Here is a 288,358-nt window from a genome sequence, read left to right on the forward strand (position 1 = left end):
TAGCCTAATTAGCACAGGTGGTGCCACTTAAGATAATCAACCTTAGGGTATAAATACAGCTGAATTAGCCTACATGTCTCCATTAACGGTTTATCAGCTTCCCCGTTCGCTCTGTAAGCCATCTTATCACAGACCACCGAGGAGATCCATACCGGGGATTTTTCAGATCTGCTACTTTTGCTGATACCTATGATCATTAAACACTGCCTTTGAGTACCATCAAACGTCATCGCGACAGCTGCTCTTCTCGCCAAGCCACACGTCTTGGCCAATAGACCGTGCAAAGCCCGAGCTCGCCTCGCTTGACCACGATCTATCCGATCAAGACCGGGCTCTCCTCGAGCGCTGGAATCACATCTCAGTTCTTACCCACCATGGCTCAGCCTATCACTGAGGCTTTTCCGGCCGAGGCACAGTTTGAGGCTGCCTCCTCTAGCGGCGCAGACCACACGTCGTAATCAATACATTTTCAGGTTAAGACGCTAAATACAGGTTCACGGCTAGAAAGTAGTGCGGGAGCGGCGTGGAGTTCCGGTCACATATGTATGTGAAATTTCAGATCCAAATTGAGCCTCGGATGCGTTCAAATATTTGAACTTCTGCGACTAGACCGTGTGCGAACGCCCAACCGGATGTGATGTATTCTAATCAGATCTATCGGTGCGAGGTCAGATTTACCAATATTTTGTTAACTTTAACATTATTCTTCAAACACAATTTGTGTAAAATGGTGGTTTATAATAATTATGGGAGAAATAATTATTAAACCATTATTTACGTGATTAGCCCCATAAAGCCTACTGTTTTATTTTGGGGGTCATCTCATATATTATATACATTATATTCATTAAAATTATTAATTTTACCATGGTGAACATGCCAAGGTAACAGTTGCTGCACGACCAGTTTGAAAGTTCTGCACGACTGCCTAGAGGGAGAAATGAGACAATCGTGTCCAAATGTAGTGTGCCATGGAAGGTGGCTTAAAGTTTGTTAAATGAGGTTATGATGTAGTTCTGTTGGATGACGATGCCATTTTTTACCACGAAGCCAAGGCATTTTTTCCAGAGTCGTCATCCACACTGAAATGTCCAAAGATATTATCTGCCTTACCGTGCATGTTTAAACCTCACTGAGGTTATACAGACATAAGTTTCATGCAATTATTCTTGCAGGAACAATTTATTTAGGGACATATTTCACCATTTACTGCCGTTTTTAGAATTAAAAATTAGAATCGTTTTGCCGCAGGACAGCAAGCGTGAGTAAAATTCTGTTGTCTTTCTAGGACTATAATATGAAAAGCATGCAAGTAAATATCTTTAGAAACTGCTTGGAAGTGAATAGCACATAACTGCAATTAATGTTATTGCCATAATCATGTCTATTGGTATATTTTACAAGACTAAATGATATTCATTGTTTTCAGAAGCCTCTGTTTCCACAGTCTATACTACAACGTGAAACCAGTGTTCCAAATGTATCCGTTTTGGAGGCTGTTTAAAAAGGCCGGAAGGCCAAAACAAGAGGAATGATGCTTTTCCAACAGGAACGCACTAATGTGGATAAAGGCTTAAGGAATTGTCAAATTAGGCAACCAATTGCTAAGCTGGCAACACAGTAGGTTACGCATTCATTTTTTAGGTTGCCCCATCAAATGTTACTAACCTGTCTACTCTTCCCACAGCCAAGAAGGGGGAAGATGGGCCTAGTGGTTAGAGAGTTTGACCCCTAACCCTAGGGTTGTGGGTTTGAATCTCGGGCTGGCAATACCATGACTGAGGTGTCCTTGAGCAAGGCACCAATCCCCCAACTGCTCCCCGGGCGCTGCAGCATAAATGGTTGCCCACTGCTCCGGGGGTGTGTTCATGGTGTGCGTGTGTTCACTGCTGTGTGTGTGCACTTTGGATGGGTTAAATGCAGAGCACGAGTTATGAGTGTGGGTCACCATACTTGGCTGAATGTCATGTCACTTTTTTTTTTTTTCACTTTCAACAACTACAGCAGCCGAAGCAAGCTAGCAAGGCCAAAGCAGCTATCTCTCCACTTCTTCTCATGCTCCCCTTTACTTATCTGTTTTCCATATCTCCTCACTGCCGCAGCAGTGTCTGCTCCTGCAGGAGCCTTTTCTGTATCTCCTCACAAAAAAAAAAAAAAAAAAAAAATCATTTTTCATCATTCCATGGGTCGTGGTTCTCTTCTGGCAAAAGTCGACATCACCTCTGCTTCGAAGTTATCCCTATTCATCCTAGGTGCTGGTGATAGTATTACGTATCGATTATAGTCAAGACGATATTAGACTAATTCTCCTATTATTGTATTTTATTATCATTATTAGGCGGCCTACTATAATTCAGCTACCAAACTGCTCCGTTATTCCATTTCACGCTTGCCCGTGCTTGCAAGGATGATTCGAGCCTGTAGGCGATGAAGAAGTCTCAATCCACAAACAGACGTACATCGTCTGCAGATACAAGGTATTTCATTGCACTGTAACAAGTAATCTGGTATGCGCAATATTTTACACAAGCCTCACTAACTAAGTTTAATGCCTCAGTTATGTTAGAATGCATCTCATTCTTTTGTTTCTGTGGTGTTGTGTCGGTCTCATCATGAGGCGCGTGGTCTGGAGCGCGTACGACCAATGCATCAGTTTCAACTAAACCTTACTCCAAATATATTTACCTGTTTTGAATACTATATTTAACATGTTCGTTTACGTCCATATTAGGGTTTAATTGTTGTACTTTAAATGAAATCCTCTATTGTTTCACCATTGACCGATTTGCAGATCATTTAGATAGATAACTTCCGTGTGCAGATGTGGCAAATTTTTCACAAGACAAGTGAGATGACAGTAGTACCCGATTACATGAACTAGCTGTTTTAAATATAATAATTTCATATTTAACATCAGTTTATCAGTGCATCTGAAAGTATATATTCTTTTAGACTATCGGTGATTCCATAGGCTCTCTTTCTTTCACCTGCATGGTTTAAAACAGCAAAAAGTCATGCCATGACAAGAACAGAGTCTCTCTCTTCCTCCACCCTTAGCACGATCACATCATCAATACGTATCGTCGATCTCACGCACTGAAAAGATGACGATTGACAATGGCCATATCGCTGATTAATGGCACTCATCTGGGGTACACTGGCACAGGAAATTCTATTTATTTTTTGTACACTTCATTTTTCAAATACAATGACTGCACCAAGATTTTCTGACTTGATATCGGAAGCAGCTCATTGGATTTGTTAAACAATTATGCAGTAATCCTCATAGCATCTACCCTTTAGACAACCAAATTGTTCTCAGTATTGAACCCCTGTCAGGCACTGCAAGAGTGCTCCCGGTTGATCCAACCTTTGCCTTTTCCATTAAAAAAAAAAAAAAAAAAAACTCCTTCACTGTCTGGCCAAATACTGGCCATACAACTTTACCTTTCCGTCTTATGTTCGGAGAGGCTTTCCCCTTTGATGTCGTGAGTATTTACCTCCCATCAGACGTCGGTGAGAGCCTCCCGCCTAGACCACATTACTTTTCCTTTCTATAGTCGGTGAGGCTTACCCATTCGACACCGTGAGTATTGAGCTCCCGTCCGATGTTGGTAAGAGTCTCACGGCTAGACAACTTTTTTCATCCTTTGGTCAAAAAGAGGCTTACCAATACAACGCCATCAGTATTGAGCTCCCACGGGATGCTGGCGTGAGCCTCCAGGCCACACACCCTTACCTTTTCCTCCTACAGTCAGCGAGGCTTACCCATCCAATGCCTTGAGTATTGAGCTCCCATCGGACGCCAGTGAGAGCCTCCTGGCAACACAACTTTACCCTTTCTGTCTTACGTCCGGAGAGGCTTAACCGTTCGAAGTCTTGAGCATTGAGCTCCCATCGGACGTCGGCGAGAGCCTCCCGGCTAGACAACCTTACCTTTTCCTTTCTACGGTCGGCGAGGCTTACCCGTTCAGTGCACTGAGTATTGAGCTCCCATCGGACGTCGGCGAGAGTCTCATGGCTACCTAACTTTTCGTTCCTGTTTGACGGGTGACGGTGCTCGCTGTACGACGACAAGAGTCTCCACCTCCCGCCAAACTCTGTATAAATCTTTTCCCCCCGCCTGGTGAGGCTTATCCGTTCGATGTTCTGAGTCCTGATCTCCCATCGGATGCTGTGAGATCCCGCGCAGTCGGGTTTTCGTCTTCCTGCTCCCCGGCCGGCGAGGCTTACCTGTCTGACGCCGTTGAGTATTGTGCTCGTGTCAGATGTCGGCGAGAGTGCTCCTGGTTGGGTTTTCTTTTCTTGCTGCCCACAAACAGGTCTTATCCATCTGATGCCGTGAGTATTGATCTCCCGTCGGGTGTTGCAAGAGTCCTCTTTGTCGGCGGCCCAAAGCCTGTTTATCTGCTCAACTGAGAGGACCTACACGTCCGTCGTCCTGAGTCTTGATCTCCAGTCGGAGGCTTCATGGGTCCTCTCGGTCAGTTATCTGCCCTGGTTGCCCACTGACTAGCAGGGGCTCATCAGCCAGTAGGGCCCGTACGCCAACACTGTGACCTATTCCAATCGAGGCAACTCGGGCCCTCCTGGTCAGGCTATCCAATCACGTTGCTCCTCCGCTATCGGCCGGTAGGGCTCATCCGTTCCAATGCAGTGAGGTGCTCCGGTTGTGCAACGGCTCGAGCCCTCCCGACCGGGCGCCCCAAATCACGTAGTCCGATACAAGAAGCCGGTAGGGCCTATCTCTCCAAATAGGTAAAGTTGCTCCCACTGGAGTACACAGGCTCTTCTGACCTGCCAACCAGCTGACTTTCTAAATATATTCCCCTGCCAGATCTCAACGCTATTGTGGGGGGGTCCTTAGTCTGGCGGCTGTCCTATCCGCTATTGCTTTTTGGGGGGTTCTCTAGGTTCGGGCCATTCCTGAGCTCGGAGCCCCTTCCCCCGACAGCACGCCAAATATGCATTATAATACTTCAGCTAATTATATTTAAGTGTGAACTCGTGAAATGTAGTTTCATAACAAGGTTCGGGAGGAGCACGTCAGATACTTAGCCTAATTAGCACAGGTGGAGCCACAAGATAATCAACCTTAGGGTATAAATACAGCTGAATTAGCCTACCTGTCTCCATTGACGGTTTATCAGCATCCCCGCTCCACCCCATCTCCTCCACTAGAGTTCATTTTACACTTTTATATATACGGGGGGGGGGGGGGGTAGAAAAAAAAACAGTAATATTGTGAAATATTATTACGACTTTAAATAATAGTTTTCTATTTGAATATACTTAAAAAAATCATTTATTCCTGTGATGCAAAGCTGAATTTTCAGCATCATTACTCCAGCCTTCAGTGTCACATGTAACATCAGTCGATCACATGATCATTTAGAAATCATTCTAATATTCTGATTTATTATGAGTGTTGGAAACAGTTCTGCGGTCTAATATATTTGATCAATAAAAGGGTAAAAAGAACTGCATTTATTCAAAATAAAATAAAAAATTCTAATAATATATTTTCTTATATATATATCACTTTTATCAATTTAACACATCCTTGCTAAATAAAAGTATTGATTTTTTTTTTTTTTAAGAAAGAAGAAAATTACTGACCCCAAATTACTGACCAGTAGTGTATAATGTTATTACAAAATATTTGTATTTTAAAAACATAGCTTCTTTTTTTTTCTTTTTTCTTTTTTTTTTTGTACTTTTTTTTCATCAAAGTATCCTAAAAAAGTATCACATGTTCTGAAAAAATATTAAGCAGCAGAACTGTTTCCAACTTTGATAATGAATCATCATATTAGAATGATTTCTAAAGCATCATGTGATAATGATCATAAAAATTCAGCTTTGCATCACAGAAATAAATGATAATTTATTTATAGTGTGTGTGTGTGTGTGTGTGTATAAAACTAGTGTGTTATTTGATATACATGATATTACAGAAGGTTAATATATTTTACATGTACTAAATTGCAACGTAATCATTACAAAGGTGTAATTACAAATATACATAAATACATGACATGCACATTTCAATAGAAATAACATTAAAGTGTATTTTAGTTTATGTTTGTCAGTACATTCGGCAGCACACTTTAAATGTATTTCAAAGACAAAAGTAGTAATTATAAAATTACATAAAGATGTACTTCTATTAAAGTGGGTCAAAAACCAAAGTTCATCTAAATGCATTTTATATATGTTTAAACTTTAATACGTTTTATAAAGCCAAACTCCACTGGTGTCTCACAACCAATCATGATGCATCAAATCTGGTTTTTAACGGTGTGATTCACTTTTCCATTCCCGAGCTCGGAGCCCCTGCCCCGGACAGCACGCCAAATATGCATTATAATACTTCAGCTAATTATATTTAAGTGTGAACTCGTGAAAAGAAAAATTGCACTTTAAACACCCAAATGATGCATTTAAAAATCCAGAAATCATTCTAATATGCTGATTTGCTGTTCAAGGAACATGTATTATTATTATTATGTATTAATGTATTAATTTTAAAGCACAGCCACCACAAAATCAGACTCTAGCACCATTTTATATTTTAATATCGTTTGGAAGTTAAATAAATTAAAATAAATTAAAACCATGATAAGATATAGTTTAACAGCTGTGATACTGTTTTTGAAATCAAATCTTTACACGGCTATGACAGGAAACACAGGCATCTAACAGTTCTTAAAATAATAATATATACATAAACCCAAATAGGTAATAAATCATATAAATCATATATCATATCGTATCATATAAAGTGTCCTATTCTGTGTCCTCAACTCCTGAAACATTGCATTGTCTCACGTTTTAGAGCAGCTGAAATTTAGGAAAGAAATCAATTAAATCTGCATGTGAGTGTGTGTGAAAATATTCATATGTAACCTCTTTTGTAATCATGAACATTTTCATACCTGTGATTTAATTGACTTTGAAGACTGGAGTAATGATGCTGAAAAAAGCAATTCATTATATGTTATATTACATCCACATAGAAAGCAGTTATTTTAAATAGTAAAAATATTTCACAATATTATTTTGGATCAAATAAATGCAGGCTTGGTGAGCAGAAGGGAATTCTTTAAAAACATTACAAATCTTACTGTTCAAAAACTTTTTTCTGGTAGTGTGTGTAGGATGAGACAGCTTTTATGATACAGATGCATGATTTAGAGGTAATAAATAATTATACACATAACCAATAAATTATTTCTACTTGATTGCTAACTTTAACCACACCCCTTTCTCTAAAGTTACGCCTACATAAAGATGGGATTTGTCACGACATCTATTTCCTTGCATTTTCAAGGTAGTTGAAACACTGTGTACGCGTTATCCACATGAAAAAAAATAAAAATATATATATAGCAGTAAAACATAAAACATTACTAATAAATCAGTGTGTGTGATCATGTGAAGCAACGCAAGACAGTCAGAACACTCTTCCAAAGCACTTTAACTGTGCTGAGTTTGTTGTGTCTGCTGGTAAGAAGGTCAGTATTTATTATCATAGTAATACATTGTTTTCAGTTTTAATAACGATTGTTATTATATATCGGTTTGGCGTGTGTGAAATCTGCGTAATAACAAAATCATAACAAAAAGGTTCCTATGAGGCCCTCTTTTTTTCTGTCACTGCTGAACTTTGTTAAACTTGTGGGATTACTAATGTTTATTTGCTTTTTAGATGATAAAAACGCAAGACAGGATCCATGCAAACGTTTTAGTTTGATCTCAGTAGTGACACATTTCTGTTTGCATTTTGGTTATGTTGTTACCAAGTTTGAATTCAGGTAATCAAACAAACAGAAAAGGACACTGTTCTTAGTATTATATGTGTTTAACCTAACTTCCCATTTTTAAGGTTTCCACCACAAAATGTTTCGCAGTTCAGACCTTATTTTAAATTTTATCCATGCAGCAATTTTGAGTCTACACCTTACAATTCTGATTTTTTCTTTTTTTTTTCAGAATTGCAAGATACACATTTTTTTTTGTATCTGTTTTACGGGCCACCTAATTTAATGCATGAAAGGATCTTTCTGGATTCTTTTTTTCAAGAAATATTCTGGTACATTCAATCTAATATTCATATCAAGGCACAAAATCACATATTACGTTCTCAAAATGAATTTCGTGATCCAGGCTGACTCTTTCGTCCATGAGAGCAGGTCAAGACTAGCAGGACTAGCCGGGCTGGACGATGACCTCACCGACAGCTCTGAGCCAATGGATGAGGAGGAGCAGGAGCAGATGTACGCCCACTGGCAGGTGGTGGGAAGGACACACCAGGTGACTGTTCCCAGAGCTACGAGAAACACACTGAGAGGAGAGGAAATGACACTGGCCCATCTCGTTCAGTTTCCTTTAGTCAAATCATAAGAGAATCAATAGTAATCCTTATAGAGCAAGCTCGTGAACTGACTCTAGTTTTAATGTAGAGATGAGGAGAACCATCGAGGAGATGACGGGGGAGAACCAGACCTCACAACGAGAGCAAGTGCCTTTCATCACTGTCTCCAGACACAAGAAGGTCAAATCAGCCAGTGTTAGTTTGTATATCGCTGATTCTTGAAACGTCGTGGGGCAAAATATGTCTACAATGAGGAAAGCAGCAACACTTCAAGTTTGAAATGAGTTGGAGATGGTCACTAGATTGCTTAACTATAACAACTGTAGACTTTTAATTTGATTGTTTCTGTATTTTATCATAATTATGACACTATTGGCCACTACCTCTAAAACCTTGTTAAAAACAGAAATATTAATATCATTAAAAAGAAAAAAAACGTGTGTTATGCTAAATATGGTTATTTTGTCAACACCATCAGCAGTCAGCCCTCAAACCATTCTGGATTCTTAATTATTTCTCAAAACAAATGCCAGGTTTTTTTTATTATTATTATTGTAATGGTGCACTTTATTTTTGTATCTATGGCGCTTTGCCTAGTACTCAAGAAACATATTTAGAGACATAATCAATAGCCATATTTCCTAAAAAGATTGAATTGTGTTGATGAGCTTGTGTGTGTTTGTGCAGCTTGGTGAGGTCTTATATGAGGAGAGAGTGTATCCTCCAGGAAAACGGGCATGTGTCAATAAAGCAGACACGCTGTATGAGCAAAGCATCTCCAACGCATCTGCAAGGAGAATTCAACAGGTGAACACACACACACACACACATGCATGCATTTCCAGCTCAGCGCTCTACTGGAGGCCAAGCCAAAATACAGAAAATGAAAATGAATTCCCATTTAAAGAGAGCCTTTTAGCCTCCAAAATATATTTCAGGTCAGTGCTTTGAGACCCCTGCCTTTTAATGTTTGACCAGTTGCTTAAACAGTTTTTTGGTTAAAACTGGTGATAACTTTAAAGCAACTGAATGTAGTTTTGTGTATGTTACAGTTAAGTGAATCCCCTCTCGTAAATATGTCACTGTCATAATTGCAATGATAGCTGTACACATGCATTTGTTGCTGCCGTAAAACAATCCTCCTTTTCAATTCAATTCAAGTTTATTTGTATTGCGCTTTTTACAATACGAATCGTTACAAAGCAACTTACAGAAAATTATGTTTCTACAATATTTAGTAGTAGCTTATGGTGGTGACTGTCAGTTTGTGCACGTTTGACAGGATTTTTAGAAACATCAATACAAGACGTAGTCAGCCAGACGATGACCATTATTATTATTATTATTAATAATTAATAATTATTATATGATGCAGTCACACATTTAGCAATAATTGTTAGTTCTGTTGTTGATTCAGGGTTAGCATCATCTGAGGTCCACTGAGGGTCAGCATCATCTCTTCTCAGGTGTTCTGGATCCAGACTGGAGCTTGTGTAAATCCTAGTTTTTAATCTAGATTTAAACAGAGAGAGTGTGTCTGAACCCCGAACATTATCAGGAAGGCTATTCCAGAGTTTGGGAGCCAAATGTGAGAAAGCTCTACCTCCTTTAGTGGACTTTGCTATCCTAGGAACTACCAAAAGTCCAGCGTTTTGTGACCTTAGGGAGCGTGATGGGTTGTAGCGTGGTAGAAGCCTAGTTAGGTACGCAGGAGCTAAACCATTTAGGGCCTTATAGGTAAGTAATGATCATTTGTAACTGATAAGGAACTTAATAGGTAGCCAGTGCAGAGACTGTAAAATTGGGGTAATATGATCATATTTTCTTGACCTCATAAGGACTCTAGCTGCTGCATTTTTGACTACCTGTAGCTTGTTTATTGAAGAAGCAGGACAACCACCTAGAAGTGCATTACAATAGTCCAGTCTAGAGGTCATGAATGCATGAACTAGCTTTTCTGCATCAGAAACAGATAACATGTTTCGTAGCTTGGCAATGTTTCTAAGATGGAAGAATGCAGTTTTTGTAACATTGAAAATATGATTTTCAAAAGACAAATTGCTGTCTAATATAACACCCAGATTTCTGACTGTAGAGGAAGTAACAGTACATCCGTCTAGTTGCAGATTGTAATCTACAAGATTCTGTGTAGTGTTTTTTGGTCCAATAATTAATATCTCTTATCCGTCTTATCCGAATTTAATTGGAGAAAATTATTGATCATCCAATCTTTTACATTTTTAACACATTTCAGACATTTTCCTAATATCACCACACCTTAAGCTCTACACCATAAAATGTCAATTAAAATAAGAGGGCTAAAAAGATAAAAGAGTGAGTCCAGTTTCAGTGTGAATGCAATAAAGGGCTTCTTTTCAGTTCAGTTCTTTTGGGTATGAGTTTTGTTTAATTAACTCATGTGTGATAACTCTTGTAGAAAATGCAGATTCTATTGCCATATCTGTTGTAATAATCACAATGATTGTTTTGTTAGTAACATGCAGTTTCCCAGTTTGCTCAGTTAAAGCCCTGTGTCTCCAGGACGGTTCCTTGGCATGTCAGTACCTGTTGTGAATGAGATTATGATGGCAGATGATGGCACTAGCTTCATATTATCTGTCTGCTGAGCTCCAGGCCAGACCACCTGAACCATCGGATCCCGATATCAGAATCGTTCACAGAGACGCGATCCACGTCATAGCCAGGTACACGACCACCCTTCCCAATGGAGCCCAGTCTTTTTCATTAGCACTGCCTGCTCCAGAATTATTTTAGTTGACCCTTTCTTCCATTCTAGGGTGTTTCATGGCACCACAACGGAGGAGACCATCTCTCGTCAGATCAGCATCCTTTGGGATCTTCTGGGCAGCTCCGAGGATGTTCTCCGAGACCGCTACATCATGGTGGCCGTGTACGAGAATCCCGGCGTATCCCAGCGCAGAAATGAGATCTGGTTCGTTCTCCGTGGCTCGTGAACGTTTCACAGCTCGCCTGTCATGCAAGACGTTTGAGTAGCTACATGTCTCAAAAGAAATGGGCGGAGCTTGTCACAATCAAAGCCCATTTATCCTACACAATAGATATAGATCTCACACCCTGGCATTACTTTTTTAACTCTAATAGTGTGAAGATGATTCATTATGCTTCCTACTTGAATTCACTTTCATTGTTCAGTTTGTTTTAGAGCAGAAAATAGTTTTTTAGTTTTCCCATAGTGCCCCAATATGTTGTCAGCAATGACCCAGATATTATGAGAACATAAACTGAACAGTAAACAGCATCTAAAGCTTGTTAGTTGCTTTAAATGTTGATTAACAAACAGGTTCAGGTTTAAGAAAATGTATTTGCAGCTGGGTATTAAGATTTAATACTAATATATACAATTATTGTTATTTTAAGTAGTCATTAAAATGTTGTGTTGGAAAACTTAAAATATTTTTTTGTACTTTGTGTAACAGACTATTAAACCGTTTATCAGACAATCATTGGTCTGAGCTTTTTAAGTTCAGAATCTTCTACATTTTTATCTTATGAGCCAATCAAATTATTACCTGTTAGATGTTAGTAGTGTATTCAAGATTAAACCAGTCATTTGCCCCGAGTTTAGTGCTAGTATCTGAACACTATTTGGTCTCAAGGATGTAACTGTATATACTTATTAGTGTATTTTGTTGTTATGTTTTATGTTATACTGTACAAATGTATGTAAAACATTGGTGTCAACTTTTTAAAGCACATTCTTTAGCATGATTCCTCGCTTGGGTTGTACTTTTAATTGAAGTTTGCCTTGTCAAATTATTTTAAATCCTGCACACTCCCCCTCAAGTCTGTAATAATACTAATACAATAATACTTTATTTAGAAAACACTTGCTATAACGTGCTTTACAAAGAATTTAAAAAGTTGATTAAATGTATTGAAATGCAAAACTGATGGTGTTTAAATTGGGTTTAATTGTTGTTGTGGATAAATAATCCCAAACTTGTGATGAATACGTTTAAAATAAATTTATACTTTGTGCAATTCCGTTTTTCGCCACAGATTGGCACCATAGATTCGCACTGGACAAAAGAGGGGCGCTGTCGAGCTCGAGAGGACAGCACTAGCGTTACACATCCAACCTGAAGACATGTGCTACATTAGATTATGTACTGTACAACTCCCCTTTGACTTAAAATAGTATAAAAACAACGAAAAATGATCTGTTGCAGAAACTAAATTCATAAGCTGCGGATTCTTTTGTGCCACCACAGGATATTTGTTAAGAAGAGCAAAATACAAATGTGAAAAATTTTCATCCACTCGTAATGGGTGAGTTTTAAAATGTATGTTAGTTTAATAACTAGACAATATTTATGAATATATAATATGAATATATTATTATAATAACTCACTCTGTAAGCCATCATAATCAGCTAATGGATAAAATTACACACACACACATATAGGCTACATCTGAATGCTTAGTTCCTACATAAACAGTAGCTGTGTGAAAAGTGTGGTTACAAATTTCATAAACCGGTAGGCAAAAAGTGAGTTTCTGAGGTGACTGACACTTACTATCCCATGAGGCCATGGGAGAAGAACATATGTGAATGACAGCGAAGCAAGTCACCGCCGCAGGTCACATGATGAATGTAGTACATCCGGATTACATTCATAATATAACATGCTATTTTATGGTCACTAAGTAGTTAAAAGCATTATCTCTGAAAGTATGCTGTAATCACATCACATGGTTTTGGATCACATGCCATTTTTGTAAAATGTAAAACTGTGTAGGTTTTGTCTGACAAAAGTGTATTTGTATTTAATTTATTTTAAAGAACAGTATGCTCCATTGAACACACTTGTGATGCTGCTGTGACAAAGGTTTCTCACTGGACTAGAGGACACTTGCTGTGTCTATAATATCCAGTTATCCTTATCCCTGATGCCAACAGGCCTGAGGAGCGAATGAAATAACTCCAGATCTTATATATTCAACACTTAACCCTATTCAACATGATGTATGGCACGGGTGTAAAAGGGTTTTAGGGAATATCTGTTTTAAGCTGGTTAGTACTGATTTGGTACCAGTATAGTCATGATGCAAAAACCTGGCACGTCCCAATCCAGTGTTCGTGTCACAACCTGTCTACTGAGATAACTTCATCTCGTCCATTTCTGAAAACAGCATAGATGTATCCTTTGTGTGTTCCTTTCCATGAAGGTTGAGCTAAAAAATAAAGATGTGTCTGAAAGTTGGGGTTGATGGTCAGTTTGTGTGTAAATGTACATTTCTGGCCAACGTTTTCCACTCTAGATGTCATGTCTCATGTGAAGTCAGTACTGTAGCAATTAAATATTGACTAGTCATTAAAGAAGCTCTATTTTCTGGTAGATCATTAAACTATTACGCTGCCGCAGAAACCCACCCTGAATCAGTTTTGGGAGGTACCTTCCTGAGTCTTTGTCAACAAGTCAACATTCATGTAAACATGTGGTTTTGTGGACTTACAATGGCCACCGAAAACTCTGTCAATAGTCAAAGTGCCATTACGTCACAAAAGTGTGGACTCTGACGAAGACCACAAGGGCTTGGTGTGCCATTTGGGAAAGGGCCATTTAGTCCACTTAAATCTGCAAGCTTGCATTCATCTGCATCCACTTTTGCGTGCAACGCTCATCTCAAAACCCAATCAACAACACAGAACACACCCTGCATTTTTCTTTGTCTGTAATCTGTTCCACTTGGATGTACGTCACAGTATGGAAGACAAGATCCCATGCTACTTCACTTTCATTGCAACTTTAAACAGTTGCACTTGTCTTGTGCACAAACGTTTCAAGACAAAAATGTGGCTCAGTGAAAGAAAGGTTTTTGGTAACACTTTAGAATAAGGTTCCATTAGTTAATGTTAGTTAACTACTTTTGTTAACATGAACTAAGCAAGAACAATCCTTCTACAGCATTTATAAGTCTTAGTTCATGTTAATTTCAACATTTACTAATGCATTATTTAAATCAAAGGTTGTGCTTGTTAACATTAGCTAATGCACTGTGAATTACCATGAACTAACAGTGAATAACTGTATTTTCATTAACTAACATTAACGAAGATGAATAAATACAGTAATAAATGTACTATTCATTGTTTGTTCATGTTAATTAATACATTAACTCACATTAACTAATGGAACTTTATTCTAAAGTGTTACCAGGTTTTTTATTATGTTCCCATAACTTGTAAATCGCAGGAACCCTGAGCGTACACATTGCAAGTGCTTGAAAATAAACACTTAAAGAAACACTTGAAGGGATAGTTCACCTAAAAATGGGAAACAAACAGTTGCCAGAAGCCATTGACTTTCATAGTATGGAGATAATACTGTGGAAGCCAGTGGCTAGCATCCACTGTTTGGTTTCTAGCATTCATCTTTTGAATACATCAATAATTATTTCTTGTGATGATAGTCACATATAAAATGTTTTACAACAAGAATAATACAGTTTTATCATTATTATTAAATCTCTCAGTTACCACGTAATATATAAAGATTGCAATAAAAAGCAAGAAAAAATACACAAAATAGTATTTGTAATGCAATTTATGTTTTTATTACTATTATTATTATTATTATTATTATTATTATTATTATTAAACAACTTACTGAACATTACAATCAGTTTTAACAATTAAGTCCACATACACAAGACAAACAGCATTTAAGAGAAGAGAGAAGGAAAGATAATAATAATAATAATAATAATAATAATAATAATAATAATAATAATAATAAAACAACTCAAATCTTCCAAAAATTCCTCATTTTTGTTTATGAATGTAATTTTACCTTGAAAAATGTAAAACTTAACGACACACAATCATTTTGGCTTTTGTGTGAATGAATGCTAATAGCATCTTTTAAAGAGAGCATGTAATTAACATTTATTTGAACAATTAAAAAGGCACTTACATCAGACCAAAATCTAAAAGACAAATCACAATTATGAGACAAGTCTTCCTCATGTGCGTTACAGAAAACACAACTATTGTGAAAGTCCATGAGAGAGAGAGCTACTTCACATGGGCACATTGTGTAATGTGTTTTCAAATAGACCTCTTTAACTTTTGTTCAAAATACAACATTTGTAAGGATTTGACCAGGCCGCTTTCCAAAAGATTTTATGTTTTGATTGTAAATTTTGTTTATGTCATCATAACAAGAAGTAGTAAATATTTAAATGCAATCGACTATTAACTATTACATTATTAATTAGAGTGCATCAACAGCTTGCTGATAGGGAACGGGAAAGTTGTAAAACCGCATCAAGCCTTCATAAGACACAATGACACACTTTACAAGTTTGCACTGAACAGATCCATTATAACACAATACCTACAGTTCATTCGGAGCGCGCACGTGACGTCACAGAGCGCGAGGCCGTGGATCTGGTCAGTAGAGGGCGGTCATGATGAAGAAGAACCATGTTATTTATTTGAGACTAGAGACTAGTTGATATTCTTTAGTATGCTTACTTATGCGGCTGTTTTAAATAAAGTTGGTTATAATGCATTCGCTGATTTGAAGAGAGTGAAAGTACCCTGTGAGGGACCTCTCCACACACCTTCCTGAGCCCCACAGAGCCCACCCTCCCAAACACTCCCACCGGAGCCAGAAACACGACTCCTGCCCAGCGCTGCCTCAAACACACGCTCAGAGACACTCTTTGTCTCCATTTCGGGGAGATTTCTGCTAAATTCAGCATGGAGCTCCTGACACATCCGACCAAACCGGTTCCGCTCTAACAAGTGTGAACTCCTGCGAGACAGACTCGCTTCGAGGAAACTGGATCTTAGCGTTTATACAGCCTACGATTGCAGTGTTTGTACACACGTGAACTTTTGAGCCTTTCATTTATACAAGTCGCCTTTATCGACTTCAACCATGGCTTTGTGGAGGAGAGGACGCGAGCGCAGACTTCCCAACGCCGAGCGTGTTTTCCTAGCGTTGACGCTGATCGCCGAAGGTAAGAACGCGACGCATCGCTCCTCCGCGAGCGTGCACATCTGCTACAAACTACAACACGTCTGTAGTTCTTGCGTGGGTCAGGAACTTTTTATTTGCATAAATAGTTTAGACGTAGATGTGCATGAAACCATAAACCAACGCGAGGTTTAGTTGCGCGAGACTCGTATCTGGATCGAATCCCGATTTAGAGGAGTTTGATGTGAGTTTGCACACACTTTCCAGTCATTGTGTAGCAAATGGTAGACTTAAGTGCTTATATATATATATATATATATATATATATATATATATATATATATATATATATATATATATATATATTCCAATGTGTTACCTCTGAACTAAAAGATACTCATGTTTGTATATGAATGAATCGATCCACGCTCTTTTTCCTGAAATTCGAGTAGGTACAGTAAGGAGGCCTGCAAATAACATTTGCATAATAGTCTGTAAAAGGAGACCAAGAAATGAGAAATGGGTCTGTCTTTTTAGCTATACTAGATAGGGTGCATGCAGTGCATGTTTGTAGGCGCCTAAGTGAACTTCATGAAGTAAAACACGAGCTGAATATCAATTGCATCTACTTAGACTCCTTGAATAATAATTCGACTTCGCTTTGGTCAAGTCAAGTACAAGTTTATCTGTTTAAAAATTCCAGAGGAAAAAAAGATATGCTAAGTAAATTAAAAGCCAAGGTATGATATATATATATATAAAGTCCTCTGTGTGAGTCTGGACTCCACAAAGGTTCCTCTGCAGCCTCCTCCAGGAGTGAACAATCACATCTGTGTGGCCTTTAATGAAATATGCATGTCCTGAGCTGGAGGTTTGGGGAGGTGTAACATCTTCTCTTTGGAGGACCATTAAAAGTGGTGCTTGCTGTTTCTGAGGAGTGACCCATAGCTGAAAGAGTTTTCTGTTTGGATCTCGTGACTAACTGAACCCAGGAGACGTGGCCACAGGAGTGTCCATGTGTGTCTTTCCTGAAAAAACTAAACAAGAAGATATGCTTACATGTTTCCAGTGTAATTTGGAACCAGTCTAAGGGAAAGTCATGGCCTAATGGTTAGAGATTCAGACTCGTAATCTAAAGGTTGTGAGTTCGAGTCCCGATCTGGCAGGGATTGTAGGTTGGGGGAGTGAATGTACAGCGCTCTCAATACCACGACATCACTTTCATCTAGATTCGTTTTCGTTTTTTAGATCTTGCATATATAAGTCTTGCTACTTGGACAGAACTCCAGTTTTAAAATCCTGAGGGATTTCTGAAGTCTTTTTGATGTCCCACAGGGACCAACTTTATTGGTTTGACTCCAACTATGCTTTCTAAAAAGGTCTACTGTTAATTTTGTGCTATATTGGAACACAGCCAAAGTTCCCATTAGGATTCTTTGATTATACTCTTAAAACTAATAGTGTTGAATACGGGTTCTGCACAGTGAAGAACCATTTTTGGTTCCCACATAAGCTTTCAGTGATAATTTCCTAAAATATTTTTTTTTAATAATCTTAATTTTAATAATCAACAAAAAACGTTCTACTATAAAGAACCTTTTGTAGTTTCATGAATGTTTAAGGTTCTTCATGGAACCATTGACAACAAAAAAGAACGTTTTTAGGAGTGTAGCAGAAATTCTGTGTTTGACTGTTAGAGATCGCTTTGTTGTTGTGGGAGTGCGGGACGGCCCCGGGCCCATGGAAGAACTGCATTTGCATGAAGACTTTAAAGATAAAAGGTGGAGGGTAGAGAGGTTTCACAGGTACTTGAGGGCACATCTCCTGTCTTTAATATGCTAATCACAGACAGTCTGGGAAGAGATCCCCCCCCGCTGTGACCCTGTGACTATCAGAGTATTCGGTTATGTTTTAGGTATATCATCACAGATGCTGTGTTTCACTGGATTAGATGATTTTACATAACATATCTGATATTCTCGTTTGTTTTGTTGTTGTGATCATATTATCATAATCATTCACTTCATGGTCTTTTTAAATGTTAGTCTGACAGGAAAAAAGGGGAAACAATGTCTCATTAATTATAAATGAGAAGACTTGAGACCTTGTATTGTAATTTTGTCTGAGTTTTATAGTTTTATGTTTTTGTGTGTTTTTGTCAGAATCGACTTGAAGGATTTAACCAAACACAGCTCTTTAAGCGAATTGATCTTTGCTCAGAAATATTCACAAGACTTCTGTTGTTGCTCTGTAGTTTAGAGTAGTTTGGCTCTCGCTGCTGGACTTTTGGCCATAATTACTTTTATATTTTTGGCGTTTCGTAGTCTCTCATGCAGAGAAGGACTGTATAATGCATTATTTTTAAAGTTAAACTACTAAAATGAACACACAATGAACATATCCTAGTCAAACTTCAACTTCAAAATGTGTTGGACTATTAGATTTTTTACTTTTTAATTAAGAATATTTTCTTGGCAATATTCTCTTGGGTTCTTGTAATGCAAAATAATCACCCAGTTTAGATGCAATGTTTATTTAAATCAGACTAGATTAGGGTGAATTCAGTACTTATAATTATAAACTAATTGTATGCATACTTAACACATTTACAGTTTAAGTAGTAGCCTGTTCAGCTGTTGATATTATTGTTTTGATTACATTTGTGTTATTGAGAAGGTTTAATTCAAAATGTCCTTAATGTCTTTAAAGTGGGCTTTGTTCTCTTTCCGCCAAATGTCTTGTTTTGTGGAGGTGGAGATTGTTTTCAAGGGACCTTTTGTTTTTAAATGAATGATTGATGATGTTTTCTTGTTAAAGCATGACTGCATACTTAAAGTAAACGTCAGGTCAAGATGGCATTGCCACCTGTTGCCAATTATCGAATCAGTTTTTGTTTTTGAGAGCTGTTTTGTTTTATCAAGTGGAAGAGAAGAGCTGAACTCCACACTTTTGGCTCTGTAACATTCGGCTGCTGACACTCTGAGAAGACACTCTTCACAGTTCAGCGTCTGAGGCTGGTTTTGAATGTAAAACGCCACTATTGTTGAGATCACACAGGTCTTCAAGGAAGTTCACACTTGCTGAGGAGGTGAAGACTTTTGTGATGTCACTCATTGTCATTTGTTTGCAAGGTGAAAAAGATCTTACCAGTTTATAGAATCCTAGTAAAACCATCAACACTATGATATAACACCGTTTTTGATGAGAAGTGCTCCTGCATCACCTTGAATAAACTCGGTGGAGGCCATGTCAAGCATGTCTCGACTGGTGTGATTCTGATTAAACTTCTCCGTATCCCCAGTGTTTGGCGTCCGGCCACAGTGAATCAGATGGGGGCAGCTGACAGCGTGCCTGTTTGATCTCTTTCTTAATTAACTTCTGGAACAGCAGCCTCTGAGATGCCTTAAAGCCGCTCTGAACGGCTCTGATCAAATGCTGAGGTCTTGGCCTAAAAAGCAGGGACGCGTTTATCTTTGAGCCGGTTTCAGAAACGTGAGCCCGGCTGGCTTTTATCATAATCTTGCGCTTGTGTTCCCATGAGATTAGATAGCTCTGTTTAAAATGTAAAAATTCTGAAAATGATCGAATGTTTGGTAATTATGATTAGAACTGACGCTGAAAAAAGAATAGAATAATCAAAGTCAGTAAAAAATGATAAATGTATAAATTGAATGTAAAGCTTGTTTTATTCGAGCTGTTGATGAGGTAAGTTTTTTTTAGTGAAGCTTGGAATTCAAGTTTTTGGATTTTTCTTGGTATTGTTGCACATTTTATTAAATTTTACTCTGTTTACTGGTTTGACATTGCAGAAGTTGAAAAATTGGACGTAACTTTTCAAGGTCACCAAGTGATTTTATCTCACTCATAGAGGTGTTTAAAATGGTAATTCATCTGAAGTAGTGTAAATGAGAATGAATTAAGTCTTTACCTGCCGTCTCCATCCGTCCGCCCAACACCCAATCACAGAAGCAGCCGTCTCCTCTGCTGTAAAGCATTCGAGTCGAGGGTTACGCCAAGGCTTAGCCAGGTTTCTCCAGTGGTCTGCTAAAGGTTTTCACAAGCTGTTCTTCAAAACCATAATTCCATCATCGGGGAACTTTGTTTGACCAGATGCAATTATCTGCTTGTGATGCATATGTGAAAGTTTCCATAAACCATATACGTAATAAGTTATAAAAATAAAACTGGTTTTCCTGATCCGCAGAATATTCATAGCTAATGTTCTGGATTTTGGATGAAAACAGTCATATTCCATACCAAAGTGTAAAAATAAAATACGGGAAAGAAATTACGGCATGTGTTTGCAGCCATTACAATTTCATGCAATTCTACAGAGTTTAATACAATATGACCGTTATTTTATTACAATTAAGCCAGTTTTCATGCATTAATGTGAAAACATGGTAACACTTTACATTAAAGTTCTATATTAATGAACTTTCATATGTTATCTTATATTAGCAATGAGCAAGACATTTGTTACTGTATTAATCTTTGTTAGCGTTAGTTGAAAAAAACAACAACTCTTCACACATTACAAATAACATAATCAGATTACTCTTTCAAGGAACTACTAAAGTAATGTATTAATCTTACATTTTTAATGCAATTTTTGAGTGACTTTTTCAGATAAGTAATGCACATTACTTTTTCCCATTTATTTATTGTGAAAGGGTCTTTACAGCTGCCAAAAATATAAGTTGTGGTTTCTTTGTGATAAAAAACCAAATAAGCAAGCTCAGCCCAGGTGACAAAAAGTACAGCAAAAGTAACGTAACTCACTTTCCATAAAAAGTCACGAAATAAAGCAGTTACTTTTTCATGAATAATGTAATGCATTACTTGTTAAAGTAATTTCCCCAGTACTGTGTGTGTGTGTGTATATGTTATTTTTTATTTATTTAGTGCTTACATTAGGTTTTAGGCTAGAAGATGGAGGGGTTTGAGTGTGGGTGAAGTGGACTGGTGAATTCTGGCGAGCTCTTGGGAGCGCGAGTAGTTCTTGTTAGCTCTGATAGGAGAATGAGAGCGATTACAAGAAGTGCATGTGCTTTACGTTACATTGGCTGGCCCTTCCCCCATCCTGTATTTAGCTGCATTCCCCTCCTTCCCCCCAGATGATATTTAATGAGGAAAATGTGTGTGTATTCCTCAGATGGTGCCGTGTGCTGCTTTCTCCCCTCTTATGCACAGGAGCAAATCTTCAGATCAATAATGAACGGGACTTCAGGATCATTTAGGTCATGTTTAATCCAGAAGTTTGTTTAGTTTGACATTCAGAACGGAAAAAAACATTTTCTTTCATCCTCTAGCTCTGGAGTTGTGGTTTATTTTAGCGTTTGGCTGTTTGTTGTAGTGTGTCTCGTGTGATAAACCAGATCTGTTAGTATTAGGGCTCCATGGCGTCTCCTGAATCACTCGTCACACGCTCCTGTTGTTTAGAGTTTGAGTGTGTGAATGTCTCCTCGTGCTCCTGTAATGTCAGAGAATGGCTAATGGCGTCATGTTCACGGTCTCATACGGCAAACACGTGGAGGTCACAGGGGGCTGCGGGACGTCCTGTAGTATCTGACCCCCAGGACGGGACCACATCCCCTGAACAAGTGCTTAGTCATGAACTTGGACTCAAATTAAACACACATGTTCTATCTATCTATCTATCTATCTATCTATCTATCTATCTATCTATCTATCTATATATATATATATATATATATATATATATACACACATTACAAATGCTATATGTGCAACTTCTGTTCAGTTTATTTTGCAAGTGTGATGAACAGCGATAAATGGACGGACGCTGAAGTGCAGGCACTTGTAGCAAATGTAGCACTGCCAGTTGTTGATGGAGGCTCTTAGTCCTCCTTTCTGTTCTTTCAGTCGCTTTATTTAAATGTAGACATTTCATGTTCATTATTGTGAAACCTGTGTGACACAACAAAAACACAGCTCCGATCACAGCGTCCTCCATCCTCCTGTTGTTAACGTTGTTCTTCTTTGTTTATGTTGTTGAACGCCGCACACAAATGACATCGCTGTCGACCGGTTTACATCACGTCCCAGGACACACTGTCGGTGCGAATGCAACACTTTAAATGGTACTGGGAAATAGTTCACGCAAAATTGTCCCTCCGTCCATCTGTCTAAAGGTATAAAAAAAAAAATTATTGGTTTTACGTGATGCACTTTAAATATTAGATTTGTTTTCCTCTTTCTTTATTATGGACATCTTTATATGCCACTGAGCCTTCAGAATACAGGCTGCTCCACGAGTTGTCCACACAATGCCTATAAACGCGGTGTTTGTTATTTCCAGGGCTCTGCTGGTTTGAACCCCGGCGACCCCCCCCCCCCCCCAAGCTCACCACCCATCATCACTCATGTAAACACAGAGGAGCCTGAGCTTTTCTTCTGGCCCTGCTAATGACGGAAGGTGTTGGGTTTCCACAAGTGTGGAGGCTCACTTTGACCCTTCAGACCTCCCTGTGAAGAGCAGTGAACAGTGAATGGAGCACAATACAAACTGTGTCACGGGTTTCACGCTCCAAACGCTGTCACTGTCCTCGAATCAGAATGAAAAAGAAAGACCTCATTAAAAGAATTAAAATCCGGACCATTCTTGGCCATTAGTTGCAGTTTGGCCCAATATTTTAAGTGTTTTAACAATTCATTCAATGCTAATGTAAGGAAAGATTTCCATCATTGATCTGTTTTGAGAAAATTTGTCTCATTGTCTCGACTTGAAATCCCGTTTAAACTCTTTTAATATGCACTCTCAATATAGTTTGTCCAGTAAATAATTGCACATAAGCAAATTCCTGTTGTGACACTCCCTCAATACCAAATGGGCATGATGTGTGCTAATGCTCTGAAATCGAATTCCTCTGTGGTCCCTTCCGGCTGTTTGGTGGACCCCACCCCGTCCTTCAGCCGGCACTGCTCCTCCATCTGGTTGCATGTTATGATCCTAACAGTGGCAGCTGTTGAGCCGCGTCAGGGGACGATATGACGACTGTGATGCGAGAACAGCTGCACAAACAGCTTCCCTCCTGCATGAAAGGAGTCTTCCACCTATTCAACTGATGATGGAGCGTCTTGCAGATCTCCCTGCTTTGGGGTCAAAGGCGGGACGTTTTAGGGCTAACATGCATTTGCGTCTAGTTTCCCTCATGGAGAGAAACCACTAAACGCCAAATACTAGTTATGCCTGAAGCTAGATCTTGTGGTTAGATGTTTGTGATCAATGCTAAAATGTTCCTTTTCATCAATTCTGTGACTATTGATAGGAAAATATGTACATATTAAAAACATAATTCATTTATTTTACTGATAGACCATTGTTTATTTGTTTATTAGATGTTATTTGGCCATTATTTGAGGTTTAACTATCAGCTAGTGGCAGTTTCTAGATCTTCTGACCACATAACAGATGCACGATTATTCATTAAAAGATAAAACCTTTCGAAAGTAATTGGCGCTTCAAATTCAGTTTGTGTTGATTGCATTGTTTCACAAGTTTGTTTTCACAGGTGGCGACAAGTGACTATTAAAAAGTGTCTTAGTCATTGAATCATTCATTCAAGGGATTTGTCGAAAGCACTGCTTCATTCAGTAATGAGACAAGTGAAGTATTTGAGAACGAGACATTGAATCATACTGTATATAGAGGTCAGAATGGCAGGAGAATCGTGATCTCTATTTGAAACAAAAATCCTGATTCTCAATTTATCCAGAATGACAGTATTCTATGTTTTGGCAAATTGGTTGCGAATTTGTCGATTGTCATATGTTTATGGCTTACAGAGGGTTAAGTTTAGGGGTGAGGTGCACCTTTATTATTAGCTCTATCAAATCATATAAATTCATATGAAGTCACCAACTTGTTAAATAGGGTGTTTTCTCTTGGGATTTGGATAGGGCACAATTCATGCTGTTATCATATATTAACTAACATTTGATGTAAAATAAATATTCTTATATTACTATCACTTTACTATCATTTCATCAGTGTTATTTTGACTATTGTTGGCATCGGCCACTGACAAACTTATTGCTCAATTACATGTCATTTTATTTTACGTCTAAAGGGGTGTTGACATTTCACCAAACATTCACAATGAAAGTCACGTCACATTGCAGGTCATTTCAGTCAGTAGTTTAGCAGATTTCCTGAAGAGTTCAAGCTGCTCGTGCAAACTGCTTTGTTTTCTGTTTATGTGGCTACAATGAAACCTTTTTGGTACAAAATCCTGCTTCACGCGATGCAACTGTATATAATATGTGAATTATATGAGTATGTGACCATTGCACCTCGCAACATTTTTGCTTCAGTGTCAGCGAAAAAGTCTAAAACATTATCTCATGAATTTTAAGTGTCCGTTTCTTTCCCCTGCTATTTTTCGTGGGCTGACCCTCAGCGCTCACGTTTCCAAACAGGCCGTTCTCATGCTTTCAGCTCAGATTAACAACCCAATTAAAGGGCTTGTGTTTTAAGAGGACAGGTGGAGTTCATCAGGTGGCTCTCTTCATGTGTCGCTCCTCTACTTTACTGTCTCAACATCTGTGGGTGGCGTGTCTAAAATTACCGTACGGTCTCAGTCCACCACCCTAATGGGCTTTGTTTCATATGTAGGACTTATAAATCAACGGCTCTTTCAAACTCATCCTCCCTAGCATACCGGCTGTGCTTTTAGTTGCGCCTTACGTAATCAGACTCAAGTCAAGTACTCATTATTAGATTATATTACATTTATAATGTTTAGAATCAAATTAAAGTTCATTTTTATGGATTACATGGTTACATATTTTTTCCTTGCTTTTTTATATTATTAATGTACTTTTATTAGTAAGTTTAATCAAAAAGTAGTCAGAATGCATGACCTAAATTGAATAACCCGGACTGCATTACTAACTACAGTTTTCATCATGTTATCTGTAATCAGTAATGGATTTCCGTTTGTAAGGAATCTACCCAGCGTTGAGACAGAATTGGTGTCTAGAATGGAAATTCGACTCCCTCGGGTCTCTCTGGAGTACTTTATTGTGATCCGAAAATGGCGCGTTCGGCTGAACTGTGGGACGGTGTTTATTTAGTGTTGATGACTGTACATTATCCCTCACTTGTTTAATTGGAAAAGCCGTCATGACTCTGATACTGGCTGATTAGTGGTTTTCTGATTTTCCAGCGGCGTAGCTATTGGAGTTCGACCGCAGAAGCGACTTATAAAGTTCAGCTCCGAGACGATCCCGGCATTAAAGGCCCATTGTGAAGGTGGTACAAAAATTAACCGTGGTTTTAATATAGTAAAAGTGTAGTTTTACTACAGACACCATGGTTACACTGTGGTTTGCAAAACCATGGTCCATTTGTGGCTGCCATGGTTTAATTACAGTTACCATTTTGGGGGTTTTATTTGTGCTTGTGAGGATGACTGACATTTGCTGAGATTTTGGTTCTTAAGGTAGGCTAGTGTATGTTTTATGTCTACAAAGTTGTCAGAAACTGACTGTTGCTGCCGAATGTCTAGGTCCATCCAGTATCTTGAGGTTTGTGTGTTGAAGGAAGCCAGTTTGAACAGAGTTTGATAGTGTTGGAGCACAACCCGTGCTCTTTGGAGAGGTTTTGTGAGCAAGCCTAGTATGTACATAAGTTTATATGTTCTTCAACCAATCAGGTTCCTCTCCTGGTTCTCTCCTGGCTTGTTAGTTGTAGAGATGGCATGAATGGAATCTTTGTCCCCAAAAAATTCAAATTCCTCCACAGGAATCCAGGAAGTGGAGAGCAGCTTCAGCCAGGCTAGCGCTCCTGCCCCAAAACATCCTGTTCTCATCAGGGCCAATGAAAGTCATGTGGGTATTGGTGTTTTGGCTTTTCAGAACTTAAATAATTGTCAGCAAATAAACACAACATGGATAAATGGTTTAATTTAAAACTCTGGACACCCTTATTTGGACATGAATTGATGCTTATTACAAATAAAAATGTATTTTGATGAGAGTTCTGCTTTTAAAATTAATGGTAAATTTTTGGCATGTAACCTCTCTCATCGAGTGTCTTCTGTCCCATTTTTGTTTGGCTGATTTGATTATTAGCGCTTACCTGAACAGTGTAGTGCTCTAGGTTTAATTTGCCGTCTTTTACCAGAAAATGTCAGAATTGTGCACAGATCCTGTTTGTGAGTTAAACCTCTCTGCAATCGCTGGAAAATCATTGTGCTTTTGGTTTGGTCACTGTCTGCACTCCCATTGGATAATTTATGCCTCATATCAATGCTCATTTGCATAAATTTGAGCTAAAGTTTATGCTTAAGTAACATAAAAAAATATATATATATTTTACAAATTGTCAGAATGATTTTATGAGTCAAGTATGGCTGCATGATTTGGCCAAAAAATGATATAGCAGGTATTGTGTCATAAATATGATGCTTTATACGGTGATTATGATATTTGTGCTTCGATATTCAGATGCTGTTGTTTTTTTTTTTATCACAAACTAACAAGTGGTCCCTTTTGTCTCCTAATTAATTACTGTTGTTTTTGGACCCTAATATTATATAATAATAATAATAATGATAATAAAATAAAAGTATCGTATCCGGTACACTAGTAATCATAACCTGACTTTGATTAAAAGTTTAGAAATGTAAATTTGTTGAAATTTTTGTAATTTTGTTATGCATTTGTCATTAGTGTCAGTTTTAGTTTCATTTTAGTACATTTTAGAACTAAATAAAATAAAACAATAATAATTATAACTTTTTTTTTCTTTTTTGATATTTTAATATATTTCAGTTAACTATAATAACCCAGCGTAGACACAGTGTGAGTCTCTTGTGGTTTGAACTGTAGATATCTTCCCATCGTTTTAACCATGCACTTGTACTGTAATCTACATTTGGAGTTTCTTTATCCTGCGTTATTTAAAGCGTTTGATTGTGGCCGGTCACGGTCAGTGGGATTGTGTCTTGATGGTCAGCGCAGCTGTGTGGCTGGTGTTGAGTGGTGACTTAATTCTGCCTTATGGTCATACGGGCGCTAACGGACAAGGTCTTCTGGTCACGCAGAGCCGCAGATAGACTGTTTCTCTGACCAGGCCTGAGATGGGAGAATGTGCATAAGGAGGGATATACATCTGTGTTTATTTGTGTTAGTGGTTTGTTTTCCTGTGTATTAGTGAGGCTTTGTGGCAGGACTGAGCTGCTACAGATGGAGGAACACATCAGTGCCTGGCTCTAGGCTACTTTGCTGTGGCCTTCAGTTTGTAAAAGCAAACAACAGTTTATTAAAAAAAAAAGTATTGGAGTGGATGGAATGAGATCTTGTGTAGGAATGAATTTTAAAACGTAGTTCATTAGAAAGAAAGCATCTAAACAAAAGTCTTCTCCAGTGAATGCTTTGAAACCTTCAAGTACCCTTACCCCAAAGGCTTCGACTGTAACTGAGGGACAAGATGAAATCTATTGTAATGAATGTCTTGAATGTTGTCCATAGAGATGAACTTGCATTGAGTTCAGGATATTTCTGTAATGCTGTAGTAGTAAGGTAGTTCTCCACAAAGCTAGTAAACGTCAGCTGTTATGTATAATGTCTGGAGAAGCTGACCGATTTAGCTGTTTAAGGACAATAGAGATCTCATAGTGTCAGGCTCATGGAGAAAGTAAGAAGATCTTGTATCCTGGAGACTTGCTTGTACCGACATGCTTCTGACCTCAGAATACAGACGTAATGACTGCTGTCTGCATGAGGGGAAACAATGAGACCGTTTACATGTAGTATTTGGTGATTAGCTTTTGTCAAGAGTTCTGTGGGTGTGCATGCTTTGCTGGCGTAATCATAACCACATAAATAAAAAACACAAAAGATTTCTTAGCCACTGGTAAAGACTACAAATATTTGTCTTATAATGTTTGGTGTCTGTCAATCATTCCAAATTAAATGACTACTTTTTAAATAGTTTTGACAAAACTCAATCACACTTAGTCACACTGATTGAAATATGATAATCTTGTACGAAAGTGATATAGAAATACAAAGAGCAAGAAAATGCATTCGCTGTTATTAACACCATAAAGTCCATTAAAAACTCGGGTTCATTGAGAAATTGCAGTGGGTTTGTAAGTTTAATGAAACTCTAACAATTAAAACATAAAAATATCAAATGAAAGTAAATCATTTAAGAAACAACAATCAAAATAAAACACTTAGTAAAAAACCTGAACTATTTGTTTAGCTGCATGTCATGTGTTACTTAATTATTAACTTCTTACCTTAAAATCTCAGATCTTAACCTGACGTAATCCATGTAATCAGTCACTACCCAGCTCTGCTGATGGGAGAGGAACCCAAGACACAGAGTATGCTGACCATATAAAACTGTGCAACATTTTGAACATCACTAATGAAATTGAGTAGGCTACACCTGGACCTGAAGATCAATGCATGACCAGGTCTTAAGCTTAATCTACTGACACAGGTGCAGGTGGAGATGACAGCAGCAGATGGATGTGAAAAACTGGGTTTAATAGGCTGATGTGACATTGACATCATGCCAAAGTGAATTAAAGACAAGTTATCTTGGTCCTGACAGGTGCAACCTTTCTTTACCTCCTCAAACGTTCAGCTACACTCATGAAACAGCTCTTTATGGGTCAAACTCAGTCACTGATATCAGCTGTCTATTGAGCGTGTTTTACTCTGCTCGGTGGGGAATCTGGGCTTCATTTCCCATTCCCAGTGCATGCTGGTCCTCTCCCAGCACGAGCTGTGCTCGCTGGAGCGGGACTGACTACTGTCTGTCTGTCTGCCTGAATGGACAGTCTTCAGAGCCTCGCTCAGTGGGGTAGAGAAAGGGCAGAGGTGCCAAAGATTAGACCCTGTAGATGCCTGTCATTCACAAGGCCGCCTCTTTCATGTTGAGATGTAAAAGTTGGCACGCTGGAATGCTGTTTTTACAGCAGTGATATAAAACGATAATTTGCGTTTGAAGATCTTTTCTGGTGTTTTTGTCAGCAAGCAAGCATGAACCTTAGTATTGTTCACAAGTGTCTCCCTGACTAAACCAATCAGTTGCATCTGATTTTATATAACCCAGGAACTGGGTACTCTTTATGTTAAATAAGCTATGTGCTCAGTGTACTTCTGAACAGCCTTTGTTGATTGATTCTGTAGTAAGTTTTTTGGCTTTGAAAGGTTTCATTCAATTATATTGCTACTAGTGTTCCTGTAGCTCAATTGGTAAAGCACCGCGCCATCAAGTGCTAGGTTGGGGGTTCGATTCCCCGGGAACACATGATAAGTAAAAATTGATAGCCTGAATGCACTGTAAGTCACTTTGGATAAAAGCGTCTGTTAATTTAATTTAATTTAATTTAGTCCTGCAACTGATCAGTCTCAATTTAGCCAACTATTTGTTTGTGATAGACCTGGGCAACATTTTTATAAAAAAATACCATAATATCTGACTACATCATCCAAAAACTGCATTCCCCCTCTAAAAACACATTATCAACCTAATAGCAACATCCTGGCAACCTTCAACATCATCATGCAAGCACATAGGAACTTCCAACACAAGCTCTCATTAGCAACTCATTATAACATCCTATCAATCCACACTATGAAATAATGTTGTCCAAATGAATTAAGGTAATGTTAATTACCACTTTTTGCACTCTTGGTCCATGATGTATCATACAGGTATTCATGTACTCGTCTTGCATGCTTAACTTCAGTAAACTGTATTTCAGTAGAATACAATTCAGGTCTTTTTTTCATGCTATAGCCACACTTTGATCTAAAGAAGCCAGTGCCAATAGTTTTACTCAAATACATAATGGTTAAGTTTATTGTTTGAGTCTGAGAGACTGGTCAGCGATAAAAGGTCCATTTCTCGTCTCGTCTAGTGGGGCTGGGTCTGTCTGTCTGAAGCACACCTGGGCACCTGGCCTTGGTTCCAGCTGGATGAAAACAAAGAACGAACTGAGAGTCTGAGGGAGGCGTGAGGGGGTGTTCTGCTTTTTCTCAAAGCTACATTCCTTCACCTGCATTTCAGCATTTTACTAATCAAGATCACAAGTTGTCCGTCTGGACCTGTAAGCGCTGGCACTGATCTGCTAGATTAGATCTTTAGGTTATCTTTCCTCATGCCTGTGCTTTGTTTTCTTCTCCTAACAGTGATCCTGGTGCAAGCCGCCTCATTCTCTTTCACCAAGGAGCCAAAATCCCAGGATGCCTTGCATGGGCGCAGTGCCATTCTGCGGTGTGAAGTAAATGACCCTCAAGGTGTCATCTACTCCTGGAAACACAACGGTGAGAAGGTCACTAATTCAGAGAGACGATTCCTGGAAGGAGGCAACCTGAAATTCACCGCCATTGACCGAACGCTTGACTCGGGACACTTCCAGTGCTTTGCCTCAAAGAACAGCACTGGTGAAGAATACCAAACTGGGGAAGCCTCGTTCAACATCAAATGTGAGTGTAGGCTCAAAATATCCCCTCTCTTTGAGTCTGAACAAGTCAAACTCCTGGTGTTTGCTAGAGGTTGATCTATATGGGTTTTTCACTGGCCGATTCTGATGCCGATATTTAGAAATCAGGGCAAAACAATATAAAACTGCATTTAATTTTGAAGCGTGAAGCACTCATTTTATTCAACAAAATACAATCCTTTTGGAAAACCTATTTGTGGCAGTCAGTTTTGATATAGTGATGAGCTGTCACAAATAACTTGATTTATAGGAAACACCGGACACTGCTATAAGTCAAATGGCTATAGTGATAACAAAAATAAAAGATTTCACACATATTACTCAGCCTGCTGCTCCTAACTGCTTAAGTGAAAACGTCGTGGAGGATATTGTCAGACCTACACACACATTTCACAAGGAAAGATAACGTGCATGTTATAATCAGCCCAGAAGTTTTGTCTGAATTGAACGTGTTTTTACTTTCACTTGCGAATGACTTGTTGCACCTATGAATATGATAACTTGCCGGCATCAATTGTAATAGGGTAAATGCAATTCCACTTTCGAGATGGGCTGTGTTGCCTTTGCCATTAGCTGAAGCTGTGTGTGAACAAGACTCTGCTGCAGAGTGTGAGAACTCCTCAGAGGGAGTACCACAACAACGCTTAGCTGCCAGTGCACCTGCCTATAAATCAGCCTAATTTGCAGCACAATCGACCAATGCAGATTTATTTAAAAAATGCCAAAAATTGTCTGATTAATTGGCTGGCCGATCAATCAGTCAACCTCTAGCCCATTGGCTCTTCCTAACCAACTTTACCCCCATTGCGACTACAGCAAGCTAAACAACGCCCGCGTGAGAGAAGGTTATTTTGAGCCAGCAGTGGAAGCCAGACAAAGCACTCCTTTCTGCCCAATGCCAAGATTAATAGGTTGAAATGCAGTGTCCGGCTGCTTGTGTCAGATAAAAGTTAAGGTCAGCTGAACTGAGTGGCCTATTTTCGCGGTGGGCACAAAGCATGACCAGATTGTGAATGGGGGAGTTTGTTTTTGACAATGAGCGCAGAGGGTTTCAACAAGGGGGTTCAACAAGCCATCTCCTGATCATCAAACTGTTAGTCTTTAACATGTCTGTCTTACAGGGTTGGAAAGTGGCATGGTGAGTCTGAAGAGTCCAGAATCAGAGGCAGAGATTCAGAGCTCCTCTCAAGTGGTACTACGGTGCAACATAGACGGACACCCACGGTGAGGAATCGCATGTCTGATTCCTAGCCTTCGATAAGAAGCATGCTATGGATTGGGTGCATTTAGCTACACCAGCTCATTTTCACCTCATTGAGTATTGCAGTTCATAATGCAGAGCACCTTGTGTTCTTGTCATGAACGTCAAGGTATACTTCACATTCCAGATTTTGCTCTGTCTGTCACAAAATAGTATACTCTAGATCAGTGGTGTCCAATCCTTCTCCACGGAGACCCACGTGCTGCAGATTTTAGCTCCAGCCAGCTCTAACACACTGATCTGGAAGTTCCTAGTGAGCCTGAAGACTTTAATTAGCTGGTTCAGGACAGTGGCCCTCCAGAAACAGGTTTGGACACCCTAGCTCTAGATGGATACCTAATGGACCTTTTTGCTTTTGTCTGTGGACAAGTATGGGGTGATTTTGGACTATGGACTAGGAAAGAATTGGACAATGCTGATGTCTGTGCCAGAGTGAAATGTGAACAATGGACTTACACTTTCTGTTTAAGGCACGGGTGCCCAACTCTGCTCCTGAATGGTCACTATACTGCAAAGTTCAGATCCAGTCCTAATTAATCATATATGAATGAGCTAATCAAGTCATTCCAGATTACTAGAAACTTCCAGGCTGGTGTGTTGGGACAGGTTGCAGATACATTCTGCAGGACAGTGGCTCTCCACAAGCAGGTTTTGACACCTTTTGCTTAAGGGCTATGCAATGTTTATCTAGCTACCCGAATAACAACACACACACTTGCAATGCGTTGAACAAACACTCGCATCTGCCATGCCCGAATAACTCTAATATTCCCAAATTCTGTGCTTACATACTTATTCATATAGCAACGATTTTTTACAATGTACCAACAAATTGTATGGAGAAAGGGATTGTGATCATCTTTGCACTGATTTGCAATCCACTTGTGGCTTTTTGCCCCCTCACTGATTCATTGGTTGTTGGTCATTGTTGCTGTACCTTTCTTGATGGAGACTGCAAGTTAGAAATTAATCAGAGCATCTTTGATTAATTGGAGCACACTATAATCTAGACATTTATATAATCTTAAGTAGCCAACCCTACCTTCCTGAAGACTTCAGGTCCAACTCTGCTCCAGCACACCTTCCTGTTATTTTCAAGTAACCCTGAGCACCTTGATTAGCTAGTTCAGGTTTCTTTGATTGGGGTAAACCAGCGGTGGGCAACTCTGGCCCCTTCGAGATCTACTAGGTGTTTCTCAATGTCAAAGAAGGATCCAATGAAGCTAGTATTTCGAGGATGCTACGTCATCGACATCCGTCGAAGGACTGTTCCAATGTTGAGGATCCTCTGAATTTAAACCAAGGACTGAGTCCTTCGTTCGGAAAATATGCCATACACAGGAAAGGATGCATATGTGTATCCTTCGCGCTCTCAAATCACCCACAATCCTATGCGCGCAGCTTTGCTATCTTGTTCAAAAATTTAAAAATGTCGAACGTTAGCGGAGTCGGAGCATTAACGGTTTTTATTTACGTTTCCAAACATTTGTTATAACTGTAGTAAATATAAGTAAAGTTAAACATTTAAATGCCAGTACAAATTACTACCATATTGATATTGTAAATTATACAAATACAAATGGTTAACTGAACCGGACCTGTCATTTTACAATTGTTAGCTTGGTTGTGCCATCGGCATTTCTTTTATAAATAACTAGTTAAGTTGTCCAAAGTAATTTAACGATACCATTCACAGCGTTATTCAAACAGACCTTTTCACTGACGTAATGACGCAGTTACGTGCACTTGCTAGCCTGTATCATTGACGTGTTCTCCGAATGCTAAAGAGGAGTCTCGCCTAGCCTCTGAAGGAAGTGGCTTGGAAGGACCAGTCCTGCCAAGGAAGTATCCTTGACATTGAGAAACGCCTACTGTCCTGCAGAGTTCAGCTCCAACCCTAATCAAACACTCCTGATCCAGCTAATCAAGGTCTTCAGGATCTCTAGAAAGTTACAGGTAGGTGAGTTTGATCAGAGTTGGAGGAAAACTGGACCTTGAGGGCCCTGAGCTAAACTCTGCAGGCCCCTGATCTAAAGAAAGCTTTCATACAGTTTTCTCTGCTATAGTAACCCTGCTCTTGACTCTACAGGCCAACCAGTCGCTGGCACAAAGATGGAACACCACTATCAGAGAAGAACTACAAAATCAACAACAAAAACAGAACGCTTACACTGCCAAATGTCAGTCCTGACGACAACGGGGCCTACTACTGCTGTGCCAAAAATACAGTGGGCAGTGTCTGCAGCAGTGACAACTTCACCCTCAACATCATAGGTTTGTGTGTTTGTACTATTGTGTTTCTTTGGTAATCAAGTCTTATGTTCCTGTTACGTAATAAATGGTCTCGGTCTCTCTGTAGATAAGAGTTTCCCTCAACCGGTGGTGAAGCCAGAAGATTTGGTTGTAATGAGGAACGAAGAAGCACTTTTCCACTGTCAGTTCACGGCTGAACCACAGCCTACCGTTGAGTGGTACTATGAGAACGAGCAGGTGCTCAACAAGAGCCGGTACTAACCTTTAATTCAGTTCGAGTGTAATTAGAAGAAATGAGTGCACTTCTTTATAAAGTTCGAAAGAGTTTCATTTGTGCGATTTGAATATTGCAACGTTAGAATCTTGTGACTTAACTGAGGACCGAACAGTTGGATTTTGGAAGTTAAAATCCCATTCATTTGCTCTATCAGAAATGTATCTTTTAGTGACAAATTCATTTAAAGTTATCTTTAACCTGCGAATTAGCACACATTTTACCATTGACCTCTATCTTTTCTACAGCATCTTCATCCTGAGCAATGGATCTCTGTACATCACTCAGGTGAAGCAGAGAAACACCGGCCTGTATAAATGTATGGCTCAAGGGCCCCGTGGCCCCCCCGTGTCTCTCGAGGCCTCACTGCGAATTGCAGGTAACAATCTCAGTTCATGTGCAGTTAGACATGCAGTGATGTAGGAGCTACTTTTACTTTGTTTTCTTTAACCTAGTCTTGAAAGGTTTTTCAAAATGTAATGAAACCAGTATGAATACAAAGAGTACATTTCATCACAAAGTATTTTGTCAATCTTTAGTACGCTACCTGCATATAAATCAACTTAAACCTTAAATATATGAATTAAAATCCACAAAGCTCCTATTCATGGAGTCTTAAATGGATTCATTGAGGTATAAAATCGTTAAGTGAATATGGAAGCAGACTAAGAATTGTTAAATTCCCTTCTGTTCATCCCTAACAAAGATTGCACTGCATCTCACTCTTACTGTCTGAATCGAGGTCTGGTGTGGGTATCACTGACAGGTGAACTCTGGGCTCCTGATGAAGTCGATTTACTGAGTGATTATCTGCGGTGAAGCTCATCTAATCACTTTCTGTTTACAGCATCTGCTTGGGTGCAGTTACAGGACAGAGCAGCTTACACAGCTCAAATGTCATTGTTTAGAGTGAAGAATGGACTGTTTGGAGCCCTTCTCAGATACCTCACATTCCACGCTTCCACGCTTCACTCTCAAACCTGTTTCTTGTCACCTTTTCTCCTCAGAAATCGAGGACATGATGCCTAAACAGTCCCGAGTGTTCCCTGCAGACTCTCTGGAGCAGGTGACATGTCGGGCGCCCCACGGACACCCCAAGCCAGAGGTTTGGTGGGAACATGCGGGACAGCGAGTTCCAGCCGAGGGCCGAGTGTACCAGGACGGACTAAACCTGATTTTCAGCCCTACTCGTGGTGAAGATTCAGGAACCTACACCTGTTTTGCACAAAACAAGGCTGGACAGAGGACACAAGAGTTAGCTGTCACTGTCGCAAGTAAGTCTTCGGCCAGAAATGTGTGAATGCAAGTGCATGTCCTGTGGTGCATAACGTGTGCTCAAGGCAGTGACAGAGATTCCTCCAAATATCTATGAAGTAACTTATTTGCTTAGTTGTTCAGTCTTCTGCTATGACTGAAAGGCTTTTCTGTCTGGAGTTTATGCTAATACTTAGAATGCAACACGGATGTAACACATTTCAGAACAATGCAAAAAAAAAAGCTTGTGTTCCCAGAAGCATTTAATTTGCATACTCCTCTAGTAGCATGTGTTTCGGGCCCTATTGTCCTCTACTGAAATGTCTCTCATTCCATTTCCCTTCATTATGACTAGAGCCCGACCCAGATATCATTTTGCTGATATTATTGGCCAATATGAGCCTGTTGCCGATATATCGGTATTGGCGATAATACTGCCTATACTAAAAAAAATTAAAATAATTTTTTTTACAGAACATGTAACACAGATAAAATGCTTTAAATGGTGTAACTACTTAGTTTGTCCAGCAGAACACATGCCATTGTTTTTTACTTTGATTAAACCCTTTAAAGCTTAAGTCTATGGAAAACCTTTGAAACTTTGAATGACTGGGATGGGATGATTCCCCGATTCGCTCGGTGCATCGGCATAAAAAGTTAATGATGCAATGCTTCTGTTTAAAAATTGTTGCATTTGTATCGCAATGCATTGTTTCTGATGCATTTGCATCGGTAAAAAACTATATTAATATATAATTATTAGTGGATGCACTATATTTTTATTTTTTAGAAAGTGACCAATTATCTGTGACATATTTTACACTGAACAAAATTATAAACACAACACTTTTGTTTTTGCCCCCATTTTTCATGAGCTGAACTCTAAGATCTAAGACTTTTTCTATGTACACAAAAGTCCTATTACTCTCAAATATTGTTCACAAATCTGTCTAAATCTGTGTTAGTGAGCAATTCTCCTTTGTCAAGGCATTTGCTGTCAGGAGTGGGCGAGGTATGCGAGAGCAACGAGCACTGCTGTGCGTGTTTGCACTAAACCGACTGAACGCAATCGAATAGTTGAGTAATAATTCTGAATAAAATATAAATATTGCTAAAATATTTGTTGTTGGACATTAAATGTGCCTTTTGCAGAAATTTTAAACCTACATATGTGTATTTTTATGATAACAGTACCTATTGTAATGGGTAAATCAAATGTAAGCTAGTACAGTACTAAATACTAAGCTCATATGAGTTAATGTGTGTTTCTTATACCAGTTAAAATAGTCATTTTCTTTATCTATTTTTCTTTTTAATTCAGTGATTTTAACTTTTAATTTAGTTATTTTAATGCTTTAAACAATTTTAGATTATGTTCTGCTATCTGTTCTTCAAACTGTAAAAGGTACAGCTGTCATAAAGTCGGAGAGAAAGGAAGGATGGCTACTCACTGTAAAAAAAATAATTTAAAAAAGTCAGATATTAGTATGTGAGAGAGTGGCAATATCATTACATTCCTATTGGACAGTGTTTGCTTTATGGAACCAAATCATTTGACAATAAGTTAGACTATTTAAATTTCAATGGAATAAAGTTTAATGGAATTAAATTTAACAAAAAAAATAATAAACTTCAACATTACTCTTCAGTGCACTGATGTCAGACTCATTTTGGATTGTAAAGTTTATTGTTAAATGCCCTGCCTCCATATCTCTGTCACGTCATTAAAAATGTTTGATCTCCACATCTGAGTGATCACAGCAAAAATATTTTATTTATATACTGTATTCTATATATAGCCCAGTCAAATGCTTGTGCACATGAATGAGAAAGTTTCCAAACCTTTGACTGGTACTTTACTATAATATACTAAAGGTTAATTAAATGGATCATAGTTGATCCGTGATCTGTACGGACCAAGCCCCATGGTTTGGCATGCATGTGATCTGCAGATTTATTGCAAAATTTAACCATAATAGAGTATAAGTTTATAATTTGTTCATAATTACACACGCAATTGAATTTCAAACATTTTAAGTGAAAAAAGGCTAACTTGATTCATTACTCGTGCTCTGTTCTCTAGGCACACAGCCGCACACTCATTCCTCTTCTGAATCCTCTGAACACACACATACAGATGCTGGTCATATAATTAGAATATCATCAAAAAGTTGTTTTATTTTACTAATTCCATTCAAAAAGTGAAACTTGTATATTATATGCATTCATTACACACAGACTGATATATTTCAAATTGTGAATATTGTGAAAAGGTTCAATATTGAAGACACCTGGTGCCACACTCTAATCAGCTAATTAACTCAAAACACCTGCAAAGCCTTTGAATGGTCTCTCAGTCTAGTTCTGTAGGATACACAATCATGGGGAAGACTGCTGACCTGACAGTTGTCCAAAAGACGACCATTGACACCTGTAGGGTAAGACCCAAAAGGTCATTGCTAAAGAGGCTGGCTGTTCACAGAGCTCTGTGTCCAAGCACATTAATAGAGAGGCGAAGGGAAGGAAAAGATGTGGTAGAAAAAAATAGTACAAGCAATAGGGATAACCGCACCCTGGAGAGGATTGTGAAACAAAACCCATTCAAAAATGTGGGGGAGATTCACAAAGAGTGGACTGCAGCTGGAGTCAGTGCTTCAAGAAGCATTACACACAGACGTATGCAAGACATGGGTTTCAGCTTCACATTCCTTGTGTCAAGAGACTCTTGAACAACAGACAGCGTCAGAAGTGTCTCGCTTCAAAAAGGACTGGACTGCTGCTGAGTGCTCCACAGTTATGTTCTCTGATTAAAGTAAATTTTGCATTTCCTTTGGAAATCAGGGTCCCAGAGTCTGGAGAAAGAGAGGAGAGGTGCACAATCCACGTTTCTTGAGGTCCAGTGTAAAGTTTCCACAGTCAGTGTGATGTTTTGGGGTGTCATGTTATCTGCTGGTGTTGGTCCACTGTGTTTTCTGAGGTCCAAGGTCAACGCAGCTATATACCAGGAAGTTTTAGAGCACTTCATGCTTCCTGCTGCTGACCAACTTTATGGAGATGCAGATTTTATTTTCCAAAAGGACTTGGCACCTGCACACAGTGCCAAAGCTACCAGTACCTGGTTTAAGGACCATGGTATCCCTGTTCTTAATCGGCCAGCAAACTCACCTGACCTTAACTCCATAGACAATCTACGAGGTATTGTGAAGAGGAAGATTTGATATGCCAGACCCAACAATGCAGAAAAGCTGAAGGCCGCTATCAGAGCAACCTGGGCTCTGTTATGCTGTTATGTTGTATTTCTTCCTCAATTCCCTGTCTTCCTGTTCTGTCTACCCCATTGTATGTATGTTATGTATGTATGGACAGGTTGATGGCTAATTTCGCTGGTACTTGTGACTAGTGACAATAAAGGGCTACTACTACTACTACTCTGATAACACCTGAGCAGTTCCACAGACTGATCGACCCCATACCACGCAGCATTACTGCAGTAATTCAGGCAAAAGGAGCCCAACTAAGTATTGAGTGCTGTACATGCTCATACTTTTCATGTTCATACTTTTCAGTCGGCCAAAATTTCTAAAAATCCTTTCTTTGTATTGGTATTAAGTTATTTTCACATTTTCTGAGATACTGAATTTGGGATTTTCCTTAGTTGTCAGTTATAATCATCAAAATTAAAATAAACATTTGAAATATATCAGTCTGTGTGTAATGAATGAATATAATATACAAGTTTCACTTTTTGAATGGAATTAATGAAATAAACCAACTTTTTGATGATATTCTAATTATATGACCAGCACCTATAGAAATAAAATTATGACAAAATACTCATCTCGACAATCATTCAGGTATATGCAGTCAGCTATGTCACAACTGAATGAAAACAGCTGAGAAAGAAATGGAATGTGAAGTTTATCATCAGATCCGTGCATCAGTTCTTAAAGAGACTGCAGCATATAAATACTGCTGTTATCATTAATGATCATTAAAGAACAAAACAGCTGTGATAAAGATCTATATTTAATTTATACAGTAAACACTATGCAGTGTTATTTTCCCTAATTATTGCGTTTCTGTATTTGAATACTACCAACCTTATTTTATTTGTAACATATTGTGTTGCCACTTTCATATTGCTGTTCACTCAGCGGTTGATGTGGTTTATACACAGGAAATGCTCCAGCACAGCCACTGCATGTTATTTTTAAAGATTCACTTGTGTAAAACACCCTAAATTGTATTAATTTAATTTATTACCATTATTTTGCTAATAAACATCTAAATAAATACAACTTTTTGAAAATTCATTATTAATTATCGCCGCAAGCGATTGCAATTGGAGTATAGTTCTGTGCATAAATACTAACTGCATAGATAAACAGCACTGTCAGTAGGAATTTCATAATCTAGAAGGACAAAAACATTATTAATAATTTTGATATAACATTCCAGTTGAGAAAATGCAATAAAATACGATGTTTTGTTTGTTATATTCCAGAGAATATTATTCAGTGAATTAACATTATCCAGTTAATTATTCTTGACTCTGTAGCTATTGAACAGCTTATAAGCCTACTAAAACTGTAGTTTAAAATCAAGTTGATATGACTCCTGTCCTTTATTTTCTCCATTTGAAAACATTAGACATTCTACAATTATTTTGCATTTTGCTAATATTAGTGTTGTTTCTGTTGATGTTTTTTTTTTACTTTTAAAAAACATGACTGAAAGAGGAAAAACCAAAGTGAAGTATGTTCTTACTTCACACAGTCATTTATTTACTTTATAACTGTTATAATTGGTTCCGCATATCGGCCATCAGGCACATAAGCATGCAGATAATTGGTATCGGTATCGGTTATACAAAATATATATCGGTCAATCACTACTAATTATGACCCATACTGTATTAATTAAAGTCCTGTAGGTGATCTATAACAGTAAGAAAGTCAGGGTTTTAAATACGTTACTATTCTCAGTCTAACAACTTCCCTTAGAGACTTGTCAGCTGAAGTAACCATTTTTTTTTTTTTTTTTAGCTGTGATTTTTAGTGTGATGCAACAGGGTTTCAGAGCAGTAGCCTTGGTGTCAAAATGTTTAATGGAAAAATTAAAGGAGAGAAACAGCAGTAGTATTAATGTTATTATTAATATATTGCACTTTTGACCTACTTTTGAAATTAATCTGGCCTATTTTATTGAGATCAGTCTGCACCGCACTGTCCTGTTGTACCGTAACCAGTCATTCTTAATTTGTCCTTCCTGTCCAATTCAGTACTGTACTGTATGGCTGCAGCATACTTTGAAATTATTGAAATATCACAGATGTAAATATCACAATATCCATATCACAATGGCATGCAATATCTAAATCATTTTAATGAGCTACATGCTAGCAGAGTCTAAAATCATGCTAGCAATGTGGTAAAACTTGCCAGCAATGTCCTGAAGCATGCTAGCATTATATATCAATCTAAGTTAGATTTACCTGCAAAAATAATAGGAGCTGGGTGTTGCTAAGTGAACTGACTTCCCTCAAAAGCCCTTTTCACACTGCACGTTGATCCCGGAAAATTGCCGGATTCCCTTCTGTGTGAACATAAAGACATCCCGGGATTGAATCCAGGTTCATTTCCGGTTACATTGCAGGGTTCAGTCCCGGAACGAGTTCTGTGTGAACAAAAGCTGGAACCAATGCCGTAAAGGGTGTGTCTTAGTGATGACACACGTTATTGGGTGACTCTTTTACCAGGTGTTTTGAAGGCAGATCAACATTCGCGGCGTTCGTTCCTCACTATCTGCGCTGAAACTGAGATTGTTCGCAGTTCAAGTTAGTGTTAATGTGCCTGACGTTTAACGTTTTCGACTTTCGATGCTGATGTCATGTGTCATTACGGGACCTTTACGGGTTGTGTGTGAATGCACGCACAGATCCGGGAAATCACTGGGAGTGTGAATGAACAATAATCGAATGATCCGGGAACCACTGCCGGGACACATTACCAGTGTATTATCCAGAATTTTGTGTGAAAGTGGCTAAAGAAACAAGTAACAATTTCTGCTGTGAAACTGTAATGTCTTTTACACTCTTGTCCATTATTGCTGTTGTGATCCTAAACATCCAGCCAAACCGGAGTGGATCCAGAAACCTGTGGACAGTAATCTGGAGGAGGGGCGCGCTGGATACCTGCACTGCCACGCACGCGCCACACCTGAACCCGAGGTCACATGGTACCGCAACATGCAGCCAATCAGCGGCGAGGTGAGTGGGACAGTGATGTCATGCTGATATCATATTCGCAACACAATCTCTAACTGCGTCCTGAGGCGAGAGGAACCTTTTGAGGTCTCTGAAAACCAAGATGTGGTGATTTTTCTACCGGGGAAAGATGATCCTCTGCTGCACAGTAGATCCTGAAGTTATCATTAATGGAGTAATCATGTTGTCACACGCTCTCTCTTTTCCATAAAGGACGTTCGCTTCAAGCTCTTCTCTAATGGAACGCTGCGTATAAATAACGTGGAGGTGTACGACGGCCACATTTACAGCTGTGAGAGCAAAACACAGGCGGGAAAACTTCATGCCCAGGCGCGGGTATATGTGCTCGGTGAGGAACATTTGTTGTGTGCTGTTTTATTTCTAAATTTAACTGCTGCTTCATAGTGGGTTTTCAAATGGCTGATGCCATTGTCTGGATGTCAAGGTGCCTGAGATAATGCCTATATATAAAAGCCACTCGAGGCTGTGTGTTGCAGAGCACTTCTCACCAAGCATTCTCTGTTGTGGTATCTGTTTCAGAGCGTCTGAAGTTCACACCGACGCCGCAGGCCTACCAGTGCCTGGAGCTCAACAAGGACGGACTTCTGCAGTGTTCGGCCAAGGGCAGACAGCCCCCGACCGTGCGCTGGATCAGGGCAGGTCTGCCACAGAAAATTGACTACCATTTGGGAATTTGAGCCCAACAGATGTTACATGCATTGAATGTGGTTTCCAAATTCCTGTAGCATTCTTTGGCTATTCCTCAAATTTTGGTCACATGACACTTGAGACTATTCCTGTCAAACGTTATTAAAGCTTTGTATTTTATCAGTCAGAAATCACAAGATCTTAAATGCTTGCTATGCTGAATAATAAACTCTTAACTCAATTAAATGATCCTGAAAGCCAACTTTCAAGATCAGCCATATTGTCAAGTTTACTTTTTGGAACTTGTGCAAACTTTGATATTCCAAAAACTTTTGTTTGGATTTGATAAAAAAAAAAAAAAAAAAAAACATTTTATTAAAGACTCTATAAACAGGCTTTTAGTAGAGTGTTAAAAGTTTTGTTCATGAAAATAATCTTCACAAATGAGCAAAACGTTTATGAATTTTGTAGCCTAAATATAATCGCCAGAAGTGAAAAGCTGAATTTACTAAGCTTCACTATCAACTTTTACAAACTTCCTGATAGGTTTCTACTGTGCTTAGAGAAAAGCAGCGGTAAAGCCAGACTAGTGATTTGCTCAATGCTCGATAATTTTACCCTATCCATTTCCTAAATACATTATCTTTTATGCATTACTTTTTTTTTTTTACTTTATCAGAATATCATAAATTCAATTCAAGTTTATTTGTATATCGCTTTTTACATTACAAATCATTGCAAAGCAGCTTTACAGAAAGTTAAGTTGATTTGGTGAATGTGTGTGTGTCTCTTTGCACGCATGCAGTCGGCAGCGATGTCCCTGTGTGGGTGGAGCAGAAGGGGGGCACACTGTCCTTCAGCACAGTGACGCGAGCAGACGCTGGGAACTACACCTGCGTCGCCTCCAACAGCCAGCAGGGAGAGATCAGAGCCGTGGTCCAGCTCACTGTCGCAGGTACTGGGGAGAAAAACATTGGTTTCTGATGGCTTTGCTTGATCCATATGCACAAGACTCTTCAAGACAGAGTTGAATTAGTGTTGGCCCTTGACATTCTGTATCTGTATTTCTTTTCTTTCTACTCCCATTCTTTAGTTTATGTGGTGTTTAAGCTTAAGCCGGAGAATACGACAGTATATCAGGGACACACCGCAGTGCTTCACTGTCAGGCCACTGGAGACCCTCCTCCCTTCATCCAATGGAAGAAAAAAGACACATTTCTGGAGGCAGACAAGAGCAGGTAAAACCAAAGACACATACATCACAATTTGCTTGAGTCCTAACTGAAGCGGGTTCATTGGAAGATTTGAGAGAAAAACTCTGGTTTATTTGTAATTCAGGTTCCAGAAGATGCCCAACGGTTCTCTGGTGGTTCATGACGTCAGCATGGAGGACACGGGAAGCTACACCTGCATCGCAGGAAACAGCTGTAACATAGCACACACTTCGGCAGAGCTCTATGTTGTTGGTGAGTCATTTTTCAAGTACCGAATCCATTAGTTTTCATTTCTGGATGAGTGTCTTTTTGCAGCCCCTAAACCTGGATTGTTGTAATATTTGGTCCACTGATTAAGGAGGTTCTCAACCGGGGCGTTTCCTCCGAGGAGGCAAGGGAGGCAGTGTGTCCTCAAAATATTGAAAGAGGGAAATAAAATTGTATTACAAAAATAAAACCGCCCATATTACAAAGTATAACATTAAAAAGTGTATAAATCACTTGTTTTTCTAAAGTAACGCTGTCCACAGCAACACCCTCAGGTAACGTTACAAGCCCATTGACTATTAACAGAGACCCCAATGCGTGCCGTGACTTTGGGGGAACGGAGGAACGTCACATGAGAGGAGGCAGTGCCTCCATTGTGATATGATTGGATCTGATGGGTTATGTCTGGGTGTGATTGGTTCATGTGACAACTCAATTAAATTATCTTGAATGCCAACTTTCAAGGTCAGCCCTATTGCCTGTCTGCAGTTTTTAATTTAGTCAAAACTTTTCTTTTTTGAACTTCTGCAGCGAACAAGTATGCAAATATAACAAAACTAAAGTTAAAACGTGGAAACTCTTTGATATTCCAAACTGTTTTTCCGCAACACAGCAAATTTATCTGTGAAGACATCAAACAGGAAGTAAAGTTACAAAGTGTAGTGAAAGCGACTGTGTGGATAAATATAGTGTCCCATACTTGGAATTTGTGCATTTCACCCATCCAAGCTGACACGCACAGCAATATAAAGGTCACATTAACAATATTGTTGCAGACAAACAAGGCTAATCTGTCTGTGGTCAATAGTGTAGTGATGTATGAAGCACAGCTCACATAGAAGTCACTTTCAAACCCAGCAGTGACAAATCCGCATGACCAACTTCTCTTTCGTCTCTGAAGTCAGTGGTGGTTTTAAAATATATGTTTTTGGTTAATTGCCTGAACATAAGGTCCGTGGTTAACACAAGATCAAGATATTTAATATATTTGTTATATTAAGTCTTAAGAATTTTGTCGTTAACCAATCTTATTTTCTGCGCTTTATTTCAAAAGCAAATGGCAAAATAAGGCAACCAGAGTAATGCTAACTTCTAGGTTTACAAAACACATCATCCCTGCAGCACTCAAAGGGACCATTTCCTGCTAGTTAAAAATAGCGAATGATTAAATCTTCTCTTAGTCTTATCCTTTGAACCAATTATAATTCTTTCTCTTTGGGTTTATGTTACACTGTGTCTGAAGCCGTGTACTCCTCGTAGCCATGTTTAACCAATTTTTCTACTGGATGGCTCTTTGAAACATGATATAAGCGGCAATACAGTTTCAAAGTTCACCCTAAACCAATTCTGGCCCAACTTGGACTACCAACTTAATTTACACATTAAGATTAACTTGTTGACTTCAGAGAAAGGAGAGGCACATCAAATTGTGTTGCGGTGCGAGTTCAGGACTGTTAGATCCTAATTGAATCTTCATGCCAGCTTGTCACTTGATTCCTATAAGGAGCCTATTTAAGCTGGGATCAAAAGCAACGCTCTTTCTAAAAACCCTGGGGTTTAACGTGCATTTTGTGTTGGTGGTCATCTACAGAAAAACCATTTCAGCACTCGCTAGGAGATGATGAAAAGGCCCCTTACAAAATGATCCAGACTATTGGCCTGTCGGTGGGGGCGGCCGTGGCCTACATCATCATCGTGCTGGGCCTCATGTTTTACTGCAAGCAGAGGCGCAATGCCAAGAGACTCCAGAAGGGGGAGGACGGAGACGAGGGAGAGGTGGAATGTCTCAACGGTGTGTGGTGGTAACTTCTGCTATAGCATGTAACTGTGAAGAAATAGAGTCGATTCTCTGATCCAGTTCTCTGATCGACCCATAGGAGACGTCCAACAGAACGGCCACACCACAGCAGAGATTCAGGAGGAGGTGGCGCTCACCAACATGGCTGCCAGCGGGATCAACAAACGCCACAGCAGTCACGACAAGCTCCACTTCCCCCGAAACAACCTGCACACCATCACCACACTGGGTACGACAATAAACAAAAAACGACTGACTAGTTTACAACTAGCATCAACATCTTGAAGGGTTTTCACAGAAACAAATGGATCATCTCTATTTCTCCTCATGTAGGTAAAGGAGAGTTTGGTGAAGTGCTGCTGGCCAAAGCGAAGGGCGGTGAGGATGAGGAGGAGATGGTGGTGCTGGTGAAGAGTCTGCAGGCACGCGATGAGCAGATGCAGTTGGATTTCCGTCGCGAGTGTGACATGTTTGCTAAGCTCAGTCATGCTAACGTCGCTCGTCTGCTGGGCATCTGTAGAGAAGTGGAGCCGCACTACATGATAATGGAGTACACTGATATGGTAACATCAGCTCACTGCGGCATATCTATATGTCTGTCCGTCTATCTATCTATATGTCTGCCTATCTATGTATCAATATATCTGTCTGTCTGTGTGTGTCTGTCTGTCTATCATCTGTATGTATGTCTTTGTCTGTATATCATTTATCTCTATCTATCTGTCTGTCTGTCTGTCAGTCTATCATCTATCTGTTTGTATGTCTGTCTATCTATCATCTATCTGTCTTTCTATCTATCATCTCTGTTTGATTGTCTATCTGTCTATCATCTATCTGTCTGTCTGTCTGTCTATCTATCATCTATCTGTCTTTCCATCTATCATCTCTGTTTGATTGTCTGTCTGTCTATCATCTATCTGTCTTTTTGTCTATCATCTATCTGTCTGTATGTCTGTTTGTCTGTCTATCATCTATCTGTCTTTTTGTCTATCATCTCTATTTGTATGTATGTCTGTCTTTCTGTCTATCATCTATCTGTTTGTATGTCTGTCTATCATCTGTCTGTCTGTCTGTCTATCATCTATCTATCTGTCTGTGTCATCTGTCTGTATGTCTGTCTATCATCTGTCTGTCTGTCTGTCTATCATCTATCTATCTGTCTGTGTCATCTGTCTGTATGTTTGTCTATCATCTGTCTGTCTGTCTATCATTTATCTGTCTGTATGTCTGTCTATCATCTATCTTTCTGTCTGTCTGTCTGTCTATTAAGCCTGGGAGAAAAATCGATTTAATGAATTAATTTGATTTTTTTGTTACAGGCGATTTAAAAAATAAGTAAATCTAGTTTTTGTGTAATGGCGCATTTTTGGCTCCCCGGAGCTTCCGTAGCATTAGTTTCACATGGCAGTATGGCAAGCGCCAACAACAACATCATAGCACACACGAAACAGCAAGCGACCACATGGCTACCGGTGAGAGTTGGAAGTTTGTTCCCAAGAAAGGAATAAAATCATCTGTTGTTTGGAAATGGTATGGGTTTACTGAGACAGACGTGGAGCAAGAGACCCCACGCTGCTTAAAGCCCACTGCAGTCAAAAGCAGCAGCACCAGCCGAATATGAAAATGGGGGTTACATTTGTCTTGCTTTTGATTAGGGCTGCTCCGATCACGATCGGCCGATCGTTAATGCGCATCTCGTCAGTAAAGCCGGTTTTCTAATCAGCGTTAAATTCCCTCTAATAAATTGTTACTACAAGGAGGCATTGTTAACTGAGAAGATGCGCAAATCCACTTCATTTTCAGCGTTTATTTGCGCATCTTCTCAGTTAACAAATGGCTCTTTGTAGTAACAGCTGTCTAACTATCATCTGTCTGTTTGTTTGATATCGTCTGTCTGTATGTCTGTCTATCATCTATCTGTCTGTCTATTATCTGTCTATCATATATCTGTCTATCATCTGTCTGTCTCTGTCTGTCTGTCTGTCTATCTTCTGTCTGTCTCTGTCTGTCTGTTTATCATCTATCTGTCTGCATGTCTGTCTATCATCTATCTATCATCTGTCTGTCTGCCTATCATATATCTGTCTGTCTGCCTATCATATATCTGTCTGTCTATCATCTGTCTGTTTGTCTATCGTCTGTCTGTATGTCTGTCTATCATCTATCTATCTCTCTGTATCATCTGTCTGTATGTCTGTCTATCATCTGTCTGTCTGTCTGTCATCTGTCTGTCTGTCTGTATGTCTGTCTATCATCTGTCTGTCTAAGATTTATCTATATGTATGTCTGTATATCATCTGTCTGTCTGTCTATCATCTTTCAATTCAATTCAAATGAGCTTTATTGGCATGACTTGTACAGTATTGCCAAAGCATTGGCTATTACATAGGCAATGAACAAATAATCCATACAATTTTTCAGTAAACAAAAGCAAGAATACATGTATATATCAATAATAAATAAAATAAAAGCACACTTTTGTATATTTGTATGAACATTCAGACTTTAGTTTTGTCCACTGGCTGACTCTCATAGTTTGTGGCAGGCTGCTACATACTTTGCTGCTGCTGTGATTGAAATTGAGTTTTCTCCCAGAATATGATTTAATTTATCAGAATTTGGTAATGCCATAAAATGTGGTTCTAGTTGTTGGAATCTGATGAAATAACTTGCTCTAATGCTGTGATAGAAATCACAGTGAATGAGGAAGTGTTCCTCTGTCTCCAGCTCTTTCTGAACACAGACTCTGTCTGTATTCTGTCTGTCTATCATCTATCGGTCTGTCTGTCTATCATCTGTCTGTATGTCTGTCTATCATCTGTCTGTCTGTCTATCATCTGTCTGTCTGTCTATCATCTGTCTGTATGTCTGTCTATCATCTGTCTGTCTGTCTATCATCTATATAACTGTCTGTCCGTCTATCATCTGTCTGTCTGTCTGTCTGTCTATCATCTATCTGTCTGTCTGTCTGTCTATCATCTATCTGTCTGTCTGTCTATCATTTATCTGTCTGTATGTCTGCGTATCTTTCTGTCTGTATGTCTGTCTATCATCTATCTGTCTGTCTGTTTGCCTATCATCTGTCTGTCTGTCTATCATCTATATAACTGTCTGTCCGTCTATCATCTGTCTGTCTGTCTGTCTGTCTATCATCTATCTGTCTGTCTGTCTGTCTATCATCTATCTGTCTGTCTGTCTATCATTTATCTGTCTGTATGTCTGTGTATCTATCTGTCTGTATGTCTGTGTATCATCTATCTGTCTGTCTGTTTGTCTATCATCTGTCTGTCTGTCTGTCTGTCTATTATCTGTCTGTCTGTCTGTCTGTCTGTCTATCATCTGTCTCTCTGTCTGTCTATCATCTGTCTGTCTCTCTGTCTATCATCTTTCTGTCTAGCATCTGTCTGTCTGTCATCTGTCTGTCTATCATCTGTCTGTCTGTCTATCATCTTTCTGTTTATCATCTGTCTGTCTGTCTATCATCTGTCTGTCTGTCTGTCTGTCTATCATCTATCTGTCTGTATGTTTGTCTGTCTATCTGTCTGTATGTAAATTGTGTATGTCTGTAATTATGCATGTCTGTCATAATCATAATTATGTATTTATATCATTTATCTGTCTCTCTGTCTGTATGTCTGTCTGTCTATCATTTATTTGTCTGTCTGTCTATCATCTGTCTGTCTGTCAACTGTCTGTCTATCATCTGTCTGTCTATCATCTGTCTGTCTGTCTGTCTGTCTTTCTGTCTGTCTATCATCTATCTGTCTGTCTGTCTGTCTATCAACTATCTCTTTGTCTCTCTGGCTGTCTGTCTATCATCTATCTGTCCATCTATCTATCTTTATGTTTGTCTGTCTGTCTGTCTGTCTGTCTTTTTATCATCTATCTTATTGTCTCTCTGTCTGTTTGTCTAGCTATCGTCTGTCTGTCTGTCTATCATCTATCTATCTCTGTATCATCTGTCTGTATGTCTGTCTATTATCTGTCTGTCTGTCTATCATCTATCTGTCTGTCTTATCATCTGTCTGTCTGTCTGTCTATCTGTCTGTCTGTCTGTCTGTCTGTCTGTCTTTCTATCATATATCGGTCTGTCTGTCTATCATCTGTCTGTATGTCTGTCTATCATCTATCTGTCTGTCTATCATCTGTCTGTCTGTCTATCATCTATCTGTCTGTCTTATCATCTGTCTGTCTGTCTGTCTGTCTATCATCTGTCTGTCTGTCTATCATTTATCACTCTGTATGTTTGTCTGTCTATCTGTATGTCTGTCTATCATTTATCTCCCTATCTGTTTGTCTGTCATCTATCTGTCTGTCTATCATCTATCTATCTGTCTGTCTGTATGTCTGTCTGTCTGTCTGTCTATCATTTATCTGTCTGTCTGTCTGTCTATCATTTATTTGTTTGTCTGTCTGTCTGTCTGTTTGTCTGTATGTCTGTCTCTCTATCATCTATCTGTATGTCTGTCTATCATTTATCTCCCTGTATGTCTGTCTCTGTCATCTATCTGTCTGTCTGTCATCTATCTGTCTGTCTATCATCTATCTATCTATCTGTCTGTATGTCTGTCTGTCTATCATATATCTGTCTGTATGTCTGTCTATTATCTGTCTGTCTGTCTATCATCTATCTGTCTGTCTTTCTGTCTGTCTATCATCTGTCTGTCTTTCTATCATCTGTCTGTCTATAATCTATCTGTCTGTCTGTCATCTATCTGTCTGTCTATCATATATCTGTCTGTATGTCTGTCTATTATCTGTCTGTCTGTCTATCATATATCTGTCTGTATGTCTGTCTATTATCTGTCTGTCTGTCTATCATCTATCTGTCTGTCTTTCTGTCTGTCTATCATCTGTCTGTCTTTCTATCATCTGTCTGTCTATCATCTATCTGTCTGTCTGTCTGTCTGTCTATCAACTATCTGTTTGTCTCTCTGGCTGTCTGTCTATCATCTATCTGTCCGTCTATCTATCTTTATGTTTGTCTATCTATCTGTCTGTCTGTCTGTCTGTCTGTCTGTCTTTCTATCATCTATCTTATTGTCTCTCTGTCTGTTTGTCTAGCTATCGTCTGTCTGTCTGTCTATCATCTATCTATCTGTCTTATCATCTGTCTGTCAGTCTGTCTGTCTATCATCTGTCTGTCTGTCTATCTGTCTATCTGTCTGTCTGTCTTTCTATCATCTATCGGTCTGTCTGTCTATCATCTGTCTGTATGTCTGTCTATCATCTATCTGTCTGTCTATCATCTGTCTGTCTGTCTATCATCTATCTGTCTGTCTTATCATCTGTCTGTCTGTCTGTCTATAGTTTATCACTCTGTATGTTTGTCTGTCTATCTGTATGTCTGTCTATCATTTATCTCCCTATCTGTTTGTCTGTCATCTATCTGTCTGTCTATCATCTATCTGTCTGTCTGTCTGTCTGTCTATCATCTATCTGTCTGTATGTCTGTCTGTCTGTCAGTCTATCATCTATCTGTCTGTCTGTCTGTCATCTGTCTGTCTGTCTATCATCTGTCTGTCTATCATCTATCTGTCTATCTGTCTGTCTGTCTGTCCATCATTTATCTGCCTGTCTGTCATCTAATGTTCTCTCTATCATCTATCTGTCTGTCTGTCTGTCTGTCTGTCTTTCTATCATCTGTCTGTCTTTATATCTGTCCGTCTATCTATCTTTATGTTTGTCTATCTATCTATCTGTCTGTCTGTCTGTCTGTCTGTCTTTCTATCATCTATCTTATTGTCTCTCTGTCTGTTTGTCTAGCTATCGTCTGTCTGTCTGTCTATCATCTATCTATCTGTCTTATCATCTGTCTGTCTGTCTGTCTGTCTGTCTATCATCTGTCTATCTGTCTATCTGTCTGTCTGTCTTTCTATCATCTATCGGTCTGTCTGTCTATCATCTGTCTGTATGTCTGTCTATCATCTATCTGTCTGTCTATCATCTGTCTGTCTGTCTATCATCTATCTGTCTGTCTTATCATCTGTCTGTCTGTCTGTCTATAGTTTATCACTCTGTATGTTTGTCTGTCTATCTGTATGTCTGTCTATCATTTATCTCCCTATCTGTTTGTCTGTCATCTATCTGTCTGTCTATCATCTATCTGTCTGTCTGTCTGTCTGTCTATCATCTATCTGTCTGTATGTCTGTCTGTCTGTCAGTCTATCATCTATCTGTCTGTCTTTCTGTCTGTCTGTCATCTGTCTGTCTGTCTATCATCTGTCTGTCTATCATCTATCTGTCTATCTGTCTGTCTGTCTGTCCATCATTTATCTGCCTGTCTGTCATCTAATGTTCTCTCTATCATCTATCTGTCTGTCTGTCTATCATCTATCTGTCTGTCTGTCTGTCTTTCTATCATCTGTCTGTCTTTATGTCTGTCTGTCTGTCTATCATGTATCTGTCTGTCTGTCTATCATCTGTCTGTCTTTATGTGTGTCTGTATATCATTTATCTGTCTGTCTGTCCATCATCTATCTGTATGTCTGTCTATCATCTGTCTGTCTATCATCTATCCATCTGTCCGTCTGTCTGTCTGTCTGTCTGTCTGTCTATCATCTATCTATCTGTCTGTATGTCTGTCTGTCTGTCTGTCTGTCTGTCTGTCTGTCTATCATCTGTCTCTTTTTATGTCTCTCTGTCTGTCTATCATCTATCTGTATGTCTGTCTATCATGTATCTGTCTGTCTGTCTGTCTATCATCTGTCTGTCTTTATGTGTGTCTGTATATCATTTATGTGTCTGTCTGTCTGTCTGTCCATCATCTATCTGTCTGTCTGTTATCTAATCTTCTCTCTATCATCTATCTGTCTGTCTATCTTCTATCTGTCTGTCTAACATCTATCTGTCTGTCTGTATGTCTGTCTATCATCTATTCAATTCAATTCAATATTGCTTTATTGGTATGAATGTAAATTATACAATATTGCCAATCTTAGTGTACATATATAGAAGAAATAAAATAAATTATAAAAAAAAAAATGAACATCACAGTAATGGAACTGATTATAATAACATCTTATAATATTAAACTAACAAATTATAACGTTTGTGTGAACGTTTGATTCCACAGTCTTAAACTTACATAGAAATACACAAACATACTAAGGGTCACTGTGGTGCACAATAGGGTCAGACAAACTGAGGTCACACTCACACACACACACAAACTGTGGGCTGTGGCACGTCCACACGTATCTCGCAGCCAGTGCTGCTGTGTGTCCCTTTCCTAATAATATCTTTAATTGTTCTGTTTCACTAATGGCTGTAAAGTTCTTTATTAAATTTGTGAATTTGCTGAAGTATAGTTCTCTTATGGAGGTGTATTTCTGACAGTGCAGGAGGAAGTGCGTCTCAGTCTCGATCTCTCCTGTCTGTCTATCATCTATCTGTATGTCTGTATATCATCTATCTGTCTGTCTGTATGTCTGTCTATTATATACCTTTCTGTCTGTCTGTCTGTCTTTCTATCATCTGTCTGTCTTTATGTCTGTCTGTCTGTATATCATCTATCTGTCTGTCTGTCTATCATCTGTCTGTCTTTATGTCTGTCTGTCTGTATATCATCTGTCTGTCTTTATGTCTGTCTGTCTGTCATCTGTCTGTCTGTCTATCTATCATATATCTATCTATCTATCTATCTATCTATCTATCTATCTATCTATCTATCTATCTATCTATCTATCTATCTATCTATCTATCTATCTATCTATCTATCTGTCCTCTGTCTGTCTGTCCATCATCTATCAGTCTGTCATCTATCTGTCCTCTGTCTGTCTGTCCATCATCTATCAGTCTGTCATCTATCTGTCTGTCTATCTGTCTGTCTGTTACACTTCATCCCTTCATCTCTGTCATTTCCACTTCTTCACACTAAAAAAGTATCTCAAAGCTGTGCAGTTTCACCACTATCGAAGTAGTTTTAAAAACAACAAAAACAATACCCTCCTTGTAGACCAGTAACCTCTTGAGGCAATTGTCTTAGTTCTAGATGTATTATGAAGTACTGATTTAAATATTGTGTCCTGAGAAGTGTTTTCTCCCCCGAGTCTTGTTTCATTTTGCTATGTGTTATTACAGGGTGATCTGAAGCAATACCTGCGAGTGTCCAAAAGCAAAGATGAGAAAGTCAAAGTCCAGCCGCTCAGCACCAAGCAGAAGGTAATTAATAAAGGTCTTCAGTCTTTCTGATATACTGTATATTTACATAAACACACATCTGTCAAAGTGCACTCACTCTGTGCCGTCTGCCCACAGGTGTCGGTGTGTCTGCAGGTGGCTCGAGGCATGGAGCACCTGTCCAACCAGCGCTTCGTCCACAAAGACCTGGCTGCACGCAACTGCCTGATCTCCTCCAAACGACAGATCAAAGTGTCTGCTCTGGGCCTCAGCAAAGATGTCTACAACAGGTACATTCTACAACGTTTGCCTTTTATTAAATTCACTAGCATGTCCTATTCCACGTTTAGAGCCTTTGATTTCTAAAATTAGGAATCTTTTCCAATGCAAAAACTTCCTGTATCAATTGTTCCCAGGCTTGTGAATGCACTCCAGGTATTATCACGCACACTGCTTCCCCCTTGTGGTGATGAAGTCGTCATGATTTCTTTTCTGTTTGTGTGTGTTTCCACACAGCGAGTACTACCAGTATCACCAGTCCTGGATTCCTCTGCGTTGGCTCCCATCTGAAGCTGTCTTTGAGGACGATTTCTCCACCAAGACGGACGTGTGGTCGTTTGGAGTGCTAATGTGGGAGGTGTTCAGCTTTGGGGAGCTGCCATACGCCGAGCTCACGGATGACAAAGTTCTAGAAGGTACATCCTCACAAAAAATGTCAAGTGGGCTGCATATTGACTGACGGTTGTGATTTATCTCTAACTCTCTTTGTTTGTGTCTCTACAGCTCTGCAGGAAGGGAAGCTGAAGTTGTCTCCTCCTCAGGGGTGTCCGTCTCGGGTCTTCAAGCTGATGGTGCGCTGCTGGGCCGCCAGCCCCAAAGACAGACTGTCTTTCAGCGACCTCTGCTCCGCCCTCAGCGACCTGCCCTCCGAAAGTAAAGTGTGAGAGAACCGGAGCGTCCTGCAAGCCATGTTTAGAAGTTTCCTCAAACATTTGGTTCTTAAAGGGGTTTGTACAAAAGCTGCCCTATCGTTTCTCAGTTTGAGTCTTCCCACTCAAAAAGATGAAATATAGTAAAATATAGTGCGTTTGTAATACCAAACCATGCACTGATCAATTTTATATTTTAGAAGGACTGTCTCGGGAGCCTCTTAATTTATTTAAAAGGTCCTGTTTGTTCAATGTACAGAAAGGTACTGTTTATATGACTTTTTTATGTTTATGACCTTTTTATATAATTCAGAAGTACTCATAGAAACAGACTGTTGAGAAAACTATGTTTAAAGGACGACTTTTTCATTGAGTTCAAATTTCAAGTGCCTGTAAAATGAAGGATGTCTTGATTTTAGTATGCTGTATGTTACGACTTGGAAAGCCTTGAATGTTTATATATATATATATATATATACACACACACACACATTTATAGTGTTTTATGGCTTAGTAAAGAGGTCAGTGTTTTATCTTGTAGTTGCTACACACACACACGTTACATATTCTTGACTCTGGACAAAAAAATAAATCGTGAACAAATGCTATGCTAGCCACATACTCTGCTGTTGCAATAAAATGTCACTTTTTAACAAAGCTTGTTTGATTTCATGTTCTGAAAATAAGCTAATGTAGCACAGTGCGTTGCTTTATAAGAGCTTGTCGGTTCTACAGAAGCTCATTGGCCATGGCTGCATCTGACATTTTCAATCAGGACAGAAGATGACTTCTGGTCTCAGCACACACTCCCTCTGATGGTTGTAGAGTTTGCAGTTATCATTTCCACTGAAGAAAAGCTGGTTCTGGACCTTCAGCTTTGGTGGAAGGCTTGAGGAGCAGTCTTTTAGTTGGTGTTTTTCCATTTTTGGGTGAATTAACCTTTTAAAGCTTTCTTTACATGCTTGATCTGCTTACACGACTTGATTCATTCTTTAAAAACCTACCGAGGTTGGACAAATAATGTGAACGCCCTGGGAAACCTTCTACCTTTGCCTTTAACCCATTTGTGCCCAAATCTTTCTGAATGGTTTCATGCATATAATCATGTTAATAGTGTCCTATGTGAGCATGTTCTGCATTTATTTTTCCCAGGTTTTTTGTTTTTGTTTTTTTGAAAATTGGAGGAGAGCATTTGGCATTTAACTCAAAATAACTCCTTTCAACAGATCAATCTTTATCAATAAACAGATGTATCATGTAGAAATGCTGAAGAACATTTGATGCAAACCCCAAAAGGCTGCAAGCTTATAATGTCTTGAATATGATAGCACAACACATCCATTTGTCTTAAAATGGCGTAACATAGTGCAGAACAAAGAGCAGCCATTAAGGTGACCCAACAGGGTACTGTGTATCAGTAAGTAAATGAAAATAAATAAATAGAATTAAGAAAATATTACATCTATATAATAAAAAAGGGTATACCTGAATAAAAATCACGCATTTAACTGTTTGGTTACCAACATTCTGCAAAATATCTTCTTTTGTGTTCAACAGAAGAAAGAATCTCATTTGGTTTAACTTGAAGATGACACAATGATGACACGATTTCTGTTTTGGGTGAACCTTCCCTTATGTAAGCAGTTTTTGTAGTACTGCAGTGAAGGTACAAGGAGATGTATATATTTACACATATTTAATGAATAGGCACATACTGATTAGGTCAAACGGATTAACCCTGACAAAAGTCCTTGATATTCATGAAATTAATGATTTTCTTTTTAAATATATGATTATTTAAATAAGTATCATTTGTAGGCTACACCCATGATTGTTTATTTATTTACTTATTATTGATCATGCAGGTATTTTCATTCTAAGAAGTGTGTTAAATGAAAATAAATAAATAGAATAAAGAAAGTATTACATCTACTGTATATAATAAAAAAGGTATATCTAAAAGAAAATTACACATTTTATAGGCCCATAGTAACAGTGACTGACTGTAATAGGTGATTTCATATTATAATGCAAATAAAAACTCATTTTGTCTGAATTTCAGCATTATAATGGAACTATAAGCCACTAGTCATAAAATGTATTAGGGTCCTTGACGAATTAGAATGAAACGTGTCCAAATTGGATAAAGGGGCCTCAATATTTTGCCCCTTATGAGACATAATGTCATAAAAGTGTGAAAAACATGATCTACATCAATAAATCCCATGTGTTAGCTCTATGTTTCCATGTAGGAAGTTGACAGTCTATTGTGAAAGGAAAGAAGTAAACAATCCTTTAATTGGTTGCTTGCTTGCATGTCCTTGAGAAATAAAACATGGATAACATCTAGAAAAATATTTACAAAAGGAAAACAGCAACTATAAACTACGGCAACTGTAGTTGCTGGTGGGCTTACAGCTTCCTAGACTAGGTTCATCATCTTTTGAATAGTGTCCAGCTGAATGGAGGAGGGGATCTCTCCAAACCTGTCCTCAGTGGTCTGAAGACACTCAGCTCAGCAGACTGAGCCTCCAGGTCAGATGTGCTGCTCCAACTGTCTAGGTTTTATGAGCATGACTCCATCCTTTTCACATTTTAGCATTGGTTTCTGTGATTAAAGTTTCAGCATGTGCAGCTTATTCATGTATGTTGGTTTTGTGAAGTTCTCCATTGGAGACGGGTCTTCATGCATGCTGCAGTAGTTCTGTGTTAGGACACGAAATGTAGTGCTTGATGAAGCCTTGCATGCAATCGTATGCAGTCATAATCATAAAGACTGTTGTTCTTCAAACACTAGACAATTAGACTTTGAAGGTTACAGACGCTCCTGCTAAATGGGCTACTTTGATTTGCTCTTTTTGGAAGTCACTCATTTCACAGAGCACTTGTACTAATCACTTAATTACAAACAATTTGCACTTCACTGATATAGAATACAGATAATGAAAAAATAAAGAATTGCATTGTAGTCTACACAAATATATCAACCCCTATAATAGAGGGTGTTCAAATGATTTTGTCCAACTCCTGTATTTCTGCAGTGCATGGTGTGTACATAAAATTGTTAACAGTATAGTAGATGTTTTGCCTTTTCGTTGTTGTTACGTCTGTTATTATTATTATTATTATTTTAATGTGTTATAAGGCACAAAGAGTAGATACTTTCAGTTCAGCACACATTTCTCCTAGAACTGCTGCAGACAGATGCTGGCTCCCTCTAGCGGTGTGGAGGATGATTATGGGGACTCTTGTGGCAGATTATTAGCTATCAACTGTATTCCCGACATACACATTAAATGGGACATTTAGGTAAAGACATAGGCTTTAATTTGTGTGCTATATATATAAATATTATTATTATTATTATTATTATTATTATTAAAATAAAATCACCCTGACGCTTCTAATAAGATGGAGTCAGAAACGCAGTAGTGTTTTATATCCGTTAGATGGTGATATAGATCAGATGTGGAGAGCCATATTATTTTAAGAGCCAGTGGTAAACATTTGATGAGTGTAGGTTCGTGCACTTTCCCCAAACATTGCATTTGAGCACTGATTGAGCTTATCGTGACAAAGCATCTGCAACTGATATTATAAAGCGAAATCATTTTTGGCATATGCACGGGTTAAAGCAAACGGACTGATTATTTAGCGACAGAAGCACTGAGTTCTATCGTCGTCCTACCCCCCTCTGTGTGTGTTTCTATCAGGGTGGATCAATGCAGGAGCCTGGGCTCCACGCACACGCACGCACGCACACACACGCACGCACGCGCTCGTCCTGTCCGCGCATCCGCAGCGTCGCGTCGCGTCCGCTGTGTGTCTATCTCCCCCGCGGCTGAAGCGGGCCGCTCCTGGATGTGTGCATGTTATAGCCCGGAAAGCCTCCGCTGCGTCGTAGGTTGAAGGCCCGGAGACATGCCGGTGTGACGGTCATCGGATATCCGTGTCCTCTCTCTCGGCTGTGCTGTACCGAGCGCCGGGGCTGAAGCGGGCGCGAGCGGCCTGTGAACACAAGATGTCGACCCGAACACCGTTGCCCACCGTCAACGAGCGCGACGCCGAGAATGTAAGTCAATGAAACACTGTATCTGCGCGCGTGAACATTCATGATTATAATGCGTTTCTTCTCGCTCGCGTCCTTGTGCTTTCGTTTAATGAGCCGGACTGGTTGAGCACATACTCGGTTCTGTCCTCTGGAGGCTTGGTAAAGGTCTCCAGGGTTGAGTTTAAGTCATTACAGCTCTATTTGTTAGTATAAGTAGATTCCTGTCCCGTTAAGCAATCCAACACACTGCTGATTGAAGCTGTCGCACCGCATGCTTCAGCGTCCCGGCACCAGTTCTCACTGTTTACATCGACTGCATTGTAATGAATGTCTAATAAGCTCAGGAGGCCTTGTTTAGAGTTCACTAAACGGGCTTTTCAGTGACAGATGGCTGATATTGCTAATACAAATGAATGACAGCAAATACTGGGATTTTAGTTACTCAGTATTTACAACTAGTGTGAATTTGGACCAATCAGATTTGGCTGTGAGAAATGGATAATGGAGCTGAAAAGGAAGTAATCGAGGTTTGATTGCAGTATCACTTCTGGTTTGGACTGAATATGCTTCTTTTTTCTTTTATTTTTATTTTTTGTGAAACACATGCAGGTGCAGTGAAAATGTATGCATGGCTGTATTTTTGCTTTTTCATAAGCGCCACCTACTGTCACAGAATGAGTTTGCATTTTCTTTCATCCTGTCAGCTGTGTTTCTGCATTGGTTTAGGATATGGAGTTATGATTTTCTTTTATTCTGTGAAACACAAGATGAGGATCTTTGCGCAGCTCTTTTCCATAGTTCTTGCTCTGGCATGCTCCAAAAGGACAAAGCAGTCACCATAAAAGTGCGCTTTATCTCCATTGGTCAAAAGCCATACCAAAATTTAAGTTGTAATCCGCTGAAAATGTTCCACTATTTCAAAACGAGGTATTTCATGCTTGCGTTCAGATACAGAAAATGCTATTGGACATGAATCGGCCTTCGAAAAAAAATCACAAATGTGACCCTGCACCACAAAATTAGTCATAGGGGTCAGTTTTTTCGAAACTGAGTTTTATACATCATCTGAAAGCTGACTAGATAAGCTTTCAATTGATGTATGGTTTGTTAGGATGGGATAATATTTGTTCAAGAAGATACAGCCGTTTGAAAATCAATCATTTTGACCCATTCAGTGTAATTGTTGGCTATTGCTACAAATAAACCTGTGCTACCTATGACCGCTTTTGTGCTCCAGGGACACAAATAAGGTATGAGGAAACGCAGTGAGATTTTGGGATCTTTGCATCTTGTAGATTCACTAAAAGGCTTGATTCATCGAGGAAATGTACACTAGTGTCAACACAATGGGGAAGGATCTTGATCTCGGTGAGTTTCTGGAGAAAAGAAGCCGTGTCTCATGCTCCTGTGGGTTTAAAGTCGTCTCAGGTTATCGGCCTGCAGAGCTCTGGTTATATAAAGGATTCCTGTACTTGTATTGTGTTGAAATCCTCCAGTGATCAGGTCTGCGGCCTGTGGGAGGATCTTCAGGGCTTGCTGATAGTGGTTGCACAGGGGCTGTTGACTCAATCATTACAGGCTGTGATTAATGAAAAGCACAGAAATGCTCCGAGGTCGTCTGGGGGTGTGGCCGGGTCATTAATGTAAGTCATTCATGCTGAATCAGTGGAGGAAACTTCTAGAGATGCGGCTCTGTACATCTCACCCGGTCAGGCCTGGTATCAACATTAAATGAAAAGTGTTTATATCTAATCACTGGTCACTGTTTTTAGTGACCGATTCTTAAACATTTTACATTTTTCCCTTCTCAGTTTTGAATATTTAAATGAAATATGTTTTGCATAGTCACTAAACGTGGTCTTACACTGTAACTTTCTGTTGCATATGAACACATTTGGGAATTTTAAATTGTGATTTCCCATCCGTAAATAATCATGCAAGTTAATAAAATCATAATAAAGTCAAGGAACTTGATTCGAAATGTAAAATATATATAATGCTTGGTTTGCATGCACTCTTGTCTGTTGTCTTTGGGCTGATTTGTGGATAAGAGGAAGGAGTGTTGTGAAGCGCTGTGTGCTGCAGTGTGTCCTGGAAGAGGTTAAAGGGGTTTCAGATATCAGTGTGTTATAATCAATGCAGCTGTCAAACTATAAGATGCTCTCAATCGCAGCTGCTGTACTATCTGTGCTTGAATGTGAAAGGTGACACAGAAAGTCCAAGTGGTCAAAACATTTCCGTTTTCCCAGTTATTTTGGTAATTGACCAGTATTATTTGATTTGCTTGAACAATTGTTTTACTTATCTGGTTAATTAATGCAATATTAATAATCAGCTATTCTTAACTCTGGCCCTCGAGGTCCACTCTCCTTAAGAGTTGACCTCCAACCACAGATAAGTCAGTGCCGATAATCTATTGACTTTAATTGTTTAAGAACAAACCAAAAGCCAGCTGTGTGTCCTTAGCTTTTAGGTTGCAGGTAGTTTCGCGTAGCTAGATCTACAGACTGACGGCTAAAGGTCTGGAATCCATGGCAGCTTTCTTTAGCCAAGCCCCGCCCACCAGGCGGTTTGACTGACATGTCAAACAACCAATCACAGTTCGTTTCAGTCTCCAGGACGTTTCGAGGCGTGAAATGTCGCCACAATAACGGTGTTAACACGTGTATGTAAAACTCTGACATATTTTAAAGAGTCTGTGCCGCGAACTTAAAATATTTCACATACTTTTGAGAGTCTAGTGTTTTGATAAGCGCTCTTCGTCACAGTTGGAAACACGACGGCTTTCTTCTTTCATGAGGGGGTTTGGTGGATCCAGGTGGATCGTTAAAGAACGTGACACACACGTCTCCCTGAAATCCTGTATATTTCAACCAATCAAATTCCTGAAGTGTTTCCACTTTTGTGTGTCATATGCATCAGACGTTCAGACAACGGCCTGTGGACATCACGTCTGAGATTGAGACTAAGTTTCAGGACAACTATTCTGTGGCTATTCCTGTATCTTAACTAGCTATGCGCTCCTTGATTGATGAGTCAGGCGGGACATGGACCCTGAAGTCAGAAGCATACTCTACACAAACACATTGTTTAATGTAATCAGTGCATTGTGAGTGAATGTTGCTGTTGACCACAAATAATGTGCATTCTCGAGTTATTTTAGTGGCACTCAGGGGTGTGAAAACATTACCTTCTTGTCACAAGTGGATGAATTCAGAGATGCAAGTTGTGCTTTATCAGCCAGTAGTTTACACTTGTGTGGATCGATCCAAGAACTTATGGATTTCTTAGGATCAGAGGCATCATGCCCATTCAAAGTGAGGCACGTGCCCCCTCACATTTCAACTTTTTCATCCGTTTTAGGTGTCCATGCAACAGAAGTCGCCCCTCTTAGGTACAAGCTCCTCGGTTTGGGTTGGCTGGTCATATTGTTGAGAATTACCCTGGTCTAAACCGCGTCTACTACCGTCTTCCTCCATGTTTGTTTATGTATTGCAGCGTGCATGCGCATGCCGTTGCGTGAGGTGCATCTTGACGTAAAATTCTGCCGTAAACGCCTTATCGTAGCATAAACGATAGAGGCTTATATAAAACGATAGACATTTTCTATCGTCCAGACGATATATTTCGTCATATCGCCCAGCCCTAGCATCAGCTGCTAAATTCAAATCTGCGTTCGCTGGCTGACAGACGTGTTTGTACAACGCTTCATGATAACCAATCAGAAATGATTCTGTAGCACTAAGGAATGCAATGGCCAATCAGAGACGTGCAGAAGAGTCATCAATGAAATTACTGAAATGCGGTGTTTTGTTTTCTTGCTCACTAACTGAATTATTTAGCGAATTCTCTCATCAGAAACAACAAAAAGTGCAGATGTGCGTACGAATGCAAGATATTCGTTTCATAATGTAAAGTGTTTCAGTGATATTAATGGGAGTTTTTGAACTCTGGCTAGACTGAATGAAAATGTTCTTTGATAATGTTCTTTACTCTCTGTAAAATGAAAGTGTTAAAATAAGTAACGTACAATATTGTCATAAAAATGTACATTAAATGCAAATTCATTCGTATTAAAAATATTTTATGGCATGGCACCCATATATGGCACTTAAGTAAAAAGTCGGGTTTTTATGTGTAGTTAACAGATTACACTACTTTGCCCATCACCATTTATTGATCAAATAACAATCTATAAAGGTGCAAAACGCATTAACTTACACATTTCAGAATCTAGATATTTCCTGATATATTGAGGGTGTTTGGAATTGTTTTGAATAAAAATGAAAAATAAATAAATAAAACATAAGCCTATATCAGTTATACCTATATCAGTTATACAGTGCTGTCTCACATGACAACCATGATTAATATCCCCCCCCCCCCCAATGTGCCACCTCAAAAATCATGAATGCATGATGCCCCTGCTTATATATTGCAAATACATAACAAAATTGGGTCAATATAATTGGATGAAATTGATTGGAGATATCTGTAACAATGTTTATATTTATAAGTGTCCATTATCTTTTTTAAAGCATGTTATGAAGTGAACAATTAATGCACAATTAATAAAAATTTAATCGCAAAGGGAATGAATTGTGATAAGGCAGAAGCTGTGATATTCATGCGTATCTTTCAGCGCAGTACAGTTCTGTGATCAGCAGTAAATCTGCATCCGAAGGCCAGAGGGCGCTCTCACGCTGAAAACCCAATAGTCCCTTATAAAGAAAACAGATTTAACTGCTTTCATTGATTCAGTGTGACTAATAAACACACGACTATGTCAATATTCGGTTTATCTGAGTTCTTATTATAATTTTCATCATAATTAAGTATATCAATAATAAAATGCTAATCGACATTATCACTGCTAAGAACAGAATGGAATATTGTGTGCCTTAATTATTCTAAGAAGCCACATCATCTCACAGAAGTGTTTATTTTAAACATTCGGCTGACGTTATGAGTTGAGTTTGGAGTAAAAACATGTTATTATATGTGCTATTTTCACATGCTCTCAGATGGAGCAGCATTTACTACACAGAGCCGTAGTTCACTGAGAAGATACACAAACAGCTGTCATTATCGCGTAATACTACGATTATATCGTCTGTGGTCATGAATGCGATTTTTCATAGCTTGTTAGAGAACTACAGCTCTGTGTAGTAAATGCCGCTCCACCTGAAACCAGGTGATGGAGATTTACTGCTAATCACAGAACCGGCTTTACTGACAAAATGTGCATGACAATCACGATTAATTGCGTTTAATTAATCATGCCCTAAAGAAGATTTCAAATTTTCATTACTATTAAGCCAAAAATTATAATTTTCCTTACAACCTTAAATTTGCAAAAAAAAAATTTTTTTTTTATTTTTTAAGGTAAAAACATTATGTGAGTTGTTGCCTTGCGATTAAAAAGGTCAGATTAAGATTATTTAATTTATTTATTTTTGTTGACTGAACCACATGACTAAGTTTTATTAATTTATTTTATAAATGAAGAAGTGAAGCAGTTTTGTTAAAATATTATTTTGGTCTAATATATATATAAATATATATATATATATATATATATATATATATATATATATATATATACAATTAATGCACATTTTTTGCATTATTGAGACACTGTTTTCCAAATGAATGTTGTTCAGTGCTTTGACGCAATGTATTTTGTTTAAAGCACTATATAAATAAAGGTGATATATATATATATATATATATATATATATATATATATATATATATATACGTACTAATGCACTATTGAAACAAATGTGTATACAGTACTGTTCGAAATAATAGCAGTACAATGTGACTAACCAGAATAATCAAGGTTTTTCGTATATTTTTTTTATTGCTACGTGGCAAACAAGTTACCAGTAGGTTCAGTAGATTCTCAGAAAACAAATGAGACCCAGCATTCATGATATGCACGCTCTTAAGGCTGTGCAATTGGGCAATTAGTTGAATTAGTTGAAAGGGGTGTGTTCAAAAAAATAGCAGTGTGGCATTCAATCACTGAGGTCATCAATTTTGTGAAGAAACCGGTGTGAATCAGGTGGCCCCTATTTAAGGATGAAGCCAACACTTGTTGAACATGCATTTGAAAGCTGAGGAAAATGGGTCGTTCAAGACATTGTTCAGAAGAACAGCGTACTTTGATTAAAAAGTTGATTAGAGAGGGGAAAACCTATAAAGAGGTGCAAAAAATGATAGGCTGTTCAGCTAAAATGATCTCCAATGCCTTAAAATGGAGAGCAAAACCAGAGAGACGTGGAAGAAAACGGAAGACAACCATCAAAATGGATAGAAGAATAACCAGAATGGCAAAGGCTCAGCCAATGATCACCTCCAGGATGATCAAAGACAGTCTGGAGTTACCTGTAAGTACTGTGACAGTTAGAAGACGTCTGTGTGAAGCTAATCTATTTTCAAGAATCCCCCGCAAAGTCCCTCTGTTAAAAAAAAGGCATGTGCAGAAGAGGTTACAATTTGCCAAAGAACACATCAACTGGCCTAAAGAGAAATGGAGGAACATTTTGTGGACTGATGAGAGTAAAATTGTTCTTTTTGGGTCCAAGGGCCACAGGCAGTTTGTGAGACGACCCCCAAACTCTGAATTCAAGCCACAGTACACAGTGAAGACAGTGAAGCATGGAGGTGCAAGCATCATGATATGGGCATGTTTCTCCTACTATGGTGTTGGGCCTATTTATCGCATACCAGGGATCATGGATCAGTTTGCATATGTTAAAATACTTGAAGAGGTCATGTTGCCCTATGCTGAAGAGGTCATTCCCTTGAAATGGTTGTTTCAACAAGACAATGACCCAAAACACACTAGTAAACGGGCAAAGTCTTGGTTCCAAACCAACAAAATTAATGTTATGGAGTGGCCAGCCCAATCTCCAGACCTTAATCCAATTGAGAACTTGTGGGGTGATATCAAAAATGCTGTTTCTGAAGCAAAACCAAGAAATGTGAATGAATTGTGGAATGTTGTTAAAGAATCATGGAGTGGAATAACAGCTGAGAGGTGCCACAAGTTGGTTGACTCCATGCCACACAGATGTCAAGCAGTTTTAAAAAACTGTGGTCATACAACTAAATATTAGTTTAGTGATTCACAGGATTGCTAAATCCCAGAAAAAAAAAAATGTTTGTACAAAATAGTTTTGAGTTTGTACAGTCAAAGGTAGACACTGCTATTTTTTTGAACACACCCCTTTCAACTAATTGCCCAATTGCACAGCCTTAAGAGCGTGCATATCATGAATGCTGGGTCTTGTTTGTTTTCTGACAATCTACTGAACCTACTGGTAACTTGTTTGCCACGTAGCAATAAAAAATATACTAAAAACCTTGATTATTCTGGTTAGTCACATTGTACTGCTATTATTTTGAACAATACTGTATATACTAATAATTCAGATCAGTATTTTACAAATGTACTCTGTTCTGTCTGTATATTAGCCTCCTGAAAAGTGTAAAATCTGTTCCTGGGCAGTATTGGGTGTCATGTGTCTGGATCATTCGATACCTCGCTGAGTCACCAGTTACACTGAATGCTGATTGTCATGGCCTGGATTGGGCTTTCTGCCATTGTGCTCAAAACGCAAGATACTGTGGATGCTAGTTTCATTTCTTGAGGCTTTAGGGGTGGCTTCTACTCTGGTGTGCAGTCCAGTTTAAGAGTGCAGCCAGATTTGGCTAAAGTGTTAAGGTTTTCTCAGGAAGAGCACAGGGTTGAGACCAGCGCTGGTGACTGAAAATTGTCATTGCAGTTATTTTGGTTTGTGACTGAGCGGCCAAATTCCTCCCTGTTATGAGGTTGTTTCTCTTCAAAGCTCTGCATGCATGTTCTAATAGCTTCCTTGTTTAGAATTTTTTTAATTTAATTTTAATTTAAATTTAGAATAAATGCTTTTCAGGTTTTTGTAATACTGAATTCTGCTTGCATTGATGTCAGAAACAGTTCTCCATCCGAGGCAAGGCATCACTAAGACAGAACCCGCCAGCTATCTTTATTTACATGAGCTGTGACCTTATTTGACTGCTGATCTAGAAAATAAACCTCTACAAAAAAAAGTTATGTCTTTACACCCAGGAATGTCATGTGGTGGCAGCCAACATGCATGGAAAAAAAAAGGAAATTATATCAGATAAAGGACCCAGAAGACCCACAAGATTGTGTGTCAAGATCAATGAGTCTCAAAGATAATTTGATCTTTCATGAAAAGGAAGGATATAAAATGTCATGTGGTGCAATTCCCTGAAAGCTTAATGATATTTACGAATTAAGAATTTCTGTTGTTTAAAAAATGTATATTTAATATATTGAAAACATATTCAACCTTTTAACTGCCTCCCCCTCTTTCTGAGCATAGACATGAAAATGCACTGTCCAGATGTAAATGGTTGTAATTCATGAACGCTTTGGAATATAGTCCTCAGGGTGGTCTCATTTTAAAGCAAATAATCACCAGATTATTACACAAGTGAAAGTGTTTCAAATGCAAATAAAATGAAAGTGTAAGAAAATTATGTTTTTTTGTTTACTGTAAAGAAAATGTTGTCTGAAATATTGATGACTTAAGTGTTAATATTTTAATCATAGGCCTATATTTCATTGTATTGTGTTAAAATACGCTTTTTATTTTATTTTAATTGAGAAGTAAATTTATAAACAATATAATATATAAAACACCTATAACATTGTATGTTTTAGGTAAAGAAAATATACTCTAATAATATTTTATTTTATATAAAATAAATATGTACCATAACAAAATATTTTGGGATCTAAAACAGTTATAAAATCGAAGCCATATGTCTAAGTTATGTCCCAAATTTGAAGTTGATGTTACAAAAATGCAAAATCCGATTTTTTTTTTTTTACATTAATTTTTCTGTCACAAATTGTTAAATGTCTGTCATAATATAAAGTGTAGCATAAAATATGGAATCTTGAGACTCAGACTGTCCCAAATAATGTTTTTTTTTTGTCAAATTTAGACACAATTATTATTATAAAATAGTAAGTTTTGTAATATGACACCAGACCCTGCCCACTGGGGGAGGAGCCCTCTAAAAGTCTTTAAAGTACCTTTTCCATTGTATCGCATTGTTTGATTTCAGAGCTGTTTTAATGAGATTAAGTTTGAGTGTTAAAGCTTTTGAACAATATCTAATGAAGGATGATTACTGAGATATTAAATAAGGAAAACGGCATTAGTGTGACTCTGACAGAAAATATTAGTACTTTTTTTTTTTTTACTTTAAAATGGCCTAAAGTTATTAAACCACATGAAACCTTAAACCTTATTTTGACAGCATTTTTAAGTAATTTTGGAAATCATATAAATATATATATATTTTTGACCTCTCAGTTAAGAATAAAAAATGCCTAAAAATGAAGCCATTGTAAAAGGATGTTTTGGAAAACTTTACAGCTTCAATAATAAATGCTTTTTACTCAGCAATTCTGCAAAATTCATCAACATGGACCCCTCATAATGCTCTCATTACTGTAAACAGGGATAAGTTGAAATGAACATTATGCCTCAAATGCTGCTGATGAAGCTTAACTTGTATTGAACACGTTGCATTCATTCCCTTAACCTGACCTTCATCGTGAGGCAGTAAAGACGCAGTATTGACCAGGGTGAATGGATGAGATCTTTATTGGGTTATATTAATGTGCTTGTGTGCCGTGAGGAACAGTAGAGGAGTAAGACCACAAGAGAGGGTCTTTTCTCTGACAGACATTGTTCTGCTTGTGTTTTATTGTGTCGCACAGCTCAGGTCATCCTCAGTTCACCAGAGTCACAGGACTGTACTCTACAACCTCAGTTCAGTCACTTTATCTCTAAAGTCCTACTACCGTGTTTCTTGTCAGGGAAGAGATGGGTGAGGATGATCAGCTAGTCATCTTGGGTGGGTTGGGTGGGCTGTAGAAGGTTTTAAAGCTGGTTGAAAGTCGGCAGGAAATTACAGTTCACCCTGTTCAGTTTGGGAATGCATGTTAGAGATCTTACTGTAATCAATTCATTACTGGATCTTCTTTTCATGCTATTCACACAAAGTTAACTACAGGATGGTATCACAAAAGTATTCTTTGTCCTAAATCAGTGTTTATAATAGGAACGTCCAGTTATGTAAGTGTACGTTGACTAGCTTAACTCATGCCATATGAAACACTAGTATTCACCATTTTTTCAAAAGTTTTGTATACATACTCCACAAACATGGAAAACGGCACCAATGTCCAGACACGTCTCTGTCCTCCGGTGATTAAATGGCTGCTATTATGTCCCTTTCTGCAAGATATAATATAAGTGTCAGGTGTCTCCAGAATGAATCTCAGGGGAACTGTCCTGGTGGCTAGTTCCTCTAACTACACACTGCCAAAGCCCCTACACTGTGATGTCATTCTGTTAGTTAAATAGCATCACTTTCATTTGGTCTTGGTTAAAGTTCCTCAACGGGTTAAACTTCCCATTATGTGGCTGTTTTGGAACTGTGGATGTTGGTTACTCTCAGGTTAATCCATTATAATTCATTGTTGGTTGCATAGCACCCCGTTCTCACAGATTTTTTTTTTAAACTATTTTATTTTGTGTAAATATGTATGACGTGACAATAGACGCCTTTAATAGTGACCCAGAGTATAGACCCTTATTAGCCAGCTGTACATACTGTAACTGCGTTGTTATATCTTACTTTCACTGAATATGATGAAATATCTGTAGGTTATCTGTGGGTCTTTAAAGAGTCTTAAAATGTCCTAAATTCAGATTCGATGGGTCTTAAATATTTTTGGTCACATTACCGCTAAAATGTGTGCAGTCTGACGAACCCAGTGACTGTTTACAATCATTAGACAAACTGAAGAACAATGTGCTTTAAACATTAATCTCATAACCATGTTTATTTTCAGTTGTAATTTTGCAGTGTAAATTCTCATTTGTAGTCCAGGCCTATATTGCGTTTTCACTTTCATTGTAACCCTAACATGAACAAAAAAAGTAAATAAAAAATAAAAACAGTTAAAAAATAGGCTTTTATAAAGGTAAATAAAAAAAAAAATGCAGATTTAAAAAGCTGATAGAACACTGCTGAAAATATTGCTTCTGAATACATTTACACCACTGAATTATCAGTCATGCGATGCATTTGTAGAGATATTTTGTATGCAATATTGTCTGCCGTTCACTGTATATCATAATAATAAATAACATTTATGACAGCAGTGATCATAAATAGTCATTTAATATTATGTTTTGTAAAATAACCATTGAACTCTAAATGCCTTTTTGTTACAATAAGAGTCTCTATGATCCATAATACAGTCCCATAAATAGTTTTTTGTAATAAACAAGTTCACAGTCAAATAATATTTAATTGGATACGGGAAGTCATTTTCCATTCTTACGTAGCTTCAAACCAATCATCTTGTTTCATGATGTTCAAACGAGGGCTTTAGTGATGGCCGAGTCATGTCAGAGAGTCTCAGGTGAGTAAGGGTGTGTTCTGAGTGCTCTCTGTTGAGCGTCTAGCGGTCGAGCTGAAGTTAACTAGCTCCAGTGCTTCGGTCACGCTGATGTCAGTGTTTGACTGAGTGCTGGAGCCACAGGAGCAGTGCCTCTGAGAAGTCTGTTTGTTTGTTATCTTCTTTTCATTATTTTTGTGTTTGCAAAAACAGCTGGATGGAGTTTAGCACAATGAAATAGAATGCCTTTTTAAAAGTTAACCATTTTTAACTTGATGATTTATCTTTTATAAACGCTCATGGTGTGAGTCGCTGAAAAGAAATGGGGACAAAATAACGCATCTTGATGTGTACAGGTTCCTACAATTTAGTTTTCTTTTTTTGTGTGATTTTTGTGATTGATCCACAGTTTCGGATCTAACGTTGTTGAGCGAAATGTTCAAGTCTTTTAACTTGACATGGCATCTTAAAAACGCTGTGCTTGTGTACGAGACACGAGCATGTTTACATAGAAAAACTAGAAAAGTAGCGCACTGGAATAGAAATATGTGTTGTGTGAACAACCTCTTACAGTACAAGTAACAACAGGATGCAGTGGTTAAAAAGAAAAAAAAAAGACTTTTTATTATATCACACATTTTGGTTGGACTCAGATTTGACTTTATATCTATTTTAAACAAATAGGTGTCACTCACGTGCCATTTAAAGGTGAATGCAGTCCACGCTGTTATGATCCAGCCTCATATTTTCATGTTGTTTTGAGTGGTTTTTTTAAATAAGGTTTTAGTAGACAAAAAGTAATGCAATCAAAATTAAGTATATTTCTTCACACATAGATTTGATTTATTTCTCAGCAATATCTGAAATCCAGCAATAACACAAAGACAGCAGTTTTAATATAATGACATGAAATCCACAATTGAATTATATCGTGTGTTTATGTTAATTAGACCCCCCCCCTTCACCCTTTTATGATGGTCTCCACTGTTTTTTAATAATAGTTTAAATATATCAACACATTTGTTGTAGTTTTGTAAATTATTTAGGATAGTATAGGATGGTAGAGTGTGTGCGCACTGCTATAAACCTCAAATGTAGTTTTTTTTAAACATGCAGTAGTTTTTTAAATACATTTGAAAAACCAATTACACTGCAAGTATTTTTATTTAAAGATGTAATCTGAATTCCCCACGCTTTCTTTCCTTCCTTCTGTCTGTCAGCACACGTCTGTGGAGGGATACACGGACACACCAGCAGCTCCCTCCAAATCAGCGAGTCGTCAGAGTCTCCCGCGCTGCCGCAGCTCCGTGGCGTCCCTCACTGACGAACTGCCTCACGTCGGCAACTACAGACTCCTCAAAACCATCGGCAAAGGCAACTTTGCTAAAGTCAAACTCGCCCGCCATGTTTTAACAGGAAGAGAGGTGAGCAGATACAGGTGTACAGACATTACTTCACAAACGTGACATTATACATCTGTCCTGTTTAGCTCTTGACCCTCAGTCCCTCATTCAGGGACGCTGGGCCGAATCTTTCGAGTTTGAGAATAAAGGCACTTCTCTAGGGCTAGAAGCAGCATGCATTATTGAACAGGCTGTACGTCAGACCAAAGCACAGATTATGTAAGAAAAGGCGCTGTTTTGCTGTGACGTGGGGAGGGATGATGACGTGGATGCCCCTTAGCCTTTAGATATTCAGATGTATCCATCTATAAATAAACACATTGCACTGTATTTGTCTTTCAGGTCGCGGTGAAGATCATCGATAAAACACAGCTCAACCCCACAAGCCTCCAAAAGGTGAGGGCTCAGTGTTCATTAATTGCGATGAAGGTTTTGACATGTTCTTCTCCTGTTTTGTGACTTTCAACCCTGTTGCCTTTTTTTAAGATGTGAACAAGCACATTAGAAATATGGGTTTTGAAACTCTGATGTGAGATTATTGTTCTTAGTAAAAGAATAAGACTCATAATCTAAACACTGGTGAGACATTTCTATGTTAAAACTATTTTTTTGTGTGACTAATCTTCTAAAATCTAGTGATTTTCATCCTCAGAATATTGCGTTTGCGTCTTGCATTGTGTTTTAGGTTTGCAAGGTTTTTTAAGATAGAAATTCGATCCTGAAAAGTATGGTCATTATATTACTGCTGAACAAATGCAGATCTCAGAGGATATATTCCTGGACTGGAGTCTAGTTCAGGGTAGTAAACAATAGTGAAATTGCACTTCGCTCTGAAACATGCAGCGCAACAGACTAAATTAAAATTTAATTCATTTTATGCATTTAGCAGATGCTTTTATCCAAAGCGACTTATGGTGCATTCAGCATAACATTTTTTACCTAACATGTGTTCCCTGGGACTTGAACCCACAGCCTTGCGCTGCTAACCCAATGCTCTACCACTGAGCAACAGGAACACACTATGTGCTTATTCTGCTAAAATAGACTTTAGCATGTTGCTTGAATGTTATAATTTTTCTAGGCAGTGTTAGCATCTTGCATTTTTATCACAGTTCGTTTTAGCATGTTCATAGATGAATAAAGAGAGACCGTCAGGTAGATCAAATGTTCTCAATCCAACAGAAATATCTGCTGAGTTGCATGATGGTAGCAGTAAATAAAGGTTTGCCTTTTTGTCTTGGAGCAGGGAATGTCAGAGTGGCTGTTTCTTGGCTTTAATAAGCAGCGATGACCTTAAGAGAATGACGCAGCCTCTCGTGATCAGAGCTACATCAGAGCTCATGCAAGTCAATTAGTCTGCAGCGAATAAATCCTCACGTTTAGTGTCCACTGAACATTTTAAAGCAAAATTCATGTCCTATCTCTCCTAGTAATGCATCTCAGTGGGAGATTTCCAAAATCACAAAGCGGTCATAAATGTTGATAGCCGGACTCACTCAGGGTCATTTTCAGACTCTGGGGTGGTCGTAGAAGCATGACATTTTCTTTAAACCACTTCCATTAATGGGTTAATATTAAAGACCCCATTAAATGGCTTGTAAAGCATAGCTGAACACAACTTTTTTTATTGAAAATAATTAAAAGGTCAGTAATAAAAAAGAAAAAAAAGGCCAAATACAATAGAAAAAAAGATACAAATGAAACAAACAGGGCAAGTCTAACACATTCAGATAACAGCCTGCTACAGAAAATGAATGTAAAATAAAGCATCATAGTCTTGACTGTAAGAATTAAACTTTCTTTGTTTCTTATCAAAGCTATAGAGTCCTTCAGTCAAGAGCAGTGAGTGATTTTGTCTCTGTCTTTTGTTGTTTGGTTTAATATTAAGTACACAGTCAGCAGCAGGAATATTAGGCTGCTGTCACTTTAAGAGCTGCACAAATTCAATTTACTGTTACATGTATTTTCATTCTCAAGTGTTTACATTCACTTATTATAACTGTCAAGGGGTTATGTGAATAATTACCAAGTGCCACATTTTGACACACTTTTGCATGTATTTGGCGGTTTATGCGCGTACCTTAAGCTAAGATGACTTCACATGTGGTTATTCTGTTCCTTCTCTGAGTGCGCCCACAGAAATCCTCCTGAGGAACAGCTCAAGTGCTCTTTTGTGCTGGTAAAAACATGAATAAATCTAGTAACTTTTGATAAATCAAGCACGTCCCAGTTTGCGAAAGTTCACCCTGCGTTCACAATGTTTCAAATTCTCTGCTTCAAGACCTCTGTGAGAATACAATATTGTTAAATATTGTTGTTATTTTATATATGAGTGTAGCTCGCCTGGTATAGCATGATGGTTGCAATGCCAAGGTCATGTGACTGGAAACACATTCATTTAACTGATTAAATGAAACGACTGGACCTTGTTTTGGATAAAATATACAGGTGCTGGTCATATAGTTAGAATATCATGAAAAAGTTGATTTCACTAATTCCATTCAAAAAGTGAAACTTGTATATCATATTCATTCACTACACACAGACTGATATATTTCAAATGTTTATTTCTTTTAATTTTGATGATTGTAACTGACAACTAAGGAAAATCCCAAATTCAGTATCTCAGAAAATTAGAATATTGTGAAAAGGTTCAATATTGAAGACACGTGGTGCCACACTCTAATCAGTTAATTAACTCAAAACACCTGCAAAGCCTTTAAATGGTCTCTAGTCTAGTTCTGTAGGCTACACAATCATGTAGTGTAGTAATCATACACTTTAATAGAGAGAAGAAGGGAAGGAAAAGATGTGGTAGAAAAAAGTGTACAAGCAATAGGGATAACCGCACCCTGGAGAGGATTGTGAAACAAAACCCATTCAAAAATGTGCGGGAGATTCACAAAGAGTGGACTGCAGCTGGAGTCAGTGACTACGTTTACATGCAGCCAATAACACGTTAAAAACCGGGATATTAGCAATAACCCGGTCGCGCACGGCCATGTAAACACCGGCAAAAACCCGGATATGCTCATATCCCGGTTTTTAAAATCCGGGATATTATACCTGGGGTACCCCTTTTCTAACCCGAATATTTGGTCTTGTTTGGGCATATCCCCATCAAAATGTGTGTTCTGCGCATGTTCTATTCGCAAGGAATCTTGGTCTTTTGAGTCTTTGGATACAGGAAGAAGAATCGGAAATGACGCATGTTGTGTATTACGTCCAGACACTAACCGTGCGTCGCTGTTTACTTCGAGATATTGGCGACTGATTACACATTCCATGTATACAGGAGTAACTCTCTCTGCTCACGCATGTAAACGGGTTATCCCGAATGTTTCAGAAACCCAAATAGTGACCTTAAACCGACCATAACCTGAATTTTAACAGCATGTAAACGTAGTCTGTGCTTCAAGAACCACTACACACAGACGAATGCAAGACATGGGTTCAGCTTCACATTCCTTGTGTCAAGAGACAGACAGCGTCAGAAGCGTCCCTCTTCAGAAAGGACTGGACTGCTGCTGAGTGGTCCACAGTTATGTTCTCTAAGAAAGTAAATTTAGCATTTCCTTTCTAAATCAGGGTCCCAGAGTCTGGAGGAAGAGAGGAGAGACACACAATCCACGTTGCTTGAGGTCCAGTGTAAAGTTTCCACAGTCAGTGTGATGTTTTGGGGTGTCATGTCATCTGCTGGTGTTGGTGCACTGTGTTTTCTGAGGTCAAAGGTCAACGCAGCTATAAACCAGGAAGTTTTAGAGCACTTCATGCTTCCTGCTGCTGACCAACTTTATGGAGATGCAGATTTTATTTTCCAAAAGGACTTGGCACCTGCACACAGTGCCAAATCTACCAGCACCTGGTTTAAGGACCATGGTATCCCTGTTCTTAATTGGCCAGCAAACTCGCCTGACCTTAACCCCGTAGAAAGTCTATGGGGTATTGTGAAGAGGAAGATGCGATATGTCAGACCCAAGAATGCAGAAGAGCTGAAGGCCACTATCAGAGCAACCTGGGCTCTCATAACACCTGAGCAGTGCCACAGACTGATCGACTCCAGGCCGCGCCGCATTGATGCAGTGATACAGGCAGAAGAAGCCCCAACTAAGTATTGAGTGCTGTACATGATCATACTTTACATGTTCATACTTTTCAGTTGGCCAAGATTTCTAAAAATCCTTTCTTTGTATTGGTCTTAAGTAATATTTTAATTTTCTGAGATACTGAATTTGGGATTTTTCTTTTTTATAATCATCAAAATTAAAAGAAATAAACATTTTAAATATATCAGTCTGTAATGAATTAATATAATACACAAGTTTCACTTTTTGAATGGAATTAATGAAATAAACTTTTTGATGTTATTCTAATTATATGAGCAACACCTGTATATTTCAAATTAATGAAAGGTTAGTTTTATTTCCATACTGTGAATTATCATGTCATTTGAATATGTTAAAGAGGCCTGTCCTCCATTATTTGTTTGATGTTCACATTAGAATTACTTGAACTGATGGACAGTGAGGTTCTCAGTGAAACCTACACTGATCTCTTCTGCCTGACGTTTCGACAGTAAGATTAATGACCTCATGGTGAGGTGTACACACACACACACACACACACACACACACACACACACACACACACACACACACACACGTCTGTAAATACAGTGGTTTTACCTCCTCCCCCAACAAGGATCATCCAGTTGTGTTTCCATATTGATAAAGGTCTGACGTCCTAAGTTCTGGTCCGGTGTGTTGACTCATCCAGAATCAGGGTTGAGTGATGGAGATGCTGGTTCTGCTGGGATCTCACCCAGCTCCGAGCGATCAGGATTCAGTGCTAGCGGCTAACTGAAGCATGTCCGAGAGCACTGCACATCCATGGTTCTTTTATGAGCTTTTATACGAGCACATCTTCTCTCAACCAGCGTTTGATGGTTTCTTAAATGGATTCTCATTTAATCGCCATTTTGAATAATTAATAGGCGCGGTCTGATGACCTTTGTGTTTTCTTTGCTGATTTTGAAGGGTTAAAATAACAGGTATAATTTGTCAAACACGGCTTAGTGTACTTTTATCGGAAGCTGAAAATATTATAAAATTAGACTAAATCTTGCTTAATAATGGTTATGATGTGTAGAGATTTGTGAATCATGGGCATTTGAAGGGGTCATGGCGTGCCTTTTTTTAAATTATTTTAATATGTTCTTTGAGATTTACTTATAACGTTATGACGTATAATTATATCATTTGGAACCTGAAGTAATTTTTTTTTATATTAATCGGAATTTCAAACCCTTATTCGTGTTATTTTGTTTTTACCATACACCACACAATGTAAATATGAATTAAACACAAACAATTTTAAATGCAAAAGTTCTAAATCTTACACATATATATATATATATATATATATATATAACAATCTTAGATATACTGTACACCAGAAACACACATACGGTTTTACGAGTTGTGCATTCTGAAATGCACATTTACACAATTTTTGGTGAAATATCACAGGAGAAAAGGTCCATCATCTACTGTATTGTCAGCGGTGTAGTGAGTAATAATCAAAACTCAAACAAAAGTAATTTTCAAACCAGGCAGCTTCCTTTTGCATGAGAAATCTTGTAAACTGATCTAGAGCCGGACAGTTACGTCAGAAATCAGTTTTTCAGTGTTTCTCATGATATTTTTAGCGTTGCACTATTGGAGTATGCAGTTGGTCATAGTGATGTTCACTTTACAGTGTAATCCGTCCTGAGTGGGTTTGTTCAGCTTCTGAGGACCAGTGACAGGAAACAGCCACGTCGTGCCTGCTCGTGATCACGTCTTCATAACACACACACACACACACACACACACACACACACTACAGGAAATGACACGCTTGTCAGTGTGTGACTGGAATGTTACTGTGGTTTTTAGAATTATGGCTGTAAAAATAGAAGCTGATATTTATTCTTAGCAGACTGGCCAAAAAAAAGCACAGCTTCTTGATTTTCCTTTTCTCCTTTTATTGTTTTTGCCAACTGTTCAGAGGACAGGGACGACACATTACACAGGACAGACAGAGGTCAGAGGTCACACGTAAAGAGACATCTCTGCTCATTAGATCTCCTACAAACCTAATGAAAAGGGTGATTAGAGAACACAGTAATTCACTTGTTTTGTTAATACCACTATAATATGTGCTGCTTCGCTCAAGTTATTTTAATTCTACAGTTACTTCCATCATCATAATGTCCCAGACGGGTGAGAATGTGATCACATCTATCAAAGAATAACTGTTGCAAGAAACACTGTTGCAATTTAGCTTAAATTAGGAATTATTAATTTGGGATCAAATGTTGATTTATAATTATTTATGTATATTGTCTATTTTTTTTCTGCTTTATCAACAAATGATAAATAGGGTTTGGCTTGGCTATTGCTGTCAACACTAAAATCCATGTGGTAACTTCCTGCTATACTGTAGAAAAAGGTCCAAATGAGGCAGACATTTGATGCAGTTAAAACCAGCTAATGACTGACTACAGTACAGACATTTCTACAGTACATATCTAATAGTTTCCGCTCCAAACAACATTTATACATTTTATTGCATTTTATAGAGATTTACTTTTAAATAATTTTGTAAGATAAAAAAATAAGAAGAGTTTGCTGGACCATTTGATGTTTGTGTGTTTTTCATGTGTGGTGTAATTCCAGAGTCTATGTATGGAGGTGTTTTCTAGAGTGAGATTCCCACACAGATGTGTTTGTGATGCCTGAAGAGGCACACCACAGAACAAAGGCTTTATCGTGAGAGATTGATCTGTCAGACTGTATTGTTAGGTGTTTCCGTGGTGGATGGAGCTGATGGGTCACTCTAGCTCTCCTGTCCTTCAGACGGCCGCTGGTCACTTCCACTCTTGATGTGACACTGTGGGTGTTTTGCACAAATAGGTTACAGATCGTTTTTCGTATTTTAATTTAAAAGCAAAAAAGGCACTTTAGAGTAAAAATTTACTGAATGTCAGACACTATTATCAAACATAGGCTTAATTAATTGTAGAAAAAATTTACAAATTTTAAACATTTACTTAATTGCCAAAGAATGTGATATTAAAAACAGAATTTTAGCAACTTTAGTGTAAAGGCGATTAAAATAATCATGAGAAATAATGAGAATTCTAAGTTTTTAGAATTAAGACCCAAACTAATCAGCCTCTACGGGCTTAATTAAAAATAAATGCACAGTCGTATTACTTGTATAAGTGCTGAAATTCATTTAATTTAATTTAAAAGGTTTATTACAATAAAATAACAATCATAAAAATTTATGTAAGCCCGTGTCTGCCACTGAATAAAAAAAAAGGTTATTGCGACTTTCTCACAATTCGTAGTTTTTTTTTTGCTGTTTGCGAGTTTGTATCTTGCAATTCTGAGAAATAAAGTCAGAATTGTGTTATATGAACTCACAATTCTAAGAACATATCGGTCCTTTTATCCCCCTCAAATTTTGACTTTATAATTCGCAGTTGTTCGTTTATATTACGCAACTCTATGAAAAAAAAAAAAAGTAAGAATAGTGAGATTAAAAGTTGCAATAACTTTTTTTTTTTCAGTGGTGGAAACCGGCTTCAATGCAAATCATATATCTGTATATTTTGATCTCCCATCCTGTTCCCGTCTCGTGTCTCAGTTTGATGTGTGACGACATGCTGCAGAGCTGGATGCACTCTTTCATTCATGCGGCACTCATTCACAAAAAACGGCCTCCTGTTGTTTTGATTGAAAAGAGAGAATTGGTGAGGAGCCCTGAGGAGAGCGTCTGTGTGTATGGGAGCTTCTCAGGACAGAGAGACACTTCCGGCTGCTGTGCTTCTAGTTTTTGACTGCAGATTATTTCACCCATTTAGACCGGAAACAACTCTGATTGACATGGAAAGCATCCAACCACAATGTATTTTTTGTATGCGATGTCTACATCTGGGAGAATGTGAAAACAGATATATTCAGGAGAGATGTATGGTATATGTGCTCATGAATATTTGATTTACTTGCTGCTGAGTGCTTCTCTTGAATATATTTCTGAATCAATGCCATGAGCCTTGCAAACTTTGGCAAAGCTAAACGGTTTTCCTAAAAATTGCTCATTGTAGCAACATGATGCCTTCTAGATTCAACATTATAACAAAGCTCTTGCCATTTTGCAGTGTGGCAGTAACAAACTATTTCTATAACTGTGTTTAAGTACATATAGTACAATTTTTACTCCACAATATTTCACCATAAAACATATTCCTTTTTATCTCGACCAGACAAAAGAGACAAAACAGTAATGTCTGATTCATGAACAAGGTGATTTTTACAATGAACCTGATGAATCACACTGAACATTTCTTTGTGAATTGGAAGTGAGTTACTGATTCAGTGATCCGGTCAGAGTCATTCTCCATTTAACAGCTCACTGAATTGTTCATATCTGACACAAAATAGTGGAGAACTTTAGAGCTTTTGCACCACTGATGGTACAAGAAGTATATTGTCGAATTTGCTGAAGGTTAAAAGCTAGTTATTGCTTAAAAATCATATTGTACCATAGTACGTTTTTGATATTGGCTGAGACGAAACAGAGTGTTTTGGTTAAATATCAAAATGTCACAATTCAGAATATGCAGGTAACCATACATTAAAGCAAAATGATAAATATGTTTTCTCTAATGCTGTTTGCTTCTACTTTTATCCACAGCTCTTTCGTGAAGTGAGGATCATGAAAGTGTTAAATCATCCTAATATAGGTAAGACATCATGCTCAAATTCATCCTATTCCACATTCTACACATTCCACAAAACCACATTCTGGACTTTATCATGTTATCACTGCCGGAGACACGCTAATTTCACAAGGCAGACTAATTTAGAGTGGTTACAATCATCCAGGTTTATATCACGCTCGAATTTATTTGATTTGAATTGAATATTTACACTGAAGCTCGCAGCCGGCATCTATGGTAAGGGGCATGACATTTCCCAAACAAGGCACCAAGTGCTGTCAATCACAGCACACACTGGCCCAGCCAACCAATCACAGCACACACCTACCCAGCTAACCAATCACAGCACACACCTACCCAGCTAACCAATCACAGCACACACCTACCCAGCTAACCAATCACACCACACACTGTCCCTGCGAACCCATAACAGCACACACTGGCACTGCTAACCAATCACAGCTCACACTGGCCTAGCTAACCAATCACAGCACACACCTACCCAGCTAACCAATCACTGGACACACACTGGCCCAGCTAACCAATCACAGCACACACTGGCCCTGCTAACCAATCACAGCACACACTGGCCCAGCTAACCAATCACAGCTCACACTGGCCCAGCTAACCCATAACAGCACACACTGGCCCAGCTAAACCATCACAACACACACTGGCCCAGCTAACCCATAACAGCACACACTGGCCCAGCTAAACCATCGCAACACACACTGGCCCAGCTAAACCATCACAACACACACTGGCCCAGCTAACCCATAACAGCACACACTGGCCCAGCTAACCAATCGCAACACACACTGGCCCAGCTAACCCATAACAGCACACACTGGCCCAGCTAAACCATCACAACATACACTGGCCCAGCTAACCCATAACAGCACACACTGGCCCAGCTAAACCATCGCAACACACACTGGCCCAGCTAACACATAACAGCACACACTGGCCCAGCTAACCAATCGCAACACACACTGGCCCAGCTAAACCATCACAACACACACTGGCCCAGCTAACCCATTACAATCAAAGTGGTTACAATCATTCAGGTTTAAATCTCCCTCAAATCTCTGGCCCTGCTAACCAATCACTGGATGCACACTGGCCCTGCTAACCAATCACAGCACACACTGACCCAGCTTACAAATCACTGGACACACTGGCCCAGATAACCAATCACAGCACACACTGACCCAGCTTACAAATCACTGGACACACTGGCCCAGCTAATCAATCTGAACACACACTGGCCCAGCTAAACCATCACAACACACACTGGCCCAGCTAACCCATAACAGCACACACTGGCCCAGCTAACCCATAACAGCACACACTGGCCCAGCTAAACCATCGCAACACACACTGGCCCAGCTAAACCATCACAACACACACTGGCCCAGCTAACCCATAACAGCACACACTGGCCCAGCTAACCAATCGCAACACACACTGGCCCAGCTAACCCATAACAGCACACACTGGCCCAGTTAACCCATAACAGCACACACTGGCCCAGCTAAACCATCACAACACACACTGGCCCAGCTAACCCATAACAGCACACACTGGCCCAGCTAACCCATAACAGCACACACTGGCCCAGCTAAACCATCGCAACACACACTGGCCCAGCTAACACATAACAGCACACACTGGCCCAGCTAACCAATCGCAACACACACTGGCCCAGCTAAACCATCACAACACACACTGGCCCAGCTAACCCATTACAATCAAAGTGGTTACAATCATTCAGGTTTAAATCTCCCTCAAATCTCTGGCCCTGCTAACCAATCACTGGATGCACACTGGCCCTGCTAACCAATCACTGGATGCACACTGGCCCTGCTAACCAATCACTGGATGCGCACTGGCCCTGCTAACCAATCACTGGATGCACACTGGCCCTGCTAACCAATCACAGCACACACTGACCCAGCTAACCCATTACAATCAAAGTGGTTACAATCATTCAGGTTTAAATCTCCCTCAAATCTCTGGCCCTGCTAACCAATCACTGGATGCACACTGGCCCTGCTAACCAATCACTGGATGCACACTGGCCCTGCTAACCAATCACAGCACACACTGACCCAGCTTACAAATCACTGGACACACTGGCCCAGCTATTCACCTGAACACACACTGGCCCAGATAACCAATCACAGCACATGTCATATTTCAGAAGGGGGGCCTTAATTTGATACTCGAACTATTCGAGCTGTTCATGCCAGACTGGGGAGAGAGGTGTTGTAATAATGCATGTAAAAAATAAAGTGTTCTTCGAACAACCTAGTAATGAGAGCCTGTTGTAGTACAGCCCCAAAGCAAAATCAAGACTTTGTAAAAAGAGCATAATAGGACCTGCTAACAGGAAGTAATGTCTTCCTTAATGTCTTGTTTTAATACACAGCTCGGTTTCATCTGTGACATGGCACTTACCCTCTCTTTTCTCTCATTCCATTTGTATGAGATGTTAACTGGATTATTTATATTCTTAATGGAAGGGAATCACAGGAGAGTCGTTCAGACGTGCTGCTTTAGCATGATTAGCTATGCGTGGCTGATGTCTGACCAGCTCAGCTCTTTTGTGCCTTTTTGTCAGCACAAGACTCTGTTTTCAGCTCTGTATCGATTGCCATGACTGGCTGTTTCTGGCGTGCCCTTTCTGGGGCCTCATGCATGTCAATGCTGGCTTCTGATTGACTGAGACTGAGCTGGATTTTAGATTAATCAGACTAAAAGCTGTGATTACCCACCTATCCCTGACATTTTTTTCTCTCTTTTTTCTGAACACACAAACACACACACACACACACACACACACACACACTGCATTAAAGACTGCATGCAGGAAGCAGTCAACTGAATGACAGAAGCTCTTCACATACTACAGTACACTATGAAATGGAAAGACACAGGGAGCTGTGTGTGTGATGTGTTTGTGAGCACATCTCCACAACAAGCATCCCTGATGTGTTTCTCCATGTCATAGATGAGTTCCTGAGAGAAACAAGCACAGATCAGATCTGTCCTCATTTCAAACAGCTCCAGCACTCAGCTTTGTGGGGCTAAAACGGTGTCAAAAATGAATGTATTTACAAAATCTGATTTGCAAAAACATTTACATTTACATCGAAAAAATACATTTTATAAAAGCAAAGCACAATCAATGAGTGCACAGGTATGATTGTACGTTTGTGAATCATATTTTATTTGTTCATTTTGAGACTATTTTAGCTCCATATTGTTTGAAAATCTAGTGTCCAGTTTGTTTAATATGCCCTTGCAGTGTACTTTAAAACTTAAAAGTATATTTCTAAAACACTGTATTTGCAGATAACATTATATTAAAGAAATAATATTATTAAGCCACTTAAGTGTACTTAAAGAGATACTCTTTCATGAATGCTTCTGAACACGCTTAAGTAGACTTTGTAATAATGTCAAATTAAAAGTTTTCTTTTTTTTTTAGTGCATTTTTAAATCATTGTTAAAATCATATTAAGGTCAAAAAAAGACTTTTTATTCAAGTTTTCAGCTTAAGATATTGAATCGCTCTCTGCATCTGTTTCTCTTTTCCAGTTAAGTTATTTGAAGTGATTGAAACAGAGAAGACGCTTTATTTAATAATGGAGTATGCAAGTGGAGGTGAGTGTGATGGAGAGGTGAGAGACATATTTAATATCACTATCAGCACACATCATGTCACATCTCTGAATGCCTCTGTTCGTGTCAGGTGAAGTGTTTGACTACTTAGTCGCTCATGGGAGGATGAAGGAAAAGGAAGCCAGAGCAAAGTTTCGGCAGGTGAGCCGCGTACAAACTCTACACACATCTGCATTGAAAGTCTGCAGAGATTTAAATCAGCTATCCAGAGGAAATCATTACTAGAGATCAAAAATAGAGCAAAGTCATTTGACCTTTCGAATAGTGATTGTGTTAGCTTACTGTCGAACTGGGAGAACAATCCAGTGTGATATTTACAGCAGCTGTTGACAGTGGATGGGCTAGTTTTTTAGATAGGTATTTACTTCTCTCCCACAATGCATTTCAGTGCAAACAAATATGGCTGTGCAAATACACATTTGCTGATCTAATCAACGATCAAACATCATTATACATGTATTAAATCACGAGGTATGTTTATAAAACAATATTGGTTATTTCGTAATCTAGTTTAACATGAATTAAGTATTTACTATGTGCCAGTTTTATTTAGGTTTTCATCTTTTCCTTCAGTAGTCGACCTGGCATTCCAACTTAAAATGACAAAAGTGAAAATTTAATAAAAAAATTGTATGTACATTTTGCATTAATATGCAAATATATTAATGCATGCTTTTTGGTTTTTAGTGTATATATATATATATATATATATATATATATATATATATATATATATATATATATATATAAACAACAAACACCAGTATTTAATTTTGTAGCATGGAGTACAACTGCGTTATACCGGAAGTACTTTTTAGCACATCTCTGATTCATTGAAACAGATATTTTTAAACAATTAATTAAACAATTCACAATTTGAATTAAAATAATTGTTTCTTTGAGTAAAATATTAGGCAAAGTCTGTGCATTTAAATTGACATACTTTTTGATCTTTTAGTACCTGGGTAAATATTGACATTTACTCATATATGTTGGTTTATATACATTTAATTAGATTAATTACATTTATTGCAGTATTTATCGCCTTAGACATGTTCATTCTGCTTGAAATGATTTGGTTTAAAAGATGAAATGGAAAATAAAAACATCTATATAAAACTGCATCTTTGCAGTAACTGATTTAGTATTTGACATTAAATGACACCTTTTTATGAAAGAAAGAGAGATTTCTAATAGTCATGTCATGATCAGTAAATACACTGGAGATCTTCTTGTCTTCTGACCTTTAATGAATGTTGACTCATGTGAATAGGGTTTAGTATGGAGCACACACACACACACACACACCCTCTAGTGGTGATGTCTGTCAGGCTTCCCTCTGATCAGCTGTTCGTCTGATAACTGTGAATGAACAGACACTAGTTAGAGTTCATCGTCAGTGTGTGGGGGGAATTAAACCCCTGCTGTGGTGCAGTAATTAACGGACCAGTGTTAGTGGTGCTTCACTAGTGAAGGGCAGTGAAAGCCCCAGACTTCAATCGCTGCAGCACAGCTCACTGCAGGTGGTGATTAGTGAGAATATAAGACCCCAGGCTGACTCTCTCTCAACTACAGTGACACAAACACATGCTAAAATATCCATCTAGCACATGACAACATGTCGTGAATTTGGCGACTTTCTCAGCTTCTATTCGCAGATAATCAATAGAGCTGGATTGTGTAATGATGTAATTATGTGACTGTGTGTGTGTGTGACTACAGATCGTGTCTGCAGTGCAGTACTGCCATCAGAAGAGAATAGTCCACAGGGATCTGAAGGTGAGACACACACACACCGTTTAGTGATATGTGTTTCATTGATGTCTATGCAGACCACTTTGGTACATTTCTTTGGGTGTCTCTCTCTGTAAAGGCTGAAAACTTGCTGCTAGACGCAGACATGAATATAAAGATAGCAGACTTCGGCTTCAGTAATGAGTTCATCATCGGGAGTAAGCTGGACACGTTCTGTGGCAGTCCTCCGTACGCAGCTCCCGAACTCTTCCAGGGGAAGAAGTACGACGGGCCGGAGGTGGACGTCTGGAGTCTGGGGGTCATCCTCTACACCCTCGTCAGCGGCTCACTTCCCTTTGACGGACAGAATTTGAAGGTCATTTGTAGTTATATTCAAACTGTTTGCTTTAAAAATCCACTGCTCTATCATAAGGCATATGTTTTTATATAGTTAACTAAATGAGAATACAGTAAGTTTCCCTACAAGCCTATTGTTCTGTCTGTGTGTGCTGTGTTGGGTCCTCACTCTCACTCTTGGTCCACACAGGAGCTGCGAGAGAGAGTTTTGCGAGGGAAATATCGTATACCGTTCTACATGTCCACAGACTGTGAAAACCTTCTGAAGAAGCTGTTGGTGCTTAATCCAGGCAAACGTGGAAGTCTAGATGTGAGACTGCTCTGCACACTTCACACACCCGTCTGAATTTATACTTTTCTCAAATACAAGATGTGACGTTTCATGCTCTTTTCCATACAGCCAAAGCATTCTGTGAACAGGGCAACTGTAAACACTGAAAAGGACAAAAGCACCATACAAAGTAGTAGAAACTTGTTTTGAAATGAGTTCAGTGCACTCTAGATAGGTTTTCTATATTATTCCTCTAGCAGTCGCAGGGTTAACGCTGCAAGCAGATTCACCTCCGTTTCATCTGCAGCTTATGAGATTGCTTGCTCAACATTTAAATAGTCTGTTTCAGTGTTATCAGTTCCTCGACACCCTCCTCCTCCCCAGCACCACCTGTCTGGATCTGCTGTGGAGGACATTATATATGTCTCTGTGCAGTAACTTGTCTTTTTCAATGTTCACAGCAGCATGTCTGTGTATGTTTTCGTGGTAGCGTCCCAATACTGCCATTTTCTAACATCTTCACCCTGGAGTCCTTAGTTTCTGCCCCATACAATGTTTTTTGTCCCCAAAAAACATTGTATGGGGCAAAATTATCGATTTTTCTTTTATGCCAAAGATCATTAAGGTATTAAGTAAATATCAAGTTCCGTGAAGATATATTGTAAATTTCCTACCGTAAATATATCAAAACCTATTTTTTGATTAGTAATATACATTGCTAAGAACTCAATTTGGACAACTTTAAAGATGATTTTCTATTTTTCGTATTTTTTTGCAATTGATAGCTTATTTATTCAGCCTTCAGATGATGTTTAAATCTCAATTTAGAAAATTTGACACTTAACGCAAGGTGTTGTGGTCCAGGGTCACAAATATTAATATTTGATTCCATTTCCAATACAACAGGTAAAATATGGCAAACCATTTTGGGCAAACAATTTAAAGGCGAAGACATAAATATATTGCTTTTAAAAGTACCCCTGCTTTGAGAAAAAGTGGATGTTTCATAATAAGTAAAGTAATTAATTTAGTTACAGGACTAAAATTCTAATGCTTATTGTTAATTTTTTTCACTAGCAAGAGTTAAACCCTCAACCCTTCATTTGGCATATATATATATATATATATATATATATATATGGCTGCTAATTGATCAATTAAGAATAGTAAATTAATACATTAATATGCACATGTGTAATTTAATGTCTGTCAATGTCTCTCAGCAAATCATGAAGGACCGCTGGATGAATGTAGGTCATGATGAAGAGGAGCTGAAGCCGTATACTGAACCCGAGGCTGACATCAGCGACACAAAACGGATAGGTATGTACCTTCCCTGACCTTCTGGGTTTCACTCCTTATTTCCTATTGATGCATCAGTTTAAAACTCAAGAAAGTCTGTCAATATCATGCTACATGGCCAAAAGTACGAGAAGAAGATTCTGTATGTGTGTTTTTTGCAGAGCTGATGATCACTATGGGTTTCCCTAAAGATGAGATCACAGAGGCATTAGTAGGGCAGAAATATGATGAGGTCATGGCCACGTATCTTCTGCTGGGCAGGAAACCTCCAGAGGCAAGTTATATATGTTTATTAACTATCAAAACATCAGTCGTAATTACTAATGCTACATCCACTTCATGCAGTATATTCGGTAAAAAAATTTACATTTAGATTCATTTTTTCATTTTAATTGTAGTAATTTTATTGTTTTCATTTACATTTTAGCAATATCATTTGTTTTATTTTATTGCAAGTTGAAGTACTCTAAAAAGAGAAATTTTGCCCTTGTAGCTAGCTGAAATGAAGTAGGTTTAGTTAACTATAATAATATCTTGTTTTGTTCGCTTGTTTTAGTTTGAAGGAAGCGATTCACTGTCCACCCAAAACCTGTGTCAAAGGTCACGACCCAGCAGTGACCTGAACAACAGCTCTGCACAGTCACCCGCACACTCCAAAGTCCAGCGCAGTATCTCAGGCACGCAGAAACAGCGCCGATTCAGCGACCACGGTACAAAACACACTGAACATTTCAATTCATTCTGAATAAATACATTCGATTAGCTCAGAAAAGTTAGTTATCAGTCATCTAGTAATTAATTTCTGATGCTGCGGTTCAGAAACAGTTGTTGGCTCATTTTGGATGTGGCATGCATAGGTTTAATATGAAAGTGAAGTGACATTCAGCCAAGTATGGTGACCCATACTCAGAATTTGTGCTCTGCATTTAACCCATCCGAAATGCACACACACAGAGCAGTGAACACACACACACACACTGTGAGCACACACCCGGAGCAGTGGGCAGCCATTTATGCTGCGGCGCTCGGGGAGCAGTTGGGGGTTCAGTGCCTTGCTCAAGGGCACCTAAGTCGTGGTATTGAAGGTGGAGAGAGAGCTGTTCATGCACTCCCCCCACCCACAATTCCTGTCAGCCCGGGACTAGAACTCGCAACCCTTCGATTGGGAGTCCAACCCTCTAACCATTAGGCCCCGGCTATATAAAAATATAAAAAAATGATATAAAGTTTTTATTAAACATTTTCTTAGTTTCAGGAGGTCTAGGTCAGGGGTAAAAGGTATAACAATAAACACATAAATAAGAATAAAAAATAAATGAAGGCACAGTAAGATCATTTTAATGTAAAGAAGTTTAAACCTTTCCATGTACAGGGATAGTCAGGGTTGCCAGGTTTTCACAACCCAATCCTGCTCCAGTCAGGGGGTAAAATACATGTAAAATAAACGTTCCCCTTGTAAAATTTGCATTCCAAATGCTAAATATCACATTATTGGCATCACTTCAAACCATGGATATGAAAAACCACCCGCGGCAACAGTGTAATTGTCAATAGTAGTCTCCGCCTCAGGCGTGATGCCCACGGACCGTTAGTTAAACGTCTGATGCATATGGTACACAACAGTCGTCATCGGATTAGTTTAATTATACAGGGTTTCTGCAAGACGTATGTGTTGCGTTCTTTAATGTCACGCCTGGAAACAAAGATACCATGGCGCCAAACCCCCTCATGAAAGAAAAATCTGTTGTGTCTGTGACAGGATTATCAGGATCAACTAAACACTGGGTTTTCAAATTTATGTGAAATATTTTAAGTTCGCGGCATAGAATCTTTAAAATACGTCCAAGTGTTTTACACACCGTTCTGTTATTGTGGCAACATTTCCCCACCCGAACGAAACAAACTGTGATTGGTTGTTCGGTCAAAAGAAAGGCCAAAGAAAGCTGCCATGAATTCCAGACCTTCATCCGGCAGTCTGCAGGTCTGGCTACACGAGACTAGTGTAATAGTAGCCCGATTTCGCTGGAAAACCACAGACCTGGCAACACTGGGGATAGTATGCTGTATCTACAAATGAAAATTGTCATCTTTTTCCAAACCTGTACGACTTTATTTCTTCTGTGGAATGTATTAACAATTAAACTCCATGCTAGGTGCGTAGGAAACAAAGACCAACAAGGTCAAGAACTGAACTATGCAAAAAAACTAATTATTTATTTAATGACTACGTTTCAGAGTTTCTGTGGAATGTAAAACGATTAAATTTTGAAATATGTTGATAAACAAAGAGTTTCAAATCCCATTGGCTTTCGTAGCATATTCCTCATCCTATGAAAGTCAATGGAACCCAGAACTGTTCGTTTACCAACATTCCTCAAAACTGCAGCTGTTCCACAGAAGAGAGAAAGTCATACAGGTTTAAAATTAGCTGAAGATGAGTAAATGACAGAATTGACATATTTGGGCGATCCATTTCTTTGAAATAAAAATCAAGCTCTAAAAACGTTCCAATATTTTTAATATTAATAAATAGCTAATTTATTTGATTTTGAGCTTGAATATTTCCATGATTTTGTGCAGTGGCACCGTCCATACCTCCGGCCGTCTCTCACACCAAGCGCTCTCAGGCCAACAGCGTGGAGGGAGAGAAGAAGGAGGAGGGGAAGCTGCCCTCCTCCAGCTCTAAAGAAAGCACAGCCGCCTCTCCTCTGGTGGCCCAGGAACGCAGGAAGTCCTCCACAGCTTCAGGGGTGAGAGGTCACATGAGCCGCTACATCACATGACAAATACATGTGACTGACACTAGCTCACACTCTCTGTCTTTAATAATGTGTGTTTGTGTGAGCAGAACAGCGCTGCTGGTGGAGTGACGAGGAGAAATACGTACGTGTGTGAGAGATCCAGCACAGACCGGTACTCAGCCGTACCCAACGGCAAAGACAGCAGGTGAGCAGACTCTTCACCGCAGCCTAGACCTCATCACATTAGCTCAACACTAACACTGACATGAGCTCTCAGTGTCCATTCCAGAGGTGTGAGCCATAACGGAAACAAAAATGAAAAACAATTGCTAACAACATGAGAATGTGTGTGTGTAGTTCAGCTCATAGGACTTGATGTTAATATCCCTAGTAATCAGCACTTCTAATTTTAAGTGGGGAGAGGGGTAAGAACGTCATCAGGGTCTTCAGGTGGGCACCCTCCTTCACTGGTGTTTCGTTGATAGGCCCACGACACCTCCAGAGGGGTCAACGGCAACACCTGGCGTTCCAGGTGAGCCGCCTTCTGCTTTTACCCCTCATTGTTCTTTGCAGCCCAGTTGGGGTCCTTCCTCTTTATCCAGATCCACCTGCTGCTTCGCTGCCTCCGACAGTGATTTAATGGCTTTCCTGAAGGTCTGTCCCCAAACTCCCACCCCCTTCAGGAGCCTGACTATGTATGTGGCCACAAATCTTCTGCAGTCAACCTCTACCGGAAATACCTGTGTACGCCAACCTAGTTGTTTTGCCTCGAAATCTATATCAGTGTACTTCAGCTTTTTCCATTCATATGCTTCTCCCACTGCAGCCTCCAATGGCACAGTTAGTTCCACGATGCACAGGGACTTCTGTGAAGTTGAACACAAAACAAAATCCTGCCTGAGATTGGTGTTTAAAATCTCAGGTGGAAACTTGAGTTGCTGATCTAGGTCCACTTGCATTTTCCAGTCCCGTGCGGCGTCCAAGAGGGTGCTATCCACTCTTGAGGCTGGTTTTGCTGGGCTCTCCCCTGCTCTCACGAAGGGGATAGTTGGTGAGTATCCGGATGTTGGGTGAGGGAGAGCATTGATGAAGGATCACCTTCTTTCCAGAATGACTGCCAATTGGCGTAGGACTTGGTTATGTCTCCAGGTGTAATGGCCTTGGGATAGACTAGTTTTGCAGCCGGTAAGGATGTGCTCAAGAGTTGCTGGGGTTTGGCAGAGCGGGCATGCTGGATCATCTCCAAACCACTGGTTAAGATTCTTAGGTGTAGGAAGAATATCATAGGTAGCCCTGATGAGGAACCTTCTTTTGTTTCATTCCATCTCCCACATATCTCTCCAAGTGAGCTTATGATGCTCCAGGTTTTCCCATGTAGTCCACTGGCCCTGCTTGGCTTGTGCCACTGGCTTTGCGCATCTCTCTGCTTCCTGTTGATGTCGGACCTCCGCAACTACCAACTTTCTCCTCTCTGCAGAAGTTGCCTTTTGCCATTATGTCGACTAGTCCCAAGTCCAAGCCCGCCTCTTCCTTGTTGCACCTGTCCAACTATGTCTCCATGTCTTAGAGTGAATTGTGCTTGCTTTACAGCCTTAGTTGCATCTTGAGACTCTGCCAGGGTCATGCTCAGCCTCACTTTGATGCACTTGTATTCTTCTGTGAGGCTAGAGATAGGTAGTTCCAGTGCACCGTTTCCATACTACCCAATGTTACTGAGGCAGCACGGAAGTCCAAGCCACTTCTTGATGTATGCACTGACTGTCCTCTCCAGCTTCTCAACTTTGGAAATAGGAAACTCGTACACTGTTAGAGGCCACATTAGGCAGGGGAGCAACTCAAACTGCAGTTTCAACTTTCCCGGAAGTGAAATCTTATCAATACTGACAAGGCCTTTGATGGTTTCTTCCCTCTATCGGTCACACTGCTCTGTGTCTTTGAGATTTGAGACACTGTCCTAAGCTCTTGACAGGCTGCTCTGATACCAAGGGAATGGCTGTTTCATTGATGTTTAACCTCTGGTCGGTAAGCTTTCCTTTGATGGATATGCTGGATTTACTGGTTTTCAACTTCATCCTTGCCCATGTAATGTTGGAGTGAAGCTTCGCTAACAGACGTTTGGTACAGGCGATGGTTGAGGTCAACGTGGCAATATCATCCATATAGGCGCGAATCGGTGGTAGCCGATGTCCATCCTCCCGAGACGCTCCCCTCCAACTACCTATCTAGATGCCCTGATGATCACTTCCATGCCAGAGGGGATATGGTGCACCCTGCCATGATACCCACTTCCAATGCTCTGAGGTTGTTATGCAGAATTGCAAATCTTTGAAGTAGTTTCTGACCAGATTTGTGATGGATTCAGACACATGAAAGAAATTGAAGGCTGCCCATATTACTGAATGGGGGACGGATCCAAAAGCATTGGCCAGATCGAGGAATAAAACATGCAGGTCTCTTCATTTCCTTTTTGCAGATTGTATTTGATGCCAAATCATTCTTGTGTGTTCAAGGCATCCTGAGAAACCTGGTCCCCCAGCTTTCTCTATCGATGTGTCAATCAAGTTGTTCTGTTTAAAGTAAGTATTCATTCTTTGAGCAACAATGCTAAAGAAGATCTTGCCTTCAACATACAGGAGATTGATTTGTCAAAATTGGTTGATGTTTTAGGCATCCTTCTCCTTGGGAATTACAGTACTAATCCCCCTGCTCTTCGCCATGCTTTTGGGATTTTTTGTTTCTCCCATGTCACCTTTCTTAGCCTCCACAGAAACCTCAAGACACCTGGGGTATTCTTATACAACCGGTAAGGAACTCCATTTGGTCCTGGTGCAGAGGCTGCCCTTGCCTTCCTTACTATGTTGTCGATCTCAGTCCACTTTGGGGGGCTGTCATTGAACTGGTGATCTCCCTTTGCAAACATATATATATGTGTGTGTGTGTGTGTATATATATGTGTGTGTGTGTGTGTATATATATTTATATATGTATATGTATATGTGTGTGTGTATGTGTATATATATTTAACAACTGCAACTGCAGTTGTTGAGCCCCTCCTGAAAAAGAGCAATCTTGATAACACCATTTTGAACAATTATAGACCAATATCTAATCCTCCTTTTATAGGCAAAATTATAGAAAAGTTAAACTCAGATGGATACCTGGATAATTTTTAATCGGGTTTCCGACCACATCAGAGCACAGAGACAGCACTCATTAAGATAATAAATGATATTCACTTAAATTGTGACTGGCAAAATATCTGTGCTGGTTTTGCTAGATCTCAGTGCTGCGTTTGACACTGTCGATAATATACTACTACAGAGACTGGAATACTGGGTCAGGCTTTCTGGGATGGTACTCAAATGGTTCAGATCATACTTTAAACGAGAGGCTATTATGTGAGTCTAGGAGAGCATAAGTCTAAGTGGATGTCCATGTGGAGTACCACAAGGCTCAATTCTAGCACCGCTCTTGTTTAGCCTGTATATGCTTCCACTAAGTCAAATAATGAGAAAGAACCAAATTGGCCTATCACAGCTATGCTGATGATACCCAGATTTACCTAGCCTTATCTCCAATTTATTTTAAAGTACTTTTACTTGTTTATAAATCACTCAATGACCTAGGACCGAAATACATTGCAGATATGTTCACTGAATATAAACCTAACAGAGCACTCAGATCATTAGGATCGAGTTAGAAATACCAAGGGTTCACACAAAACAAGGGGAGTCATCCTTTAGTTTCTATGCCGCCCGCAGCTGGAATCAGCTTCCAGAAGAGATCAGATGTGCTAAAACACATGTGCATTTATTGAATGAGCACTGTGCGATGTACGAACTGATTGCACTGAATTTTATAAACAGTTTTTTATGTAAAATAATTTTCTATTTCCAATGGTTTTAAATTCATTTTAAATAAGTCAATTTTTAAATCATTTCCAAAGTTTTAAAATTGCTTTTTATTTGTATTATTTTTCTTCATGATTTTACTTTCTTTTATGTAAAGCACTTTGAATTATCATTGTGTACGAAGTGTGCAATATAAATAAACTTGCCTTGCCTATATATATATATATATATATATATATATATATATATATATATATATATATATATATATATATATATATTTACATTTACATTTACATTTATTCATTTAGCAGACACTTTTATCCAAAGCGACTTACAGATGAAGACAGTGGAAGCAATGATATATAAGTGCTATAACAAGTCTCAGTTAGGTTAACACAGTACACGTAGCATGGGATTTTAACTAATATTATAAATAAAAAGAAAAACAGATAGAATAAAAAAATGAAAGAATAGAGCAAGCTAGTTGAAGGTCTTTACACATACACACACACATACATATACAATTGCATAATAAATGAAAAGAAAATAGAATACAAAAAGATTAGAAAGGTAGTTAGATTTTTTAAAGAACAGAATTAGAATAGTGAGTGTTAAAGTTAGAGGATCAAATAAAGATGGAAGAGATCTGTTTTAAGCTGATTCTTGAAGATGTCCAAGGACTCAGCTGCTCTGATTGAGTTGGGGAGGTCATTCCACCAGAAGGGAACATTTAATTTAAAAGTCCGTAAAAGTGACTTTGTGCTTCTTTGGGATGGCACAATCAAGCGACGTTCACTTGCAGAACGCAATCTTCTAGAGGACACATAAGTCTGAAGTAATGAATTTAGGTAAATGGGTGCAGAGCCAGTGGTAGTTTTGTAGGCAAACATCAATGCCTTGAATTTTATGCGAGCAGCTATTGGAAGCCAGTGCAAATTGATAAACAGAGGTGTGACCTGTATTCTTTTTGGCTCATTAAAAATGAATCTTTCTGCCGCGTTCTGAATTAATTGTAAAGGTTTGATAGAATTGGCTGGAAGACCCTCCAAGAGGGCATTGCAATAGTCCAGCCTGGACAGAACAAGAGCTTTAACAAGGAGTTGTGCAGCATGATCCGAAAGAAAGGGCTTGATCTTCTTGATGTTGAATAAAGCAAATCTGCAGGACCGGACAGTTTTATCAATGTGGTCTGAGAAAGTCAGCTGATCATCAATCATAACTCCAAGGCTTCTAGCTGTTTTTGAAGGAGTTATGGTTGATGTGCCTAACTTGATGGTGAAATTGTGATGAAACGATGGGTTTGCTGGAATCACAAGCAGTTCTGTCTTGGCAAGGTTGAGTTGAAGGTGATGGTCCATCATCCATATATATATATATATATATATATATGTATATATATATGTGTGTATATATATGTATATATATATATATATATATATATATGTATATATTATTTATTTTTTCATTGCATCTAAATTATTATTTGTTCTTCTGATATTGTGTATCGAATACCAGCTTTTAATAACAACATGACAGTAACTTTTGCTTATAGAATTGTTGAATGTAAAAACAATGGGTTCACATTGTGTGTGTATATTTTAAATATATTTAAGATAAAATGTCTATGAATAAAATGTAATCTTAATACATTTATAAGGCCATCCAAATTATAGATTGTAATTTGGCATAAATGTGGATCCTAGATTTTTGATGTAATTGAAAAATAAATACACACATAAGCATGAAAGTTACTGATGATTTGTTCATAAAAATATGCATGAAATAATAATTCATGTTTTCATCTTTGTGAGATACTGCTTAGTGCTTAATTAGAAATTATAATTAGTAACTAGTAATTATAATTAGCTAAAACTAAAACAAAACTGTAAAAATACATTTTTGTTACTTGAAATAAAATGAACTTCAAAAAAATAAACATTAATTTCTTATTTTGTTTTACTTTAACTAGATGTACTAAAATAACTAAAACTTATAGACTATGTAGATATATTAAAGCTGCAGTAGGTAACTTTTGACGCTCTAGCGGTTAATAAACAGAACTGCTTGCGCCTTGCAGAAGAACATCGTAGCCGGAACTACTTCTCTCTGTTTATGTCTATGAAGAATCACAAAGGTACTGGGTTACTCCGCCACGGTACCCCCGAAGCAATCTAAAATAGTCCGAATATAAACACTTATTATAGGTGCACCCTAGTGATTCAGGACAAGCCAAAAACACGGTTTGGAAAATGGATTCATGGTGTACTCGCTTATTATATACATTTTTCTACATTTTGAACACAAAGTTAAGCACCGCAGCTCTGATTGGTTGATTTTTACCGGGAGCGGATGTATTTCTGCAAATGGCAATAGGAGCACTGGGAGGAGCCAGAGGAGCTTGATTTTTTCACAGATTATCTGTCTCATATTCTACTGTCAGGACATAATGACAGGTTTAATAAATATGTAAAAAATATATATTTTTACAAAAGTTCCCTACAGCACCTTTAATAAAGGAAATGGCAAAAACACAATACAATTACTAAAACATGAATTAAAATTCAGATGAAAACAAAGTAAAAGTATAGTAAAATAACACTTGTACCTTGTGATTATGTACTCTCAGCTTTTACATATTTCACCATGTTTGAAATAATTCTGCAGATTTCCCCCCAAAATCAGTGCAGAAAATGCCTGCTCTGGGGTGTTATTATACAATAAAATATGCAACATTTCTTGCAATTTGTGTGTGCATTGTTCTTGATTTGAAAGGCACATAAATAATTGTTTGACATATGTGTTCAAGTCTGATGTTTACTAATGTTTCCTGTGTCTTCCTCATTTCTGTCTCAGTTTGACGGAGATGTCCACGTCTGCGAGTGCATCTTCCTCCGTGTCTCCAGGAGCGTCCTCCGCGCTGGCATCCACTCGGCCACGTCATGTAAAGTCCATGTCCGCCTCAGGACACCCCAGCAAGTCCCCGCTGCCGCCCATCGAGGACAACGCTGAATTCAAGGGGTGAGCCAGCCCATAGGCCCTTCAGTAGTTCAGACATATCACCGAGAGACTCTTCTAGTGTCTGTTTTTCCATATTCTTCCATTTTAGTTTTATATATTTCCTGTTTTCTTATGAATTTTTGCTATTAATCATATTAATCATTATGATTTGTATAGAGATTCAGCTGGTTTTATAGTTAAATAATTTTAAAAGCGTTAACAGTTTTGTTTCTGAGTCTGGTTCCATGAGAGAGGTCATGAGGGTCATGTGGATGCGTGGTCTATCCGCAGGGCTCCGTCCACGTCTCCGTCAGCTCACAGTATCAGCAGCATGACTCCGGATCGGACACGCTTTCCTCGGGGCACCTCCAGCCGCAGCACCTTCCACGGGGCGCAGCTCAGAGACCGCCGCAGCGCCACATACAACGGCCCTCCGGCGTCGCCCTCGCTGTCCCACGACACGGGCGCTCTCGCCCAGGCGCGCAGGGGAACCTCGTCCGGATTCATCAGCAAGCTCACCTCCAAACTTGTGCGGAGGTCAGTTTCTAGATCTGTCACCAGATGAGCCTGTGTGTGCACTTCCTTTACAGTCTCCCGAGCTTTGTGTGGAAGTCAGGTCAGGATTCAACATGACGGCCCGCACTTCTGTAAAAAACTCAATCAAGATGAATTGCATGACTATTCAAAAGTTTTGAATAATTAAGATTTTTTTCTGCCGTTTTTTGAAGGAAATTGTCTCTGTTCACCAAGACTTAATTTGTTTGATTAAAATTGCTACAAAATGGTAATATTGTGAAATATACATCAATTTAAAAGAGCTGTTACTATTTTAAATATATTTGACATTCTAAGAAGCCATTATTCCAGTCTTCAGAAATGTGTTGGTTCATTTCATTCATTCATATAATTTATAAACGTTGAAATATTTTGTAAAATCGGTACTGTCACTTTAAATCAATGTAATTTATCTTTGCTGCAAAATGTTTTGATAATAATCAGTATATTAGAAAGGTTTCTCAAGATCATGTGACACTGAAGATTCACATAGACAACAGATATTTTAAATGGTTGTAACATTTCGCAATATTACTGTTTTTACTGTATTTGACCTTGATGAGCAGAAGAAACATTATACAAAACTTAAAAAATCTAACTGATCCCAAAGTTTGTGTATCAGTTCGTTGTTCTTATAGTGCTTTTTAGAATTTAAATTTAGAAGTGTTTAATACTTTAAATGACTTCACCTTGAGGCACCCTTGGATATCTACTGTGGGCCTCTGATTGAGATACCACTGCTTTACACTCTTTACAAACCATTAGCATTTAGTTAGCAGCTAACGCCCTACACTGCAGTGTGTGTGACACACACACACTTGCGTTTAGTGCTTCTTTCATGATTGATAAACTATTTTCCTGTGTAAATCTGTAAAGCTGCTTTGAGACAATCAGTATTGTGTAAAGCGCTATACAAATAAAGGTGACTTGACTTGAATGGGTGCCGTCAGAATGAGAGTTGATTAAAACATCACAAGTAATCTACACCATTTATTACAAACACATGAGATGAAAATCTTTGTGTTTTTAATAAACAAATTCATCAAGATCTTTGAACTTTTAAACTGTTGCTTGTGCCAAAATATGAGTCCATAATCTAATATGATTTCAGACTCAGATAGACAAAGAAAAAGCTTTAAATATAAATCTCAATCTCTCTCTCGGCTGCTTCGTGTTAGCGGTACACAATGTGGCAGAAACATCCCCTTCATATTATGGATACTAAAATTAATATAGCAAAACTTCAGTCGATTCAACCCGTTTCATTCAAATTAAATTAATATTTGACTGTTTGAAATGCAAGTGAAAATATGTGAGCAAAATGTCACTGGTTCTATTGCACGTTTGAGATTTCGTATTTATTGTGTCTCATCTTATGTTCATGCGTTGATCAGTTGTGAATAAAAGTTAAAATTAAGTCTGAATTTATGAATGATGCACTAACCTGTCGATCTCTTAATTCTCTGAAAAGATCAGGATGAGCATGTGACAAATGCTTAGCTAGATTTTATTTGTGTTGAATCCTGTGGTCAGTTCGTTCACCTTTATCATCTGTTTTGAATGCAAGGTAATATATTTCACCTCTGCAGTTCTCTGTATTGGTTAGTTTTGGGCGCGTTAATAGTTTAATCTATTTGATCCATGGCGTTGTTCTTCAGGTTTACCGGTTTCGCAACATTTTGGGAAGCACTGCCATCTACAGGAGAACTTCTGAACAGAAGCGCATGAAATACCGAATACCGTACCGTTTGAAATACAATAGATACCGGTATTTTTAAAGTACCGCACATGAAAAAGTAATCTGGTAAGAATCAGGAGAGAAATCTACACAGATCAAGTATCGTCTACAAGCCAAAACCGCTTTAAACAAAAATGTGGGTGTGGCTTTGATGTTAGAGACAACAGGAAATTAACTTTTTCACTGGAGGAAGCATTAATATGGATTATGGACTCATATTTTGGCTAAAACGACAGTCTAAAAGTTAATACATCTTGATGAATTTGTTTCAAACACGCAGCTTTTGTCTTCAGAAGACATTAACCGTTGGACTGGAGTGCTGTGGATTATTGTGATGTTTTTATCAGCTGTTTGGACTCTCATTCTGATGGCACCCATTCACTGCAGAGCACTGATTGCTGAGACACTGATGCAATGCTACATTTCTCCAAATCTGATGAAGCAACAAATCCAAACCTTGAATCGCCTGGGAGTGAATTGATATTTCTGGGTGAACTAGTCCTAGGTTTTTAATTATTGTATAGTGTTATTATAGATAATGGGTCTATAATATTTGTTTGGTCATTTTTCACTTTAGTTCATTTGTTCTTCAGATTCTGGGGTCCGCGCTTTGGTTTTGAACATGCTGTGTTTGTTTGTTTGTCTGTTTGTGTTGTAGAACTCTGTCTTTCAGAAGGGCGAGGTAGGGAACAATAGTTTGACATTTCAGACTTGCGTGTGGAAATGTGTCCTCACACACCCTTCTCCTCAGAACTAGACTCCTGTCGACCCGTGTGTGTGTTACTAATGACCTGTGCATCCGTCACCTCTGTCAGTGTTTGCACGGCCTGCAGACTGACTTCCTCCTGATGATGATGACACTTCCCCGTCCTCAGACTATACCTGTGTGTGGAGAGTGCTGGCGTTTAGCTGTAGTCTGTTGAATGCTGATGGTCTGTAGTGGTCCTGTACCCGTTCCCCTGCTCAGACGAAACTTTCTCAGTTTCCACAATCTCACAATAAGGCAGGTTTTGGACTTCTGTAATGCAGTAAGAATGAAGAAGTAAAGAAACAAGAGGCCATTCCTTACAGTGGTTTTATCAGAGTTAAGAGAAGTTCATGGACACACATGAAGCAGTGGTAAAATCACTGTAACACACTGCTAATAGTTTATTGCTTTTATAAAAAAAGCAGTAACATAATGAAAACTTCAACAGCAGTGTGTAATGTTCTGTTCACACCAAAGATGATAACTGTAAACATAGTTTTAATAATGGTCTAATTCTAAGAGAATAGTGACATCTACACCACAGTTATATAATAACTACAGACGAGCATTGCTGTTGGAAACACTTTCAAGGGTTTTTTATTCTTATTTTTTACGCAAGCCAGTTTTTTTCTCAAACCCCGCCTTCTAAAGATTTCATTGGTCATGTTAATCACAGCGTTGATTGCCTACATAACAATGAAACATATACTAACCACAACATTAACCATAACTATAAAGTTTTAATAATCATTGTAAGAGAATAGCAATGTCCAGACCAACGATATTGATCGAATCTCTTTCAGAAGTTTTTTTTTTATTCATGCGATATCAAAGCGGTTCAGCCTTAAGTTTTCATTGGTTATCACTGAAATGCAGAAAATTATATTAACCACTAACTTTAACTTAAACCAGAAAGTTTTCATAATTGTTGTAAGTGATGTCTACAACACAGCTATAATGATAACGAGTCAATGGAATCATATTTACAGCATTTTTTTTTATTTCATTTTTTGTGAGCCAGTTCAGCACAAACCCTGCCGCTTTGATTCTGAAGAGTTCACTGGGAATGTTATTTAGTGTCGATCAGATCAATCTTGCATAATTAGGTTGACCAATGAGATCAGCTGTGGGCGGGGTTTACGCTAAACTGGTTTGGGGAAAAAATGGTGCATTTGTTTAAACATCCAATCAAAATCCACCGGACCTAAAGCTCTCAAGCATTTAAAGAGGCAGAAAACACAACTGTAGCAAGCCTAAACCGAATCTTATCATCTGTTGGAGTGGATCCTAATCTAGTTATTGCTCTTGGTGTAAACGTCCCTCAGCTATGGGCAGTTTACAGTTGCCTAGGCACTGTTGTCTGTTGCACTAATCTATGGTTTTAGAGTTTAGTCCACTGTTTTCTCAATGTGACCTCTGATATTTCCCAAGGGTACCCAGTGAAGGAGAGGCCCGCGGTCGGGCGTACAGTTTGAGGTGAGGTTTTTATAGATCCTCTTGTCTTATGTGAAACTGTTGCTTGTGGGGTATTTGTTGTTGCCTCCTGCAGTCAGTCGATTAGAGTCTGTGTTGATTGAAATGGCTCAGATGGCCAATGTAAAGTATTTGACTATGCGTGTTTGTGAAATTTCTGATTGTTTGGTGTATTTTGCATGTTTTCTAATCATTGAGAGCTGTCTTCTATCTTTCTGAGACAGATTTTACCATTCTAAACTACTTATACTCATTTTTCAGTCCATTTATAGTAGAATGGCACTGATACTGAAATTCGTAATACCTCAAATAAGATGACCAACAGCAGCCAATTCCACTATACCAATTTGTATACAAAATTTAAAGTGTGTCTAATTTATGGTTTTGGTTTAGCTTCATTGGCCACAGATAAAAATTTTTTCATGTACCTTATTGGTTTTGTAAATGTGCTCCAGAAAAAAGGTCCATTCACACCAAGAACAATAAATATACAGATAAGTATAACAATATATTAGCATCCGCACCAACGGACAATAACATTCTGTTTATTATCAGTGCGTGATGCAGTTTTGTCGTCTGCCGCTTTAAAAGCTGAAGCGCTTTAAACTTGGATGGAATCTGATTGGCCATAAAAGCTTTATTATTCATTAGTTGGAAAAATCGTTCTGAAAGGGAAATCATTGCTATCATTCCTCTGTCCTTGTTATAGTTGTAGCTTGGACATCGCTTTCCTCGTAGTATTTTAACGATTATTAAAACTGTATATTTATAATTATTGTATTGTATACAGCCCTTCAAACTCCGATTGGATTCTAATTGGCTGCCATTGTTTCCATTGTTCATTAGTTGGAAAAATCATTCTGAAAGTGATTTCAACAATGTGTTCATCTGTGTCAATATCGTTATAGCTGTGGTGTGGATTACACTGCTCTCATAGAATGATTATTAAAACGGGACCTGTTAGACCTGTTTGCAACTATAACCATAACTTTATTAGTATACAAACCAATGCTTCTTTAAACATTACAGTTTCTTAAAGTTATGTGGATTCTGATCATCAATGTTTTTATCATTCATCAGCTGCACAGATCGCTCAGAAAGTGATTCCAGCGACATTGTTCCTCATTTGTTATTAGCTGTGGTGCCATTCTCATATCATTATGATGATTATTAATTAAAGCTACGCCTTTATTATTGTCCTCTGTGTGAACAGGCTTGAACTCTTCTATCTGTTCTAGTCTGTGATGAGAATCAATCTGACAGTCTGAACTCTTCTGTGTTGGTCGTCAGGAGCGGATCTGGAGAACCCAAGGAGGAAGGCCGTGACTCGAAGCCCAGATCGCTGCGCTTCACCTGGAGCATGAAGACCACCTCGTCCATGGAGCCGGGGGACATGATGAGAGAGATCCGCAAGGTGCTGGACGCCAACAACTGCGACTACGAGCAGCGCGAGCGCTTCTTGCTCTTCTGCGTGCACGGGGACGCGCGACAGGACAGTCTCGTCCAGTGGGAGATGGAGGTGTGCAAACTGCCCCGCCTGTCGCTCAACGGCGTGCGCTTCAAACGCATATCCGGGACATCCATCGCCTTCAAGAACATCGCTTCCAAAATTGCCAATGAGCTCAAGCTGTAAGCAAAGGGTTCGAAAAAATGCAAATCTATAGGGAACACTAAAAAAAAAAGGAATCTCGCCAGGAAGTTTTTGAGTTACTGCTTCTGTAAGCTACTGCTGTAATGTGTAGTGGAGAAAACATATGAATGCAAAAAGCTGAAAAGAGAAAAAAACGCCCTTAGCCTGATCTTCATGACATCTCGCATATACGCCTGGTTAAAACAACCAATCTTGCAATAATATCGAAACCCGTTCAGGGTCGGCAGGACAGAGATCTGTCAAATGAATTATCGTAACAGACTTAAACCAACTTTTTCCACATGTACAGTTAAGATATAGAATGTTTTTGTTGTATTGAATTAATGATAGAGTTGTATAATACAAGACTTTCAGCCTACATATGTGGAGGTGTTGTATAGTCACTATTGAGCTCTGTACAGAATAATTATGTTCAATGTGTCATACTTGTTTAGTTGCTTTCTTTCCCCGTTTTCTTTTTTTATTATTATTTTATTTTAGATTTTGGCACCACTCAGTTTTAACAGTTCTTTTATAACTTCTCAGTGTTTGTTTTTAAAGGGACAGTTGATCCAACAATGGAAGTTCTATTATTTTCTCACCCTCATGTGCTCACAAAACCCGCATGTTGTTATTTTTCATGGAAGTAGAACATTTTGCAAAATTATGCAACTTTTTCTGTGGTGAACGTGACTATTAATCTCCAAAAATGAGAAAACACCACAATAATATTCCACACAATGCAATAGCCATATGTTACGCTTTTTGTAACCATCCAAAATGTAAGTTGTTAATCATTGAAAATGTGCAGTCTTTAATAAATAACAGCATGCATGGAATGGCAAGAGAGCAGGTCAGTAATGGCAGAACTTTCATTTTGGGTGAATCATCCTTTTAATTCAGAGTGAGAATTAGATGTGATCCTAAGATCAGAATTAAAGAGCAAGTGTTTTGTTTTGTAGAGAAGGTAGTGATTTTCCCAGTGCAGATGGTTTGGTACAAATCCGCTAAAAATTAGTAAACAAACCGTGAAAGAATCCTTTTTTTTTTTTTTTTATTGGTTTTGTTATAAGTGATGATGATGATGATGATGATGATGGACTACAACCACTCGTATTGGTACTTTCTACTAGTTCTTTTGTACTGAAGTATCGAAGGTTACATGTGCAATGCTGTCTATGTTGTATTACTGTAATGCTGATTAAAGAGGTTGTGACTGCACACTTTTAAAGGCAAGATGAGCTCAAGTTTAAGTAGTTTGAGAAAAAAGATTAGTGACTAAAAATATTAAAGGGTAAAGCTGTGATTAAAGCTCAGAGAGGCATTGAATGTTTGAATGTCAACTGTGATGTTCTATTTTGTGAAGGTACATTTCCAGGATTTCCTTTGGTTTTTTTGTTTTGTTTTGTTTTTATGGCTATATGGATGAAACCGTTTTGATGGGAAGCAAGCTGAAGGCTGAGGATCTCCAAAAATGCAATTAAACTCCAACACATTTCATCCCATTATTCTCTGGACATAGTACTGTACATTTCTGTGGAAAAATCCCTCGGGCCACTGTGGTTCAGTCCCACTGGAGCACATTAAAGCTTACTTGAAATGAGTCTTTGAACTCAAATGTTGTGTCCTTTTTCTGGAGTATATAACATAGCTCAATGCAATCATTATATCAAGTATTTTTGAGAACCAGATGAGATGTTTGACCCCATCCATGACTAGCTGGGCAATCCGATTTCATTAAAACCAATGGTTGTTGATTTTGTAGATGCCCAGACAGCCTGCACATTAAATACAAATAATGCAATTAAGTTTGTTTAAAGTAGCAAGTAAATTAAGTTAGTCTCCACTGATGAACTAAAGGAAATACAGTCCAACATTGGAGATCAATCTTAAAAATATAGCAGTGGCAGCTACAATATAATTTATGACCAATTAAAATGTTATTTGTCCTTGCCATCATCTTTTTGAGGTTAACAAGCTTGGTGTGAAGAATCTGAGCAGAATTTGGTTAATGTTGCATTGTAGAATGTTGTATTTAATTGGTAGAATGAATGGCAAAATTATAGAATTTAATGAAATTAAAATGTTAGAATCCACTCGATAGATCAATTCAGTCAAAGTTATTAGCTATGTCAATTTGGACAGCTTTTGGCATTAGAAAATTTAAGAGACCCCAAAATTGCAACCAGGAATGTTGAGACCATCCCCAATGTCCCAAATTTCACAACCAATACATGTGCCATAGACTTCCAAGGCAGAAGAAAAATAATGCTGTGTCCAAAATCACATACTTTCTTAGTAGGTACCTCTTTTAAATACATACTTATTTCGCAATCATTAAAATATCTTTATATAGTATGAATGTGTGTAGTATGAATTTATCTGGATGTACTATATCTGTCACTTTGTCACTGAAATGTGAAAATGTGAAATGTGGCCTCATGGGATAAAGTATTCAAAATCTGAGAAAATACGTATTTTTACCTTCTAATAGAAGTAAAGTATGTTTGGATGCAGCCTAATAAAATGTTTAGGTTAAACCGTGGCTCCAAACTACAGAACCTCTAATGAGTTTTGCTATACCAGTTACTTCCATCTGAAGTTGTAGTGTTCCCAGGATGTCACCCAGGTGTTTGTTCTCGGCAAGATGCAGCATTTCCACTGTGTCGCTTGCCTTCTGGCCTGTGGCAACTTCTACAGGTGAGCTGACCACCCAACCCAAGTGGATGGATGTGTCTTTTATAAAGTGCCTGCATCTAAATAATAATAATAATAATAAAACATGTTTTAGATTGTTGGTGTGGGCAGAATAGACCATAATATATATTTAGGGCATACCTCAGGGTTCGATATTAAGACCTTTTTACTTCTACAGAAAACATTATAATAAACATGATATTGTATGAGGAAGTCGATTAAAATAAACCTTGAGAACATTGATGCAGATTGTTTTAAATGCCTCTTGTAAGCAGGCATAATTTCTGTAAGACACCAGTTTCAGATGGTCTTCCACGTTCACCCAACTAGCCAGGGTGAACATACTGTAAAACACACTGTAAATTGCTCTGATGTAAGCATATACAACCATAAATTGTGAACTCTAACCAACCACAGGGCCCTTACATTATGCCAGTCATGAGCAACACCAATCTTTATCAAAGACAATGGTGAATAGTCCATCATAACCATGCAGTCTTCACTCTCATGACTAAGTTCATCTATAGAGTAAAGCTTTCGTGGCAGGTCCTCTGCCATCTGCTCTGAAACTACAAAACAAGTTATTATTTCTCTCAGGGATTCTCAAATCTGGCCCACAAGTTTGGATTTTGTGCAGAGTTTAGCTCTGATCCTAGTCAAACACACCTGATCAAGCCAATCAATCTTCAGTATCATTAGAAAATCACAGGTAGGTGAATGATCAGGGTTGGAGCTAAACTATGCAGCGCATTGGCCTCCAGGGCAAGATTTGAGGAACCCTGCAATATATCCATCTAATTCAGGGTTATTCAAATCTTGCCCTGGAGGCCAATGAGGTGCAGAGTTTGGCTCCAACCCTGATCAAACTCACCTCTCTGTGATTTTCTAATGATCCCAAAAACATTGATTAGCATGCTCAAGTGTGTTTGACTAGGGTTGGTGCCAAACTCTGCACCTCATTTGCCCTCCAGGGCAAGATTTAAATAACCCTGACCTAATTAGACCCGTGATCACCTGCTGTACCTGTTTTGGCCTGAGTGAGGAGCTGTCTGTGTTCTCCTCAATGCTGCGGCCTACAGTCACCTCACAACTCAAAGACAACAACACCCTACACACACAAACATTTTACACATCTATAGCATGCTACCTCTCATCATAATATAATAATGACACATTTTACACAGAGGAAACTAAGAGAGTAAATTAAATTATGTCCCAGAGTTTTCCCTAAAACTAATATGTGAAGAAAAAAAAAACGAAAAAAAAAACCCATATATATATATATATATATATATATATATATATATATATATATAAACAAATGAAATATCGGACTATCAACAACCTGTAGTACCTTCATAGAAACCCAAATGTCCACAGATATATAGAAACCAAATATATTACCTTGAGCCTCATCTGATATGCTTCCTGTGACTGTGTCCCTTGCAAAAAAAAAAAAAAAACAAGTATATAATAATATAAAGTGAGTGAAGTGTGGCCACGTGTAGTGTCCCATACTGTACTTGGAAGTTGTGTTCTGTATTAACTCACACACACACACTCACACACACAGTCATGTTGCTTCAGTGCCTGGGGAGCAGATGGAGGTTCAGTTCTTGCTCAAAGGTCTCACCTCAGTCGTAGTATTGAGGGTGCATTCACTCCCCCCACCAACAATTCCTGCTGGACCTAAAACTCGAATCCACAACCTTTAGAAACAAGTCTGATTCTCTAACCATTAGGCCACGACTTCCCTAATACAGTATATGATGCTAATGACATAAAAGGCCACTTAAGAGTCTTTAAAGAGAAACACTTTCATGACTGATTCTTAATAAACACTTTTAAAACATGCACTTTATTATAACATCAAAAGTTTAAGGTCAACAGGACTCTAAAATGAAATTATTGCATGAATACATTTTCATCAAAATATCATTACCATGCAATTAAATGTCCAAAAACATTAAATTAATTTCACACTTAAGCATATTCTTTAAAAGGGATATTATTTAAGTAATCATCTTTTTAAAATATGCTAATGTGTAGGCCTGCTTCCTTTCCACATTAAAATGACTTACTCAACACAAATGAAGTCTTGGGATGTGTTCCCCTCTTTGAAGCTAGTGGCTGTACTCATTCAGAGAAGTGATAGTTTCGTTTCTCTGCAGTCTGCAGCGTGTAACTGTTCACTGGAGACTATGACTCATTCGATGAATAGATGGTTCGAGTGAGATGAGAGACAATAAAACTTTGATACCTCATACTGCCAAATATACACACACACACACACACACACACATTATATATATATTATCGCTAGGCTTATTCACTAAAATATCTTTCTGTCAAAAGCATAGCTCACCTGGATCCTCAAATCTGTTGATATTGTGGCGTGCACATGTGCAGGTTGAGGATTCGGCCCCATGAGGGTGTGGTTTCTGTCCAGGTTTGGGAACTCATCTTTGGGGGAACTTCTCTTCAGATTGAACCTGCTCATTGGGTCACAGGAGAGTAAACTCTGATACTGCTATTATTACATCTTTATTCAATAATAGTTGTGTTATTTTAGTACAATATTTTGCAATCTTGTTTTTTTTTTTACATTATATATATTTATATATAGGTATATATATAGTTTTTATTTAAGTTTTAGTTATTGTAGTACATAAAGTTAAACTAAACGAAAATGAGAGATGTTGCTTTGGCATCTAGATTAAATAGCCCAGATGGCACCTTGATATCTATCTGACATCAGATATTAGTCAAGATTTTATCAGAAGCTGTAACATCTTAATTTCTTCCTGTGGTAATTAGGTGAAAATAGAAAGTTAATCCTACAATGAAATTGGTATAATGTGTCGAGTTATTGATGTCAGTTTGATTTGCATATGTGACAGGTTTTTTTTTTTGTAAGTCAGACGTCTTTTCAACATCAATTGCACATTTTGGTTTGTTTTATCTCAAGTACTGAAAATGATTATTATTATGGTTTTAGTTTTAAATAAATGTAATAAACAGTTTTGAACTAAATTACATTTCAAACCTGCCAAAAATGGTCAAGGTTGTATAGCGAGAGGCGCTCCATTCGAGATCTGTGCAAGAACGAGATTCGAGAACTAAGCAACTGCCTGGCAGCACCTTTTTTTTTTTTTGTCCACAAACAGGCAAGAGTACGGGACTTTCCACAAGCTGGGTGTAAATGGGTTTGGTGTATCTGTGAAGGGGAATACCTCCAGCACAGGCCTGTATCTCGACTCCTTTGGGTGCTCAGTAGGTGCTGAAACACAAATCAGACATGAGACAAGTCTCAAATACCTCTGAACTAACGCCACACAAACTTGTGTTTGTTTTATTGAGTTAATAGTTATTTTTTTTCAGTCTAAAATGAGTAGTTAAAGGACTAACTGGTTCTGATGTTCAGTTCATCGCCATCACATGCAAAGGCATTTCATGCATCCAAAATATGACACCGACACTTAATCACCCACATTTTTTCTCTTTTCCACATCTTGAGCTTTCTTGTGTATGTTTTGTCCTGAAAACTCTTGCACACACACACACACACACACACACACACACTCCAGTGAACAACAGCCTGACGTAGCTGTGGATGATATCTATGAGTAGCCAGTGGGGCTCATTGTCATATGAGCAGCTATTGTCCCATCACTCAGCACACAAAGCACGAGCCCCATGCTGGTATCACGTAGCCGGTCTGTCATAATGTACCTATTTATACAGTTGTGTTAGTGTCAAACTTAACGCTCAACCTTATAGGCCTGTACATTAGCAGGGACAAAATATCTTTCGTTTGTTCAGGTGATGACATTCGTGGGATTGGATTTTGCATTGCAAATGAGTCTGATGATTGCATGCTTTGAGAGGGAAATGCTGCATGTGTGGTCTCGCAATGTACTTGCTTTTCACTTGAACACCACAACTGCAAAACATTGCCGTTATCACTGATAATAATATATGTGAAATGTAAAAAGAAAACAAGAAGACATTTCAGGTTAAACAAATGCACAATCATCATTCATTTAGGAATCAAAATGATCTCTGCACTGAAGAGGGTCATATTTTTGTTCACTAGAGGTGAAGTAAAGCTGGTTAGCCATGAGATTTTCTTAAGAAAATTTTGAGTGGTTTTTGCAAAAGCCATTACCTTGCCAGGTTAGGGTGTTGCCATGCAGTTCAGACCGTTATGCATTACTTGTGGGTTTTGACAGGGTGTTGTATTTAGCATGTCAATATGCTTTGCACACTGCTAAGGTGTTGTTAGCGGTTTTAAGCTAAGGTGTTTTATGTGGTTGCTAGATGTTTCTTATGAACTACTGTATTACAGTCTCCCCTCTCATCTCAGTCTGAAAGAAAAGGTTCACTCGAGCCTGATATCTGTTAAATCTTTAAATCCAACTAGCTCCATAATTGCACCAAGAAACACAGCGTAGTGTAATGCACAGGGTACACACAGCATGTTTATGTGCGTCACTACAATATAAAAACACTGAGGAGCTGGCTGTTGTTATTAAAAAACTATACAAGTAAGCCCAGCTCAGATGAGAGAAAGTTATGCAAAAGTCATATAAAATATTACTTTCCATAAAAAGTGACTAGGTAACACATTTAGATACTTATGGGGCATGCCTAATGCAATATTGTAATGTGTTACTTTTAAAACTAACTTTCCCCGACACTGAATATGAACCAGAGACATTCAGATAGCAAGCTAGAAACCACTGAACTAATTTTAACATGAAGACAACTTCTGTAAAGCTTGAAAATATCAGATCCAGTTGTTGGGGTGGGCTTTTACAGCTGGGACCACTGCGCTTCAGAAAAACAAACACTAGGATAGCAACGATCAGGCATCAAGACACTATTTGAAGCAATATTTTTTATTGACTATGTTGTAGACAGGAAAGCAGGGGAGAGACAAGGAGCCCAGGTCTTTACGAGCCAGGCAAGTATGCTACGATCTGCACCACTCACTCAGACAAGATCAAGACCATGATCAGACATGGGACTGACACTGTTCTCGTGTTCATTCACATCTAAACTGATATTTTCATAAATGGCACATAAGTGTAGTACATTCAACACCTTCAGCTGGTTTGAACCATAGACTGCATAAAAACATGGACGTAGCGTCCGTGACGTCACCCGTAGGCTTCTGAAGAGCGTTTTTGAAGCTCAAATTGGGTGGAGGCGGCCGTCTTGGCAGCACATCACCATGTGTCACTCCTGGATCATCGAAAATGGGCAAAGATGTGGGAGCTGGTTGCTCCAATCTAGCGTGATGGCGGTGACAGCAGCAGCAATCCGCCTGTCAATCAAATGGCCACGCCCTTAATTATGCAAAAACGTAAGGCTTAATATAATTTAAACGGATGAGTTATGAAAAAAATCAATGAAGGGCAAAATTAGCTTTGTAGACCAAAACCACTTTTTGTACCAGGTTTAGAACATATTTTTCCTGCTGTAAAGTTGGTCATTTTAACATGGGGAGTCTATGGGACTGACTCTCTTTTGGAGCCTAGTGGCCAGTCGATGAATTACAGTTTTAGTCACTTCTGTGTTAGGCTTCATGAGACAGACTGGAAGGTTGCCACTTGGTCTGAACTCATTCATGAATGAAAAACTGTGCATGTAAACATAATAATCAGTGCTACTACAACAAACGCCTTCATATGACAGTCCAGTGAATCCTGCACACGGTTTCTTCAAAGTCAAAATTATTGCTAGTAGAGCTACAAGTCCTCTAATCCAGTTGTGTCCACCTTTACTTTGATGAACAGCGTGTCGTCTCTCACATAAACGGCATTTCGAGGGGCCTCCAGATCGCCGTGGGATATGAATCTTGGGAAACCTGTGGCCACATTAGCATCAGATGTTGGCCGATGAAAGCTATCACTGCTGGTATCGGGGGTGAAAGTATTGCTCATGTGGTTCTTGGAGCCGCTTTGGTCCAGCAGTGTTAAGGTTATGTTCTGTCTGAACGGCCACGGTAGGAGTGAGTCGAAGTCTCCGCGCATTATGGTGACGTAGAGCGACAGGTGTGTGCCTCTCCCTGAGTTGTCCCCGCCGAGGTAAGCCCGCACACTGAGCTTGTAGCCGCTACGACTGGTGTAGAAGGGGGTCGAGTTGAGGGGGGTGCCGGCTTCTTTCCGGTGGCAGTAGTCACGCACTTTCCAGATGAGCTTCCCGTCGTAGGAAGTGGATTCCAGCTGGCGGAAGCGCTGCTCGTTACACTGCAGCTGCTCCACATGGATGTCTAACAAACGAGTATGACGCTGACACGTCTGCTCTAAAGCACCTGAAGGACACAAACACACACAGTTCTACTGTTACAGTTATACAAAGACCAGAAACAAACTCTAAGTTGTTCCAAGCCTGTATAGGCCACAAACACGCAATGAGCAAAACAATGAACCTCATCAAACTGTTTATTCAATGCACTGAAATAACGGCTGTCTTAAAAAAAAAGGTGCATATGTCTAAACTAATATTTATAAATCAAATATGATTTTGTAAATTGCATAAACAATATGAATAAAACAGAATTGTGTATTTATGCATAGCTTAATAGAAATAGCCAAAGCATGTTTTCTAAAAGTTGAATTTATTTTAACTTTACATGGCTTTCTATTCATCTGTTTTACGAAACACGAGTGCATCTCAAGAATGCGCTGGTTTCTGTGAATGGCTTGGTTTAAGTTTTAAAGGGTTCTTATGATGCGATTTCAAGTTTTCCTTTCTCTTTGGTGTTTTGTTTGTGAATAGATAAGATCCTTAAAGTTGCAGACTAAAGTCTCAAACCAAAAGAGATATTCTTTAAAAAAGTTGAGTCAACCACACCCTCCTAAGAACACCTTGGTCTAACACGCCCCACATGTGAATGTCATGATGTGGGATGATTTGCATAATGCAGACTAAATGTTCACGCAAAGAAAAAAGCGCTGTATTCTCGCAGTAGTATTGTTGCTGCTGGCACCATGTCGTGAAGACACTGTTTATTTGTGAAAGCAAAACTACTTTGGGCTTCCAAAACAGGACACAAATAGAAGTCAGTCGTTAAGTTGTATTCACAACACTGTTCCAGAACAGTTCAACCCAAATATTCAGATGTGTGCTGCACATTTAATGGAGGACTGTTTCCTGATCTGCTGGCTGTTCTGACTCATAGCCTGTAAGTATGTTTAAATATTTAAAGAATTTGCTTAAAACTCACGTTTGAATCATCAATGGCAGTGTAGAGTAGTGCTTGTTCTTTGTCATTTCTCTGATCACGAATGCAGACATACTATCTTTTACTTGTTTAAGTCATTATAAATATGTCCCCACTGGATGAAACAAATACCTCATTTGTAATGGGTTTTATTGGTTTTGTCTCTTCATGCCAGGACACAGCATAACAATATGTTGAGGGGCATAACATTTTGTCAGATGTTCAATGGATTCGGCCGAACACAACACATTGCCAATCAGAGCACACCTCGCTTTTCAAAACGATGAGCTTTGTAAAAAAAAATGCGTTTGAGAAAGGCGGGGCATAGATGAGATTAACTATATGTACAGTATGTGGAAAATTATTATTTTTTAACTTTTTTTAACCTTAATTTGCATAAACATTGTATTTCACCAAATACACAAAATAATGTTTTTTTTTTAGTAACATCATTAGACTCCTTTAACCTAACCTAGCTTCCCTTTCAAGGGAACTTCGAACTGCATCCTCTAGGGGTTTCTATGGGGAACACCTCGTCATGACTTGTGTCTGAAGCATACATTGAAAAAACACCAACCTGTTGGCCGGCTACAGCCTCTGACGTCACTACCGGCCCGACTATAAACAGGCACCGGGTCATTCTCTTCTTCATCTTCACTGACTGTTCTGAAGCGTGCATCTGACAGAACTGGTAAGAGCGACCTTCCTCTGTCTATCATGGTGACTACTAGCAAGCGTTTAGATAATGTGTGCATCCGTGTCTGCGTTATTTGACACCCGATGACACACACAATCTTGGTGTCATTTGTTTGGGTGAAGAGCATGCACGCGATGTCTTTGAGGAGGCAAACTGCATGCATTGAGAGCATTTTTTTCAATGAAAAAGCTCAGCTCTCGTTCACCTCTCTTTCCCAGGAAAAAAAAAAGGAAAAAAGGCAGCCATCTGCTTCCCGCGATTCAGGACCTGTCGCTGCTGAGGCACAGAGGAGAATGAGATTGTGAGAATACAGGTGGATCTGTCTGAATGGTTTAAAGAAGGACTTTCCCCTTCGCGCTCGTTTTGGCAGTGGACGAGAGAGAGCCTCGGGAGGATGATGTTATATCTTTAACACTTTCTGATACTGAGGTTAGTGCTCTGCAGGGTTTTTACCCAGGAAAAGCAGGAGATATTTGAGGATGGTGAAGAAGCTGAAGCTGAGGCTGAGCCTTCTCAATTCTCCTGCAATTCTTTCTGTGGGGAGACATCCTCTCTTAATCTCCCTCCTCGCCATCTAAGGCCCTTCAGGAAATACATCTCGCTTAAATGGTAAGGCATACGTAGCAGCAGGTCAAGCTGTGGCTTTATTACACACGATGGTGGTGCTTTTAGCATATCAGACTGATCTACTAAGAGACCTGGATAGAGGCGAGGGCCTTTCTCCTGATCAAGTAGTCGCGCTGCACCACAGATCTCTCTCTCCGTGCTACCAAGCAGACCTCCTCCACCATGGGCAGGACTATGGCAGCCGTGGTGGCAGCAGAGAGATGTCTGTGGATGAACCTGGCAGACATCGGGAAGAAAGAAAAGGCTTTCTTCTCGATGGTCAGGCTTCGCCTTCTGAACTTATTGGTATTTCCATTTAGACGGTAATTGAGAGGTTTAGGGAGACGAAGGCACGCTCTGATGCTTTTAAATTCTTCGTTCCACGAAGTTCCAGGTCTGAGCCCAAACAACATAGGGGTCCTGGCCTGTCTCGATCTGAGGATCAAAGACAGGCACAGAAGATTTCATGACTCTGACTCCTCCCCCACCTGCGGGCAGGGGTAAGAGGAATCGTGTGTCACAAGGAGGTAAGCAGATCGTAAGGGATGTGATCCAGACAAGGCAGCATTCTCGTCCGAATCAGAGCGATACAGAGCTATCTACTCCTTCCCTTTAAGGATTTTTAACTTCTGCATTTATCCTCCCCTTCGTAATTCCCCTGTACCCACCAGCTCTCCACTTGATCGAGGTTAGGTGGAAACCTCTCACATAACAGTCTCCTATGCTGGACCTATAATGTTTTTGGCTGGTTCTATGTTCATAGCAACCACCTTACTGATGGTCCTGACTAAAAGGATGCGCCCCTTGAGCGGGGCTCCAGTACAGGAGGGTGAGTGAGTATGTAACCCTTTCTGTATATACTTATGTGTATTAAATTGCTGGTGATGTGTCTACTAATAAACTCTATGAGTTTCCTTTGCAGTGCTCAGTTACATTGTTTACTAAACACTCCTCAGCACCAGCCATCCGGCTTCATGTTCCGGTATTAGGCGGCTGAGATCACAGGTTTCTGCGGGAGCCTCCTTGATCATCAGGCCTGGCACAGCACTGCAGGGAATTTTATGGATGTCCCTGAGGGGTCTCCTGGCCGCTTAGTTTTGCTGTCGCATCCAGCGGGAAGTGGAGGTGGCTGTTACAGATGTCTTCTGATAAATGTTGCCTCAGGTGATGCTCCCCGCACCAAAGGTTTGTAAAATTTGAGCTTGCCTCTCCTGTGCGGTTCAGCGCCTCTGCGATGCTTAGGAACCTTTAGATACATACGCTAAGCTCTGTGTACTTTCTGAAAAAACCACATGGTGGTCAGTGTGCACGTGAACACTTTGCGCACTTTCTAAAATCCACATAAGTGTTAAGTGTGCACGCAAGACTCTGCGAACTTTCTGAAATCCTGTACGGTAACGGTTACGCTCTGCCTCGTGATTGGACCTTGGTTCCTTGGGCTCCATTCAGCCAGTGTGCATTTGTTTATACACTTCAAGCATAGCTTCCCTCAAAATGAGGGGCTATTTGGGCGATTCTCATGGTAGTTTAGCAGTGCTCCCCTTTTCCAAGAAGGGTCACCTATGAGTGCGCTGCTCTGAGTTCCCTCTCATATGAGACTGAGTTCTCTGATTTTACACAGAGCGCTCCAGTATTATTTCCACAGATTGAGTTGATGACTCTCAGACATACTGTTTTGAGATGCTCCATTCCATCTATGAGCTGCTCTATCAGAGTGCCACGAGAACCCCTCCTTAGAACAGTATTTGAAAAATCCATGCTATGGTAAGTGTGCACGTGAATCTTTGCACACTTTCTGAAATCCACTATGGTGAGGGCTTCACGCGGTTGCTTCATGCCCTTTCTTCAGTTGGTAAAAGCCCCGTTCATCTTGGGCGCCACTCCAACTATGTATCCTCGGATACCTATCTAAACAGGGTGTTGCTACTAGAGATCTGTTAAAACAGCTCCTCCAGCAAGCTTATGCGAGAGCAAGCAGTACCCCGTGTGACAGGCAAGACGTGGTATAAAATGCTATGTTCTTAGCCGTATCCCTTTAAAGAAATCTTTCTTGATTCAAAGTCTTCAGCTCTACCCCGGGCCGAGGCCCTAGCAATTAAGTTTGGTATGTAGCTTAAGCCTTCGGCCGTAAGGGGTACTGTCACAGACAGCCATCTAAACGTCCCTGGGGCAACTCCCATGGAAATGGTAGAGTTGGTACTTAGTGCTCACCATGATTCTGGCCTGCACTCCCTTCAGCATGGCGGTGTCGGTATACTGTTCTCCATAGCGACCCCTAGAGGATGCAGTTCGGAATTCCCTTGAAAGGGAACGTGTTACGTTACGAATGTAACAATGGTTCCCCGAGTAGGAAACAACTACACTACATCCTCTATCTCCCTGTCATGCTTTGGCTGCAAACTCCAGACGAAAAAGTGAATGACGTGTTCTCCCGGTGCCTGTTTATAGTCACGCCAGTAGTGACGTCAGAGGCTGTCGCCGGCCAACAAGTTGGTGTTTTTTCAATATATGCTTCAGACACGGGTCACGACGAGGTGGTTCCCTAGCAACCCATAGAGGACGCAGTGTCTCGTTCCCTACTCAGAGAACCATGGTTACATTCGTAACCTGAGACGTTCTCTAATGAGCATTTCTCTAATATTTTCAAAGTGAAAGTGAGGGGACATACGGCCAAGTATGGTGACCCATACTCCGAATTTGTGCTCTGCATTTAACCCATCCAAAGTGCACACACACAGAGCAGTGAACACACACACACACACACTGTGAGCACACACCTGGAGCAGTGGGCAGCCATTTATGCTGCAGCGCCCGGGTAGCAGTTGGGGGTTCGATGCCTTGCTCAAGGGCACCTAAGTCATGGTATTGAAGGTGGAGAGAGAGCTGTACATGCACTCCCTCCACCCACAATTCCTGCCCGCCCGAGATTCGAACCCACAACCCTTCGCTTGGGAGTCTGACTCTAACCATTAGGCCACGACTTCCCCTATGCATGGAATGGAATGGGTTTAACTGGATATAGACTAACATAAATATTAAAATGCAAAGATGAAAATGACATTATCACTGCATCTCTTGTGCCGCTGATGTGACTCCTAACATTCAGACACACAGTTTTTGCATTCAAATGCAAATTTTCATTTTAAATTCGAGTAATATTCCTTTTTTATACTTTATGTCTCCTCAACACAGACAGGCATGGCACTCATTTCAGCGTGTGTTTGTGTGTTCTGTTGATTCATTACTTATAACACACAACTTTAACTAAAAAAAGCATTAAACTTTCATGTGATATATGATGTACCGTAAAAAATTGATCAATAACGTTTTATCACCCAGGCCTATTTTCGAATAATAATTACATATCAAATATTTGACTATCCATGGACACCCCTAGAGGAAACACACAGGGAGAACATGCAAACTCCACACAGCAAGGTTTTCAGATCAGCCATGAACCAGGGACCTTAGCGCCATCTGAAACTGAGCTTGTGTAGCCAAACACATTTGCATTCTCATACGCAGAAGAAGGAGCTTTGAGTTTCTCCCATCTTGTCCAGTAGGTCACTTTAAATAAACTGTGTCCAGTCAAATCTGACTTACCGAGGTGTTCCCTGAGGCTTTCGGTGACGGCCACCTGCTGTCTGAGGGAGTCCAGCGATGCCCGGAGGTTTGGGAGCTCTTCATTCAGTTCAGAGCCCAGAACGCCCCGCAGATCCCTCAGTTCACGCTGAACGCTGCAGATCCGCACCCGCTGCTCCTCTACAGACCTCTGCCACACAAACATAGAGACACAGCAACATCTGACTGTACCGAACAAGAACTATGTGCACATCCATGCATTTGGCAACTATTCCTTAAACTTGGTATTATGAGGGTTTGTGAGAAATACAGAAGACGTTTTTTCTAAAATTACAGGGCGATTAGCTGTGTTTCGCACTTACTAGTCTAGAGCTTCTTTACCTGTAAGGTAGTAAGTGTACTGTCACACAAGGTGATATCCCTGTCCAGATTGCTGACCACAAGACTTTTGTCCTTAAGTGCGCCCTGCTGGACTAACATATCCTGCTGCAGCTGCTCCACCTACAACCAGAGCCATTTGTGTAATATTACGTAGAGCATTTTTATTTATTAGCACTATTCAGCACCTAAGAACACAGCAGTGCCTTTTGCTCTAACTTTTATGTATAAGGAACCATTGTTTCAGAAGTTATTTTCGTATTTTACAAAGAGCAAGTTTCATACCTGTTTCTCAAGTTTGGTGTTACTTTCCAGAACAAGCCGCACATGGGAACTGAACTCTGTGTTTTCATGAACTTGCACTTTCCCTCTTTTATCCTGAAGGAAAGAAAAGAGTCAAAAGGGCTGATAAAAAGACACTTTTCCTTGCTTCAGGGTTAAATTATAATGTTTTCTTACTCTGAATGTGCAGCCATAGTTTTTATAAATGCAGTCAGTCTCCACTTCAAGACACTCATCAGCATGAGCTTGCAGCTGCAGTGGGGATCAACAAGCAGCCATGAGCAAATTAAAATATCTGTAGCTATTCATGGAGCTGCTAAGGAGCCATGTTGATGGAAAAATATGAGATGGGGGGAAATTTTTTCTTTTAAATGGCTGCAAAACTTTTGCCTTATCCCGTGAACTGTTAATTAGCTCACAAATCTTTCATGTTCTTTCCAAACTTGGACAACGCAAAATGCGTAACTGGTTATGGACATAACATGAGGTGCGAGGAGAAACTAAATTTCAGTGCTTCTGCAAGTTTCTTGGAGGAAAGCAATTGTTTTAAAAAGCAAATGCATTGAAATATACCTTTCCCATCAGCAGGAAGGCTTTCACATATCTTTTAAACGGGTGGAAAATAATTATATTTATATTCTGCATTCGCCTGCACAGCTTTGCGTTCTTTCTCAAAACTATTGTGGTCTACTTGTAAAAAGTGACATTGTGAGGATAAACAAAATCAGATGGGAGGAAAAATATTTCAATGATTTGAGTTCTCATCTCTCTTTGTGTTTCCCTGAGAAATGTTGTGTTTGCTCACAAAATGTGGGAAGATACATTATATTTTGCTTTTGCAAGAGAACGCAAAGTTTCATAGGGGAACCAAACGTGAAACTTTTGTAAGTTAATGCAAACGCATTCAAATATGATTTGCTGTGGCCTATTTTTTTCCATCTTTGTGTCTCCTTAGGTGCTCCATATTAATCTGAAGAGAGCAATTTGCTGAAAGGCAGGACTAGATGCAGTGGAGTGAAGTATGTGACTGTGCCAGACCTGGTGTCTTCTGATCATCTGAGGACACTTGTTTGCACATGGGACTTGGATTTCAGGGCATGAGGTCTTCTGATGGGCCTGTGGTAGTTTAGAGGCAAGGTTAGGAACAAGCAGAGCTCTATGCAGTGCTGAGAGAGGGAAGCGGTCTGACCTGCAGCTGAGACGTGAGGAACGGCTGTCTGCAGTGAGGGCAGGACTCCAGGCGGAAGGAGCACACGTTCCTCTGGTGCTCCAGCAGGTTCCTGCGTAACACAGTGTCACTGCACCCTGAGTTGGTGCATCTCAGTGGCTCATACTGGCAAGCTTTGAGATGATCCTGAGAAAGAGACGTCGTACTGTGATCACTCAGGAAACTGATGCTTTTCATCATCATGTTACGTCATGTTTCACGCTTTACCTGAAGGTTGCATAAAGTAACCCTCTGTGTGCAGTCTGGGGCGTTGGTGCAGTACACCTCTAAGTTTAGCAGTTCTCTTTTACAGCAGTTGTCTTGAAAAATCTGCAAGCATTGGAGCTGCTATTCAGTAGAGTATAATGGCAAATAAAGCTACGCTTCGGATAAGTGCACATAAACAAGCATTTAAAATGCTATTGTTCTCACCTCTTCTGATTTAATAGGGATGCTGTCTAAAGGACATTTCGAACTTCCTCCATTTTCACTGAAGAGAGGAAGGTTTACACATTGGCAGATAATTTTAGATGATTTTGCATGCAATGCACTTTCAGCAGAAAAGTATGTTTATCTTTGCTGATATACATCAAGTAGTTTAATTTATTTAAGAAATGAGTATCTCTTACATGTAGGCCCTGACGCACCGGGCGCAGAAGATGTGCCCGCAGCCCGTCTGGTGAGGGTTCAGGACGATCCCGCCGCAGGACGGGCAAATGAACTGCTGCTCTAAGCGCAGCACGAAGCGCAGCGTGCGATTGGTCAGAGTGGCTTCCAGCTCCCATGACCTCATGAGCTCTGAGTTCTGCCGGGTCAAGCCGGGACACTCGTTCTCCTCCGCAGCCATGTGCTCTGACACAGAAACAGACAGGAGGAAACTGCACTCACAGATGCACCATTAAAGCTGATCCTTCAAAATCCTCCAATAACAGCTGCAACGGATATTACAGAGAAGAAATAAGGGTTAAATTAAGCAATTTATCACTCTTCTGCTCCAAGATCAATATATTTTAAAATTTTTCTGGCTATAAAAATTTAGCATAGAAATTACGTGGCACCAATTTAAAGATATTTTATTATATATTTGTATTATATTTATATATTTTATTAAATTACAATAACTGTTGATTTAAAAGTTTGCTTGAATATTGACAGTTAATATTAAAATAACTATCACAATTAAGTTAACATGGGGTGATTTTTTTTTTTATTATTTGTCTGCTTTAGTTTGGATGCAAGCATTTACCTTGTTTTATAAAACTTCTGAAATTAAAAAAGTTTTTTTTTTTTTTTTTTTTTTTTTTAGTGTTTCTTCGAGGTTTCCTTCAAAGTGTTTCAAACCAAATATGTTTTCTTAGGAAGACTGTTTTAATTGGTAATCAATTTAGGATCATCTTGCTTGTCCTCAATATCAAGCTCCATCCTGTTAGTCTTTTAAAGCCAGTTACTTTTCCTGTTTTACTAAATTACAAAAAATAACACCCTAATGTATGCTTACTTTCATTCTTTAAATTATATTTGTAACATCCATCCATTATGTAAGCCATCAAATTATAATGAAAAGGTTAAAGCATCGGAGCTTGATTTTCAGTCCAAAAGTCTGGTGAATCTTTTCATAGAAAAACTTCAACAAAGTTCATCGTAGTTATCACACCCTGACATTTTAGAAAATCACGTTTCGTTAATAAATGTGCTCTATTCAATCTAAAATGATAATTTTTAATAAAATGCATGTTACGAAGCTGAAAGTTACAGGTTAATTTGATTTGAGTTTTGCAAAACTACAAGGTGCTACAATGTGTAGAAGTGTGGACAAATATACTTCTCCAATATCCATCTTTTTGAAGATTAACTTAATTGTTCACTTATAAAATCGTGGTGGCAAGGGTTGACATTTCATATCACCCCAACTTATAAACACCACAAAACTTGGAATCAAGGGATAAAAAGGAGACTTCAATATATCATTGCATAATTCACATCTTCAAAAAAATGTAATTATGGTAACAGAATGTGCGTGTATAAACGCGTCTGTAGATAGTGATGCAGATATAGAGCACTCTGTTCCTGTGTGTGAGAGAGAGAGTGAAACACACGGGGGAATCCCCAGTGACACTATCAACTATAACATTTCACTGTCACACGCCTTTATAAAGTGCGCGCACTCACCACCCGAGACACGCTTATCGTGGAAACAACTCAACTAACGTTAACCATATATTTCACATTTAAACATTTACTTTCGCTTTACACTATCAGCAGTGAACTGTCATTTCATTTTGAATATTTATTTTAAAATGCATGGGGCTACATACCTGAAGGTTGATGGCCTTAACAGCTCATTCTGAGTAATGTGATCCTGAATATGATCCCGAGTGTATCACTTGACAGTTCCTCGGCTCAGTGAGTGCGCAGCGCCGACGCGACGCACGCAGCACATCACGCTCATGTCGGGCGCGCTGCCACGCGATTAAAGTGAGCGGAAAACGGACTGACCAATCCTAGCGCGGCGAGGGCTGGGCTCATGAATATTTATTAGGTAGCGTCACAGGACAGTTACCACGGAACGTCAGCGTGACCTAATGAATATTCATAAAGGAAGCCTTGGTTTCTTAATTTCTTGAACGGAAAGTGCACCGCAGGAAGTTAAGAGATACTAAATTAAATATCCTATAAATAGAATACGCTTAAGAGGCTGAGACACACTTCAGTGCCTCTTTAATATGAAGTAGGAAAGGATACGTCAAGTAAACACTTCAGCGTATAAATGCTATATTAAATGAAAATGAAATTAAGAGTCTGTTTTAATGATGAGCACGACACTTCACATATTAACATGCTTTAGGTACAAATTTATAGAGACTTTCATTATTTTACGTTAATGTCACCACACTGCTTACAACCGGTTTTAAAAATATAAAAATAAGGTTGTGTGTGTGTGTGTGTGTGTGTGTGTCTATATATATATATATATATATATGTATGTATATATATATATATACAGTCAGGTCCATAAATATTGGGACATCGACACAATTCTAATCTTTTTGGCTCTATACACCACCACAATGGATTTGAAATGAAACGAACAAGATGTGCTTTAACTGCAGACTTTCAGCTTTAATTTGAGGGTATTTACATCTAAATCAGGTGAACGGTGTAGGAATTACAACAGTTTGTATATGTGCCTCCCACTTTTTAAGGGACCAAAAGTAATGGGACAGATTAACAATCATAAATCAAACTTTCATTTTTTAATACTTGGTTGCAAATCCTTTGCAGTCAATTACAGCCTGAAGTCTGGAGATCAATTAGACATCAGCGTACGCTGGGTTTCATCCCTGGTGATGCTCTGCCAGGCCTCTACTGCAACGGTCTTCAGTTCCTGCTTGTTCTTGGGGCATTTTCCCTTCAGTTTTGTCTTCAGCAAGTGAAATGCATGCTCAATCGGATTTGGGTCAGGTGATTGACTTGGCCATGGCATAACATTCCACTTCTTTCCATTAAAAATCTCTTTGGTTGCTTTCGCAGTATGCTTCGGGTCATTGTCCATCTGCACTGTGAAGCGCTGACCAATGATTTCTGAAGCATTTGGCTGAATATGAGCAGATAATATTGCCCGAAACACTTCAGAATTCATCCTAATGCTTTTGTCAGCAGCCACATCATCAATAAATACAAGATAACCAGTTCCATTGGCAGCCATACATGCCCACGCCATGACACTACCACCACCATACTTCACTGATGAGGTGATCATGAGCAGTTCCTTTCCTTCTCCATGCTCTTCTCTTCCCATCACTCTGGTAAAAGTTGATCTTTGTCTCATCTGTCCATAGGATGTTGTTCCAGAACTGTGAAGGCTTATTTAGATGTTGTTTGGCAAACTCTAATCTGGCCTTCCTGTTTTAGAGACTCACCAATGGTTTACGTCTTGTGGTGAACCCTCTGTATTCACATGGTGAAGTCTTCTCTTGATTGTTGGCTTTGACACACGCATACACCTACCTCTTGGAGAGTGTTCTTGATCTGGCCAACTGTTGTGAAGGGTTTCTTCACCAGGGAAAGAATTCTTCGATCATCCACCACAGTTGTTTTCCATGGTCTTCCGGGTAGTTTGGTGTTTGGAAAGCAACCAAAGAGATTTTTAAGGGAAAGAAGTGGAATGTTATGCAATGGCCAAGTCATTCACCTGACCTAAATCCGATTGATCATGCATTTCACTTGCTGAAGACAAAACTGAAGGGAAAATGCCCCAAGAACAAGCAGGAACTGAAGACCGTTGCAGTAGAGGCCTGGCAGAGCATCACCAGGGATGAAACCCAGCGTACGCTGATGTCTAATTGATCTCCAGACTTCAGGCTGTAATTGACTGCAAAGGATTTGCAACCAAGTATTAAAAAATGAAAGTTTGATTTATGATTGTTAATCTGTCCCATTACTTTTGGTCCCTTAAAAAGTGGGATGTACAAATACAAACTGTTGTAATTCCTACACCGTTCACCTGATTTGGATGTAAATACCCTCAAATTAAAGCTGAAAGTCTGCAGTTAAAGCACATCTTGTTCGTTTCATTTCAAATCCATTGTGGTGGTGTATAGAACCAAAAAGATTAGAATTGTGTCGATGTCCCAATATTTATGGACCTGACTGTAGTTTTTGGTATCCATGTCCAGTTAAAAAAAATAAAAGTATGACAGTAAGGAGTTTCTATGCTTTTCATTAGCAATTAAGTATGAGATTATATAAGAGCACTTTGATGGCAAGAGGATTCAGACAGGTGATTTTCTGTCAGTCTGTAGCACCAAATATATAAATATGAAATTCGTAAAAATGACACAACACAGTAATCAACCACAAACACAGATGAACAACAGAATGACAGTCAAACACCATTTACAGAGGTCTGCCTTTACTTAATAACAGATAGTAATAAACACAATATATTCAAGACAAAGTACAACATTGTCACATGATTACTAAATCTAGAATAAAAAAAAGATTAAATAAATAGAATGTTACATAACTAATATATACAGGTTTAAAACAATCTTTTCTAGTATTCCGAATGAGAATGGCTAATGGATGGGCGTGTCGGATGGGATGCCTTGCAGAGAGGGCGTCAGTGTAGAGCAGAGGAGGCCGTGTTGGACGGGATGCCCAGCAGAGAGGTGTCAGTGTAGAGCAGAGGAGGGCTTGTCGGACGGGATGCCCAGCAGAGAGGTGTCAGTGTAGAGCAGAGGAGGGCTTGTCGGACGGTATGCATAGCAGAGAGGGCGTATCGGATTTGATGCCCAGCATAGATGGCATCAGTGTAGAGCGGAGGAGGGCGTATCGGACGTATGCCCAGCAAAGAGGGCATCAGTGTAGCGCAGAGGAGGGCGTATCGGACGTATGCCCAGCAGAGCGGGCATCAGTGTAGAGTGGAGGAGGGCGTATCGGATTCGGTGCCCAGCAGAGAGGGCATCAGTGTGGAGCGGAGGGCATGTCGGACGGTATGCACAGCAGAGCGGGCATCAGTGTAGAGCAGAGGAGGACGTGTCGGACGGGATGCCCAGCAGAGAGGTGTCAGTGTAGAGCAGAGGAGGGCGTGTCGGACGTATGGCCAGCAGAGAGGGCATCAGTGTGGAGCGGAGGGCGTGTCAGACGGGATGCCCAGCAGAGAGGTGTCAGTGTAGAGCAGAGGAGGGCGTGTCGGACGTATGGCCAGCAGAGAGGGCATCAGTGTGGAGCGGAGGGCGTGTCAGACGGGATGCCCAGCAGAGAGGTGTCAGTGTAGAGCAGAGGAGGGAGTATCGGACGTGATGCCCAGCAGAGAGTGCATCAGTGTAGAGCGGAGGAGGGCGTATCGGATTCGGTGCCCAGCAGAGAGGTGTCAGTGTAGAGCAGAGGAGGGCTTGTCGGACAGTATGCATAGCAGAGAGGGCGTCAGTGTAGAGCAGATGAGGGCGTATCGGATTTGATGCCCAGCATAGATGGCATCAGTGTAGAGCGGAGGAGGGCGTATCGGACGTATGCCCAGCAGAGAGGGCATCAGTGTAGCGCAGAGGAGGGCGTATCGGACGTATGCCCAGCAGAGCGGGCATCAGTGTAGAGCGGAGGAGGGCGTGTCGGACGGGATGCCCAGCAGAGAGGTGTCAGTGTAGAGCAGAGGAGGGCTTGTCGGACGGTATGCATAGCAGGGAGGGCGTCAGTGTAGAGCAGATGAGGGCGTATCGGATTTGATGCCCAGCATAGATGGCATCAGTGTAGAGCGGAGGAGGGCGTATCGGACGTATGCCCAGCAGAGAGGGCATCAGTGTAGCGCAGAGGAGGGCGTATCGGACGTATGCCCAGCAGAGCGGGCATCAGTGTAGAGCGGAGGAGGGCGTGTCGGACGGGATGCCCAGCAGAGAGGTGTCAGTGTAGAGCAGAGGAGGGCTTGTCGGACGGTATGCATAGCAGAGAGGGCGTCAGTGTAGAGCAGATGAGGGCGTATCGGATTTGATGCCCAGCATAGATGGCATCAGTGTAGAGCGGAGGAGGGCGTATCGGATTCGGTGCCCAGCAGAGAGGGCATCAGTGTGGAGCGGAGGGCATGTCGGACGGTATGCACAGCAGAGCGGGCATCAGTGTAGAGCAGAGGAGGACGTGTCGGACGGGATGCCCAGCAGAGAGGTGTCAGTGTAGAGCAGAGGAGGGCGTGTCGGACGATATACATAGCAAAGAGGGCATCAGTGTAGAGCAGATGAGGGCGTATCGGATTTGATGCCCAGCAGAGATGGCATCAGCATAGAGAGGAGGGCATGTCGGATGGTATGCAAAGCAGAGAGGGCGTCAGTGTAGAGCGGAGGAGGCCGTGTCGGACGGGATGCCCAGCAGAGAGGTGTCAGTGTAGAGCAGAGGAGGGCGTGTCGGACGGGATGCCCAGCATAGAGGGCATCAGTGTAGTGCGTGTCGGACGAGATACCCAGCAGAGAGGGCGTCAGTGTAGAGCAGATGAGGGCGTATCGGATTTGATGCCCAGCAGAGAGGGCGTCAGTGTAGAGCAGAGGAGAGCGTGTCGGACGGGATGCCCAGCATAGAGGGCATCAGTGTAGTGCGTGTCGGACGAGATACCCAGCAGAGAGGGCGTCAGTGTAGAGCGGAGTAGGACGTGACGGACGGGATGCCCAGCAGAGAGGGCATGTCAGAAGGGATGCCCAGCAGAGAGGGCGTCAGTGTAGTGCGTGTCGGACGGGATGCCCAGCAGAGAGGGCGTCAGTGTAGAGCGGAGTAGGGCGTGTCGGACGGGATGCCCAGCAGAGAGGTCGGCGTGTCGGACGGGATGCCCAACAGAGAGAGAGTCAGTGTAGAGCGGAGGAGGGCGTGTCGGACGGGATGCCCAGCAAAGAGGGCATCAGTGTAATGCGTGTCGGAGGGGATGCCCAGCAGAGAGAGAGTCAGTGTAGAGCGGAGGAGGGCGTGTCGGACGGGATGCCCAGCAGAGAGGGCATGTCAGACGGGATGCCCAGCAGAGAGGTCGGCGTGTCGGACGGGATGCCCAACAGAGAGAGAGTCAGTGTAGAGCGGAGGAGGGCGTGTCGGACGGGATGGCCAGCAGAGAGGGCGTCAGTGTAGAGCGGAGTAGGGCGTGTCGGACGGGATGCCCAGCAGAGAGGGCGTCAGTGTAGAGCGGAGTAGGGCGTGTCGGACGGGATGCCCAGAAGAGAGGGCATGTCAGACGGGATGCCCAGCAGAGAGGGCATGTCAGACGGGATGCCCAGCAGAGAGGGCGTCAGTGTAGAGCGGAGTATGGTGTGTCGGACGGGATGCCCAGCAGAGAGGGCATCAGTTTAGTGTGTGTCAGACGGGATGCCCAACAGAGAGAGAGTCAGTGTAGAGCGGAGTAGGGCGTATAAAAACTTCCACCCTGAAGTATTAATAATTAATATTTGATGCAGTCACACTTTAGCAATATTTGTTAGTTCTGTTTGTTGATTCAGGGTTAGCATCATCTGAGGTCCTCTGAGGGTCAGCAATAGGAAAGGTTTTACTGGTGACTGCAGCTTGCAGGCAGATTGTGGAAAACACTTATAGGAAGTTAAAATAAAAATTTTAATAAAACATAACGTGATCTTAATGGGAATAGGGGTGTGCTTACACTAAAAAGGTCTCAATGTAGATTTTGGTGAGCTTAGGTATGTTTACCCTAATTATTACGTTTTTTAGACATTATTAGATCATTAATCAATATTATAAATAGCATTATTTGCATAGATTGGTATTAAGATAAATGTTTTTATTAGAATGTTATTAAGATTATAAATAATTGCTGAAATAATTTACCATTCATAGGCTACATAAGTAATTTTGCCATATACAATTTATGGCATTAGAAAAAAACTGTTAATTTGGTTAAAAATCTGAAATATTCATTAAAGAATTCATCCCATCCAGATAAAAGCTGCAGATGCACAGTTGTCTGAAAAGGGATTCTGGTGAAAGTGCACAGCCTACATGTTCTCATGTTTTATTGTTGAGCGGTCAGTTTAATTTGTGTGTTGGGGGGGGGGGGTATCCCTCATTTTGCCACACTGAAAGTGGAAACCCTGCACTAGACTGAAGCAACTCAGAAAATTCATGGTAAAATGTAGTATATATGTATATCATACAGATGACTTTTGAAAATCCGTACCTCTTCCTCTTCCTCATCTGTACTCTTTCCTGAGGATCTGTTGCTGTTCTTCACATCCTCCCCAGAGCTGGCACAGTCTCCGCTTGGGGTTCCCTGCTCCGTCTCCCATTCCTGAAGCACCTCGTCCAAGTTAAAGCACCGCCGATAGTTCACAAATTCTTCACCTGCCCCACCGTTTTATTCCCGATCACATCAGCAATAGCCTGGAAGTCCTTCCTGTGTTTCCGTACTCCTGGTTAAATGAGACAAAAGTTGTTGTGAATGAAATCTGGTATAAGACCAGAGTTGCAGAACTCATAGAATTAACTGTTTGCTTGCCTTGTACTGCTAAAAGCTGCTCATCTGTTGTCCAGCGGGCATTCATTTTTTGAGTGCACTGAAAAAAAAAAGGAACAGTTGGGAAAATGGCAATATGCAAACAAACACAAACACACCTCAGATTATAATACATATGAGCACAAGTAAAAGCACAAATGAATCACCTCAGACAGTCTGAAGTCATCAACTCCATCTTCAATCTTCTGTTTCAGTCCGCCGTTTAACTGCTTGGCATTCTGAACCTAGAGAATATACAGTACAGACCAAAAGTTAGATTCACACTGAAGGCATCAAGGGCTATTTGACCAAGAAGGAGAGTGATGAGGTGCTGCTCCAGATGACCTGGCCTCCACAGTCACCGGACCTAAACCCAATCCAGATGGTTTAGGGGTGAGCTGGACCGCAGACTGAAGGAAAAAGGGCCAACAAGTGCTAAGCATCTCTCTGGGAACTCCTTCAAGACTGTTGGAAGACCATTTCAGGTGACTACCTCTTGAAGATCATCAAGAGAATGCCAAGAGTGTGCAAAGCAGTAATTAAAGCAAAAGGTGGCTACTTTGAAGAACCTACAATATGACATATTTTCAGTTGTTTCACACTTTTTTGTTATGTATATAATTCCATATATAATTCCACATGTGTTAATTCATAGTTTTGATGCCTTCAATGTGAATCTACAATTTTCATAGTCATGAAGATAAAGAAAACTCTTTGAATGAGAAGGTGTTTCCAAACTTTTAGTCTGTACTGTACCATTAAGATAAAAGCTTTAAAATGTGTTGATTATGTACTGTTCAGATGTTGTATAAAGCATATAGTAATTTACTTCCTAATAGTTTTCAGAGGTTTCTCGAACTGAGAAAAATTCTAAAAGGTAAATGTATACGTAAAAAAGAAAAAAAAAAGTTTATCCGTCAAATGAGTAAACCTATAGAGCCCCCTTCCTCAAATCTTGCCCTGGAGGTCCAATGCACTGCAGAGTTTAGCTCCAACCCTGATTAAAGTCACCTGTCTGCAATTTTCGAATGATCCCAAAGACATTGATTGACACTGATTAGCATGCTCAGGTGTGTTTGATTAGGGTTAGCGCTAAACTCTGCAGGAAAGTGGATCTCGAGGTCCAGATTTGAGAATCCCTGCTATAGAGTAAGCGCGAGAAGAAATTAAAAATGTGAAGTTCATGTTGTATATTTACGAAAATGTTTTAAGACATGATGGTTCCCTTTCAAGGGAACTTTGAACTGCATCCTCTATGGGTTGCTATGGGGAACACCTCATAGTGACCAGTGTCTGAAGCATATATTGACAAAACACCAACTTGTTGGACGGTGACAGCCTCTGACGTCACTACCGGCGCGACTATAAACAGTGTGAACATGTCATTCTCTTCTTCATCTTCAGTGACTGTTCTGTTTGAAGCGTGCATCTGAGAGAACAATCTTTCTCTAGATATATTATGGCGCCTACTAGCAAGAGTTTAGACGATGTGTGCATCCGTGTCTGCGTTATTTGACACCCGATGACACACGCAATCTGTGTGTCATTTGTTTGGATGAAGAGCATGCACGCGATGTCTTTGAGGAGGCAATCTGCATGCATTGTGAGTGTTTTTTCAATAAAAAAAGCTCCACTCTCATTCGTCTCTCTTTCCGAAAAAAAAAAAAAAAAGGCAGCCATCTGCTTCCCGCGATTCAGGACCTGTCGCTGCTGAGTCACGGAGGGAGAATGAGCTCGTGGGAATACAGGTGGATCTGTCTGAATGGTTTAAAGAGGGACTTTCCCTTTCGCGCTCGTAATGGCGAGAGAGAGCCTCGGTAGGATGATATTATATCTTTAACACTTTCTGATACTGAGGTTAGTGCTCTGCAGGGTTTTTACCCAGGAAAAGCAGGAGATATTTGAGGATGGTGAAGAAGCTGAGGCTGAGCCTTCTCAATTCTCCTGCCCTGTGTATGTAGAGCTGTTGGAGGTTATGGATCGCGCCACGCCAAAGTTGGACTTGCCATGAGAGTGCGCTAACAAGGTGACGCCGTGAGACCGCCTGAGGCGATGCGTGAAAACGGCTATGGGAGAATGCCCCCTGTAGAAAGAGCATCCTCTCTTAATCTCCCTCCTTGCCATCTAACCCCCTTCAGGAAATACATCTCACTTAAATGGTAAGGCATACGTAGCAGCAGGTCAAGCTGTGGCTTTATTACACACGATGGTGGTGCCTCAAGCATATAAGACTGATCTGCTAAGAGACCTGGATAGAGGCGAGGGCCTTTCTCCTGATCAAGTAGCCGCGCTGAATTGAGATTGGGAGGTCATTCCACCAGCAGGGCACAGTCCAGGAAAAGGTCCGTGAGAGTGATTTTGAACTTCTTTGGGATGGCACCACAAAGCATGTGTCACTTGCAGAGTACAAACTTCTGGAGGGCACATAAGATTGAAGACTTTCAGATCCTTCATTCCTTCATTACAGAAGGCTAGTATCGTGAGGGGTGTAACACCAATGAGCGGATGGTATTCAACCATCTGTTCCATGTTAATGAACCCTGACCCTGTTGACACATTCTACACTCAAAGACCAGAACGTGAGTTAAAGAAAAAACAAGGACTTTCGTTTTACAACCCTCTTACAACATAACTCACCACCCTGGGCGCCGCCATGACGGCAATGTCCTGGCGGGGATGAGAGTTATAACACCTTGGAGACTATCCAGAGATGCGATATCGAACTTCAAAAGGGAAGACAAACACTCGATCGCACATTCCAGTGAAACAGACGCACATACACTCAAAAACAGGCACAAGCATTTTTGCTGGCCCATGGACCTTCTTTTACTAAAACTACCTCTAAATGTATTTTAATGTCTCCCTTTTTGTGCTCAAATGTATGTATGCGGCATAGTGGAATATATGAATGTTACTGTGTGTTTAATGCAAACTTTAGATGCATTTAGTTAATAGTAAGTCTGTATCTTTGGGTACAGGACTGGTAAAAGCCTAGTTCTTAGTGTCGGTATAATCGTAAAAACACGACTGTAACGAATCTTGATAGCAAATTACAAAAAGATGCATTGTTTCAGAGGAACGATCTTGCTTAAGAAAAATGTTTAACTTTGACATCGCCATAAATTAGACCAGTGGGCGGAGATCAGCAAACAAAGAAGATTTTTCCCGCCTTAGTTTGTTTACACTTCATTGGCTCATACTAAAAAAATAGGTGTAAACCTAGAGTTACTTAAAAGCTCAGGGAAACCTGTATTCTGGGCATTCCGCCAGAGAGAAAAGAGGATTCCCAGCTTTGCAACCGGACTTCAAGAAGTTCTCCGTTATTCTTCTTTACTTTTCGTTTCATTCTAGTTTTTCTTTATTGTCTGCTGATATTTGACTTCGTTCAATTGCCTTCACGAGCCAAACGAACTTAAGTCTAGTCATCTTTTGGCAAAGTCTACCTTCGCGTTAACCATCGAGCTCGCGTATCATCTGCTCTGGAAAGAACCACGGTGAGGCCGCACGGACGGACAATTTGAGCGCAGCTACGCACAAGAGCCAGATCAAAGCAAGTACTTTCTTATATCGCAACTAAAATTGCTGTTTAAGGTTGTCTAGGCTATTCCATGTTTGTGAAATCATCCAATGACTTGGGGTCTCTTGCAAAGTTAACTGTTTGAAATTGCCACGCTGAGATTGCTTTTCACTTTCACTTTCTCTCCCTCTCTCTCTCTCTCTCTTTATCTCCCTCTCTCATTTATCTCATTATTATTCTTGTTCATTTACCTTGTTTAAATTGTATTTTCGTTTTGCTATATACTCATATTTACTCCGTGTGAATTGTAGTTATGTACTCTTTAGTCTGTTTTTATTAAATCCTATAATTTGCTTGAATTGAATTGTTTTATTGCTCACTGAGATCGAAGTCCCTGAATCGTGTGATCTACGCTACGAGCTTTGTTTTATATGAATTAATTTTCAGTAATCTTAGTAGTACAGACACAGAAAATATTGTTTTTTCCTGATCAGAAGATTAATATTTCTTGGAGTTTGTAAGAAGGGTATTTTTATTGAATTTTGATAAGGAAGTCTAGCTTCCAGTTCGCTGGACGAACAGATTGTCTAGAGTAACTTAAATTAATTCTAGTAAAGGTTACCTTTAAATGATTAAATATTCCCTCTTTGGGTAATTTAATATTTGTAAGCAATAAGCACGTTATATTCATAGACTCATGAATATTCACTTAATTTGAGTTAATTATTCCCCAGAAAGTGATTGTTGCTACATTAAATGGTGGAGTTAAATTTGGGCAGCGTTCAAACTTTGTTTTTGTGAGCAATATTCATTTTCATTTTCATGAGCATTTTTGGATGTTAATATTATGTATGCGCATTTTTGAATTGTGAGTTAAGTCGCGCTTCGAGCGAACTCATTTGGCACAAAGGCAACTGTTCAGCACAGCAGCCTAACAGTTTCTAAAAATACCTATAGTCACTGTTATTTTAATAAAAATAAACTGCAGTAAATGTTAAAAGTCTCCTGTCAAGAGAAGACCAACATTTTCATATGAATAATTAAAAGATGAAGAAATCTTTTATTAATTGTAATATGTAAATCTGAACCTGAGCGATGTTCCTCTGATTCAGTTAAAAAGGCCTTGCATATTAAGTAGCTATCGTTATTGAATTTCGTGGTGAGCCACAGTGATATTCAAAATTTAAACGATAAAAACTCCTGGTCTAAATTGGCTTAGCTACCCGATTTTAAACCTAAAACATTTAAATCATAAGTGCTGTTTTGTTAAATGTTTATGGGAGGTAAAACAGATGGACAAAATCTGTTATTAACAGTCTTGTGTTGGTTAGAGAAAAGCTCCGGCCTCACGCGCTGTTTTAATTTAGCACCTCAAGGGTCATAAAACCTTTGTCTGTTTGTGAGTTGCGATTTTGATGCAGAGAATCAGCGCTGATGAGCGCACAGAGATTAGATCATAGTGTAACTGACTGTCATTCCGCTATCTAAACACCAGAGGGAATTTTAGACGTTTCAAGTTGCCCTGTCTTCTGATTCCAGCTTGCATGAGTGCCATCTCTGGCCGTTTCAGATAAGGCTCTCGGATTACTAACCTCTATTTCTCTCTGTGATTTATTGAATTAGCTGTCTAAATTCTCAATAATTATTTGCATTAACAGCTTTGCTCGTGCGAATATTATGTCAGCATTAGACAATTTTTGCCTGTTTTTGTTCACATTTACTTTGAATTTGGTTCAAACATGATTTGAATTAGAATTTAATTGTTTAATAGTGCAAATTAAGTGTCTCAGCCCAACCACTGATTAACCCATTTAGAAGGAAGTAAGCCATCTAGTGGCAGTAACCTGTTAAGTCAGTTCACAGCTTGCATCTCTCTGATCTTTTTCTTTTCGGTTCTGTTTTGAATTGCTTCATCTACTTTTACCCTTTCTGATTAATTTCATAATTATTAATGATACATTACTGTTATCGTTGGGTATTATAGGGCATTTATTCCGATTTTTCCAATTAATTCTTCTCACCTGCTTATTTTAAATTTAGATTTAAACCAGTTTTGAATTTTTAATTTGAATTAAGTTTTCTGCCCACCAGGTTAAGCCACAGAGAGTGAATACGCCCCTTTGTGGTGAAAACCAGCTTCTTCTTCTCCCGTGCTCATTCCTGTCTTTTGTTATTTATTTTATTATTATTATTTTTTTTTTTTTTATTATTATTATTATTATTATTTTTTTTTTTCCTCTTTAATTTTTTTTTTATTATTAATTTTTATTATTATTATTATTTTTTTTAATAGTTTTATTCAACTTTTTATTTTATTTTATTCTATATAGCCCTTTTTGTTGTTTATCTTTCCTCTCTCTTTTTGCTTAGATTATTTTGATAATTACCATCATTATCATAAGCTTTTGTTTTTGTTTTATCATCATTAGGTAAAGCTGTTTACCTCTCATTTCTACATATATATTTACTCAGTTGATGATTAAACAAACCAAACCTTAATTCACTTTAAGTTTCCTTTGTTCATCCTTTGTGTATTTGATTGTAGAACTCCTTTGGTGATAGGACAGTCATCTCAGGTTTCCAGTGAGCAAGGGGGCCAACCGGCGTTGCCAACACTGGCCGTGAGTGAAACTCGGTCCCTCTTATCTCTGTTCGTTTGCGCCACGCAGTGGAAGACATCAGCAATTTGGCACTCCAACGGTGATCAATCAGTCCAGCCGACACACGACGCAATCTCTGGGACCAGTACCTAAACCGGGGGCTAAATCGGGGCCCACTTTCTTTTCTAAAGAGAGGGTTCTGGGGAACAGCCCAATTTTGTAGTGCTGTCTGGCGGTTGACATCTTGGTGTTGCCGGTTGTGTTAAAAGTCACAAGCTGTTTGAGAGGGCGCAACGTCAGAGTAACGGAGGGCCAGGGACACTGCGGTTGAGTGTTTGGGAGCGCCAGGGAGGCTGACCGTGCCGCTGGATTCCACCAGGTGAACCAAAAGTGATAAAACCTATCCACTTATTATAAGGCGCAGAATATTAGATATTCCCCCTGATATTTATGTTAAGTGTTTGGTCCATTTTCCTCTGTAAGCCACACCCTTTTCCTAGGTCTCTTACTCCCCTAGCCGCACGTGCTGTAGGCCCCTAGCAGAAACTCTTGTGAAAAACAGCAGGCTAAATTTTTTTTTTTTTTTTTTTATTCTCTACCTAACACTTCTAGCGTTCTTATTCATTCCATTTCATTGCAGACCAATTTATTTGGTGTTTTGTTTTCACGGTGCTCTTTCCTATCTTCACCTTTTTGCATGCTGTCTGTTTCTTGCAGTTCACAGAGAGACCCCAAGGAGAGCTAAGTAGTAGAGCGACAACCGAGCAGCCGGTGTCACCAGGTGACCCACGAGGCTATCCCCTGTCAAGTCTCTATTTTGGGCCGACCCTAATTGGACCCGCCTCCCTGTCTAACTGTCTGCATCAGTTAGCCAAAATTCTTAGAGACGGCATAGCCGTACGATAGCTCGTTAACCAGAGAACGAACTTGCATTGGCCTCTTTGTGTGTGTGTTGTGCTTCTCTTGTCCGCAGTGAGCCAAGATGTCGCGTGCATCCAGTCCCGCAGTCCCTTGGGATCAGCTAGCGACATGGCTGGAGACGATGACGACCTCCTTCCTGCCAAAGGACACCAGTGACCTGCAGCATTTGAGCCAGGGACAACTGGATACTGAGATGGACCAGCTGATGGGAACGATCCGACGCAGAGTTACACCCACAAAGAACTTGCCAGGATCACAGGGACCCTAGCTCACCTCCTCATCGCCCAGGCAAGGATCAGCGAAAGGAGCAACCACGACTTGGAGCAGGAAGCCGCGGCTCTGAGACTTCGAGTGGAGGAAGCCCTACAGCATCAGGCCCACACCCAGAGTCGTCTAGATAAGCTACTTCTCGAGACCCAAGACCAGCACGAGAAAGAGAACGCTACAGATCCAGAACTACAGAAAGAAGTGGAAAGACTTCAAAATGCCCTGGAGAATCTTCGTCTGGACACAGACCAAAGAGAACATTTGGAGAGAGAAACCCGAGAGAGACTCGAGGCAAAGCTCCGACAAGGTGACGCTCTCCTTGAAAGGGCTGAAATCGAACTGAAAGAAAGAGATGCTAAAGTGAAGGCCTATGAAAATCACCTGGAAATGGCCCGAGCTGAAATCCACGACCTTACACAGCGTAAAGACTCTCTAATAGATGAACTTGACATGGTTCACAGAGAACTGAAACATTCTTATAGCCTGCAACGTGAACAGAAAGAGGAAACACACTCCACAGAGTTTCCCCTGGCCAGTGAACCCCAGCGTGTCAGCCAAGAACTTCGAGCTGGAAAAGGGGGTGAAAGCCTGCTTTTCAAAATGTCACCAGCCAGCCTCCACGAACCCCTGTCAGCAGTGGGGGAAGGAAAACCCTTCCAGAAAGTCCGGGTCACCAGCCACGGACACATACAGTATTGTTCAAAATAATAGCAGTACAATGTGACTAACCAGAATAATCAAGGTTTTTAGTATATTTTTTATTGCTACGTGGCAAACAAGTTACCAGTAGGTTCAGTAGATTCTCAGAAAACAAACAAGACCCAGCATTCATGATATGCACGCTCTTAAGGCTGTGCAATTGGGCAATTAGTTGAAAGGGGTGTGTTCAAAAAAATAGCAGTGTCTACCTTTGACTGTACAAACTCAAAACTATTTTGTACAAACATTTTTTTTTTTCTGGGATTTAGCAATCCTGTGAATCACTAAACTAATATTTAGTTGTATGACCACAGTTTTTTAAAACTGCTTGACATCTGTGTGGCATGGAGTCAACCAACTTGTGGCACCTCTCAGCTGTTATTCCACTCCATGATTCTTTAACAACATTCCACAATTCATTCACATTTCTTGGTTTTGCTTCAGAAACAGCATTTTTGATATCACCCCACAAGTTCTCAATTGGATTAAGGTCTGGAGATTGGGCTGGCCACTCCATAACATTAATTTTGTTGGTTTGGAACCAAGACTTTGCCCGTTTACTAGTGTGTTTTGGGTCATTGTCTTGTTGAAACAACCATTTCAAGGGCATGTCCTCTTCAGCATAGGTCAACATGACCTCTTCAAGTATTTTAACATATGCAAACTGATCCATGATCCCTGGTATGCGATAAATAGGCCCAACACCATAGTAGGAGAAACATGCCCATATCATGATGCTTGCACCTCCATGCTTCACTGTCTTCACTGTGTACTGTGGCTTGAATTCAGAGTTTGGGGGTCGTCTCACAAACTGCCTGTGGCCCTTGGACCCAAAAAGAACAATTTTACTCTCATCAGTCCACAAAATGTTCCTCCATTTCTCTTTAGGCCAGTTGATGTGATCTTTGGCAAATTGTAACCTCTTCTGCACATGCCTTTTTTTTTAACAGAGGGACTTTGCGGGGGATTCTTGAAAATAGATTAGCTTCACACAGACGTCTTCTAACTGTCACAGTACTTACAGGTAACTCCAGACTGTCTTTAATCATCCTGGAGGTGATCATTGGCTGAGCCTTTGCCATTCTGGTTATTCTTCTATCCATTTTGATGGTTGTCTTCCGTTTTCTTCCACGTCTCTCTGGTTTTGCTCTCCATTTTAAGGCATTGGAGATCATTTTAGCTGAACAGCCTATCATTTTTTGCACCTCTTTATAGGTTTTCCCCTCTCTAATCAACTTTTTAATCAAAGTACGCTGTTCTTCTGAACAATGTCTTGAACGACCGACCCTCAGCTTTCAAATGCATGTTCAACAAGTGTTGGCCTCATCCTTAAATAGGGGCCACCTGATTCACACCTGTTTCTTCACAAAATTGATGACCTCAGTGATTCAATGCCACACTGCTATTTTTTTGAACACACCCCTTTCAACTAATTCAACTAATTGCCCAATTGCACAGCCTTAAGAGCGTGCATATCATGAATGCTGGGTCTCATTTGTTTTCTGAGAATCTACTGAACCTACTGGTAACTTGTTTGCCACGTAACAATAAAAAAATATACGAAAAACCTTGATTATTCTGGTTAGTCACATTGTACTGCTATTATTTTGAACAATACTGTAACTCCAAAAGAACTGGACAAGCTGGCTAGAAACATCCCTACGTTCAACCCAGATCCTGCAGGAGGCCACGACATTCACGCTTATTTACAAGATATAGACTTTCACTTGCAAACTGTCACCAACGTAACCACTTGGGACAAATTGTACCTGCTCAGAATTACGTCCAGTCGCGAGGTACGCAGTTTCTTAGACCATCAACCAGAGACTGTCAAAATGGACTACCAGCAACTGCGAAAAGCTTTGGTGCGTGAATTCTCTGATCCAGAATCAGACCAAGGGCTAGTAACCGCAATGGACCTCAAGCAAGGTCGACTTGAAACCCCATCAAATTTCTACAACCGACTGCGACGTGCCTACTTCGGAGCAAGGAATGAACCAGGCATGGAGGAAGACGTCAACTTCCGAACTTTGTTTCTGCGAAACCTCCATCCTACTGTCAGCCACCATTTGGGAGTGTTAGCGTGCCCGCGTAGCATGTCAACGCAACAATTACGTGATTTAGCACATAAGGCCTACACCAAACAAAAGACTGTGTCAGAAAAGACTGTAAAGCACCCAACTATTTGCTCTGTCTCTGAGTCCCATTCAGAGTTGACCCTAGAGGGCGCCCAACAGCACCCCAGTTATACACCCATCAACCGAGAGTCAAGACCGTTCCAAGCCAGCAGAGGGCAGCGCGGTCGCGGTGGTGGTGCCCGTCCGAAGCACCAGAACGACCGCTCTGGAATATCCTGGGACCGGCCTCGCCCCTCCCATAACCAAAAGGGGGGGGCCACCTGGGAAGCCGGCCGGCGACCCAGAACTAGCCAACCTCCTGCCTCCAGAACACCAAGCCCAGGGAGGCGGGAGGGGGAACACTCTCGACGTGATACTTGGAAACCCAAGGCTGAGTCCACATCTAAAAAGGAAAGTGCAGCCACATCCGAAGCTGCAGAACTTCTGAGAATACTGAGAGAGTTCCTTCAACAGAAACCTCACAAGGAGGACAAGAAGGATAAACCAGACACCGCATGACTAAACCTTATGCCTGAAACCAGCACCACTCCCAACGTCTCCACAACTGAACCAAGCACACAGAACACTGTTTGTCAACCACGAACTATTGAACTAGCTGTTGCCTCATCAAACAATAGCAACACCCACTCAGTCCAGCTGACGTCTGCACCTCCTGACCAAGAAAGCATCATCCCACACACTGAGGTGCCAGAAAGTGCTGTTTTGGTTATCTGTACCCACAACGAAACACACAAAACATACCCTAACTGCTTATCGATCAACACACAAGCCCCAACACCAAAACTCCTGGGGAACCTGATCGAGAAGGGAGTGGCTCGGAAACTCTACCTAACCATCACTTTAGAAAAGGAAATGAGACTCGAAGCCCTTGTGGACACAGGCTCAGACCTCACGTTGATTTCGGCTCAACTATTTGATAAGCTCAAATTTGAAGCTCAGAGACAGAATCGAACTCTAAATTTTCACACTTGCAAGCTGAATGTGCAGTCATACAGCCAAAATGACATCCAGCTCAGAAATGTAGCTCCCATCCACCTGACGATCGGACCTATGAGCCTAGTACATCCTATTTATGTCTCACCAATGAACAATTATTCATTTCTCATCGGGAAAGACCTGCTTGATCGCTTTGAGCCTTTACTAGATTTCAAACAGCTGAAAGTCTGGGCTCAAGTGCGAGAACCTCTTCCCCTCCAACCACACAGGTCGCCGGTGCCAGACGGTCAGGTCACAGAGGTCACGAGAATTCCCACAGAGCCAGACTGTCGGGTCACAGAGGTCACGGGAACCCCAGCAGCCAGCCATAGGTATCCAGCCTCAACAACAAACCAAGGCTCAAGTTCGATCCTCTGTACCTTCAAGGCCACTAAAGACTCTGATACCTACTGCCCCAATGTCAAAACCGAACTGCAGCTGCATGATATAACAACAACGGACAGTATTCTGGCCATATGGGCAGACAACTCAGCCATTAGTCTGTCACTATACAAGGCAATCACTGAGAAGACACCTGACCTCCCTTATGCCAGCAAGCGCACTCGTTTCCCTTTGAACTCACACCCATCCTCAATGGTGTCTGCTAGAGGAATCTGCGCTTTGCATGTGAAATGGAATTATCGGTGCCTGACTCATTATTTCCTGGTCCTTCCGGACCTGCCACACGATGTTTACATTGGAGCAGACCTCTTGATTCGCCTCAAGGCTCATGTGGACACTTTTAATGAAGTTGTATGGGCCCCATTGACTTTGCAGCCACACGTTTCCATCAACCATGACAACCTCATATCAGGGCAGACCATCCCAGAAGTCTGCACTTTAGTCAACGAACAGGAAACGGTGGTACCAGCTTACACCAAAGGGGTCGCTATTCGGCTCAACATGCGATGGGGTCAAACCTTAAACCACACGCTGGGTTTCTTCCAACCCTCACCTGAATGTGTGGAACTCGGACTCACACTGGAAGCCATACCCCTCACTGAAGTGTCATCTCGTGTAGTCTACATCCTGTTCAACAACTGCACGGCAACTGACATCAACATTCCCAAGGCCTACCGGCTGGGATGGCTAGTAAGCCATGACTTTCATGATTTTGAACTTGTACTACCTGTCATTGGTCCCATTCCACCCGCACTGATACCCGAAGGGAGTACAGACAGTACATTGTTCACTGCACCCTTCAAACTCATTGCCATCACATCTGTTATGTCGGTGCCTAAAGACCAAGTGTGCAGAACGGAGCTGACCGAGGACGAACACCTCACAATATACACAGTCTCCCACAAGAACGTCGGTGAGGCTCATGAACCTACTACACCTCTCAATGCCAACCCGACTGATGACACACCGATGGAGGAGCCTTACCCAGGTTTTGAATCTCAAGTGCAGCAAATTCTACAAGACGCTAATGCACTTCAAAGCGATACAGATCGTCAAGGACTCAGACAAGTTCTGTATAAGTTCAAAGAATCCTTTGCCAAAGACTCTCTAGACTGTGGTCTCACCAACCTCCACACGGTGCGCATCCCTACGCACCCTGATGCTCCTCCCACTTTTGTCAGACAGTACAAGATTCCCATCGCCTCACACGAACCAGTGCAGGAGATCATCGAATCTATGCTTGAAAAGGGGGTCATCCGTCCATGCAACAGCACCTACTCAGCCCCCATCTGGCCCGTCCTCAAACCTAACGGCAAATGGCGACCCACCATTGACTACAGGAAACTGAATCAACAGGTGCCGCTGTCACGATGGCCCATGACCCAGCTAGAACAAGAACTACCCCGAATCAGAGGAGCCACAATCTTCTCTACACTTGATGTGGCCTCTGGATTCTGAACCATTCCGGTGCACCCGGAAGACCAACACAAGTTGGCATTCACATTTGGCAACAGACAGTTCACCTTCAACAGGTGTCCGTTCGGCTACGCCAACTCACCAGCTGAATTCAACATCTTTCTGAACAAAGCCTGCCCAGACGCTAGAATGAGAGGCAACCTGATCTATGTAGACGATGTTCTCATGAAGAGCACAACGGTGGCCGACCACCTGAAAGAAATAGACTATGTTTTGAACCAACTATCCACCGCCGGAGCCAAGATCGCCCTCCACAAAGGACAGTGGTGCCGAACTAAGGTTAACTACGTGGGCCTGCTCATCGGATCCCAAGGCATTGAACCTCAGTCAAACCGCATTCATGCCATTCAAAACATCAAGCCTCCCACCAACGTCTCTGAGCTGCGGAGTTTTCTAGGGGTATGCAGTTACTCTCGACAGTTCATCGAAAACTACTCGGACATTGCCAGACCTCTGACAGCTCTGCTAAAAAAGGACTGCCCTTTCGTCTGGTCAGAGGCTCAAGAACACGCCATGAAAGAACTAAAAAGACATTTATGCACAGCTCCGTGTCTTGCTTACCCCGATCCACAAAAGGAATTCTACCTGGAAGCTGGGTTCTCCAACCAATGTCTCAGTGCTGGCCTGTACCAACGGCATGATCAAGACAAGAAAGTAGTTGCCTATGCCAGCAAGACACTGCTTCCACCAGAGTGTAAGTTCTCAGACTGTGAAAAAGCTCTGCTCTGCACTGTATGGGCCATTCAGCGATTCTCCAATTACATTGGGGCACAGAAAGTTATCATAGAGACTTGCCACCAGCCAGTAATGTTCCTCAACAGCCAGCGAATCCGAGATGGCGTGGTCACCAATTCACGCATAGCCACATGGTTAATGGCTCTCCAAGGACGCAATGTTGAGGCACGGTATGCACAGAATCACAAGTCTGCACTGGGCAATGGCCTGGCCGCATGCCAAAACTGTTCTGATAACATATCTGCAGAAGAAATGGGCGTGCAAGAACCCCAACAGCAACAACCGACCTGTCACAGGTACTTTGAAGAGAATGCGTGTCAGGGCATGCTCACAGCCTACGTCGATGGATGCTCCTACAACCACGATGGCATCCTCAAGGCAGGTGCAGGAGTGCTGTGGGTCAACGACCAGCCGTGTTCCCCACAACACTTCAAGTTAGGTCCCCAGTCATCACAATATGCAGAAATAGCAGCCATTCTCATAACTCTGCAGATCGCATCAGCCCATGACATCAGAGAAATCCTCATCTGTACAGACTCTAACTATGCCAGACTCAGTTTTGTGTGCCACCTTACCGGCTGGAAACAGAATGGTTTCAAAACGGCAAACAACAAGCCAGTCAAACACCAACACCTGTTCCAAGAATGTGATAACATCACCGAAATGCACAATATGACTGTGTACTGGAAGAAGGTAAAAGGACACTCTAAGCTACCAGGGCTGGACAAAGATTTAAATGATAAAACCGACGCCCTCGCCAAAACAGGCGCACTACACGGGGAGGTGTGGTCACCCCCGGAACCCACACCCAGCCCCGATGTTGCAGTATTAACCCGCAGCAAACGACCTTCACCTGTGGCAGTGCCCGCCTCACAGTCGCTATCGCTAACTCCGCAGATCTCCAACAACGACATTGCGGATATGCAAGCCTCTGACACTGCCATAAAGACAATTCTTAACCACCTCTCTGACCCCTCCAACCACCCTATCACTGAAGCTGAGCTCAATGATGACTCGTGCCTCCGACACCTGTATAACACCAGACACATGCTACGTGTACAAGACGACATTCTGTGGTTTGCACCTGATGACAGCACATCGCCACGGCTCGTGGTGCCACGATGCCAAAAGGGGGTAATGCTAATGTACGCCCACGACACACCATGTGCCGGACACCACGGTGCCAGAGCCACGTATGACACACTGAGACAGGTGGCATTCTGGCCCGGCATGCAACAAGATGTGGCAGAGTACGTCAGAGAATGTCTTGTGTGCTGCCAGTTCACACCAGCAAACCCAAACCACAGAGCCCCACTGCAACGCAGAGGAATCACGTTCCCGTGGTCAGACCTCCAAATCGACTGGGTAGGGCCCCTGCCCAGATCAACAAGAGGCAACAAGTACTTCCTCACGGTGGTGTGCCAGTTTACCAAGTGGGTAGAGTGTCTGCCAGCACCCAATGACACTGCCCAAACCACTGCATACCTCCTGATGAACCATATCTTCTCCCGGTTCGGATTGCCACTGAGAGTCAACTCAGACAGAGGTACCCACTTCACGGCCGAGATCATGCAACAGATCTGGAAATGCCTAGGGGTACAAGCTAAACTACACATCAGCCACCATCCAATTGCATCCGGCCAGGTAGAGAGATCGAACCGAGCGGTGGTCGCCATGCTGAAAAAGTATGTGTCTGCTAATCAGAAAGACTGGGATGTGAAACTACCCCTTGTGTTGATGGCCATCAGAGCCACCCCACAGGAATCAACACGGGTGTCCCCTTTTGAACTCATGACTGGGCGGCAGATGACCCTGCCACTACACCTGCTGTATCAACCAGGAGACTCCAACCTTGTCACTGCTTACACCACATTCCAGTACCTTGACGAGCTCCATAGACACTTGAAAACAACGTTTGCTTTTGCCCAGCAACACCTGCAAAAAAGTGCTGAAGGCCAGAAAGCATACTATGATCGGAAAGCGTCACACCAGGAACTGAATGTGGGCGACAGGGTCTTGTATTACCGCTTCACCCCGCCAACTCAGACAGGCCCCCAGCGGCTGTCAAAGAAATTCCTGCCACACTGGACGGGACCTCATGAGATTATGAACAAACTCTCCCCAGTTGCGTACCAAATCCAGCTAAGTCGGGGATCGAGAGAACCAGTTCTCAAATGGGTCCACCGTAACCAGATTAAGAGACATGTGGCCACTAGCAGAGAAAGACAGGGAGGGGCCAATGCAAGCTAAACACCAACCGCCGCCATCGAAGCGAAAAGACTGTCCCATCCAACCCGGGACAAACCTCACTGACCTGTTCCCTCTCTCTCTTTTCCCTTTTCCTCCCCATCTCTCTCTCTCTCTCTGGCCTGTAACAGGATGCTGCTGTGGATTCTCATCCTGTGCTTCCAGTCAACCAGAGGCCAGCCGTCATCAGACATTATCACACCGGGTCCTGCCTCGGGCATTGTATTGAGAGAGCAACCGGGACTCCTGATCACGAATTGTCGGACGTACACCCAGAAAGTATACGTTCGACTCGACCCCCGCAACGTCTACAGAGCACACTACCCCCGCGCAGTAGCCCAGTACAGCTGGGCCGGTGCCCGTTGGACAGAGGATTCCCTCCAGCACGCCGAGGCCGATGTCAAGCACATGCTCAACCAACTTGAGAAGATGACTGTTACCCAGGCGGAACTAGGTGGACACAACCGCCGCCCCAAACGTTTCCTGGGAGCGCTGCTCGGAGCCGCCGCTGCTGTTGGAACTCTGTTCAACATCGGTATGTCCAGTGTCAATGCAGTAAATATAGCCACTGTGAGACGGCATGTGGCTGAAATTCAGACTGAACTTCCACAGCTAAAAGAGCAACTCACTACACAGAGTGCATCCTTGCAAACCATTGGAAAGACTTTGAAAGGAACGGTGGTCATTCTCAACACCCACAGCGTGCTTTTGAACCAGACCATGAACTCCATGAAACAGCTGTTCACTGTGTTCCAGAATGACTTTGCCCAAACGCAGCTGGTCACAGCATTAATGACTGACATGCTACGGGAAGTAAGTTCTTCCATCGACAGTCTAGCCATGGGAAGAATTCCACCATACCTGATACCCCTAAGCTTGGTGCAAGATGTGCTGGCTTCCGGCACCCACTGGCTTCTGGCACCCACTGATCCTATGCAAATCCACCTTGCCTACTCTCTAGGTAGTGCTATTCCCCTTTACGTGGATCCTGAGCAGAAGGAGATGAGTTTCCTCCTGAACTTACCCATCATAGAGTCAAGCCGAATCTACAGACTCAAAGACATTGTTAATGTGGGGTTCTGGAAGGATAACACTCATATCAAGATACGTACCCCTGAGGTGGTGGCGTACCATGACAGCAACACCCAGCTGTACTTAGCCCCAAACCTGCACATGTGCACCCTAACTAAAGACATTCACTACCTCTGCCCCAGCAAGCCATTTCTCAGAGACAATACTGATGGAATCTGCGGGTTGCAACCCATGATCAGCGACACGCGTTGCCCTGCCGATGCCCAGCCTCGCAGCCACGTCACCGAGACGCAAGCTGAGATTGTAGGTGATAGATGGCTCGTTAACACTCCAGTACGTACCGCTACACTGACCTACAACCAGCATGACACAGCCACCCGTGTCAATCTGCTCGACCAGAGCATGTGGATTCAAGTCCCACGAGGGGCCATCCTCCACCTCGACGATCTGGCCTTATACCATCTTCCGAGTGAAGAGTACCAATCAGAACTAGAAATCCCATCCTTCTTCAAGAACTACAACTTCACCCTAGGTCCGGAGTTGGAACTGTGGATTGAAAAAGGCGGGCCTCAGCTCATTGACATTGCTCCCGTCGACGCAGCCCTCCAGGCCTTGTCTCGATTACCCATCCTGAACACCTCACCTGTTGTCCAAGCCTGGACTGCAGCTGACACAGCACTGTGCATCTCCATGGTCGTCGGCCACACCCTGACCCTTGGCGTGGCCTTAGTCCTATACAGGAAACTCAACGAGATGCGAATCTCTGCAGCTAAACTCAAGACAACTAGGATTGGAAGTCTCCGATGGAAACCCCGAAGGGAAGGTAACACACCAGAGACGGATAAGGACCTCATCGAGTTGAGTCCTCAGCCCTAACAAACACCTGCTACCCGACTGTCAGGATTCACCTGCCATCCGACCATGGTGGTGGGTGTTGTCCGATAATGACCACAGGGCATCATCCGACCACAAAGGGGGAATGTAACACCAATGAGCGGATGGTATTCAACCATCTGTTCCATGTTAATGAACCCTGACCCTGTTGACACATTCTACACTCAAAGACCAGAACGTGAGTTAAAGAAAAAACAAGGACTTTCGTTTTACAACCCTCTTACAACATAACTCACCACCCTGGGCGCCGCCATGACGGCAATGTCCTGGCGGGGATGAGAGTTATAACACCTTGGAGACTATCCAGAGATGCGATATCGAACTTCAAAAGGGAAGACAAACACTCGATCGCACATTCCAGTGAAACAGACGCACATACACTCAAAAACAGGCACAAGCATTTTTGCTGGCCCATGGACCTTCTTTTACTAAAACTACCTCTAAATGTATTTTAATGTCTCCCTTTTTGTGCTCAAATGTATGTATGCGGCATAGTGGAATATATGAATGTTACTGTGTGTTTAATGCAAACTTTAGATGCATTTAGTTAATAGTAAGTCTGTATCTTTGGGTACGGGACTGGTAAAAGCCTAGTTCTTAGTGTCGGTATAATCGTAAAAACACGACTGTAACGAATCTTGATAGCAAATTACAAAAAGATGCATTGTTTCAGAGGAACGATCTTGCTTAAGAAAAATGTTTAACTTTGACATCGCCATAAATTAGACCAGTGGGCGGAGATCAGCAAACAAAGAAGATTTTTCCCGCCTTAGTTTGTTTACACTTCATTGGCTCATACTAAAAAAATAGGTGTAAACCTAGAGTTACTTAAAAGCTCAGGGAAACCTGTATTCTGGGCATTCCGCCAGAGAGAAAAGAGGATTCCCAGCTTTGCAACCGGACTTCAAGAAGTTCTCCGTTATTCTTCTTTACTTTTCGTTTCATTCTAGTTTTTCTTTATTGTCTGCTGATATTTGACTTCGTTCAATTGCCTTCACGAGCCAAACGAACTTAAGTCTAGTCATCTTTTGGCAAAGTTTACCTTCGCGTTAACCATCGAGCTCGCGTATCATCTGCTCTGGAAAGAACCACGCTGAGGCCGCACAGACCGGACAATTTGAGCGCAGCTACGCACAAGAGCCAGATCAAAGCAAGTACTTTCTTATATCGCAACTAAAATTGCTGTTTAAGGTTGTCTAGGCTATTCCATGTTTGTGAAATCATCCAATGACTTGGGGTCTCTTGCAAAGTTAACTGTTTGAAATTGCAACGCTGAGATTGCTTTTCACTTTCACTTTCTCTCCCTCTCTCTCTCTCTCTCTTTATCTCTATCTCTCATTTATCTCATTATTATTCTTGTTCATTTACCTTGTTTAAATTGTATTTTCGTTTTGCTATATACTCATATTTACTCCGTGTGAATTGTAGTTATGTACTCTTTAGTCTGTTTTTATTAAATCCTATAATTTGCTTGAATTGAATTGTTTTATTGCTCATTGAGATCGAAGTCCCTGAATCGTGTGATCTACGCTACGAGCTTTGTTTTATATGAATTAATTTTCAGTAATCTTAGTAGTACAGACACAGAAAATATTGTTTTTTCCTGATCAGAAGATTAATATTTCTTGGAGTTTGTAAGAAGGGTATTTTTATTGAATTTTGATAAGGAAGTCTAGCTTCCAGTTCGCTGGACGAACAGATTGTCTAGAGTAACTTAAATTAATTCTAGTAAAGGTTACCTTTAAATGATTAAATATTCCCTCTTTGGGTAATTTAATATTTGTAAGCAATAAGCACGTTATATTCATAGACTCATGAATATTCACTTAATTTGAGTTAATTATTCCCCAGAAAGTGATTGTTGCTACAGGGGTAAGAGGAATCGTGGGTCACAAGGAGGTAAGCAGAATCTAAGGGATGTTCTCCAGATGAGGCATCAGCGTTCTCATCCGAATCAGAGCGATACTTACCATCTACTCGTTCTCTTTGAGGGTTTCTACATCTGCCTTTATCCTCCCCTTCCTAAATCCCCTGTAAAAACAGCTCTCCACCTGATCGAGGTTAGGTGGAAACCTCTCGCATAACAGTCTCCTATGCTGGGCCTATAATGTTTTTGGCTGGTTCTAAGTTCATAGCAACCACCTTACTGATGGTCCGGACTTAAGGGAGGCGCCCCTTGAGCGGGGCTCCAGCGCAAGAACCAGGGTGGGTCAGTATGGTCCATTCTGTATTTACTTATATGTATGTATGTATATATGTATTAAATTGCTGGTGGTTATGTGTGTACTAATCTTCTTTGCGTTTCTTTGCAGTGCACTTTCTGAAATCCTGTACGGTAACGGTTACGCTCTGCCTTGTTCCCTTTCTTGAGATGATTAGACCTTGGTTCCTTGGGCTCCATTCAGCCAGTTTGCATTGTTTATACACTTCAAGCAGGGTTTCCCTCAAAATGAGGGGCTATTTGGGCAATTCTCGTGGTAGTTTAGCAGCGCTCCCCTTTTCCAAGAAGGGTCAGCTATGAGCGTGCTACTCTGAGCTCGGAGTTCTCCTCTCATATGAGACCGAGTTCTCTGTTTTCCCCAGAGCACTCCAGTATTATTTCCACAGATCGAGTTGATGACTCTCAGACATACTGTTTTGAGATGCACCATTCCATCTATGAGCTGCTCTATCAGAGTGCCACGAGAGCCCCTCCTTAGAACAGTATTTGAACATCCATGCTATGGTAAGTGTGCAAGTGAAGTCTTTGCACACTTTCTGAAATCCACACTGTGGTAAGTTTGCACACAAGTATTCTGCGTTCTTTCTAAAATCCTATATGGTGAGGGTGGTTGCTTTTTGACCTTTCATGAGTTGGTAAAAGCCCTGTTCATCTTGGGCTCCACTCCACCTATATATCATCGGATACCTATCTAAACAGGGTGTTGCTACTAGAGATCTGTTGAGACAGCTCTTTCAGCAAGCTTATGCAAAAGCTAGCGGTAGCCCCTGTGTGACAGGCAAGACTTGGTATAAAATGCTAGGTTCTTAGCCGTTTACCTTTAAAGGAATCTTTCTTGATTCCAAATCTTCAGCTCTACCCGGGCCGAGGCCCTAACAATTAAGTTTGGCTTAGGCCTTTGGCTGTAAGGGGTACTGTCACAGACAGCCATCTAAACGTCGCAGGGGCAACTCCCATGGAAATGGTAGAGTTGGTACTTCATGTTCACCACGATCCTGGCCTGCACTCCCCTCAGCATGGCAGTGTGGGTATACTGTTCCCCATAGCGACCCCTAGAGGACGCAGTTTGAAGTTCCCTTGAAAGGGAACGTGTTACGTTACGAATGTAACCATGGTTCCCTGAGTAGGAAACAAGACACTGCGTCCTCTACCTCCCTGCCGTGCTTTGGCTGCAAGCTTCAGACAAAGAAGTGGATGACGTGTTCTCCCGGTGCCTGTTTATAGTCGTGCCGGTAGTAACGTCAGAGGCTGTCGCCGGCCATCAAGTTGATGTTTTTTCAATGTATGCTTCAGACACGGGTCATGGGATGTTCCCCAAAGCAACCCCTAGAGGACGCAGTGTCTCGTTCCCCACTCGGGGAACCATGATTACATTCGTAACCTGAGACATTAATGGGTATACAACAGAAAACTATAGTTTGAATTTAATTATTGGATCAATATTTGATATGTATTTTTTTATATGTAGAAAAATTTAGATAAATAAGCAAGAGCTTCCGCTTATATCTTTTTCAGTGAATATGTGTATTGTGGAAATGTATTAAATAATTTGTTAAATTGTTGTTGATATCAGATAAATGTGTGAGGGGGAAGGAAAACATTAAAAATAGTCTTCACAGGCTTTGACTGATATTCAACGTTTTCAAAGTGATGTGTTCCCCATCGTTGTGATTATTTCGGAGACTCCTGGCGCACCTGTCGCTTCAGGGACACCAGCTCCATGTCCAGCTGATGCAGGACAGAGTTAGCAGCACTGGAGCAGCTGGACACGGCCACCACGTCCTCCTGTGTGAGGTACATGCCTTTGGGAGGGCGGCACCTGGAGCGCTGGCTGTGGTGACGGTGCTGCAGCGTCTGGTGCTCTCTCCGTCCCAGAGCAATTCTGGAGCTCAGCATCGGAGGCTCTACAGGACTCTGTCAGGAGGAAAAACAAACCCCTGCATTGAGACACTGGAAAAAGATGAGATATAAACAGCTTTTACATACCTTTGAATACATGAAATAATTTATATACGAATTCATAACAAATTGACATTACCTCCTTCTTGGTCTCTTTCGTAGGGTCATAGTCGCTGTCGTTGGCCTCAACAGGGTTGGCGTCTTCCATCTCTTCCTCAATATTAAGTCAAAAATAAAAATACTAGAAACCCTAAAAACTTGAATCATCTTGTAATTGAGCTCAAAGATCAGAAACGAGGCAAGTGAACGGACAGATGACCTTTCATCTGGATTACTCCGGTTCGCCAGCTTTCGTGCTTGTCGGTCCATCAGGCTCGTCCGGGACCGTGTTTTCTTCCACGAATAGTAGTACTTCACAAGACTGGATATGGATTTGTCTGGCAACTACAATCAATTATCAAAATCAAGAATATTTAAGGTAAAATATAACATTGTATATAATGATGTTGCCAGGTTTTATGAAGAGACGTATCTGATGACTTCAAGAGGGTGAATCTCACAAAGAGACGTTTATACCAAAATAAAATGGCATTAACAAAAAGGTGAATTACATTTTACATTAATAATATTTTTATTTTTTAGAGATCAAGGCTGCAATTATTTGATCAAAAACACAGTAAAACAGTAACAGTGAAATATTATTAATTTAAAGAACTGTTTTCGATTTAATAAATATGAAAATGTAGTTTATTGTGATCAAAGCTGTATTTTCAGCATCATTACTCCAGTCTTCAGTGTCACATGATCTTCAGAAATCATTCTAATATACTGATTTGATATTCAGTTATTAATAATGTATTATCTTATTGGTTTTTGGTCTAAAACCGAATGCATTTTTTTCTGGATTCTTCAATAGAAACAACGGGAAATGTTTAATGAACAGCAATTATTTGAAAGCAGCAGCACAACTGTTTTCAACATTTATAATAAATCATCATATCAGAATGATTTCTGAAGATCATGTGACACTGAAGACTGGAGGAATGATGCTGAAAATACAGCTGCACATCACAGGAATACACTTCATTTAAACAGAATGGTTATTTATGTAACACTTTACAGCATTGCTTCAAAGAAAAGAAAATATTTAAAAACATTAAAATGGAAAATAGTTTTTTTAAAAAAAATTTAATTATATTTTATAATATTAGTATTTATTACTGTAAAATATTATAATAATGATATTATTTCTGAATACAGTATTAAGATAAATCTTTCACAAACATAAAAACAAAACAAAAATCTTAATTATTTAAGTTTTGTCCAGTGGTTTAAATAAGTATACTGTATAATTACAAATTTAATTCGACACCGTAACTATGATAATTATGCACATGACCTTAACGCAAATTTTTATGAGATTTTATTCTATTGGCAAGGCTTATATATATATAAGCCTTGCCAATAGAATAAAATCTCATATAAATTTGCATTATATATATATATATCTATATCTATATCTATATCTATATATATATATATATATATATTATTTTTTATATATTATTTATATATTATTACAATGAGCAATATTTGTTTTGCTGTCTTGAATTTAAATTAGCATAAAATAAATGCTATGAAAAATTACTGTATTACAATAACAAGACAATAATTGTTTAAAATTTAAAATTATCTAAAGAAAAAAAATAATAAAAAAACACACACAAACCTGGATGCATTATAACAATAATAATAAATTAGAAAATTATCTCTGCATTATGGTTATTAGAAATTGTTGGTAAATATTGGTACTTTTTAAAAATTACCCAACGCAAAAACTATTTTTGTTTCTTTAAGCAATACATTATCTCTCATGCACTAGCAGTGCAGACTCACCATCTGCTGGATTCGATGGAAGCTCTTCCCATGAAAACTGAACGCTTGCTCAAACAACACCCTGTCCTCCACCGTCCACTCATCAGGGAAGGGTGTGAAGTTCGGCAGATCAGCAAGGGACTTCTCGATGCTGTGTTTATGCCAGAAGAGCATGCCGAGAGCCTGTGGAGCACAGAAGACACACACACATTAGTGATCACTGAAAACAAGTGATCGTTGAAGACCGCACTCTCATTATAGCCATGCTTTTCTTTCGCAATCGCAATGTACTCATACACTAAGGGGAAAATAACACAGACACGAATAAACTGCATGATGCTTTCTCCAAATAATTAAATGACAAAAAAGAAACCGCAAATACTTACATTTAGAGTCAACTATTGTGTGATGTGGAGACCAGACCAACATGCCACCGTTGTCTTTATCACTGAATTTTGTGGAGCCTATAAAATTACAACAAAAAGTGAGTGTAACAAGTGTAAAAAAATAAATAAAATTAATTATAAAATAATATACACTAAAATTAAAAACAATAGGTTACTGTCGTAACCCCGGTTGTCTGAAACATCGAGTGGAGAGATCCACCTATGGGAAGGGCATCCGTACCTGACCTCTGCAGAAGCATCCAATTGCACCAAGTCTGGCTAGACAGACAGAAGCGCACAGCCAATGCCAGGTAAGGCCCCGCCCCCTTACCTAGGGGTATAATAATGGCTGCAGCGCTGCTATTCTCCAGTAAGTATATTCACTTGTCGTGTGGCAAGCGGGGCAAAGCTGGTGGATCTCTCCACTCGATGTTTCAGAGAACCGGGGTTACGACAGTAACCTATTGTTCTCTTTCATCATCTCGTGTTCGAGAACCACCTATGGGAGAGACATGGACAGCTCCCCGATTGCCCAATACACTCACAGTGAGGTTCTGAAAGCCAGAGAAGGACGGTCGCCCCAGAGAGGCGGTGCCTGACACGTCCCATACTCATGAACCTGCAATACTGATGCACAGTCGTGACTGCTGTGCATATGCAGCACATGATTTTTTTTTTTGCATCACACACATGATAACCAATGTGCACATAATTACACCCAGAAAAGGACTGTAAAAACATGCTTAGTGACAGGGATGTACATGGCCAGCCAGCCCATTCACTCCTTCATCACTTCTAACAGGGTTGCAGCGAAGGGCCAAGAAGACCCCACCCTTAAAACCGAATATGCTACCGAGATACTGGTGACATCCAGCCGGTAATAATGCACAAAGGTATGAGGAGAAGCCCAACTGGCAGAGAGGCAGATGTCCTTTAGCGACACTCCCCTAAACAAAGCCCAAGAGGTGGCAATGCCCCTCATGGAATGAGCTCTGATGTCCCCTGGTGGCTGCATTCCCTTTGATTCATAAGCCAAAGCTATAGCATTCACAAGCCAATGTGAGAGGCATTGCTTAGTAATAGGATTCCCTTCATGAGGGGGTGCCCATGAAATAAAGAGCTGGACGCTCTTCCGGAAAGCACTGGTCCTGTTCATATATGTTCGTAAAGCACGGACGGGACACAGAGCATTTAGCCTCTCATCCTCCGGGGAGGAAAAAGGTGGAGGCTGAAAAGCGGACAGCTCCAACACCTCCGAAGTGAACGCAGGGAAGCACTTCGGCATGAAGGCCGGATTAGGCTTAAGGGAAACCATATCTCCACTAAGAGAGAATTTAGTGCACGAGGGGTGAACCGAAAGTGCATGTAGCTCACTGACACATTTGGCTGATGCCAAGGCTAAGAGCAAAGCTGTCTTGAGGGACAGCAGCTTTAGGGAAATACTTCTAAGAGATTTGAAAGGATTTTGAGACAGAGCCTCCAACACCATGGAGAGATCCCACTCAGGAACAGTCCTCCTGATGACTGGTAAGCGGCGACGGGCACCCTTCATAAATCTGCGGATTAGAGGATGCTGCCCGACTGTTGAGCCCTCAAAGCCCACGACAGGCCGAAATCGCAGCCAAGAAGACCTTAATTGTGGAAAAAGCGGCGCCACGGCTCAGCATATAACAGATGGATTATCTCCGCCAGCCATGGTGCTTTGGGCCACCTGGGTGCTTTCAGAATGAGAGACAGGCCCTGCCCTCTCACCCTGGCCAGTGTAGGAATTATCAGGCACAGGGGAGGAAAGGCATACAGCAGCACTCTGGGCCACGGGTGAGCCAGTGCATCTACCCCGAGGGGAGCGTCCACGTCCTTTAGCGAGAAGAACATAGAACAATGGTAGTTTTGGCACGAGGCGAATAGATCTACGTTTGCCTGTCCGAATCTCATCCATAACATAAATATATAAATGCATTTAATTATACCAAATCATCAAACTAATAAGAAGTTATTTTTATTCACAATAAATCAAATGCAAAAAGGAAAACACAAGACTTCTCATCAGGTGTTTCTGCGTTGGGATGAATCACATGCTTCTCATTTTTATTGAATTAGATGGGGGAAGTTAATTTTTTATTACAGCTAGGTTTAAATACAGTAAATCAAGCTTGATGGACAATAAAATGATTTTAAAAAATCTCCCAATGAGAACGTATACAGATGTTTGGAGTAAATTGTGACAAATTTCGTCCAAAAATAACACACTGGAAAACAATAAACAACGTAAAACCATTCAAAATCCAAGTTTCTCAACAGACAGGGTATGAAAACCAATGTATGCTCTAATTAGTAGGCTACAGTTTGCTATTTATTTGATTCACACACGTGTTTAGTAGACTGCTTATTTTAACTTTCCATTCATAAACATGAACCGAGGTTTCACGGTGTTAATGTTTATGTGCTGATCGTCACAAGACTGCGAGGCATGTGATATTGATCAGACTGTTGAGCTCATTCGTGTAGATTATGACGAGCTCTTCAGGTGGCGCTCAGCGGCTCTGGAAGACCAGTCCTCGATCAGCCCGCATTCAAATCTCTAGCCGATCTTTGTCTTATGTACAACATTTGAACGTGATCACATTTAATCGTTTAAAACTTTTAAAAGTAATAATTAGTTCCTAGTATACAAATTAAAATCAGCCTCATCAACTTTATAAAATGTTTTTTTTAAATTCTTGCTACATAAACTCAAACGACTGTGTTTGGTTCATCCTGACCAGCGCTGAGAAAAGTAACAGCTTTCTCGTGATCACGCTCCGCTTTGTGTGACGCTTCAGCAGTAATCTTAACAATTTATTTTTACCTGAATAATGAAAGAGAGTAACGCAAATAGCAACTAAATTAAAAATAAACAATGAATAGTTAAAAAGTTAAATTGATATTTAGACCGATCGCACCTAACCAATTAGAGACTGCTTCCGGGCTGCGAAACCACGCCCCCTTTAAATCCCAGTGTCGTGCGAATTGTTATTCTGTCACGTATTCTTCGTTTCTGCAGTCCTTCCGTGGTTCTTCCCAGACATGTAGACTCCGAGCCCCGCCGCAGAGATGGTCCACGTCTATAACTGTCACCCGTTCGCGTCCCAGCACATCGTGTCGGCGGAGCAGGAGCCCGGGCTGGTGTGCTGCGGCGGCGGGGCGCTGTTCGTCGTGAGCGCCGGAGGCTGCAGGATCGAGGCGTACGAGCTGCAGCGGGAGGGATGTCCGCTCATCTGCCGCTTCAGCAGCATGGGCTCCGTGCTCAGCATCCGCCACTGCGCCGCGGGTCAGTGCCAGCAACACAGCAGGACTGTACACGGAGTACTGGGACATCCGGCAGTGTCCCACGACTCGGTTTAGCATCCTTAAAAGAGTCTGCTTATCACGGAAATAATATATTCTAAAACAATGTACAGAAGTGTTTACTGAATGTCATGTTTTCGGACACTTAATTGCATGTTATTTGCATGCAGTTAAAAGTTTAAAGTGCTTTTTGACCTACAAAAAATGTATTATAAATGTAATTTAATACTTTTTTTGTTTTAAATATTGTTCAATTGTGATGCTGAATGCACTGACAGCCATTCATAGTAAACTAAAATATACTTTAATGTAATTTCTATTGAAACTTGTATGTCGTGTTTTGAAATTAAGTATATAAAAAAAAGTAAACTATAAATGTAATATCAAGTAACACAATACATATATAAAATATAATCAAGTACTTCACATAATATGTGCTAATATGTTAGTCAGCACATCAAAATAAGTGTTTCTTTAAAGCAGATTATTTACGATTATAATAAAACAATGATTTACAATGGCATTTTAAGTAAAAAAATGTAAATGAGAAATGATTTAAAGTGCAATTTTTAAAAGTACTTTAAGAAACGTAGTCATGAGAGTACTCTTATTACTGCGTTTCTCATGTTTGTACCATGTACATTAATTGTGCTTCATGTGTGCGACCGTGTTTGTGTTTTGTCTGTGTTTGCAGGGGACTACCTGGTGACCATCGAGGAGAAGAACAAGGCCACGTATCTCCGGGCCTACACTAACTGGAGGTACCAGGCTGTGGAGAAGACTCGTGTTGGGGTGCGTCTGCTGGGTCACCTCCTGCGGGGCTCGTCCTTCCGAGGGACTCCCAAAGAGCAGATGGAGATTATAGAGATCCCTCTGTTCGAGCCGCCGCTGTGTATGGCCTGCTGCAGTCTTACCGGTGAGCACACTTCACACTGAAACTCTGTCTATTCTGTGTTCTGCTGCTTAGTGAATATAAAACAGCTGCTTTCTGTGTGAACATCTGTTTAAATGTAGTTTATTCCTGTGATGCTCCGCTGTATTTTCAGCATCATTCCTCCAGTCTTCAGTGTCACAAGATCGTCAGAAATCATGAAAATATGATGATCTACTGCTTAAGAAACATTTATTATTATCAATGTTGAAAACAGTTGTGCTGCCCAATATGTTAGTGTAAACTGTGATACACTGTATGTTTCACGATTATTTGATGGATAGAAAGTTTAAAAGAACAGCCTTTATTTGAAACGGAAATCTTTTGTAACATAATAAGTGTCTTTACTTTTACTCTTGATCAATTTAATGAATGCTTGCTGAAAAAAAAAAACTCTCTGACCACAAATTTCTGAATGGGATTGTAGTTGTAACTTTAAAAACGCTCAGACATCATTAAATATTTGTGTGCCGTCTGTTTCTGTTGTCTTGAGAGACAGGTGTGAAGGTGAGCAGTGAACACTTGATGTCCACAGGTTTTACAGAGCTCAGGAACGACTGAATCATCCCGCTGACACGTCGACTGAACTAAAACACATAGTTGTTCTCATAGACGTCAAAAGTGGCCACTCATAAGTCTCTATGATGCTCTCTATATCAATAACATTAACCACTCCAGTTTAACAGGATGTCCCTCAAACCATGAAGTCAACACACCAGTCTCAGTGTTTGCATCCATCAGGAAGTGAACCTCCCAGTGGTTTACTTATAGTTCACTCTGTGCACATTTAACTAAGAGAGAAACAGAAAATGCATACTTCACTTCACAGCTGAGACGGTTTGCGTGTACCTGAGTCCTGTTGCGTTGCTTTGGCAGGTGATCTTCTGGTGGGCTGTGCCAAGAGCCTGGTGGTCTTCAGTCTGAAGCGTCAGACACTGAGCGAGCAGCTCTCTGTGCTGGACTTCGAGAGGGTCCTGATTCTTCACATCCAGGGCTGGAGCCCATCTCAAGTGGCCTTCTGTGCTGGATACATAGCGCTTCAGACAGAGCTGGAGGTGCTGGTGATAAAGCTCACCCCGCGACAGAAGAGCAGCGCGGCTGCAGAGGAGCACACTCTGCTGCCAGAAGATATCATGAGTGAAACCAGCATCGATGAAGACGCAGGTAAAACAATTCGAGCCACAGGCTGTGTGCGTACTTGTGCACGCTTGCTTTCATTTTCTGATTTTCCATATTTTTTGTTTTAGAGATGGCAAAAGATGGATTCAGCCCCCTCCATGCACAAGAGGACTTCTTTCTGTTCCCGAGGCACCAGGAGATGCTGGGGAACGAAGCGCAGGAGTGTGGCATCTCTTTAGTCCTGGAGTGGACGGGTATGGAGGCAGAGAGCCAAGGGGACATGAGTGTGGTCTACATCTTGTTCAGGTATAGTCAACATCTATAGATGAAGAGCTGCTCTCTGTCTGTCAGATGTCACCTCTCTAGTTTGCCCCGTCTAGGCGGTTTGCGCCGGATTTCTTTCAAGGTTGCAGCATTGAGGAGACACACTTGCATTCCTTGCAGCTCCACCCCATGTTTACTGGTAAGTGAACACTGCGTGTGCTGCATCCGCTCGCCCTCAGTCCTTTCTCTTTTGGACTGAATGGTTTCCTCCTGCTTCTGAACAGGTAAACGGGAAGAAGCCTCCATCTCCAAAGGACGGGAACCTACTTGTATGTTTGTTTTCTTCTCCTTGCCGAACACTGGCTACATGTACAGCCTGAAGAACACAGTGGAGCTCGTGTCCACCTACCAGTACCCAGAAAAGACCCATCAGGCTGTGCTCAGTGACCACTTCCTCTACATCATCACCAGGTCGGACAGACAAGCTCTTCCATTTATATTTAAACGTTTGTACTGAAGCAGTTTATATCATTTGGATTGAGTGAAAAGGTGAAGCAGATGAGTTGATTGTGGTTGTGTTTGCTGTAGGAGTGCTCTCCAGTGTTTCACTGTCAGATGCAGCGCTGTGGCGGCTCGGGTTGATGACCCATACATCGACACCACCATGAAGGTAAACCAAGCCATCATGTTTTTGAATATTATTCTCTTTTTTCACCTGTGACATGCCTTAATCTCAGTCGTTTAACTGAGTGCTGCTATTGAAACCCCTCAGTGGAAGTATTAAAGGCATAGTTCACCCAAAAATCAAAATTAGCCCATGATATTCCTCTTTTAGACGGACACAATCAGATTTATATAAAAAATGTCCTTGCTCTTCCGAGCTGTATAATGGCGGTAATGGTGGCCCTGTTTTTGAAGCCCAAAAAAGTACATGCATCCATCATAAAACTATAGATGCGCTGCAGTGGCGTTCCTGCGCAGAACACAGTTCATCGGTTAATCCGATATTACAAAATCGATAACCGATTATGGTAAAATGCTTAAATATTGAGGAAAATATCTGTAAATCGATATATCGGCCGATCTCTATAAATATCAGTTGTCGCTCTATGTCTCCCAATAATATGTTCAAAAGCCTGATGTATTATCGCATTTCTACAAATAATGTTAAATAAAAAAAGAGAGAGATATTTTCACACTTATATTAAAAGCCATTTAACTTGCTAATAAACTAACTCTCAGTCAGATGACAGAAGGCATGGGCGTGATTGTGTACAACAGGTTTTCCAGCAAAGTCTTAATCATGTTGATATTTTAGAGTATCGTGTATCAGATATGATACAGTAGGAAGTAGGGTTAAAACCTTAAAATTGTTCTGCACCGTTTGTTTTGTAAACCTAAATGATACATCATGTGGCTATTACTGCTATTATTACTTTACACCGGGTGTTCGATTGCTAGGGGGGTGGAAGTGTCCCAGACACTTGATTCATATCTTTTTTTTTTTAAATAGCATAGTGGCTTTCATTAGTGGAAGTCCTTTATTCTACAGAAATCTTTTTAAAACAAACCCCATTCAGTTGATGATCAGTGTGGTAAATTTGTGTGAAAAATTAATGTAGCCACACTTCTGGAAAGAGCTAGGGTTAGAGCCACTATCGTCTTCATTGTGAATCCCGTCAGGCCTGTCCTCCCATCACCATGGAGGTGTGTGCTCTGAGGATCCAGCTCTTCATCGGCCTGAAGCTTCTCTGTCAGGACGGAAATCAGATCGTTCTCCTGACAGCAGCAGATGTGGACAGCAAAGAGGACACGGAGAGGACAGCGCGCAGAAACACGTATGTGTGTGTTCACAATCACTGCACTTCAACACATTTATATCCTGATTACTAAAGCACCTTGGGAGCGTTTCTCATTTGGGTTCAACTGAAGTTGAACGAATGATGCTGTTTGGTTTGTAGTTGTATCGTGGTGTGCTGTGTAAATGGGATTTAACTCTTATTGTAGTGAATCGAGGGAACACAGAGCCCTGACGGGCATTTTAGTAGCTGTAGGTCTAGAGCCGTCCTCATCGCCCACCCTGGAAAACCTTCTGTCCAGGTCCTTCCTGTAAGTTAGCGATTAGCATGATCCTAAGTTTGGACCTGTCTGAAGCAAACCCTAAAATTCCCCCTAACCCGCTGTGAGTGATACCTGCATGCGGCCGGTCGTAATCCATCTAACATCTCCGTTTTGTTCAGATGTGATAATCCAGTCATTGCAAAAAGATGCAAGCTTTCTCTGTGGCTCAGGACTTCCTCTTATTTTTATAAACCTTAAACGTATATAACTGACTTGAACCAGCCACAGCTAAACTAATCCCGGCATTTTATTGTACTTGTAATGAAGTAGTCCGTTACTGACACATGTAGAGCATGTGATTCCAATAGAAATGACTGGATTACGCCCTTAAAATTCAGTAAACTGTAAATGTGGCCGCATCTTAACTCTGCTAAACATGAGCAGTAAATGCATTAGTGATGTATGACTGTTATGCTCTCCAGATCCAGGAAGAGCTCTGTCTGCAAGCCCCCAGAGCCGTCTGACAGCGCTCACGGCTGGAACCTCTACGTCATCACGTCTGTGTCCACTCTGCAGCTCTACAGAGAAATAGTACAGTATCTCCAGCTGTCATATAGAGCAAAAACATTCAGATATCACACACGAGTGGACAGCCAAACCTTTGTAGAGGTCCTATATTATATTCTGGCCAAGAACTGTCCACATCGACAGAAGAAGAGTCTCTGACTGACGTGAAGAGTGACACAGTGCTGGGTTCATATGGCCCAAATAATCATATCTCTGTGTTTTTGGGCTGAAATGCAATATACACTATATATATTGGTATTTTCTATTATTTATTTGGAATAAAAAATATATAATAATAATTATTATTATTTATATATATATATATATATATATATATATATATATATATATAAACACATACACACACACACACAGTATATACAGTATTGTTCAAAATAATAGCAGTACAATGTGACTAACCAGAATAATCAAGGTTTTTCGTATATTTTTTTATTGCTACGTGGCAAACAAGTTACCAGTAGGTTCAGTAGATTCTCAGAAAACAAATGAGACCCAGCATTCATGATATGCACGCTCTTAAGGCTGTGCAATTGGGCAATTAGTTGAATTAGTTGAAAGGGGTGTGTTCAAAAAAATAGCAGTGTGGCATTCAATCACTGAGGTCATCAATTTTGTGAAGAAACAGGTGTGAATCAGGTGGCCCCTATTTAAGGATGAAGCCAACACTTGTTGAACATGCATTTGAAAGCTGAGGAAAATGGGTCGTTCAAGACATTGTTCAGAAGAACAGCGTACTTTGATTAAAAAGTTGATTAGAGAGGGGAAAACCTATAAAAAGGTGCAAAAAATGATAGGCTGTTCAGCTAAAATGATCTCCAATGCCTTAAAATGGAGAGCAAAACCAGAGAGACGTGGAAGAAAACGGAAGACAACCATCAAAATGGATAGAAGAATAACCAGAATGGCAAAGGCTCAGCCAATGATCACCTCCAGGATGATCAAAGACAGTCTGGAGTTACCTGTAAGTACTGTGACAGTTAGAAGACGTCTGTGTGAAGCTAATCTATTTTCAAGAATCCCCCGCAAAGTCCCTCTGTTAAAAAAAAGGCATGTGCAGAAGAGGTTACAATTTGCCAAAGAACACATCAACTGGCCTAAAGAGAAATGGAGGAACATTTTGTGGACTGATGAGAGTAAAATTGTTCTTTTTGGGTCCAAGGGCCACAGGCAGTTTGTGAGACGACCCCCAAACTCTGAATTCAAGCCACAGTACACAGTGAAGACAGTGAAGCATGGAGGTGCAAGCATCATGATATGGGCATGTTTCTCCTACTATGGTGTTGGGCCTATTTATCGCATACCAGGGATCATGGATCAGTTTGCATATGTTAAAATACTTGAAGAGGTCATGTTGCCCTATGCTGAAGAGGACATGCCCTTGAAATGGTTGTTTCAACAAGACAATGACCCAAAACACACTAGTAAACGGGCAAAGTCTTGGTTCCAAACCAACAAAATTAATGTTATGGAGTGGCCAGCCCAATCTCCAGACCTTAATCCAATTGAGAACTTGTGGGGTGATATCAAAAATGCTGTTTCTGAAGCAAAACCAAGAAATGTGAATGAATTGTGGAATGTTGTTAAAGAATCATGGAGTGGAATAACAGCTGAGAGGTGCCACAAGTTGGTTGACTCCATGCCACACAGATGTCAAGCAGTTTTAAAAAACTGTGGTCATACAACTAAATATTAGTTTAGTGATTCACAGGATTGCTAAATCCCAGAAAAAAAAAAATGTTTGTACAAAATAGTTTTGAGTTTGTACAGTCAAAGGTAGACACTGCTATTTTTTTGAACACACCCCTTTCAACTAATTCAACTAATTGCCCAATTGCACAGCCTTAAGAGCGTGCATATCATGAATGCTGGGTCTTGTTTGTTTTCTGACAATCTACTGAACCTACTGGTAACTTGTTTGCCACGTAGCAATAAAAAATATACTAAAAACCTTGATTATTCTGGTTAGTCACATTGTACTGCTATTATTTTGAACAATACTGTATATCTATATAATTAATAATTATGTATATATTTTTTATTGTCTAATAACATCCTTCCCAATTTTATCCAATAAAACAATGTTTATATTAATGGCAATGAAGTAAAATATAGTGAAAGTAAAATATGCTATCCATTGTGTGCAAAAAAGGGGATAAAATCACATTACTTTTCTCTTTATAACAGAAGTTAAATTCACTAAATAAAAATGAAAGTAAATAAACACAAGCACAGATTAATTGCATTATATTTTAATATAATAAATTATAATAATATAAAAAACATACTCGATGTGTCACACAGCCCTACTGGGTAGTAACTGTTCACATGTAATCTAGATGACGTAATCAGATTCCTAAAAGTAAATACTCGTAATTAAATAAATTACATTTTTAAATTTATATATATATATATAATCCCATTCTAGTCTATGAGATAAACAGGTGAAGTCAAAAGTAATCAGAAAGTAATCAGTATGTCTAATCCATATCATGTTACTACAGTTTTGGTGATGTCATTTGTCGTCAGTACTGGACTACAGTATTTTACCCAGCACTGGTGACAGACAAAAGTGTGTTTGTTATGAGACCAAATGAGATCTTTTTGCTGGAGTCATGCAGGTTGTCAGTGTCCCTCTCGTGTGTGGATCAGGTGGAGTACAGTAAGCGATACGAGCAGTCGAGCGCGTCGTCTCAGAGCTGTGTTCACCTGCTGAGCGAGGGTCACCTGCTGCTGAGGACGGCTCTGCTCCTGCAGGACTGTGAGTCTGCCGAGAGAGCACAGCTGCAGCAGGCCTTTCAGGAGAGCTGCGCTCACTTAGGAGACTGCTTCGGCAGGTCAGCTGCGTCTCATCATCACCATATCATCATCGATATCCTTCTCTGATACCATGTTTGATCTGCAGGTTTGAGAAGAAGGACTGTCACTTGGCTCTTCCATACTATAAGATGTCAGGCCTCACTGTGACGGATGTTATCAAGAGGAACATGAGCAGCGTCTCAAATGGTTATGGCAAAGGATTCATCTTCTTCCTGAAGCATTCGCTCTATGAGGAAACCATGGAGGAGCTTAGCAAGGTACCAAAGGAATGCCAGTGTCTCACAGATGGACGTGTTTGAGATAGCGTTCAGTCCAGTATGGAGTCAGTGCTCAAATGAGATGTGCAATGAAATTCAATTATAGATTTCACATATTTATTTACAGTTTACTTGTCAGGTTATGCATATGCAAAAAACAAATGTCAAAGCAACCTAATACTTCAGGTTATGATTGTTTAACACAAGTATTTGATATAATTTGATATAGTTGTTTTATTCTCAAGTCAAATGACCTTAATTTATATAGCGCTTTAAACAAAATACATTGCGTCAAAGCAACTGAACAACATTCATTAGGAAAACCGTGTGCCAATAATGCAAAATGATAGTTAAAGGCAGTTCATCATTGAATTGAATTCTAATTGAATTGAATTGAATTCAGTAATTTTATTTTATTGAACGCTCTTGTTTATAACTGAAAACATCTAACAATGGGTATAAAAAGATACACTGTCAGCTTGTGCAAATGTCCAGATAATATTTTAATTAATCTGCTTTAGGATGTATAATGACAATATAAAATCCAACTCTTTAATTTTAATTTATTTAATTAATTTTTTTTTTTAAAAAGTTGTCTTTAAAAGTTATCTTCATTGTAAATACTTCCCTTACAAGGGTCCTGAATTTTAACAAATTTTAAAAGCCATGGTCTGCTGTAAAGGAGCCTGAGGGAAGAGTCTGAATTAATTTATGTGTCAATCAGTGTATCGTCAGATGCTGTTGGTTGAGCTTAACTTGCACTGCACCTGAAATATTTATTGTTTTATTTTTTTAAATTACGCAAATCTCATTCATTCATACACAGGTGTACACTGGTGTACCATTATTGAGGGTTGACCAGTAAATGTGCATGCTGTCTGCTGTCTGTGCTGTAGGACATGGCTGATAAAGTCCTGGAGATCTTCAGTGTGGCTGAACCCGCTCAGCTTCCTCATGTGGTGAGCAGCCCGTCCATGCTGAACGCCGATCCTGACCGCGCCGTGACCCACCTGAGACGGCTGGAGGCGTCCGGCGCCCCGTCCATCACCCTGGCCCTGTGTATGGCCTCGCTGGCCCTGCGCAAAGGGGACCTGCACAGCTACAGCCAGCAGATGGACCGCCACGCTGAGGTATTGCATCAGGAAATTGTGTGCTATTGTGCCAAAGAACCACATCTAAACTCAAAAACACTGTGTGGTCTCCAGATGCTGCAAGTGTACGGCTTCATAGAAGAGCCCAAACTGCTGCTGCACGGCCGAGGGAAGGCCGTGCTGCCCACCACACTGGCCCAGCACCTGCACCACACACACGAGGGGCTGCTGGTGGCGGCGGTCGTAGCGCTGCACGAGAACAGCAAGATCCGACTGGAGGAGGCCGATCTCTTCTTCCAGGTGCAAGCAGCACACAGAGAGATGTGTGTGTGTGTGTGTGTGTGTGTCGTTCTCATGCCCGTGTGTGTTCACCTCTCTCTCAGGAGCTGTGTAAGGACGGCGTGGAGGCTGACAGCAGTCCTCAGTTACTGGTGGATTTCTGGGAGGCTCTGTTAGTAGCGTCCTCTCATGACGCCATCATCCAGGAGCTGCTGTTTCGTCTCACATCCGTCTATATCGACCGGATCTCACGCGGGGATCGCTCCAGCGTCAAAGCCCTCAAAACCGCTGAGGATCTGGTGAGCAAGATACAGCAGGGGTCGAGAGTGCTTGTTTTTAGTTGGGTACTAGAGTGTTGTGGGTATTTCAAGCTAAATCCGGTATAAAGACTCTCATGTCCCTCATTCCAGTTTAAATCTATCACATGCTCTTCATGTCCAGATAAACTCCTGCTCTCATTACGGGGTGTTGTGTCCGTGGGTGAGCATCCTGACACCTGTCCAGTTCAACATCACCCACCACCAGGAGGACCTGCACAAACTACAGGTGTGCACTGATATATTTCCCTCTTTCTGGTAAACAACAGTGGTGTAAATTATGTAAATGAATAGCAAGGACCTCTAGGAAGTGCAGCCGGATCAGCTGAAGTAAAGTTTTTTAATGTTTTAACAATATATCGATATATATTTTTTACCTGTGATATAGTATGAGGAAATACGGTTTATACTGATATGGGCCTACAGTAGTTTGATATGAGCGCATCTGAAAAATACAGGAGGACACATGAGCTGCTGCAGGGAAAGTGCATAATCCAATATGTTCTAAACATGAAACATGCTTTAAAGTAACTTGTAAGAAATAGTTAAGACGTATAGTTTAAAGCATCTCGGCTTTCATCAGATGCTCCGTTCAGCCTCAGCTCACCAGATAGTTCATTAAAAGGACAGCTGACCCAAAAAATGACAAATCAGTCCTCATTTCCTCAGCCTGATGTCTTTGTCAGTGGAAGGTGTGTTTTTCTCTTCTCTGTGCAGTCTCTGCTGTGCGGCCCATCGCTGGAGGTCTCATCCATCCTGCCTCTGCTGGAGCAGCTGAGCGACTCTGACCCCACAGGTCTCAGCATACACCTGCTCTGTGCCACCAAACTGGGCCAGCACGAGACCTCCATCAACAGACTCCTAGACCGATGTCCAGAGGCCATCATCTCCTACGCCAACCATGAGCTGCAGAACCACAAACTGGTAACACACTAAATAGTCGTAAAATAAATGAAGATTGTTAGAAAGGTTTGGAATCAGCGGTGCTTTGATACTCTTTCACGTTAATCATTTTCTGTTTCTCACAACTCTCTGTCCAGTCTCTGTGGTGGCAGAAGCTTTTCCCTGAGGTCTGTGACAGGATAAGGACAGGAGGAAAGGACAACACTGTCCTCCTCTCAGCACTCAAAGGTAGCAGTCGTTTTATGCTTCTGTCTGTCCAAACACAACTGAAGGAAGTCCGCTGCTCATGAAAACATTGTCTTTTCTTTCACAGAAACTCTGGTTGTGGCGGCCAAGGAGCTGAACCCGCTGGAGTTCCTGGACTTGTTGCCCGATGATGGAGCGGCTCATTTCTTCCTGCCACATCTACTCCAGTGCAGCCAGTGAAATCTCACGACAGTTAACATGTATTTTAGACAATCAGAGAATCAACACTAAACCTGTTTAAAGACCAGATCTGGATCTACAGTCTTCCTGCTGCTTTGAATGCTGATAGCCAAAACAATAGTTTGTTCATCTCATTAGTCATGTGCGACCGCTGTGAACATCATCTGATTGGAAGTATGTTACAATCATTCATATAGTCTGCAATGTTATAAGTTTACTTGAAAAAACAAGCACCCTCTTTATTATCAGAACAAATATAGACATCAAAATATATTCTGAGATATATAACGAAATGATGTGCAATTATTACATTAAAAGTGTTTTTTAAACGCATTTGATTTTGATTGATTTATTTTTATTATTGTAAGGCTTCTACTGTTTTTGTATATTTGTGTGCACATTACCCATAATGCAGCTGTCATCTCATTTAATCTTATTTCTCTGAGGGAACATTATAAAGTGTCCTTTTTAGTTTTATTATTATTATTATTAAATGATATTCAAAAACAGAGTCTTGTGTGCAGCTCATTTTGTAAATATTTTTTCCATGTATATTATATTTCCTTCCTTTTACTATTTTCTTACTAAATCAACCCTATTTAATGTATTCTTTTCTGATCTTCTGAAACTACTTATATAATCTATTAAGAGGCCACTTTTCACCATCTAATCAAATTTGTCAAGTTGAAGTAAAATAACTTTTCAGGTAATGTCAACTTTAGCAGTATTTTTAAGCAAGGCAGAGAAGTTGTTCTGCTCTTTTGCAAACAATAATTCAAAGAACTACAAGTGTTTATTTAGAAAATTAACATGGATGTGTCAGGGCCACCTGAGGACTGCATGTTTTGAATCCATGGGCGTATATGGAGTATGGCCTCTTAGCCATGTTCTTAAACACAATCTTCACTTTTTCTCCCACTTTACTATGGATCATGGGTCCTGAGATGAGCATATTTTGAAGGTTTACAAACATTTACATCAAATTATGAGTCAACCTTCAATGTACAGCATATTCTATAAATATGTACCCTCATTGTTCCATATCAGCAGACCTTTCCTTGGTTTGGTGAAGGTTTCATCAGTGTATTCTCTGTACAGAACTTCTTATATTTTGAACCAATGAATTTGCCTTCTTTTCTTAGGAACTCGTTGCCTGGACTGAATAATCAGAATAAATATGATTTAGAACTTGCACTTTCTGTACTGACACTGTAAAAACACACAAAATAAAGAGAGCAGCCTGAAAAATGGAGCGCAGCTGGAGGAAAACAAAACTAGAGGTATTTCGTATTGCTTGGCGGGAAAGTAACCTATCCTACAGAAAAGCATACTCCTAAATCCAATTACTTTTCTTCTCTTTTAGAAGAAAACAAACATAACCCCAGGAATTTATTCAATAAAGTGGCTAAATTAACGAAAAATAAAGCCTCAACAAGTGTTGACATTTCCCAACACCACAGCAGTAATGACTTTATGAACTACTTTACTTCTAAAAATGGATACTATTAGAGATAAAATTTTAGCCATTCAGCCGTCAGCTACAGTATCACATCAGACGGTGCACTATAGACCCCCTGAGGAACAGTTCCACTCATTCTCTACTATAGGAGAGGAAGAATTGTATAAACTTGTTAAATCATCTAAACCAACAATATGTATGTTAGACCATCTAAGCTCCTAAAAGAGGTGCTTCCAGAAGTCATAGTTTCTCTTCTGACTATTATTAATTCCTCATTGTCAATAAGATATGTCCCCAAAACCTTCAAACTGGCTGTTATTAAGCCTCTCATCAAAAAAACACAACTTGACCCCAAAGAACTAGTTAATTATAGACCAATCTCGAATCTCCCTTTTCTGTCCAAGATACTAGAAAAGGTGGTATCCTCAAAATTATATTCCTTTTTAGAGAAAAATGGTATATGTGAGGATTTCCAGTCAAGATTTAGACCGTATCATAGTACTGAGACTGCTCTCCTTAGAGTTACAAATTACCTGCTCTTATCTTCTGATCGTGGATCAATCAATCAATCACCTTTATTTATATAGTGCTTTAAACAAAATACATTGCGTCAAAGCACTGAACAACATTCATTTGGAAAACAGTGTTTCTATAATGCAAAATGATAGTTAAAGGCAGTTCATCATTGAATTCAGTTATGTCATCTCTGTTCAGTTAAATAGTGTCTGTGCATTTATTTGCAATCAAGTCAATGATATCACTGTAGATGAAGTGACCCCAACTAAGCAAGCCAGAGGCGACAGCGGCAAGGAACCGAAACTCCATCGGTGACAGAATGGAGAAAAAAACCTTGGAAGAAACCAGGCTCAGTTGGGGGTCAGTTCTCCTCTGACCAGACGAAACCAGTAGTTCAATTCCAGGCTGCAGCAAAGTCAGATTGTGCAGAAGAATCATCTGTTTCCTGTGGTCTTGTCCTGGTGCTCCTCTGAGACAAGGTCTTTACAGGGGATCTGTATCTGGGGCTCTAGTTGTCCTGGTCTCCGCTGTCTTTCAGGGATGTAGAGGTCCTTTCTAGGTGCTGATCCACCATCTGGTCTGGATACGTACTGGATCCGGGTGACTGCAGTGACCCTCTGATCTGGATACAGACTGGATCTGGTGGCCACGGTGACCTCGGAACAAGAGAGAAACAGACAAATATATGTAAATATATGTAAATATAGGATGTATCTCACTATTAGTTTTATTGGATCTTAGTGCTGCGTTTGACACAATTGACCACAACATTCTTTTGCATAGATTTGAACACTTTGTTGGCATTAATGGAAGTGCATTAGCATGGTTTAAATCGTACTTATATGACCGCCATCAGTTCGTAGCAGTGAATGAAGATGTATCATATCGATCACAAGTGCAGTATGGAGTACCACAAGGCTCAGTACTAGGGCCGCTACTCTTCACGCTTTATATGTTACCCTTGAGAGATATCATCAGGAAACATGGTGTTAGCTTTCACTGTTATGCTGATGATACTCAGCTCTATATTTCCTCGCAGCCCGGTGAAACACACCAATTTGAAAAACTAATGTAATGCATAGTCGATATAAACAACTGGATGAGGAGTAATTTCTTACTGCTAAATTCTGAAAAAAAAAACAGAGGTGTTAATTATAAGACCTAAAAACTCTGCATGTAATAAACTAGAACAATAACCTAGAAGAATAACCTTGTCTTCAATTCTTCATCATCAGTTAGGAACCTAGGTGTGCTATTAGATCGCAATCTTTCCTTAGAAAGCCACATTTCTAGCATTTGTAAAATTGCATTTTTCCATCTCAAAAATATATCTAAATTACGGCCTATGCTCTCAATTGTAAATGCAGAAATGTTAATCCATGCATTCATGACCTCAAGGTTAGACTATTGTAATGCTTTATTGGGTGGTTGTTCTGCACGCTTAGTAAACAAACTACAGCTAGTCCAAAATGCAGCAGCAAGAGTTCTTACTAGAACCAGGAAGTATGACCATATTAGCCTAGTCCTGTCATCGCTGCACTGGCTCCCTATCAAACATCATATAGATTTTAAAATATTACTTATTACTTATAAAGCCTTGAACGGTTTAGCACCTCAGTATTTGAGTGAGCTCCTTTTACATTATACTCCTCTACGTCCGCTACATTCTCAAAACTCAGGCAATTTGTTAATACCTAGAATATCAAAATCAACTGCGGGCAGCAGATCCTTTTCCTATTTGGCGCCTAAACTCTGGAATAACCTACCTAACATTGTTCGGGAGGCAGACACACTCTTGCAGTTTAAATCTAGATTAAAGACCCATCTCTTTAACCTGGCTTACACATAAAATACTAATATGTTTTTAATATCCAAATCCATTAAAGGATTTTTAGGCTGCATTAATTAGGTAAACAGGAACCGGGAACACTTCCCATAACACCCTATGTACTTGCTACATCATTAGAAGAATGGCATCTACGCTAATATTAGTCTGTTTCTCTCTTATTCCAAGGTCACCGGAGCCACCATATCCAGTCTGTATCCAGATTAGAGGGTCACTGCAGTCACCCGGATCCAGTACGTATCCAGACATGATGGTTGATCAGCACCTAGAAAGGACCTCTACGGTCCTGAAAGACAGCGGAGACCAGGACAACTAGAGCCCCAGATACAGATCCCCTGTAAAGATCTTGTCTCAGAGGACCACCAGGACAAGACCACAGGAAACAGAAGATTCTTCTGCACAATCTGACTTTGCTGCAGCCTGGAACTGAACTACTGGTTTCGTCTGGTCAGAGGAGAACTGGCCCCCAACTGAGCCTGGTTTCTCCCAAGGTTTTTTTCTCCATTCTGTCACCGATGGAGTTTCGATTCCTTGCCGCTGTCGCCTCTGGCTTGCTTAGTTGGGGTCACTTCATCTACAGTGATATCATTGACTTGATTTGCAAATAAATGCACAGTCACTATTTAAACTGAACAGAGATGACATCACTGAATTCAGTGATGAACTGCCTTTTCCAGTCATTTTCATTATTGACACACTGTTAACATTGTTAAAATAGTCGATGTGACATCAGTGGTGGATTCAGTGGTTCAACTGTAGCTCAATACCCATAAATCTCAGATCTCATTCACATCTGCCTGTTGATGCTTGGCACATAAACAGGTCAATGAACACCACTGGTGTTCTTCTTCTATTTTTGAAAATGGGATGCATGAGTTCTGGTGAAGGACTTGGAATACCTGTCTTTCAGACTATGGTGCATTTGTTCCTCCCATGTGTGGGTGGATGATAGTCCAAGTCCATCTCAACCGCAGCAATGTAATACTTCTTCTGGTTGAGGATTTTCTCAGACTGATGGTTCCAGAAGCCACTCTTCTCCATGGTGTAGATGGGTCTCATGCCTCCATGATAATGATCTGTGGTTTTACATCCCACCTCAAACTACCCTGCAGACGCCATGTTACATCATCAGAAAAGCACAATATGTCTACAACTTTGATGCCAATCTCAAATGCGTATTTATGTGATTGTTTAAATTAAGCTGACTTTGTTGTTTTAAGCATAAATCTAACAATGTTTAGTGAGGTTCCGAATCTGTACTTTATTTCCTCTGTGGAACACAACAGAAGACATTTTGAAGAATGTTTAAACTGTTTTTGTCTATAAAAATAAAAGTAAGTTTCATCCAAAACAACATTGTGACCCCACTTTTTGGACAAAAATATCTCAAAACACATTTCAACATAACTTCTTTGGTGTTCCACTGAAGAAATATAAACAGATTTGGAATAACACTGGTTGAATGTGCTGACTGATCAAGACAAGAATTCGACAACACTGTTTTTTAAGTTGACAAAAAACATCACACATTTAAGAGCGTGTATGGTATTAAAATAACTTTCACTGTGTCAAAGTGTTCTTTGACACAAAGAGATCGAAGAGAGAATGGATGGGACTGTACCCATGCTATCAGGCTCCAAGATGACAGTGTGAGAGATATGAGGGAACACATTAATGGTGTCTCTCCTGATGTCTTTGTAGAGGAACCTGTTGCCCTCAAAGTAAATTCCATGCATGTCAACCTCTGATCGTAGTCTGTGAATAAAAAAAGCAAAAAATATGGTTTGTGTGCTGCAGAAATGCAATAATAATAAATAATGCTTTCTCTTACTATAGCACTTACAGGGCAGTTTATTGTACTCTTAAAAGTCTTCATGTTCTTTAATTACAGATTTAGGCTGTTTTGCGGATCTGTTGATTTTGTCATCGAAATACCAGCTCAGGTTCTCATCAAACACAGTTGCAAGAAGATTTTTCTAAGAGGCACATTTTTCTAGAATGATGTTTAGCTAAAGTCTGTCATGAATTTCTATACATTTATTCAAATAAGTTTATTCTTTACCTTCCAGGATGTTGTTGGCAGAGAGTTCCATCCATTTCTATATTATATTGCACTCTGTTAGGTTTGATACTGTAGGACCTGCTTGCTTTATTTCTAAATGTTACTTTAATTGGGTCCTATTCCTCTGCTCTGATGATTGGACCTAAAAAACATCCCAAAGATGTGAAGAGAAAGCACTTTGTAATATTACAGTTAAAGGAAGATTCCAAGTTAAAATGCAATGTTAGTTCTTTCAAAAAAACTTTTGTGCATCCATAGAAACTAGTTTTATTACACAGAATTCCCAGGTGCTGCTCCTCTGGGGTCCTCTCTTTGGATTTGGAGAATGTGTCATCAAGTATATTCCACATATTGGACCTTCTTGTATTTGCCCCCGATGCGAACATTGAGGTGTTCAAAGAAAATGTAAGATACATTGAGGATGTTCAGAGACATGAGATCAAATTGTAAGGAAAAAAAAGGACATTCGCTTTGATTTCAGTATGTCTCTCAGTCAATATTATTTTGACCTGTCATCAGCAAGTTTCTTTCCTGAATACTGGTTTATCCCTGTTGGCCAATAATCACAAATTATTTTCTCAGTGGCAATTTAATAGTCTCACTTCTCCAAATGGTCTGGTTTTATGCACATTGGGAAACACTTCTTAATCTCAAAAATGGCATGCATGCCAGCTAAAAGTGGGGAGAAATTTAATTAAATGCAACACAGCCATTGTAACAATGCAGAATTTTTGCATCCATATTCTCAGATCTGGTCTTTCTGTACCTGATGATCATTGATCATTGACCTGGCAGCTGAGGAGCCACTGGCTGGGATTATCTGCCCCCATCTCTACGTTAACAAAAGTAGCCAAGAACAGACTGATGGTGTCAACATAGTGCTGCTTGTCTGTCAGGATCTATCCATGGAAGAAGGCTGAGTGGAGGTCCACCTCGTTCCCAATTCCAAACCAGTGCCAATGGATCTTAATGCCCATGCACACACTGAGGTCTAGACATACCCGTTGATAGCTACAGCAAAGTTCAGAAAGGAAGTTTTACCGAATATATATATAACTGTAGACAGTGTATATAACATACTCTACAGTATACTATTATTCTAGATAGTTCACAGGTATGCCTAGAACAGGGTTTCACCTGATGGCCTGTTCACATTATCACTGAACTCGCAGTGCATTTTATTGCCTTCCTGGAAGCCTTCATCATCCTTGTTGACTTTGGCAGGAGTTGTGCAGTAGGTCCTGATGTTTTCATCCAGGTACCAGCTGAGGTTCTCATCAGACACTGTAAACATGAGGGTGTAAAGATAGTCAGCTGTCTAGTCCCCATGCACATCTAGATAGCCTGAGAACTGCACAAACGAAGAAAAAAACAAAAAACAAAACAGGAATTATTCAGTGTTAGTGGACTATGTCAGAACATGAAGACTTTCACAGCGGTCAACATTATATCAGTCATTTTTATTGCATAATCCTTTGAGTCATTGTTTGTAGGAGCTAGCCAGATGTTTAACATACACTCAATCGTTTGTTAAAAAGGCAAGGTTCGTGAAGCCCTGATTGAAAAGACTGATTCAAAATGCTCATTATGCATTAATAAAACTTATTGTACTCTTTACAACTGTTTTTTTTTTAAAGGTTTTAAATCTTAGCAGAATGTTTCATGTGACAAATATCAGATCCATATTGACAAAAATTTGACAAGATTTTGACTCAACTTTATGCTTTTAAACCCATAAATTATTTTATTAATTTACTCATTCTTATTTATGCACATTAATTATTCCTATATGTGTTTATCTAATACAGTGCCCAGGAGGTGACATTATCAGCTCACTTGGTTTTTTCGTGGTCAAGGCATAATGTCTCGTCTAACAAGTATAATGTCATGTGGGAACGTCATATTAACTTGTGGGAACGTGATATTGTGTCATGGCTATAAGTTTAATGTGTAAACAAACCTGTGTGACCATAGCAACCCGGGATTATCAGAGATGGATAAAACATTTTTATTAACATTAAACATTTAATTTAATATTTGTGTATTATTATTATTATTATTACCACATTAACTTACTAGAGCTATATTTTTATATTTATTGTTATGTATTTCCCCTTTCAACTTGTATATCAGTTTACCTAGTTAACGTTTTGTGTAATTATGCTAGTATTTGCTAGCCTACAATATAATTTGCAAATTAATGCCTGACAATTATGCCAATAGTTTTGACTTTATGATTGTATTTATGCCCATCTGTGATGATAAATGAGTGTGTGGTGATTTCTTTTACAAATGAAACTACATGAATAATTAATTCCTCAATGAAACACTATGGTATTTATAATTACAGTCTATTCATTAGCCAAAATAAAATTAAATATAAGTTAAATTTAAACTGCATTCCAGCTAAAATTCCAGTAGGCATAATCAAAGCTTTATTGTCATGTCTAGCATTTACAGTAGGCTATTATTTACAAAAGTATTCAGAACGTTGAGTAAACAGATCGAAATGAAGGGGAGAAATGAATATAAATGAATATAAAAATATAACCAATAATAATAGGCTAATAATAATAATAATAATATACAGACAGTCAGTTAATGGATTTACAAGACTGTAGGATGGATAAAATTGTTTTCTTGAAGGCCTATTTTATATTATGCACATTATGTAACATTTATTCATGATAAACTTCATTTGAATGTTGACTATTGCACGTAATACAGTCCAGTAGCCAAGGACTATGGTTAATATAATAACTTAATAATATAATAATTTATACTATAAATAATATAATAATTTCTTAATTCAAAATAAAATATTAATGAATCCATCTCTGATAATCCAGGGATGCTATGGTCATGCAGGTTTGTTTACTCATTAAACATGTGGCCACGAGAAAAATATGTCATTCCCTAAACATAGCATCTCGAGGCTACAACATAGGGGTGTCGTTACCTCAACAAAATGATATAAACAACACGATATATTATCATGTTCCCACGAGTTATTACATTGTGGCCACAACAAAACTAATTGAACCAACCATGTCATCTCCTGGGCACAGTAATATATGGTGTAAACATGTCTAGATAATTATTTTTAAGGTAGAATAATAAGATATGTGGATGAATTTCAAGTTATTAGTCACTGCTGTAAATTCTTTATGTGTATCATATGAAAATCACTGTGTTTACTGGTTTACATGGTCATTGCTTGAGATGGAAAATATCTCATGTTGCATATAAAATATATATCCATATATATATATCCACAAGATTAGTGTGAGATCCTGGCATTTGAGCCCTAAAGTAAAGATAATTTTTTTTACCTTTTTTACATATAATGAGAGGTCCAATGAGACCTGAGACGATGTCTCTGGGGGCTTTAACATGCGAGTGGTATATTCTGGACAGACAGTTAGTGTGATCTTTTACAGAAGTATGGGAAGCCGGAAGGGTCAAAACATACAGTAGGTGACGACTTCCCAGGGGCCACTGAATCATCAGCTTTCTCCACCTTTTCTGATGAATGGGGATATAGTGCTCCTGGAGAGAAAGCACTTATTCACAGTTTTCATGATGAGCAATTTGTGCACATGAGTAAAAGTGAGTGAATTAATTCACACGCTTATTTGACTTCACCTTCATTGGTCTTTTTGGTAACTGAGGCCATGTGCATGAATGAAATACTCTTATCTGGTCATGTTCTTCAGGTGCACAATAACCAGGTCATCTTCTTCTGCAGTAACGAGGAGTCTGAGGTATCCCATCCACTTTGGTTTTTCCTTTCTCCTGCCTGCAGGTGGCATCATTATATTACAGGTACACTGCCTTTTCATACACCCGTCCAATCCGCTGCTCTCCACTCTTCAGAAACACCCTAGCTTCTCTGTCAAACATCAAAGGTTTTTACATGCATTGACTCAGAAAGGTAAAAATTTTATCCATAAGTAATAACTCAATTTTTTTAGGGTTAAGGGTTTGTTGAGGACCCAGAATCTAAAGCTGCATTCACAGTGACAACTATCAACTATAGAAAATCCACGGGGAGTCATACAGTCATTTGTTAATACAGTTGGAAACTACAGTTGAGTTAGTTGCCTGAAGTTGGGACTGCCTGAACAACAGGAGCAATATACAAGTGAAACTGCCATTAAAGTTCTAAAGATAAAACTAAATAAATAAATTGCAACTAGAATGTATTTAAAATCAATCAGATGTTTAATAAAAATGTAAATGTTTAATAAAATGTTATTATAAGCTAATTTCTTGCATACTGAACTCATAGTTCAGAGCTCAGAAGTGTTTGCCCTCACTCTTCTTCTATGGTTTTGTTTTGAATCAGATATTTACCACTAGGAGCATAATCCCACTGAATCTCCTTAATGGCAAAAAAAAATATTCTCTTATGTTAGAACACGATAGAACACGCGAGTCCACTGCAGCCCCTTCATTTTGGATCACTGGGGTTTGACTAACAAAATAGAACAGATGCTTCACTTCTTTAAATGATGAAGTGTGACAGCAGTCAGCCAATCACAACAGACGTGAAGAGGGCAAGTTGACTTTTACACACACAGCTGGGTGGTCTGGAAAAAACACAACCCAATGAATTTACCGGCAGTGTGTGACCCCATGAACTCTAGGAAACTTCTGTCTGTCAGAAAACCCTGTGTCAGTTTTGTTTGCAATCGTCAACCATTGGTCTGTTAAAGCTTGCACCACATCATCAGTTTGAATGCTTTGAGTTTACTTTGAGACATTATGTGATCTTGGTTGGACAGTTTATATGTACAATATCAACCAAGCAAACAAAAATGTTTTTGATTTGTAAAGGAAAGTAGTCACCTCATTGCTTGAGTGCGTGGTAGATGCCGGAAACATTGCTGACCAAAAAACCCCAATCACGAAAAAATTAATAGGGTATTGGGTATTTGTCTCATGTTGAGTTGAGAAATGTTTGTCTGTTGGGGCTTGACAACTCAGCATTTGAAATGCTTTGAATCCCTATTGCAAACGCACTGGGACAAATCATTTTAAAATAATGACACAAGCTTCATATACTATGCTAATATTTGTTGGCAAATCATATCTTAACAAAGGTTTGAAAAGGCATTAGGATGAATGACAGAAATAAAGGGTGGTATAAAACAATTTGTTGACTCTGCAACTTAAAATAAAGTCAACATATAAGCCAGATATGCTCAGCAACATGAAGTCAGCTAAAAGGTCTCACAAAGAATGATTACGAGGAATAAAACGAGTGAGACAAAGCAGTCTGGGAAGGGCTAAAAAGCTATTTCTAAGGTTCTGGGATTCCGAAGAACCACAGATACAAATCTCTAGATGGATAAAATATTGTACCACAATTGGCTGACCTACCAAAATTCCTCTAAAAGCATATCAACATCATCCAGGAAGTCATAAAAGAGCCAAGGACAACATCCAAGGAACTGCAGAAACATTCACATCCACAGAGGTCAGTGTTCACAACTCCACTATCACAAAGACATGCCAGTAATAGCATCCCATGGAAGACGGAAAGACCACTGCTAACAGAGAAGAACAAGTCAAGTCAAGGCAACTTTATCTGTATAGCACTTTTCACTATACACGTTGCTTCAAAACAGCTTCACAGAAAATCTCAATGTCAATGTTTAGATTTATCTTAACAGATTCATACCATATTAAGGCTTATCTAAATTTGGACAAAACACACCTTGAAGATCCTCAAAACTTTTGAGAGAATGTTATTTTTGTCAAAAGTGGAACTGACGCTAAAATTGTGCTTTTGGCCTTTGAACAAGTAAATTTGGATGGGTGGATGGATATATATATATATATATATATATATATATATATATATATATATATATATATATATATATATATATATATTCATATGGATGTGTTGTTTGGATTGTTTACTCAGGTTGCCATGGTTTGAATACCTGAAATATTACTAGTATGTTTTTTGCATGAAAATACTAGAAGTCACAAATAAATGTTCATTGCTCTGTAGCTAAAGACTTTGAGCTCACATGCTTGGCTAGAAAATCTAAAGTCCTCAAATTATGAGGATTTGGGCAAGTTCTACAGTGTGACACAGATTTATGTTCTGGAGATTATTGCTGAGACCGGATAAAGAGGCTCTCAGCAACCATTCCCAACTGGATTTTTGCAATTTTCTTGTACTGCAAATTGCTAAAACCACCAAAATGTGAAATTAACCACAGATTTAACAAAACAGAATAAAGTCTAAAACGAGACCAATTTATTCATTGATGAGAATATTTAAAACAGCTTTTGCAGGTATATAAAACAACATTCATCATCTGTACTTCTATTACTCTCAACATTTAAATTATTTACAAAACATTTTCCTGTACAAAACAATCAGAACTCATACAAAAATACAATTATATTTTAGCAAAATGCATATTGCAATACAGAAAACACGCACTGCTAATACAAACTCGACTGGAGTGATGTGGAAATGTCCCGATGCATTCAGCTGAAACCTAATGACTTAGTGTTTTTATCCAAAGCGATGTACAGCTGTTCAGAAGTGTGTGATTGACAGATCTATCGGCTCTGCTGCAGAGGAGCAGTCCTGTTTCAGACACAAGCTGGGAATCACTCAGGTGTCCTCAAGCATTAAGACTGTACTCCTGTTTGTAGCAGCACGGCCGGCACACTGCATTAACCAGTCCGCTGATGAACTGCAGGAAACAGATGAGGAACTCCAGGGTGCTGAGACCCAACAGGATGGACAGCAGCGTCACATTCCACTCCACTATGTGTGCCGGCTGGATGCATTCGGACCACCTCTCTCGAGCAAACAGATACCTGAACACACAGAGGAAAAGAGTTCAAGACTTGTTTCCTATGAAGTCACCATCAAAGCGTTTTGAGCTCATACCTTCCACCATCGTTCTCAAAAGGAGACATCCATCCCAACAGAGTGAAGCAATACGGCCCGTTCAAGAGCGCCACAGCGGAGATCAGGAAGCAGTATGCAGAGCCGGCTAATCCCAGCAGAGCCGCAAACACTGAACCACACATCTACACACACACAACATCAAACTGATGAATCCAGCTGACCTGTAAAACATGTCCTCGTATGAAGACTCAAATAAGAGCCTCGGACCCCCTTCCCAACACTCACCGCACAGCTGTCTGTTCCACAGGAATCCGCACACTTCCCCATTCCCAGAAACACGCAGGCCGGTATCAGCATCTGAATGTGTACAAGGAGTTTTTAGTACTGTACTGTATATAATCACACCCCATCACTGCATTTCACTCCTGGCAGAAACGGAATATTCAAACAGAAGAAAATCTAGAATGGAATGATGGAATCAATTGTGAAAAGTCCGGAGATGTCAGCAACAAATAAAACTGGGTTAGGGGTGGACCAGCATTGCATTAAAAATTACAAAGATATGATCAACAACATATAGTAATAAATGTAGATCTGTAGATTTTAACCCATTACTCGCACTTTTGATTAATTCATTACAATTTACACAAGTTTTGACTGCTAATTATGAGAGTAAGCACTTCCTTCGTTGTATGTTTTGAGGAATAAGGTCTCTTCATCTATTTATTTTAGCATTAGCTTTTCATTTGGGTTTTTCATTGTCTCCAAACTTTGACAAGCAACCGACGCCCCAGGGGTTTACTTCGTAACTCTCACTCCAACCCAGTCTTATGAGAATTGTCTGAGTTACCAATTTCGTTTTATAAATTCACACTTGCAAAAAAAATAAAAATAATGATGACCAGGACCGCCCTTGGACCCACGGTAAATTTAACCCTCAAGAGGGCAAGGATAGATTATACGAACAGTTATGAAAGAGATTGTATGAATGCACCACCGGTTCTCTCAACTGTAATAAATATAATAAATACTTTCAAATAGTTTTTGAGAGTGTTTATTAAGCTTATTATGTTTTCTACACATTGAGTTCACATTGAGTTTTTACACATACTTTTGTATCAAGTTGGTGATTTTTCCTTAGTCTAATCCCAATTTAACCACCCTTAGTCGCCTAACCCTAGCTCTTAAAATATTTAGCATTTTTACAGTTGAATTCATATTTTAGTTTATTTCCTCATGGGGATGGTTGGGATGTCCACCAACACTATTCCACATGTCTGCACACAACAAAGACATTCACACCGACAAAAACCTGATACTCACCACCAAACCACCTCCTCCGATTCCCATGAAGTACCAGACATATGTGGTCACATGCTCATCATAGACGAAGTTCACCTTTCCATCAGGAAAGAAGAGCAGGACGTTAGCCACGATGCAGCAGGTGGCGAGAGGGATGAGGGCGAAACCAAGAGACCTGGCAAAGCCCAGAGAACACATCTTCACACGGAGCAGAGATAGCGAGCGCAGGCGGCTGTAATCCAGGACAGGAAACTAGGGTGCTGGACAGAGGAGTGGAAGGGTTTTAAGAGACCCCCACCCCCTCCTTGGCCCCCAGCGAGCCACTGTTGCTCTGAGGAGGAGGAGACAGGAAGCGCTCTGACATTATTCATTACGACTGGAAACTCTCTGACAGACCATATGACCGGGACTTTGTGGGGGGTTTGGAGAGAGTTACAAGATGATCTCCTAACAAATCTTTCTCCTCTTTTCAATGGTAATCCGAAAAAGATGCATCTAACATAAAGGTGGACATTTTTACAATTTCAAATTACAAGCCTTGTTTTCAAAGTCGTGAAAATATAAGGTGCTTCTTAGAAACAGAATCTAATTCTGCTATTCTTATTAATATCTATTAATATCTTTTCCATTTTCATTTGGTTCACTGTAAGGTTGACACTGTAACACTTTCTATGAGCTTTTCATTTAACACATACAATAAAGTAAATAGTACGTTTTTTTGTAAACTATTTATTCATTTTATTTCTTTTTTTTCAGTTATTCATTGTCATTTTAAATGTATATACTACACTCTTTAAATGGTTCTTCTTTGGCATCGCTGCACAAACACACTTTTTTCCAAGTTTATAACAGTGTGTGTGCAGTGATGCCAAAGAAGAACCATTTAAAGAGTGTAGTATATACATTTAAAATGACAATGAAATGAAGTAAACTAAATAAAATGAAGAACCATTTTGGAGCCAGTTAACTGTTCTTAAAATAACCATTTTTTATGGCATGAAGAACATTTTTATAAGTTAACAACAACTTATTTTTGGAAAGGTTCCACTGATAGTAAAGGTTCCTCTATTTTTAAGAGTGTGCTGTTCAAAAATTTAATATATATATATAAAAAATCTAATCTGTATTTTCAGTATCATTCCTTCAGCGTCACATGATCTTCAGAAATCATTATAATATACTGATTTGCTGCTCAAGGAACATTTGATTATCAATGTTGAAAACAGTTGTGCTGCCCAATGTTTTTGTGGAAACCATGATTTTTTCAGGATTTAAAGAATAGCCTTAAAGAGATTTTTTTTGCAACATTATATATGTTTTACTGTCATAATGAATCAATGTAATGCATCCTTGATGAATAAAAATATTATTTCTTTTGAAAAAAAAGAGGAAAAATTCCTACCGACCCCAAACACAATGGAGCACAAATGCCATCCATTTTGTCTTGAAAGGGGCGTGTGGTTGAGATGATGTGCTGCACACTTTGACACTGTAGATGGCATGACTTACTGTAAGGTAGATCACACAGGTGAAATCACTTTAATTATTAAACTGTTTCTCCCAGACAGCAATGAGATGAAATACAGCACACAATGGAGAGTTCTGCTGAGGTTTCCTTAGTTTTACCCAAAGAAAACAAAGCTAAACTTATTTTCTCCTTCAGAGTTTCAGAAGTTATCAAAAAAAAAAAAACAAAAAAAAAAACACATTGAGCGGGAAATCAGGAAAAACACCTAGGACAACACTGATACTTTGATGGAAATCAACGAAACCAACTAATTAATGTTCACTTGCACACTTTTTGTTTAAGATGTAAAAGTCTGTATTGAGCCAGATCAATCTGTAAGAGGATGAAATGTCTGCAGTGTTTGTGTGATCCAGGATTAGCCGTTGGTGTAATCAGGCTTTCTGAATAAAACAGCCTGTTATAAGGAAGTATGCCACGATATTATGTAACTCGATGGTATTCTACAGGATACAGACTTCCACTGTGCTGTGTGCCGAGGGCATCTGAGAACAAAACCGATGCTTGTGCCTTGGGAAGCATCTGTAACATGACAAAAATAAATGCCTTGCTGAACTTCATGTTCATCTAGTAGAAGTTGAATATCAATAAATGTATTTAATAATTCAGAATTTATCATGCAATTTATGTAATGGTGTTTTATTTCAACTTTATTAAGCGTTACTAAATATTTTTGATTTCTGTATTTAATGTGTTAATAAGAGTTCAATAACTTCTGCTTGTGTGTTCACCTGTGAAAAAGAAGTACACTTTAAGTCAAGTCTGCTTTATTTATATAGTGCTTTATACAATACAGATTGTGTCAAAGCCGCTTTAACAGGAGTGTTAAACAGGAAAAGTGTGTGAAGATAATGCAAGAGTACATTAGGAAACAGCCGGTTTATAATGTAAAGTCAGTTCATTGACTCATGTCCAGCTCAGTTCAGTTCTCTTCCAATAGTGTCTGTGCATTCAATAGTGACTGTGAGTCAACAGTGTTGCCAGAATCTTATTACAAAAAGTATACTTTAGAGTGTAAACTAAATATAATTAATATAATCAACCCTTTAACTGCATTTTAACCGCAATTAAACGAAGATGTATTATTGTTTAAATTTATATTAAATGCAATTAGCTGAACTAGTGTTTTCAACCCCCTTAAGAAGTAAGTGCATATTTGTATTCTATAATTACTTTTATTTGTATTTGAAATATGTTTAAAGTGCACTGCTGAATGTACTTAATGTACTTAAAAGTGCTGATAAAAGAAAAAAAATTGATATTACTAGATAATTGTATGTAATGTAATTATATATTTGTAATATATTTGTAATGATGAAGTTGCAATATAGTATATTTAAAATATAAACTTTAATGTAACATGTAGCTACTTTAAAGCTGCTTTAAAGTTGATTGTGTTAGTTTAATTCAAAATGTGTTAATTTAAAATATGGCTCATTCAGTGCGAACTTTCTCTTTAAAAAAGCTGATTCAAATGTTTCTTTCAGTCTTCTGACAGGCTTTTGGCTTTTAAAACTTCCTTTTATGAGAGCAAATTAATCACACAAATAGGGAATGAAAACAACAGAAGTACAATGCATGACTTCCTCCTTAATTTATTACTGAAGCTGGTTAAATCAGCCCTGCGTTCCCCGAAGACACACACTTCTCCTCCACCCTGTTTCCTCTTCAGGATGGCTGAGCAGATTCCAGCGTCCTGACACGTTTCTGTTGTGAGCTTGTCATGACCCCCCACTGCCAGTACTTCAGTCATGTGTTGCAGTGTCACACCCAGTGCAGAGCCAGGATGTGTTCATCAAATGTGTTTGACTATAATGGACTGGACTGTTTCAGTGCCTAAAACACAATTTAGACCTAAATGCCAGAATATAAAATGAGTTATTTTATGCATTTACATGGTTTCATTTTCTAATATGTTTTAGTATAAGTGCACTGTGCTCACATTTATTTGTGCATTAAATTAGACAAAAAAAAGACATACTATATATTGTATCTGCTTGTCCCTTATATCGTGATCTCGAATTGCAGAATATATATTTTGGTGAATTCATGACTTAGCTGACGACAGTATGCTCATAGTTTTTTGTATGGGTTATTAATGATGAAGTGATAAAGAGCGTTCGCCACATAATTGTGTACCGTGTGTGCGCTGTGAGTACAATGGCTGATTAGAGAGGAAAGTGTGTTTTACTGACATATAGTGTAACAACATCTCATCAGACCTCACAGTTGTTCTAAATGCATTTCTTGTCAAGAAAAAAAAGGGACAAATCTGCAGTTTTGAGTGGTGTGGCCAAGCTTTCATCAGCGGTCAGCTGCTAGCGTGCACTGAACGAGAACAGAAACAGGAAAAGAAAAGTTTGAATGTGGAACTTCCCAAAGTTCATAAATAAAATCATTAATAACCAAAAAAGAAAAAGAAAACTATATATATATATATATATATATATATATATATATATATATATATATATATATATATATACATATATATATATATATATATATATGTATATATATATATATATATATATATATATGTATATATATATATATATATATATATATATATATATATATATATATATATATATTATAATTATAATTATTTTTATTATTAAATGCCCATGGGAAGGATTGCTAAATTAATGGGTGGCCACTGGTCAATAAAGGCTCATTGGGTCACAAGAGAAAGCAGGTTGAGAAGAAAATACATTAACTGCAAAAGGTGAAGAATTAGATGTTAAACCTAGATTTAAACCATCAACATCCCTTTAGTCTCCAGTACTACCATTTTCCAGAACTGGAAACTACATGGTGTCAAGGCAGGATCTCAGAGATTAAGGTAAATAATCCTGAAACATGATCCCCATTTAATAAGAATCACAAGCTGACGTGTTGTGACATACACAAAGAAAAGTTTGAATGAAAATCCAAAAACAGCACTAATAAAAAGTTGGTTGCACAGCAGAAAATTCCCAGCAGTTCATCCATATGTTCTACATAATCTGAATTGCAGCATTTGAATTCAGTGCAATTTAAAGACACACGATGCACATGTGATGTGCAGTTGTCTTGAAGATTGTGACACATGTGTCACTGCTGGTGTCCGACTCTTCTACTGCCTGCTGTTCCCACCATACATTCACATACATTCATCACTAAGCTAGTCTATTGGTCAGTTCACCCTGGTTTTAATGGACATCCACAGTTGACACATTCAGTTGCTGCATCAGTTGTCATCGCTTAGCTGCAAGATTCACGATCTGGCTACAATTTTACATTACAAGTACGTACACAGTAACTACATTTAATCAAATGCTTTACTGTATAATGCAAGTGCATATTAGTTAAAGACACCTTACATTAAGTGGGACCAAATGAATAAGTTAATCATCAGAATCAGAATCAGAAAGAGCTTTATTGCCAAGTGCTTGGACATACAAGGAATTTGTTTTAGTGACATAAGCTTCCAGTACATAGAGACAACAACAACAGACATCATAAATAAATAAATACACATACTTAAACATAAACAGACAAATATTGAAAAATTGATAAAAAATAAATAACTTGTATGTACAGTTGTGCTATAGATGATATAGAATTGAATAAATTAGAGTGAGATGCAGGGATGTACTTAGGATACAGTAGGTAACAAATAAATATAAGGTTATTGCACATTTTTATTGCATAAATTGGGTAACATTCAACTGTTCATGAGGTAGATGTCAAAAGTGAGGGATCTGAGCCCTTTTCCTCACTCTCAATCACAAAACTTGAATCCTTTGATTGTTTAATTTAATAAATTATAAATGCAGTATTGCACCATGGCCCAACATTTTCTTTTTCTTTTCTGAAAACACCTTTGTTGTTTGTATAATAAAATGATTATGGATAATTAATTCTGGTAAGTCAATTCTGAAAATAATTATAAAAACTGGTCTTACCGTAGTCATAAAAATTTCTTACATTTATATAAATTCTGTTTTAAATTAACAATAAAATACAAAATTGATTTTTTTCTAAATAAAAAAAGTGTATTAAACTAAACTAAATATAAAATTAAATTATTCAATCTTGACGTGTGAAGATTTATAGTAAACAGTAAAAAAGGTCAGATTGTATATAACCACCTTCCTGTGCTGCTATAATAATAACTGCTATAATAATTATATTATTACTATAAACTATGCCATCAGCAGGCACAGTATTGTCTTAGTGATCTGTGTTCATATTTCTAACTGCAATGAATAGCTGGGACTGTTCAAACATGCTTGTGGGATTGATTCTGAACTAATCTATTAAGTAACATCTGACGTGAGTGCACTATCATTAGGAACAGCAGATAATATTACATCATATACTCTGAAGTGTGCTTATCAGGCCTGACAAGAATTTTAAAGAGTAATTTTTAGTTTTTTTAAAAGCAATATGAGCAGCAATGATTCAGATAAGCCTGAGTTTTGTTTGGGTAAGAGGTTAACAATGTTCAGGGTCTTCTGAAGCTTTATAAACACAGTAAATCTGAGTTGAACTGAGGTAAATGCAATGGTTATCTTCTCAAGGGCTTTAAAATGTACATTTTTCCCCTCTGAGCTGTTTACTCTTAAGCACCGCGTGGATTGTGCTGAAAGTTTGGAGTCAATTCAGTTTGAATCAGAGTTCAGTTTTATGAGATTTCCTCTTCCATCTTTCCTGTAAACATTTTCTCTCACTTCAGTTTTTGATGATACAATTCATTTTCTTACCCCATCAGAGTCATACTGTAAGTAAACCATTAATTTACCAATAATGGCAGATAATTATATTCACGTTTGTCTGAAAATCATTTGGTTCTTGACATTTGCAAGAGGATCTGTACGGTCAGATGGTATAATGTGCTTACCTGCACAAGGCCATGCGACTGCAGCAAAGCCTCATGGGTGGATTAGGGTGTGATCGGCCCCTCTCACCCGGGCCTGTCGTTACCACAACAACGGCCCTGAGAGAAAATAGCACCTTTGTTCTGTTACAAATGGACCAGACCAGAGACAGAGAGAGGGTACGTTCGTACACAAACAATACACCATAAATCTTACTGTGACTCGGATATGACCAACTGAGGTCTTTATTTCAGTCTCCTGCATTTCATCCGAAACCACAAGAGGTTTAAAAAATAAAAATAAATAAAAAATATAACATGGACAAAACATTTCACTTTACGCATTGACTGCAGGTTATCACTGCCAGGATGAATTCAACAAAGGATTCATTCAAAGGACAAAACCTAAAAAGTTAATAAGCAACTATAGTTGGCTAATCATTAGAACACTTGTCAATACTCCCATTGAAAAGAATTACAGTTTCAATAGAAATTAAGTTGAAGTATATCCCTTTCACGCATAGTGGTCACTCACAATCAAGCATTTTCTTGATTTTGCACATCAGCCTCTTCATTGGACCCTGGTGCATCATCCTATAAATTGCAACCAAAGTGGCAAGCTGTTGTGTTTCGAATCCCCCCCCCCCCAAGTCTGACTTCGATTGAGTCAGACATGCCAAGTTGATCTGGAATATCCACCCACTTCTTCTATCCTAGGAGACTCTTGTAGGTAAAGAAAATATTGCAGCATCAAGCAATATCTAATGAGTTATATCACAGTAAAATTTTTCAAGTTTTGATTTTAGATTGAGAGAAAACTCTGATTAATCACATGTTGTCCACTGTAGTGGAATTCATGCATCAATTACTATATTTTAACTACAATTCATGATTATAATGTGAATATTGTTTTTGAAACTTAAAGCTTAAAAACTTAATCAAGCGTGACCTTTTTACTGTAAATAAATGTATTTGTATTATTAGAATGTAATTTTCAACGACATCGAAACCATCAAGAAACCATCTCTAAATCCAGCGCTTCTTGAAAACTACAGACTGGTATCCCTTCTTCCATTCATTGCAAAGAAACTTGAGCGAGCTGTGTTCAACCAGCTTTCTATGTTCCTTGTACAGAACAACCTCCTGGACAGCAACCAATCTGGCTTCAAAAGTGGCCACTCAACTGAGACTGCTCTGCTCTCGGTTACTGAAGCCCCGCTACTAGCAAGAGCAGCTTCAAAATCCTCAGTACTCATCTTACTGGACCTGTCTGCTGCTTTTGACACTGTTAATCACCAGATTCTCCTGTCCACCCTCAGAAAGATGGGCATCTCTTAACATTACGAAGACAAAACTCCTGATGATTCCAGCTAACCCATGGCTGTCACGGTTCGTGAATGCACCGTCTCCAGCTGTATTCATGTTACGTCATGTTAATTGTTCAAGCGTCACAATTGCTTCATCACAACTTCTCCATACAGCTGGGTTCGTCAACCATTACTTCTTCGAGGACAGCCAAAAACCTAGGAGTTGTGATGGATCATCAGTTTAGCTTCACAGACCACATTGCTACAACGACCCGGTCCTGCAGATTTGCCTTATACAACATAAGGAAGATTAGACCCTTCCTTTCAGAGCAAGCAACCCAACTTCTTGTCCAAGCTCTTGTTCTCTCCAGACTGGACTATTGTAATGCTCTCCTGGCTCTTCCTGCATGTACTGTCAAGCCTCTGCAATTGATGCAACAGAATGCAGCAGCGAGGGTTGTCTTCAATGAGCCAAAAAAAGCTCACATTACTCCCCTCCTCATCAGGTTACATTGGCTACCAGTAGCCGCTCGCATCAAATTCAAGGTACTGATGCTTGCCTACAAGATGACCACTGGCACGGCACCAACATACCTCCACTCTCTGGTTAAATCTTAACCAGTGCCCTCCACCTGGCTATGTGTTCTATACTACACTAACTGAGACTTGTCATGGAACTTGTATACTGTTGTTGTTCTCTTGATGACCTGACTGCTTCTATTGTTCTCATTTGTAAGTCGCTTTGGATAAAAGCGTCTGCTAAATGATTAAATGTAAATGTAAATGACATCGAAAAAAGTCATGTGATTACATCATGTATGACACTTGTAATGCATTACTTTACTTGTTAGATCAAAAAGTAATCTGATTACGTAATGCATGTTATTGTAATGCGTTTCCTTATAACATCAAAAAGTAATCTGATTACGTAATGCATGTTACTTGTAATGCATTTCCTTACTCATAACATCAAAAAGTAATCTGATTACGTAATGCATGTTACTTGTAATGCATTTCCTTACTCATAACATCAAAAAGTAATCTGATTATGTAATGCATGTTACTTGTAATGTGTTTGTTTACTTGTTACATATAAATAAGTTATCTGATTAGGTAATACATTACTTGTAGTTAATTAAATTCAATTAAATTCAAGTTTATTTGTATAGCGCTTTTTACAATACAAATCTTTACAAAGCAACTTTACAGAAAATTATGTTTCTACATTATTTAGTAATAGCTTATAAGTGGTGGCTGTCAGTTTGTGCACGTATGACAGGATTTGTAGAAAAATGTATACAAGTCGTAGTCAGCCAGATGATGAACATTATTAATATTATTAATAACTATTATATGATGCAGTCACACTTGTAGCAATATTTGTTAGTTCTGTTGTTGATTCAGGGTTGGCATCATCTGAGGTCCACTGAGGGTTAGCATCATTATCAGGAAGGCTATTCCAGAGTTTGGGAGCCAAATGTGAAAAAGCTCTACCTCCTTTAGTGGACTTTGCTATCCTAGGAACTACCAAAAGTCCAGCGTTTTGTGACCTTAGGGAGCGTGATGGATTGTAACGTGGTAGAAGGCTAGTTAGGTACGCAGGAGCTAAACCATTTAGGGCCTTATAGGTAAGTAATGATAATTTGTATAATTGGTCATCCAATCTTTTACATTTTTAACACACTCTGTTAGCTTAGATAATTTAGAGTTTTCATCTGGTCTCGTTGAGATTTATAGCTGTGAATCATCAGCATAAAAGTGGAAGCTAATTCCGTATTTTCTAATAATATTACCAAGGGGCAACATGTATATTGAAAATAGAAGGGGACCTAGGACGGATCCTTGTGGCATATCCGTGTGGTCCATATTTTACTGGTGATAAATGAGATGACTCCCCATTTAAGTAAAAAAATTGTAGCGATCGGACAGGTAGGATCTAAACCATCTTAGAGCCTGCCCTTGAATACCTGTATAGTTTTGTAATCGATCTATGAGTATGTCAAGATCTATGGTGTCAAACGCAGCACTAAGATCAAGTAAGGCTAGAAATGAGATGCAGCCTTGATCTGACGCAAGAAGCAGGTCATTTGTAATTTTAACAAGTGCAGATTCTGTGCTATGGTGGGGCCTAAAACCTGACTGAAATTCTTCATACAGATCATTTTTGTGCAGGAAGTTGCTCAGTTGAGCAGACACAACCTTTTCTACAATTTTTGACATAAATGGAAAATTTGAAATAGGCCTATAATTTGGCAGTGCACTAGGATCTAATTTTGGTTTCTTAATAAGAGACTTAATAACCGCCACCTTGAATGGTTTTGGGACGTGACCTAAAGATAACGACAAGTTAATAATATTGAGAAGCGGTTCTTCGGCTACAGGTAACAACTCTTTCAGTAATTTAGTGGGTACAGGATATAATAAACATGTTGTTGGTTTAGATACAGTGATACGTTTATTTAGCTCTTCCTGTCCTATATTTGTAAAGCACTGCAGTTTATCTTTGGGTGCGATGGATGAAGCTGAAGTGTTAGATGCTGTAGATTACTTGTTAGATCAAAAAGTAATCTGATTAGGTAATGCATGTTACTTGTAACACATTACTTTACTTGTGACATCAAAAAAGTAATCTGAATGAAAATTCTGATGGAATCATGTCCTCATGTTCTAATATACAAAGATACAAGTACAAGTACAACTTGAATGAAGTTATATGAAGCCTTTGCAATATTTTGCAATTATATTTTTTGTATATATTTTATAGTTTTCACATGATTTGATATAATTGTATTGATTAATTTGCTAAATTCACATACTTTATCTGTTTGATTATTGTCTTATATTTAATATAGTATATCTTCAGTTTAAACCATAACCACATGCTATGCACTCAAGTGGACATCTGAAGAGCTCTTTGAAAATTTTGTACAAAAATAAATTACAAATCAGTTCTTGTTGTTCATGCCCCAAGAGCAATAAAAACACATAGGGAAAAAAATCCTGACTGATGTTATCATAATTCATGCATGAAAGTGATATTTTAGCTTACCATAAATGCCAAAAAAAGTCAGTACATTCAGCAGTACTTTATCCATATTTACAAGAAAGTAAATAATTATGAATTTATACAAATAAAGGTGTAATTAGATCTTTATTAATTAGAAAGCAATTCTGCTAATAAACTTTAAGTGTAATACATTTTCTTTTAATTGTGATAAACATGCAATCAGATGTCTAAAAACATTAAACTCAGTTTGCACTTAAGTTTTCCTGTAGAGTTTGATTCAAATGGAAAGCTAGAACTGATAAAATGTAAATATGCACCTTGAAGTCGCTTTGCATAAAAGCATCTGCCAAATGCATAAATGTAATGTCTAAATGAAAAGTATATTATTTTCTGTAGAAAGTACTGTTTTTAATGTATGTTTAAATATACTACTTTTTCACCAGGGTGCCCATGGCAAGCACATGTAGGCAAAAAAGCAGGACATTCCTTCCTGTCCACTACAGACAAATGCTTTGCGTCACTTCCTGTGGGAGTGCTTAAACAGTCCTTGCCTTGTGTGGACAGAGGGCAGATCAGCCGAAGGGTCAAACGGACTCATACTACGATAAAACAAAGTCTCAAACTCGTATTAGCATCTGTAATCAATCCTTTCAATCCTCTGGACACAGGTTGATTGAGAAACACATAATTCTGCTTATGTAATTGAAACACCTCTCACAACAATGCATGTCGAAATGTTGTGGACAGCGAACTGAATTCTCACTCAGTTAATAAACGTATAAATAAATTATATAATATGATTAATGTTCTGATACTCCCCATTCAATCTTCATGTCAAAGTGAGAGTCTAAAGTCTAATCCTGTTCCTCTGTCAACGTCACCTCTAAATAGTTTCCTATCAAGGTGTCAGCAGATGGAGAAGTGAAAGATCACATGGGTGCAGAACAAGGATAAGCAAACAATACAATCTAATGTAAGCACAGTACCTGGGACCGCATGGCACCCACGGAGAGACAAAGACAGAACAAATTTGGAAATATTTTCTGACTAATAATCACAAAAATTATTCAATATTAGCTAGAAAATATCAACACACCACAGCAGTTAGTATTTATACAATGTCATCTGCTGGTGTTGGTCCATTGTGTTTTTTGAAAACCAAAGTCACTGCACCCATTTACTAAGAAATTTTAGAGCACTTCATGCTTCCTTCTGCTGACCAGCTTTTTGAAGATGCTGATTTCTTTGTTTCAAAAGTTGTTTTAATGACCATGGTGTTGGTGTGATTGACTGGCCAGTAAACTCACCTGACCTGAACCCCAGAGAGAATCTATGGGCTATTGTCAAGAGGAAAATGAGAAACAAGAGACCAAACAAAATGCAGATGAGCTGAAGGCCACTGTCAAAGAAACCTGGGCTTCCAGACCACCTCAGCAGTGCCATAACATGCCGAATTGAGGCAGCAACTACAGCAAAAATGGTATTTACAACACTGTTCCAGAACAGTTCAACATAATATTCAGATGTGTGCAGCACATTTTATGGAGGACTGTTTCCTGATTCTGGGAGAGTAGACTACAAGACTACAAGACAGACTGTTCTGACTCACAGTCTGTGAGTACGTTAATATATATACTCAAAACGCGAGTTTTAAGCAGTGTAGAATAGAGCTTGTTGTTTGTTGTTTCTCTGATCACAAATGCAGACATGGTTTTATGTTTACGTGGTGCGATGCAACGCATCTCAATGCAAAGCGTATAAAAACAGTATAAGTCATTATAATACATAATTATGTCCCCAGGAGGCATGGGTTTAGTTGGTTTTGTCTCGTCAGTGTTCTGACCGAGACTCACATCACAGTATGTTAAGGGGCGTAACATTTCCGTCACATGCTTGAGGCATTCGGCCAATGCACTGGCTAGCTGCCCAATCAGAGCACACCTCACTCTTCTGAGAGATGAGCTTTGTGAAAAAATTAAGTGTTTCAGAGAGATGGGGCATAGAGGAAAAACAATAATATAGAAACAGTATGTGAAGTTTTTGAACCTTAAACTGCATGAACAAATTTCATTACCAAAATAATGTTCTTTTTAGCAATGTCATGTGACCCCTTTCAACTAATCATTGCACTGTGATGTGCTTTAGGGTTAAAGGAAAATAAGTTCCTGGCAGAAAAATGTATGCTACCATTTATGTTTTTCTACAGATTTTTTCTTACAGTGTACAGTATATTTCTTAATTACTCTTGATTATTATTTTGTATGAGCTCATATTTATCTATGAACTTTCATCTTTGTTCTGTTAGGATTCTCCATTACCACTGTCCATAAGTGTACTTCTGTCTTTTAAACAAATTATTAATACATTGTGCTGGAACTGGAAATGTATATTTGCATACGTATATTTGTTTATATATTTAAATGAACGATTTTAAAACACCACATTGACAAGGGGACACAGACAAAATATAAGTTGAATATATGATTAATATATGTTGTAAACAGTACAGTACAGAATTTTTTTGTTCAAATTAAAATGTATTTCTTTTAAACATTCAAATGTATTCAAAATATATTAGAAAGTATACTTCAAATGACAAGAAAAACTTTTTGGGTGAATGTATACACAAATATGTATATGTACATATATGTATATAAAAACACCTTTTGTGGTTCTTTTATTGAAATAAAACAAGCTCAATTAAAAGGTATGCTGCATTTTAGGAGAACAAGAACACAGGAGAACTAGAACGTAATCATTAAGAAACAACAACAAGAATGGATAGCCAAGGACTGAAACACAAATACACATACAGAATGAGGGGCGAAGAGAAGAAGATGAGAAGAATTAATGAACCAATGAATAACTAAGGTAACAAATGATCAGGGTCAATGCAACCAAATAATCTAGATACTAGGAACCAACTTAACAGATAAAACGAGTATACTGGTTGTATATTAACATTTTAATTAGTGATATATTGGTAGTGCTATACCAGTTGTATACTGAAATATATATATATATTTATATATTTTTAGTTGTTCATATAGTTGATATAAGCTGTAGTTGTAGTCAGTGTGGCTTGGTTCAGTGTAAGTGTAGGCTATGAAGCTGGTGAACATCAGGATGAGTTTCCCAATTTTATAATATTTTGAATAAATTTATCATAATTTTAAAGTGTGTGTCACCCCAGTCCACTATCCCAATAAGTAACTAACCAGTCATGGAAACTGTTGCTCTAGGAAACACATATGTATTTTATTCATGCGCAACAATCTTTTTATTGATTTACTATTGACTTCCCTCCCACCTCCAATAAGATGTGAGTTATAGAGAAGTCCTTTGGACCTGAGAGTTTTATCACTTGCCATTGAAGACAACACACCTTACAAATGTGGAATTGTCTTTATTTCTGTGAGTAGGTCTGATGACGAGATGTGTAAAGTTCAGATTGTGACGATGTGATGTTACACAATCAACCCTTCCAACTACATACTGTTCAAATGAAATACACTTTTATAGACCATAATAACTTATTATTATATGGTCATATAATGACATCAGAATCCTTTATTTAGATTCAAAAAGCAAGGTTGAAAGTGGTCAAAAGACCAGATTTTTGACTACAGAACAACAAACAAACAGTAGATTCTCTATGCAGTAAAATGCTGTCAAACATATTTGATATTTCATGTCAAATAAAAGTTTTGTCAAAGCCATAAGCAATGGATTGCCTCAAGTTGTTTATTACATTTATAGAAAAACAGCAATGTGAAAAACTTTTGTTATAAACACAGTATCTTGTATTTATTTCACATTTATAAACTAAATGTCATCATGAATAAAATAATGCTCATCAATATTGAGAAACAATTGTTCTAAAAGTATTATAACTTTATCATCTCACTATGTTTGGTTGGATGGTGGTTAATCTTCAATCCCTAACCTAGGACCAGTTGCTAAAATATTCAGGGCAAGACCTTTGAGACCAATGGGATATGTTGCCTTGGCAACTAATGTAAATAAATGTAGGCTGAAGCATTAAAGCTACTAAATAGAAATAAATAAAAACAAAAACTGAACTCGAGCTAAAACAGAAATAAAATGTAAATATTTATTTAAAAAAAATACAAAATAAAATAAAATTACAAGCACATAAGCACAAAAACTGCAAAAAATTAAATACAATTAAAAATGAAAAAATAAAATGTTAATTTAATACTAAATAAAAAAATATAATAGATACAGTATAACAAACCTAAACCCTAAACGTAAAATTAAAAAACAACAACTTTTGCCTTGATTGGCTGAAATAAATCTGAAATGTAAAGCTATATAAATAAATATATTTAATAATTTTGTTAAGCTCTTTTGTAATCTGTAAAGGATATATATATATATATATATATATATATATATATATATATATATATATATATATATATATATATATATATATATATATATATATATATATATATAAACCTTTACGATTACAAAAGAGCTTAACAAAATTATTAAACTAAAACTAAGATCTGAATCTGAAAATTATAGAACTATATATTTATAAAATTATATTATATAAAATCATATTATAAAACTATAATTTCATAGAAACTGTAATTTTATAATTAAACTATAAAAACTATAAATCTATCATTTGAAATATTATTAAATTCTATAATAGAATATAAAAATGCTGAAATAACTACCAGAAAGACTGCATTTAAAGCATAATGTAACAATTAAACAGTTCATTGTTTTTTCAATACAGATTTGAAACATTGTTCTGAGAGGAATGAGGAATGAAAGAGGGAACTCCTACAAGAGTAATGCAGATATTCCATGGAGTGAGTCTGGGAACTGAGCCAACCATACACTGAATGAACAGCCGGGATCGAGGCGAGGATATTCAGGGTGTGGGTGTCACAGGGGTGAGCTCTTATTCTGCCTGGACAGTGGATATATTTAAAACATGATCAAGGCCTATTTTATTTTAGTGAGTGTGTGTGTGTGATGAACTTTCCTTCATGCACTGGATGACTTCTTAACTTAAAGCCCCTTGAAGGCTTCAGTATGGTGGCCCAGTATTGCACATTACAATGAAAATTTAAAAAGCAAATATAAGATAACAACACAGTTGAATCAAGCCACAACACAGACACAACAGAAAATGCTCCCATCCTTTCTTGGCCACCAAAGCTAAGAACACATTCCATCAGTCACTCCTTGTCAGGCCTTGAACTAGCAAAGAGACTCCTTACCAGCAATACCTGTACTCACCTTGGTGGTTTTGGCTCTTAAGACTCCAGTGATCTCCTTTGCTAACTCAAGTGATGTCCTTCATAATCTCCAGCGATTTCATTTATTAATTCCAGCAATCGCATTCCACTTTCTATGTTTTATAATACTCGCTGCCTACTCACCATCTCACTCACTTCAGGCACTGAACACCTCCATCACACAACCCATCTCTCCTTCTCCACCAGTTTACGTCGCTAGTCCCATGGTGGAGGACTGCAATGGATTTATACTTTAGTGTTGTGTAGTGAATGTGGTAAAGACGACTTGCTGAAGTTCAAACTGGGGAAGAAAGGCGATTTAAGTGACTTTATACGTGAAATGGTTGTTTGTGCCAGACGGGCTGGTCTGAGTATTTCACAAACTTCTGATCTACTGTTATTTTCACGCACAACCATCTCTAGGGTTTACAGACAATGGTCCAAAAAAGAGAAAATATCTAGTAAGCGGCTGTTGTGTGGACGAAAATGCCTTGTTGATGTCTGAGGTTAGAGGAGATTGGGCAGGTGGGTTAGAAATGATAGAAAGGCAACCGTAACTCAATTAACCACTCGTTACAACCAAGACATGCAGAATAGCATCTCTGAATGCACAACACATCGAACCCTGAAGCAGATGGGCTACAGCAGCAGAAGACCACACCGGATGACACTTCTATCAGCTAAGAACATGAAACGGAGGCTACAATTCGCACAGGATCATCAAAATTGGACTATAGAAGATTGGAAAAACGTTGCCTGGTCTGATGAGTCTTGATTTCTGCTACAACACTCAGATGTCTCAACAATTCAGGCTGCTGCTGGTGGTGTAATGGTGTGGGGGATATTTTCTTGGTACCTTTGAGCCCCTTAGTACCAACTGAGCATCATTTAAATGCCACAGCCTACCTGAGTATTGTTGCTGACCATGTCCATCCTTTTATGACTACAGTGTAGCCATCTTTTTGGCTACTTCCAGCAGGTTAATGCACCATGTCACAAAACCTAAATCATCTCAGACTGGAACTTATTTAAGTCTGTGTTAATATCATTTAGTAATTGCACTGTCTTCTGGTCCATATCCATTTCCAGTGTGCTAAACACTGATTAATGTAACATAAAAATACTATACCGATTTATAAATCTTGCTATTGTATTGTAAAGAGTCACTTACATAAACTTTTCTATACTCCTCTGATTATATAATGGTTATATAATCTCTGATTATCTAATAACATAGCACAACACACAGTGATCAGCAGTAATGATAAGCCTAATAATCACAAAACAAATAAAAAGGACATGTAGATCATAATAAACCTTTGAGGTAAGAAGTGGATTATCCTTCACCTGAAATATTTGTCTTTTCATCCTGAAATATGAGGCAAATGTTGGATCACAACAATTAGGAACCACAGTTTCCAAAAATCCCTTCCTTCGATTGAGATGTTCTCTTTTATTCTGGACGGCAAGGGCAGTGACTGTAAAATCGAGCATATTTTGCAGTATTAAACACGTATTTACACGAATTTCATCAAGCTTAGAATTTTTTTTAAAAGAACACAAATAATTGCCTTCTCAGCTGCCATAGTTGCAACTCTTGTGTCATCAGAACAGGGTGTTCAATGTACCTCTGTTTCCATTTAAAAAACATTTTGCACCATTTTGTCGGGGCTGAACACAGCAGCCCTGGGATTCTCAATTCTGAGGCCCGTTGCTAACTAAGTTAGCTGTATTTTACTATTGATGATTTGGCATGATCTGGGATTGGTTGCTCATACTGGAGTTGCTGTCATAGCAATAACTTGGGAGCAGATTTATTTCATGTAAACAGGAATAGATTGCATATTTTTAAGCAGAATTGATACTTAAAATCAGTCTAATTTGAAAATGTATTTAAAGGTAATATAATAATGTTGTGTAGTCTTTAATATTATAGATGCTGCAGTTTTACTCAATGAAAGATTTATTGATCATAAAATAATTACTTCATAAATGTATTAGAGTCTTACACATATACAGATAATGTAGAGTTGTGCATTAATTTGAGGGATGACAGCTATAATGGGAGTAGCTTTATAACATGATCTTAAGAAACTTAAATGAATGCTGTCACGTAACAAATCTGTTCAAATAAATGTGTTCCTGTAGCTCAATTGGTAGAGCATTTGCTTTATCAAGTTCAAGGTTGGGGGTTAGATTCCCCAGGAACACATGATAGGTAAAAATTGATAGCCTGACTGCACTGTAACTCGCTTTGGATAAAAGCGTCTGCTAAATACATAAATTTAATTTAATTTACATTTTTAATTTAATTTAAATAAAAAAGTAAATGAGCAGCTAATTACTATATTGAAAAAAAAATGATAAAGCCTATACAGATATTAGAAATCATGAATATAAACATAAAATAAAATAAAAAATTATTTATCTATTAGAACATTTATGTAGTTTTGTTCACTTGGCTGTTTCCTTATAAAGGTCAAAAAATTTGTCAAGTTTTTCGCCAGTGTCTTTTAAATGATATGAAGTCATTACATTGCTGTCTTTCCGTCCAGCCAGTCGCTCCATCACTGATCATGATTTCAAATATCCGATACATAACCCCTTATAAATCAACCCATGAACTTGCAATTATTTTAGATAACTTAGTCCAGCCATACTAATCATCAACAACAGGTGCGTTCGAAGAACCGAATTAACCACATCAGGATTAGTGAGTTGATATCATCTAGGATGTGACTTTTCATCTCGTATGTAATAAGCGACTTCTGAAGAATGGGCTCCAGGCCCTTGAGGTCCACTGTCCTGCATAGTTTTGCTCCAGCCCTAATCTAAAACACCTGAACAAGATCATTAAGGTCTTCAAGATCCCTAGAAAGTTACAGGCAGGTGAGCTTGATCAAGGTTGGAGCAAAACTCTGCAGGAGAGTGGATCTCGAGGGCCAGAGTTGAGAACCCCTGAAGTACTACCTGTCCACTATTATCTTTGCTAGAAGGTCTTATATTGTTTTGTTTTGTTTGCTTCTTATGGACGGTTTTCATGTTGGGTTACCTTCTTTGTTTTTGTTAAAGTTACAGCAGCTGTTATTATTCCCTCGCCTCTCCCTTGCCTTCGCCACACCTGCCTATAACAATACCTTATGAAAAACATGTACTCTTCAAATTATTTTTTAAATTAGTACTTATGATGGAAAAATATGCTAAAATATTTAATTTTAATAATATTTAATTTATATTATAGTAACTCCATTAACTTCAAATTAACGGCAAATAGCTGAACCTTTGAGTGTTTTTGATCCACTTTAGTATGAATTAGAGGAATAGTTCACTAAAAATTAGATTTGATTCACTGCAATGTCAGAACTGTCCTGAGCACGATCTTAACAGTTGGTGTGTGAGGCGTCAAGTCAAGTCAAGTCACCTTTATTTATATAGCGCTTTAAACAAAATACATTGCGTCAAAGCAACTGAACAACATGTCACGGTTCATGAATGCACTGTTTCCTGCTCGTCTCATGTCACATTATGTTGATTGTTTCATGTGGGTGTTACCGCTGATCATCTTGATCTGAAGCTCATTCCACCAGCCTACTTAATGCCCTGTCTTTCGTCCCTTGTTTGTCAGATCGTTGTTTGAGGTCCTCCGTGATTCTTGTCTGTGTCCCATCTGCTCAGCTACTCCTTGTGTCTTGTTCCTGTTCAGTCGTTGTGGATTACCATTCATCTCACGGATCCCTCATCATCACCCACCTGCTCACTCAATTACCTTCTCACCAGTCTGTGCTGCCATCGAGGTCCCTGCATCACCCACCATCAACCCAGCCTGACCATACTTCTCTAATAAAGGATTGTTTACTTGCAACTTGCTTCCTGTCCTTTATGCGATCGTGACAGAACAATCTGACCACCCATGGAAGTGAGTGGAAGCGAGTAACCCATCGTCGGCATTGGAGGAGTTCCTCAGTGCCAGTGCTCGAAGGACGGACTCCCAGGAACGGAATCTTAACGACACTGGTTGAGCTGTCCAGTCTTTTGGTGTGCAGGTGTCCGAGCTCCCCCAGCAATTACAGTTTCTGCGAGCCCCCACTGCGCCGCTCACAACGTCCGTTCCTCCCACACCATCGAAGACCACCTCCTAGCCGGAACAACGCCTTCCAGTTCCGGAAACCTACTATGGTGAGCCTAATTTCTGTAGAGCTTTCCTAACACGATGCTCTATGCACTTCTCTCTTCAACCCAGGACCTTCTCCAATGAACAAGCCAAGGTGGCATTCGTCTAGACACTGCTCACTGGGAGGGCGGCATTATGGCGAACGTCGGTGTGGGAGAATCAAGATCCATGCTGTGCCTCGTTCCAGACACTCGCCGCCGAGATGAAGCGAGTTTCCGATCGGGCCGTCTCCGGGAGAGAGGCGGCTTGGAAGCTAGCCGAATTACGACAAGGAGAAGGATCAGTTTCGGATTACTCCATCGAGTTCTGCACCCTGGCGGTGGAGTGTCAATGGAACGAGGAGGCGCAGTTGGACATGTTCCTGCATGGCCTGGCTGACCGCGTCCAAAGGGAGATCTAAGCCCTGGACCTTCCGACCTCACTAGATGCACGACTGACACGAGTGGAACGACTTAACCTACTCAATCCCACACCAAGAACTCCTACGGAAGCCCGGGTCAGCGGCGGGGACGTGGCCAGCCTCTCCTACGATCACGAGCCCATGCAGGTAGGGCGAGCTCGGCTTTCCCGGGAGGAGAAGGAGAGGAGTCTACATCTGTCTGGTAAAAGACCAAGCCCGGTAGTAAGTATGAGGCAACTATCGGATGGGATCTCTGCCGAGAAAACCTTATCATCATCTACGTTCCTCCCGGTAAGACTAAGATGGTCAGCACGATTTCATGACTGTCAAGCACTCCTGGACTCCGGGGATGAATGTAATTTCATGGACTATGCATTCGCACGCAAACTTCAAATTCCACTATGACCAGTGGATCACGGTTCACACCCTCAATGGACAAAGACTGCCGGTCATCTCACTCATCACTGAAAAGATTACCCTCATCACATCAGGCAACCACTCAGAAATCATCTCATTCTACATACTAGACTGTCCCCTTGCACCCATAGTTCTTGGTCACCCCTGGCTCCTCCGTCAGACCCTCAAAGTGGACTGGCAACTGCATTCCATCCTGGCCTGGAGTAACAAAAGTCATGAGTCTTGTCTAGTGACTGCTTGTCCATCTGTTTCTATGTCTATGTTTCAGGAGGAAGCAGTGGATTTGTCTAACGTGCCCACGGAGTATCTCCACCTGAAGGAAGTGTTCAGTAAGTCTCATGCTGCTTCTCTCCCTCTGCATCGTCCCTATGACTGTGCCTTAGATTTACTGTCAGGTAAGTCTCCGCCTAAATGCAAATTATATTCACTTTCTGTGAAAGGTGCTGCGACCTTGTATTGATTACCAGGGACTGAACAACAGGGAGCGTCGATCTTCATGAAGTTGGACTTACATAATGCTTATCATTTGGTCCGTATTAGGGAGGGGGATGAATGGAAGACCGCTTTTAGCACCCCCAGAGGGCACTTTGAATACTTGGTCATGCCCTTCGGGCTGTCCAACTCCCCAGCGGTCTTCCAGGCATTTGTAAATGACGTGCTGCGAGATATGATCGATCAATTCATATATGTCTACCTGGACGACATATAGATTTTTTCCTCTTCTCTACAGGAACACGTGCAGCACGTTCAACGAGTGCTTCAGAGGTTGCTAGAGAATGGGCTTTTTGTTAAGGCGGAGAAATGCGCTTTTCATGCACAGTCTGTTCCATTTCTTGGATATATTGTGTCGACTGAGGGAATACGCATGGATCCCGAGAAAGTTAAGGCTGTGGAAGAGTGGCCAAGTCCAGATTCCCATAAGGCCCTACAGAGGTTTCTGAGGTTCGCCAACTTCTACCGGCGTTTTATTCGCAACTTCAGTCAACTAGCCGCACCTCTGACCACCTTGACCTCCCCTAATACTACGTTCTGGTGGTCAGACACCTGATATGTTTGCCAAACTGAAGGGCTGCTTCGTTTCGGCCCCTATCTTAATCACCCCTGATCCATCACGTCAGTTTGTGGTGGAGGTCGATGCGTTGGAGGTGGGGGTAGGTGTGGTGTTCTCCCTCAGACGACAAGATGCACCCGTGCACGGTTTTTTTTTCATATCGATTATCCCCTGCAGAACGTAATTATGAAATTGGTAACCGAGAATTGTTGGCAGTCAAGATGGCATTGGAAGAATGGCATCACTGGTTAGAAGGCTCGGGGGTTCCTTTTATAGTATGGACCGACCACAAGAATTTAGAACACATTAATACTGCCAAAAGGTTAAACTCCAGGCCGGCTCGGTGGGCACTTTTTTTTTGGACATTTTGATTTTACTCTCTCATACCACCCGGGTTCCAAGAACATCAAACCCGATTCTTTGTCATGCATTTTTGACCATTCCGAACGCCCTTCTACTACCAAGTGTATTTTACCTGAGACATTAGCGGTCTCCACACTCACATGGGAGGTCGAATCGAAGGTCAAGACAGCCTTAGAAGGGTTAACACCTCCGCCTGGGTGCCCACTGAATTGATAATTTGTGCCGGAGGGATTACGGTCCAACGTCATTCAGTGGGGGCATTGTACCATTGTTCTAACCATACTAAATTTTTGGTCAAGCAACGATTCTGGTGGCCACTTATGGATCGCAACATTCACAGTTTTGTTTTGGCTTGCTTTGACCGCTTGCACAGGCTTGTTTTGACCGTGTGTCTGCCTCCCGAACAATGTTAGGTAGGTTATTCCAAAGTTTAGCCGCCAAAATAGGAAAAGGATCTGCCACCCCGCAATTGATTTTGATATTCTAGGTATTAACAAATTGCCTGAGTTTTGAGAACGTAGCGGACGTGGAGGATTATAATGAAGTAAGAGCTTGTTAAAATACTGAGGTGCTAAACCATTCAAGGCTTTATAAGTAATAAAGTTCTGCACCCTGGCGGTGGAGTGTCAATGGAACGAGGAGGCGCAGTTGGACATGTTCCTGCATGGCCTGGCTGACCGCGTCCAAAGGGAGATCTAAGCCCTGGACCTTCCGACCTCACTAGATGCACGACTGACACGAGTGGAACGACTTAACCTACTCAATCCCACACCAAGAACTCCTACGGAAGCCCGGGTCAGCGGCGGGGACGTGGCCAGCCTCTCCTACGATCACGAGCCCATGCAGGTAGGGCGAGCTCGGCTTTCCCGGGAGGAGAAGGAGAGGAGTCTACATCTGTCTGGTAAAAGACCAAGCCCGGTAGTAAGTATGAGGCAACTATCGGATGGGATCTCTGCCGAGAAAACCTTATCATCATCTACGTTCCTCCCGGTAAGACTAAGATGGTCAGCAGGATTTCATGACTGTCAAGCACTCCTGGACTCCGGGGATGAATGTAATTTCATGGACTATGCATTCGCACGCAAACTTCAAATTCCACTATGACCAGTGGATCACGGTTCACACCCTCAATGGACAAAGACTGCCGGTCATCTCACTCATCACTGAAAAGATTACCCTCATCACATCAGGCAACCACTCAGAAATCATCTCATTCTACATACTAGACTGTCCCCTTGCACCCATAGTTCTTGGTCACCCCTGGCTCCTCCGTCAGACCCTCAAAGTGGACTGGCAACTGCATTCCATCCTGGCCTGGAGTAACAAAAGTCATGAGTCTTGTCTAGTGACTGCTTGTCCATCTGTTTCTATGTCTATGTTTCAGGAGGAAGCAGTGGATTTGTCTAACGTGCCCACGGAGTATCTCCACCTGAAGGAAGTGTTCAGTAAGTCTCATGCTGCTTCTCTCCCTCTGCATCGTCCCTATGACTGTGCCTTAGATTTACTGTCAGGTAAGTCTCCGCCTAAATGCAAATTATATTCACTTTCTGTGAAAGGTGCTGCGACCTTGTATTGATTACCAGGGACTGAACAACAGGGAGCGTCGATCTTCATGAAGTTGGACTTACATAATGCTTATCATTTGGTCCGTATTAGGGAGGGGGATGAATGGAAGACCGCTTTTAGCACCCCCAGAGGGCACTTTGAATACTTGGTCATGCCCTTCGGGCTGTCCAACTCCCCAGCGGTCTTCCAGGCATTTGTAAATGACGTGCTGCGAGATATGATCGATCAATTCATATATGTCTACCTGGACGACATATAGATTTTTTCCTCTTCTCTACAGGAACACGTGCAGCACGTTCAACGAGTGCTTCAGAGGTTGCTAGAGAATGGGCTTTTTGTTAAGGCGGAGAAATGCGCTTTTCATGCACAGTCTGTTCCATTTCTTGGATATATTGTGTCGACTGAGGGAATACGCATGGATCCCGAGAAAGTTAAGGCTGTGGAAGAGTGGCCAAGTCCAGATTCCCATAAGGCCCTACAGAGGTTTCTGAGGTTCGCCAACTTCTACCGGCGTTTTATTCGCAACTTCAGTCAACTAGCCGCACCTCTGACCACCTTGACCTCCCCTAATACTACGTTCTGGTGGTCAGACACCTGATATGTTTGCCAAACTGAAGGGCTGCTTCGTTTCGGCCCCTATCTTAATCACCCCTGATCCATCACGTCAGTTTGTGGTGGAGGTCGATGCGTTGGAGGTGGGGGTAGGTGTGGTGTTCTCCCTCAGACGACAAGATGCACCCGTGCACGGTTTTTTTTTCATATCGATTATCCCCTGCAGAACGTAATTATGAAATTGGTAACCGAGAATTGTTGGCAGTCAAGATGGCATTGGAAGAATGGCATCACTGGTTAGAAGGCTCGGGGGTTCCTTTTATAGTATGGACCGACCACAAGAATTTAGAACACATTAATACTGCCAAAAGGTTAAACTCCAGGCCGGCTCGGTGGGCACTTTTTTTTTGGACATTTTGATTTTACTCTCTCATACCACCCGGGTTCCAAGAACATCAAACCCGATTCTTTGTCATGCATTTTTGACCATTCCGAACGCCCTTCTACTACCAAGTGTATTTTACCTGAGACATTAGCGGTCTCCACACTCACATGGGAGGTCGAATCGAAGGTCAAGACAGCCTTAGAAGGGTTAACACCTCCGCCTGGGTGCCCACTGAATTGATAATTTGTGCCGGAGGGATTACGGTCCAACGTCATTCAGTGGGGGCATTGTACCATTGTTCTAACCATACTAAATTTTTGGTCAAGCAACGATTCTGGTGGCCACTTATGGATCGCGACATTCACAGTTTTGTTTTGGCTTGCTCGGTTTGCGCCACTGGTAAGACTTCCAATCGACCCCCTGATGGGTTACTTCAACCACTGCCGGTCCCTTCGAGACCCTGGTCCCATATTGCACTAGATTTTATTACCGCCCTCCCAGGGCTATACGGTAGTTTTGACCGTGGTGGACCGGTTCTCGAAGGCGGCCCACTTTATTCCCTTGTCCAAATTACCCTCAGCCAAGGAGACAGCGTTGCCCGCCGTAGATCACGTCTTTCATTTACATGGCCTCCCGACAGACGTGGTTTCCGACAGGGGACCCCAATTTGTGTCCAAATTCTGGCGTGAATTCTGTAGATTACTGGGAGCGACTGTAAGTCTGTCCTCAGGGTTTCATCCCCAGAGCAATGGTCAAACCAAGAGAGCCAACCAAGATTTGGAAAGGGTGTTGCGATGTTTGGTCTCCAAGAATCCTTCCTTCTGGAGCCAACAACTGTCGATGGTGGAGTACGCCCACAATACATTACCTATATCAGTTACGGGCCTATCTCCATTTTGAGTGTAGTGTAGGATACCAGCCACCCATTTTTCCCAGTCTGGATTCCGAAGTCGCGGTCCCCTCCATTCACGCCTTTGTCCAGAGGTGTCACAGCACTTGGAATAATGCCCGTGAGACTCTACTCCAAGTGGGGGCGCGCACCAAGGCTAAAGCCGACCGTCACCGGTCCAGGCCTCCCGTATACATTGTGGGTCAAAAGGTGTGGCTTTCTACCAAAAATATTCCTCTCCGTTCCATCTTTAATAAGCTTGCTCCCAAATTTATTGGTCCAATCACTGTCACCAAGATCATTAGTCCGGTGGCAGTCCGCCTCAAACTTCCTCCAAAGTACAGGAGAATTCAGCCCGCATTTCAGGTATTTAAAATAAAGCCTGTATTTCATTCTTCAATTAATCTGCCTGCCCCAGAATGGAGAAAAAAACCTTGGGAGAAACCAGGCTCAGTTGGGGGGGCAGTTCTCCTCTGACCAGACGAAACCAGTAGTTCAATTCCAGGCTGCAGCAAAATCAGATTGTGCAGAAGAATCATCTGTTTCCTGTGGTCTTGTCCTGGTGGTCCTCTGAGACAAGATCTTTGCAGGGGATCTGTATCTGGGGCTCTAGTTGTCCTGGTCTCCCATGTCTTTCAGGGATGTAGAGGTCCTTTCTAGGTGCTGATCCACCATCTGGTCTGGATACGTACTGGATCCGGATGACTGTAGTGACCCTCTGATCTGGATACAGACTGGATCTGGTGGCTATGGTGACCTCGGAATAAGAGAGAAACAGACAAATATTAGCGTAGATGCCATTCTCCTAATGATGTAGCAAGTACATCGGGTGTTATGGGAAGTGTTCCCGGTTGCGGTTTACCTAATTAATGCAGCTTAAAACTCCTGTAACGGATTTGGATATTAAAAGCCAACATAATATAATATTAGTATATTATGTATAAGCCAGGTTAAAGATGGGTCTTTAATCTAGATTTAAACTGCAAAAGTGTGTCTGCCTCCCGAACAATGTTAGGTAGGTTATTCCAAAGTTTAGCCGCCAAAATAGGAAAAGGATCTGCCACCCCGCAATTGATTTTGATATTCTAGGTATTAACAAATTGCCTGAGTTTTGAGAACGTAGCGGACGTGGAGGATTATAATGAAGTAAGAGCTTGTTAAAATACTGAGGTGCTAAACCATTCAAGGCTTTATAAGTAATAAGCAATATTTTAAAATCTATACAATGTTTGATAGGGAGCCAGTGCAGTGTTGACAGGACCGGGCTAATATTGTCATACTTACTGGTTCTAGTAAGAACTCTTGCTGCTGCATTTTGGACTAGCTGTAGTTTGTTTACTAAGCATGCAGAACAACCACCCAAAAAAGCATTACAATAATCTAATATTGAGGTCATAAATGAATGGATTAACATTTCTGCATTTGACATTGAGAACATAGGCTGTATTAAGGGCCCGAGCACTGCAGTGCGAGGACCCTATTGGAATTGCTCCGTTTCTTCTTCTTCTTCTTCTTCTTCTTCTTCTTCTTCTTCTTCTTCTTCTTCTTCTTCTCCATAATGAAGCGCATTCTTGAGGGCCTAAACATGCTCCAAAACTCATGAAACTTTGCACACGCATCAGGACCGGTGAAAATTTACATCTGATATAGGTTTCAGAAGTGGGTGTGGCAAAATGGCTCGATAGCGCCACCTGTTAAATTTCAACGGAGTGCGCCTCGAGCTGTGTTTCACGTACATTCATGAAAATCTGTACACACATGTAACACACCATTACCTACAAAAAAGTCACTCAGTACAAAATCCCAAACCCAACAGGAAGTAAGTTATTTTGAATTTCCTGTATGATTTTTGTGCAATTTTTTTCCATTTCCACGCCTTGTACTTTGACGAACTCCCCCTACAGTTTTAATCGGATTATCTTAAAATTTGGTGAGGGTCATCTAAGACCTTTGTGATGTTAAATTGCGAAGGTTTTGAGTTTTCGTCAAGGGCTGTGTCCCTGGCGGCCTGACAAATTTTGATGTTTCGCCTTGAAACAGGAAGTTGCTGTAACTCAGGCATGCAATGTCCGAACTTCCCCAAACTTCACACATGTGATGGGTGTTCTGTCCTGAACAAACACCCATGACCAAATTCAGTTATAGTCATAGCGCCACCTGCTGGTAACAGGAAGTGACAAGGTTAACACTGTTATTGAATCCTAGGAACATATTAAAAAGCATCAACAAGTGTTAAATAGGTTGGCAACATACTAGATACATACTAATTCATGCTAGCAACACTTAGCTAAGTGCTAAAGCATGCTACTAATGTAGTGAAAAAGGAAGTTGCTGTAACTCAGGCAAGCAATGTCCGATTTTCCCCAAACTTCACACGTGTGATAGGTGTTCTGTTCTGAACAAACACCCATGACCAAATTCAGTTATAGTCATAGTGCCACCTGGTGGTAACAGGAAGTGACAAGGTTAACACTGTTAGGGACTCCTAGGAACAAATTAAAGAGTGTCAAAAAGTGTTAAATAGGCTGGCAACATTCTAGAAACATAATAAAACATGCTAGCAACACTTAGCTAAATGTTAAAGCATTCTACTAAGGCAGTGAAAGGAAGTTGCTGTAAAATAGGCAAGCAATGTCCCACAACTAAAGGCCAATATTCAATTATAAGTATAGCGCCGCTTGCTGGCAACAGGAATTACTTATTTCATACTAACTTAAACATGAGATGTCTGATCTGCCTGAAACTTTGCATGTTTGGTAAGAGTCCTGGCCTAAATACATTTACATGGCGATATTCGGTTATAATCATAATGCCACATGTTGGCAGCAGGAACTGTGGCAAAAAATATTTACTATTTTATAAGCATATGGCCCAACGTTCATGGTTCCTCCTATGGGCACCGGGTGGTGGTGAGCCCGGGTGCGAGGGCCCGTTCATCGCTGCTTGCAACTTTAATTTAGATTTATTTTTGAGATGGAAAAATGCAGTTTTACAAATGCTAGAAACGTTGCTTTCTAAGGAAAGATTGCTATCAAATAGCAATAGGCGTCTTCTTATTCTTGCTTTACGGCAGATTGCAGAGTGCATTTCCACCACCTATCTCTCAAATGGACCATTGACACTCTTAATTGAGATTGTAGATAGACATTTACATTTAATAATTTAGCAGATGCTTTTATCCAAAGTGACAATGGTCCATTTGAGAGATTCTGTTGACACTTATGAATTGTATATTTAAATGTTTGTGTTTACACATTTGTAATCAAGGTAATATCAAATCATTTGTAATATTTGTTAAAATTATAATCAAGTACTTTACATATGTTAGTCAGCACATCAAAATAAGTGTATTTTTTTGAAGCACAGCAAACTATTATGGTTAAAAAAGCATCATCCACGCCATTTATCATCAAAAAAAATTTAAAATCAGCATATGTGTTCATGTTACACTGATTTGTGTGAAAGATTCGTTTGCTGTTGGATCATAAAGTGTTGCATGGTAAGGTGAGGTTGCTGTGATTTACTGCTGAAAGTATGAGGGTTCTGATAGATGAACGCACCTCTGTATGGGCAGGACACATCACAGTTAAATATTTACAGAGAGGTGCCTCTCACTGACATCACAGCAGCAGGAGGGAATAAATCCACACTGACACTCACCTGCACAGGCACAGGAACAGACGTCTAACCTGAACAAAGGACTCTGAGACACCAGACCCATCACTCACCCTACTGTGGACTGTATTTAACTGAATTATGTGTTCTGGAAATTTCGCCAAATGCCTGGGGATAACCCTCATCCCGCTGGCCATCATCTGCATCCTCTGCAACACTCTGCTGTTTTTCCCGGGTGGTAAAGTGGCCGAGAGCAGCGACATCACGGACGAAGTATTTTACCTCGGAGGAATTCTGGGATCTGGTGTGCTGGTGAGTGGATGCGCAAATTCCGAAAACTTCTTGTAAGAGGAAAAGTGGAAAACAAAATACTATCAGTATTGAATAACTCTAATTTGAGCTCAAATTTAAGAAATTATTGAAGAAATTAAAGAAATTATTGAACACTCTATTCCTGTTTCATGAATGATTCCACCTGTATTATTTATAGATTTTTATAGATTATTTGTGATTTCTTTTAAGGCTTTTATTTATTGTAGAAACAACCTCATAGGCAAGCATTCCCCTTTAAGTAATAAGCTGGTCTTCGTTTAGATGATTTTCCCTGCACTGGTTTTCCTGGGATTGAAGAACAATGACTGCTGCGGCTGCTGTGGGAATGAGAGCTGTGGAAAACGTTTTGCGGTGAGAATTGCCGTCTCAGACGCATCCATGTAACAAATGGCATTTTCACACCATTCCTCAACACAATCACGTTATTCTCGCCATTTGAGAATTCCCACTCAGAAAAGGTCTTTCTGAATGAAATATTAGAAAAAAGCATTTATATTCTTACTCTTACCCTACTTGTAAGTGATTTTTCCAACACATACTGTTTCCAAAGCACCGTTAGTACTGTAATAAATGACAGAAACTGGAAGAAACATTCTGATATAGAAGCTAATAGGGAGTCAGTGTACCTGTTGTGTTTCAGTTTTTACATTTGGTTTGTTTTTTAATCCAGATGTTCGGCTCCATTCTGTTCGCCGCGGCCGGAGCTGTGGGCGCCACTTACTCTGTTATCGTGTCTTGTGTGGCCATTAACCACGGGCCCAAGTGCTTCACTACCCATCTCAACGGAACTTCCCTTAACATCACTTACCCATTTGCAGACGGGTGCGTGTTTATTATCAACTGAAATGAAATCAAGTAATAATCCAGTAGCTGTAATGTAATACTTACTGCCTGGTTTCTTTCTCTCAGGAACTACTTGTCCAACAGAACAATGTGGGATATATGCGATGGTCCGGGCGATATCATCACGTGGCATCTGACCCTGTTCTCAATCCTGTTGATCTGTGGTCTAGTTCAGATCGGTCTGTGTGCCTTCCAGGTGATCAACGGGCTCATCGGCACCATCTGTGGAGACTGCTGCGGCTGCTGCGGGGTATGCGTGAACTCTGATGATGACGATAATAATACATCGTCCACAGGCCTTATATATCTGTATTTCATCACTAGTTTGTAGCACATATTTAATGCACTGAAATAACTTGACATTGTGTTTACCCGCAGAGCTCCTAAACCACTCAGAATGGACTTGGATCAATGGATCTTCAGGACTTATCATACATCCATGTCTGTAATTGTCAACAGTTTTCACCTCATTATTTGTATTTATACTGTTCAGATGGATGTTGTTTACTTCCGTGTGTCATCTGCCTGATGGCTGATGAAGTCATGAGCAATTTTTATATATTGTTATATATATAGCCTATGGATATAGGTTATTGATATATAGTGTATTGATATGTATTGTAAAGAATATTGAATATTTATTCAAACTGAAGGAGAACGTTATTTTCGTACAAGTATTTAGTCTTTTTTTAAAGATGGATAATTGCAACGTCCAAATACATGGAATATTTGATAAAAGATAACAGGTTTTATCTCAGTAAAACTGGTTGAAATGTAGTAAAATAATATTTGACACTTAATAAACTCTTGATTAAAAAAGCTGTCCTTGTTGCAACTTGGACTTTTCCGTCTCACTCAGCAAGATTTTTGCGATTTTGACTGTTTTAGAAAACAGGAAGCAGCAGAACGGACGGTGAGATCTGGGAAGTGCCCTGACAGACTCTGGAGAGTTCAGGGTTACTTCATAAACAACAGCTGGCCTGCTGAAGATGATTTGTGTCCTTTTTTTAACTAAATATGCAAAGAACGTGCAATAACATGATGCACAAGCTGAAACTGCACTCCCACGTTCTTGATAAAGAGTTCTTATGCAATGTTATAACTTATATCCGAGTTATTGCTTTATGGGTAATGTAAATGTTTGTTGTTCTACCAGTGTGATGTTGATGTGTTATCAGAGGTTTTATGAGGGGAATGTTATTTTATGATGGCTTTATAGGAAACAGTTCCCATCTTCACACAAGAATGATTAACTTCATGCTCTATGATGCATGTGACTGATGCTTTATTACTGACAAGCTTTGCCGCGATACGTTTTGTAGCAAACTAAAAATATTATATCTGCATGATAAATTATTTGAATCTCAGTCGAACAGAAACGGAAACTTTTCACAGCGAATAGTCAAACCTGCAAATCTCACTCTATAACACAGTAACAACAACATTATATAATTACAAGCATCTTCACAAGACGATTTCCCATTAAGGGCATGTAGTACATATGCAAATATAGAGTAATATAAACATGTGATTAACTCTTACTGTGTACACCAACCTCATTAATAGAGAATAACTCTAAAACACATGTTGAGGTGATGCTGAGTCCCCTGGTGGACACCTGAAGAATTTGGGCGGACAGTTGTTTCTCACTTTCATATTACATAATTGTATTTTTAAATGTTTGTTTTTCTTATTGGACAATCAGCCGAACTGCATACACCCATTTATAATCTACCCATTATATTTTACGTTGTCCACACACACTTTTTGTTCAGTGTTAGAATGGCTTGGCCTTCTCACAGTCTTTATTTGCACTATACGCCCGTTTAATATTCAGTAAACACAGACCCTACTTATGTGTACTTAATTCATTTACAGTACCTTGTGTTTATTTATCATTGAATAAAAGAGATAGTAAAACTGTAATCACCTTCCTCATATGCTGACCAGATATTTTATATTTCCATGATTGTTATTTCAGTGATTGTTACACAGTGCCCATCACAATCCAATAAATTCCAGTGTACTTTAACAATACAATTAAGCCCTTATCTTTCCTTACAACGGACCAATAGCAATGAGAATGGGTACTAAAAAAAATATTTTACCACACCAGCTGGTGACGACAAAGTCAATGAAACACAACCATGCTAATAAAACCATTTTATTCTTTTAGTTTTTGATTTCACTGACAATTTTAGAGATTTCTTGGAGGTTACAACCACATTTCTCACGTACAATACACCGCCATCATATTTCTGTGGTATGCAGTTTGTTTTCTGAGCTTTCCAGCGTGTGACTAACATTCACATCAGTAACCTAACAAAACCTGAAGCATGCTGAAGTGTGGAGAGATATGCAAGTCTGGCATCGACCAACAATCACACTCACCAGATTTCATCTCACCCCATAACACAATGAAAAATTTGCATTTTATGAAACTGAAGCCATATATTCAACTCCTTGAGTTGCATGATTTAGGTTCTGGATGAGTGGTTTATATAATAGAAAATCATTAAATCATTAAAGGTCCCTCTTGCTGAGTGTCTGCAGAAACACCGGATCTTGTCCTTACTTTCCAAAACTGAAGAAACCGATGGCTCCACTGTGTGGAAATCTCTGAAGTCACTCGGGTTCGAGAACAGCTCATATCGTCTCTTTCTGACCCGCTCGGTCCTTATAAAGGACGTCATGAGCTCAGTTTGGCCTACAGTTACTAGAAATCACCCCCCCTCCCAACTGTCTGCACAATCCACAAATCCAGCACACTTCAATTCATAACCCATCTATAAAGTAACCATAAACAATAAAGAAGTCACGGTGAGGTGGGTCTATACACCCCCGATGCTATGAATATCAAACAGATCAAACATGCAATACAAAAATTAGACCTGTGTAGAAAAAAAAAAAGAAAGAAAACATATATATGTTTATATATTGAACTGGATTTCAGCCGGGGTGCTAAAAAAAAACAAAAAAACAAGTGTCTACCCCAGTTATCATCCAAATAAAGTCAAAATCATCTCTGGTAAGAGAAAATACTTAATGCAGATATTCCCTGAAGATATCGAGGGACTAGATCAGTGTTGCTGAATCCTTGGCATATTTGTAGTGCTACGAAAATGTATAAAATTCCTGAAAAAAGGAAACAAATCTAAAAACTATTTAAAAAGAAGTTCATAGCTCTTGATAAATACTAAACTGCAAACTAATTAAATGCACCAGATGTCAAGAGCACAGATTAGAAAATAGGAATACTGTAGCAGTATATAAAAACATATATGATATGAAACGCTTGTCTACATATGCCATCTGGAGCATCATGAGCTTCACACAATAGCTAAACTGGGATAAAAATAAAACACATCTGAAGTAGTTATTCGTTGGATATTAAGTCACAATGTAAATCTTTGACAGGCACACTTCTGCTGCTGATTTGCTAAAATGTGAAAAAGCAGGGTGAATCTCATGAAAACATATGGACCATTACGATTTTCTGACAATTAAACACACTTGAAAACTAATATCATCACTAAATCAACCAAAATAGTAATTTATACCAACAAAACTAGTTTTACATTACTGTAATAAAAAAGGAATTGATCCAGATTCTCAGTGTTGATTGTCATTAGTGTTTTTAGGGCAAACATGCTTAATTATTATTCAAAAAATCCTAATGGTCCTAAAAAGTGGCTTTATTTTCTAGAAGAATTTACTTATTTCTTATTCTTGAACCAAAAATGTTTTATGATAGCTTATTTCTGCCAAGAATTATTTGATTTTAAAATGAAAAAATAAATAAAAAAGGCAATTGTCTTTTTTTTCCCGCAACTGCAAGTTTATATTTTGAAATTGTTATAAATCCACAATGCTGAGAAAAAATTACTAGAAGTACACTCGCAATTCTAAGAAAAAAGTCAGTATTGACCCAGAGCCCAGACTTTTTTGTCTGAATTCTCAGTTACATCTCACAATAACTTTTTTCTACATTTTTTGACACCTGACCACATGCAGAATTGCGAGATCTGGAAAAAAATAAAACGCAATTACCTTTTAATAATTATTTTTCCATGGCGGGAATCAGCTTCCATGTGTTGTTGACAGGTTTGGTGAGATTCACCCAGTAAAGCTTGACTAACCCTAACTCTGGGTTAAATGTACTAACACACAGGCGCGCCTGTTAAACATGATCAAACACTATTCAGGTGTTTCTGCTGTCAAACTGGTCATTCTGAACACAAACACAGTCAGAATCAAATCTACCCAACATCAGTTACTGAACAAACATGCTCGTCTTTGATTGACGCATGCTCTATAATTTGTTCACAGGCTAAACACTTTGGTTTTGTTCTTCGACCCATTGTAATGTGAGGGAACAAATCTGACAACTAAAAAGTGAAACTAGAGGAAGAGGTTGATAGAATATATAATATAATATATATATTTATATAAAAGAGTCTTTAGTGTGGTGTGAGTGAGTCTAGAGCCAGGTCAAGAAGGGCTCGCTTTTGTTCAGAACGGACTCCACGTCGTTGAGGATGGGCATGAGGTCAGCTCCCTCCAGGGTGCCCAGGTCCACGTTGGTGCCAGGCATGGAGTCCAGGAAGTCTGGGAAACGGCTCTGCGGTGGGACGTTCATACTCACAGGCACCATGCTCTCACCTGCAGACAGGACAACAAAAGGTTTGGGGGGGGGGGTTATTTCCTTGGCAGTCATAAAACATTATTGGTTTCCTTCACGGCCTCTAAACATCTATAAACCTACCTAACAATCATACTCAAATAGTGCAGGAGTCTGCAAACTTAGGCATGGGGAAAGTTAAACATGTTATACTGTATATGTTTAATTTATTCAGTTGATTAGTTTAGAAGTAATCCCTTGTCACTGCAAAAAGAGATGCAGTATGTAACTGATCAACATCCCGGAACTGAAATCTCACAAAATGGATTGAAGTCTGCTGCAGCGCTCGCCCCAGTACGGGCTCGGCAGAAGTGCGGATCGAGGACGCAAACTCGTGTGCACCTTTCTGAATGATAAAATGGGACAGCCTACGGTCTCGTAAACTGAACGTACATGAACACGCAGCGGCCATTGTAAGTCTGTAAGACCGCAAGTGCACATTAAGTGCAACATTTGGGACAGGGCCTTGTTTAGCTCAGTGAGAGCAATATAAGTACGGAGTTTCATTTATGTATGTCCATATATGTGTTTTTACACCAACTTTATGTACAATGTATAGGGGGCACTGCAGAGCCCATGTGCTACCTTACAACTTTGATGTTTGAGAACATTTAATGGGTTTTTTAACCCCCATAGGGGCATCCTAAGTGTGTATATGACTGTCTTCTTTGAGATGAATCCAGTCAGAGTTATAAAATAATTGTCTTTGACCTTTCAAGCCATTTAATGGCACTCGGCGGATGTTGAATGCATCAGTCCAAAAGAAGTTAAATAAAAAGCGCCTATCTATCATGATTCTGCCTTCATGTCCTGACTTTCCTCTAGTCTTGAGGCAGGATCATGACAGACCCGTGTTTTGTGTAGAAGCACCTGGCCTTGTCTTTGGGCCATGTGCTTGTGTTGTCTCGTTCTCTTGCCCCGCCCCCCTTGTTATTCTAGTTTTGTTGTGATTGCCTTACCTGTGCCACCTGTTGTGTCTTGATTAGTTTTCCTATTTATATCCCCTAGTGTGCTCTGTCTTTTGTCGGTTCATTGTTTCTACATATGTGTTCATTCATGTTAGCTTGTGAGATACTGTATCATTGTCACCCCTTGAAGAAGTCATTGTATAACCGTGAGTGTTTGTTTGTAGTTAGTGTTTAGAGTCTTTCTTTGTCTTGTCAACCCAGTCCTGTTTAGTTATTTAGTCTCTGCCCTTGTCATTGTTTTCCCCCTCGTGGGTTTTGTTTTCCCCTTTTTGTACTTAATTAACCGTTGAGTTGTACTTCCTGTCTGCAAGTGAGTTCCTCCTTACCCTCCACATAACAGAATGAACCGACCACCCAAGAACTCAGCAGACAGGATGTCCTCCAATCTACAACGTCAATTGGAGTTCCGCCAGCAATGCTGGATGTCGTCCCCCACCGACAAGAAGAGGGTCCCCCTCCCATAATCGTCTGAGAGCGAGTGGATTCTGAAGAACTATGCCCGGCTATGGCAGAGTTTCTCCCAGGAGGAGCCGCAGATTTCCCAATCAAGGTCCCCACCATCTGCCCAGCTGCCAGTGATCCCAGAGGGTCGTCTCCTGGCCGTTACAACACTGGGGGATCAGGCAAATCCCTCCCCAAATCCTGAGGCACCTCCCACACCCATCAGTCTCCCCAAGAAGCGAGGGAGACGGTTCTCATGGGAGTCTGCTTCGGAGTCCTCAGCGACGAAGTCAGCCCTGCCAGAGACCGAACTTCCTCAACCAGTCTCAGACCCAGCTGGGACCTCTGCACCGCGGCCAAGGAGGAAGAGGAGGAAGAAGGGGTCTCCCGGTCCTGAGTCTCTGTCTCCTCCTGAGTCGGCCATGCCTCCCGAGCCAGCAGCGGTGAGCGCTGGCGTGCCCGAGCCAGCAGCAGTGAGCACTGGCGTGCCCTAGCCAGCAGCAGTGAGCGCTGGCGTGCCCGAACCAGCAGCAGTGAGCGCTGGCGTGCCCGAGCCAGCAGCAGTGAGCGCCGGCGTGCCCGAGCCAGCAGCAGTGAACCTTGACCCCGAACCGGCTACTGAGAGAACTGTATCCAAGTCCGCAGTCGTGAGGGCTTAGGAGAGAGCTGCGGCCGACTCTGCAGCAGAAGCGCTGTTGCAATCTGTCTCGGCTCGTAAAGAGATGCCTGTTATCCTTGCTGCCAAGACTCTGTCTGATTATTTGTCTCGTCTTGTTCAGATTTTAGAAGTCCCTGCCTGTCCTGTCTTGTCCCCAGACCCTGTCCCCAGTGATCCCGAGCCAGCCGCAGTGAGCGCTGATCCCGAGCCAGCCACAGTGAGCGCGGTTCCTGAGCCAGTTTCTGTCTCCACTGATGATGTCATGTGTCCAGTAGATGTCCCGTGTCCAGTAGATGTTGTCCCGTGTCCAGGAGATGTTGTCCCTTGTCCTGTGATTTCTCCTGTCATGTCATCTGATGTTGTCAGTTGTCCAGAGACCACTCCCCACCCCTCACCACCCAGACCTGCCCGGACCCCTCCTCGTCAGCCTTCGTCCCGTCCTCCTAAGACTCCTGCCCCACCCACCAACCCTGGACTTCCCCCCATGAACTTTATTGTCCCGCCTCCTCCCCTTCCTTGTTTGTTTTTTTTGATTTGCCACCCCAACACTGCCGTAGTGTATTCATGTTTGCCTTTGTTGTTATTTGTCATGTCTTGTTGGCTTTTGTCTCTGTCTCAGTCAGTCATGTCCCGTGTTTGATGTTCCCTTGTGGAGTGTCTGGAAGATGCTCCTTAAGGGAGGGGTTCTGTCATGATTATGCCTTCATGTTCTGACTTTCCTCTAGTCTTGAGGCAGGATCATGACAGACCCGTGTTTTGGTCACTAGAAGTACAAAACAAGAAATTCTAAAGAAGAATTTCGGAGGATTTTGATATAAGCCAAGAGGAGACTGGTTTCTCTTTGATATAGTAAGGAAACTTTGGTTACTTTGATCCTGTTAACAAATGTACTCGGTTACTAACGTAAACTCGGTTCCCTGAGATACAGGAACAAGTACTGTGTTGCTGGATGCTGTGGGAAACTCCTTTTCTCCAAATGAACCAATGATGGTGCGGCTGAGCTGCGTGACCCTATGGCGAGGCAGCGCGCCAAAGCCTGCCAAATTGGGCGGGGGGTCTGGCTATATAAGCAAGCACTCGGCATAGGATCACTGATTCTTATCAACTGAAGAGATGACAGAGTCGTGTAACTTCATAGCTCGGTTAGCTATGCAGTACTTGTTCTCATATCTCAGGGAACCAAGTTTATGATTAGTAATCCAGTACATTCCCTTTCGAGGTCTTTCCAGCAGGTTCTTTACAATCCTGAAGAGGCGTGGGGAGGAAACTCCGCCCTGGCGATGGAAGGCATTGAAGGCCAAAGGAGGAGTATGCAAGATCTATTGTGTCAGTTATCCAATGGGATATTCTTTGCTTTGTGACCAGAAGCCCCTTGGTGCGGCCACCAAAGCATACAAAGGGCTGCTCCAACAGCCTAAAAGAGGCGGAGAACAGTCAATGTAGATTTTTAATGCCCTGACAGGACAGAGCAGATTTAGCTCCTGGTCTTCCTCCAAGGGTAGGAGCGCAGAGAGCATGTTGCGCCTTGTGGGTGGGGCTCTAGCCTGAGAAATGGTTTTTAAAACACCCTCTAGAAGGTTCATAGGCTCCCATTGAGAGAACATAAGTGTAGGGCCCACAAATTTGCTTGGGGATGCCATATCATCATGTTCGCCTGAGAGAGGAGGTCCCATCTCAGGGGAATGGGCCATGGAGCTGCCCTGACCAGCTGTGACATCTCTGAGAACCATAGTTGGTTTCTCCAGAGCGGGGCCACTAAAAGAACCTTGTGCTATTGTTCCCTGATTCGCCTGATAACTTGAGGGATATTAACGTGGGGAGGAAAGGCCACCCTGGTGATTTACGTAGGAAACTACCGTCATGTTGTCTGATTAGACTAAGACATGGCATCCTTCTAGATGTGGTACGAAGGCTTCAATTATCATAGAATCCATGAAGAGCAGAGGTGTCGTCATTGAAGGAGAAAGAACCAGTGATCCTATGCCGACCACCTGGTTATATAGCCAGATGTCCCACCCAATTTGGCAAATTTCCCAATTGCAAAGCTGACCTCATATGTCATGCTCCCGGAACTGCTTCTGTTGCGCAATTGTTAAGTTTTGAATATGGATATTTTTCCTACAAAAATGCATCAATTCTCTACAGGAGGCCTTTTTTCACCCCTTGGAACCGTGTGAGACACTTTCTTTTATGGATGGGCCCCTTTTATTTAACTTCTTTTGGACTTGGCAAAACCCGCCAAGTGGCATTAAACAGCTTGAAAGATCAAAGTCATTTTATATATATACTTGACTTGAGGTTTTATATATTATATATGACTTGAGGGTGAGTAATTTAATTTTGGGTGAACTAACCCTTTAAGAATGTTAAGTGGACCAGTAGTCCCAGAAACATTAAAAAAGTAATATTATATTATATTATATTATATTATATTATATTATATTATATTATATTATATTATATTATATTATATTATATTATATTATATCCTTCTGAAAAAAGGGACGTTAATCTTTTTTTAAGACCATTAATAATTGTAAAAATTATCATGACATGAATAATTTAATAACCATATTGATTATAAGAGTATGTCCTTCCAAAATCTCATATTTCCAACAACAATATTGGTTGCAATTTATTTTACAGTATGTGTACTTACATTTAATTATAGTAATTACTATAATGAGTACATAGTATGAGGAACAGGACTGTAAAATAAAGTGCTAACCAAATATTCTTTAAATTATAGTATTTTAATAGTATTTGTTGTGCTGTCTTTAATATATACCCCCTCTCACATACACACACACACACACACACACACACACATATATATATATATATATATATATATATATATGTGTGTGTGTGTGTGTGTGTGTGTGTGTGTGTGTGTGTATATACTATAAATGTAGTATGACATAATAAGAATCTAATGAAAAAAAAGAATGATTAAGAATAAGGAGAATTTAAAATAAATAAATAAAAATAAAGTAGTAATGAAAAAGAAATCCAGAGGAAGATTTGCTTAAATATTGTGATAACACTGTCATCTCATAATGCAATACAAACTGACACAAAGCTACTTAAAACTAAAAATTAAAACAATAAAATATTCAAATTAAATAATATAGATATTAACTGAAATTCTAAATCTAAAAACTTAAAGTTAACAAAAACTACATAAACATTTTAAAAAGACAAAAACATAAAAAAAAAAAAAAAATAAGAGTAGGTTTGCTTGTACTGTACCTGTGTCCATCTCCTCCATGCTATTAAGGAAGTCCTCTGGAGTGGTGGGGATGCTGTAGCAGCCCAGTCCCAGCCCGCTGTCTGTGCTTTGCTCTCGCGAGTGATACGGCCCGCTGCGCACACACACACACACACGTTAAACACAACTTTACTCCCTGAGAAAGTGATCTGGGACCAAATCAAACTCATTTGTAACATTATACTAAGAGCTTTGAGACAGTAAAGATCACTCTTGCCTGTTGAGGAAGGGGTCTGAGCTGTTGTTGGGCATGTTGCCCTGCGTCATTGGTGGAGAGCTGATGTTTGCTGCCACTGGTGCCATATTATCAGAGTCCATGGGCAGCTGCCGGAGCGCCACCTCCTGGAGAAACACAGACACACACTGTAACCCCAACACACTCACAGAGATCACTTCACCCTGTTAACCATTAGAGACGGTTAAACGTTAAACATTAGGAACTAAAATGCTGTCAGAAAGAACTAACATGTAGACTCAGTCAATGAACATATGACTTTGTTTAAATAAACCTGCCAATCTGTGGTCATAAAAATGCTTTACTGCTATGACTAAAATAAATCCAACATGCCTTGCATTTAAGTTATTAGTGCTGGCACAATTATCAGGAACATACAATAGATGTAAACTAATATAAATGTAGTTTATTCAATACTCAAATATGAATTAAAACTAGTTTGATATAGATAAATACCAAAATGTGTTTTATTGGGTAGGGGGTTATTACTATTCTGGTGGCACTTTCTGTTAGTAGCAGAGAGATACACTCTTTAATATTTTTATGTCAATATTTAATTATAGGCATTGGATATATGTATATATTTAATAGCTATAGTGGGTAGTTAAAACATCTTCAGATGAGACAAAATACAGATACTTGGTTCACTAAAACGTGACAATATTTTAATATTATTTTTACAAAATATTTGTCTTTTAATTACAAAAAGTAATACAATGCAGTTGTATTTAATATATATTCTAACTAATCTAGGGCTGTAATTAATGGTTATTTTGGTAATCAAGTAATCTACTGATTATTTTGACAACTCAGTAATCTGATATTTTTTAGTAACACAAAGAGACCTAAGTGAAAACAGGGCTTTAGTATGACTATTTATGTATAAATCAGGATGTACAATGCATGGCATATTTAGACAATAGATTGATGTCCTAGGTTTATAAATGGTTTATGAATGATTAAGTTACAGATCTAGTGAGATAATGCACACTGTTTTTCCAGATGATTTCAAGCAATGTAAATTCACAGCGTATACAGAAGAAGAGTTTAACCCCTTTCACACATACAGTACTGGTAAAGTACCAGTAAAGTTACCATTAATAGATCATGTGTGAACAGGACCTTTTCAAAAATCCCGGTGAATTTGTTCTGGCAATCATATCATTTTTATGGAAATTACATGATTACTCAGAGCTGTTTACAAAGCTCCGCTGCTTTATAACTAGTTTTTCTATGTAAATGTGCGCTAGATGGACATCTTTGACTATTGTGCCTCACTGCTTTTTGTCGCACTTCTCCATTCATCAGCGTGTCTCGTGTGGCTAGAAATGTTAGTTTGGTTGAGAGAGAACGCTGTGCCCACTGGTATGCGAACTCATCGAAAGTGATATCATTTAACAAGAGTTTATTTTTTAATGTAGGATTATTTTTTTTCCGCAGCCAAATGCTGCACGCCGGAAATCCGCTTATAGACCCTGTTAATTAAACTTTTTTATTAATATTAATTTAATTTACAATATTCAAACAACTCTTTTATTACAAATTATATTTTCATAGAATAACAATTTAAATAATTTAGCACACTTGGTATTCCCTTTTACTTTAAGGATTACTGTATATAAGAAATAAGTGAATTTTAAGCCGAAATACCAAAATTACTTAAACTAAAAATGAAATTAATATAATGTAAAGCTAAATAGTGATGCCATCCTCCAGTTCAGCTCTCTTCCAATAGTGTCTGTGCAATCAGTCAAGCGTCTTGTGCCGACAGCTGTTGAGATGAAGAGGTCTTCACAGGGGATCTGTCTCTGGGGCTCATCTAGTTGACGTGGTCTCTGCTGACATTCAGGGCTGTAGAGGTCATCTCTAGCTGTGATCTACCATCTGATCTGGATACAGACTGGATCTGGGTGGCTACAAAAAGCTGCATACACATTTCTGCGTACAATTCATCTGGTCAGAGCAGCTCGGCCTGTTTATATATAGATGAGCATCTCTTGGCATGAGATTCAGGGTGGAGTGTGTTCACAAAAACAGCTGCAAGAATTCAGACCAGAAGAAAACTGTGGAAGACGTCCAGCACCAGAAACCAATGTCTGACTTGTCCATGGTCGATGTCTGTTTTTTAAAGCTGTTCTTTTTTCAGCTTTAGTCCACAAACATGTCCATCACCACAGTCCATGTTAACAGACTCACTGAAGAGTCAGAGATGTTTCATATAAACACATCTGCGTGAGGTCTGTCTGCCGCTGGACTGATGTGTTCTCGTTCGAATCTCTTCTGTAAACCTGAGCTGTGATTTATGTTGCTTGCTGAGAGCAGACACAACTTCAGTACCACCAGAGGGCGTAAAACTTCACATAACACTCTCTTGTGTTACAAATATAATATAGCATTTATTATTCATTTGAATTAGTTTTTATTTTTATATTTTCAGTTTGCATTTTAAATGTAGAATATGTTTGTATAGTGTGCTTTTTTATTACTTTTCTTTTTATTACGGTTTACTTTTTGATATTTGTATTTTATTTTATTTCAAACACAAAACAACAAATAAATTATCCTTTGTGTGGTTTATTTTTTTGTAAAATGTTGTTCAGGTTTGAGGCATCAAGAAATGATTTATTTTGCACAGCAGTAAGGAAAGAAGAATTTTTGGTTTGGGTTAAAACGTTTTGCCGCCTTTCCGAATTCCAGTTATTTCCATGTCTGTTTTGCCTTTTATGCTATATTCGGCAGCGTGTTTCTCCGGCAGACACTCACCTGTCTGAGGAGCTCCTCCTGTCTCCTCTGGATGCGTTCTCGCTCCATCTGGATGCGCTGGAGTCTCATCTTCTGCTGGTGCTGCTGTGTGCTCATGGGGCCGCTCATGTTCATCATGGGCTGAGAGCTCTGCTGCTGGGGACCCTGGACCGGGACCTGGACCTGCTGCTGGACCGGGACCTGCTGTTGCTGCTGCTGCTGCTGGAGGTGCTGCTGATGAGCCTGCTGGTTCAGCACTGCCACAAACACACAACAAACACCCTTAGATCCTTTACTGAGCAGAGAAATCACAAGAACTTTATCGATCTGGCAACCTTAATCCTGATTGGCTTGTTTTGAACAATAAGTAATTTACAAGGCACCAGGCATCTACAATGTATTTTCCGAGTTGTACAATACATACTTGATTTTAAAGTCAATATAAGTCTAAATTATGGTCATTGGTTCTGTGATTGGTTGCTTTCCATAGTCAGATTCAGTCAGATGAATGGCAGATCATAATGTTTATGTTTCTGATTGTCTGAGGAAAAACAGGTTAAACACAGATGACACACAAACACGATGACTCAATTACAGCTGGCCAGAATGCAGCATGGAAAGTATTTACCGAGAAATCTCTTCCCAGTCCTATTGAAAAATAATAATAATTCTGGCCTTAAAACAGCTTCATTGTGGCTCTGTTGTGATTGGCTAAGCTCTGGGTACCAGTGTAGTTCACATTGTTGATGGCAACTGTAGATAAGGGCCTCTTTTAAATAACACAAGAACTGATAATATTTGTTTTATATCTTTTAGTTGAAATAAACTTTTTTTAAAGCCAACAAGGTTGTACATTTTTGAGAATGAATTGTTTACAATAATTACTGCATCCTACTGTGATTTCATTTATCTCTAGAGTACTGGATTGTTAAAAGCTGTTCTGTTTCAGTGTAAAGAACGTTTGATATTTTCAGAGGAGCAGACAGATAAGAAATAATGTTTGCCTCACAACTGACCTTTTGATCTACAGCACAATATGTTTCACATGCTTTACTTCAAACTCAACCAGTTTCAAGATCATAATCGTTTCACCCCACACAGGAAGAAATGAGCTGCAGCTCCAGTGAAGAGTGCTGCTGACTCGTGACCAGATGGAGCATGTGTGTATCTGTCTGTGCGGTGTGTTTATCGGTTGGGTAAACCACTTTCACATGGACAAATCATTCCTGGAAAAGGCAGATGTGGGCTGAAATGGTCATGAGACATGGCACAAACAAAGCACACTCTTTCTGCTCTCCGGCTCATGCCAGCAGCTTGTCCTGCTCTTGGATTAATTGTTGCACTGCTTATTTAAAAACAAAAATGGCTCCCTGACTTACGTAACACCATGACCAATGATCAGGTGCCTGGAAAGCACTCGACAATCTTAAGACTGGGTTTGTATTGTGTTCCATTTGGTGGAAATCTCAACTTCAATTTCAATTTACACTCTAAAAAACAAAAGTTCTTCATTGGCTTTGATGGCTCCGTGAAGAACCATTGGGGTTCTTTGGGGAAGCTGAAATTGTTCTTCTATGGCATCACTGCATACTTACTATGTGAAAAAAATTAATTATGTGCATACCTGTTCTTACGTTGGGCTTATACTAATGTAATTGTGTATGTTATTACACTGTCAACTGTCTACTAAACTTCTCATATTCATAACTTGGTAGCACTTTAACTAACAAGCCTGTAGAGAAATATAGCATACATTTAAAAACCAAAGTATAGTTTTGGCTTAATCCCTAAATTCTTACCTTTTGTTACTGTAAGTGCACGTACTGTAAAACAAAGTCCAACTCAAAACTAAATAACGACAAATTAGAATCTAAAAACTGTTACAAATCAACATTTACACTATGAGCACATTTTTTTAACACAAGTACACAGTTACAGATACATAAACAGGAACCCAATGGTTTTCTTGAGATGTACAGTGTGCTGTAGAACAAATAATCCAACAGAAGAGACTCTAACTATATAATCATGTAATGCCAAAGGCCCATTCGCACCAAATACGATAACTATATAAGCACACACTCGTCTGCCGCTTTAAATTCTCGACCTTGTTATGGCACAATTGATTCTGATTGTTTCTATGTGTCTTTATCATTATGCTGTGGTGTGGACTGCTATTCTTTAATATTGAGAAATATTTTTGGAATCATATCTTAATATAAATCTTTAGTCATTGGCCTTCGTGTGAATAGGCCTTAATTGTGCTCACCACTAGAATCACATTAGTATAATAAGTCTATGAGGGCGTTCACACAGGACACCTACTTCAATTCCAAATCAGCTAGATCAGGGCGTCCAATCCAGCTCCTGGAGGGCCACTATCCTGCAGAGTTAAACGCACCTTAACCATCTAATCAAGGTCTTCAGGGTCACTAAAATCAGACAGTTGTGTGTGGTCTGGAGGACATTGGCCCTCCAGGAGCAGGACAGGCCACCCCTGAGGTAGATGAAGTGCAATGGACTGGAATGACACAGCAATGCCATCGGTTCGATTCTCAGGGAATGCATGATATATGTACCATGAATGCAAAGTTAAGTTGCTTTGGATAAAAGTGTCTGTCAAATGTATAAATGTAAAAGTACTGGTCAAAAGAGTACATACACAAGTCTCTGTAGTTTTCAGGTCTCTAGATACAGTGTGACTTGTGTCTCTCATTCAAGAAATCTTGTTTTAATGTCTATCAGACATAAATTATAAGTCTGAGTGAACAAGCACACCTCTCCACAACAAGTATTTTTGACTCAATATCTATTCATATCCTTGAGATAGTAAATCACTCCCTGCAGCTTGGCATTTTCCCTTCTGATCTTAAATCGGTGTATAAAAAAAAGAGGGAGCTCAGATATTTTAACTCCTAGTAATTATAGGCCCATCTCAAATCTTACATTTTCAGTAAAATATTAGAGAAAATAGGTTTTTAATAGGTTAAGTATATTCTTAAATGCAAATTTGAAACTAGAGATGTTTCAGTCTGGTTTTAGAAAATACCATAGTAAAGAGACTGCTCTTATTAAAGTTGTAAATTACATAAATATAAACCTTGACAGAAATTGGCCTTCGGAAATTGGCCTTCTTGACTTGAGTGCAGTGTTTGATACAATAGATCTCCAGATTCTTTTAAATAGATTAAGTGACTATGATGGTCTATCTGGAATGGTTTTAAATTGTTTTTTATCATATCTTGGTGAAAGAACATTTGTAGTATCTATTAATAATACCTGAATATAACAAGGTACCATGTGGGGTTCCTCAGGGATCAGTTTTAGGACCACTCCTTTTTAATCTATAAATGTTACCTCACAGTCACATCATCAGGAGGCATGGTATCGCTTTCATAGCTATGTTGATGACACTCAGTTGTATGTAGCCATGTCTCCTGATAACCCTGTTCAAATTGAATGTTTGGATGTCACAAAACTTCTTACAACTTAACCAAGATAAAGCTGAAGTATTGATTATTAGATCACAAGCGCAGAGAGAGAAATTGACCCCTAAACTAAATATACTCGGATCAAACCCAAGCCATGTGGCAAAAAAAGTAGGAGTTGTCTTTGATTCTGATTTTAACTTTAAAGCTTGTGTATGTAATGTTACCAAAACAGCATTTTATCATCTGAAGAACACTGATAAAGTAAGATAATTTATTTCTCTGAGCAACACAGAAAAATTAATGCATGCATTTATAACTAGCAGTCTTGACTATCGTAATGCCCTTCTTTCTGGTCTACCAAAGAATACAATTAACCAGTTGCAATTAATCCAAAATACTGCTGCTCAAATACTGACAAAAATCAAAAAAGAGGGACCATATTACACCAGTGTTAAAGTCATTACACTGGTTACCTGTTAGTTTTCGTATTGATTTTAAAAATCTTTTATTAGTTAATAAGGCATTGCACAGACTTGCTCCAGACTATCTTTCAAAAATGCTTACAGTATACGAACCTAGACAGACTCTCATGTCTGTAAAGCACTTTGAATTGCATTAACTTGTTTAGAAAAGTGCTATATAAATAAAATTTGCTTGCTTGCTTGTTCAAATCCCCAAACCTTAAGTCTTGAACATGTCTACAGGACCCCCATCTTCTCGAATGTGCAAAAGACTCAATCAAACTTACTGGGTGGAAACAAGTTGAGCCTATCACCCTCTGTGTATCTCTGTTCTACTATAAATGGATTTCTGTTGGAAAGGGTTACATAATGCACAAGAGAACAGTTTCACACTGGCACTTAACCAATTTCCTTGTTAGACTAAATGCAGTGATTCTTCAGACTTGCTAAAGACATTTTCAGGCTATCAACTGTCTAGTTAACAGGAAGACAACACATTAACTATCGAAGTGTGGTAAATGATAAACCAGGTCAAAATGTCAAGAGATACCACCAACTCATGTCATCACCCTAAAACGACTTTTAGAGGAACAAATCTGCTTCATGTAAAGAAACCAGCAACTAAACTCTAAAATCATAACCAGGCAGAAGCCGAGGATTATCACGGTTTTCTTTCTTTATAAGATTTGCAAACAGTTTATCACGTCAAAAAGATCTTCAAAGGATCAGTTATATGGATGGGGTGGAGGATTTGGCAACCGAGCAGTTGAGGAGAAGCAAGGATGGCCTTATATGGTCAGATGAAGAGAAGACATTCGCTAGTTCATCTCACTTCTGTCACTGAAGTCATCAACTATTTTTACTACCAATAAGATATTTCACATTGTGATATTCATTTCCTTGACAATTCAAGGGTAAGTTTACCCAGACATGAAAATTGTCATGAATTGCTCACCAACACCGCAATGTAAACCTTGAAGACTTTCATTCATCCTTGAAACACAAATGAAAATCTTTTGAAATCAGAGATTTCGGTTCACTTAGTCCATTCCACTAAAAGTTGCTTTCTTGATGCAGAAGAGCCCATGAGGTTTGCTCTTGTGTGTCAAGTGTGTAAAGCTGCATTTATTTACCATATTTGATGTGCTCTATAGATCTGTGTTTTATGTGAATATTAATAAGAGCATAAATTCAATCTGTTCATCATATGAAGCAATCAAATCTCTACAGAAACTGCTGTTTATATGGATCCCTTTTATGATGTCTTCATTAACTTTTTAAAGCTTGAAAGTTTTGGTGGAATAGAGTTTCAGTGGAATGACATAAATCTCTCAGGTTTCATTAAAATATCTTAATTTGTGTTTCAAAGATGAATAAGTACTGTAGGTTGAGTCGACAATGACAGATTTTTCATTTTTTAGCTAATCTGATCAATGTTAAAATACTCTGTATAGAACTGAATTATTGTTTCAGTTCTGTTAGGTGTCACTTGTGCTGCAGAAATGATTCATCCAGTAATTGTGATGAAAATGTTGTCTTGGTGCAAATTTACACAAGAAAAGAACAAAATGTTCATGCAATTTTTTTTTTTTTTTTTTTAGGTATAAAGTGACCCAGACATGTTTTTGACAGGCTATGTTTGATTCACGTTTAAATGCCGTTTATCTAGAGGTCAGAGGTCATGGTGTACACTGAGTTCGTAGCCCAACAGGTATTCCCGTGCTGCAGGTCCAGATGTGAAGAGCTTCCAGCCAGACATCTGAGTGTCACAACACCCGCTGTGATAGAAAACACATGTGCAGCGGACGAGAAAGAGAAAGAGAGATCGAACAGTCGATTGAGCTGCTAAAGCCTGACCAACAAAGAGCTTCTTGTTTCATTGATTTCCCAGAAACGGCATAAGCTGTCCAGCAGGGTCAGCAAAAATGACTGGAAAAAAGGAAAGGAAAATGTCCAGTCCAAAAAATCTGTGAGACATTAAAGGACATCCTGTCCCAACAAGAGCTCATAATCAAAGCCTTGGCTAACAGACATCACATTTTGCTCTAGTTACATTTACTTCTGCTTTTTATGGTGAAGATCTGAATAATTGCTCATAAAGACAGAAAAAATGACATGGACTATTTTGCATGTGACATGTGATGTGAGCTTTATGTCCACTACGAGTGTCGTATAACAGTATTCATGATAACTGTGACACACACATATATACATAAATACACATATTCACCTTAATAATTATTGCACTCATCATAAAATGGAAAAAAGAAGACAACACAGTGTCTATTGTGATAATTTTGTTATTGTTAAGTTCTTTTTGCTCATGATATTCGTGTATTGAAATCTAGCATCGTGACAGTAACTAATATCCTCTATTAAAACATAATACATAGAAACTCAGTGTCAATGATCCCCAACTCAGAGCAAATTATGAAACTAAAGTTACAACACACTGTGCACTGGTCAATGTAAACCCAACGAAATTAGTTTCTTAGTGCACAATCTCAGGATGCACCTACTACATAGGATAGACAGCATGCAAATTAGGAGTAGTCTGAGCATTAATGTACTGGACTGTATTAAAAATATACTATATTTGTTGATATTTTTTCTGTAGAATACACATATCTGTTTTTAGTAAGTCACTGGAAAAATCATAATTATATACTTCTTTTGGAAAATGAAAATTTGGTCAACATTTACTAACCCTCGTGCCATTCCAAACTTGAATGACTTTCTTTTTCTGTAAGGTGCCCTTTTTTTGAACCCCACTGTCTTCCACTGTATGGATGAAAACAGTTCTTTGAAACTTTGTCAACTGTGTTTTACAGAAGAATGACAAGTCATACAGGAACCACATGGGGTTGAGTAAATGAACAGAATTTTCATTGTCCCTGAAAATGGTCATGTTAATATATCTGTCAAGGACTGTTAAGTTTTTATAAGTGGAATGATCACTGATCACAAACAACACGTATTAGCAAAAGTATTGCAAATCATCTCTGGATCATTTCACATTCAGTGTAGACACATGCTAGTCACAGCACTAGAGCAACACCCTCATGCCATTTCATCATATTGCATGTTCAGATTAGTGGTAGTGTGGGAAACAGGTCATATTATCAGGAAAGAGATTGTGGGATTGGAGTGGGAGGTGGAAAATGACAGCATTAAATCAGGCTTCTGGGCGGATTGGACTCCAGGAACTCTAGAAGGCAGTACTCACCCACCCGTGGGTCCAGCCATGAGGTGCTTTGGGTTTTGTGGTCAATGAAGTATGTTTCTCCCTGAGGGGTGACGGCCTCCTCCCAACCCTCGGGCAACTGTCCTGTTCAGCAACAGTACAACAGCTAGAGATCAGCCAGCAGCCTGACCCTCACCCAGAGTGATGACCAGAGAAGTGGGCTTTATTCACTGCGCTACTCTTTGGTTGCTTAAATGAGCAAAAATTACACTTTTAGAGGTACAACAGTCACTTTGGCAGTACTCTTAAATGAACAACATATACTGCATTTACCCCTAAAAGGTACAAAGTAGTATTTTAAGTGTATATATAACTAAAGTGCGTCTTTTAAGGGTAAACAAGGACCAAAGTTGTCTGTTTAAGGTTACTGTCGCGGTAACAAGCTGTTGTACCCCTAAATGTTTCATTTATTCATATTTGTTTTGACAGCTTCAATCATCTGTCATAAAATATAATTACTAAAATGACGTTTCCTTTTCAGTTGATGTAACCAAGGTCACAAACTTAAAGCAGTATTCAGTATTACATAATATAATATAGCTGACTTTTCAAAATTCAATCAAATCCAAATGAACAAAATCAAGTTTGTATTCATGGTGGTTTCAAATGGTTGTGAAAATAAATATTTAGACAATTTACAAGAAAATGTTAAATCTAGTAACTTTTAAAAATGTCATGTGGTGCAACCATCAAGTAAAAATAAATAACATAATTTCTTTGCACACGGAATACATATAAGTGTACACATCTTTATATAATTTTTTTTAAAGTTTTAAATATTTTTCAAGATAACTATTTTTTTATCATATTAAAAAAGCTACTGTGGAGTTGCACCAAAAGACACATTTTTAACCTTAACTAACCTTGCCTTGTCATTAAAAAAGTTAAATGATCTGATTATAAGATACCCCTCTATGATATAATTGAATGTTTGAATTCAGTTAAGTAGAATTTGTATTCAGAAATTGAAAACATCCTAATCATATAAGATGTATATTAAAGTCATTGTATGAACGATTTAAATCTTTACATTTTAATACAATTAACAAAAGAGTATCTCATCATTGACCAGATGACACATTCAAACTGAGATAAAGAAAATAAAAATAAAACCTTGCAGCTGCCAGAGTGTGACGTAATATGGCAATTGTTGTTGTAAGTTAGGGGGAAAAAGCTATGGAAAGTATTTAACAAAACTGTATTGTTCTAATAATACACTCCTGCATTAGAGTGTCAATTGCCCATAATCCCTAAGTTTTGAGGGGGGCCCACCATGAATTACTGTGAACACACAACAGGTGAAGACTTAAGCTGGTCTTAACTAAGAGTACAGGAAATCTGCTGTCTCTCAAGTTCCTGAAAGATATAAAAATTAAATCCTCCATCCAGGGACAGAGAAAGCACTAGGAATTGTGGGATTGTCGGCACAGAGTCACGACGTGTGTCTTCTGAAATTGTACTAGTTCCCGGTGAGCCAAAATAGATGACACGGCCATGTCAAAAAAACCCTGAGCAGTTGAGTCACTGGAAGATTGTGTACCAGAGAAATGAGTTAACAAAAGATGAGGGTGAAATGACAACTGTTTGAACGAATGCAGCAGGTCGGCTTAAACATGATTGTTTAAGGATAAGCAGCTTCATTCACATTCACACGAGCGCAGTGGGACATTATCACCACCGCTTCCTCCTTATAGTCATGTGTGATACCTTCTCATTGAAAAGGAAACAAATAATAATAACATTTTGTTTTGTTACATTTTACTATTTTTTATGACAGCTGAAAATGTTCTCTTGGGGGGTAAAAGCTAGGAGTATGGGAGATCAAAGTTTTTGTCAAATATCTTAAGTTTGTTATCTTTACTTCCCGTGAATGGAGACAACATCTCGAACCTCATAGTATGTAACTCTATATGCTGAGATAGTTGGTGTCTGCTTTATTCAGTGCTGGAAGGAATCGTTCTCTCTTTAAACTTTTTCGTCTTGTTCTTGTGCCTCCATCCCCCACCCCCTTGCAGGAATCTGTTTCTCGGCTGGCAACAAAGCAGAGGCACACCTTTTTTTCCATTTCATCACAAATCAGGATTTGGGAAGAAAAAAAGCCAAACTAAGCAAGCACATTTGGAAATCATTTATGGAGCTGACAAAGTCAGAGCCGCGGCCCGTGTCACAGGCAGAGAAACAACACGCAAACGCTACAGAACGCTTTGTGTATGACAGTCAACTAATCTAATGCAGCTTTAAAAGATTTCAGATCTGCCAGCTGGGAGACTTTCTTCTTCATTAAATCAGCTTTTGTCCCCCTCCCCCCTCACTCAGGGCCTCTGATCAACAGATAAACTGCCTTCATGTCATATACACATATGCAAATAGATTACTAAATTAAACACTTTGTTTTAAGTTACTTAGTCTAAAACACTTAGTTTATTAATGTACCTAACCTAAAATAACACAAAAACAGACTTGTAAATATTAATGATACCTTATAAACACATATTAATTAGGTTCAAATACTTTACGTTATTAATGTAACCTGATCTATTTTATTGGACTTCGTATGATTTGTTTTATTAGAAAGTTTTTTTTTTTAGAAAAACATTAAGCATGAAGGTCCAATCCTTAAACATAACACTCAGTGGGGCATAGACAGATTGTTCAAAAACATGCAAATTAGGGTTGAGCCGATAGACGATAGTATCGTGTATCGACGATAGTCAGAGATATTGACATAAGCAGATTTCTCTGTCGATAATCAAGATGATATTAGGCTCATTTTCCTATTAATGTATTAGATTATAATAATAATAACTATTATTTTTATTAGGCTGCTTATTATAATAAAACTCTTCAGCACTGCATTTCACACACACACACACACACACTCACACACACACAGCGCGCGTGAGCGCAGGAGGATTAGAGCCTGTAGTCACTGAAGTTGTCCGCTTTGACTCAGATAACTCTTTAAATCCATGAAATGAAAGAGATAGAAACGGGGAGTTGGTGTCCCACATATTTAATGGCTGCTACACGGCAATGCACTCTTCTCATACATGAGAGATTAACTCTTTCTTGGCTTAAAAATGAAGTAAAGACAAAATAATAACAAGGCAGGAGAGCAAACTTATCTTCCATAGTGTTTCTCACGTGGTCCTTCTCTTAAGACTGATCACTTAAGTTATAACATACGCTATTTGGTGATGATGTATAGGTCTGTGTGAGAACCACTATGGATGATAAGTTCGTTCTGCAGCCTTTTTATTATTGTCATGCACACAGCACTATAATGTGATGCATGCAAAGTACATAGTTTTGGCCGTTACAAAGTCTCCATCCACAAACAGACGTATATCTTCAGCAGATAGAAGGTATTTCATTGTACTTTAACAAGTAATGTGAACGGCCTATATATGTGCACTATTAAACAAGCCTTCACTGACTGAGTTTAATGTCACAGTTATATTAGAGTGTATCTCAGTCTTGTTTCTGTGGCGGTGCGTCGGGTTCGTCATGAGGCGTGCGGTCCAGAGCACTGTATGCATCAGTTCAATTAAACTTTACTCCAAATTAACTTACTTTTTTAAAATACTTTATATTTAACGTGTTCGTTTAGTAGTGTTAAACTGCTGGACTTTAAATGAAATCTACTATTGATTTTCACTGTTGACTGATTTTGCAGAACATTTAGACTAATAACTTCCATGCACAGATGCAGCAGATTTGTCACAGGACGGTGATATGACAGTTGCGTCTGACAATATATGAACTAGCTGTTTTAAATACAGTATTTTTATATTTAACGTTAGTTTATCAGTATGTTTGAGGCTCTCTCTCGCACATCTGCGTGGTTTAAAACACCAGAACAAAGAGTCTCTCTCTTGCTCCACCCATGCATGATAAGATCGTGTATAGTCGATCTCATGGGCTGACGATATGACAATCTGAAAAATTACCATATCGCCCAACACTAATGAAATGTACAAATTTATACTCATTCGTAAAATTTACCTAATTTAATAATTGCCATTTAATAATGGCTTTTCTAAATCAACCCCTATGCATCAAACCAGTATACTATTCCCTACAATACTCCACTAATATAGTGAAAATAATACTTGAATTCCAAATGTATGAATTCAGAAACTGGGTGCGTGGAAAGGCCTGTGGATGCAATCTTATGTTTAGATGGGGTGAGTGACCCTCACAGTGCATTAATATCAGCTGGTCACTCATTACTGTGGTGCACTATGGTTTTGGACACTACTACAAATGGCCGTTGCCTTCAAATAGTGCACTGTACATCTATTACACTCCATGAAGTCAATCCCAATTCCACATCAGAGGTGTGATATTAGATGTGCATGTAAATGGACTGTGCCAGTAAGCACTGGAGTTACACGGGGCGAGCACCTATAGCAAAGCTCCTTTAGCTCCTCCCCAGCTGAGTAAAAACAGCTAAAGAGAGCACGTGTGTTTTCATGAGTAATGGGGAATGTGGACTATTGGGAGGGATGGCTTTCACGCTCACCGAGGTTGGGTTGAGAGAGGGCCATGGTGCGCTGCTGTATGTTGCTGTTGTTGGAGGCTTGATTGTGCAGACCTATCTGGGTCACTGAGGGTGTCATGGTCTTCCTGGGGTCATGCCATGTGGTGATCTTCTCAATGTGACTGCACAAGAAAGAAAACAAAATGTTCACATTAAACACAACTCTAGAAAAGAGCATTCACACGGTTTTGAAGAAAACCTGTATTTTCTAAGGTCAAGCAAATCCAAACTTGTTTTTCTTGTATTCTAGGAACGCACTGGCAAAGTAACAGATGGTGTTTTATGGCTGTGGTGTCCTCGCCAGTTCACGCTCTTCCCCGTCACTCCTCCACCCTGAGTGAACCCTTCAAAACTGCAGCTACGTGAAATTCTGGCTTCTCTGCATTTTTTCATTCAAGGCCACAAGCATCAGAATGGCGGTTGCTAAATGACAGTGTCCCTCAGTCAGTAAACCAGTTTAGCGTTGCTTTCATTATCAGGCTGGCTGTACTGTCAGGGGTGCTCAAACCTGCTCCTGGAGATATGACTTCCGGATGAGATTAGTCTCAGCCTTGTCTGACATTTTCAACCTTGATGAGCAGGTTCAGGCATGTTTTATTAGAGTCGTACCTGAAATCTGTGGGAAAGTAGATCTGCAGGACTGCAGGATACAGTAATGATGATTAAATGCAACACTGGTTAGGCTCCAAAATTGGTTGCCAGTAGACTTATTTACAGTTGATCAACCTGCAAAGCTAAAGGAGTGGACACACTCATGTTCCATTGACTTCCACTTTACACAATTTCATGCAAAGTTTCACATTTGAATTTGTATGAAAGTTGGGTGAACTAAGACCAGTGAATTCATATGATATGACCATAAAGTCACATCACCACCACTGCAGCCTTCAAAGACAGATTCTTCTTCTTCTTCCTTTTTTTTAACTGCTTGCTTTATTTTATTATTCATAAGGTACAGTCATATTAGTGGAAATTTGGCTAAATTTAATTGCCAAAAAAGTCCAGTATTCCAATGTTTACTGTATAGTGATGCAAGAAGCACCACTTACAAACTTTCAAACCAAGCAGTTGAATTTTCTATTGATTAATACAGCAAATTTGTATGACCGAACCGAATCATTTTTGATGAGCTTAATTGCTTTAAATATTACGTAAACTGTGTAGAGTCAGCACTCAAAATTAATCAATATCAAAATCTGGGTTAAAAGATGATCCAGACCCATAAAAACATCAGATTGGTTGATTGTATTCTTTACAGGGGTTTTTAAGTTTAAAACTAAAATATATGCTGCTAAACTCTGCCTACGTGTTTGTACACAAACTGGTCTGAACACAAAATCAGCTGGCTGTTAGTGACCAAATGTGTCACAAAATGCACAAAAGCCTCAATCAGAGAGTGACTCACTCAAACTGTTCACGCTCCGCTGGGAAGATGATCTATTTCCTGCTGATCTCAGGCCTGCACAGTGGCAGAACAGGAAGCCATGTCTCCACGTGCTGCCCCGACAGCAGACCTGCTGCTGCTTGTTTTGAGAAACTATTTTTCTCTTTATTAAACGGTTTCAATTTTTTTTACTGGTTAAATTTCCAAGAACTCTGTATTTCTTTATAAGATCTTAAAATAAAACACTTAAACATAACATGTAAATACTGTTTAGTTTTATCTGACCATTGGTTTCTAAAGAGTAAAGAGTGTTATTAAGAGACTCCAGCTGTGTGGGGTTAATTAACAGAGTTAGGATGCTAGCAGTCTGAGTGGTTTAGATTTCCGAAGGTCTGACAGGAAAGAGAAGGAACGGGCCCTTGGGGTTCTGGGTGGGGCAGCTGTCCCGCACCTGTGGGTTGGGCCCCTTAATTCCCAATATGTGTAGTGGATCATAGTTTAGCAGCGTAATGTTAAAGCAAACAACAATTTACCTAAAATTAGCCAATGGCACAATTTAGCTTTCTCTCATTTTGCAGGACTAGTGGCATAGTGGCACAGGCATAGCATTTTTGTCTGCTTAAAGGGTCATATTCATTATTTTTGCAAAATCATAATGTTTAAAGGCACTATTCGACATAAACAGTTGCTTTTTTTCTTTTGACCATTTTACTGTGAAGTAAGTTTGATCAAGATTGGAGCTAAACTAAGACAATTGAAATTCAAGGGCTAAAGTAGAGAACCCCAGGCCTATATGTTATTTCAGACTCTGAAATTTCCAAATATACAGCCCAGACGAGTCCCCATTTTTTACTTTTCGGTTCCCAGTCTAGGTCTAAAATATGGGGATTATAGTTTTTCAGAAATTCATTTCTGCACTGGTTTGGAAAAATAAAACAGAGATTATGAGGCACAGGGGGCTGACACTCGGGTGTCACATGGCAATGTTTGGGTACAATCCACATGCTGCTTGCAGAGAAAACACACACACACACACACACACATCTCAAATAAACAATGGCTTGGTGGTGGATTAGTGGTGACACACAGGCTGAAACAACACTGACACACATTAAGAGTAGCCAGATGGACACAACACCTCTGAGCTGAGCTTCCCGCTCTTCCTGTTAGCGTGCTAGCTGTGGAAAATAACACACACACTCCAGCACTTGTCATGGGGCAAATTCATGTAAGCAATAGGGCTGCAACAAACAATTATTTTGAGAATTGATTAGTTAGAACAATGAATCAACTAATTGTTGATTATTCAGCTTTTGTAATTAGTTAAAATACTGAGTTGTACATATTCTAACAAATAAAAGGTAATCATTTCAGCTTTTGAAAATCATATGTAATTACAATTATTATACAATTAATTTATACAAATGAATCTATTTGGCACAAAACTCTCTCTTTCACCATTTAATTAGCTGTATGAAAAAGTAACTGAATTACATTACAATTATCATTAGCTAGCTCAACACCGGAGAGCTGCTTTATATGAAAATCAAGACAATCAAGACACTGACTTTGGTTTTGCATAATTAATACTGTAAAGTTACTTGATTAAAGGCGCTCTATTGCATTAAGTACTATATAAATAAATGTGACATGACTGGACTTTATTGTAGTACCGAACTGCAGAGCTTCTGTTACATCCACATTGCTGTAATCAGATGCTTTCTCACCTCTGTCACTTTTTGTTGTAATGTGTTTATTTCGTTATTATAGTGCCTCAGTATTTGAACAAGATTTGTTCAAATAAACGTCATTAACAAAACGTCATTAACAATCAAAACGCATGTTTATTTAAATGCAATGTGTGTACTTTTTACACCGATCTCACAGTAATTTGTACATATTTTACTAGGTGGCTTATTCGTTCGAATGAACACACCTAACCCCAAACCTAAACCTAACCCTCAGTGAAATCAAGCTAAATTATGATTTATTGAGCATATACATTTTACGTGCATGTCGGTTCTCTGGGATTGAACCCATCATAGCTTGATTACATATCAAGGTATAACACAATAATCTACCAACTGAGCTTCACGAAACGCAAATCAGAGTGCAAATAAAAGAGTACAAAACATTAGGGTTGCAATAGGGGTGCAATTGTAGTTGGCTCGGCGTTCATCTTCAGTTCTCTCTTCACAGCAGTTCAGTCTGTCTGAGTACATGAATTACTCCGGGATATTGGTTTGTTTGAACTCAGAGGGAGTGTCAGACACATTAAAAAAGTTAACAGCTTAAGTCATTTCTGGATTAATGCGTATTGGAGACGCGAACCGTTTAAAACAATTCAGTTTGATTTGGTGAACTGTTTCAAAAAGATCCAGTTACATCGAATGATTCGTTCACGAACTGGATATCACAAACTGCTTTGTTATGAACTCTCTCACAACAGACACGAAAGAGGAGACAATGCTAAATAAACTTGTAGTTTTTGCTATTTTTGGACCAAAACGTATTTTCGATGCTAAAACAAATTTTAACTGACCCTGTGATGTCACATGGACTACTTTGATGATGTTTTTCTTACCTTTCTGGACATGGACAGTATACCGTACACACAGCTTCAATGGAGGGACTGAGAGCTCTCGGACTAAATCTAAAATATCTTAAACTGTGTTCCAGAGATAAAAGGAGGCCTTACGGGTTTGGTACAACATGAGGGTGAGTTGTTAATGACATAATTTAGATTTTTTGTCTCAGATTTTCCCTTGTCTCAGAGGAGCACCAGGACAAGACCACAGGAAACAGATGATTCTTCTGCACAATCTGACTTTGCTGCAGTCTGGAATTGAACTACTGGTTTCGTCTGGTCAGAGGAGAACTGACCCCCAACTGAGCCTGGTTTCTCCCAAGGTTTTTTTCTCCATTCTGTCACCGATGGAGTTTCGGTTCCTTGCCGTGTCGCCTCTGGATTGCTTAGTTGGGGTCACATCATCTACAGTGATATCATTGACTTGATTGCAAATTAATGCACAGACACTATTTAACTGAACAGAGATGACATAACTGAATTCAATGATGAACTGCCTTTAACTGAAAATTAAGTGTTTACTATTGTCATTTTGCATTATTGACACACTATTTTCCTATTTAATACTGTAACTTGCTTTGACAAAATCTATATTGTTAAAAGTGCTATATAAATAAAGGAGACTATTGAGAGGAAAGCGCACAGCATTTATTTACATATTCATCCAAACGCCGCTCAGCAGCTTCAGTATCGGCTGCGTTTGCTCTACAAACAATACTGTTTGAATTACAGTATTGCAGGGTCTTTTATTGGGTTAAACAACATATTTTGTCCAATTAGATGCTAAAACGAGAATGTCCCTTCTCCAATACCACCTTCAACTGGCTAAAATGTAGCAAATTGTGGTTGCAGTGTAACTAAAGCCTATTAATAAAAATAATATAAAAAGTTTGACATGTCCTAAAAATGTCCTCTTCGAAAAAGTATTGAATGCTACCCAGATCCATAATATCTGCTCTTCTAATTATAGAGCAGGCAGTGGTACAGCAGACGCATCTGAAGGCACCTTTCACCCACAAGTGTGTTGAGTGTCCAGAAAGAAATCTCCAGGAATGTGAGTCTGTCTGTAGCCATAGTGATCTCAACACATCCAGACAGAGTTGGTAAACATTCTCACACAAACACACACACACACACACTTACGTTTGTTTTTGTGAAAAGTGTGTTCCTCCCATAGGCGTAATGGTTTTTATACTGTACAAACTGTATATTATATGGCCCTACACCAACCCTACACCTAACCCTAACCCTCCCCTGTGCAATTTTTACTTTCCCAAAAAACTCATTCTGTATGATTTATAAGTGTTTTGAAATGTCACCCTCTCCTTGTAATACCTGTGTCATACTCGTCATTATACAGAGTTGTGTCCTGATATGACACAAAAGCAAGGGCACACACACACACACACAAGCAACACACTCACTTACCTAATAATCTGTTCTAGATATACTGTATATAAGATTTGTACCCACCTCATAGATGAGTGCTATATATATGTACAAATTTTATTTCAGGATAAAAAGTTTAGAAATGAAGAGCATTTTTCTTTATACTGTCGATTTTGGTGAATTAAAAATGCCTATGTATAAATTAATTTTAAAACAATCTTACTGAGCCTTCCCTATATATTATTGATTTAATAGTGCATTATTTGACATTGCACTTATATGTTATTGAAATATATAATAATAATGTGATCAGTAATTAATATATCTTAATAATATATAGTAATTTATTTATTTTACTGCAGATAAAAAATTATATCATGAATATCATGATGATTTAAATGTACTTTTTATTTAGCCATTACATTTCCGAAAGTACAGACAGTTTACTTCAGCCTCCATTAATGTTTTCCCAAATTACATTAATGATTTCATTTTTCATTTCAGTGTTTTTATTTGTATTTTTTTGAATGATTTTTTTTCTTTTGATTTTGACTTGAATAAAATCATCCTTTACAGTTCTAATGAAATTCATAAATAAATAAATGTTTGATGCATTGTTTAACTTTTTATGCAACCCGGATTCAAAAAGCTTAGTGGGTGGAGATCTTCTTTTTCAGTATCTCAAAGGTCATTTCATTCAAATGCTCATGATAAAACAGGGTGGACAGTAACTGTGGTCATGTTTGGGCTGATTCAGTGACATCCTCCCATTCAAAACCGCCCCATCCACAGGGTGACAGCAGCCCAGCATGGCTCGAAGCCTCTCTCCACCCAGCTGTGCTAATTGAAAGCAGGAACAAAGAAAGGATCCACTTTCCCAATTACTCTAAGCTTGGGTTACTGGGGAATTCCTGTACATCCAGGACAAAGGCGACTCCTCAGCAGAGAAAAGAAACTGGTGACGAAGGGCCTGTCCGAAAGACGGATCGCCAGAGGTCAGATTTAGATGGTGGGGACTGTTGAAGGACACCAGCTGGATATTGTGGAATCAGAAGTATTCAATTAAATGTGAAAATGTGAGGGAGGGGTGCGCAGGAAATGGAATGTGCTACTAATTATAGTCATCCAGATCACTGCCACTGAGCCCTGACATCTGTGGAAACGGGGGCAAGTCGTAGCTTGTGTTTTCAGGCCTGGTCAGCAGTGAGGACAGCCTGCTTCTCTCAAATGGTCTGTGAAGCTACAAGTAGTTCAACTACAGTAAAGCTACTCGGCACATTTATTTACATAGCGATTTATAGATAGTTAATCAATAAGTGTTAATGTAAAATTCATCAATTAATAAATTAAAAAGTTCAAAATAAATATGAAACACATTCAGTTTCTGTTGTAAAGCATTTCTGCATAAGACAGTGTCATCATTTAATTCAGTTTAGTTTATATGTTGTTTTAATTCAGTTCAGTAACATTGTCAGTAATGCAAAGTTTATCAATTGCTATAAGGCTTGTAAAAGTAGTTGCTACACTTCAAGCTAATAAGAGAAAGTTAAGTAAGGGATAAAGTACATCCAGCTGGTTGTTCTCTCAGAATAAACCCCGACAGGATGATCAGGACCCCAATGCGAAGCGGAGTAAATAATTAGACACAAAATATTGATTTGAGTTGAAATATTTGAACACAAAGCTCCTGTGAACACAGCAGTTGCGAACAAGCGGCAAATTCAAACGTTGCAGTCAAACCATTTATTACACATTTGATTCCCCAAAGGTTGTAAACAATGTGACTGTGTGGTTTGAGCATCCCTAACAGCCCATCAGGGGTGTGAGTTTAGTTTGGGACGATGTGGTCATCCGTTCATTGTTTTACGCAATGCCATTCTGTAATGCTTAAGAAATCACAACTTTATGTTAATAGCTTTGCTAGATTTAGTTAGTCACTACCCTAAAACTAAAACTCACAGTCAAATATTTGAAACAGTCCGTTTCTCAAAAATAGGACTTGACCATCACAAAGTCTAAAGCACTAACATGAGCCATTGTATCAAAAGGCAAGGGACGGTCCTAAGCAGCTAAATAAACTGCTGTGTTGGTGTGGGAACAGACTCCAAAAATACTTAGCAGCAAGTGGAAAACTGAAGCAGTCCTGCATCAGATCTTCCTCAGCTGTTGTGAAGGACTTCAGGCGGCTTGTCGTGTTACTGGTTCAGACAACTGGCCGTGAGTGTGGGAGTGAACGGCCCTGCAGCTGCTATTGGGTGAGCTAACTTTAGACCTGGCCCTGTTCACTCACACAAGTGTCTACGAGCCACACTGCTCCAGAACCAGAGCCAAACGATCGAGGAGCTTCATATGGAGAAAACAACAGTATATAAACATCATTCAAAAGTGTATGTATATATATACATTATTCAACAAGGATGCATGATATTGATTAAAAAAAGAGTGAAGACATTTATAAAAGTAACAAAAGTTTTGTTTTGACATTTTTACTCATCGGTGCCATGAAACAAAAGGATTTCATGGTTTCCACACAAATGGTTTTCAAAATTGATAATAATCATGTTTCTTGAGCAGGAAATCAGCCTCTCAGAATGATTTCTGAAGATCATGTGATACTGACTTAAGACTGGAGTAAAGATGCTGAAAATACAGCTTTGATCACAACAATAAATTACATTTTAACATGTATTCATATCTAAAAAAAATTTAACAATATTACTATTTTTACTCTTTTGATCAAATGAATGAAGTTTTTGTGAAGACTTGTGAGGACAACCCAAACTTTTGAACTGTAGTTAGTGCAATACTTTATTATACACTATTATATCATATATATACAACTTTTATATCTCCAAAAAATGTATGTATATCCAATGTATCCCATATTAATATTTTCTAAACAGATTATCTGTGGACAGACAGGCGGTCATACTGTCACACTACATACTGTCACACAATACAGAGATTATGACAGTAAGCCAATGACTCATGACTACTGCCTTTCCCGTCAGAGACAAAGCAAAGCCTTATGGAAAGTTTGGGAGGTGCTTGACCCTTAGCACAATTAAGAGGTTTGTATCATTGCTCTACTAGTAGAGTTAAATGCCTGTTTAAAGGAGTTAAATAACTGGTACATTCAGTATTTTGATCGTTTGACAGAAAAGTTTGTCTAGATCTTCAGATCCAAACTCTTGTGCAAACTTGTGTTGGTGCTGGTGTTGAGACACTGCATGATTTAGGAGGATCTCATTAGGACTTTATAATGCAGCAGTTCTGTTCACCGGCCCAGTATGTTAAATAACTCCAGAGCGTGTCTGCCCGACTGCAGACTAACAAGAAGCAAATTGTGCTGCAGAAAAGAATGCACTGATGCGATGTCTTAAAGCAAAGAGCTACTGAACCTCTGATGAACCCACAGAACTCATGAATATCATCAGCCATCACAGCACTCATGCAGCATGGCTCTGAACCTCTGTGAGACTGTGAGCGTCTGTCTTCAGTTCAAAATACACACGTCTCCAACTAAAATTCAATCTTGAGATGTAACGTAATGTTGTTGTGTATAATGCTTAATCATAAGTGGCAAAACCTTGATTATATAATAAAATAAAATAAAACATTACACATAATTTAAATTAATGGATATTTGATTATTCCTTTTTTATGAGCCCAAATATCCGAATACAGTATTTTTGTAAAATTTTCATCCCTAACTTCTCCAGTCTTCAGTGTCCTGTGATCCTTCAGAAATCCTTCTAATATGCTGATTTGATGCTTAAGAAACATTTCTGATTATCAATGTTGAAAACAGTCGTGCTGTTTCATGTTATTGTGGAAACCATGATTGATTGATTGATTGGTTTTCAGGATTCTTTGATGAACAGAAAGTTTCAAAGAACAGCATTTATTTGAAATAAAAATCAACATTATAAATGTCTTTGCTGTCATTTCTAATCACTGTAATGTGTCCTTTCTGAATATATATTTCTTACAAAATGTAGAAAATTTTAAATGAAATTTTGAAATGTGAAAATTTGAATTTTCTTTTAAAAAATCTTATCTTAATGATCCTCGAATAAGCTATATAAGCTATATTCCCCTTTAAGCACAGTGAATGTCTGTAGAAACTCCAGCAGCTTTCACAAACCCCTACAGATCATTGCATTGATGAGTTCCCTCGAGTGTGTGTGGGGTGCTGGAATGCTGTGTTAAATTCTGGCCCAGTGTCACCCTGACAACACCCCGTCAGCCGTCACCCGTTCCCTCATCACACATTAACATATCAACCCCCAGACCTGCAGCACTCACTCTGTTAATAGTAAACTTCATTCACTTCAGTCTTTTTCTGATGTGTTTGAGTCTCATCACTGACTGGTCCAAACATTTAGTTACACATTGCTAATGATGATATGGTGAAATATTAGTTCAGTTCAGTTCAGTTTTGTCACTGTGCTCTAGATCACATGATGTGATTCACTTTCAGATGAATGAAAATAAAAAACAAACACCATATGATTTAAAACACCAGTTTTTAGGTTTTTATAAAATAAGTAGATCATTTATAAATAAATAAAAAATAATATAATTATTTCTCAATAAGAAAGTATTCTTATATTTAGAAATAATTAATAAAATATTAAATATTTTTTTTAAATCACAAAGCATTTTCATTTTCAGTGGTACCACAAATAAAAATACTTGCACGGAAACCCCCAAACACAGGCATTCAATTATTTAAATATATTGTTTTAAATATATTGTTTTATATTTTGTTTTTATAACGCCTTCCTCTATCTTAACAATAACCTTTATCATGAAATTAGTAAGTGGTGTACCTGGCCACTAACATAAGAGCATGTGAGTCAATGGTGATTTAAATTGACTAAACTAACTAAAGTCCTACCTTTATTGAGAGTGGCCGTAAGTGGCCATTTTAATTTGCAATGCATTGTGGGATTGCCATGTTTATGAACGCTACACTTAGTTCTGAATGCAGCCAAGACTCTGGATGTAGAAACTAGGATTTGGAATTGGGATTGTAAAGTGAGAAACAAGAATGATGGTTTTGTTTGAATTGTAGAATGAACACTGACACACACTCACACTTAATTATTTGGGAAATCTTGTTCATACTGGATCCATACAGCAGATTCAGGGTTATTATCATTCACTAAAACTAAAGCTAATTCCATAAAAACATTCATCACTAGTTGCTTTGACAACATTTCTTATTGTAGTCTAGTTTAATTAGAAGTACTAAAATAGCTCAAACTAAATAAACAAAAACGAATCACAAAAACGCAAAGTTACCAAAACTTGAACTAAAGTGTAGACAGAAAATATAAAAATATAAAACATCATCAAAAGCTATAACAGTATATCAATGAAAATGCAATAGCACTGAGCGTACTGGAATGCAAAGCGCCAGCTATCAAAATATTCCCAGCAGCTGGAACGGTTAAACCCAGGCAGTTCCTCAGCTAGCGTGCTCAATACATCTGCCAGAAACCAGTCTGACCCAGCGCCGCTGCCCCATGCGTCCTTTCCCCTCCAAGATAAAGAGCACAATGTCTGACGTGTGTTTATGACCCAGAGCTGGGAGAAACTGGGAGAACTAGAGCACTGAAGGTGAAGTCAACAGCCACGCTCGGCTCTTTAACTGCTCTTTAAACAGCGCTTAGCATTATTTTGCTGCATAAAAATCCACATTTCACTTCCCCCACAAAGACAGCAGATGATTTGAAATCCCCCTGAACGGGACTCATCAGCATCTGATGAGTGTGTCCATATGCCAGCCGACAGTAAAGACCAGAAAAAAACAAACCAGCGTTTGACACAAACCCCTGTCAGCTCGTGACGGCACACAAGCGTCTTTCTCTTGTCTCAGAGTAAGTACAAATATAAAGACTGGACACATATTAGCCTCATGTCTGCGGGACAAAGCCCTCATTGTGAATAATCCTACAGGAGACAAGGGAATGAACTCTGGCTCTCACACACACCACCACTTTCCTTTCCATTCGCTGCTCTGGATCGCTCAACTAATGCACTCGGCTCCACAAACTCCACAATCACCTTTTTCATTTCTCTTTAAGCTGGTCTTCTTGTTTTTTTTTTGTTTTTTTTTTATTTACATGGTTATTAACAAATCATTTTGATGATGATCAAAATCTAATTATATTAGACATTTGACAAAGATTCTCGTAACTTTCATTCACAAAAACATGATCTTATTTAATGTGAAACACTTTTAGCAACTCATTTTAACTCCCTGATCAAAATGAAAAGAAAAAAACTAAATCTTAAAAATAAATGTTTTGGTCAGTAAGGCATTTCATTTTTTATTGTATTATCATAATTTTTTAAGAAGTCTCTTTTGCTTATTGATTATTAATGTGTGAAAAACAGTTCTGCAGCTTCATATTTCTGTGGAAACCAAGACATGTTTTTGTAAGATTCTTTGATGAATAGAAAGTTCAGCATGTACAGTGTGTAGTGTGAAATAGAAACGTTTGGAACATTATCTCAGTGCATCCTTGATGAATAAAATTATTAATTTCTTAAAAGAAAACTCAAAATCTGACAAAATCTTAGATCATAAACTTGAATGGTGGTATTGGCATAAAACTGTATTAAAATCTCCAAATGTGTTGAGAGTTTGTGTGGGGTAAAATAATATATTTAAAATAAATAGTCAATACAGTTTTATAGCATTATTAGCGGACTTCATGCAAAACCAAAATTGTAGTGCTACAAGCTACAAGTCTGCAAAAGGGTTGCTTAATTTGTGCAGTTCTTTTTAATGAATTTGTCAAACAGATGCATGAATCATTCTGAACTGACTTGAATCAAAATAAAAAATCCTGCAGAAAATGCTGATCTTTAGTTAAGGAATTAATTCCAATTAAATGAGCAGTGATGAGCAGTAATGAGTGATGAGGCTGTCAGAGCCAAAACTGCAATAAGACACTAAACCACAGCAGACATCGATACTAGAGACAAACCGACACTGAGGATCATGGGGAGGATCCTGGCTGGGTTTGGCTCAGGTGTCTCTGTACCTGTAGGGCTAATCTGTTCCTGCATCGGCCAGCCCACGACGCTCAGAAACCTCCAGTGCACAGTTATGCAGCGTTACCTGTTCTACTCTCAACACCTGCCTAACCACGCTCACAGTGAATGTGAGACAGATTACAGACTGCTCATGTGAAGGGTGTCCCAGCAGCACATGACACCCAGAGCTCAAATTAAACCAATACAAGCAACACTCAACATACAGCATCTGTGACGTGTTGACTAGCACCGAATATCATTTGATCATTTTACAAAAATTCTATTTTATCACAATTTTTACGATGTTTTAGAGTTTATGCCATTACGTTAAGTTGTAAAACTGAAAGTAACGATTAAAGTGATTAGTACGCACTTTTTCACACTACAATCATGTGAAATGTAAGAATGATAGTCCAGTCCTTGCTGATGTGTGCGTGTGTGTTTGTGTGTGTGAAATTCAAAGCAGCTAATGAAAACATCTGTTGTGGCAGCACACATGTGGAATATTAAATGACCAATACAAAAATATTACTAGCGAAATGAAGTACACTTTAACATACTTTTAAAAAAAAAGAGTAGTTATGGAAATAATATACTTTAAATGTCTATACTTAATTGTGAACTGAATGTAATATATTCAGACACTTAATTGCATGTTATTTACAAGTACATGATAATTTATAATAGTTTACAATTATACTAAAATAATTTAACTTAAAGAGTGTTTTTTTTCCGACATAAGTAGCACTTTACTACATCTTTTTTTTCAGAATTCTATTTTCTTTGAAATATGGTTTAAGTACTGATAAGCATTTTTGCAAAATCTAATTTAATTTAATTCCATTGGTGACTTGTATGTCATGTATTGAAACTGTTATGAAAACATAATGATTTAAAATGTACTTTATTAAAAGTAAGTTAAACATTTAATCCAGTGTTGGGGAAAGTTACTTTTAAAAGTAATGAATCATCAATGAACTGACTTCACCTGGAAAAAAATGACTCGTTGTTGTCTTCCTGCATTATTGACAAACTATTTTCCTGTTTGACACTGTAAAGCTGCTTTGACACCGCCAGTATTGTATATACAAATACTATACAAATAAAGGTGACTTTACTTGACTTAATGCAATACAATATTGTGTTACTCCACAAAAAAGTAACTAATTGCATAACTCAGTTTCTTTTTGTGGAAAGTAATGCGTTACATTACTTTTGCGTTACTTTTTGTCACCAGGCCTGGGCTTGTCTATTTACTTTTTAATAACAAAAAAAAAAAAAACACAAAGTTATATTCTTGGCAACTGTAAGGGCCTTTTCAAATCAAAAGTGTACTTAAGCATGTTAACAGTCATGTCACTTAAGTGGCCTTTTATTTTATTAATATTATTTTATTTGCAAGTTCAGATTTATATACATATATACAATTTTAAGATTTAAAGTACACTACAATTGCACATTCAATACAACTAAGGGTTTCTCAAGGCACCTTGTCACAAATTTGCATAGAAAAAAATGCTAAGTTTACATTGTCATGAGGATAAATATATGTATAGTTTTAATTCTTTCATAGCTGGTATGCCATCATATTTAAAGTTAGTAAATTCTTTCAATTCACTCTCCGTTAGCAGGTGTGCCAAATAGCTTTAACTTAAAACTGATGGCACCTGACTCAAGACCACATGTAGAAACTTTGACGGCTGTATGTTAAATGGTCTGTCAAATTCGATTAAACTCAAAGAAAATAACCCCTGGGAACTCTCTCTCTGCTCTTTAGACGATACAGATTCCTCGGCAGCGGCATAAAGGCATTGCTCTCCTGGAATGTGTATTCTTTGGAGGAGCCACTTGGAGCAAATTTGACTCTTTTCTCTTTTCCTCTTGTCACCCACCTTCTCGCTGGTGACGTGGTGAGTGGAATGCATGGGTGTCTACTGCGTTTCAAAGATCAGACGCATGCCAGACCCTTCAGCAGAGAGAGACAATAAGCATCACGCTTAAGTTGTCCTTCAGTGAAGCCCCCTCTGAATCCAGTAATGCATCACACGGGACAGGGTGACGCTGCTGTGAATCAGGGGCAGGCCCATGCTGCTGCCGCCCCAGATCCAGTCCAAATCAAATGTGACCACACACACTCCCCCTTCGCTGCTGAATGAGACGCCCCTGCTAGAAGAGCGGCGAAAACAATACAGCCACATAACTGAGAGACACAAAAACCCAGTGAGAGGGAGGAGTCTATAATACAGTCTGTCAACAAGTCTAGAAGGGGGCTGTGCCTGAATAAGCTCCGCCCACTCACAGATACGCAGTGGCTGGTGACCCCAACACACAGAACCCATTCTCTAATGCAGTCAGCTCATGCAGATGCTTTCTGAAAAATAAAACAGTGATTTTGTGGCTATAAAAAGACCTGATCACCAAAACACAAGCAACCTTGGTGGTAATGATAGTGAGCATAAGTTTGCCTGATGGGCAATCAAACAAAACAGGTGAAAACCCTAAAGTCACAAAACTTTGTTAGATAATTAAGGCCGCAGCTATAAAATCACATTCCTATTTCTGCATATTCAGACTGTGTTTCAATACTGTGTTGCTTTTTTTGTGAGAATCAATGGTGTTTGATTGGCATCGCTAACATTAAACCTGATATGCCATGTTTGACACATATGGGCTACTGTTCTGATTGACTGATTTATTTATTTTTCTTTACATTGTAATATTGTCAAATTGTCATATATATATATATATATATATTCGTCATACTTATCATTTGACCTAATTTATTATTGGTTCCTTCTGATTATTTTCATTAGTCATTCTATTCACCTAGTGTTAACTAATGATCTAGTCCCAATAGTTTACCCATGCATTTAAACCCCGAGTTCTCCATTAGTTTATGTCTGTAAATGAAAAAGAGGTTTGGTTGTGTTCCTATGATCTACGAGTATTTATCATTAAAGCCTGTTCCAGAATATATTCCGTTGTTGTGCCAATAATAATATATAATATAATTTAATTTAGTTTTTTAAATATAATTTAATTTTTGAGTGGATAGTGGATAGGGAAAAGCACAGACCTACATCTGAGGGGATTTTCTATGGGAAGACAGCAGGTGTCAAAACTGTAAACTAACTTTTCTGGAGGTACGTAATTCTTATTTTCATAGTTTTTCTTTTGAACTGCTCTTTGAAGTGTGTAATGTGTGTTTATTGTTTTTACTTTGCCCAGAGCGTCCCTCCTGCCATTATTCTCATGAACCAAAGGAAATGAGCAGCTCCATATCCTGTAGACAGAGCCATCTGCTTATTGGAGAGGGGGTGCGGAGACCAGGGAAAGAAAACACATGGAAAATACCTCTCAGAGACAAACTGAACACATGGAAAACTCAGACATCATATCCACACCACAAGAATTACAATGAAAAAAAGGAATTATTCCACTCTATTTGAACAAAGTAAACTAAAACCGGTTTTAAAGTAGAAAAAATTTTCCCATGCAAACTCCCTGCCACAATGATAAGCTGCTGTTCTGACAATGAAGCATCGAAAAACAGTTTTTTGGGGGGCAATATTTTAAGGTCACTATCAGTAAACTGACAGAGATATGAGGGCCGTGTGCATCGAAACCTCCCATCCTCCCCTGCTAAAGGGTTACAGATGTCTTCCCAGAAGGGGATGTCTGTTGACGGTCAGCAACACAGTGTGCAACAGCCACTGAAGAGCTACAAACTTGTTTCTTTATTTAAACATCATAAAACACTTTGGCATGGAGCTCAGAGGAGCGGCGCGGTACACAAAGCAGTCTCTGTCAAAACACTTTCATCCTCTATCTGGCATCGTGTGCAATCTAAAACGCATCTGGACGACTGATCGACTGATGGGTGCAGAAGAGCCAAGTTTCTTTGCTCTACTGCCAGGTGTACATTAATGTAATCAAATCCCAGAGTGCAGAAATACACTCTTATCTGCTTGATATGATCGTCCATGGAGAGAATGAGCCATCTTGAAGGGATTCTTTGTTTTCAGATGTTTAAAGCGAAGGAATCATGGCGTAAGTTAGTGCTCGGTGCAGAGACTGCACCCTAAGGGACCATTCACACAGAATGTGTTTTTTTCCACACCATTATACTACTTTTCCATTGTTTTTTTGCATAAACCCTCTTGACGAATGCGTTTGACATTTTGCGTCACATGGCGTTCTAAAAATGTAATGCTCAAGTTAAAATAAGTTACATTTTGGGGTCCATTGTTTACTATCATTAGTTTAGTGAAGCAGAAAGCACAACTCAAACATATTTCACTTCCAAACTAATCAAATTGTTGGTCAGTGTGGTGACTCAACGTGACCAACTTGAACCCGTTGATCTTTTCCTCACAAAATTCCTAATTATGTGGAATGAGAGGGTTTCTGGATTTTCTTCGTGTAAATTTGTCAATCATTGGTAAATGTTGCCGCGTTTCCACCAAAATTACCAAGAACAATTGTATCAGGAATTTGTTTTTGCAGGAACTTTTCCCCACCAGAACTGTTGCTTTCTGCATTTCCACCGTGGTCAAAAGTACTGTGAAGTTTAGGTAAATAGTCTGTTGATGTAGGTCTACCTGCGTTTCTCAGTACAAAGTACGCAAATTTCGGACTTTCATTAGTGGTGGGCGATACTGCAAAATTTGGTAATCAATCCGATACCAAATACATATAGGGTCAGTATTGCCGGTACCGATACCGATACCAATACAATACTTTTTACTTAAAAATATATATATATACTTTTGTGTAGGGGAGAGCAGTAGGTCTATGTCATTATTTCTGAGGTGAATGAATGATCAATTATTCAGGCAATATTTTTTTTTATTAATGTAGAATTAATTCTTCACAGCCTTTTTATAATAAATAAAGAAAGAAAGAATAACAAAAATCTCTTCCTTTATTTTATTTGCTTTTAAAACCAGAACAAAGTGCACACAATTATTACTGAAGAACAAACAAAGAACAAATATACCTGTGCAATTACATTCCCTGAGCCCCCCTTCTGGACTTCAATGCTATCAGCTTTGCTCACTCTGTTCGCTGCTCCTCGGCGCGTTGTGTCAGTGAGTCACATGACGACACAACAACATAAATATAATCTAATATTATCGAATGTGAATATTCATGTCAGTCTAGCATTCAAATTATGATGTTTATCGAACAGTTTTTAAGGCCTTCAGTTCAGGGTATGCAGAAATGCACAGGAGATGATGTGTACAATCTTTTAAAACCTTCAGTAAAGATGAGGTTTCAAACAAAGGCTGAATAACACAGTCTAGTTGTGAGGAGCATGAATGACAAATGTTTTTTTTCTGTATTGAAATGTGTGTGATCCCAGAAGACCCCCATCAGCTGCTGCCGTGTGTAAAATGCACTGTAGATGTCAATGAGCTTACTGAGCACTTCATAACGCTGGCCTCTGTCTGAAAAACACCACAAAACCACTGACTGCTTCAATGGACTACCATGTTTTTGACTCACTGAGTAAATAACACAGAGCATAGCACGTGTAACAACACTGTAAAAAGTGCCAACCTGTATTTGTTACCTTAAATAGCTTTCTCTACCTGATTTAACCCCCAAATACAGCTTATATCAAAATACCAAACCTTAAGTATGAGCAATAATAATAGAGCACTGCTAATAATGTTTATTTTGCTAGTATCTAGCCATATTCTAGTCTCTTATATAGTTATATTGTCCCTGTACCTCTATTTATTTCTGCTCGTTTCTACAAAGACACTGTTGTTCAGAGCTCCCCACATGGCATTTCCTTCAACTTTAATTGCTTTTATACAGTTTATATCAGCGAATCACGCAAGTCCCTGAAGCGATTAAAAAAAAAAAAAAACTTCATGGCTACAAAGACACTTTTGTCTTTTGATGGCAGCTATCGGCGGAGAAGAAAGAGCCAGCCAGATGTGGTCTGGCCAAACAGCATCACACGACTGGATCTTCATGCCTTTATACTTCAAGCTGGACAGGAAGTCCCTCCAGCCGCTAGTGCAGAGCCTCCCGTGCCATCAGAGTCCAGCGTCTCCTCGCGAGAAAATCCTGACTGGCCTCCGTCTCCACAAACACATGTGTTATGTCTGCAGCACAGATAGCAGCGGGCCTGGGATTCCATTACGGGACGCTTTTTGCCACGGTGTCCCAATAGCCATTGTTTTCCCACTCACCCATGCCAAGCTAGAAACATTGTCCTGACATTCCTTCCTTCAGCATTGGCCCACGAAAAGGGGTAAAGTTTAATAGCTTCTTTGGGAAGCATTTCCCGCAGGCCGGAACCGAAAGTAACTCTGTTAATGGTGTTTAAAAATGTAATGCTACTGAATAAAAGCTAGGACTGTTTCACTGAGAGACGTTACCTCTGCTTGACACAGAACATCTGGACTTCTGCAACAGTTGAGCAGGATTTTGTTTAATAAACCTCCAGTTGCTACAGCAGATGCGTTTAGTTTACTGAGTGAGTTGGATCAAGCGAAATGTTGCTCTCTCAGCGTCACAGGCTTCCAAACGCGACTGTTATATATCAAACCCACAACTGCTCTGAGTTTATTTACCGCAATATGAGTGTCATCACTGCCAGCCATATCAAACACCAGTCAAACATCTGATAATTACCTCTGGATGGTAATAAAGAATCGGTGTTACATTTCCATCTCACGAAAACCTGTCCTGGTTATATTTCTCTCCAAAAACAAAATTAATTAGAAATTTGATATTACATATAGTCCTATTACAAATAGTGTTTATGTAGAAATTATATTTTGGATGGTGACAATAGCTGGGTTTCCATCCAAACCTGAAGTGAATGTTTTCAAAGTTCACTAAAAACAACTGTGAAATTAGATGCATTTCCAACCTAACCAATAACCAACCGAAAATAAAACACCATCTGTGTAGTCAGATGATTAGTCATGAGGGTTTAATGTTCACAACATCTGAATTTATCCAGCAATTGTGTTTCCATCTCCCATTTCCCACATTAACTCGTTTTCGCAAGTCAAAAACCACCTCAAGCGATCTTTAAAGCATTTTGTGAATTAAGGGATTGTCTTTTTTTGTTTGTTTTTTTGTCATTTCCGTAACTCGTTTCTGATGCGATACTTCAAAATGTGCAGAAAAACAGGCTGATAAAAACATAGCTAATGAAGCATTTTTGGACCAATACCATTTCGTTTGACATTATTTTCATAAAAACAGAAAAAAAAAAGAAATTACTACAAATTCTCATTGCTGTATTGTAAAAAATATATTATTTAAATTGTAAAGTGAATAAATCACTGTAGATTTTATTGTGCTGTGAGTGTGAAAATAACAAATATAAAACAAAACAAAATAGTTGAAACACTGCATTTTAGAGTAATGAGAATTACAAAAATTGGATGAGAATGGAATTTTCTTGGGGAATTTGGGAATATTTATGTTCCTATTGAGTTAATATGTGATGCAGGCAATGTTTATGACATTAACATATCTCATGTATCCAGGCAAATAAAGAAAGAGAACTTTCACACAAACACAAGTGAACATTGTGAAAGATCACTTATATTCAACATAATGAAGAAAAATGGCCATCAACAGAGCCTGAAGGGAAGACCTTCTCACGCTTCACGTGGCATCAAAAGGAGGCATAATTACAGACTGCCTTTGCATGAAGAAAAGAACTACAAACACTGCAAGTCTTTTGCCTCACTTGTTTGGATCAAAGCTGCTTTGGAATCAGAACAATAATGATAAAAAATAAACCACCAGCTGGAAGATTCCAGAGGGCGACCCTTTAATTATCTCCCGTTTCATGACGGTGGGTAAAGAAATGCAGGTTTGATTAATAAGACAAATGGTTAACAATTATTTTGCTATTTTTGAAACACTAAAGCCCATCAATGTGCATACTGTGATGATTTTAGATCAAAGTTGGTTTTAATACCTCAGATTGTAGCTAATATTTCCACACATTAAAAATGTAACAGAATCTCACATGAAAATGTAATTATTTGATTGATTTTATATGAATTTGTACAAAAAAAAACTAAATTTTTAGCTAAATGTAAGCAATGAAGGTCCACACCTGAACAACTGTCATTAAGCCAAAAACATACAAATTAGCCACCAATTCAGCAAAACATCCAATAGTTATGAATTTAAATAAAATTGTGTTACAAAAATGTGCTGCTGCCCTTTGTTATCAATCAACTCAATCATTTCAGCAGAGACAGTCAAGTGCACTGAATTGCAAGTTGTAACAAAGATATCCTGAAAGATGTTGAAGCAGAAAGAGGGGGTTGTGTGAAGCTGGAAAGAGATCCGTGAGCCCTAATAATGAGGGTGAACCAACAGCTGCAACAATCCAACGAAGAGACGTCTCTCTCAGAGCCACATCACGACCACAAGATACACTTCCTGAGCCTCAACAAACTCATGTGTTTTCTTCTGTGTACTTCCTTCAAAAGAAAAAAACAATCCTGTAGATATGTGTGACAGGGAGAGATGACGTCATCACTGACAGGCTTCTCCTGACTGTGTAATTGCAGGGCGGTGAAGACGTGAAGCTCACGTCTGCTGCTGTGTTGGTGGCAGGGTGGCAAGCCCTGGCATGTTTAGGTTTCACACCAAGAGTTTCAGGTAAAAGAAGGAAGGGAGCGTAAGGGAGGCGAGCTACAGTCAGATAGATTGTCCCTGTAAAGCCCAAAGCCATTTGAAATGAGCCTCGAAATAAACACATGATTAAAGCATTGATGTGAATCTGTGGAGTTACTGAATTTATTAGTATTAACACATTTAAATGGGGTTTGGTTGATATAATCTGATAAAAGAATATGGAAATTCCCATACAGGGGAAGTATTTAAGTGAAAAAAGTCTTAAATCTAAAGGAAGTTTTCTGATTAAATATATTTTAAAAGAAAAAGAAAAAAATTTATATCTTTGACTTTTGAAAAAGTCAGAAGAACAGCATTTATTTGAAATAGAAATCTTTTGTAACATTATTAATGTATTTACGGTCACTTTTGATCAATTGAATGTGTCCTTACTGAAAAAAAGGCTTATTTTTTTTTATTTTTTATTTTTTTTTATATTATCCCAAACTTTTGAATGGTGTTTTTCACAGTTTTCACAAAAAATAAAATAAATTAATATCAGCACTGTGTGTAGACAGTATTACTGTTTTTACTGTACTTTTTATCAAATAAATGCAGCCTTGATGAGCAGAAGAGACTTATTATGATTTCAAAAAGCTCAATATTGCCGGTATTGTATAATTAATTTATTTTGCAAACTATTTCTCAGCTGGTGGATTATGACCCAAAAACATGTTTAGGGCTGTGTACAGCATGGGAAAATGCCACATGTAAAAAAAAAAAATAATATTAACCAATAAATCAGGCACTATAACAATTAGATGCCAGTGTGTCTAAACACATGCCACAGTGTTTTGATTCTTGATACTGATACAATTTTAGCCCAGTTTGTTTCTTATGTTAGGCTATGCAGTCACAAAATCACCAGTTTTCCTATTCAGCCATGTAAAGTTAATATTTTGCATTGCATTAGGCTTAAACGCGGTGAATAAAAAGTTGTTTCCTTTTTGCTTTGTGTTGCTATGCCACATGGTTTCCAGTTTTAAATCTGGGTCCTGAAGTGAATCTGAGATTTGAGAAGCACTGATTTAACAGCCGTGTTTATCCATAAACGGGACAACTTCAACCCAACCCAACTTCAACCTAAGACTTACTAGTAGGAGAGAGGGGGGCACAGCTTATTTTAACAGGTGAGAATTTATGTTGTTCTCTAGTGTCAGCAAATAAAATGTTGACACATTTTGAACACAATTAGCGAGCTGAGGGGGATCCTGGTGGGCGAGACTGTCGACCGACCCCACAGTCGACGTCCCACTGAGGTGATCACAACCCTGGTGACTAATCAACCCTACCGAATCAGATAAGAGCAGAGTCTCCAGGGCCACAGAAGAATAGCCGTCTCATTCCTACAGAGACAAGTCAAAACACACATTTACATTGAGACGCTCTGGAGAGATAGGCTCCCTCTGAGATATGCTAAACACATCCTTATCAAGGTGAGAAAAGGCCTTGATCATCGGCCTGCTGTGTGAAACGTGTGCTACACATGACAGTCAGCAAGACCGGGTGTTTTTTGTCTTTCAGATCCACGCCCAGATACTGTTCTGTGTGTTTCCGGCCCACGCCTTCGACTCCACTGTGTTCAGAGGTCAAAAGCAAAGCTAAACGTGACTGCAGTGCAGAGATTTCATCAGTGTGAACGCGCACTGATTCACATCAGAAACCGGTTTAGAAATCACAACCTGTTTTGTGCATTGCATTTAAAAACAATGCAGTGAGGTTTCTAGATGAATGCAAGTAAATAAAGCACTTAAAAGTGAAATAATAAAAACAATTAAAGAATGATTTTGTTTGTTGCTAAACTGCTTTATGCACACGTTTAGTTTTATATAAAGCGACTTTAAATGATTCAAGTAAATGATTACCATAAGTGATTTATGGCTGGACTAATGTAAGTGCTGTGCTGGAATGTGGCGAGCGTTATATGATAAATGTAGCACTTACTTGAGGAAGTACTTCTGTCCGTTGGCGGTGTATGCCATCTCCCATCCCGGCGGCAGCGGGAGCTCCTCGGCCACATCGAAGGACTGGTGGCGGGTGTGAGAGTGGTGTCTCCCGGGGCTCGGGGCGCCCAGTGCGCCCGCGGGCAGCTGCAGCAACGCCGGGGACGAGATCGAGCGGATGTGCACCGCCGGGCAGCTCGGAGGGAGGCTGCCGGAGTCCGTGCTGGACTGCCGAGAGTGAGAGCCCGAGTCCGGCTCCTTGAAAAACGACTCGGGCAGATGCTTGTTCCTCCAGGAGCTGGGCTTCGGGTTCATGACGGAGTTAAACAGAGCCTCCAGATCCGTGTCAGGGTCTTTGGCGACATGGATCACCTGCTGGCCCGGTAACGGCTTGAGAGGGTTACTGCTCATTTTGTAAGATATAAAAACAAGCAAACCCCGAAAATCGTATTAAAATACTCGGTTCCTGGGGGGAAAAATCCTGGAAGATGAAGGAACTTCTGTGGTTAGGCCTGTTTTTTTTTTTTTTTTCCTCCTTTCGTTGGTAAAAGTAGTCACAGCCTGCTTGAAAAGTTTTGCAAAGTCCTTAAAAAGTTGTCATAAAGCTATATAAGTGTATGCATGTTGTCCGCACTGAGAGTTTCTAGAGCTCCACTTACTGACGGAGTTTCTGTCCCGATGGAAAGTTTGTAAACTCAAGCTGCTCTCTCTCTCTCTCTCTCTCTCTCTGTGTGTGTGTGTGTGTGTGAGCGGCTCCTGTGTCACTCATGAATATTCAGTGACTCCAGCTCATTATGTTTGGATGATCTAATTTAGCAGTTTAACAAATAAACTTTACTTTGATGTTATTTTAAACTGAAGTGGCACTCAAAACCATGAAAATTAAATTCATTAAATCTGTGTTTTTAAAATATATTTTACTACCCAGATATATTATTAAAAATAGTAATATATTTATTATTACTACATGTTAAATATCAATAATAGTAAATGTTTTAAATTAAAATCAATAAATAGGAAATAGGCAACATGATAAATACAATTGTAATAAATATGACATATCAAAAATTTTATCTTAACTGTATTTGTCACGGTTTTACGCTGCCTGAAGGAATACGGAGTCGAGGATAAACGGAATAAGGTTTTTAATATATCCAACACAGGGGATATCCAACATGGAGCACAGAGGTAGACACACGTAAGTAGCAAGTGATCACTAGTGAGCACAAGTGAGAAGACCCGACAAAACAGAACTGAAGGACAAGGCTTATGTACAACAGATAATTGGGGAAACACAGGTGGATGGAATCATTAAATTAACAGGGACATGGAACACATGAGGAAGATAATAGACACCTGGGAACTAATCGAACTAAACACGGAAGACAGAAACTGGGTCACGGGCGAAAACAAGCTAAATGAGTCCAGGTGTGTGACAGTACTCCCCCCTCCCGGTAGGTGCGTCCTCGCACCGTAGAAACAACAGAGGGAGGCATGGGTGGGAACCTGGGAGGAGGTTCCGGTGGAGGACGGACTCCCAGGAGGGGGCCAGCAGACAGGGACCACAGAAGGAGGAGCCAGGGAGGAGACGACGGAGGAAGGAGCCAGGGAGGAGACAGGAGCAGGAGGGGCCAGATGGTCCACCAGAGACCAGCCAGGACGGAGATCCAAGGTGGAGTCGACGGCGGGAGGAGCCATGGTGAAGGAAGGGTCGACGACACCAGGGGGCCGACAGGCGGAGACTGCACCGATGGGTGAGGAGCCCAAGATGGAGCAGCACAGCCGCAGAGCCAGGGGGACGTCGAGGTTCCGGAGGGCCTAGGTGGAGCAGAAGGCTCAGGCGACCAAGGCGGAGGCAGGGTCCTGGCAGACCGCTGTGGAGCCGGAGCGACCGAGGATGGAGGTGGAACCGGAGGGAAGGAGGAGCCTGACAGAGCCGGAGGGATGGAGTGACGAGGTGGAACCAGAGGAGTGGAGTCCCGAGGCGGCGGATGGTCGACGACTGACCAAGGTGGAGCCGGAGGGACGAGGGAGCCCGGTGGAGCAGGTGGGATGACAGGCCACGGTGGAGACGAGGGAGCTAAGAGCCAAGGCGGAGCCGCTGGGTCGAAGGACCGAGGAGGAGTCCAGGGCTCGGAGGCTGGAGGCGGAGACAGGGCCTTAACACGCCAAGGCGGAGCTGGAGACTGGCAGTCCAGCGGCGAACCACCGCGCCCCGATGGCGCGGACTGAGGGTGAGCTGCGGGACTGACTGGCACCAGCAGGGATGGCGAGGAACTGGCTGGTCTAGGAGGAGGAGAGAGGAGAAGGATGGGGGGAACGACAGGAGGATCAGGACTGGACGGAACCAGCGAAAGAGGAGTAGAGGGACCAGCAGGTTTGGGAGGAGGCGGGAGAGGGAGGCTGGGAGGGAATACAGGAGACACAGAAGATTCAGGGCTGGGCGGAACCAGCGGTGAAACAGAAAAATCATGGCTGGGCGGAACCAGCGGAGACACAGAAAATTCAGAGCTGGGCGGAACCAGCGGAGACACAGAAGATTCAGAGCTGGGCGGAACCAGCGGAGACACAGAAGATTCAGAGCTGGGCGGAACCAGCGGAGACACAGAAGATTCAGAGCTGGGCGGAACCAGCGGAGACACAGAAGATTCAGAGCTGGGCGGAACCCGCGGAGAAACAGAAGATTCAAAGCTGGGCGGAACCAGCGGAGACACAGAAGATTCAGAGCTGGGCGGAACCCGCGGAGAAACAGAAAACTCAGGGCTGGGCGGAACCCGCGGAGAAACAGAAAACTCAGGGCTGGGCGGAACCAGCGGAGAAACAGAAAACTCAGGGCTGGGCGGAACCAGCGGAAATGGAGCAGAGGAAATGACTGGAGGAGGTAGGAGTGGGAGACTGAGAGGGTATACAGGGGAATCAGGGCTGGACGGAACCAGCGGGGAAACAGGAAAATTAGGGATAACCTCCATAGACCAGTCCATCAGATCCAGAACTTGCTCCATATGATCTTCAGAGACTGCATACAGCTCACCCTCAGTCGCAGGAGTGTGGGCAGGGCTTTCCTCCACGCCCTCGATCTCCACGAGGACTCCCACGATGCACGGTGTTGCCGGCTCACACACCTGGTCAGTCGCGCTCTCGAGATCCTGTTCCCTGTCAATGGATTGCTCGGGCTCTGCGGCTGCGGTGGGCTCTGGCTCCGTGTGGCGTGATGGTGGCTGGCTGGTCTCTGGGTCGGGAGTGGGGCTGGCGAGGTCCTCTATGGGGCAGATGGTGAGAGATGACCCATTTCTCGCCAGAGTCCACTCCACAAATGCGGCGAAATCCTCTCGAGGACCATCTTCGGACGACAACGCTCTGCATTTGGAGTTCAGGCTGGTGTTGTAGAAGGTGCAGAGCGCGCCGTCCGGGTAGCTGGTGGCATTAGCTAATAGGAAAAACTGTCTGGTATGGTCCTCGAGAGAACGTCCTTCCTGCTTCAGCAGGAGGATGAGGAATTCGGGACGATAGAGGGGATCCATAGACACTAAGAAAAGAAAAGACTGTGAAAAAACAAAAGCAAAACGGAGGGAAGAACACGCAGTTTTCTATTTTCTCTTTTGAGGTCGGGTCTTCTGTCACGGTTTTACGCTGCCTGAAGGAATACGGAGTCGAGGATAAACGGAATAAGGTTTTTAATATATCCAACACAGGGGATATCCAACATGGAGCACAGAGGTAGACACACGTAAGTAGCAAGTGATCACTAGTGAGCACAAGTGAGAAGACCCGACAAAACAGAACTGAAGGACAAGGCTTATGTACAACAGATAATTGGGGAAACACAGGTGGATGGAATCATTAAATTAACAGGGACATGGAACACATGAGGAAGATAATAGACACCTGGGAACTAATCGAACTAAACACGGAAGACAGAAACTGGGTCACGGGCGAAAACAAGCTAAATGAGTCCAGGTGTGTGACAGTATTAGTTTAAACCAATTTAAAACATCACAAACACCCTATATTTTTATCCAGAATTCCCAAACGTATTAATGTATAAAATATTGTAAAAAAAAATAAAAAATAAATAATAATAAATAATAATAATAAAAATAATGAATGTATATTTAAAGTATGTTGCTTAATATTATATAATCTGTATTTAAATACATGTGCAGTTATAAATGTTTCCTTGGAAACTAATATAATTTTTTTTTAATTACTGAAACTAAAACTGAAATAAAATATATAAAGATATATAAAAAAGAAATGTTTTAAAAATATAAACTTAAAAATACACAATCACATAAAAAATTAAGAATATAAAAAATGCCAAAATGAAAAGCAAATAAAATTGACAAAAAAACTATAAAAATAAAAGCTAAAAATATACAGTAGTTTAATAGCATTTAAATAATACTAAAATTTAATTAAAATTAAATAAATACACTGATTTAACGATGACAAAAAAAATACAGTGTAAAGTTATCTGTTTTTGTTTAAACTGTTTACTGAACAAAATAATTGATTATTAATAATGTGTTAATGTTCTTAATGTTATTTTAATTATAATAGCATATTGCACTGACTCATATTAAATGTAATTAAAGTGTAATGTATTAAATAATGTACTGAATAATGCATTTAATATATCTGATGTACAAGTTATTCAGTATATTACATAATTTGTTACTGTATTATATTTTAAAGTTTGTTTTTTATTTATTAGTTTGTTTTTCATATGTAATAAAATAAGTGATATTCTCTCAGCAAAGAATGAAGTCTCCTTTTGCAGCTCGGTCAGGCTTTGTATAAATGTGAAGCCATTGTTCAGGTCAACGGTAAACACCTCATCATCATCGTACATGTCTATTCTTCATATGTGGAGAAGATTATATTAATTTGACAGAATAATGAGCCAGTGATTCATATAATTGCATCTCAAGTCATTGTGACTCGGACTAAAAGTCTTTCTGAGAAGCCCAGTAGAAGTGAGCAGCTTGTGATGTGAGTGACAGAGAGCATTCACACACACACACACACACACACTGACTGTCCATCTGTGACGAGCAACAGTTGACATCGGCAGGAGCTGAGCTAAAGTTAGGCTTCATGGGAAACACACCTGTCTCTCACATCTTCAGCAGATGCCCACTCAAACACACCTCAGCTTAAGATATTGCACATAAAATGTCCATTCATTTGAATTAGACAGTTTTATCATAAATAAAACTAATAACGTGATTATTAGTGTACATTGTGATATTCACTGAATATCCAGTTCCAGATACAGAACAGTGGAAGTTAAATGAGATATGAATTGCATTTCACACAGTGTTGTTATTGTTGACCACAACCTAAAACTCAAACATTTTTGATAAATAAAATATTAGACAAAAAAATAATAATAATAAATAATAATAATAAATGTAAACAATGAGAAATACTGCTTTGGCAACTAACTGTGTAGGGGAATTTAGGACCAGATATGTCGCAATGAAGACCAGGAGTCAGAGATGAGTTCAATTAATAATAATAATTTTACTTGAAGAAAATAGTTTGCAATTTCATCAGCAGAAGTCAGCTTCAACACTCTCGAAGGAGTTCGCAGGCCGCCCCCGTACAACTCATAATCAACCACAGTTATACCCTGACAGAGGATACTAATTGCGTCAATACATGAGTCAACAAAATTCTGATTGGTTCCAAAACCTAGATGAACTCTCCAAAGACGTATATCTGATACGCTGGACACTGGCAGTTGATCGTTTGTCCTGGGACTGTCTGAGCTTCTCCCTGTACAGACAGATACTAACACACGTACACAGAGAACTTATCTAAAATTCAAGGCTTTCTAGCACTGGCGAGTGTCTTATCATTACGGTTGGATACACACACATAATATGTGGACATTACTCTTGAGGAAAAGAAATACAGCACACATAAGGTTACACATTTCACTCTTGCTATAACTTGATTAATAGTCAAACAAGAAATCATGTAATAATATAATTAATATCAGTATGAAGGATATGGCAACTCGGCATCCACTCCTTCAGTCCCCCGTTTTAGATCAATGTGGGGTCTAATACCCCACATCTGGTCTAATAAATGCGGTCAGGTGTAGTTGTGATGCATGCTAAGAATGCAGGCTGTTGGTCAACTTAAACATGTGCATACTTAAAATCTCTGGTACTGGCTGACATTTCTAGTAATAAACACATTATTTTGTACAAAGTACTTCCCATAATCATTCTTACTTCCCATATACATTCATCTACTTACTTAATCCCACAATATCGCCACTTGCACTAGTCTTTCTTCACATAATGTCTTTTCCAGTGAATCATTCTGTGTGTCCCTCTACCTGGAAAAGTGTCCTCACTTTCATCAACATATCTTTGTAAATACCTCTCTTCCTACTACAGCTACTTCACACTTACCCTCTAAAACAAAACATTTATCCAACAGCCTTAAGACTAAATTTGCATATTCATTAACCAGATTTAACAAATCATTAAAGAAAAACGCATACACTATAACCAATTCAAAAAAAATTTTAACCCTTAAGAAGGATATTTGCCTTATTTGTTTTCTTTTAACATGTCTTATACAACTATGATGAATTTTAGTTAATTTGGTCATATCTTAAAATAAACTCATTACTATAAAGGTGTATATATATATATATATATATATAATTCTCTGGAAGCCGGGCTAAATGAATTACCACTGTTATTGCATTCCTGACATATGTCAGACCCTCAGTCACCTCACAGATACCAAATACAGACATTGCTTATAACCTAAATCCCAGTAAAGAGACCCTTATTTTATGAAAATCTATCATTTTCCCGATCAATGGTACAATTATAGAGATTGAATATCCATTTTACCCTTTCACTCCAAACTTGGTGTTAAAAACACAAAAATAAACAAACCAAAAATAAGTAAGATCAATATTGAGCCATCTTTAAAAATAAAAATAAGAATAATCATAATCATAATTTCCTCGAAAACCTAGAGCAGTTCCTAGTTTATTACTTAATAGCCCTTTTATAAAGTTTTACTTTCACCACGAATCCAGTTGCAGTCATCATAGTTCACCTGCTGTTTTAACATACATGAACCATAAACCTAAACTTTTCATTGTTAACAACATTTGGTCAAAATTAAATTTTAAGTATCGGAGTGTCTAACTTTTAAATACAACTAACCTGTCCACTTATTGTCATGCATGTATTTTATACCATGACATTACTGTAACCATACTCATTGCCTTATTATTACTTTTTTTTATGTAAATCTTGTCAATTATCATACCATATTTCTGTACTCAGACTATATTAACGACACATTCAGAAGCAAATCCTCAATATTAAGTATAAGGTCAATTTAGTTCTCATTGTTTTGTCAGTTAGAAATGCTTACAGGTCAGCTACGTGATCAATGTCTTAAAAACCCTCGTTCATGTTTGTCATTTGACAGTGATATTTATTTACTCAAAATTATTATAAACTGAAAAAGAGCAGACAGATTTCCCAATACTATTGCTAAATGAACAATACTATTACTTAGTTCTAAACGGCCAAATATTTATTAAAGAGATCTTTTATTAAAGATCCTCAGTTTCTGTAAATCTGTATTGAAACATCATCAAAAAAAAAACCCTGTTAGTGTTCACAATATTAATTTGATTTGACTTGACCAAATGTTCATAAGCAGCTCCATAGAGCTTATTACAATTGTTTTGTTCAAACAAAATTTATTATTATTATTTTTTTTGCTGTGCTATTTCAATTAATTCAAACCTCTTGTTAAGGAATTGCTCCATTAAGGGGCTATCCCAGGAGATCCACACGTTTTTGTTCAACTTATCTCTGTTCTACATAAACCGAACTATTGCATCATTCAGACCTTGTGGAGCCACAAAGCCTTACAGCTGCTTTTGCTTTTGCACTATATTACATAAACAGGATTCACTCCTTTGTTTTCCCACCAGGCTTCTTTATGTGAGGGTGCTCTCTGAATAATTTGGTTAGTGACGTAGCCAATGTGTCACTGTTTTTCTGCCGTCAAGTCTAAAATATTTACCTTTACCATTCAAACAACAAAGTGTTAACTTGTTAAAATTTAGACCCTCATTTAAATTTAGGCATGGATTTTAAACCCATTTTGGACGGCAAACTTAAATTTCATAAATCCAATAATATAAACACTCTTAAACATATTAATCCAGAGAGTGATTTAAATCAGAATTATAAAAGACAAAACAAGTAATTATTACCAGTAGCAGACAGAGCTGGATAACCAAAACACTTAAAGCTCGTCCCATGTTCGGCATTGTCTTTTCATTAGTTTCACTCAGAATTATCGACTTCTGTAAAGTAATTTCACTTAACACATCTGTAATGATAAAACACTCATTCCAGAGGTTAGTGACACAATTGAAACAAAGCAGGAACAGGATCGCCCCCCCCCCCCCAAAAAAAACAAACAAACAAACAATTATAGTAGCCATCCTCATGCATGCACATACTTAACACATTTATATTTTAACAGCTCATATTTAAGGTTTGCTTTTGGTATTAAATCGGGAGGATTTAAACTCAAATATTGTCTATGCATTTAACCTAGTTTGTACCTAGTCTCTTATCTAATCTCAAAGTTTGCCTGATCATTAATGATTTTTATTTAGAGAAAAATCAGCTGGGTTGTTTTGGTCTTAAAATTATTGCTCTGTTTTGGTTACTTAGCAGGCCGATAAGAGAAGAAGAGCACCATCCCTGCCTCCAATCAAGCACTCTCTCTCTCTCTTACTGTTCAAAATATTATTTATTTATTTATTTTGACAATTTTTGCCAAACTTTAACTTAGACTATAATATAAAATTCATTACAACATATAACCCTAAATTATTCAAATAGGTTAAAAATGTCAAAGTTTCCAGATCTCAAATCTCAGTTTAAACTGTTTAAAATACATAATGCTAGGAACATTTCTTTAAAATTATTTTTACCTTACATGCTTAATTCCCTTAACCTTTGTTATCTAAACCATCTCTTGATAAAGCAGAAGCAGTCTTCATTTTTAGCCACCACCATATATCTTGTAATCATCTTATGCCATGCCTAATGACCTGCATGAGTAAAGACTATGATATAGACATATTAGTTCAATATCATTTTAGCCTCATAAGAAATTTTGTCTCAAAATAATGTCTGTCATCACATGGTCTCAGATGGTTCTTGAAAGCCCATTGCCATTAACTCTTTATAAATAAGCCTCTTTTCCTCAGGGTGTGATCCCCTGGCATAGTTGCATCAAGATGTGGACGCTTGTCACAACAATCAATCAAGGAATGTGGTTGCTGGTAATCAGGTCTGGAGGAGCTCACATTTTGAGGCAGATTCCTGTACTTCCTACAGTTCCTCTCTTAATGATGCTCTAGGCCTATCAAGCATCCGCTCAACTCCACTACCATCTCACATATAACACCTCCCTTCAGGGCAGGTGCCCAGTGGCGGTGACCCCCTGCCTTAGGTTGTCCCCTATTGGCCAGAAGAGGATCTTACCCGTCATTGAGAAATCACCTCATGCACACTGGTAACCACTCTTTCCCGTTGAAACATCCTCGACAGTCTTCTTCCAGAATCCAGTATTTCCTGCAGCTTAGGAAAGGTGCACTCGAGGACCATGAGAGCCATTGACAGCACCTACTAGTGTTAAAACATTGAAAAAGGTTAATCAAACTAATATTTAATCGCTAAAATCAATTGTATACCTCCAAACTATCATGCTGAGATTACTCAGTGAATTAATTTTTCACACCCGTCCATTCATTGTAATTTTCTGTTGCTTCTGTAGCTGCAGCCATCAGGCCCTGTATGGTGGTGGAGACTAAAAATAAGACAGATAAGTTACTGGTCATAGAACAAATAGTAATACAACTGTTTAACTATTCAAAATTATTACATCTATAGCTCAGGGTCTGTATTATGATTTTAAAGACCTCATGTTTCATCAACAATTGCTCCTAAATTGTTATTCATTATTTTTATAATCTCTTATTTCTTACATGCATTGGGCACTTGAACATTTAACTACCAATTGCCCTCTTAATGCATTAAATCTGAACTCTTTTTATCATGTCCTTTAGCATCTCAGTGCCTATGATTTGATTGAAACACTGTGCTGTACTATAAATATCTTATCACTTAAACACAGGCTCAGATAACGGCATTTTAGCTTACTTTGAATGAGAGAGAGAGAACGCAGAGGGATTCAGAACTCGTAACAATGCATTATTATTCATTTTTAACATAATTTCATCATACTATCATTTTACAAAACTTGTCAGAAATTATAGGCATTTTAAAAATAAACATCTTTATATTTGTATTTTTACTTTATTTTCGCAACTCAAATGTTTCTCAAAGTTCTTTGCAGTCATTGTCATTACTTTTACATCAACTTGTATTTATTCATTCACTTAATTCTGGCCATGGCTTCTGAATTTCAACATTGGTTTTAAATCTGTCAGAGGTTATCTGACCCAGGTATATTACTTTGGGTCTTGCTAGCATGCTGTCTTCAAAGTTACTTTGAAACCCCCGTTTATGTTACTTGTTTACAACTTTATCATCTTCATAAAAAAACAATAATTTTCTTTTCTCTTCATTTTATTTTATTTATTTTATTTTTATGATGCTGCGTGGCTGCAATTTTGCAATCCAACAATAAAATTAATCTTTTGTCCAAACATTAGTAAATATAGGAATTACAAATTTTCCACTCAGAACATGTCTCTGGTACTTTTACAGCTTAAGCCAGAATCATGGTGGGGGCCAGCATGAGATAAAACAACTGCTTCATTGTAGTCAAAGCAATTTTATCTTTTAAAGCAAAACATAAGGTTCTAAGTTTTTCCAAAATGCCACTGCCAATTTGTGTGCCTTCAGTTTTTTTGTTTTTTTTTCCACTAACACAGAATTCTGTTCAGTATGCCTTGTCAGGACTTTCAACAATTATATAAGAACTGGAACAGATCTTATGATATCATTCTTTGTCATTTGAACCTTCTGTGCACAGAGAATCAGATTAAATCATCACTCAGTTACTTCTGGGATTATTTTTAACAAATCGGCACATACATTTATAAATGTTTATTTCTCTGGTTCTGTCTTTGTTTAAAGCCAATCAATTTTTTTGTTTTAACTTTCCAATCAGAATCAAAGCTCAGACTGACCATTCTTCTGTTTCATTATTTCTATCAGGGCTGACCAGGTTACCTAATTTGTCAGTCATATTTCTATCATAAACCAAAAACATATTGAGGCGGCGATCTTACCAACAGCACTTGACTTCTGCGTGATGAAATTGCAAAGTATATTCCAGAATTTCCATATACTGGTCCAATCCAATCAGGGTCATGAAAACTACATTTTAGCTCTTTTGGGGTTGTTCCTGAGGCATCCCAGATCAATCAATACTTTCCCTTTGCATATATCCCTATATTTTTATAGGTGCACATATGAATTATCACTATTTATTTTTAAACACTAATTTTGGATACTCTTTTCCCTAACCACTGACCTGGCCTATTTCTAAGCTCGGGGCGCCCCCGTCTGTAATGGTGGGTGATCGAGAGTTGGAAGAGCGAGATACGACTAGAACCCCCGTCTAGCGTCTTACATTCTTCTCAGGATTTCCCATACCCCTACTTTGGCTTACCCGGCCGTAAATGCACTGCCCTTTATGGCCTCTCCTGCTTTTCGGCTCTCTGTGCTTGACCCAGCACTCCCCTTTACGGGTTCACATGCCTGTTAAGAATGCGTTTTTGTCCCCCCCTGGACTGTGCACACCTAGAAACAAATTTTTACGTCTCTCTCTAAGACCCATAGGTGTGCACCTGTTCCCTCTGTAACTGTACACATCTCTAAATATCTTATATCAAGACCTACCGATATGTACTTGCACCCCTTATACTCACAAGGTTACTTATTTACAGGTATATTGTGACACCAATTTACCTACTCCACCCTGGAGCTGGTGTCTACCCCCTCACGTCTGAGTGAGTCTATCGTTCCTCCTTCTCTCGACCCCCTCCACTTACAGACAGTCCCTAACCAATAATATTAAATCTAAAATCTTTCCTACCTTGGTTTGATGATTGATCAGAGATGTCACCAAAAAACTATTGCCCGCCGATCCTCCACCATTAACTGTAGGGGAATTTACAGTTAAAACCCAAGGACCAGATATGTCGCAATGAAGACCAGGAGTCAGAGATGAGTTCAATTAATAATAATAATTTTACTTAAAGAAAATAGTTTGCAATTTCATCAGCAGAAGTCAGCTTCAACACTCTCGAAGGAGTTTGCAGGCCGCCCCCGTACAACTCAAAATCAACCACAGTTATACCCTGACAGAGGATACTAATTGCGTCAATACATAAGTCAACAAAATTCTGATTGGTTCCAAAACCTAGATGAACTCTCCAAAGACGTATATCTGATACGCTGGACACTGGCAGTTGATCGTTTGTCCTGGGACTGTCTGAGCTTCTCCCTGTACAGACAGATACTAACACAAATACATAGAGAACTTATCTAAAATTCAAGGCTTTCTAGCACTGGCGAGTGTCTTATCATTACGGTTGGATACACACACATAATATGTGGACATTACTCTTGAGGAAAAGAAATACAGCACACATAAGGTTACACATTTCACTCTTGCTATAACTTGATTAATAGTCAAACAAGAAATCATGTAATAATATAATTAATATCAGTATGAAGGATATGGCAACTCGGCATCCACTCCTTCAACTGAAATAAATGCTTTGAAGCTAAAGTACTAAGTGACTAAACTAAATCTGAAAAAAAAAAGAAATATAAAAAATGATAAATAAAATGACAAAAGCACATAATAGAAAAATAGAAAAAAAAATAGAAAAAAAGACATAAAAAGTAAACAAAGTTTACTGAACAAAAATTATTTAGTCATAATTTGTTATTGTTTTTATTTATGTTATTGCATTGTAAAATAACAAAGATATTGGACTGGCTTCTATAAATTAATAAAATCTAAAATAAAAAGTGAATAAATGGACAGAGCAGCGGTAGAGAGGTAAACACTGTTTCTCATGTGTTGTTAATCACGTTAAAGTTACAACACAACCTCAAGCATCAGAGAGTGGATGACTGTGCTAACATGGAGATTAGAAGTTATCAATTAGCAAATTAATCATTATCCTGACACAAGGAAACCGTTTCCCTGAAATTCAACAAAGTCTAAAGGACTCATGATCGTGCTGAATCACTCAAAAAAGAACATGTGCTTCAAGCTATGTTGTGCCCAAGGTAAACCTGATACCCGTTTTTGCATTTATTGTATTAATACAATCATGCATGTTAAATTTAAAGGATTATGTTCCTATTCAAATATTAGCAGTGCAATGAGGAAATGGGCAGTTTAATGCTCATCTGGCCTCATTAATAGGCAATCTGCTGCTGCACAACTGCACTTCTGCTCTGATATCTTACTCAATAAAGTGTGACGCTTTCAGAGCTTTTACTTTTTTTTGATTTCCACTCAAAATAAGTGCATAATGGAGAAGAAAAATAAATAAATAAAAACAATCTGCAGATTGAGCCTAGGCCTGAGCCTTGCTCTGCATTATGGACACTTTAGAAAAAGTGCAATCACTGAACAATAGGACATTTAATAAATTGGTCCAAAAGATGCATGTATTGCTGGGGAAGTAAACTCTCAACCCAAAAATACACACAAAAACCTTCAGTGCCATGCGCTTAAAAAGACAGTCCACCAAAACATGACAATTCTGCCATCATGCAACTCACCCTCTTTCTTCTGCGGGACAAACAAAGAGGATATTTTGACGAATGCTTTCAGTTCCCAATGACTTCCATAGTATGAATAAAAAGTTTCATGGCAGATCCTGAAACTGTTCGATTGCCAAAATTCGTCAAAATATCTTATTTTTTATATCTTATATTGTTACATTGACTTCCGTTTTATAGAAGACAAAGGGACACAAAACCATTTGTTTACCAACATTCAATCTCTTCTTTTGTCTTCAACAGAAGGAAGAAATGCTTACATGAGGGAGAGTAAAGGATGATTTTTGAGTGAACTGTCCCTTGCCCCAAAGCACAGCAGCTATTAATACTTATGGCACAAATGAAACTATAATATCAGCATTGATTCGTCTCTGAGAAAGATCAGGAGCACCAGTAAATGGCCGTATACAGTCGAACGCTTCTATTTGATGTTGTGGAGGAAGCGGGCGGCAGCAGTGGCTGCTCTTGAGCTCTGCGAGCGCTCGCTCCAGCCCGTCAGTGAGATGCTGAGGCCTCACACCGTCCTCCAGGTGGAGCTCCAGGGACCCACATTCTTCCAAATATCTTCTTCTGTGTTCAGCAGAAGAAAGAAACTCGCACAGGTTCACAAATGCATGAGGGTGAGTAAATGACAGCAACTTGAGTGATTTTGATACATTTGGTTTCCAATAGTTAAGACTTTCTTATCTTGCATCCATCTATGTTTTATCACGTAGTTCCAAGACGAATACAAACTGGAAAATTTTAGGAATAGATGATAGCTAGTTGGTATGTAGGCCTATAAATATAATGTGGGTGTAATAAGACAATGGCTGCATCAGATTAAGTAAAGTAAAGAGCGCTGTCAAACCTGATTAGAGGAGTCCCTACAACTTCTTCCGTCCTGACTGTTATTCTTTTCATTTAGCTTGATGCTTTAATTATACAATGGTTACTAAATCTCTAAGTTTTCTTATTTTACCATGCAGTACATTAGTGGTGAACAAGTGTTTCATGTCATGTCTGTACAATGACTGGTATGTTGTCTTGACTTTTTGTGATTTGTGATTTTTTTTAATTAAATGTTTTTTTAGCAATTCTTGACAACTAGACTTCACAGAGACAGAATCTGGACAACATGTTTTGACACTCTGGACAAGTCGCTTCTGACTTCATTGTGTAATCTGTTTTGCAAGGGTTGTCAGCAGGTTTCCAGGTCATCTCTCAGAGTGCTTTGGACGCTGCGTCTGGCTAGTGTCTGTGCTAGCGCTAGCTGCTGCAGCGACGGCTTCTCAGTGAAAGAACTGTGAGGGGAAAACAAAAGACATGTGTCCCATCACCAGTGGCAGCAAACAGAACAGCAATAATCTAACTGCTAACACTTCCATTTATTGGCAGTTGCATGACTGGCTTAATTTTTGTATTTTGCCAATGACCCATGTTTTAAAATCCATCTGGCATCACTCTGTAGCCTTGCAAACTGGTTTATGCCACACATTATTATTTTTTCCATGAAACCAGATAAGCGCAATTCCCACTCAGCTGATTTCATTGTTACCAACCTATATTAAGGTTAGGGATTGGTCTTTGTTTCTGCGTTGTTAAGGAGATCAGCACTGTGACATGAACAATGAAATGTTTGCGCTTAACTGGTTTGTGGAGTAAAAGAACACTTATGCCATCACAGTACCACATCCTCAACTAGCAACTGTGAGCTGTGACATCAGAGAGCAGATAAAGGGGGGGGAACTATGTACTATATCAGGGTTTCAAGTCAAACACACCTAATATGTACCCATATTTGCATCGCTGATCAATTATGCGTGTTATTTGTCAAACTACTTCGATCATTAACTTCAGCAAGTATGGAAACAGGAAAACAAACCAAAACCTTGATAGTTTAGGCAACATATATATCCTTGCCAATAAGATGTATGGTCAGCCTAACTATATATACACTTTTAAGAGCCCATGTTTGTGATTTGCAATTTTGTGGCCTAATGGAGTCTCTGAAAGTAGAGGAATTGTAGTCAATACTCAGAAATGAAGCCCAAGGCATACTTACAACAGTCTGCACACTGTCCAAGTGACACATTTTTCATCATCAGGAGTATCCAAGGACGTCTGCACTTTTCTATGCACTTTTCTGCATACAAAAGCTCAGGTGTGAAGTGAATGCTGAGATAGAACGAGTCCACTAGAGCCCCTTTCACATTGCCATTCCGGCAAATACACAGGTAAAGTGTTCCTCCAATTGTTCCGTGGTCGCTAGATTTTGCACTTTCACACTGCCAGTGATGACCCGGTATATGTGCGTGCTTTCACACACAACCCTTGAAGATCCCGTAACAACACATGACATCAGCGTGTGACGTGTAATGTACGAGTCGAAAACGCTATGCACGTTATACTTTCACTGAAGCAAGCAAACTATCTCTGCGTCAGCACGGGAAGTGAGGAAATAACTGATCTCTGCCTCATTACATTTTGCACATATGTTTTCGTCGCGAACGTTGATCTTCCTTAAAAGAGTAAAAAGAGTCGCGCGTCCTCACTTCGACACGGAATTAGATCTGGCTTTTGTTCACACAGCGCTCGTCCCAGAAGGCGACCCGGCAATGTTCCGGGAATATTGCGGCTCCGACGTGCAGTGTGAAAGGGGCTTAGGTGGTACTTTGCATGTGCCGAACTCGTCCATCTGTACTGTACAGTTGAGTATACTTGAAAATGACTATATGAAACTATATGAAAGCTGTGCGTGAGACGGAACGGAACACAAAAAGTGGATATGCCCACTACTCTGAGTGTGTGTTCACTGTGTGTGTATGTTTTCCACTCACTACTGTGTGTGTGCACTTGGATGAGTGAAATGCAGAGTACATATTCCTAGTATGGGTTAATGTGACGAGTGGGGTGAGGCCAAGAGCCGTGGGAATGAAGCGAGGCAGGTGGAGTGATTTGGAAATGAGCTACACCTACTCCAGTCAACGGTCTCCTCCGTGGGACTCGAGACCGGTGAGTGAAGCAGGTGTCGCTCATTTCCAAATCACTCCACCGGCCTCGCTCCATTCCCACGGCTCTCGGCCCCGCCCCACTCATCACATACTACATACACATGTCACATCACTTATTCAATAACATGTTGCTGGAAAAAAAATTAAATAAATAAATAGTCAGAATGGATAGCAATTTTTCCCCTGTCAGTGGAGTAGTCTCAACCTCAGAAATCATGCCCTACAGACTGTTGGCTGAACGTCTGATGCATAAGACACACAAAATGAACACTTCAGGAGTTTTTGAATTTGTCATCTGATTGGTTGAATTCTACAGGGTTTCTGGGAGATTTGTTTGTTTTGATGCCAAACGCTTATCAGCATCAACTAAACGATGGGCTTTCAAAAGCATGTGATGTTCACAACACAGACTCTTGATAACTGAAAATGGTGTTCATGATTGAATTATTTATTGGCTACAGTTCGGCCTGTTTTTGTAAGGACATCGACTACATTTCCACACCCCTAAACATAAAACTGAACAAAACTAAATTGGGCCTCTTAGTTAGCCCTCCTGCTATCCTTCTGAAGGTCTGGCTATGCAAGACTACCAGCAAGAGTCAACTAGCCAAACACTGACCCCAAATCCACAGTGTTTACACTTTTAAGCACTTCAACCCAAAAAGGACACAAGAAAGGATTTAACATTGTTAACTATAACCAACCTGGCAATGGCCAAGCAGTAAATGGCATTCTCCCGAAGAGTTCGTCCATTAAGGAGTTTAAAGTTTTCCTGAGGGATGTCAAGTATCTTGTCAGATGTCAAGGACCTACTGATGAGGAAGTGTCTGTGCCTGATGTCTGGAAAAGAACAGGGATGGGGAACTTTACTGTGCCAGGCCCCAATGCTCCCATTGCTATTTTCAGCTGGCAGGATTTCCTTTGGGTTCTTCTTCCCACATGCCCTGTTTCTAGTGATGTTCTGCTGTTGTATTGCGCTCTTCATGGTTTGGGGAGGATGCAGCTGTGGCAGCACTACCGATGCACTCTGGGAAGTTGGAGCAGCAGAGTGATGACAAACACAGGAAGGACCCACAAAGGATGATGTCACTGGGAAGTTGCAGGATGATTCTTTGACCTCTATATATCTTCTCAATGCTCGGCCTCTGAGATTCGAGGACTTGTTCTGCATGGGAAAGCCATCAAAATGCACCAGATCACCAAGCTTTCTTACCAACAATTGGCGTTTTCTTGCTTGAGCCCTGAGTATCCATGTCTTGATTTGAAGGTAGATGTACATTGGTAGAGAGTACCCAGGAAAGTTGACAGTAATGTAAAGTTTTGAAGCTAAATAGGTAACACACTCTCTGCATCTATGCCGAATTGCGATTTGCAGCAGATTCCTGCCACTGGGATCGCAGCAGGCCAGACTTGCAATGCTTCTACTAACAAACAATTTTAAAACCAGGAGTTGCTCAGCCTCGACTGCTGCATGCGTGGGACACTTCAAAGAGTCCGGATGATCCATCAGGTAGCACCATGTGCAGTAGGGATGGAAGCCGACAGGATCTTCTGCTTTGACCCCACCATTGATCAGCAAGTTGGCCATGTCCAGGTGTCCATGTGCTGCCGCCACATAGAGAGCCACACGCTTCTGAAACCTGCATCGCAGAGCATCAAGAACTTGTGAAATCAGTCACTCTCTGTTTGATATACCCAAAACACCCAGAACAGACATACTGTAGGAGCACCAACTAAACCAAAGGTGGGGTGTTGCCAAACCTAAGCACAGGTTTCTCCATAGAGAAGTGACGCTGAACTGTTTGTGTCCTCTAAAACAAGCTCTCTTTCTTTTACAAAGTACCAGGAAGTTTTCTTGCATACCCGCAGCTCTTGTAACTTTGCAGTGCTTACACCCTGACAGATTATTACACCCCTCATTAAGGTTGTAACCCAATTGATTTATATCCCCAAAACTTACCCTCGCTTAACCCTAAACCGAATCATACTGGGATTGAGTGGAGCCCTACTGTCCACATCAAACACTGCTTTAGGCCAGTTGTTGCTTTAACACAGTATAGCCCCTTTCACACTGCACGTTGGTCCTGAAAAATTGCCGGAGTGCCTTCTCTGTGAACACAAACACATCCCGGGTTGGGGACCTAGTAACATTGCCGGGTTCAGTCCCAGAACGAGCTCTGTGTGAACAAAAGCTAGAACCAATCCAGTAAAGGGAGTGTCGTAGTGATGACACACATTACCGTGCAACCATCTTTTACCAGGTTTTTTGAAGGCAAATCAATGTTTGCAATGAAAAAAATATGTGCAAACTGTAATACATCTGAAGCTGAGATATTTCTCCATCTTAAGTAAAACAGAACGCTTCACATTACACGTCACATCGTAATGTCATGTGTCTTTACGGGATGTGTGTGCAATATTCCAGGACCAGCGTCCAGTGTGACAGGGGCTATACTGTGTTAAAGCAACAACTGATAATCAAACAGTCCCAGGACACATTATCCGTATATTTTCTGTCATTTCTATGTGAAAGAGGCTTATGAGAGATCAGTCAAGCACAGTTGGGTTCTATTAAAAGTTGCATAGAGCCCTAAGTATTGGACATTTGCCACCTCTTTAAGGCTGATTTATACTTCTGCGTTGGACCTAACCCATAGCCTTGACATAGCGTCAGTTTTCATTTATACTTCTGTGTTGTTGTCCGCGTCACATGCAGTACACACTCAAACCGCTAGTCTGCAGTCTCCACGGACATGTTGCTGGTGTAACCCGCAAACCACGACAAAAGCTAAAGAAGAAGTGGCTCGTCGGATGGCAGCAAATAAATATCAAATCATTAAATCATTATTTAAAACGACACGTCAAGTCAGGCTACCCCGTACTAGACATACAGTACCTGTAGTCAACGGCGTAGGTTCGACGCAGAAGTATAATTTGGGCTTTAGTGTGACATCCTCATCTATTTCTAGTGAGGGTCCTGAAGTTTCCTTGGATAATGAGAAAGTTTTTGATAGGGTACAAAATCTTCAATGAACTAATAAAAATAACTTTCAAGGTATAACTCTTCCTGCAATCTTTTATTTTCTGTGCATTACACAACAAATAATGAGGATATGGTGAACTATTACCTTTCAAAGAGATCAGACTTCCAGATTTTGACTAATAAAAAGGTGTATAAAACCACTCAGGACATCTTAAGGCTGGAATACACTACACAACTTTTGCCTCTGATTTGCAGTCTGGAGGCGTTTGTGCTAGTTGCCAAAACTTCATAGCCAGTCAGAGTTGACAGATTTAATAGAAAATTGCTTAGTATATGACAGGCATGAAACATGTTTGATATTTTGAACAACTTGACATTGATTTCATTCGACGTGCATCTCCTAGAAAAGAGGTAAATGTTACTGCATGCGTTTGTTGTGTTCAGATTGACTTGAAAGTCTGGTGTTAGTATGTAACCATCCACAACATATGAGTCCAGACATACTTTTTATTGGTATAATGTCTGTGTGTATCAGTGATTAAATTGCTTTGTAGATATGATTTACCAGCTTGCACAGCATAGTCACTGAGCAGGTTACAGTCATAGAGATGAAGGCGGCTCCCAGTGGAGAGTCTGAAGGAACTGACAGGAATACCGAGCTGCAGGGACACCAGTGACTTCAGTTTGGACACAAAGGATCTCAGTAAGGTTACCGGTCCCATTATGGGGAGAGTCTCCTTTGTTATGGCACTGAACAAAAATAGAATGGCCTTGCTGACTTCCTGTGTGGGACAGAATGTTTACTTACAAACAAGTCAACCAAGTGCAACATGTTGATTTAAAGGATACATTTGCCTCCCAGTGGTGAGATCTGCTCACTACAGCACTGCAACTGGCACACCATGAACCACTGAGCCACTGCCGCCCCAAATAAACATTCACACTTTGTTTAAGTAAAGCAATTTTACTTCATTTTGGGGGATTTTCAAGCCTGGGTTTGTAATACTTGCGATAAACAAATAAACATTCACACTTTGTTTAAATAAAGCAATTTTACCTCATTTTGGAGGATTTTCAAGCCTTGGTTTGTAATACTTGCTTGTAATACTAATACTCGCAAGTATTACAAAGCAAGGCTTGAAAATCCCCCAAAATGAGGTAAAATTGCTTTATTTAAACAAAGTGTGAATGTTTATTTGGGGCGGCAGTGGCTCAGTGGTTCATGTAGGTTGTCTACTAACTGGAAGGTTGGTGATTCAATCCCCGGCTCCACCTGACCAAGTGTTGAGGTGTCCTTGAGCAAGACACCTGACCCCAGCTGCTCCTGATGAGCTGGATGGTGCCTTGAATGGCAGACACTGCAGTCGGTGAATCCTAGGTAAAATAATTTAATAAAATTAAAAATATGGCGTAACAGGACAGAATCCCCATTTTAAGGGGTGGTACAGAACATACATTTGAGGTGTTTACCGCTAACTACTTTTACTGTTTAGATAATAGTTCACCTAATATATTGCTCTAATAATTAAATAACAAACTGTACTCTGTTAGTAGTGCCATGTACATGGATACATATATCAACCTTTATTTTTGAACATGGACTTGAGTGCATGCAGTTCCACTATTTGGCTGTATGAATGAAAAAGATTTTATAATATCACAAAATCTAATATAATAAGCCATTTTTGTATTCTACACATGATTACATTCCAGAACCTATATTTCACAAATCACTGTCAAAATGGGTAAAATGACTGATAAACCAGGGAGTTTTTCACAGGGTCAGCTGCCATATATTATAACATAAAAAATTATTTTTAGAAACCATTTCTGTTTCAAGGGCCACAATTATGTGAACATACAAAATATTTTTGGCTACATTCCATTAGTCTGTCTACTCTTGACAAACAAATGATGCAGACTGAATTAGGTCCCTTTAGGTGCATGAGACTATAGATGTAAAGATGTCACTGCATGAACAAAAAATGAACTAAGGGACAAAATGTGTATTCCCATTAACTAATGTCTAAAACCATGATAGAAGCATCATTCCTTTCCTGTATATTCTTTTTTTTATTTTATTTTTTTTATTTTTTTTTGTAGATTAGCTCACCATGAGTCACTGAAAACATAGCTCAGACTGTCCGCAAAGCAACTGAAATACATAAACTGTGTATGTGTGAACATGGGTCAGTACCTTCACCTGACAGCGAATGGTGCTTCCTGTGGTAATGCCAAAGTCTGACACACTCCAGTTGTCCTGCAGGGCGGCGCCGGCGTAACCCAGCTCCAGATATCGTTACTCTGTGACTCAATGTGTGTTCAAAAACGGACAGTATGTAAGATCATTAGAAAAACTGTCTAACTGGGTCTCAGTAAAACAGCCCCAATAAAACATGGGCAACCTATAGCTGTTTTTGGCCAACACAGATTTATTGCTGTATTTTAGGGGGGTGATGGGACATCTTGCAGCTGGGATATGTTGAGTTCCTATGGTGATATGTTAGAAAACACATTTGACAATGAACACTTAAGAACACAAGTATTCAGATCAATACTAAAACCACTAACTAGCAGAAACCCATGAAAACTTAAATGAATCGCCTTTATTGAAACTAACAGAAATATATTTTCTTCTTCTTTGACTTGCAGTGAATTTTAAAGATTTGATCTTAAAACGACCTTGAGAGTTTTATTGCAAATTTGCATCATGTGACCTTTCTCGCTTTCTAACTTTGAGTGTCTTTTGCTGAGTCCCAATTCGCATACTATGCGTCCTAAATAGTATGCGAAACTGGAATTAGTACGTCCCAAATCGTAGTATGTTGAAAAGAGTATTTCACAGATACCCGGATGGTCTACTATTTCCGGTTAGAATTCGAAGTGCAGATCAATGCACACTCTTGCACAATTTCCTCACAAAAACAGTACATACTTTTAGGTCGTAGTATAAGTAGGTGTATTGGGACTCAGCGTTTGAATTTACAGGTTGCCAAGAGAAACAAAATACAAACAGAAAACCTGCATATGTACTTCATATCAGTTTGTTTTAGAAGATGACAATGAAAAAAAAAGTGAAAAATGAAAAATGTTTGGAAAAGTTCACTGCTAGCTAGTGGCCAAGATTGATACCACAAGCAAACCTGTATAAAAATAAAATAAAATAAAATTTAAACATGAAATGCTTGCTGGATTCATGTAATTTAAGTTAAATGAATGTTTAATTTCAAATGAAAAAATAAGTAAACTTTTTGGTTTCTCTGGTTTTCCTATTACCCTTCAATATATCGATACAGTTCTGTTTTGGAGTGTAAAGGTAACATTTACGCAAAATAACCAGTACATAAGAAGTATATTTTGGTCTAAATGAGTCTACTCCACCAAACTACTGTTATAAGCATGAGCCCCGTCAGACTGGTCGTGGCGGAGGTGTTGCAACAATATAAAGTGATATTCTCAATGTTACCAAGAAAACAGGATAAAGGTTTAACTCATTTGAAATACTTCTGCTAAATGTTACACTGTCAGACATGCAAAAGAAATCTAATGTATCTCTTGCTCTGGCTACTGTGTATAGACCACCAGGGCCGTATACAGAATTCCTAAAATAATTTGCAGATTTCCTCTCAGAGCTTCTAGTTACAGTTGATAAGGCGCTAATCATGGGAGATTTTAATATTCACATTGATAATGCAAATGATACATTAGGACTTGCGTTTACTGACCTAATAAACTCTTTTGTAGTCAAGCAAAATGTCACCGGGCCCACTCATCATTTTAATCATACATTAGATTTAATTATATCGCATGGAATCGATCTTACTGCTATAGATATTGTACCTCAAAGTGATGATATTACAGACCATTTCCTTGTATCGTGCATGCTGCGTATCACTGATATTAACTATATGTCTCAGCGTCACCGTCTGGGCAGAACTATTGTTCCAGCCACCAAAGAAAGATTCACAAATAACCTGCCTGATCTATCTCAACTGCGATTTGTACCCAAAAATACACATGAATTAGACGAAATTACTGACAACATGGGCACTATTTTCTCTAATACATTAGAAGCTGTTGCCCCCATCAAATTGAAAAAGGTTAAAGAAAAATGTACTGTGCCATGGTATAACAGTAATACTCACTCTCTCAAGAAAGAAACTTGTGGTCTTGAACGCAAATGGAGAAAAACTAACTTAGAAGTTTTTAGAATTGCATGGAAAAACAGAATGTCCAGCTATAGACAAGCTTTAAAAACTGCTAGGAAACTGCTATTGAAAATAACCAAAACAATCCAAAGTTTTTATTTAGCACAGTGGCTAAGTTAACAAATTACCGGACGCCACCTGATTTACATCCCGTGGTAACTAGGATTTACACAAGCTCCAGTCTGGATCCAGAACACCTGAGAAGAGATGATGCTGACCCTCAGAGGACCCCAGATGATGCTAACCCTGAATCAACAAACAGAACTAACAATTATTGCTAAATGTGTGACTGAATCATAAAATAACTTAATTAATAATATTGATAGTTCATCGTCTAGCTGACTACGTCTTGTATTATTATTATTATTAGTTTTTCTAAAATCCAGTCAAATGTGCATAAACTACTAGCTACTACTAAATATTTTAGAAACATAATTTTCTGTAAAGTTGCTTTGTAACGATTTGTTTTGTAAAAAGCGCTATACAAATAAACTTAAATTGAATGAATTGAATTGAATTCACTGATAAAATAGATAACATTAGAAATACAATAGCGAATGTAGATTCTACAGCGTCTAACACTTCAGTTTCAATCATCGCACCCAAAGATAAACTGCAGTGCTTTACAACCATAGGACAGGAAGAGCTAAACAAACTTATCACTGTATCTAAACCGACAACATGTTTATAAGATCCTGTACCCACTAAATTACTGTAAGAGCTGTTACCTGTAGCTGAAGAACCGCTTCTCAATATCATTAACTCGTCTTTATCTTTAGGTCACATCCCAAAACCATTCAAGCTGGCAGTTATCAAGCCTCTTATTAAGAAACCAAAACTAGATCCTAGTGTACTGGCAAATTATAGGCCTATTTCAAATCTTCTATTTATGTCTAAAATTTTAGAAAAAGTTGTGTCTGCTCAATTGAGCACCTTCCTGCATAAAAATGATCTGTATGAAGAATTTCAGTCAGGTTTTAGGCCCCACCATAGCACAGAAACTGCACTTGTTAAAATTACAAATGACCTGCTCCTTGCATCAGATCAAGGCTGCATCTCATTTCTAGCCTTACTTGATCTTAGTGCTGCGTTTGACACCATAGATCATGACATACTCATAGATCGATTACAAAACTATACAGGTATTCAAGGGCAGGCTCTAAGATGGTTTAGATCCTACCTGTCCGATCGCTACCATTTTGTTTACTTAAATGGGGAGTCATCTCATTTATCATCAGTAAAATATGGAGTGCCACAAGGATCCGTCCTAGGTCCCCTTCTATTTTCAATATACATGTTGCCCCTTGGTAATATTATTAGAAAATAGGGAATTAGCTTCCACTGTTATGCTGATGATACTCAGCTATATATCTCAACGAGACCAGGTGAAAATTCCCAATTATCTAAGCTAACAGAGTGTGTTAAAAATGTAAAAGATTGGATGACAAATCATTTTCTCCAATTAAATTCGGATAAGACAGAGATATTAATTATTGGACCAAAAAACACTACACAGAATCTTGTAGATTACAATCTGCAACTAGACGGATGTACTGTTACTTCCTCTACAGTCAGAAATCTGGGTGTCATATTAGACAGCAATTTGTCTTTTGAAAATCATATTTTCAATGTTACAAAAACTGCATTCTTCCATCTTAGAAACATTGCCAAGCTACGCAACATGTTATCTGTTTCTGATGCAGAAAAGCTAGTTCATGCATTTATGACCTCTAGACTGGACTATTGTAATGCACTTCTAGGTGGTTGTCCTGCTTCTTCAATAAACAAGCTACAGGTAGTCCAAAACACAGCAGCTAGAGTCCTTACGAGGTCAAGAAAATATGATCATATTACCCCAATTTTACAGTCTCTGCACTGGCTACCTATTAAGTTCCTTATCAGTTACAAATGATCATTACTTACCTATAAGGCCCTAAATGGTTTAGCTCCTGCGTACCTAACTAGGCTTCTACCACGCTACAACCCATCACGCTCCCTAAGGTCACAAAACGCTGGACTTTTGGTAGTTTCTAGGATAGCAAAGTCCACTAAAGGAGGTAGAGCTTTCTCACATTTGGCTCCCAAACTCTGGAATAGCCTTCCTGATAATGTTCGGGGTTCAGACACACTCTCTCTGTTTAAATCTAGATTAAAAACACATCTCTTTCGCCAAGCATACGGATAATGTATCTCTTAAATTGTGAGTGTAGTTGCATTTGATCAAATGTGCATTTTTATTCATTAGCTTGGGTTAAACTAATTTTACTTTGTTGGATCAGCAACTATGCTAATGATGTCTATATTTTGTTTCTATGTTTTGCCTAGGATTTACACCTTGAATCAACAAACAGAACTAACAATTATTGCTACATGTGTGACTGCATCATATAATAACTATTAATTAATAATATTGATAGTTCATCGTCTAGCTGACAACGTCTTGTATTATTTATTTATTTTTTTCTAAAATCCTGTCAAACGTGCACAAACTACACTGTAAAAACTAAAGGTGCCTCAGGTATCCTTTTGAGTACTCCTGGAACCTTAAAATGTATTTTAAGTGCCTCAAAGCTCTTTTTCTCATAATATGGTTCCTGGAGGAACCATTATAGTCTTTACAGTTCGTGCAGGAACTCATAGGATCCTCGAAGCACTTTGTTCCCAGTTCTGAGGTTCTGGAGTCACCCTTTCATTACACTGAGACCTCAACGTGCTCTGAAGGTTCCTGGAGGAACTCACATTTTAAAAAAGGGTTACTGTAAGCTCTGTTAACATTAAAGTGGTTCCTGGAAGATCTCACTTGTAAAAGCCAGCATCTGGAAGAACCAAGAGATTCATGTGACAAAAATGAAATTTGACTGATTATTATTATTAATAATAATTACTTTTGAGGAATGTGATGGAACAATGACTTTTGTGGCACTTTCCATGTGAAAAAAAAACTAAATGTAAAAATCTTCACACTTGTTCTGTCAAAACATAAATAAAAAAATAAATAAAATAGTTTTATTGAAATAGGCTAAATGTTAAATCATTTGAAGGTGGATAGTTTACCTAGAAACTTTAAAGCAAACATTAAAAATATGATTGAACTAAATATGACTCATTACGCATTAGCTAGCCTACTTTAATAAAAATAAAAAAATATTCTAATTATAACAATCGGTACAATAGTAATATTTCGAGTTTTTTTTTTATTTGCCTAATAAAATACGTTTAAATTATTCAGAAATAATTTTTCAGCTGTTGTCAAGAAGAAAATGCATGAGGTTTGGACCATAGACGGTTTGGACGCGTCCTCGCGCTCCTACTGTTTGCTCACGCGCGCGTGCGTGGAAGAGCGATTTCAAATACAAAGAAGTAACGGCTCCAAGCTCCATTCATCAAAGAGAGTAAGAAACAACCGCTGCGCAAGGTGAGTAAAGACTCCGAAATAAATACACAGGTTTATTATTTGTATACTAATTCCCACACTGACACAATAGACTGTATTTTTTGTTTTTTGTATGTTTGTTTTAACCATTAATTTAATAGCCGCGATGCTTACGAGTCTAATGCACTTTGTGGGACGAAATGGGGACCACAAACACAAGGTCACAAACAATAATTATTAGTTTGGTGTACGCATGATGTTTAAATGTTTATGTGTTTATTCATTGTTTACGTGTTTATGTGTTTATTCATTGTAACTCTTTCGTTTACGTTTGTTAAATAGTTACACAT

At 39.4% G+C, this 288,358-nt stretch overlaps 10 protein-coding genes and 1 pseudogene across 21 annotated transcripts in view; 5 read left to right on the top strand and 6 right to left on the bottom strand.

Annotated features, from left to right (window-relative positions):
* The first annotated feature begins 16,013 nt into the window (after positions 1-16,013).
* Positions 16,014-55,784, top strand: LOC113065207 (inactive tyrosine-protein kinase 7-like). The gene is made up of 20 exons (XM_026236465.1): positions 16,014-16,391; positions 30,530-30,826; positions 31,965-32,067; positions 34,194-34,378; positions 34,464-34,611; positions 34,880-35,010; positions 35,639-35,905; positions 42,017-42,153; positions 42,364-42,499; positions 42,691-42,810; positions 43,604-43,753; positions 43,892-44,036; positions 44,137-44,264; positions 45,871-46,071; positions 46,157-46,306; positions 46,411-46,640; positions 54,160-54,240; positions 54,337-54,488; positions 54,715-54,893; positions 54,982-55,784. Exons 1-20 carry the CDS (start codon positions 16,310-16,312, stop codon positions 55,140-55,142), a joined length of 3,183 nt encoding a protein of 1,060 aa, XP_026092250.1. The 5' UTR covers positions 16,014-16,309; the 3' UTR covers positions 55,143-55,784.
* A 3,030-nt stretch (positions 55,785-58,814) lies between these two features.
* LOC113065208 (serine/threonine-protein kinase MARK1-like) lies at positions 58,815-105,551 on the top strand. Of its 2 annotated transcripts, XM_026236466.1 has the most exons (18): positions 58,815-59,199; positions 71,902-72,105; positions 72,427-72,480; positions 80,830-80,878; positions 84,458-84,523; positions 84,612-84,682; positions 86,264-86,320; positions 86,415-86,651; positions 86,823-86,942; positions 88,127-88,226; positions 88,367-88,479; positions 88,762-88,915; positions 90,786-90,955; positions 91,054-91,151; positions 97,654-97,818; positions 98,089-98,334; positions 102,270-102,314; positions 103,602-105,551. In XM_026236466.1, the coding sequence occupies exons 1-18, from the start codon at positions 59,149-59,151 to the stop codon at positions 103,942-103,944; spliced, it is 2,343 nt and encodes a 780-aa protein (XP_026092251.1). In that variant the 5' UTR covers positions 58,815-59,148; the 3' UTR covers positions 103,945-105,551. The 2 variants fall into 2 exon arrangements, with proteins under 2 accessions (XP_026092251.1, XP_026092252.1); XM_026236467.1 differs by lacking the exon at positions 102,270-102,314 and having other exon boundaries at positions 58,818-59,199.
* A 6,549-nt stretch (positions 105,552-112,100) lies between these two features.
* On the bottom strand, positions 112,101-123,105 carry LOC113065209 (TNF receptor-associated factor 5-like). Of its 2 annotated transcripts, none has more exons than XM_026236469.1 (11): positions 122,937-123,105; positions 121,251-121,473; positions 121,054-121,111; positions 120,850-120,951; positions 120,604-120,768; positions 120,453-120,530; positions 119,592-119,666; positions 119,418-119,510; positions 119,136-119,255; positions 118,776-118,944; positions 112,101-112,957 (listed from the first exon to the last, which is right to left on the bottom strand). In XM_026236469.1, exons 2-11 carry the CDS (start codon positions 121,466-121,468, stop codon positions 112,392-112,394), a joined length of 1,644 nt encoding a protein of 547 aa, XP_026092254.1. In that variant the 5' UTR covers positions 121,469-121,473; positions 122,937-123,105; the 3' UTR covers positions 112,101-112,391. The 2 variants fall into 2 exon arrangements, with proteins under 2 accessions (XP_026092254.1, XP_026092253.1); XM_026236468.1 differs by having other exon boundaries at positions 121,251-121,553.
* Positions 123,106-129,163: 6,058 nt separating this feature from the next.
* LOC113064583 (REST corepressor 3-like) lies at positions 129,164-156,911 on the bottom strand. Its single transcript, XM_026235434.1, has 11 exons — positions 156,819-156,911; positions 153,877-153,954; positions 153,512-153,673; positions 151,928-152,059; positions 151,755-151,829; positions 151,412-151,630; positions 129,760-129,837; positions 129,596-129,653; positions 129,451-129,509; positions 129,278-129,388; positions 129,164-129,196 (listed from the first exon to the last, which is right to left on the bottom strand). Exons 3-11 carry the CDS (start codon positions 153,662-153,664, stop codon positions 129,164-129,166), a joined length of 918 nt encoding a protein of 305 aa, XP_026091219.1. The 5' UTR covers positions 153,665-153,673; positions 153,877-153,954; positions 156,819-156,911.
* hps3 (HPS3 biogenesis of lysosomal organelles complex 2 subunit 1) lies at positions 156,850-168,589 on the top strand. 2 transcript variants are annotated; one of them, XM_026236470.1, is made up of 19 exons: positions 156,850-157,186; positions 157,898-158,119; positions 159,011-159,298; positions 159,382-159,559; positions 159,634-159,716; positions 159,802-159,988; positions 160,106-160,187; positions 161,201-161,355; positions 161,525-161,626; positions 162,061-162,169; positions 164,816-165,000; positions 165,069-165,240; positions 166,137-166,370; positions 166,446-166,631; positions 166,715-166,909; positions 167,052-167,156; positions 167,645-167,851; positions 167,968-168,058; positions 168,144-168,589. In XM_026236470.1, the coding sequence occupies exons 1-19, from the start codon at positions 156,970-156,972 to the stop codon at positions 168,254-168,256; spliced, it is 3,111 nt and encodes a 1,036-aa protein (XP_026092255.1). In that variant the 5' UTR covers positions 156,850-156,969; the 3' UTR covers positions 168,257-168,589. The 2 variants fall into 2 exon arrangements, with proteins under 2 accessions (XP_026092255.1, XP_026092256.1); XM_026236471.1 differs by lacking the exon at positions 161,525-161,626 and having other exon boundaries at positions 156,970-157,186.
* Positions 168,590-169,061: 472 nt separating this feature from the next.
* On the bottom strand, positions 169,062-179,026 carry LOC113064584 (ceruloplasmin-like; annotated as a pseudogene).
* A 1,366-nt stretch (positions 179,027-180,392) lies between these two features.
* Positions 180,393-182,599, bottom strand: LOC113065211 (transmembrane 4 L6 family member 1-like). Its single transcript, XM_026236472.1, has 4 exons — positions 182,349-182,599; positions 181,311-181,382; positions 181,065-181,207; positions 180,393-180,991 (listed from the first exon to the last, which is right to left on the bottom strand). Exons 1-4 carry the CDS (start codon positions 182,523-182,525, stop codon positions 180,793-180,795), a joined length of 591 nt encoding a protein of 196 aa, XP_026092257.1. The 5' UTR covers positions 182,526-182,599; the 3' UTR covers positions 180,393-180,792.
* Positions 182,600-211,735: 29,136 nt separating this feature from the next.
* LOC113065214 (transmembrane 4 L6 family member 4-like) lies at positions 211,736-213,996 on the top strand. 3 transcript variants are annotated; one of them, XR_003278951.1, is made up of 6 exons: positions 211,736-212,033; positions 212,316-212,405; positions 212,725-212,876; positions 212,964-213,147; positions 213,276-213,342; positions 213,786-213,996. XR_003278951.1 is itself a non-coding variant. In XM_026236476.1 (5 exons), exons 1-5 carry the CDS (start codon positions 211,863-211,865, stop codon positions 213,282-213,284), a joined length of 606 nt encoding a protein of 201 aa, XP_026092261.1. In that variant the 5' UTR covers positions 211,736-211,862; the 3' UTR covers positions 213,285-213,732. The 3 variants fall into 3 exon arrangements, 1 of the variants encoding a protein (XP_026092261.1); XR_003278952.1 differs by having other exon boundaries at positions 213,276-213,338; XM_026236476.1 differs by lacking the exon at positions 213,786-213,996 and having other exon boundaries at positions 213,276-213,732.
* Positions 213,997-215,045: 1,049 nt separating this feature from the next.
* Positions 215,046-261,323, bottom strand: LOC113065212 (WW domain-containing transcription regulator protein 1-like). 3 transcript variants are annotated; one of them, XM_026236474.1, is made up of 7 exons: positions 260,600-261,323; positions 237,555-237,694; positions 233,012-233,113; positions 225,915-226,150; positions 223,134-223,255; positions 222,898-223,010; positions 215,046-217,559 (listed from the first exon to the last, which is right to left on the bottom strand). In XM_026236474.1, exons 1-7 carry the CDS (start codon positions 261,007-261,009, stop codon positions 217,378-217,380), a joined length of 1,305 nt encoding a protein of 434 aa, XP_026092259.1. In that variant the 5' UTR covers positions 261,010-261,323; the 3' UTR covers positions 215,046-217,377. The 3 variants fall into 3 exon arrangements, with proteins under 3 accessions (XP_026092259.1, XP_026092258.1, XP_026092260.1); XM_026236473.1 differs by having other exon boundaries at positions 223,134-223,258; XM_026236475.1 differs by lacking the exon at positions 233,012-233,113 and having other exon boundaries at positions 217,378-217,559; positions 223,134-223,258; positions 260,600-261,009.
* A 14,264-nt stretch (positions 261,324-275,587) lies between these two features.
* On the bottom strand, positions 275,588-282,723 carry LOC113064586 (protein ANKUB1; the record flags this gene model as incomplete). Its single annotated transcript, XM_026235436.1, has 5 exons — positions 275,588-275,734; positions 278,149-279,084; positions 279,206-279,242; positions 280,993-281,209; positions 282,625-282,723. Coding segments are annotated over 5 exons (1,392 nt in total), but the record flags the coding sequence as incomplete, so codon positions are not given.
* A 5,237-nt stretch (positions 282,724-287,960) lies between these two features.
* Positions 287,961-288,358, top strand: part of pex6 (peroxisomal biogenesis factor 6) — a 12,660-nt gene continuing 12,262 nt past the window's right edge. For 3 of the 5 annotated variants that reach the window (XM_026236477.1, XM_026236482.1, XM_026236478.1), the window contains exon 1: positions 287,961-288,050. The gene's annotated coding sequence lies outside the window, so the exon portion shown is untranslated. Of the gene's footprint in view, positions 288,051-288,169; positions 288,229-288,358 lie in introns of all 5 variants that reach the window. The other 2 variants (XM_026236480.1, XM_026236481.1) reach the window with 1 other exon arrangement.

This window comes from Carassius auratus, chromosome 47 (assembly GCF_003368295.1).
Source record: "Carassius auratus strain Wakin chromosome 47, ASM336829v1, whole genome shotgun sequence".
Lineage (NCBI taxonomy): Eukaryota > Metazoa > Chordata > Actinopteri > Cypriniformes > Cyprinidae > Carassius > Carassius auratus.

Excerpts from the sequence above, each read along its gene's own strand:
- LOC113065207 (XM_026236465.1), top strand. The coding sequence starts at position 16,310 with ATGGCTTTGTGGAGGAGAGGACGCGAGCGCAGACTTCCCAACGCCGAG. Across the intron at positions 32,068-34,193 it reads AACATAGACGGACACCCACG|GCCAACCAGTCGCTGGCACA; the intron begins GTGAGGAATCGC and ends TTGACTCTACAG. Across the intron at positions 35,011-35,638 it reads GGCCTCACTGCGAATTGCAG|AAATCGAGGACATGATGCCT; the intron begins GTAACAATCTCA and ends TTTTCTCCTCAG.
- LOC113065208 (XM_026236466.1), top strand. The coding sequence starts at position 59,149 with ATGTCGACCCGAACACCGTTGCCCACCGTCAACGAGCGCGACGCCGAG. Across the intron at positions 59,200-71,901 it reads ACGAGCGCGACGCCGAGAAT|CACACGTCTGTGGAGGGATA; the intron begins GTAAGTCAATGA and ends TCTGTCTGTCAG. Across the intron at positions 72,481-80,829 it reads ACCCCACAAGCCTCCAAAAG|CTCTTTCGTGAAGTGAGGAT; the intron begins GTGAGGGCTCAG and ends TTTTATCCACAG.
- LOC113065209 (XM_026236469.1), bottom strand. The coding sequence starts at position 121,468 with ATGGCTGCGGAGGAGAACGAGTGTCCCGGCTTGACCCGGCAGAACTCA. Across the intron at positions 120,952-121,053 it reads TCCCTATTAAATCAGAAGAG|ATTTTTCAAGACAACTGCTG; the intron begins GTGAGAACAATA and ends CAATGCTTGCAG. Across the intron at positions 119,511-119,591 it reads ACTATGGCTGCACATTCAGA|GATAAAAGAGGGAAAGTGCA; the intron begins GTAAGAAAACAT and ends TCTTTCCTTCAG.
- LOC113064583 (XM_026235434.1), bottom strand. The coding sequence starts at position 153,664 with ATGCTCTTCTGGCATAAACACAGCATCGAGAAGTCCCTTGCTGATCTG. Across the intron at positions 151,631-151,754 it reads CGAAAGAGACCAAGAAGGAG|AGTCCTGTAGAGCCTCCGAT; the intron begins GTAATGTCAATT and ends TCCTCCTGACAG. Across the intron at positions 129,389-129,450 it reads ATGTGATCGGGAATAAAACG|GAATGGGAGACGGAGCAGGG; the intron begins GTGGGGCAGGTG and ends GAGGTGCTTCAG.
- hps3 (XM_026236470.1), top strand. The coding sequence starts at position 156,970 with ATGGTCCACGTCTATAACTGTCACCCGTTCGCGTCCCAGCACATCGTG. Across the intron at positions 159,299-159,381 it reads CAGCATCGATGAAGACGCAG|AGATGGCAAAAGATGGATTC; the intron begins GTAAAACAATTC and ends TTTTTGTTTTAG. Across the intron at positions 159,560-159,633 it reads GTGGTCTACATCTTGTTCAG|GCGGTTTGCGCCGGATTTCT; the intron begins GTATAGTCAACA and ends TGCCCCGTCTAG.
- LOC113065211 (XM_026236472.1), bottom strand. The coding sequence starts at position 182,525 with ATGTGTTCTCTGGGCTTTGCCAGGTCTCTTGGTTTCGCCCTCATCCCT. Across the intron at positions 181,383-182,348 it reads TCGGAGGAGGTGGTTTGGTG|ATGCTGATACCGGCCTGCGT; the intron begins GTGAGTATCAGG and ends GTACACATTCAG. Across the intron at positions 181,208-181,310 it reads GTGGAACAGACAGCTGTGCG|ATGTGTGGTTCAGTGTTTGC; the intron begins GTGAGTGTTGGG and ends GTGTGTGTGTAG.
- LOC113065214 (XM_026236476.1), top strand. The coding sequence starts at position 211,863 with ATGTGTTCTGGAAATTTCGCCAAATGCCTGGGGATAACCCTCATCCCG. Across the intron at positions 212,034-212,315 it reads TTCTGGGATCTGGTGTGCTG|ATGATTTTCCCTGCACTGGT; the intron begins GTGAGTGGATGC and ends GTCTTCGTTTAG. Across the intron at positions 212,877-212,963 it reads ACTTACCCATTTGCAGACGG|GAACTACTTGTCCAACAGAA; the intron begins GTGCGTGTTTAT and ends TCTTTCTCTCAG.
- LOC113065212 (XM_026236473.1), bottom strand. The coding sequence starts at position 261,009 with ATGAGCAGTAACCCTCTCAAGCCGTTACCGGGCCAGCAGGTGATCCAT. Across the intron at positions 223,259-225,914 it reads AGGAGGAGCTCCTCAGACAG|GAGGTGGCGCTCCGGCAGCT; the intron begins GTGAGTGTCTGC and ends GTGTTTCTCCAG. Across the intron at positions 217,560-222,897 it reads CATGGAGGAGATGGACACAG|GTGAGAGCATGGTGCCTGTG; the intron begins GTACAGTACAAG and ends TCCTGTCTGCAG.